Below are 272,271 nucleotides of genomic sequence, written 5' to 3' on the forward strand. Positions count from 1 at the left end.
TAATTATGATGGTTTACGTTGACCCCCCAAAAATGTCATAAACTTTACTAAATGTTTGAAAATCTAATTCAGTGGAAAATCCAGTGTTGGGACATCAATCTCCAAGTAATAGAAGGGGAGAATGCAACAGTCAACGTGATAACTCAAGGTTTACCTAGCGGTTTTACATGGTTTTAACAGCGTTGTACGTAGTGCCTCTAGGTCCAACCTCACTTATTGCCTAAATCAGTATTGAGTCACTTAGATGGTCTTATGGTGGAGCTATTGAACTCCCCACATACCTCTTTTTCTTCCTTGAGTTCAGCACTTATCTTGTTGAGTCGGCTGTTGAGCTGAGAACATTTCCTCTCCAATCCAGCTTTTTCCTTGACTGCTGTCTGCAAACACTGCTCCATCTTATCTCGCTCTTCAACCGTCTTACGGGAACGAGCCTCAACCTCCGACATCTGATCATCATGACAAAAAAGTCTCACTTTAACATCCCAAGATCCTCAAACTCCACCTCCAAGTTTGGTAAGATTTGATAGATTCAAGACTGAGTACCTGCATGTAATTACACAGGGCTTGATGTCCCAATTAAGTTACTATAAAGAATGTGCCACTGGAGTACTACACATGCCTTTATTCTTAGCAACAACAAAAAAGAAATGGTAGTGCTACTGCACTGAATAAGTTTGACAAAATGCTTTTTAGACTGTGGACAACGGACAATTCAGTCCATTTCGAGTTTCGTGAACAAAACCATCTTGCTTTTAATTCATTGTATTTTGTGGTCACATAGTGTCTTAGAGCTTCTTGGAGATGTTTATCAAACACTGTCATTATGTGTCAGGTATCTGTATGAACAGAATGTCATGACATCACCTTATGAGTGGCATTCAGTGACTGCGCGAGATTAAATAAATCATAATAAATACTGGTGTTTTATTAACTGCACTGTACTGCCACTCAGTTTGACAAAACACTCAAGGAGTAGTGAATGTGACATCATGAACATTCCATCAACAATAACTGCTTGCCAATAAAAGAACTTACATGACTATATCCAAGATAGTATTATCAAAGTCATGGTCTATGTTCGTTTTTATCCACACTTACCCTATTGAGGGCATCCTGCTCAATACGTGCCATCTGCTCTTCAAAGTAGATTCTCTGTGACTCTAACTGGCTTGTCAACAGGTAGGAATACTGAAACCAGAACAACACATCAGCTGAACATTGAAGATGTAACACCTTCCTTTCAGTCTACGTCGGCTCTAGATAACGTGTTACAATTTGGCAACGTTTATTGGAACTCCCAGATTTTCCAAGAACTTCATTTTCAGTACCCCAAACCAAAAACATTGGTCTAATAATGTGCCTGGTGTTAGAGTTAGGAGTGCTGACTTAGTGGAGACTTTCTTCAAAATAATAACCAAAGCTAACTGGTATAACCTTGATTTGGCTGGCTTGGTTTTGTCAGTGCACATACCTCCAGTTGCAGTGAGTCTAGTTTCTCTGTGTGTGCCGTCTCTGTATCTTGTCTGTCCCATTCAATAGGTTTACCGTCACCCTTACTCTGAACTAACCGATGGACATAGTTATCTGTCAACATTAAACACAGACAAAAACACATCAGTCAAAGATAAATTTAATTTGTTTAATTCCTTCTTTTAATGACACCAACAGGTCTTCAAAACAGCATAGGCTTATGTACTGAATTGTGGAAGTTTAAAGAAACCATAGAATTTAGAACATGAATGAATGGTGAGTTTTTAGGCCTGCAATGGGTATTTAGTTATTTGAATAATAGACTTTCTAGCTTCACTTAATTCTAGCTTTTCTGAATTCACTTAAAAGTGGTTTGTGAAAAATAAAGCTTCCTGATAAAAGACACAGGAGCCCAAACGTTTGGGAGTCCAAAAACCTCAAATATTCCATACAAAGGGCTCACTCACCAGGACAGAGGATGAACACAGAAACAGAAATACTTGGGATCAAATGTCAAGACCAATGTTGTGTAAAGGTGTGTGAATAAGCAGTTGTCAACATGTTTAATGCGACACTAGATGTTACCAAAAAGGGAACAAATAATGTATACTACATTGTATTACACTGTATCCTTTCCTCATAAAACCAGACACTGCTTGGGCAGCTTGATGCGGTATAAGGAGTAACAGGCAGGGTAGTTTGGGAGTAACAGGCAGGGTAGTTTTGGGCAGCAGAGAGACAATGGGTCAAGTATGTGACAAAATAAATCTGTACTCGCGGGCCAACGTGAGTTCATACCCATACAAAACACAATTGGGCAATTCCAGCCGTATGTAATGTCCATGACAGAGATTTTAAGAGCTCGGTGAGTAAACCTGGAAATGTATTGTTCAAATCTTATACATCCATCATCTAGTAATGGTCAAGGAGATTACAGACTGTGTTTGGATCATTTCTCTGAATCATGGAATATATTATATCATGGTTTGGCTTGTCACAGACATCACATTTCCTTTCATAATGCTGGAACTGCCCCCTTACTTTCCGTCTTTATCCAAACCTGATTGAATTCTCCCTACCTCCAGCATAGTCCCACACTCTCTGATTGCCCAGCTGCATGGCATAGGTATGCTGAGTCTCTTCAAAATGACTGTAGGAATGACGGTTGGAGTATCGTCCACAGCCCACATGCCCACAGATGAGGCAAATCCATAAACTCTGACAATGAAATTATAAATGTTGAATGTTCAATATAGGGTTTTGTCCTCCACTGAAGTAATTTCATAAACACTATATACTCAGTGTTGTCCAAGGGTTGCAAGAAAACTTCTTCAGCTTACTCAGGTGGGACTCGAACCCATGACCCCCTGCTTACTTGCCCAGTCGGTTGGCTGGTTAAAATCTGTTATAGCAGTAGGTACTGCAAACAATCAATATTTATATGATGGATTTTATTTTCTGTCAAGGAGATGCAAATTCAATAAAACAAATTCCACTATATAAATAATATCAAATGTTAGCCTTAAGAATAGTATGAAGTGAACCATTTTCAAATGTTTTGTAATGGCTGTCTGTACCCTCCTATGTATGTTTTGCCAGTCAGCAAGACAAGATAACAAGATAACATACAAGATTCTGTTGGCGGTATTCCCTGCTACATATATGTAAGTCATCAAGTAGGCAGACTTCCACACCAGTAATCAGGAGGTAGTGGGTTCGACTTCCACATCAGTAAAGCTTGTGAATTGTCTGTGAACTCCACTTATTACAGTGTAAAAAACTACTCAGTGACCACTCCAATAGAGAGAGTTGAATAGTGAATCTGATGATAGCAAGGGGCACTTATCTGTTAAACAAAAGATTGTTATTCTTACCTCCTGGGCTCCACATGTGAAGCATTTATGGTCCTCCACTGCCTCAGGTGTCTGACAATAGCGACACACCGGACAACTAGTGAGCAATTAGAGAGCCAAAGATGTACAATTTCAAAAATAACAATTTTCCATTTTACAAATATCCATTAAAAAAAGGGACAAAAAGTGCTTTCCTTTTATTGTGTCAAATAATTGATGTCAAATGAAAACAATTTATTTTTCATCAAACTCCCACAAATCTGTTCATTTATATTAATTCCTACAGAATTACAATAAAAAGGAGATCAGTAGCCCTAAACAAAGTGAAATCTGTAGATGATTGCAACATCTTAAAGATAGACCATCTAAAAGATAGACCTTCACCCAAGAACAAAAAAAGAGACTTAGTTGTCCTACCTTGTGTCTCCCCATTTGTCAAGGCAGTTGCCATGGAAGGAATGATTGCACAATATGGTTAGGATTCCATCGACTGACTCGTCCATTCTCTCCAGGCAGATGTGACAGGTGGGGAGCTCCGTCAACCCAGGCACTGGAAGGGTTGCACCCTAGCAGAGAAAGCAAGCATTCCCAGATCACAACAAGGATTGCATCAACAATCTCGGCACAAATCCATGCAACTGGGTCCATTTCCATGTCCAAGAAACGTACCGAATTTTAAGGCAATGGTTTAGGAATTAAAACCGAAAAACGAAACAACTTCAACTGAGTGCTTAACTTTTGATTACAAGCCAAGTCTGAATGTTTGGGTGAAAAAGGTACAAGCATGCCACGATATCCGTCCAAACACTTCCTGGTATTCTAGCTTAAAGGTAAAACAAATGAATAACGCAAAGATACCAGTCAAGCGAGACCGTCATTTGTAGACTGATTCCCAGCCCTTCATATTAAAGTCTATAGTAAAACGAAAGTAAGAACCAGACTTATTCCCTCCAACCGTTAGTCAGGACCCAAATGTCCCTGGTATACTTTTTTTAAATGTCAAACAAACAGCAGTAAACCAGCAACAATATTACTGCAAGCTCATGCCAAGGTGAAACACCGCCCTCTACAGTGTATGCACAAAGACAATAAAAACAATTACCTCTGATGCCTTCATGCACTCCACCCTGGACACATAGACCAAATAGCAGACGCTGCTCTCAATAGAATTGTAGGGTTTCCCATTGAACTCTGCATAAAACTCATCTGCATCTTTCTGAGTGGAGAATAAAACATGTACAGAAAGGCATTTTTTAACGTCATATTAACAAAATTTCTTGATGTTAATTTTAACTGGAATTGAAACGTGAATGCAAACCAAATGTATGCATACATGTACATGTAAGTATATGTACATTGTACATGTATTCCTTATTACTTTACTTCACTTCCACTCAGTAAACAATTAAAAGGGGTATAATGTTACATTGTACTTTCAATAACAATGCAATAAAGACTGACCTGTTGTTTGAATTTGATGAGGACCATATACTGATTGGGCGTGGTATCTCTAATGACCCTCATCAGCTGAATGCCCTGACTGAGGGGCGCGGCAAGTTGCAAGAGGTCATGGCAGGTCATCACCGCGGGAACAGCCAACATGCACAGCATCTCACTCCGAGTCACACCTTCATCCAATGGGGTCATTTCACTAATTTGCATGGAAGGGAATTTGAGACAAAGTACATCATTTCAATGAATCTTCAGGGTTCTAAAGCCATTTCCAGTGGTAATAGATTTGTAGGATGGTAGGATAGTAGTAATCAATCAATTGTACGAATGTCAGATTTTTCAATCCAACATTTTTTGATGGATTTTACAAAATAAATTTTGTACATGAAAGTTTCATACTCACTTTTCCTTGAAGAGATGGAGAATCCCTTTAGTAATTTCCACGCTTGGGTTTCCAGAGAAAAATGGGACGACACTCTGGTGTTTGGAGAGTGGGCTCTTAGACATGTGCTTGCCGTCTAATGTGCCTCCTCCAACCAAGACACCACTATCTGCAGTAGAGATGTTTTGATCTAGCTCTAACTCTACCATCTGAGGGACAGGGCTTCCAGATACTATGGAAGCATAGCTTTTGGTGGCAGAGGTGGGATCACTCAAAGGCTGATCAGATTTAGGTTTCTTCTCATTCAAATCCTTCTGTGCTGATTTCTGGGATCCAGATTCTCTTGGCCCATCTCTGTTTTGATGATTCTGGGAAGGTGATTCTGATGTTGATGCTTTCTTTGCCATTTCTATGTTGCTTGGCATCTTTTTGGATTTCTTGTTTTTGTTTCCCATTGGTCTGTTACTCTGCGATTCTTTTGGTAAACTACTTGCTGCTTGAGACTTTGACACGCTCTTTGGTTTGAGGGCGTTGTCAGTCTTGGGGTCTGGTGGCTTGCTAGGGGATGCTTGGATGTCTTCAGCAGGTCTGGGTGAGTTGTCCTGGTCCTTAACTGCCGTGGCTTGTTCAGGGTTTCCTTGTTCACACTTTTCAAACTCTGAACCTGTTGATAAGTTGAAAAGTGAAATAACCTTAGTGTTATTCTAAATGTATTAAACAATGTATACTTTTTAATTTATACAGTGGCATACCAACCTGTGAAGACCATGGATTCTACCATGATGTCTCTCATTTCTCTAGAACCTCTATGCTGCTCCAGCAACTGTTGCTTAGAAACTGCATCTTCGGTCGGTTCCTTTCCAGATCCTTGGATCTCTCTTGGGGAGGATGGATTCATATCTTTGCATGCTTTCCCTTCCTGATCAGTCGCTGGGAATGACACAGAATTTGAAGCTTCCAAGTCACTGGAGCCATCCTCATTTTGAATTTTGTTTTCTAGAGAAAAAAAAAAACACCAAAAAATCTATATATTTACATGAGCTGAGATTATCAGGGAAAAAATTAGCCTGGGGAATGAGATATTCTTTTCTCAGCATAAATTACTCCATCTACTAGCCAGTGGGATTTTGAGTACAATTAACAACAATCCCAAACTAAAAAGCCATAGGCTAATCAAGTCATCTGTCCAAAATTCTTTGTCCCAAAAAAATTTCCCTTACATTGCTCTAAATTGCAAAATGGTCATGATGAAAACTTATTCACTAACTAAAGATTAGAAATGCACAGCCTGACATACATGTACATGTACCCAGCTCTAGGCTCATGACATGGCAGATTTGCTAGCACGGCTGGGACTTGTACAATGTATGACTTTGGTGATAGGTTTCCATTTTCAGGGTCGATATTATCCGTTTTAATTAACGTATCAAGTAAACACTCTCCAAATACAACAGAGCAATCACATAAAGCAAATGATCCACTGAAACTGAGAACACCATCAAGTTGAACCAGATGAAAAGAGATATTTCCAGTGCTACTTAGGGTGTTTCAATCTGACCGTTAACAACGACGGACAGCAGAGTAAACTTTCTGTGAATTTGGTGAACGAAATTCTGGTAAATTTCAAATTTTTGTTTGAACCCACCCCTAGAAGTACCTAACCATGTCAAAATAATGCCTGTAAAATACTGGAGCCAAACATTTTGTGACAAGAGAGTTTGGAGGTTTGAAAAATTGACAATTTTCTGCCACAACCTTAATTGGTCTTTCTCATTTCTGTAAGGTTTGTAAAAACCCTTACAGTAGGGAGTCCAGTGGTTTTAGGCCGTATATCTGCAACCACGCACAAAAAGTCCATTTCAAACCGTGCTAAAAAGTATCAACATTACTCTAAAAATACAAAAAGTATCCTGATATCAAGAGGAATACTGACTCTATTATCAAAAACATTAATTCAGAACTCTGCATTCATTTGGATTGAAATAAAAATGAATTCTCAAATCGCGCCTTCCATATCGACCAATTGGGCCAAACATTACCATGTGAGCCGGCACTTTCATTTAAACCACCGTGTAAAATTAAAATCTACTTGATAAATGGTAACTGTTTTTATCATAACTTTATAAATAACCATGGTACAGTGTACAGACTAGTAGTACACTCGTACCCAGAAAGTTCAGATTTTTATTAAAACAGTGGTATAAAAAGAAATGATTAAAAGCTTTCCGCATCTTTCCGCAAAGCATTTTTAAAGGTCGGGGTACAGAGGCGAAACGAGAAAAATGTGTGCAATGGCAAGACTTATTGTGTAACACTGCAACCAGACTAATCTACTACTGCACGTTATTGTACGCAGATGGCATTGGTGCCAGACTTACATGTAGTCTGGCATGCGGTAACAGTAATAAAGCATGCACGCATTGTTCCGTGTTGCTGCATGTGCGGAGCGGGATCGGAACTACATGTATACTTTGCCCGTGACTAACGGCGGGTTGTCTGGCATTGTCTGGTTGCATTGCACGGTGTTTGCTCGGCCCGCCTGGACAGTGCGAAGGTCCGGGGGAAAAAATCATAACTTTTTTTGTTATGATTATATGAGTGGTAAAACCTGATTCAAATATAAAGTTATTGTTTATTTAATTAATTGGGATTCTATTGATATTAAACATTTTGATAGGTTGGGAAAATAAGATTTATAAAACATGCAAAAAGTAAATAGGCTAATGTAAATCTTACACAATTGAAACTCCAAATTTGGCCATTTAAATTGTTGTATCTACAAAGTGCAAACACCTACGAGTACGAAGCTGATTCCAACACCATTGATTTTTTTGTGTATGCCTAATTCTCTTTTCAGTGATACAAAACATGAGATTTCTTTCTCTAAAGGCAGTGGATATTTTGCCGGAGACGGCAAACCTTCAGTAAACGTTAGTTTGCCGGATATGCACTGAACATGCGCAGTTACTGTTTTTTTGTACTTAAACATTTTCCGGTGACAAATTTTAGTCTGGCTCCATGCCAATATTATCGTTGTATTTTTGTAGTAACAAGATGGGAATCAGACCATTTTATAATTTCGGACTTTATTTCCCTTTAAAAAAAATCCTCCAGAGCCACAAATCTGAAAAAGAAAAAGTAATACTCTGCAATAAAATGTTTGAGACATATTAAAATAATAAAAGAAGAATATTCTTATTTATTTGGGGATTGGAAAAAAAAAAAACCTTAAAATTGTGGCGGGGGTCAGGATTCGAACTCGGGACATCCCACTCATTAGAGCTATTGCTTAACCACTGCACCGACTGTGCTACACGACTTTGGTGGGAATTTAATACATGTTATAATTCAGCCCTATCTTAAAGAGTACAGCGCCCTCTGTTGATATGGATTGCCGCCGGCAAACCTTTAGTAAACGTAAAATATACACTACCTTCTTTAAAAGGGTTAGCCCCACTAGTGTGGCCGTTGGTATGCTGCGCTGAACCTCTGAGGTTCAGCGCAGCATACCGACGGCCACACTAGTGGGGCTATAAAAGGGTATTCCAAGCTAAGAAATTCATATTGTAGATAACTGCTACAAATCATTGCCCTCTGCTAAATAATATGTCATTTTAAATATTCAAACTTTACTTATGAATTAATCATCATATAAATCCATTGATTTTTGTACAGCACCTTTCTCTGTCATGTCTGGGTCGTTTTCTTTGCAGGATGTGAAACAGATTGACTTCGCCAAGCTAAATGCGTCAGCTATTTCAAACCGCAAAACTACCAAAGATACAGACATGTGGAATCGCACAAGCAAAACTTCGAAAATTCTGAATAATCACATCTTCTGTAGAACACAATGTTTAAGATGTAAAACTGAGACAAAGCTAAAGAGAATCATTATATATCTTCAGAGCAAGATTTTCACAAAATTTTACTGTCAAAGTCAGACTAGATTGGTCCCATCAAAATAACATTTTATCTCGTTTACACATTGTACGTAGAGTCTAGAAATAAGACATACATTTTTGAGTCAACAGAGGGCAGGCTTCATTTTATAATTTTGATAAAGGGCGCCGCCTGTTGACAGTAAGGGTGTTACTATATATCGGAAAACACCGGAAAACTACCGGAAAACACACTAAATACCAGAAAACACACTAAACACCGGAAAACACCAAAAAACACTAAAAAACCGGAAAACACACTAAAAACCGGAAAACACCGGAAAACACTAAATACCGAAAACACATAAAAAAAACACTAAATACCGGAAAACACCTAAAAAACAAAGTACTGGAAAACACCACAAAACATACCAAAAAGGCGCAGCCAAAAAACAAACAAAAGTGAGCTGCCAAAACCCCCCCCCCCCCCAAAAAAAAACCGGACCGGCCAAAAACAAAATTGCGCCGCCAAAAAACATTTACTCTCACACTGTTTATCATCTAAGAATCTTCCAATTACTGGCGGCAAGTCATCTAAGGATTTAAAGTTCAATGGCCTACAGCTGAACCCAACCGCATATACTTTGTAACAATGAGAGCGGCATTGTATCAATTTGAACAATGCCGCTGTCAATCATTCTCTGGAAGGGCTTTTTTGGAGCTGGATTTTATTTGGGCATTATTTTTTCAAAGGTCCGGGGAAAATTTTAAACGAAAAGTGAGGGAAACTGAAATAAACATGGAATTTCACCCCTGTAAAGGCCTGTATCGTGTACATGTACATGTACATGAATGAATGATAAATAAATGGGTTTTCTTTGTTGTTGTTTTTTGAGGGGGGGGGTTGTTATTCCAAATAATTAATTGAATGCACATCTTTTTTTAAAACTGGACTGAAGAACAATAAGACCAGTATTGCTAGTCCAGATTTTATATTAAACCAACTTGACAGGGGCCTTTTTTGACGACTGCGTTACCATTACTTGCCGTTGGGGAAAATGTTAACTGACAAGAATTTTAAAAAAAAGTGCCCTTAGGCCAAAAAAAAAAGTCTCCGGTTTCTGGTATGGAGCTTGCCCAAAAAGTGGTGCGGCGACGCGGCTTTTTTTTTTTTTTTTACCTGATTTTTTTGCTTCATTATGTGTGCTGATGACTGCAAATGGTGCCCGACTAAACTTAGTGCAAATATATGGGAGTCCAGAGAGGCCATATAAAACTTATTCTCGACCATAACCCAATCTAAAAACACGTTAAAATTGTGCAGCAGCAGGATTCCAGTCAAACCAGTGAGTTTGGCGGTTTTGAGACATCATCTTACATTGGAAAAAAAACTTTTTCATTTTGCCGACGCGCATGGCTACGGCGACGCGCGCGCATACCAGAAACCGGAGACTTTTTTTTTTTGGCCTTACACATGGGTCTGTATTTTACGTTCTACATTTGGTCGTCACTCGTCAGGCAACCAAATTTAAATGTAAAAAAATTATAAATATCCAACAATTTTATTTTTCGATGTAATTGTTATATCCAGGAAGGTTTTTCTGCCAATGATAGCAACATTTAATAATGTTCCTAAAGAGGTAGATTTTTTTTTGTATTTAGTTACATTGCATAAATATGTTTGACTTTTAATGACAATAATATTGCGTTTTGAGAATGAAATTGAATTGCACTCCCATAATGTTCCTTCTGCATTATATTGGCGGATTCAAACTTTTTGGGAGGATCACGGGTTGGGGGTATGGATGATGGGTGTGTTTGTTGTGCATATTTCGTGACCAGCAGGTTGGGAGGGGGGCATTAATTGCAAATTCATTGAGATGTTAATAGCGAAATCGGGAAAGCTGATATAGAAGCGAAATCGGGACGTTGAAAATTATCTTTTACAACGCGGACAAACAAAACCACGGCTACTCATAAACGAGATGGGAAAACCATAGATATTAAAAAAAAAAATCTAATTAACTGCTCAAGTTTATTTACACATGACATATGCCCTACCCATGTTGTTCAATATTCACGTTGAGATTCTTGCGCCTTCTTGCAGATTTTGAGATGCTGGATGCGCAGGACATACAAATTTTGTTGTATCTGATAACGGCGTGTGTCATGTCCTTGGCCGTAGGAGGGACAATGGAGAAAACATGTTCCAGGTGTTGTTCCAAAGTGCCGTGAATTTAAATTTCAGAACATTCAAAAAAGACATTCAAAATGATCATCATTCTGTTAGTTGATGGAGGCTAGGGAAATATGTACTCTGTTTTATTCTGAAGCAAATAGCACTTAAACGAGTAGATGCAAGGTTTTTTTAGCAACGCACACCAGCATTTTAAAACGGAAACGAAGAATAAAATGGACCAAAATTCGAAATGAAAATGCTGCTTGGTAACCTATTTTGAATTTTGTTGGGGAAATAAATAGGTAAAAAAAAAACACGTTACACTGGCGCAAAAATAATTGACGTTGTAAACATTTGCAACTACCCAAACAACTTCAAAAATTAGGTGTTTTCCGGTATTTAGTGGGATTTGTGTTTGTTTTCCAGTAATTAGTGTGTTTTCCGGTGTTTTCCGGTGTCACATAAATATCCGACTCCTATGAAAATCGGACCCCTTTTCCCTTTTATTGGTTAATCCCTCGCACGTGACAGGTCACTCTCCCCAAACGATCCTAAAAATAGCATAGTATCGTACTCACGCGTGCGCACTACTACCAATGAGTCCACATTTCATGGAGTCGGATATTCACGCTACACCCGTATCTAGTGTGTTTTCCGGTTTTTAGTGTGTTTTCAGGTGTTTTCCGGTATTTTGTGGTTTTTCGGTGTTTTCCGGCATTTAGCGTGTTTTCCGGTATTAAGTGTATTTTCCGGAAGTTTTCTGGTAATTTTCCGGTGTTTTCCGGTAGTTTTCCGGTGTTTTCCGGTATTTTTTTTGTATTTTCCGGTATTGTCCGGTATTTTCCGGTGTTTTCCAGTAAATAGTAACACCGGACAGGGAAAAATCGTGTTCCGAAAAAGGGCGCCCTCTAAAGTCACAGAAAATAAACAATGTAAGCACTAGAGGGCGGGCTTGCAAATGATTGAAGCTGGCTCGGACAAAAAATCCCAATTTTCCTATCGTTCTTTCGACAATTCAGTCTTGTTTGTAACTGAAATTACAAGTGTTTTGCAAAATGGGAAAGTGGGGCAAATACAAGAAGAAATATAACACAAAATGGGAGGGAAAACCCGGCATTAAGGACTGGATTGGCCGCGTACCGAACGATGACACCAAAGTTATGTGTCGCTACTGCAAGTGTCGATTGCGGGCGCATAACAACGACCTACATCGTCACGCTCAGACATCAAAACATCGCTCTTATGCTGGACCTAAGGCAAGTGCACCGTTAGAATATCCGAATGGACTCAGTTCCTATAACAATATGGCCAGCTTCGATATACCGAACGTCTTGCACCCAACTGCCGTAGAGGAAGCGGTCAAACGTTGGTTGTTGGAGGACACACCAAGTTTTGATCATGCTGGGTTTGTGGTGGGTGATCTGGAAGAAACCGCTGTCATCATGTGTAAGAGTCCTGGTGTACTTGCTGGTGTGCCATTTGTTGATGCAGTCTTTAATGAATTAGACTGCTGGGTGCAATGGAAGTACCGGGAGGGGGCAGAATTGTATGAGGTACCATGTGAAGTTGCAACAATCACAGGGCGTGCTCGACGTATACTGCTCGGAGAGAGGCTAGCACTGAATATTCTAGCACGCGCCAGTGGAGTTGCTAAGAAAGCACGACGATTTGTTCAGCTTGCCCAGGCACACAATTGGCATGGAGAGATTGCTGGGTCACGCAAGACGACCCCAGGATTCCGTATGGTGGAGAAGTATGCATTGCTGATTGGTGGAGTGTCTACGCATCGCTATGATTTGTCCAGTATGATCATGTTGAAGGACAATCATATCTGGATAGCTGGAAGTATTACAAAGGTACAATTAGTTATCATCTAACCATCGTATTTGACACCCCTACTGCAGCATAGGCCCCATCTATTTGGGACCAGTCTTGTAACTTGTAGTTAGGGCACAGAAACTGTAACAGCAAATTAAAGCACTTGATACCATCTGTGATGTTTTGAAAGAGTAATGTAACCTTATTGGCTTTGCAGTACCACGAGTGCAAAGCAACAGTCATGACAGTTGTTATTTATAACTATTTAGAAAACTGGGATCAAATTTTAAGTATGCCTAAGGGAACATGATTTTTTTCTCCAGTAACGTGTGATCATATATCTGTAACTGTACACAGTAAAGTCCAAAACGACAAACTCTTGCAAGCTTATAGTTAACCATCCTTTTTTTTCCAGTAATAAGAAATCAATTTACTTTGTTTTGGGTTTCTCAACCCCCCCCCCCCCCCAACACTTCATCCCAGGCTGTTCATGATGCCAGACGAGTTGGTGGTTTCAGCAGCAAGATCGAGGTGGAATGTCGCAGTGTGCCTGAAGCAACTGAAGCAGCACTAGCTGGGGCGGAGATTGTCATGTTGGATAACTTTGAACCTCAGGTAATCCTAGCTCTGTCTCTATCTCTCTACAATGAGAACCATGCACAAATTGTTGTAGGATTTTGACAGATTTCAAACACACTCGAATAAACTTTTTCCTACACATAAAGAGCAAAGTACCTACCATGATTGCTGAATATCATTTTTTTTTTTTTACATAACCAGGCGGCGAAGGATGCAGCAGCCAATCTGAAGGACTTATTTCCTCAGCTGATTATCGAGGTCAGCGGTGGTATCACAGACGCAAATATTACCCAGCTCTTCAGCCCATGCATCAATGTTCTCTCATCTAGCACATTGGTTCAGGTATTGTTTTAAGTGAGACCAATTGAAGTTTGCGGTACCTACATGTATACACTGGCCAGTGATTGACACAATTAACTCAACCTACAAATGTAGTCCAGTAGGATCCAATGGTGGAAAATGTCTGTTGAATCCTGTTGATCAGAAAAAAAGTTGATTTATTCTAGCTGTTGGATTAGGATACTTTTGTGTCATTTGTGGGGTAGGCAATCTTGTAAATCTTTGTGCATTCATGCATGGACCTCTCGTTTCTTTCCTTTTACCTATAAGGCCTGTGGTAATAACATGGGGTTTTTTGTGTGTGTTTTTCAATTAAGGGTTACCCTGCAGTTGACTATTCTCTGAAGATCATCAAGCCTGGCCACGACCCACGCAACCCGACAGTCACCATGCCTCGCTCCAGCAGCATGCAAGTGGACCCAATAACTAGCCAGGCCCTCATCAACAGCATGATGCTGTCTGGTGATGGTAGCACCACTAGGGTCGTAGATGCACAAGGTCTGGTGCAAGAACCACAAGGCCTGGTACAACAACCACAAGGCCTGGTACAACAACCACAAGGCCTGGTACAAGAACCACAAGGTCTGGTGCAAGAACCACAAGGTCTGGTACAAGAACCACAAGGTCTGGTACAAGAACCACAAGGCCTGGTACAAGAACCACAAGGCGAGGAACTGGAGACAACCACTGTCATCATCACAACGACTGAAGACAATATCTCCATCATGGAGAGCACAGAGCATAACCAATCTTAAAATGGCTCACTTTTTACTAGTTTCCACATCGTAACCATGACTTTTGGGAAATTTGCCTAGAGCTCCAAACAGCAATTATTACATGCAGGCGTATTTGTATTTGTATCTAGTCTGCGAGATGGATTCATTACATATGCAACAACCCCCAACCACCACCACAGGGTTTCTGTCATATAACACTTCACGGTGTCCTCATTTCACATATTTTTTTCATTAGGTAATACAACTGAGACATCAAATTATAGTGTAAGAAAAGTTATAAACAGACAACTTATAAGTAAACAAAATACATAAAAAGTAATGGTGGATGGGGTGAGCATCACAATCATGCAAAAGTGGGTGATGGATTTGTGTTAGTTTTGGGTGTGTAGGATTAAGAAACTGAAATTACTCTAATTAGCTCTTTGCACGCTTCCGCTATAAGCATGCAGAACCTCGATCTGGCAACTTTACACAATAAATATAGTGACTCCCCTGTCGGGTTCAGTGATTCCCGTCGGGGTTCAGTGATTCCCATGTATACACGGGAATCACTAAACCAGCTATAATTATTGTGTAAACCTGCCTGATCGAGGCTGTGCATGCTTATGGCGGAAGCATGCAAAGAGCGAATAGACAGCTTGAGAATTGGAGACTCCCTAAATTTATTTTTACAATTACTTTTTCCTTTTTTGTAGATTTCTATGTAATGGTAAAAACTAAATGGTTAAAAGTTGCACAAGATTTAAGGAATTTGTCTAGTTGTTATATGCAAGTACATGTAGGGAATCGACAGATGAATATTTAACAAGATATAGTATGTATGTTCACAATTACGATATTGTTTGTAAGACCACCTAAAATGAGACAGACAGAGATTGAATAGTGTTATTATTTGGCTTTAAAGTCTAGTTCAAGAAAAGTGAACCTAAAGTTAGCATTTTTTTTTAATTGGAAAGTTGGAGCACAGGTTTTGCATAATTTATCAATTGCAAGGTGTAATTGTTTTTTGGTGCATATTAAAAATGGGGACTGCTCAAGAGGAGCACATATCTGTATTAAAGTGTTTGAAGTTTCATATTTTGTCCATAGGAGAGTACCTAAAGATTTGACAAAGGGTTTCCTATTAAGCTCAATAATTCTGAGAACAAACTTTTCGATCCGGACGCAGTCATTCCATTTATCTGGTGGTTTTTATATCCTTGATGGAGATAGATTTACATTCAATATCATACAACCATTAATACTCGAATCCATTCTATTCAGTGACATGTATAAATAAGTTCCATGCAAGATACAGTCTTGCAAATCAAAAGTTTCAATCAACAATTTCAATAACTCATTTCACAGAAAAATGTCACATCTTGCACGTAATGCAGGCATAAACTTTCTACAGCTGATTTAGAGTCGATATGGCAAGACCTCACTATTGGGTAAGACTTTCAAACACATGTACCACAAACTTTTTCACAATGGTATCATCTTTGTAGGGCTCCCTGCTGTCATGGTGCAAATTATTATGGAACCATTCAAAGTTCATGGCGCAGATCTACTTTTGACCCAAGTCGTATTGCAGAACCATCCCGTTAGGGTAACCAATGATAACCTCTAACACTTAAATGTTTAACAGAAGACCGACAAAAAACCTCCATATTCATGTATGTACATGTACTACCAGCACAAATATTCAAAGATCTTTAATGTGTAACGTGTACTAACATGAGGGTCAAAATGACATCACATAAAATGTGTACAAATACATTTGCCTGCAATTTCCTGTGACTATCTTCTCAATTCTTGCTGCTTATTTTGCAACTACATTGTGGTTGCATTTATCAATCCAATTGGATTCATGTCCAAGGACGGAAAGTGACAGCTTTCCACTGATCCAGGATCAAATAGTCGTTCTGTTCTTAAAACAAAACTTGACTTTTAAATTTTGACAGAATTGGCAAGTCCAACGTACATTTATCATGCAGTCTGCTCATGAATAGCTCTTGAGCTCAATCACAAGAGGGCGCTGTAACAATAACAAGTGCAATGTTTAAGAAATGAGAACAATGGGTCACACAGTGGACACAATACACCTTGTTTCTAAATACCCTTACTATTTTGTAAATGGTAAACTTTAAACTTCTACTTTGGAAACATTTACACATAAACGTAGATGTGTGCCAGGTCCCCCATGTACCAGCTTCATGGAGCTAGGATATATAGGAAATGTAGTAACCTATCCAGTAACTTTTATAGAAGTTACTCAATTTGTCTGCTATTGAAGCAAAACTCGGCTAAGAATCAATCCAAAGCAATATGACTCTTTGGCTGGTAACCTGCTATTGCTAAGCAAGTAGATTCTGTGCTTAGCAAATGTCTTGGCTTACTTCGCAATGATAGATAATGTTGCCATTATTTGCCCCCATCTTGGACCCACATATCCAGCAGAGCTCTAACAGCATCAAAGTACAACAACAGATCTAGACAGTCGATAAGTGACACACTAAATTTTCAATGATCTAGAATTAATAAAATGAACTGTGAAGTATCTTTAAAGGTCTTTCAAGGAAATTGCCATAAAATGTACTCATGACAACTAATGAAAATATATACCAATGGCTCTAACATGGACAAAAAGACAAAAAATGTTTACATCTTTGGAATGGCACCCATTTTATGTGGGTTCCAAAAGTGAACGTTATAGATCAAGTGAGGCAAAACTTATAAAACAGCTAGAAGGATAGGACAGAAATTACAACCAAATGTTAAAAATACTGAACAACATATTCAGTTCATTGTCTAAGCCATTACTGAGCCTAGATTTTCTGTGAACACGAAAGACGGAAAAAAGACCAATATTATTCATGCACAATGTACTTCAACAGAGCACCAGCAAGGAAAACGAAATAGGAACTGTTTATACTCTCTCTTAATTTGCACAAGTTTACGGATCTAAAAAATGAAAACTCATAATCGTTTTCATTATTGAAGTCAAAGCTCATGTAACTCCTAATGACAACATGTAAACTTGCTAAACTACAACAAAAGAACCCATCTAGAAATGATAAAAAAAATGTACTTTTTTATTGTAAACATTCTGGACAAAAATTATCTGCATGCCTTACACATATGAATCCAATCACAACTTCCATGACATTTATATGTATATTTGATTAACAAAACAAATTTCAGGGTTTTGGTAAACGTATCTAGTAAGACTATAATCTGATAATACACACTGTACATATTATATACAGACATAATTAAAATTATAAATGGGGAGGGAATGAATAAATACATCCATGGCATTTGTGGTAAAAAAAGTCCTCTGTGATTTGTCCACACGTTTTGTTGGCTGATGTGCAAAATGAACCATCAAGACTAAAGCACTACTGCAGAGGCTTATTGACACAGCCCTAGACGGAACAAAACAATATGCTGCGGCGTCGAGAAGTCATCTTTTCTAGTGGGAGTATTTCAAGCCGACATGTTGGCATTCCATACACACAGAGTTAAATCAGGCTTCAAGAACTTTTTTAAAATGTGAAAATATTTCTCATAAACTTATATGTGATTCCTGATCTTATGTTTCTTGAGTACAAGTACAACAGTCATAAATCTTGGGTAAAACATACTTGCATTCAATTGTTCAATTCGAGGATAATTTACATTTTCAGAAATGTATATTCAGAAATCTGATCAATAATGTGTGTGTGGTCACATATTCAAACGTTTCCAATTTTGTTGGGGTAACGTACAATTCTTTTACCAAAATCCCAGGAGTGTCTCATTCCTTGTCCAAGACGGAGAGGCACATCTTATCTATGGGAAAGCAACTTCAAGCAGGCCATAAGCAGAGTCCATTCCCAAGATGTGCACATGGGTGTGTCCTCTGAGATGTCATTTCTCAGTGAGTGACAGCTGTAGTATCATGGCAAGCTCCTCCTCCTCCTGTTTCCTCAGTTGCTCCGCCTCCATCATCTCCTGCTGTGACAGCTGCAGCGCCAGCTCAAGCTGATCAGGGCCCTCTACTGGTGGCCTTGGGAGAGGCCTGTCAGAGGGGTGGATGGAATTAGCCGTCACGGTGACAGGTTCAAAGCTTGCATCAGAGGCTGGGTCAGAGGTCGGTTCAGAGGGAGCATCTCCGTCTGGTCGGCTGCAGAGTAAACTTTCTTGAATTGCTCTATGAAATCACAAAGAAAAAACAGAACACTAATTAATTATCACAGATGAACAGTAAACAGTAGAACACCACTAGGCACAGGCTGGGATATGGGCTCCATGCGCGAATAATAGAGGGCACTATTTGACCACTTTTGAGAACTCCAGTGGGGGACGGTGCAAAGTATGCACACCACCAATTGTATTCTAAATGTATACAAAACTATAGCATCTAAGCATGTGCGTTATGTGTTGTCAGTAATGCGTTTGAATGTCTCGCCCAATGGTCTTCACCAACTCTCCCTTTGTAACCGTTGAAGGGTTAATTGTGCACGGAGCTCATATCAGCCAATGAAAACTCATCCTTGTGCACTCAAGATTTCATTGGTTGCCATGGTATCATTCAGTTCTCCATCCAGAACCACTGAGGCCAACAAACCAGAACTACATGTAAATAAGACAATTTAGAAGTACCTAAAGTGTCCATGACTTCCTATAACTAACATCGCTTGACCAAAAACTTAACTCTTTGGCTGTGCTCCCACCATGCAAAAGAACAAGAGTCATTCCAAGCTTCTTCATATCAGGACTGCCCCTATATATCGCCAAGACGTACCCTTCCCCCACACCCTATCCTAACACCATGGACATTACTTTATCACCCATTGCATATCAAGACTGCCCCTATATATCGCTAAGACCCTTCCCCCACACCCCATCCTAACACCATGGACATTACTTTATCACCCATTGCATATCAAGACTGCCCCTATATATCGCTAAGACCCTTCCCTCACACCCTATCCTAACACCATGGACATTACTTTATCACCCATTGCATATCAAGACTGCCCCTATATATCGCTAAGACCCTTCCCTCACACCCTATCCTAACACCATGGACATTACTTTATCACCCATTGCATATCAAGACTGCCCCTATATATCGCTAAGACCCTTCCCCCACACCCCATCCTAACACCATGGACATTACTTTATCACCCATTGCATATCAAGACTGCCCCTATATATCACTAAGACCCTTCCCCCACACCCCATCCTAACACCATGGACATTACTTTATCACCCATTGCATATCAAGACTGCCCCTATATATCGCTAAGACCCTTCCCCACACCCCATCCTAACACCATGGACATTACTTTATCACCCATTGCATATCAAGACTGCCCCTATATATCGCTAAGACCCTTCCCCCACACCCCATCCTAACACCATGGACATTACTTTATCACCCATTGCATATCAAGACTGCCCCTATATATCGCTAAGACCCTTCCCCCACACCCTATCCTAACACCATGGACATTACTTTATCACCCATTGCATATCAAGACTGCCCCTATATATCGCTAAGGCCCTTCCCCCACACCCCATCCTAACACCATGGACATTACTTTATCACCCATTGCCTCACCTGTCAAGCAGTTGGTCCTCAACACTCCGTCTCGATGGTTCTCTGCCCATTGAATCTAAAATGGCCATCTGTTAAGCAAAAAAGTAAAATCAATTTACCGTACTCTTCAGGGGACATTCTAAAGAGGAGTAAAAGTAAAATAAGTCCCCAACAAACCACAAATTTAAGATTGTGAACTCAATGTATGTCCCAAAGTCCCAGCTAGTGTAGTATTGGTTCGGAGATGTCCTTTGCGGTGCAGTGTTTCAGCATGCATGGGTTAGTGGACTGTGCAGTGATTCACCAAAGCAGATGGCCTTTACACACGCCAACAAGCCGCAAACGACGTCTTGGGAATCTCGTATTTCTGCTTGGGAAATTCTGAGCAGAATTTTGTGTGCATTTGCACACGCGCATCACATGTCGCTACACCTTGGACAGCTCACTGGTCTAGTTTCTGTACGTACTGCATGCTATTTCCAAGCCACGTTTGTACACCTAGCAGTCCTGTAAGCGTCATTTGGTGGGAAAAAAATGTCAGACTGCATTGACGATGCAATCAAGTTTGCAGTAAAGAAACTGGGCATTGGAAAGCTTTGCATGCAGTTCATCAACCAAGCCAGGTTCACGGATGGGATTAAAATGCCCTCTATCGGGACAATAAGTGACAAGCATGTAGTTGCACGGTACAAAGCCGTACCGTCTCTCATGAATAGCCCTGCTGAAAACAACTTCCCTCAAGACTACTACTGTACCTACCGTACACGGATGAGCCTATTACCATAGATGGTTGTATTCCTACCTGTTCCTCATTACTGCCTTCCATTAGACTCTGCTGTATGGCCAGCTGTAACAACTCATCCTCCCCATACCGTACCTCCCCAGTCTGGTACAAACCATACCCCTGGGGGACGTCAAACACCGAGGGATCAACTGAGCAGACTGTCATGGGGGCCTCACTCTCATCTGTGTCTTTGTCTGCATCATTGTCCCTCGTACTGTCGTCTTGCTTGGCCTCAGGATTGGCTAGGTCCTCAACTACGACATTGGTAACCCCGTTCACAGGTTCCCGGTTAGCGTAGAGATTGCCAAACGTGATGGAGGCATTCAAAATGTGGAATAAGGGAATTTCTGCCAAAAAGGGTCAAAAAAATACAGGAAATAATTTGAGTATAAAAATGAATGTGATCAATTTTGGCTGCAGGCTACACAAAATAATATTATAACACTTAAATAATATATCACTTGCCACTATTTAGTATGATCAATCAATCTTGCCTGATTTTCAGGAATTAAAACTTTTTAAAGTTCCAACAAAGTACCCCTAGCCTCATACTTAGAAGTACCATCAAATGTCCGATAACTATCCAGAAGGATGGACAGATAGACCGACAGACTAACTCACCAATTTTGACAGGGAATCCAGCGGGGAGTTGCAGCGTTATGAAATCCCTCAGCTTAGCAAAGTGGGCATTACTGATAGCCATTAGATCAATAATAGGCAAGACCTATAAAAAACAACAACCAAAATAATGCAGTTCGAAACACTAATGTACTAGTTACTTTATTAATTACATCTTCACTTCGTTCGCCAAGTTATTCAAACAAATTAATGAACAACATGATTTTTACTAAACACTAACAGATAATTTCTTACAATCCCATTGCCAAACAGCAGTCTGTAATGCTTCATACCTGTTCTTGTAGTGAGAGGGGATGGTGCTCACTCAGCCAAAGCGTCGCTCGGAACTTCTGTACTTTAGTTGCGAGTTCTTTGGGTCTGCCGATATCTCGGGTAGACAGATCGAAGTCAGCATTGAAGTATTCCTCTGGCCTGATGTCTGTAGGATTGACTGGGTTGGTTATCGACAATTCGTCTGTCTGTGGGCAGAAAATCCATTCAAACTGCATCAATATCTATTCAGTAAAAATTTATTTCATTACATTTTCTTAAAGTCTCCATTCTGGTAAGTTTATTTCATTTAGGAAATACATCTCAAATTTATGAGTTTTGAAAAACAGAGATGCAATTTGTATAAATAATACAATTGCGCAGGATTTAGCCCTCAAGCATAGTTTGATCCTGTCAAGTGTATCACAAATCATACCTTACGTCAATAACAAGACACATCAAAGTTTTGAGAGTCAGAGTTGTAACAAGTCACTGATGTTTGTGAATCCAGTCGAGTCCAGTCATTTTAAAAAAGTGACTTGGGTCGGGTCATTAGGTCAAGAAGGTCGAGTCGAGTCGAGTCAAATATGTAGCTTGAGTCAATTTGAGTCACAATTATTTGAACACTATATAACAAAATAAAGACAAGAGAGCAAGTCTTTTTTATCACTAACAGTTAACAAGAAGTGAAACTTTGGTCTGATCTGGTTTTGCTTTGGGTCTAGAATTTTTTCCGCTGATCGCAGACAACAAAACCAAATAATTGCATAACACAAAAGTGTCTCTTATTATTTAAAAGTAGGCATGTATTTATTTAATTTTTAAAAGGTGGGCATAAATTTAGCCGGTATTCGAATCCAAGAGCTTTATAAGAAATCGCCCAAAGCCAATGATGTAACAACAAATTTGAAAATGTGCGTAAATCCGGTACCTTGATAGTATTTTGTGCGTTCCAGAACCATGAAGTGGGAGTTTGTGACACTTTATATGTTTGTACATGACAAGCGGCTGCTGTACCATAATGAATTCGCAAAGTGACGTAAACAGAAATTTTGCTTAGTATTTCATTGCAAATATTTTTCCAAAAATTGTGCTTTTATTTTTGGTACACGAGTCTTATTAGCCTTCGCTCGAGTCGAGTTGAGTCTTCTGATGAGGGACTCGAGTCGAGTCGAGTCATTTGCTCGCAGTGACTCAAGTCGAGTCGAGTCACCAAAATTTGTGACGAGTCAGACTCGAGTCGAGTCATTGGGTCGTATGTATAAAAACTAGTAAATGCTAGGAAGTTTAAGCAAAAAGTAAAAGCATTTACTTTGGAGTACAAGCATTAAGGAAAAGCAAATGCTTGATTTCGTATGAATAAAAGTTTTCCTTTACTGTTCAGCATTTATAGTAAACTCTGGCCAAGTTGACATTGTACAACTCGTCAAATCGCTCAAGTTGGCCGTCTGACTTAAGTCCCGATTGTCTGTAATACATTTCCATATTGTAAGTTAGCGTTTATAAGTCGCCATTTCGCTAAATTCATCGTATTACTCTCGGTCCCCTTTCCATAAAAAGCATAACAAAATCCTGTGTGTAAGTCGGCATTCAAAAATCACGCATTGGCATTGTCTTCCTGTACTGCAGTTGGCAAGAAGTGTCGAGTGAAAAGTGGTTTGGCACGGCCCGTGATATTGCTGCATCGGTGTCGCTGCACAGCTCAGCCAAGACAAGGGGTTTCCTACTGCATATATGCGTCGCCAGCATATCAATACCAGTACCCCCTCTAGTCTGTACACATGCGCTCTTTCATTTTGGGAGTCCTCTTATTGAATGATGCGGGCAATGGGTTGTTTGTATAAAAACTAGCAAATGCTAGGAAGTTTAAGCAAAAAGAAAAGGCATTTACTTTGGAGTACAAGCATTAAGGAAAAGCAAACGCTTGATTTCGTATGAATAAAAGATTTCCTTTACTGTTCAGCATTTACTAGACAACAGGTAGCAAGTGCTTCTTACTGTTGGATTGCTTTCATGGACGAATGATTGTCAACAATAGGGTTTATTTTGTGTGTACAAACTGCACACACACGGAGGGTTTACACGGAGGGTAATAGTCCAATTCAAGGTGATGCATACCGGTACAGTACATGTAGTAGTACATTTGATTCTCAAATCCAGCAAAAATCATGACACTTTTCGCCAGTTGCAGAATACAGAAAGTATACTTTCATCATTTATAAAAATTGTAAAGGTCCACAGTGTCCTGTAGACGTCACCATTGCACAAAAATCACAGACATGACTAAAGTGGGTAAAATCATACCTACATTCAATACACAAAGAGTTTTGTTTATTGAAATATTAAAAATATTAGTTTGCAAAGATTGGTGACCTGATAACTAAAAAATGATTTCATTTTGTTCAGTCCCCAGGGTGCCGTTGGATACAATTTATCCTTAATCATTCTATGTCGTGCTGAATTTCACGCTAATAACAAGCTAACATTGTGAACAAAATGCAAAATTATCAATAATAAAAAAATATTTAAATTTCGCATACACGTTACTGAAAAATACAGTGTATGGTATTATATGTAGTTTTTTAATGTTTTGTGTTAATTTTGACGCGATTAATATTAATAAATGCAGCAGTTTTTGCGCAGAAGTATTTGCTTTATATTTTGAAGGTTGCCCCAACCCAGCCTTGAAAAATGACCAGTAAATACTTGAAATCTGAAGCATTTACTCCTTTTTATTCATACGAAATGAAGCAAACACTTCTAGTCTAGCAAAAGCTGACAAGTAAAAAGTAAATACTTTTAGCTTTCAGCAAATGCTTTCCGGTAAAAGCATTTGCTTCATTTTTATTCATACAAATGCAAGTAAATGCTTAAATATAGGTAGTAAAAGCAAATGCTAGGTTTTATACATACGACCCATTGACTTGAATCAGTACAACTCTGTTGAGAGTTGAGACTGGACGACGGAGTATCGGAGTTGTGACTGACTGGTGAGGAGTTGATTTTAATTCAATACAATTATTTTAAACCCTTAACTCTTAAAACCCTTAATGCACACTAGAATGCAACTATTGCAAATATCTTGTAAATTACACAAAGAATAACCCATTATTCACTGTACCTCCCAAATCACCCTGCCTAGTCTTATTCTCTGTAGCGCCCAAAACCACCCAAGCACACTATGAGTTCATGAATTTATCAGTGCATAAACACAAATTTGAAGTATTAGTGATGTCCATCACAACAGAACTTTGCTATAATTACAAAATAAATATGACACCTTTGCAAGCCACACACATGATTGGTTACTGACAGTCATGTGACTCAAATGACACATTCTTATTGGTTGTGATGCACAGTGGTGCACACTCACCCCTTGACCTGATATTTCTTCCTGCTGTTGCTCGGCAACACCTAATAATGACTGAAGTGGAGATGTAAACACACTGGTACCTGGAGTTAAGAGCAAAGAATGAAGTGTGTATGTTTATGAACCCACATGCAGCAAACATGGTTTTAGCCACAAGTTTATACAACAATAATAAATGCATTTACATGTATCTTATCTTTCTTATATGTGTGCATAGACAGATTTTAGGGTGTTGCAATATCTTTAACCCTCCTGCTATTGAAACAGTCACAAACAGTGAAAATTCACTTCCACTTCCCCTGCTACACTTTTTAACAAAGGCTAGTCACCAGCAGTCAGATCAGATGTCAAGCAAGCACTGTGACTAGTCAAACTGGGTCTACAGACAAAGCAGGCAAGTTGTGATCACAGCTATTTTATCACTCAACCGGAGTCAAAGCATAGCTGTATCAAGTTACTTAAACAGTCCAAGGCAGTCAATCCTGCTTTATGTAGGCTGGGAGCTCTTAACTGTTGAAAACAGTCACTTTATTGATTTTGACTGCAAGGACTACTTGGCACAGAATGTATGTTTGCATAGGACGGTTAAAACAATGATTAAAATTGACACCATATAATGCATCAATGGTCCTCACAAGCAAGTACAAGTCAGCATCCATTTTATTCCAAGCTACCTAAATGAAATGCATTTCTTTGTCAATGTTCTTTCTTTTACTTGTGATTGTCTTGTGGTAGACCTGTGATCAGACTTGACTGCAACCCTACCATAATGCAAAGTTCCATTCATATTTGCCGTAAATTACCCACTTTGTTTGTTTTTCTCCTTGTCTTCTCTGGTGAGATGTTCCGATCTTGTTTTGGTTGTCAGCTGGACGTTGGACGCAGCAAACACTTTGCAATCGTAGCTGTTGATGGTCTCCACTTTGTCATGTCGCCAGCCCCATATACCTGCTTTGCTCCTAAAGGAGAAAAAAATAAGATTTTAGGAAAAAGTACATGTAAAAAAACATTAAACACACTAACGAAAAACGGCTTTGTGGTTGATTTAATGTCCAAAAAAAAGTCTTAAGTGTCTTTTGCTACACTTGAGTTTTCTTTCTTTACTTTTAGCAACACTGATTTTGAATGTACTAATTACTGTGTGTGATGTAAAAAGCCAAACAGAATTTCCCGTAAGGCATAATAAAGTTAATTCAATTCCATTCTTTTAAATTTGTATGAGTCTGAAGTAGACAAGATGAATACAATATGGAGATTACTTAGTCTTCACCCTCCTGGATTCTTCAAAATTCATCAAACCCTTTCTGAGGATTGGGAAGGATTGCGGACGGTAGTACTCAGATATGGATTTTGTGGGATTTAAAAATGATCATTTCAAAAAGAATTGTGGCTTATGAAAGCATATTACAAAATCGACAGACAACAGTTATTGAATTTAGGTAAAAATAATTTGCACACCATGGACTTTCTATTGTCTGTCCTTGTAAATAAAGCCTGATCAGGCACTACATGATAACATTTTTGACTGGTTACAGTGCCCTCTCAAAAACTCAAACTCAAAAACTGAATCTAGGGAAACTAAAAGCGTTCCTTTAATTGTTAAATTATAGTTGAATTGCTCATGAGTAAATTGTTGAATTAAAATAGCTCAATTATATTAAAAACACTGAAACGTTTGTTTTCTTATTGAAAGAATTCAATAAATGTGCTTTAAAAAAATGTATTTTTGAAATCCTTGCAATTTTTATTTGGATTAAGTGGTTGCATGGTATGAGAACCTGATAACTAAAATTGTGACATCACAAATTACCTTTTAAAATGTATGGATCTATCACTGACAAATTTACGTAGTGAAATTGAAAATGAATCGAAATATTTTGTCATAAAAATAGTAAAAGCAAAGTTTGTGTCATGTGGATCCACAAAACAGTACTTTTTGGATGGTTACGGTTAATACAATGTACATGTACAGTCGTTTTCCTAGTTCTGGATAGCGAATATCATTCAGGCTGCTTTTGGCTCAACTAATCCACAAATTTAAGTGAAATGGGTTTAATAATTAACCTTGAGTGACAGAGATACTACAAAACTGTGTTCCAAATTTAAGCTAAGTAAGGTTTGAGGCTTTGCATGGTGCAGATACATGAAAGGTTTGCGGAACACCATGTGCAAATAATTTAAGCTCTTTTAATTTTGAATATGGGACATCAAAAGTGACGATGCCAGTTTTCCTAATGTACAGCGTCCCAATAAACATTGTGCATAAAGAAGTCACTGATTTGCTCAATAGGTTAAGCATGTTAACAAAGAACGTCAAAAGGGTCTCCATAGATACAACATTGATGCTCGAGTAATTTGAAATTAGAGCAGTCACCACGTGCTTTTAGATTTGATTATTTAATGTTATGTTCCCAAAATGTTATCTGAGAGCATCCAAATGCAACATAAAGGCCATGCAATATTTCAAGCACTGCGTAACACATACCAATAACCTAATAAATATACTAAGCGTGGAAATTACATTGTGCAGGTCAAAAATTACATAGCCTTACCAAATCAAAGATATCTCTGGTTTGCAACACTGGATTTTCTTGATGTTTTCACCAATTATTAACAAGACCATAGGCTTGAAAATGCTAAAATATTTGATTAGCTAGTCTGACCAACTTTTGAGAAAATCAGCGATTTCTTCATGCACAATGTTTATTGGGACACGCTGTAATTCCGGATAGGTTCAAACAATTCTGGATTGGGTCAAAAAATGTTCATGTGTACAAAATTTATAATCATGCAAGAAAATAAATTTTTCAGTCAGAACCAACCCGAGTCAGGCAGATTTTCTGCTAAAGTATTAAATTTTTCGAAATACAGTTTAAATTAAGAGAACTAATGCAAATGTTTTTGAAACTTTCATCTGCAGTGCAAAGCCACGGATCGATACACCTTTGACTAATCACACATGTGACATAAAATCCATTACATGCGTGTAGTTGGGTCCGTACGGACACACACAATCCAGAACTGGTAAAAAAAACATACGTCCCGTCGTTGGCAAATTTTCAAATATTTTAAACTCTTCAACCTATATCGATATACAAATATTTGATGCAAGAGTTAATACGACTGTAGAAGAACAACTAAAAATGCTCAAAGTCACAAGTTCTGAGTGACATACCGAGGAGGAAATTTATCATCGATTTGCGGCTGCTGTGATTTTCTACAAACCATCCGAACATGTCAAAGTGCAGGATGGATATCTGGCCAAAATTCCTTTTCTAGACATTTTATCAAACAGATATTTGTGTATCAAGAAGCAGCTTACATTTTACTTTTCAAAACGCACTTCGTCGGATGAAAAAGTGTTGGAGACCAATCCAAAAGATGTAGGTTTTCATTTAAAACGATCAGGAAATAGGAAAACGACTGTAATAGACTGACAACACTGATGTTGAGACTTCCAGATTTAATACAATGAAATAAAACCCAATTCATTTTGTTCTAATAAATTTCATATAATCAGATTTCCTGCCAAATATGTTCTCATTCTAACAAAATTCTGGAAAATATCTGATGATGGTTAATAAAAAAAAACATCCATTATTGGTGATGTGTCAAAACAATTTTAAATATCACTTCGACAATACTGACTATGTGAACTGTTTTAGAATTAGAAATTCAATGTGCTGCTACAAAAATGTATTAGTGGTGAACTTGTACTTTGGGTAATGAAAATTACAGTGGTCTGATATTTCAGCCTCAGCAAGGCCTTCTTCAGAAATATCAGGCCACTTACGTTTTGATTTGAGCAGTTTGCAGCAGTTTAATTGATGTTCATGTATTACAATGAGACAGCAATTAGAGGTCATGAAACTGACCTTGTGAATTCAATCTTATCGGTGTCAATGAAAGTGTTGGTGATGGAGGAGGTCAATCTGGTTGCTATGGCTTCCTCCGCAGGTCGCATACGTGAGAGGTCATGATGAGGTTGAAGTTCAAGAAGTTCGGCGTAGACGACCTGCTTGTCATGATCAATCTCCATGAACTGGAATTTGTGGTCATCTTTAGTGAAAAGTAACGTACAGAGAAAAGAAAATCAATACATAAATAAAGATGTTTACTGAGTCGAATAGAGCATGTAAGTCTCATCAGTTCATGGTTTTTTTGTATGTGGACATCTTGGTACCAAACACCAATTAGTCTGATCACAGACTCCTGTTTTTGAATTTACCCAATTATCTGCATGATCAAAACGAAACTTGAAGTCAAAATGTTTAATTTTATCAAAGTTATAGATTCACAATGTTTTCAATATGTTGTAAATTATAATGCTTCTTTTTTGGTCTAAAAAAGAACGTTCGTACACCTGTCTAGTTTTTAAAAAAATCATTCCTGCACTGCACTCATCTGAAAAATCAACCAGTTGTTTGGTTTTACAAATTTGAGGCTTTTAAAATATACCCACAAGAAGTTTACACCTCTGTTTAATAAGCATACAATTCATTAAAAAAAAAAATGGGGTTGAATAAGTGAAATTTTTCTTAACCAGACTTCATAATCCTGATCCATAATTTTGGTCGGTTGAATAGAAACTTCCTCAATGAAACCTCTCACCCACAGGTGTCTCCATAACGATTGGAATGGTGGGTGTGACAAGATTGCTGAAAGACCACTGGTCTAGGTTATAAAGAATGCTTTCTCTGTCCCTGGGGGGGGGGGGAGGGGTATGGGGAATGCTGCGTACCATCTGACTAATGGGGCAATGTTCACAGCAGATGCAACTGGACATTATTGGACGATAGGTGGCACTATTCATTGCAGATTGTTCTTGGTTCTTGGTTGGTTCTTCTCCTAAATACTCCACGTGGGAGTTTATACAGGAGGCCAGAAACACCGGGGCAAACCCCTTCTCTTAGCGATAAGTGTTTACTGGGTTTTTTTATGTGCATTTATACAACACACAGGACCTACGGCTTAACGTCCCATCCGAAGGACGAAGCAATAATGGTTAAATGCCTTGCTTAAGAGCACAAGTGTCCGCCGGCGGGCTCGAACCCACGTCACTGTTGCCTCTGAAACACCAGAACATGAGTCCGGTGTTCTTAACCGCTAGGCCATGACACTCCACGACAGACACACAACTTGACTGAAAGAACAATTTTGCAACAAAAACAAATAAGGGGTGTGTGAAAGCCCCCCCCCCCCCCCCACCCCTACGACACCCCTAACCTCACTCAAAACTGACCTTCACTCTTGAAGATGAAGCTACGACTTCCCCTTAGCCATGTCATGTTGTCAAATCCAATGAGTGTAGTGTCAATCCTAACATTAGGTCCACTCTTCCAAACACGGTAGGTATCATGTGGACAAATACGCGACATTAACGGCACTGAAAAACAAACAAAAAGTGTCTAATGAGGAACATCAAGATCCTTTAAATAGAACTCCATTAAGTCCTGCCCACTGCGCACCTTGGCAAAACATATGTGCGTCTCCCAAATACCACACTGCATGATCCTAACAGGTGCATCATTGCATCAGACATCACGGCTGTGATAGGTCACATCACCATGGGGGCGGGCTTAATGAATCGGTGTATTCTTACTGCCCATCTCAATTCATATCCGGGCAAGTTCCGGACAAGTTGCGGGCAAAATCATTTACTTTGTCTGGAACAAGCTCTGCATTTGTCCTGGACATGTTCTGGGGAAATTTTCATTAGCAACGGCTTAACTCACCATTACTGATAATTTCATTGCGGGAAGATTCTAGGGAAGCTGTTCAGAATCCTGCAACTTATACCCGATACAATGTCTGCAACTTGTCCAGAACTCCTCCCCCATATGAATTGAGATGGGCCCTTAGCAAACGTTAGTCAACAATGGCTAGACTTGTCTAGTCAACTACTCTGGACCAACTCTCCTATCGAAGTAGTGCGCTAAATATCATTGTTATATCATGTGCTTGGATACTGTAATTTCATTGGTCTAGGACGGCCACGCGTCTGGATAATAAGGGTGATATCGTACTGCATTCATTGAGCGCGCGTTGGTGTTGCGCGCATGTGGAACCTGCCGGCGCGCTAGCTTTGAGCAATGAGCTTATCAGAATGTTCAGCTGAATGTTTGAAACAAAAGCTTACATGCTGATCTTTGAGGATAGTTCACCTTTAGGGATGATTCCCATACATATTAGTGTGAAGCCAGACGGTACTTAACTTATCAACCACTACTCAACCGATGGTTCTTCCTTGACTTTCTGCAGTTTCAACAAACTCTTCTAGGAGAAATTGTGGGTGCTGATATTCCTTGCTGAGCAGGCAGAAAAGGACATTATATAACTCTGTGGAGACAACTAATCAAATGGAATATGTGATACCTACCCCAGCTTGTAAACTCCCACTTCATCTCCACATAAAAATCAGGTGCCTGAAAAGAAGTTACAAAAGGCTGCATTAAATCAGGCATTTATAAATAACAAATATGGTCTTTAACTAATAGCACTAATGATAACACATGTAACAATATTAAATTGCTGGGGCTACATATTCTTTGTAACAATCAACACACAATCATGGTTTACTGAACACGTTATTATGTCAAGCATCGCTGAAGGTAAGGCTGTGTTTGATTTATTCGGCTTTGGCCAGCAATAACACACGTGCCTATGGAAGCAGCTGTGAAGTCACTTCCTATAGACATACGTGTATTTATAATTTGGAAACAACCTACTAAGACCTGCAACTCTTCTGAAAGTCAAACAGTCTCAGCAGAACTTTTGTAAAATGATGAGAGTTCAGGATAAAGTGCTTAGCAGGAAGGCCTACTTTAACCCTCCTTTTGTTCAATTCAATCCTGTTCCCTGTCATGCCTTTTACACAGGCTAGTCACCAACAGTCAACTCATATTTCTTATAGGCACTGTGACAGTCAAATTCCATCAACAGATAAAAGCAGGTAACTGATAGGCACAGCTGGCTTATAAATCTCCTACAGTCAAAGCATATCAGGTTTTTAAAACAATCACAGCCAGTTAATCCTGCTTTATGAAGGCAGGGAGCACTCAACTGTTAAAAACAGTCACTTGACTTATTTTGACTGCTGGGCTGGCCTTGTTGAAATTGCCAGCCAGAGAGGGAGGACTGAAATAAGCTTTTACATCAATGACTCAATAAGACCGACCTGTCTGAGTTTTTCCAGCAGCAATGGTATTCCTGAGATCCTAGATGTTGCTCTTTGGTGGTCACGATGCTGCAATACTATCTGAACTATCTCCGGATCCCCTGTGCTAATGGCTTCCTGTAAAGCTACATAACAGAACAAGAAAACACTGCGTGATGATTCATGCTCGAAACCCCACCCAAACAATGCCTCACCCTTCAGTGGGATTTGTGTCATGTTTTTCAAGATGTTAGGGAGGGATGTTGGTTCTCATTCAGTCCTCAGAGCCCCGAGGATGGGGAATTGGTCACTCTAAAGATGACCTAGAATAGGCAGAGGGCAACTGATAGGAATACTCATAAGTTCAAGACTCTTATGGTACATGTACATGTAGCTGTTCCACTCTTTGTTTGAAGAGTTGGCATACAAAAGAGTAGACCGATCCTTCCTTTAGAACACTCTTACAATTGTTAGGGAGTTGTGGGGTCAATGATCTGAGAAATACTCACCCAGTGACTCCAATTTAGATTTTCATTAGGCTACATTTTACATTTAACCCCAACTACTGTACAAGCAGACCAATTTGTTCCAGAGATGATAGATTCAAATCTATCTCCAATCAATTTTTTCTTTTCAACCTTACTTTGAACAAAAAGTGGTGATCACTTTGGTTCATATTGTCCAGCATATCCACACTGTATTATTAACAATGGGATTGCAACACTGTACATGTATACTCAGTGCTGCAGTGGATTGGATTTGAACCCACTACCTCCTGATCAATGGAGAGCAAACCCAATGATTACAAATAAACATAAAACCTTCAAATTTCTCACCTACCCAATGAAAATTCTTTCAAAAACTAGAATCAAATTGAATTAATGTCTCAAAAGCTTCCATCAAAAGATATCTTAAATGGGAGAGTTTTGGAACGCTTGGTGGCAGCAAACACACCAGTCCTTTTCTATTGTTCGCATCATCTTGAACATGCGCACATTAGCTTAAACATGCGCACATTAGCTTGAACATGCGCACATTAGGTTAAACATGACACAAACGGCAAACAATTGAAAAGGACCTCAAAAATCTCCCATTGCAGCCAAAACTATATGCAACTTGGTCTGTGCCTTAAAAAGCCATAAATCTTCTTGGGCATACCATTCCAGCCACCCTTGTTTTCAATGTTGACCTGTGCATTGTATCGTAGGAGGATGCGTACACTCTCTAGATGACCTAAGGTCACAGCCAGGTGCAGTGGGCTCCGGCCATGTGGGTCAATGGCTTCAATATCACCCTGCATGCAATGATCAAAAGAAAATCATAAAAGTGTGGTCATTTGTTTAAGATTTAAAGAGCAAGATTCCAAAAATTGGGTACATGTATAATACATGAAGTAGCAATTTTAACAGCAATTAAGTTTGGCTCAGTAACTTTAATTGTTTTCAACCAAATCACTAACAATGCTGATTTGTACCTCAAGAGTAATTAATCTCCCTCCCCCAGTGGCAACCTTGATGAAATGTGGACATTTACTGTTTTTTAACCCTCAAAATGATTTGTAAAAAATGCTTAAAACAGGCTTTTGTGGAGGCTACGGCATAACCAAGATGAAGTAATTTTCGCAGGCCAACTACCATATTACTCCTAATTTAAACCCCCAAGTACGTCCTCAGGACTACCCTGCTAAATCCAACAGAGTCCAACCGGAGTTTCCTGCTTAATCCACTGTGCCTTATTTTCAGTCGTCTGGTGAATCCAACGGAGTCCAACATGGTGTTATAATGCGGTTCAGTTGCCTGCTGAATCCAACATTTTGCATGAGGAATGTACACAAGGGGTTAACTGCTCAATCCAACAGGCTCCATCGGGTATGTGACATAGTTGGATCCTGTTGGATTCAGCAGGGTTAGGGAGAAATTTGCTGGCCAGTGAGTAAAGTTGGCCTGATCTTCTTTGGCATCGTTTTCAGCACCTAAGGTCACAGTCTGAGAACATATGAACAACGGAACTTCTTCAAAGTTACACCACCAAAAATATACAAATCAATTCCCACGCCTTTTCCAGAGCGCAATGCTCAATCAATTAGTTTCATCAACCACAGCACCAAGCATTACTGGCGAGAGAATTTATGAAAATATATATGGCGGATAAGGCCAAAAAAAAATAATATTCGGTGTCTGGTCAGACCAGAGTTCCGGAATTGATGCGGCCACGCGGCTTTTTTTTTTTTTTTTTTTTTTTTTTTTTTTCAAGCTTGGATTGTACAGACAAGGTAGGTACTATTTTGCTTTTTTGGTGTACATTGGTGTCCTCCATAATTTGCCTTGATGCTTTCGATCATTTGCCTTGGTGCAATTTCCCATTCCTTGGTGCTCTTTGGTAAAAAAAATTGAGGAGGTGCGGAAATAGAGGGCGCTGTTGGAGCTACCGCGGAACATTTTGGAAAAAAAAAAAGATCGACGCCCATGATTAAAATCGACGCGCGCGCTGACCAGAGACCGACTTTTTTTTTTTTTTGGCCTAACGGAAATTCTCCAAGCGAAAAAAAAGGGCAGCTTCTTTTGAGGTTTTGCATTATACTGGAGACTACAAATTCCAGCGAACGCAAATCACAAAGCGTCGCCGCTTTGCATGTTGTGATGTTTTATTTCTCACTTACCGTAATTTTCGGAATATAAGCCGCGCGGCGTAAAAGCCGCAGCACGCAAAAATCTGCAAATTAAGATTTGAAGTCGGCGTATAAGCCGCACCGGCGTATAAGCCGCACCGACCGCTGCGGTTTCAATTTTGTAAGGCCTCCAAATTCTAGTCAAAATGCTCTGAACCAGTTCCATTCACACTACAGAAGCTATTAAAAGGACCACAAAAGTTATATCAAATCATTTACAATTGATACTTTTACAAACAATTATGGGAATTGATGAGAAATAAACACCGGGAACTGCTGCCGGCTGCCCCGTCATAGCCCGGCAGCCTGCGCCACGCACGCCGGTGAATGACAACATTTTCCCACAGCACGTGAGAGAGTATGAAACCCACCGTGTGTTGTCTGACTGGAGCGCTACAAATCTTGCTTTGTGGCAACAGATGCTGATTTGTTTTGTCCTAAGAATAAACAGGTCCGTTTTTACCTCAAAACTTATCAAATTGTTGCGATTAGTTGCGAGAAAAATTCAAGTTTCGATCGTGACTTTCTTTGGAAATAGTCAAAACGAAGCCGACATTTTAATAGACGATTCCATTAATTTTGTAAGGGGTGATTTAGTCCCTCTTTTGAGTTTTACATCGTTTCTTGAATACATTTCAAGAAAACAAAATATATTGTGACGTTGAACAACTGATTATGTAATAAAAAAATGTTTCGAACGCCATAAAAATTGTAGTGGTCTTTTTTCTTTTTTTTTAAACAGCGAAAATATTGGTAATTATTGTTCCCAAGAAAGAACACCCCTTTGTTACCACAAATGGTGTGGTCCGCTGTTGGGAAAGCATGCCTGCATATCGCTGCTGCACTGTACCAGTATCACGTACGGCTGGTGGCAAGTGTCGAAGACAGCTTTCATCACCGTACTTTTTTACCGCTCGGTACCTTTACGTGAGACCATGGAGCAAGGAATTTCCTTGCTCCATGGTGAGACGTGGTTTCGGTTTGTTAATGACTTTCTTAATTTATAATTCATTTCAGCAACATATCTCTTCTTATACCAGTACATTAAATGCACATGTGAATTTCATTTTTATTCTTCAAGGCTCGGCGTATAAGCCGCCCTGTGTATAAGCCGCAGTAAACATTTTCATGGGCAAAATCAACGTATAAGCCGCGGCTTATATTCCGAAAATTACGGTACAAACAAAAACGTTTAACACAAAGTAAAACCACAAACGGGAGATAATCTGAGATTTATTTTAACGATTAGGCCTATCTGATACGCATTTTGATACTGTCGATATCATCCCTCAATATTGAAATTTTCGATATCTTCGATATTATTCCTCAATATCAAAATTTTCAATATTTCGATATGATTTTTAAAAATGATATCGGCGATATCGATATCAAACCAATATCGGATTATTGATTAATATCGATACATCGAAGGTGCTTATTTTGGCGATTGTGTAGTGTAAGTCCCAGTTCCTATAAGGGAACAAAATCCACTTTAAAGTTATTGGACCTACAATACATACCAAACTAGTTGGCGACATTCTCAATAAACAGGTAGATGGCAGGTATTTGATTTTTTGAGGGAAATATGGGGGTAAAATGACGATGACAGGGCGGCGACAACACGCAACCCGAAAATAAAGATGGCGATAACCGTGCGATGTACTGTGAGCACGCACGGCGCGCTGAATCGCAAGGCACAAACCGCACAGAAAAATCGTGATTTCTACCACAAGAATCTGTTCAAAATTGCAAAACTGGTGTCATTAGAATTGAGAAGTCTGCTTTTGATTGTAAAGGTAATTATTGAGCAATAAAAACATTTTTGACTCTAATTTGATCAAAACAAAACAGGGGCCCTACACTTCACGATCGCCCTTATTTTGAACACATTCGTTGTGCTGTATTTTTCATCAAATTTCTTGGCAATGAAAGATCCAACACTCGCGTAAATTCACAGAAAGCCTAATAAAGTAATAAGTACATTTGTAACTGTTTAACCAATAGGGCAATATTATACCAGACTGGGACCGTGAGTGCATAAAAACGTGCAAAATTACTACTGACGTTTTTTTACTCACCATTCAGCTAATTAATGCCCACACAACACATACATCAAAATGCTTAAGTTGCAAGCATGTCACCTGCAAAATTTGAGACCTTAAATCCAATTTTAAGGCAAGTTTTTGACAGTTCAAAAACCATCCACGTCATTCTCCATGCTTTAGAAATGGTGGTGTGTTTCCCAAGGTATTCTGGGTAGGTGTAGGAAGAACCTTGCAGCTTACTTGTTTTTTAATCGATGGCCAAATGAACATAGCGCCCTCTGTTAAAAAATGAAACATTCTGCATTCACTCAGATCAACAAGAGGGCGCTGTCTACACGATGAAACTGTGTTAGCTGAGGAGTCTTTTTGCACAATGCATTGCAGTACACATCAACGTGATGTTTCGCGTTTGGATTTCGATAACTCCCTGCAAAATTAGAAATAAACGCTGATTTTTTGGTGATGCAATGCTCACAACAGCAACTTTGCAGGGCAGAAGTTTTGGGGATTATTGAAGAAACTGTAGTGAGTAAGAAGCTTGCACATTTGATTCACACTGGTTTTATTATGCAGCACAAACTTTTGCACAATATGGATGCCTTAAGTTTTGGGACTCTCATACACAGTATTGAGAGTCCCAAATTTTCGGACTAATATTATACATGATTATAGCCTATGTCGCGGATCAATTTCAAAATATAAAATGACATCAAATGTTTCAAAATGACACCAGACATGCCAGAACCAACGTCGTGGGGTTGTTTACAACGCCACGTTCACAGGTCTACACGACTACCGGAACAGCCATATTTTGCATGCACAAAATAAAAATCAACTTATCAAGTCTTACTCTTGTCTAATGATTGCACCATCAATCATTAGACAAACATGAAATTTGACAATAATGTCATGAATGTTTGAGTATTACATTAGAATAGCAGAATAGCCTAAAATAGGGGATATTTTTACCTGTTTTGTTTCAAGCAATCTGCTCAAATTACCAATGTCATTGTGCCACACTGCCCAGTGAATTGGGAAGAGTTGTTCCAATGATTCCGCTGTAGCCATCCCTGGTTCTGCCATGTAAAAACTTAAATCGAAGTCCTCAATATTCTGCTATCATCCCTTTAAAAAAGAATCAGTGACAGTGTTACTTGGGGAGTTAAAATCGCAAAGCTGTAATACTTCCGGGGACGTGACCCAAAAGCGCCCTCAACAGTTAGATTGTTCCGTGTGTTTTCTGAGAGGGCGCTATTCACGCCGACCATGAATTTTTAGTGGGATATTCAATTTTATCACTAAATGATCAAATTATTTATAAGCAGCAAAATTTCCATTGATCTTCTCCTGTTGGTTATATTTATGTGTTGTGCAAAATGTAGGCTAACTTCATGCACACATCTCGATCACTGTGAATGCATTTCCTACTGTACTTTCGTATGAAGAACTTTGTACATGAAACCCTATTGACAAATTTGTGACAAAAGTGAGATCCTGTAAACAGGAGAATAGCCAACCAACAGCCACGAATTTTAACCAATTGCTGAGAAGGCTTGGAGGGGCAACCAGCCAATAAGAATTCTTGTTCTGTGACACTTGGCAAGGCCTGGCTATGGGCCAATGAGACGTAGGGTTGGTTCTTTACATTCTAGAAGTAGAAAGTTTAGGCGGGATGGAAAAGTTGCTGGCCAGTCACTTTTGTCTCAGCCTCTGAAGAAACAACTTGGATAGCAAATTTTACTTCACAATTTTAAATACTGAAATAAAAGAGCCGCAACAAGTTAAGTTCCAGCGCTGTTTAATTCATTTAAATCTGTCCCGAAAATTAATCAATTTCACTTTAGTGAAAACAATTGGCTCATCCCCACCACCTATGGTACAAGAGATTAGAGAAAGGAACCTGACACGATATGATTATGATTTTAAAGGTCAACTAGCAATTTCATCGTGACACGTCGGCGCCTCTTAATAATTGTCAGAAGAAAAAAATGTAGAGATGGGAAAAAGAAACGGCAAATATTTCGCTTTTTGTACACAGTTTACGGATATCTACGCAGTGCTTGTTCAAGGCGTTGGGCGGCACAATAAACCCTTTTGCAACGACTGGCATTTTTTGTTGCAAAGTTCATAAAGTTCAGCTTCAGTTTTTAAACTTAACCTCAAACCACACATTTTTAATTAAACAGGGTTTTTTTTTAGTCAGTCGAGTCCTGAGGGGACGGCATGTGATAATGTAACAGTATAAAGCTACATTTTTGGTATTCATGGGTAATTCTTTTGTTTACATGTGAATTTCGGCTAGGTTTACATGTATTGGGTGGGACTTTATGCAATTTTTTTGCAGGAATGAAATTGCATATTTTTATATAGCCATTTTTTTCTTAGCATGTTAATTTTGTTTTACATGTGTAATTTGGGAATACTATAATATTTTGCTGTTTTATTCTCATTGTTTTTTTATCATTGCAGAATTTCATCCTAACGTGATTTTTTTACTAGGTCTGTTAGGGGACTCCATGTAATGTTTAGCATCAAGAAGAATTTTTTTCTTTCTTTACTATGCAGATTTTTTAGTATGAATATGCAAAAAGTATTTTTTTAAAATTGCTATCTCCACTCACCTGTTAGTTTTCTACTTATATTATATGTTTTGTGTAAAGTTTAAGTGTTATGTCTTTTCTACTTTTGTAATGTTATTTTCTTTGTTCAATTTTATTTCCATGTAATTTTAATGTGAGGGCTCCTGTGGAAACATAATTTTAAGATCGATCTAAACCTGAATAACTTAATTTCTACACTCGGGGATCATACAATATGGTATATGAATTTTCCCGACAAATGACTATTGAAAGACAGGATTCTATAGTATAATGTAAGTGTTTGGGGGAAAGTTTCAGTTACTATAAAACTTCAGCGGAATGATTCCTCCTCATCCTGCGCCACAAGAGGACAAGAACCACTGCAGTCCTTGGTCGATCGTCGATTAGTCGGTCGGTGTTGCAAAAGAGGGGGTCTGAACGCCATTTTGACGCTCAGGGTGCTCTTTTCCCCCTTTGTAATTTCTGTCTTTCTATAATGACACCCCCCCCCCCCCCCTCACACACACCCACACACCCAGACTTGTTTCACATACCTAGTGTGGACTTTCCTTTCTTTTCGTGTAGTTAAGGAACACCAGTGGAAAAACTCATTTTTCTCAAACTGTGAAAACTCTTACAACCCAATTTTTTTTCACTGATTCCCTTTAGTGTTTCTCTTCATTCTGCTACCGATAAACCTAACCCAAAAATGCCTCTAAACCTGTTTTCCAGAAATGGGGAAACACTGTGTGGACGTGGGCAAGTCCACACTTCGTCGCTGCTACCTACATTATGTGGACGTCTTTTGTTCGGAAGTCCACACTGCGTATGTAAGACAAGCTCACACCCACACACATTATCCTCGTGCCTATTCAGGGCGTTATACGTTCGAACCGAAGATAAACTTGATGGTTATCTTCATTCGTTCTTAATGTTCTAGGTTCGATTCACACCGGTAAAGCCTGTGCTGTGCTCTGAGGTTTTAGTTTTTGTCACTTTGTTAAAGTTGTATTCCCCGTGGCACTTTCGAGTTTAACTCCCGAAAAATAGACTCCTTTTCTAAAATGTTATTATTCTGATAGATAGATATATAAAAGTGCTTTCGAATTAGACATCGACCGGAAAAAAGGCCCATTTGAGTTATTTACAAATTTCGAATTACATGTGTATTGGCTAACGGGAAATAACTTCCGTTCTCGTTGGCCTTCGGCTCGGTCCCGCCCCAAAATCAGAATCAATAATGTATGGACCGGGAGCCAGTCTGGGTTACCTGTTTATGCCCAAAACCTTTTTTTCCCTCTTCAATCCAGTATTAAATAATAGTGAAACGGTGCGGGTGGGAAGAATGTTTACATGTCAAATTAAAAAAACTATTGTTCCCTTTATGGGCGTGTGTTTTTTTCTAAAAAAGGGGGCAATTGCTATGTTCATTTTGACAACTGAAATTGAAACAAAATTTGATTGTGAAGGGCCTACTCAAATTTACTCATTTTCTTTTTATTCTTGTTCCTCCCCTTGTACATTTTTAATACATTTTAATTCATCCTTTCATTTGCCGGATTTACTTCAAAGAAAAGACGTTCCAACTCTGTTTTAAAATATTAGTAAAACAAAATGGAATGTAAGGACAAAATTGTGCGTTTGCCCGTTTAAAAAAAAAAGTACGCCCTCGCCCTCTTTCGTAAAAGTGATTTTCCCCCGCTTTTTTTTCGGTGACTGCTCTATGTTCCGACACCCCTATGTTCCGACAACCTAGATTGTGTTACTCCCGGTTAGGGTTAGGGTTAGGGTTAGGGTTAGGGTTAGGGTTAGGGTTAGGGTTAGGGTTAGGGTTAGGGTTAGGAATAGGAATATGTGCAGTCGGAACATAGGGGTGTCGGAACATAGAGGTGTAACCTTTTTTTCGTATTTTCGTATTTTATTCGTAGATTCAATCAACAAATAAATAACAATTTGTACAGTTAATCGTCTTCTCTATACGTACTACTGATTTTACACACAACAAATAATTAATAAATCAGTTTCCTTTCCTATGACGAGCTGGAGTTCCTGCTCAAAAAGGATGATAAGGTTACAGTACTGTCCATATTTAAAACGGCTCACTGTCTGTTGACCTATATAAATTAGAGTATTTAAAAACCGGTAGCTATTATGTTTCACTAACCCCGAAAAGAATATTCTCCACGGATGATATAGTGATCGATTTACCATATCATGAAGGAGCAACCTTTCGTTCCAAAGGGCCGCCTTAACCGTTTTACACGACCAGAAAATAGATCATGATAGAACTATTCTATCATGGCAAAATGTACACATTTCCGAATCGCTCTTCTTCCTTTTGTAAAAGCGAAATACAATTGAGAATTTTGGTTTTTATTTTTCTGTTTAGACTGCAAAGCCAAATTTAGAAGATTGGCATATGTTTGGATTAATTGTGTAATATCTTGTAATTTCCGTTCCCCCACCTTCCAAATTATGAAAGGTGTCGATCGCCGAACCTTAAAAAGGAAGTTTTTCGAAAATTGTGTTTGAACATGTAACTCTCAGTTTTTCATCTACTGCAAAAAGTCTTGATTTTTCACAATGGACTCCCTGCCAGAGTAAAATGGGTATTCAATTTTACATTCTTCATTCTGGCACAAAAAAATCAAGTGGCATCAAGTGGTTTTGGGTTAGTATAGTGCTTCATTAATAATCCCAGAAATTTTCAAAGAACGTACCCACTATTGCATATGGGAGATGATTTTTTTTAACCATAAGTCAACTGATTACTACTCCATTTTTAAAAAACAAAATTTTATCGCAGTCAGTCTGATGACGTTATGAATATGATGAAGTGCGTTTAGTCAACCACATGAAGGCAGCACTAATAAGGAAGAAGAAGAAGGACACTAGGGTCTCGAACTAATAGACCACGGCGAATGCCGCTTTATACAGGATTTGGCTGCGTGGATAACGGGTGATACAGGATTTACCGTGGATAACGGGTGATACTCAGACTAGTCTCGAACGTGGGAATAACGTTCTAAGAGACCAAAGACAAGCCTCATTTAGAGCTTACAGCAGGACTGTTCTTATCTGAACAAAAACTACTTAGCAAAGTTGATTATAAGCAGAACAAGTTCTTTTCAGAACTAATATCTTCTAAGCAGTAGTTATTACCACATGGTGTTACCGCAAACCGAAACGATAAAGTTTGTCTAGACTCCATCTAGAGTTAATGACCGAATACCCATCGCCTCCTCCTCCCCTACTCATAACATTTCCCTGTTCTCCGAAATGCTCTCCCTCGCAATATCGTAGTTTTAATCAACTTGACTTGTACATCATAAATTTTGCACGATGAGCGACAATTTCTGAAGAATATGTTCGTCAATATTTATTTGATTTTTCATTCCACGAATTAAAAACCACTGTCCGGGTTCTACAACTTCGGAGGTCATCGAACCTTTTCTTTTATTTAAGAGAACACGCCTACATTGTCTATTCCATTTTACTAAAGGGGTGTTTTGTTTATTTGTCTTTAAAACGTTTTGACAATTTCTTTCTAAGTGACTGTTCTTGGTTTTAAAAATTAATGAATAGTGATATAGTATGATTAATTAATACTTTTTGTTTGAATTTTGACCCTACCCTGAAATCAATACAAATTTGGTATGAATGACCTTACCCTTACATATCACAAAAGTACTGACCAATATTTGCATAAGAATAGCTCAAACGTCAACACGTGGGGGTTCCATACAACATACAGTTTGTGTTATGCAGACTGTATTTATGTACGTACGTGAACTCAGTATTGCATGCAGTGAGCCACTTTTTGATTAGGCCCCTATAACTTTGTGTATTCGACAAAGAACAGCCCAAAGAAGGTTGGAAATGACAGTGTACCATTCATAATCATAGACTCTTTGGAATCTAAGAAGTTGCATTTGTTTAGTAGAAGAAAGAGATCAAGATGACTGCTTTGACTGAAGTTGGAGAAGAAGGGCTACGAAAGATGGTAAGTTGTCCCACAGCATGTCCGTACTGGATTCTGTGCAATGTGGTTGTTGGTTCATCATGGTTGGCTCAAAGTCTAACTTACTTGACAATCCATCAATCAATGGCAACGCAATTCCCGTTGTGAAAATAATGTTGCATTCTGACGCCACTTTTTTTTCATCAGATCTCAATGAAGGTTAGTCATTGCCAAAAAATGTTGAAAAGACATGAATCTGGGACTGAGAAACATTTCTAATTTTGTTAGAAAATACTTTTAAAATGCACTCAACACTCCATAGACTTTGTACACAATCAAAGAAGTGGCGTGTGGATTACTACATTCTTTCCAAAATAGCATTTCTCATTCACTTTGAAATTGAAGTGGTTTTATTTGTACGTCTAATTTCAGTTTCATGGTTTTGGGCATTCATACAGCACACATCACAGTTTCAGCTGATAAAACAAGTTGCACGTCTTGCGTTTGTCGGGTGGGGGTCTGTTTGTCGGTCGTTTGATTTTCTGTCTGTCTTCCATGGTCTCTTTTTTTTCTCTTTTCTTTTTAGATCTGAAGTTATCTAGGGGGTGTTTTCCTTGCTTTTTCTTGTTAATATGGTGCAGTATATAAAATAAAACAACATTCCAGGAATTTGTGCAATTTTAAAGGGTTTTCATTTTGCCCATGTGTTATATAGTGTAACTGTAAGTCTGTTTTAATGTTTGTGTTTTTAGTCATGCTGTGGGAGAGCTACTTGACAGTGATTTAGTTCACTTTTCAGCAATCCCGCAGGGGCGTGCAATTATCTTGGTGTAAGGGTCTTAGTCTTTTTTTATGGTTTAATGTGTATTTTTTAAACTTATGTCTTTTATTGATGTCTATACTGTCTGTAATATTCTTATTATTTTTAAACCCATTGTAAATTTGACCTGCGAAATAACAAATGAAATGAAACTGAAGGACATTGTTACTCATTTACATCGATTTTGAAAGTAATTCAGTGTAACTCAACTAGTTCAAATAGCCTGAAATTTTGAATTTTTATCTCACGACTTAAAACTTGTCTTACTTTTGTTTTCATGTATGCCTGTATGACGATTGTGTAGTTACGGGCCTTCTTTCTATAGAGAATAAAAACCATAAGGCCATTAAAACCCTAACCATTAATCCTCAAACGTCCTGCCTTTTTGAAAAAAAAAGGAAGGAGGAGCCTAAGGAGGCCCTTTTTTTGTGCTCCAAAATAGCTCTAGCTTTTTATTTAAATGGCCGCCAATTGGACTCAGGAAATGACATACCAGCTTATATGGGCTAGATGCAACAGAGAAGGAGGCCAAAATGATGTCACTGTTTAAAATTGATCTTTTTTTTTTCTGTTAAAAAAAAAAAGGAGAAAAAAAAGAGGGGGCCTCCTAAAAGGAAGCGGGCGGGGACGCTAAACATGTTTTTTTATTTATTTGGCTTTATGGTTACTGGAGGCAACCAACAAGAATGTTGGGAAAGAATGTAGTATCCAGACACAACTTCACTCTTCAGCGGTTGTGTACAAAGTCTATGAGCATGATGAGTCAAGAAAATGTTCTACATGTACAGGTCCATGTACATGTAGTATTTCCTAACAAAATTAGAAACGTTTCTCAATCAGTCCCAGATTCATGTCTTTTCAACATTTTTGAAATGAATGACCTTTATTGAGATGATATTAAATATGAAGAAAAAAGTGGTGTCAGGTTGCAACATTATTTATTATTTTATTATTATATTATTTATTAAAACTGTGATTGGTCAATTTGAATGCAGTGTTTTGTAATACAACAACAGCCAGGTGCGCATACGCGTAACATGATACAGAGCGCGTGACACAGGTTTTTTATCATGGATGTCTATTACATGCAACGGGTGAATGACCGAAGACCTGATATAGAAAGCGCCCGCTGATTGGTCAAAATCTGGAGGTCATGGGGCGGTTGTCTTGCATAATTGATCAGCGAATCTGCTCACATATCATAGACCATGGCTTTTGCCATGGTCTGTTACATATAGACTAGATATAGAGCAGGGTTTTGATTTTTTGAGGGACATTTTTGGGAAAAACAAATTGAAAAAGACAAATTGCAACACACACAAAAAAGATGGCGATCACCGCAATGCTCAGCATGTGCACAGGTAGTACGCAAAACCGTGTTGATTCAAATGATGCAACCAAAAAAAGCATACAATGTAAGAAAATTGCATTTTCTACTGAGATACTGTTCAAAGTTACCAAAAAATAGGGCCATTTGAATTTAAGGAAGAGTGCTTAAATTGCAGAAATCATTTTGGAATGATAAAAAATAATTTAAGGACTAAAATGAAAGATTGGCCTGGAACTACACAATGGCCTTTTGTATGATGTTTGGCAGCACCAGCAGTGAGCTATATCATTGAAAAACCAAACCAAACAAAACAAAACAAAAAGAAAATTGTTGGCTATTAAAGCATATAATCATTTTTGAATGTGCAGCATCCAATTTCAATTGCACCCTCTTCTTGCAATGCGAGTCTAGGGAAATTATTATAAACTGAACTTGTTTTTTTAATTTTAAGAAAATGGAAAGAAATTTTAAAACTGCTGTCAACTCAGTAAAGTGCTTACAGACAGGATTGGCTTGAAATATACACACACAAAAAGTGGAGGGCCTTTAACTAACATTTTGGATCCTGGCAGGACCTTCCTGTATTGATATCAAGTTTTTATTACGAATTAATTAATAAAAAGACATTCTGCAGAACTATTTGAACTCATTGGGGTGCAAATGTGTACAAAAGTGTACAAATCCTAGTACAAACTAACCACGCAAACTTTTTCAAATGTGCCTGGCAGCCAGTTTATGAGAAGAAAAATCTGTATATAATTTGAGGCACATTTTCAGATTCCTCAAAAAGTATTTGGGAAATTATGAGCTACCGGGTAGTATGAATGCAACTGACAGGGCCTAAAGAAATGCACAATAAACCTCCATGGGTCTACATTTGTTCATGTAGTATTTAGAGGAATCTATTTTAGCACAGGGCATTGTGTTATGATTGAGCCCACTCTGTCATTGGTAAAGAAACAAGCTGTACCCCTATGTGTACATGATGTAGCTAAGTTGGCGGTACCATACATTGTACAGCAACCCATACAGCACGCATGTCTCCCAGTATGCCCTGCACATAGCCCAGAACAATGTTCTGTAATCCTGCATTGCTTTTACATGTAGTACAGAAAACCCCAAATTCCAAGGTCTACATTTGTAGGTGTAGGCATACAGCATGTACCGGTACATACAGTGTCTGTGTTGCCATTAGAGAGCTTGGAACAACAGTTACTTGAGCAAGGAAAAAGTGCAAAGAGCCTTGAGGCTTTCAGAAGGTGGGACCTCCATAGGACTTGATGACGTATGTAGGCATAGACACAGTAAATGACAATCAATCCAAAAACAATTGAAAGAGATTTTGTTTTGGCATATTAACTGGATGCCTTGTAATATTGCCATTTTGAATTCCAAATCTTCCTTTCAACTTTTCAACCTCATCTGCAGTGGAGCATTGAAACCCACTTGAGTTAACCTTTGACCTCCAGTCTGGATGGCAAGGTCATATATAACCAAGGCAACCAATTATAAAGCATATATTCCTAAAGTTAGCGTTCTGTGCTGAAACAGTTACTCATGGATAGTTTGCAGACATTTCTAAAGGAGTGATGTTTATTTTGAGGAGTAAACCTCCACAACCCCTTCATAATATTTCACTCTTAATGTAAACTTTGAAATATGTTAGTCATGTTTTGTCAATATGGGGTTGATGTTCAGTTTAAAAAAATCAGACGCAGGATAAATAAACCCATACCGGTACCAGCGTACAATGTATGAAAATGAAAGCACGGACAATTTCTTGGGAAACTTTTATTCTTTGAGTCCTCAGTAATTTTTTCCATACTTTTTTAAATTGCATGTAAAATATATATATTTCTTTATCTTTTTTTTTTTTTTGGGGGGGGGGTTAACGGGGTAGGGATTGTTTAGACTATCCATAATGAGCAATTCCGGCGATTAATTATGCACAACAAGACTGCATCTTGACCTCGAGATTCTGACCATTCAGCGGGCGCCTTGTATCAGGTCTTCCATAACCCGTTGTTGTATTACAAAAACATGACAGTCAAATTGACCAATCAACAGCATAGTCCAGATTTCTGATCGAAACGACCTCACAATTTCTAAAGTCGACTCTGATTGGCTTGCGCATGGGGTCGCATTAAATTGGCATTGCTCAGATACATACGTGTATGACGTTGGATATGGAGAGGGCTCCGTTGAATAAACGTATACATGTACTCAGACCAGGGGTTGTCCGTGTCCAGTCAAAGTATGTATGTAAAGTATGATTTTTTTTATCCTTGCTGTCAGTGTCTTACTGTCATTAGATTAAGAATAGTTTTTGATGATATCCGTATTTGGTGATTTTCTTTTTTTGGGGGGGGGGTTAATAATTGCAATTGCAGTGATCATGATCATGAATGGCATTTAGAGATTATTAAATGTGCCGCTTCATTGGTTTATGTGCATTTCTGTCATCATCATCGTCCATGCTTGGACAGCTCTGGCCATCTATGCCAAGCAACCATGTCCAAACTTCACATCTTGGCTTACGCTTCATGTACCCAAGAACATATCTGCGCTGCGGCTGTACCCTTTAAAAAAAGTCTCCAAGCCAGAGAGGCAGTGAATAAAAATGATACCAAGCGATTCTTGCTCAATGTACATTGGTCAACGGTTGCCTATCTCGGCATATTGTTCTCCTGTTCTTGAGGCATTTCCTCTCCCAGCGAGGTATTGATGAGGCAAAGAATGAGACATTCAAGTCAGTCTTTGATGCAGGGATGGAATAATCATCTTCTGAAGGGGCAGTGACATCTGGTCTGACTAGCTCCCTCTTCAGTTAGTGCGCACAGCGGATGATTAGATGACATGCATTGCTGCATCTTACTTCAAGATGTCTCTGCAAACACTAACAGTGAATATTCTAGAGTAGAAGTTGAGTTTTGATAACTTGACACCACAATATATTCTCCGTTAATTCTAGATGATCTTGCTAAACTTTTGTAATAAAAGAGAATTATGGAAAAAGCTATCTAGCCATAGGCCCTATTTTAATTGACCCCAACTTCCTTTTTGCATTTTTGCAAGAGAGTTTTCTGAATCCTTCAAAATTCTTCACTGTGCGAAGTCTGACTCAATATGAATACATGTGTTTTTTTTTTATTAATTAGCTAAGGTAAAAATAAAGTTGGTAAACATGTTTTTTTTAATTTATTTTTTATTTATTTATTGTATACAATACTTTGAAATATACTGTGAAATCAGGAACATAATTTAAAATTGGTTTGAAATTCAAAAGATGTAATATTTCCTTGATCTCAATTCTCACAGCAAGTTTCTTACTTCCAATATACCATTTTCATTGTACACTGTGTGCACTTATAGCATGAAATACCGGTACTGTGTCCACATTGGACACCCGGTATTTAATTGGAGGTCGTGATGCGTATGTGACTTACGGCAAAATATATACCCAGAGGGTTTCTAATAGAGCAGTGCGTGCGATACAAAGTTTGCACTTCACAAAACCACTATCCTCTGCCTGCGCATCAGTAATGAGGTTTTTATTTGATTGCACCTCGCATAACTTTGTTATTGATGCATTGGTTCTGTAGACAGATGATCACTTGTCATGAAGACCTTTATGCCATTACACGCTCTGGCTTTGCCAAGACAAATTGGAGTCTGCTTTATGTTGCCTCGTGGAAAATATATTCTCCGGATCATTGTTAATGGAATGTTTGCAGATTTTAATTCCTAAAAAAATGCTGTGGATTTATTGAAGGTGAGCTCAATTTGAAATCAATTAGTCTTACAGTAAGTTTGTAATTGTTTTCTGAATCGAGTGCTGACATCACTGTGCAATCATTTATATTCTGAGAATGTTTGGATCAAGTTAAAAAAAACTTGGACAAAAATAACACCCGCATATTTGGGAGATCATACATGTAGATGCTGAAATAAACTTAGCACAGTTAATATTACAGAGCAAATCCTGTAAAAGTCATTCTTACTACATGTATACATGTGTAAATTTATAAACACTTATAAATAACATTTGTAATGTTCATTGGCCAGAAATTGATTTAAAAACATAACTTGAATAATATTCAGTTGAACAACATGTAGAATTGCCTTTTCATAAATTTAAGGATTGCATCATTCCCATCTTTGCCTAATCTCTTCAAACTAATATTTGTTTGAGGATCCAATTCTACGAGTTTAATTAATGTGGAGTTTCCACATTCCTAAAATGTTACACCTCGTACCGTAAGTGTGTTAATTTGACTTTGACGTTTCAGCTTTATTTATTTTTGGAGTAAGTTGTTATCTATAGCCTTTCAACCAATTTACAAGTGTGTCTTTTGCCCCTTAACCTGTATAAAGGTTAAGGGCAAAGTACGGTACATCTTGGACTTTTGACTGTAACAACCAACAGCTGCAAAATATGAATTTCTCACTTCAGTCTCAGGCTGTATCAATTTCACTCTAAAACGTTTTGAGCATCTATAGTCCTAATAGTTTTTAGTAGTATCCCTAAATAAACTTGAGCATACAGTAAACCTAAAATTTAGGCCATGTAAAGTAATGAAGTGTGGTCTTTCTGGTTGAGTCATGAAGTATCTGATAGATCTACCAGTATGGGTTTATATGATGTGATGAAAGGTTTCCAATTACTTTAAAAGAACTGAAAAGGTTTGAAAGGATCAAAGACTTTCCAGAATGCTGTCAGTCCTGATCATTGTGTTGAACCTGTTGATGGACATCACTGCTTGACAAACAAGGTGACTGGTCCTTGGCAAATTGTGCTCACCTGTGTAAGAAGATTAGCCTCAGAGTCAACAAAAGCTGTGATTTATTGCACACAGGCTGCCTTTTGTTGGACAACAATCAAACCATTGGTTCCAGATGGTCAAGCATGGTATTGTAATTTGTGCAAAACCTTTGCGCTATTGTGGTTAAAGGGGTCTATAGAACTGTTGTGATGTGTAAAGAAAGTGTTGAAATGATGTACATAAGTGACTTTTGAAAAAAAAGTCATTCACTAGAACATACATGCATAGCACTTTAGTTAAAAAAAGCTTCTCAAACAAAAGCAAGCACATGTACTAGGAAATGGAGGCCTTACAATTTCTGACGGAAGGCCTTACAATTTCTGACGAAGGCCTTAAAGACTCTTAGAAATGTTGAGGTGATATATTGGCTCAAAATTGCACCCGCTGGAGATTCAAGCAAATATCTGCTCAATGTGAATAGCTACAAATGTATACGGAATCTCCATCTAATTAAGGCATAAGGCAATGAGTTTAAAGTCTATTGATAAGTTCAGTTTCGCTGTACTTGATCATTGTGAATTGCTACCGGTTACATGTAGCATTGATGTGGACTCAGTCTACTCATGTTTTAAGATCCAAAGGAGACCATTTTTTATTGTCTTGACATATTTTCCAGTACTTTAACCCCTCTTTTAACTTAAGTTATAACTTATTTTATTATAACTTAAGTTATAACTTATTTTATTTCTTGTTTTATTTCTTGTTTTTTAATGTAATTTCCGTGGTATTTTATGTAATTAATGCGCGTTTGATCAATTTTATGTAGACCGCGCAATATAGATATAAATTTGTTATTATTAGTAGTATTGCCGGAGGAATTGAGGCTTGCAAGTCATTGTACATGAAAAGTCTTTCAAACTCTGGCAGTCATTGAGGTCAAAGGTCAACTTCTGGTGGACAGTTTAATTATCTGTGTCTAGCAAGGTGATGTAAACATGCCACAGAGCTGTTCATTGGAATATAACTGATGCATTCATACTACATGACTGGGGATTACAACTTTAATTACCGGTAAAGCTTGTTGTAGATCATGGAGGAAGGAATAGATGCAAGCCTACAAGTATGCAAGAAGGTTTGGTATGTAACCCCTGGTTCAGACAGGCGTTCCAGAGTCGCGCCAAACCAAATAGATTAGGAGCGACTCCAAGTCGACCTTATTAGAATTTTGTTTCAGACAGGCGAACTTATTGCATTGGAGTATTGTGTACAAACCAACAAACACGGGATCTTGGCAACAAACCGGCATTGTGCTGCATCGATGTATGGGCTGCATGCGCGTTCCTTCACTACACAAACGCCTGGCCGTGTAATACGTAATCATTGATCTCCATACACACAGTGTATATGGAGATCAATGTACGGTACGTAATCGATGCATCGACGCTGATTCAGAGCGTAATGCGCGAAGTGCGCACGTATCGACGAAGACAGCTAGCAAGCGTTCGCCATGTGCGCTCGCGTTATCTCTTGCACGTCACGCCAACATGCCTGTACAACATGGATACTGGAAGTCTCGGTTTTCCGCTTTGAAAAAAATGTATGTTGTGTTGTATCGGGGCGACAGTGGGACGTACATTTATTGTAAATTTTTGCTCTGCAACACGACATCGAAATCTCGTGTTTGAAAGGATTAAATCTGCAAAAAGAAAACTTTTAAATTATAAGCACTGCGTCGCGCGTTAAACACATCGCCTGCAGTCCTTATTTTTGAAGGTCACTACTTATTTACATACATTTGCATTGAGTTCGGCTCATGACTAGAGTGACGTCTGAAACCAAGTCGCTCCTGAGTCGTTCTAACGACTCCAACAGTCGATCTTTCGCCATCGAGCGCGTCAAGTCGATCTTAATTGTTTCAGACGTTGGACTTTTGACGCACTTAATTCAAATCTAGACTTTCATTTGGTTCGGCACGACTCTGGAACGCCTGTCTGAACCTACATGTAGTGTAAGCTTGAGTAGGGATTTTTTTTTTTAAATATAAAGCGCACACAAAAATACTTAAAAGAGCTACATGTAGCTCATTAAGTAATTGTATGGATTTAAAACTGTGACCTGGTCAGAAACATACATGCATGTAGGCCTACCGGGTACATGATTACATCTTATTGTAGGTACCATAATTCTGCAGGTTGTGGGTTACAGTCCAGCCTGGACTTAGGGTTATGGGTTGGTATTGTTATTCTGCAGGTTGTGGGTTACAGTCCAACCTGGTGATATATAAGTATGTAGGTACCATAATTCTGCAGATTGTGGGTTACAGTCCAGTCCAGCCTATGGGGTTAGGGTTAGGGTAGGTACTGTAATTCTGCAGGTTGTGGGTTACAGTCCAGCCTATGGGGTTAGGGTAGTGTAGGTACAATAATTCTGCAGGTTGTGGGTTACAGTCCAGCCTATGGGGTTAGGGTAGTGTAGGTACAATAATTCTGCAGGTTGTGGGTTACAGTCCAGCCTATGGGGTTAGGGTAGTGTAGGTACAATAATTCTGCAGGTTGTGGGTTACAGTCCAGCCTATGGGGTTAGGGTAGTGTAGGTACAATAATTCTGCAGGTTGTGGGTTACAGTCCAGCCTATGGGGTTAGGGTAGTGTAGGTACAATAATTCTGCAGGTTGTGGGTTACAGTCCAGCCTATGGGGTTAGGGTAGTGTAGGTACATTATTAATTCTGCAGGTTGTGGGTTACAGTCCAGCCTATGGGGTTAGGGTAGTGTAGGTACATTATTAATTCTGCAGGTTGTGGGTTACAGTCCAGCCTATGGGGTTAGGGTAGTGTAGGTACATTATTAATTCTGCAGTTTGTGGGTTACAGTCCAGCCTATGGGGTTAGGGTAGTGTAGGTACAATAATTCTGCAGGTTGTGGGTTACAGTCCAGCCCATGAGGTGGTGGTGCTTGCGTTCCTAGGCAAGACACTTTTACCAATTGCTCCTCTCCAGCCAGGAATTTTTTGAAACTACCATAAATGGCAATGTTCATGGAGATGTACATTTCCCATTGAGCTTGCCTTCGCACTATAGACTAGTCATAGCCTCCATATTCAGGGATACTGAGTGTAGTGCCTTGGAGACACTATTAGTTTCAGGAGATATTTTTCTGTACACAGTAATTTACCAAGAAATCAAATTATACCCGGGTATCAGAATATCATTCATGCACAAATAGGCTTAAGTGTACTGGTCATTTTAGAGGCCCGGATGTTTGTAACAGCTACAGTATACAACTATACATTGAATTTAACTTAAGAAATAAATTTATAAAATAAGTTTGTAATCTAGGCATGGTGTAAAGTTTGATGTGACATGGACCTCTCCTTTTTTTCTGTGTGTTTCACAGCCATTGTACACTATTGATAAGTTGCTGATAGGCATGGTATAAATTTCAATATTTGTATACATGGTGCACCCAGCTGAACGCGGTGTAATCTTTATTGTATACAAAAATGGACTGCCTGTAGCATTGTCAATATTGTTCAGCTATTGGAGCTGTTTGTTCCTAGGTATCCCAGCAGTGAAGTGTTACTGGGGTGCATTGATGCTTCAAGTATGGCATGATTGTTAGAATGCCGGATCTAGGTTCAGTCAATATTGATTTAAAATGTTAAACTGTGCAGTAATATACCAACATGAAAAGATTAAAGGTTAGAACTGCAAGCTTGCGTTAGAATGTTAGATTGAGTGCTACATGGCTTCTGTCCACACATGTATGTCATTTATATTGGCCATCATGTCTACTTTATCTGACACTCACCCATGTTTATGAAATTACATTGGTGATTCAATAATAGGGTGTGTTTTTGCCCTTCATTGGTGAAGGGCAAAACCCCAAATTATACCCAACACTAAGCATTCAGCCCTGACTCAAAACAATATTTTTTTGTGTCTTGTGTTTTCTTGTGTTTTGTTATTTATTTGACAAATGCTTTAGGCTAATCAATAGTCCACTCAGACACCATTTTGCAGTAAGGATTCCTGAACCATCTAGGAAGATTTTAAAACTGAAGATTTTCCTTGTCAAAATGTATAAAATGCCTGCTGAAACTTGTGGGTTCATTCTCTTGCATTTTTTTAAAACGTGTCATTACGTTTTCACCTCAAAGTACAGCAGTTATTTTTTTTAATGATCTCATCAAGCAGATCCTATAAATCATTAGGAGGTTTATTTCTGGGATCTACACAGTATGTCCAACATCCAACTCACTTTCCAGATGTTTAGGGTTCTCCACTAATTCAATTTCCCATTCCAATTGAGCTCATTAGGCAAGTGAAAGGCAATATTTGGAATACAAGTCCAGTACCACTGCTGTTAGGTAGACTACCATGGAGCTTGGCGTGGCAGTTTGTTCCGGTCTTGATGCCAAGTCGCTTGGGGATTATTACCTACTTGAGCAGTGATCCAGGGCATGAGTTCCAGAAATCACAGAGTTGTGGGGAATTGGGGAATGGATAACGTTTCAAGGTCTTAATACAAAATAGTGTACCTGAGAACTTGATATGGGCAAATATAAAGGGTCTGCACTCTGGTAGAAAAGAACTGCCCAAGCATGCAAAAGTTGGAGAAATCAAATCACAATGGTATACAATGTACTAAATGTAGGTTATTGAACTTGTTGGCAACAACCCACCACTATGATATAATGTCTCTAACTTTGCATGCTTGGACTTGTTGCTTTGTAGTGATATCTGCATTTTAAAGATCAAAATTCACTGCCTGGAGAAGGGCATAGCACTGGAATGTTTTCATAATTTGCAAGTTCAGCCTAATACATAATATGCTTTTAACTTACACTTCCATCGAAAGCTTGCCTAAATTTGTTGCTTCATATTGATTGCATGCCATCTTACATCTATTAACCCTAACCCCCTAGGCCCTTGTTGCTTACAACCATCCTCAATCCTCCAAAATCCTCCAAAAATTTTCAACTCCGCCTAAATTTTTCAAAATTGTCAGACAGTCCTGCCTCAAAATGCATTCATCCTCAATCCTCCCAAATCCTCCTCATCCCAAAACTTTGCACTCGTGTTTAAATGAAGGATAAACAACGCCAAATCCTTCAAAATCATCAGACAGTCCTGCCTCAAAATGCATTCATCCTCAATCCTCCAAAATCCTCTTGTGCTTCATTCACCATTCATCCTCAATCCTCCAAAATCCTCATGTGCTTCAATCACCATTCATCCTCAATCCTCCAGAATCCTCATTTGATTCAATCACCATTCATCCTCAATCCTCTAGAATCCTCCAAAACCGCCAGGAGGATTTTGGAGGAGTGAGGAGGGTTAGGGTTAAGTGCATGTAGGTCTGGATCACAGAATATCTACACAATGTCTCAACTGTTAATATCATTTCATTAGAAATGGGTTATTGGGCCCAATCTGACATATATTCCAGACAAACGTGTTCCTTTGTAAGAATACGCAAAAGTTTAGTTTCAGGGTATAGTAGTTCTGGCTTGCAAACTATGAACCAACAAAGGTACATGTATGCATACATTATGGATACATATCAAACAAATACATCCTGTCTGGGGAAAATGAAAATGGAATATGAAAAAAAGTTAAATGTAAAGCATCGTGGCATTAGGAAATTGAAATGGAATATGAAAAAAAAAGTTCAATGGCAACAAAAATCTTAACTCCTGACAGCCCAAACAATCTACATACAGAACCACCACAGGAATAACCTCAATGTTTAGATCACCTTGGGAACTACCATCATCACCATAGGAACCACACTACATGGCTATCAAAAATGACCCCCAAAACCCTGATTTATCATTGTTGCCTCTGAGTAAGTTTGCCAGCTGAAATGATGTAAACATGTACCACCTCTGATCCAGTTGCATGATACATGGAAACTTTACCCCACATACACCATTTTACACCTCAGGTGAGTTTCATGAGGTCACTGATATGAAAGAGTTGAGGTCACGATCTGTGAGGTCACACCAAGGGTAACCCAAACAATACCTAGTTGGGCCAGGCACCCTGGCAGGCCCCATCCCCTGGGGCTGTTTATGTGGTGATAGGGGGTGAGCTGCTAGAATCCCTGGTATGTTGAAGGTGAGATTGTGTGTCTTGAGGTGTTCAGCTAAGGACATCATAAACACTGCTGAAAAGAAAGTCTTAGATTTGTTGGTTGATTTTCTGTGACTGAGTCCATCTTTGAAGTGTTGTGTTTGTCACCAGACTTGCTGATAATTAAAATGCATGCATTGGTACAGGAATCTTGTCAGTGTAATTAATTGAGTAAAAAAAATGTGTTGAAATTAAGGAGGACTGAAATTTTGTTCAAGAACTGTAGAAATCAGCAAAATGGCTTTTTTGTTTTAATTCAAAGTGTCATATGTTGCTCCCTTGTCCCTTTTTACATGGTTCCTTATTACCGGTATTTGTACAAACTTACTCAATAATTTAAAGACGAACATTTGAAATAGAATTTCAATTTTTTAACTGGAAAGTTCCTGGTGTTGGCATAAAATATTGTTACATTTTATGTGTATGAAGTGTTTGATTTTCCTTCAAAAATCATTGAGTAAATAAACAAAAATTATTGTATTGTAAATTTGATTTGCAGCTAATAAGTCTATAAAACTGTTTCCAAGCCCATAAAGATGTCAACGAAAAGAAGTTCAGAGAGAATCATGAGTGTCAGTGGTACAAAGATTTCAAGGAATCACATAACTTACTGCCTTGAAGGTGGAGTTTGTTTCTTCAGGTGCATTTTACCAAGGACACAATTAAAATATAAACAGAAAGAAGAGGATTACTTTTCTTAGCAATGTCTCACAACTTCCAAGGTACCGTATATTGTAAATTTATGCCAGACATAAACAATTTTCCAAAACAAACACAATTAAGCAAGCTAAGATAGACATTTGGTTTCATCCTATGTTAGTCCTCATAATTTGGCAGCAGAGAATTTTAATGACTGTTAAAATAACAGAAATAATTGGATTTGACCAGCGGCCATTACTATAACTGTGCTGACCTTTTCTATACAATTACATTAGAAGGGTACATTTGCATGCTGTACAAATGTCATGGGATCCATTGGGGGAAAATTGCTGAGAGTATATAGATACACATGTTATGAGCATTACAATCTGCCTCAGGGATTCTTAATAAATACATTATATCTACAGCTACATGCGTTACTTTATTCAGGTGTTTGTTTAATATTGATGTGCCTGTTATCAGTGGTCTGATTGTTTGCTTAATAAAAACATACAAACATGGCTCTCTAGCTAATTTTTATTCGTAATTTTCTATCGCTATTTTTTTTAAGATAGAGGGAAAGTTATGTTTCAAAAATTCAAGTCAGTGTCATATTTTGATTCCATTCAAGGTTTTATTTTCACCATGTAGTACATGAATATTACATGAGTTTAGTGATTGGCTGTAAAACATGGTCATTGTTGATAACTCTCATTGTAATTAAATGTGAGAAACCACGTTTAAATTGGTAACCATTTATCCAAACTCTCGGGCAGTATTAGCCTACTTTATAAAGGCTTCCACCTACCCCAGTGAGAGTTTTGCTGCAGGAATGGTACTGTACAATGTACATTGGAAATGCCCCATCACTGAAATCATCAAAACACTTATTGTACTTGGAATGCATGTTTGACACAATAGTTTTGAGTCATTTAATAAATATTTAATTTTAACTTAACTTCCTTGAATGTGATCAAGTTCATGCATTACTCAAGAGGGACCTTTGACCTCCTGTTTACTTGTACAGACATCTTACCACTTTGTCCAGCTTGCCTCGGTCAGCTGGCTACATGTAGTTCAACAGAGTTCAGAGTGTACAGACATCTTACCACTTTGTCCAGCTTGCCTCGGTCAGCTGGCTACATGTACATGTAGTTCAACAGAGTTCAGAGTTCTCTATTGAGATACCTGGTACATGGGGAAATTCCAAAATTTGAAATCCAAATTCCACAAATGAAACTTGTACGCCTATCATTTGAAGCGTATTATCTGTATTTTATTAAAAAGTAGTTATTTTTAACAGTGTTCAACAGTTCAGCTGTTACTTTTAACTGAAAAATTAAGTAATTTAACTAAGTATACAGAAATATCAATTTTTCTGAGTAGAGTAAAACGGTGCTATAATGTACACCAATATAATGAACGTGTATTATAATGCACTATCACCATATGAATGACCACTATAATGAACAGTTTTTAAGGAACCCACCATGTTCATTATAGTGGTGTTCTATTGTACTTCTGACCCCATGGTGTTTTGAGCCGATTTCTACTAGTACAGTAAAAAAGTTGGATGAATAAGTTCTTTCTTAAATCAGATTAGATTAGAACTGATAGGAGATATCATAATTAAAATCCACTTTATAACTCTCATGATGCACACTGTTGAATTTCCCGAAGTGTACGTCCGACACCGTGGAAGTGCCACTGTACCACTCAAGAATATTGACCCAAACTACCGGTAGTTAAAGGGAAAATACAACATTTGCAAACATCAAAAAATAAAACTACCAAATTATTTTGAAATATCTTGCTGGACGGTTAGTGAATGACAGTCTAAAGCATCCTGTAAAATCATGGCACCTAAAACACAGTCATTTTCAAGAAAAGTGGTATTTTTGTATCAATTTCCAACAATGGTCGGCCGACCAGCGTTGGAAAAAACTCGCTTATTTCAAATGCTGGCCCCAATTAACCATTTTAGTTTGTTGTTTGCGATCGATTACACACCTCTGAACGGATACAAGCCAGCTAGACTGGTTCCCTGACCTTACAATTCCCCAACGTCTATAAATTGCTCCGTTTCATTTAAAATGGAGTCAGGGAACCAGACACATAAAAATGATTGTTTTTCTTGGTTTTTATAGCATCTACGAACCCAAAACGTCAAAAAAGTCAGTGTAACAATATTTGCTATATATTTCCAACCCCCCAAATTCATCCGTTTCTGAAAATTACAGCAAAAGCAAATGATGTATATTCCCTTTAAGAAGTTGGTTAAAGATGTACTAACTATCCATGTTATATGTATTTTCAAGTTTCACCCTAAAAAGTAGATTTTTCTAGCAATACAAAAGTGATTGACTGTTGAATGAGACATTCAGATGTTCTCTTCGTCTGTTCCTCACTGGTTGATGTCTGTTTCAGGGTTCCCCCATAAAGTGCATTCTGCATATCTTTGGGTCAGGTTTGTGTCAATCATCGCTTCTTAATCTATGCGAGGATAACCTTTAAAAAAATGAATTATGTCCTGTCACTGCATTTATTGGCGACTTTGAAAAATGACCCAATGAAATTCAACAAGTATGCAATTATGCGAGAAACTGATTCAGGCTGTGTCTATGTAGTAATATTGAACATGGAGTGGTAAAGATTAATTTGTTTGTTGCATTGATGAAAATATAGGCCTTACATTCAATAAAGTGAACAACTTTAGAAACACTAACTTATTTTCATTGATTTTGCAATGCAAAGAATGAAATTGTTCATTTTCATTGCTGTTAGAATTTGGGGCATTTGAGTACAAATCACAATTCATGCAGAATAAGCAAAAAGGACCGAAATAGGTGTACTGTCATTGGTGTATCATTGGTTTTGGGCATCACACCAGAAAAAAATGACGTCACTTTGAATTCTAAGTGTTTCCAGCATTACCTTACTTGTTAACATTCTTCCTGCACTCTGCATGCAAGTACAAAATAATATAAAAAAGCCCAGGATAATTTAAGCAATAGATTAAATGAATTAATAATTTATCACTCTTAATTTCAATTTTGCAAGTAAGCATAAACTCATAGTTTTGGATGGGAAATGTGTATCAAATGTATAGTTAGTTTTTTCAGTCCAAAATTTCTTTTAAAAGTCCTTGTCAGGGAGAAAAAGTGAAATGGAATTTTTCAGCATGGATATGGATACCTGCTTTAAAGCAAGACTGAGTTGTACATTTGTATCCAGGGTATTTTGTAATATGCCTCATGTTTGTTTGAAATGGCTGCTGGCGCCCTGATTTCAGCTGGGCACCCCCAGGCCTGCAGCTCCAATTCCCCGGGTCTCAAGACTGGCCGGAGTCAAGTTCAATTTCCTTCCATTTGTCAATGAGTATTGACAGTTACAACTGTCCTGTTGTCCTCAAAGATGACATTTGTAGAATAGTCTGGATTAAATATGCACATTGTACACTGTTGGGTTTATACTCTGAAATAGCAATTACAAAATGTAATCATCAAAATTTCAAAAGTAATTACATTGTATCATTTTGAAGAATTTAAGCTATTACATTGTGTCTTTGTGTGTACAAAGTATTAGGTACAATGTATCATGACTGAAAAAACTTAACTGAATTTCAGATTGAACTTCAAAATTTAAATTGAAATTCAAATTTTTTTTATTTTTTTTTCATTTCTATGCCCAAAATTTCTTCATTAATCAATTAATATTTCAACTGTTTGTAACAGCTTTTACTTTCATCATCACTGCATTTTTCTTTTCTGTTGGGATTTTTTTCCCTGCATGTTGAACCATAACATTTCTACCAACAGTTATCACTGATATAAATTCCATCAGTTGCTCATGATAGGGGAAAAAAAGTTTCCAATATTGATGTGAAAAAAATGGATATAGCTTATGGATGGTTGTCTGCATGCAGTCTCCTTGCCTATATATGGTTGATCATCTTCCTGAGGCCTAGATACCGGTTCCGAACCTCCAACCTTTTGCACATATTTCACCGCTGTCTCAGACTAACTGCGTCTTCATCCCCTGCGCAAGCCAGATTTCAGCTCCAGTTTGTTTAGTGTGGATGACAAAGACAGATGAATCAAGGGGGGAGTGTTTTCATATTCCTCGCTCTCTCTTGCCCTAGCTCTCTGGCTGGCTAACTGGCATAGAAGAGAATTTACACCACACAGACGCAGCTAGCTACCAAAGCCACATTCATTGCCTTAATTCCCACACATATTTCTCAATAGTTGATAGATAGGTAACTGTCATAGCGCTGCATCACTGGAGTGTGTGTGTGTCTATGTGTGCATACTCGCTTGGTAGTTGGATGTACAGTACATGTAGTACGGACTCATCTCACAGCCAGTTCCTTAGCTGGAAGTATTCTCTGTCACCACCGCACAGGATTTTGGAATTAACATTTTTCTGGGTCGTAATTGCAACTGTGTAAAAGTTTATTTGCTGTGGAGTTTATTTGTTGGGGTAGTGGTAAGTAATTTGGACACTCTCTGCATGTGTGTAGAAGTTCACCATTTGCTGGTTTGAAACAACACAAGTTTTGATTAAACTTTGGGTGTGAACAGTAAGATATGCTGTTTCTTGTACTCACAAATTCTGAGCATTTTCAGTTGTCGTTTCAAAGCAATATTTCTAAATAGCTAAGTTTACTGGAGAACACAAGTATTTAGAACTTGGAATTTACTCTTTAGATGTTCCTCAATTATTTTTTTTAATGTTTGCAGTTGGAGGTCAGCACAGATTTTATAGAAAGACGTCAGATTCGAGCGGCGCTTCGTGAACTACAGTTTGGTTGCATCCCTGGCCTGCTTGCTGGACACAACAACAACTCTAATAATCACATCTCAAACAAAATGGCTGACACGGAATTAGACAGAAAAATCAGCAAGATAACAGATGAAGATGAAATGACAAAACTGGTTAGTTCTTCTCAAATTATCATTTTTTATCTGTTTGTTTGTTTGTTTGCATGTTGTTTGTTTTTGTTTTGTTTTGAAGTATTTTTGATGAAAGGGTCAGTATTTTAATTTGATCCGTCATTTTGCACAGAGTTCTTTTTCCCATTAATTTATAACTCCCTCACCTTCTTTGTTGTTATTTGTTTCCATGTTCAGTTTTGTTTGTTATTAGTTCTGCACTTTACTTTATGTCAAAAATAAGACATAAGTGCGACGACATACACGTATTATCAGACCTAGCCTCATATTCACGTAACTCCAAAGTGTGTGTGATATGCTAGACAAAGTTATGTTAATTCAGTTACCGGCCATCCTAATTGGATTTGTACATGCGCATGTCTTTACATCGTTTTTGCAAGATTTGCATAAATTTACTTACTTGACCATGTACTTGGGTGTGTAATTGAGCAGTGAATGATTTGACTTGCAGTTGAGGTCATGTGTACACCAGTAAATAGTTCAAAGACTCATATTGAATTATTACTACTATCCCTAAAGGTATGGAAGATCTGCGTGCTGAAGTCCTTGAAAATTATGAAAATAACAAAACAAAATTTAAGTTTAAATGTTGTGACAATATGTTCCAGTCCCAAACTTAATTTTCTGAAATAAGTAATTTTTTGTTTGCTTGATACAAGTTTCTTTAGAACCTCTACGTCCATGCATGCCAAGTATCATGCAAACCATTTTACCCCACCCCTGCTGCAGGGAGCTAAAGCGTTTATACTGGACATTATTTTGGAAGTTTTACAAAAGTGATATTTGTCTTTTATAAATACAACATAACAAGCTTTGATTTCTTTTTGAAATCTTATTTACTACTGCCTTGAAATGTTGATTGTAATACATTGTAAGTATTGTGTATTTAACACATTGAATAAAATCATACCATGTAACAAGAGTAATACTTCAATAAAACTTTTAGGGTTAAGGGCCTTTCCTTGTGAATTGTGAACAAGTTTTGTTCCTGTATACATGTACGTGCCCTCCCCCCCCCCCCCCCACCCCCAAGATCAGTTCTCAACAGTTTTCTCCAGTTATATTCCTGCAAACATGTACACGGATGTACATTGTACATGTATTCCATTCAGGTTGTCTGAACTTTAGCATTTTATTTAATGAAGTAAAAAAAATCATGAATGAACAGAAAAAACTATATAGAATAGTACCTGCAATTCTGATTCTACTGCAAAACTTTGCAGAGAGATGAAACAGAATTCAGGATCCATCTTGTTTACTTTTTGTAGGAAACACAGGTTTTATTTGATTTGGCCAAACTGTGTACTTAAAGGTGATTTAATTGTACCAGCTCATAAAAAATGCAATTAGTGCAACAAATAAACTGCAGGTTCTGCTAAGTATACACAGGCAGTAATTAGCAGGCCATGTTTAGGACTGGCATTCTTTGTAATCTGTTTGTTCCTCTTGGGAGATAGTGTCAGAGCCAATCAGATTCCCCATAAATCGTCCAATAGGAGCTTGTTATTAGTATTTGTCGTCATCATCATCATCAGCTTATGATACCCAGCCCAGGCAAAATGCTGCAGGCGGCATCCATAAACATGTATGGCCAAGAATTCGGAGCATGGACTCTGCAGCAGGGCATGCATTAGCTAAGCTATCCATGGCCATAAACATCGGTATTCCTGACATCACATTACAACTGTTGAGAGTCATGTCTTGAGATGTAGAGATGAAGAATGTAACAGATGCAGGAAAATTGAAACAGATCTCTCAGCTGATAAACAGTTCTCTTGTTAAGTGCCGCTTATACCGCATATTAACTCAACTTTTCGACAGATCAGACATTATACATGTACCAAGTTTCGTATAACTATAAGGCTAGACCTGTGTTATTCTGTTTAAAACACTTGAAAAAAAAGCAACACAGATAATTCACAAAAACATGGCTGACCAATTCAGAAATAGAAAGAATATAAAAAGACCTTACAATTAAAAAAAGCTTACTCATAGAACATTGAAACAGCAAACAAATGGGCACAAATGTTTTGCAAGACCACAGTTTACATAATTGTAAATGTATTTTCAGACATTGCATCCATGAATACATGTACATGCCATACTAGAGGTGCAGGACAGAAAACATTCAGCGAATGCAAGTTTACCAGTAAATACCACGATGCTTTGAATGTGGGTCTACTGATTTTCAACTTCAACGTTTTTGAGGTAAACACTTAACTGCAATTCTTTCTACATGTGTATTCATGTATAATAAGTACACATGTACATGTAGTACCGGTACATTGTTACGAAAAGAAAGTCTGTCAGCTTTGCAAAACAAGTCTGTACTGGTGATCAAAAACATTTTTCCCCATTAGGCCTATCCAAAATGTTACAAATTGTAAATAATAACTTTCACAAACAAGTCTGTACTGGTGATGAAAAACGTTTTTCCCCCTTCATCCAAAATGTTACAATTTGTAAATAAGGCCCATAAATTTCACCAAAGTACGTACATGTATACATGAGATGAGGACATTTTTGTGGAACTGTTTTGAGTAGTAATACCAACAAATGAAAGACTCTCGTAGATTCTTTAACAAGCATTGAATTAGAGATTGGTTGTAACATAAATATAAACAAGGACGTACCCTACTTCTTCAAATAATAAGAATTGTTAGTTGTACCGATGTGAACAAGGACATAATGTTAAACAAATATTGAAAAAAGGTTAAACATACAGAGGTACATGTAGACTTTGTATAATAAAGCAATATTTCCTTGAATAATAGTGCCTAGGTTCCCTTGGAATCCAACTCACTTTTAGCAATCACAACTTGGTACACTATATTTGTTTAAATCAACTTGCACTTCATACTTTGGGATCTTCAAACCAAGATACTATATGAACATCAATTCTGACCAAGAAATACATAATGCAAAATTCCTGAAATGTCTGTGATACCGCCGCTGAGAAACCAAAGTAAAAAAAGTCAACCTCAAAAAGTGCAAGAAACAGTTCCACATTCCGTCTGTGAGGGAAGCTAGCCTTTATTCTGTATTCACTGCCAATATATTAACTCGCATGAATGGCCATTACTTCATATTGACACCTGGCCAGCCGACTATTTTTTTTCTTTTTTGAAATCAAATAATAATCCCGGACTTGCCTGTCATGAAGTGATGAAGGTAGCGTGTTTACTTGAGATGGGCCTGGATCACCTAGGGGGATGATGGGCCACAATCGCTGGGGTCGTGACCTACAAATAGACTGCCCTAACCTTTGCACAGAAAGCTGCTGTAGAAAAAAAAAATCAGGTTTGAATGGAGATTTTTGCTTTGCTGGAGGCACCAGTCTATTGAATAATAATCCATGCAGATATTATTTGAAGAGACTTTAATCTGTCAGTAAATATTGTACCTGTATTCAATGGGATTTAAGCTTTTGAACAGTTATAAAATTAATTTTAATGATCTGTAATTAATAAGATTTTAAACAGAAATGATATTTCTGCTTTATAGATAGACATGAGGGAAATACACAATCCATGTGTGGCAGGGCCAAGTTTCCCTTGTGTATTTTCATAATGTATTAAATAGGATTTGAGAAGTCTATTTTCGTTTCCTTGATTCCTTTTCTTTTTCTTTTTTTTGTCCCAGTTTAAAAAGCTAAATCGCGACATAATCATTGGAACCAGGTTTTTTTCTCTAGTGATCCATTTTCCACGTTACACATGCACAATTTTAAAAATGAAAGAAATCAAAGGAAGGCAACAAATACAGTCAATAGGACCCATCTTGTTACTTTTAACCCCTCGTTATTCAGTTTATTTATTAATAATCTTCAATTGTAATGCAGAAAATAAATTAGATTCAGCAGAAATTGTGAAAGAAAGTAGGCCTCAGAAAAAAGTTTTAATTCGGAAAAATGAATTGCTTGAATGCGTCCTTACATTTGTGTGAAGTTTTCTCGTTTGGCCTTCAATTATTTGAACTGACTCAGTTGGCCGGAATAGCCCTAAGAATAGTATCAATGAATCGCAAGTTACATTATCACTGTTAATAGAAGAAAGCCTGAGCAGGTAATGTGTCATCCTCAATAAATCCATGGACAATTTCACAGGCCAGATCCCCTATTACACATTGTCATTCTGTCTTCTTCAAGCTTTGCTTTTGAATCAAAGCTCACGAGATCACGCTGTGATCCATGGAGCATTCACTCGTCAATGATCACCAATTACACGCCATTGGGAACCAATTGTGAAAAGGTTTGGAAAAATTGAATGGATCGGCGCCGTTTGATGTGATTCAATCTTTATGGTTGATTATTCCCTCTTCCCATAGTTGTGGTGTGAGGTCCTTGGCTGGTATTTGTGTCTAATAAACCAGGGGATTTTTTTCCAAGATTTGGAGATCTTATTATCCACAGTGCTTCAACATCAAAACAGATTTGTGTCAGAGGCTCTGCGGGTGTTTTCAAACGAAACAAACAAATGAAGGGAACAGATATGCTGCACAAAGGTTATGGCCTGTCAAGGTACTTTGTATGGGTTGAGAAAATGCTGATATTTCAAGACTAGCCTGGTAACAACACAAATGACCCTGTTAAAGGCTAAAACAGTTTGAACATTTACCCAAGGATGCACTCAGCCCAACATCTATCAATTGAAAAGTCTACTTCAAATGGACCATTTGTGTGTTTTACTTGGGTGTGATCTATTGAAAACAGTCAGTGATCCCATTTTGAATAGGTTTGTTTTCCTTCAAAAGTTGCCCTAGGCAATACTGCTGAGTTACATTGCCAGTTGTAATTATCCTTTTTGCATACCAAAAAAAAAATCTTTAAAAACAAATTACTTTTGCTGTAATTTTCAGAAATAGATGGATTTGGGATTTTGGGGTTTAGTATTTTATAGTAAATATTGTTACACTGACCTGTTTAAAGTTTTGTGTTTATAGTTGTTGGAAAAACTGGTTCCCTGACCCTACTTCAGTTCAGACGAAACATACATAAATTACACAGACGTTGAGGAATTATCAGGGCAGGGAACCAGAGTAGCTGGCTTGCACCCATTCACAAATTTGTAACTGATTGCAAACAAAATGTGGACTAGCTAAATTTGGTAAATTGGTGCAGTATTTAAAAAAAGTCTTTTTTCCCAACGATGGTTGGCTGACCATTGTTGGAAATTGATGCAAAAATTCCACTTTCTTGAAAATGACAGCACACTAGGTGCCATGATTACACAGGATGCCTGAGACTATTATTCACTTACAGTCCAGTAAGGTATTTCATATTAATTTGATACTGTAGTTTTTGATGTTTGCAAATGTTGTACATGTAAACCAGCATGTAGTGCATGTACTGGCTTGTTGCCATTACAGTCCTCACATCACACTGTACATGGATTTCTAATCATTGTAATGTGACCAAGGCCAACTCTCTGGTAATCTCTCCACCAGACAATAATTATAAGACTACTACAACCCCCCCCCCCAAAAAAAAAATGTACACTGTCTTGAAAATCCTCTAAATCCATTGACCTCATTTTTGTGCTCCAGTAAGAATTTAACCCACTGGCCTTTGCATGAAAGCAAATAGAAATGTTTTTGTTTCATCTTGAAGCCCGAGCTCAAGTTACTGTTAGAAAAAAAAGATGGAAGTTTTGAAGAGGGAAGAGTGCACAGAGGGAGTGACTTTGGTAACCAGAGGTCACATGACTGAGGCTAGCCTAGATGTCTCCATCTGGGCCATGAGGTCAACGACCCCAACATTCTTACTTCAAATGAACTGGTTCAGAACAAGAAGTGACTGAACTCCACACTGTCTGGCCTCCTCACTGAAATGCACGTTGTTTGCTAAGAAATCTGGAACTGATTTTGTGGGGGATTTGTGGCTAGGGTTTAACCAGGTGTGATAGAAAGCTGGGCCTGGTTCACAATGAGAAATAAATGTGTAAGTCATGGGTGGATCAAAGGGTATTTAGGGACTCCACCCCAGTACGTTTGTTTCAGACCTTTACACAACATTACACAAGAAAGCACAAAACAGGGAAGCTTGCAACATTACTCTTTATCGACACCTTCTTAATTGATGCCCATTTTAACATCCTACATGTAGATTTTACTCACCATGGCTGAATAAGGTCCTTTCCAAAAATCCTGGATATTCCATTTTCACTAATTGATACTTAATACTTCTTTTTTTTATGTGCATCTTGCTCTTCCTGCAAAAGTGCAAGTTCAAAGTTTTAACAATCTAGAGTTCATGAACTCTGGGTGCAGCACAGAATTATTACATCAGTCAGTGATGCACATGCACATGTCACCAGGGAGACTATTGATAGTAACCTAATGCTCTGAAAACAAGATAATGTCCTTAAGTTAAAAAAAAAAGAAAAAAAGAATTGTAAAATAGTTTTTGTTTCCTTTTTGTTCTTCTTTTCTTGCAGCTTCATGCAACAGACGATTTTGAAGATCGTAGGAAGATCCGTGCAGCCATCAGAGATCTCAGGAAAAAGAAAATAGGTTTGCACCTTCAAGTTCACCATTCTAAAAGTTTGACATTTTGTTAGCTGTCTTTGGCTATCAGCGTTTCAAAGGAAAGAATTTAATTATATGATTGCCTTAAAAAAGACAGGTTTCAATTAAGTATCCAAATCGCGGCACTCCAAAAATGCTCAATTAAATGTTAATGGTTCACATAGATCTTGGAAATTAAGATCCAGAATAATTAATAACAGGTTGACAAGCTTATAAGTGTTAATGTCTGACCCTGGGCATGATGATAGCACAGGAATAGAGATATGGCAGCTATCAATCCCAGGGTCCTTTGTAGAAGGTCGTTTAAAGGTCATCATTCCAATCATTACAACAACATGAAGGCATGAGGTCTGATTAAGTGTGGTTAAGTGTGTATACGGAAAAACACAGTCAAATTGACAATTGAATTTATGTCACTTTAGGTTGATTTACTGTAATAAATTCTATTCATCAATCAGTGTGCAACTGTTCTGAGGAATCTATAATGGCCATCCAACCCCAAAACACCTGAGGTTCTGTAATCAAGTCATCTGCACAATTTGTTATGCTTTCTTACATGTATTTAAAAAAAAAATTAATATACACAAATAGGAGTATTCTTCTTTTTATACTAACTGGCCAAAACTGTAATATTTCCATATATATATCCCCTGTTTCAGGGCACATTATTTAGGCTGACATACATGTACACTGACTAAAACGATGGGGCATATTATATGTGTGGTACCTTGAATACAAATATGGGTTCGGCTGAATATGGAGTGCCCACACAATGATATCAGATCTGGGTTATTTGTGTGACCAACATCTGCATTGTCATCCTGTGACACCAGATTGATCTCCGCAGCCACGCTTATTTACAGAATACGCTACTTTTACACAATGCAATTGGAACCCTGTTGCCAAAGGACGCACCTACATGTATAATCTGCACTCGCCCACAAATTTGCACCCAATGAAATGTGGATTTACATTGCCGTGGGAGTATAGTTTAAGAACGCCCTTGTCACTTCCTCAGGGCCATAGAAACACAATGCCTTCACTCCTTACAAAAATAATCACTTCTATAATCAACATGCAACGTGTTAGGCTGAAATAACGCTCATTATCTTTTATCACAAAGAACCATCATGTATAAAACACAAATCAAAATCTTTGATTCATTAAGCATACATGTACATGTACATATCACAACCTTAGATGCATGTTTTAACGAATGATAAATTGCCTTCCAGTCATAATAGGGGTAAATCTGACTGTAATAAATCAATTTGAGAGCACTTCACATTTCAATTAGTTTTAAGTTGAATTTAGGGGTAAAGGAGTGCGCCTTTAAGTGTAATGAGTACCCAAGGTGGATGTTACTTCCACAAAGTTACACAATCATCGGAGTGTAAGATTCCAGGTTGTTAAGGAAACATAGGAAGTAGTGGTATTTCCTTTTATTTATGGACCATGTAACTCATCAAACTGTTTGGGCACCAGTAAAGCTTTACACTAATGTTTGAGCATTTGGTTGGTCTTGAATGAGTTGATGTGGCTGTTGTTCTTGAGACCTGAATTGATCCTTGAGAGGTTGGATGTGTTTGAGTGTACAGTGGTTTAGTGGTTACAGGAGCCATGGTAGGAGCAAATTCTTTACGTCGTTGCCGTGGCAGCAAAGAGTTTAAAGGCCTGATGGCTTTTTGGCTCACAAGAAATGCAAATGATGGTAAGTTGCACAGTTGTACTAATCACAGCTTTGTCTGAACAGTCTGCAGCTACTGAAACTGTACCTAGGCATTGGCGGGCAATAGACATGTCTGTACAGTATTGTTCAATATCTTCTGCTTTTTGGTTTGCATTTGGGAAGGATGAAGTTACAAGTCAATGGAGATGTTTATCTGAATGTTTCATATGTCATAATGTAGGCTTTGTAAATAAACAACTAGTGCACATCACCATTATTGCGAAGGTGCTGTCAACACAACTTCCTCTGTAACCTTCAAAAGCTCCATCCAAAACCAACAAAAACATCGCAGCCACCGCTAGGCATTAATCCACTCTCGTCAACTTCCAGTTTAGTCCCTGGTGGACCGGTTCGGGAGTTTGAACTACAAGGTACAAGGTACAAGGTATTGTGCAGAAAGTACATAAGACTATCAAGTGTTTTGTCAGTGAACCTTGCACAGTAGACATGTTGTTGGTGTGAAGGAAAGAGAAATTAGTTCCCAGGTGACAAAGGTTAACGACACATTATTCTATTCATCGCTTTGTCTGGTGAAGATATGGTGTTTACCTTGTTGGCAAAATTAAGTTGTCAACACAGGAGTTTAACTATACTCTAAAAAAAAAAAAAAAAAAACCTTACACCTTCAGGCTGAAAAACTGGTGCCCATGACTTCACTGGTTGACCGCCACAAATGACGATGACTGGTCACACATTAATATTTATAAATAGCCCATCCAGTCCTGTGACAAACCAGAGACTTTGACTCATAATCAGCATTTTGAATTTGATCTAAAATTGAGCTGTTGACTCAGGCGGTGGTCAGTAATCTACGTAGATCTATACATTCACTTGGATCTTGTACGCGGTACATAGTGAGGTGTACTTAAAGTGGTGGAAGAGGTTAACCAATGATTGATGTCATTCTAAGAGAGTGTCGTCTTAATTACGTGAAGGTCCCAAGTCGAGGTTAAACAGTCAAGGCTCAAGTTCATTGTGAATAATAATTTGTCAAGAAGTACCTAGATTCACTGATTAGGCAAACATCAGTTTTCTTAGAAAGCATTCACAATAACAAACCAAACTATTCAATCTTGATTAGGACATTTCGTTTAACTAAGAGTACATTAATTGAAATCATTTCGAAAACGAAATCATTTCAAATTTATTATTTGCATCATAAATAATAACTGTTTTTTAAAAGCTCCATAAAACCTATTGGCCTATCTTGGTAGAATCGCGTCAATGTAGCTTGTAAAATATTGTCCAATTACATGATATATAAAATGGACGCAGAACGCTCAAAATGTGAGACAAACAAAATTTAATGTACAGAATTCCATAGGGTTGTCTGAGGGGCGTGACCAACTCGATCGCAAATGGGGATATGTCAATTGGTTATACTTATCATTCAAACTCCAGCACATTTAATTCTTTTTGTTTTCATATGCATACATTATTAACTGTTCTTGAACTCGCTTGGTACTTTCATACAGTTTTCTGTACACAGTACATTTACCTGCACTCGTACAAATATTCATGTGCATGTACATGTATATTAACCAACATGCATCAGCAAAGAACACACAGTAGTGAACATATGCGCTACTGCAAAAACCAGTAAAAACTTCAAAACAACTGCAGTTATCAGGCAGTGATGAACATGTACTGTGTTCATGTCAAACATTTTCTTACAAATTTCTGAATGATGCATTACATCAGGTGTTACTTTTTATGTGCCTTGTGGGACAAGACAAATACATTTGAGTTTTCTTTCTCCAAACTGTTTGCCCAAGGGATGCCTCAGGAACCTTGTCAAGTCCCCAGAGGAAGTCAGGAAAATTTACTTTCAAGTTTTATGTTCATGTAGCTTCTGTATACATGGGTTGTGCTGGCTTGTCAAAAAAGAAAACCATTTTTATTACCTCAAATTTGTGGTTGAAAAATCCTTGAAGTGTCATCGCTAGTGGGTTTGCAAGAAATATCCCTTTCAACAGATGACATTGAAAATAAACAGAAGAGACATAATTGTGTGAGACTGAATGTTCTACCAAGTGTTAACATAAATGTTGCCACATACCTGAAACATCTGTCAAAACAAATAAAAAAAACTGGTTTGATAAACTTGCCTCTTGCATGCTTTACCCATCTCATTGGAACAGCATTTGATACATTGCCACAATTCTTTTAAATTAAAAGACATCAATCTTCAGAAACTAAAACCTGAAAACATATGCTTAGCGTAGCTCCTCTGCTGTGTATGTTCATCAAGAATTTAAAAAACAAGTCCCTTTACAAATTGTTGTTCTGTTGATGATGATTCTTATACTCACTGAGTAAATGTAACATTTTCAATGTGATTTGAATGACCTAGGCAAAATTGTTCCCCTCTTATTTTTGTCCAGCTGACCAGGAAGCAACCAGTGCAGCAGCAAGAAAGAACCGAATGGCAGAACCAAAGAAAGAAGAACTAAATCTGGAAGGAATTGAGGATGAAAGCGTCCTCAGGCAAATGGTTGGTAGTTTTCAAATCTCCCGTGGCAAAACCCATGGCACATCTTTGTACGTACTTGAACGTACAAGTTTGTATTTATAAGGAAAATCAAGCCTCTATAAATAACATTGGCTCGTCTATACCTTCCTCAATCCTACAAAATCCTCCACTGTGTAGGAAACCAATGGCACACTCGTTGTACCTACCAAGTTTCAAGGGGCATCAATCCTCATATAAAGTACTACTGGCTTGCCTATACCTTCCTCAATCCTACAAAATCCTCCACTGTGTAGGAAACCAATGGCACACTCGTTGTACCTACCAAGTTTCAAGGGGCATCAGTCCTCATATAAAGTAATACTGGCTTGCCTATACCTTCCTTAATCCTACAAAATTTTCCAAAACCACCAGGTGGAAATTGAAGTATCTGCAAAGGTTTGAGTTACATTTATGTATCTTAGTTGAGAAGAACTCGCCCGTTACTTGTATTCCCAGTCAGATTAAAAACTTATAAATGATAATTATTAATAGTGCATAAAAGTTAACTTATTTTGTAAAGTTTTGTTAGTTTTTCCCTCAAATGGGGCTATCAGATGTTGATGTGTTAAAGTTCTAGCCACATACATGTACAGTCGAGTCTCGTTAATACAAACTCGTTCGGACCTAGCCAAATTGATATCAGAATTTTGTATTAAGAGGATTATCAGTCCCATTCATTGTGCACATAAATGCACAGTCGGGACCAAGGCTTTATGTTTGTTATAACCAGAATTTTGTATTAACAGAGTTTGTACTAATGAGAGTCGACTGTACAGTGTAGTTTGAATGCTTCCATTTCAGCCATTCAGCAGGCCCATAACATGTCCATATCTCGACTCCTAGTTTTGAGCATACTGTGTAGGTATTTGATACTCATTCTCCATAGATGACATTGTGAAGAGATGGTATATTCTTTCTTTCTTTCTAAAATCACAGTTGGAGGAAACAGAAGATTATGAACATAAGAAGCAGATCCGTGCGGCCATCAAAGATATGCGACAAAAAGCCAGAGGTAAATCAGTCCACACGTTGGCATTTTTTGTGGATTAAAAAGTAAGAGCCAAGTTCTGTCTAAACTTGTTCTTATATTTCATGTTGCTTGGGTGTACCAAAAGAGTATTAAATTATCACAAACATACAATTGAGTTCATTATACCTGAAACAAACAAAAAATGGATAATAATGATAGATGATCTTAGTATATGAACAAAAAAGATAACACACATATTTGGCCAGTCGACAACAGAATCAGACATGAATAGTTTGAAACTTTGAATGTTGTGCAGTGTGCATGCACACAAAGAGAGAGGGTCCATCTGCCACAAGCATAAACCATGGACTGAAGTTATTCATAGTGTGACAAATTTACACCACATGCACAATAGTCAATGATGATTGGACAAAACTAGTTGACTAAGTGATCAGTTAAGACTGTAAACAAGTCCGAGTCAAGTTGTTCATCTCGGGACATTAACACTTTCTTGTAACATATGCAAGACACATCGTGAATAAACCAGTAATTATGCAGTGCTCCTTGATTTAACCATTGTTTAACTTGCTTTTAGCAGCATAATGTGAATTTAAATGCGAGCACTAATGCTAAACATTTCTCCCTGGACTGCACTGCTTTGTTTTGTGCAGACTACTCAGTCCCATAGAGACCACATTTATTCATTTGGCCATTAAATCTAGCCAGGGTAGCTCCATTAGTTGTCACATTGCTCCCCTCCCACGGAGCAAGATACTAATAAGTCTGTAGCTTGGATAATCTGGTATCCCGTAGCTCAGCTGGTGTGCAAATCTCACAGGGAATTAGCAAGTAGCGTTGTTTGGTCCATTGGCATAACATGATGTGTGAATTTCTACAGACCATAAGAAGTACACATCCTTGACATTGTATAGGCTAACACATTCCTTTTAAACTCTTTAGTTATAATATAAGGTCCGTTCATACTAGTGGTGGAAAGGATCAGAGATTTCAAAATATGGTTGTCTTATTTTTTTTCAAACCGAATAACGGTTATCCGATTTCACTGTAAGTTCCCATTCAGCTCACAGTCACGCCAACAAAAAGTGACGAGTGAGGTGCCACATGCAGTACCCTCCCAATGACTAGGTATAGTTTGCAGTGACCACTGGGCCTTTACAAAAACACTCCAGAGCTGTAATGTTGACAAAAAACTATGATGGGAAAAAGTCAAATGGGCAGCAAGAAGACCATTAGCATTAGTTCATACACCGAGAAGACCACTAGCAAGTCAAAGCAGTTACAATCAGAGACCATGGAGCAAATTGGGGGATGTTCCAGTTGTTTTCTCTAGGCTGTATCACAAAAAATTGAAGGCTTAATTTTTGGGGGGTTGGTTTCGAATATCTGGTTTTCAACATCGAAACTGAATAGTGGAATTCAAACCCAATTTTAAAAAGTCCGGATTTAAAACCCACCACTACCGGTACATGTAGTTCATACTTTGTGCCAACTTTAAATTGAAAAGAACATTTTGTTGTGTCCATGCAACCAGTTTGTATCTCCTAAAATGGCGTGTGACGTCATGTACATGAAATGCGAGTTTCCAATGTCAAGAGGTCGTATATCTCGCTTAAGATTACCTGGATGTACACACAAAGTCAATGGACGCCGCAATACGCAAGATACGACCTTGTTGCACTGAGCATATTCACGCAAGATACGACTTTGTTGCAGAATCCAGTTACGACCTTTTTGCACTGTCGCGACGATTTCAGGATAATAGCAAACAACTCAGTGGAACTAAATGTCCAGTTGCTGGAATTGTAAAAATTGTTGAAATTTGTTTTCGTTTTTGTGTAAGTTCATTACTGCTCTGAAATGTTTAAAACCAAACAGAAAAGCCAAACTTAGCCATGCCAATTTAAATTATTTCAAAGATGTGCTTACCAAAACTTGTCAAATTGGTCTTTCGGTTTCTGTGATAATTAATTGTTTGGTATTATTGTTGAACTTTCCTTCTATTTTGTCAGTCTAAGGAAATAAATGCAAATTTATCTTTAGAAATCGGAAATGCTAACACTGATCCAACTCTTTGCTGACATCATTTTGCTAACATTCTATTCCTATACATTGTACATTGAGAATCACTTGATGTATTTCCCTAACCATCTGGTATACACAGACCAGGCAGTCTTCTTCTTTTTCCTCTTTAACATTTCTGAGAGGCCTGCGTGCTTGGCAAAATGCCAGATAGTATTTTCTTAGGATCATATTTATTTGAAGACTATATATAGAGATTGGTTTGGGTTGATGCTTTGGCGTAGGGTGAGTGCATTCTTGCCATTAACAGTAATGGTATGGTGCAGTTGGCATCTGGCTGGGCGGTTGCTTTCTACCTGCAAGGGAGGGGGAGGATGTTTTTAATCTCATCTGAAGAAAATTTTGTTTCCATTCCACACATCAGTATTTACTGTAAGAAACGTACTGTGAAAATTCTCTTAAATTCCGCACTTTAAAAATGAAGGGGATAAGTCAATCAGGGGTGATTTCAGGTTAATTGCGTGTTGATACCATAGAACAAGGAACCTTGCTCTATGTTGATATAGATATTGTTTTTCTTATTCTGCTTTTGTGGGGATTTTTTACATTTACTGCCGTGTTTTTATAGTCATTCACTTCCTGTTCCTTTCAAGTACTCTATGTGCGGGAAATAGGAAATAGATAATAGAGAAGCTGAGGAACAAGTCCATGGGAAAAGTTTTGATAAAATCAACGCTACAAAATGTACATTACAAAATAATGCGTTTATCAATGGACAAAGTTTTGAGTTAACCAGTATCCTTCAGGTCACACAAGACAGATAGATTGTTGTCAGTTTTACTCATGGGACTTGGAGAAAAAAATTTACTGGACGAAGTGCGAAATAGTTCTGTATGAATGATAAATCTTAGAATGAAGTTTCTAGACTTGCTCTATGTTGTTATCATCAGGCCTTCTGAATATGGCAAGTTGAATGGTAGACAAGCTACCGGCCCGCCGGGTGCCTTGCTGTATCGTGTTGCATATCCATGTCCCTCGCCAAGTATTCCTGATAGCATACTTGGCACATCTTGAGGGAGTTGCTTGGATGCAGTCACAGTATGTGCATGATTGCCAAGCGATTGAGTCTGTCGTGGGACACATTACTGTCAGAGACAACTAAAGATGAGCAGTACAGGTTATTGATGCTAGATATGGTTCTTGTATAGGGGCGTGGTTCTGCCAAAGGGGCAAGAAATGGGGGGGGGGGTATAAATGGACTCTGTGTGTGGACAAAAGAAGGTGCTGTGTGACCTGTTTGCCGTTTATAGAATACCACATTATAAGTACACTTTCCAGTTACTTAGGCAAACTTTTCCATACATTAAAAAAAAAAAAAGACACTGCAGTATACAGGGTGAGTAATAAAAACTCGAAACCCAAATGTTGGAACCATTGTTTTAGTGAAGTTTTGCATGTAGCACTTTCAAAATCTAGGATAGGAAAGCCCAATTTATAAGCTTTTTTTTAGTACAAGAATCATTTATATCACTCATGTACTTTTCAAGTTACGGAGTGTTAAGCACAACCGCCGTTTTAAGGTTCTGTCCACGGATCACAAAAAAGTTCAGTGTTCTTTCACTAAAATAAAAACAAATGACATAAGTATGTGTGTGTGAATTGTTTTTGTTTTGCTAGAAGTAACACACACCTTTTGGGTTCTGGAGTATTGGTAATTTAGCCCTCTTTCTAATATGTCATTTCAGTCTAGAAGCATGCCTGTTTGGTTAAATCTTTCATGGATGCTTGCTCTTTTGCTTGTATCCACCTTTGCTGCGTGTTTGCTTATTTTCCCCTCTTTTTTTAACTGATTTTTTGCTGGCATTTTTCTTTGCATAGAATAAAAAGGAAATAACCTCACATCAGCAGTTTTGCCTTGATAGGAGATACATGTACATAATAATGTCATTTCTTTGTGAATTGTATTTTTGGAGAGAGAGAAGCCCCTCTGTCGTTCTCTGTATCAGTAGCTCCAGATAGCCAGGCAGCAGTAGCTGATTTCTATTCAGAACACCATCAGTCTTGTTTATATCTGGTGTAAACACAATCTTGTGATATTTATCCATCATAAACACAGTCACTCCCTTAGGTTTATGGTCGTTTGATGCCATGATTTCATCAGGCATGGAACGATCCATTGCAGATGGGAGACCTTAGTGTTTGCAGTATAAGCTGTTAGGATGTCACGACCTATAAATGTCAGATTTATTAGAACTTGTAAAGGAAAAAGGTTTATATAGTATCGCTATCCTTTGATAGTAAGTCTGTGTGTTTATTTGTTGTGTATTTGTCTTACATGTAATGATGTAACCTGTTTGTATGTTTGTTTGATGACTTGTGGGTTTCAAGATTTTGCCCCAAACAGTTGAGCCTTAGACTAGACTGGCAATCAAGAGATTTCTCAGTGTTTTTGTTTCTTTTTCTCAGATGCTGCAGAAGAAGTCATTGATAAGGAGGAAAAGGATTACAGGAAGAAGAAGCATTTTGATGCAGATGAGGTACATCAATGAGGAAGTGATTTCCCTCTAAATTTGTTACTTCCAAACATAATAGACCTTTATCAGGGTACGCCATCTTGGAAATTAAAGTGAGGCATATAGCGCAAACAAACATGGCAGTGTAAATAGTGTGTGCGGTGAACAAGTGACTCTCGCAAAGTTACAGGTGATTGACAATCTTATAAATGGATAGATAGCTCAAATTCCCCGAAACATCTATCAACATTCTAGGTAGGTCACGTCTTATTGTATTTTGAAGAAGGATCTTATAAATATAAAGCCCAAAACCAGTGGCCGAACTGAAGTTTCCGTGGTAGTTTGTGTAACACTGCTGTCACAGAAACAATCAAGATTTTCTATTTTCACTTTTTCATCAGCAACTTTTTTCAGCGCTGAAATTAGGAGGCTATGTGCGAATTGTACAGGACCTGTCATTTTCATGAAAAAAAGAGGAAAATTGGAGCCTGAAAAAAGTCTATTCGCAGCTTTTTTTATGGAGCACCGAAGTGTGACGTCATTTAGAACCAGAAAATGAAGTGCAAACAAATTGAGTACGCTCGCGTGTTGGTTCACGGCCTGAATCACGCGCTCATATCTTTCACACACATTTTGTGCCTGTGACGTATTCACTTCGGTACTCCATTGAGTTTTAAAGAAAGTGTCAAAAATGTGTGAGAAAAAGTTTTGAGCCATTTAGAGTCGATGCGAACATTGCATTCTGATAGATTCAGGAAGGGTTTATAAAGTAAAAACTGCAGGGAAATCAAGACTTGAACACAGCAACCATGTAGCAAGCAAAAAGCCATTATCATCAAGATATACATTACATGACTGTGGCTAGCCTGAGTGGTCAAGACCTCTGTACAAGCCCCACCCATGCCTGTCAAGTTTTACTCACAAGCTCTCGAAAGCATGAACATAACTGTGGTTAAAACACAACAATGTAAGCCTAGTAATGCTGGTCCCAGAGTGCATAAAATTCTATTCAAGTGATTCAGAATGGCTATTCACTGGAACTTTTTTGTGCATGGTCTACACAATGGGCTGGATTCATCCCATTCATTGGTGTTACAGGTAATCCTATGTGATAACATTGCCCAACTCATGTGAAAATCAGGCAGATACTAATAGATGTAGCTCCTCAGTAAGACAGGTAAAAAGAGGACACTTGGCTGGCCCTCTGGGACCAGCAATGAAATTAGGAAACTACAGTAAATAGAAAGCCAATAATTGATTTATAGTTTCCATTGTGAGTCAATCCTACATTGTGTCTGGTTGCCCTCTTGATACAGGATCAAATCCCAGCAGTGTCAGTCTCAACAGCAGATGAGGGCAGCAGTGTTGTAGATTTCACAGCAATTGATGATATCGCTACCCTCGAGAAAATGGTATGACCCGTCCATTCCAAATCAACATCTTTAATTAAAATCAGTTCATTTTGAAATCTGGAACTGCTTTTGTGTGTACTTGTGACCCCACCAAAATAAGTAGGAAGCAGCCAGATCTATTTTTGATGAAAGGCTCTTAAAATAATCTTGCACAATGGAAACCACGAGAAACTGGCAACTTTTTCCCCTCATAATGTGCTTATTCATCAGAATTGTCATACTGTTATATGTCCAATAGAAGAATTGAGGATTTTTTTATGCATGTAGCAAATGAATAAGCCAAAAAAAGGAAGACCTTCAGATTTGTTTCATGGAACGTAATCCTATTTGCTTCCCTTGCAATTATTACCCAACTTCAATGATTCGTCTTGTTGTTGACAGTTGGCAACGACACAAGATTTTGGTGAGCGTACCATGATACGTGCCCACATCAAAGAGTTGCGGGATCACGAGGACCTGGAAGTACCGGACTATCCAGGGGCACGGCGTCTGTCGGAGGGTTTGGATGCGGATATCTGGCTGACTGAGAAGGATCGTAGGCGGAGCAGTTTGATTGATAGGGCGGCATTAGAGGAGTTGACGCTCACACCGGATGTGGAGGAGAATGTGGCTTATGATGAGATTGAGGATCCTGAGGAACTGGAGAAAATGGTGAGCAAGGAGTCATCACATAAATTAAAGATGCAGCTATCCAAAAAGTAACTGACAAAATTATTGTTTTATAGTAAGATAGTAAGGACAATAAACTACCTGTGAAATTGTTCCTTCTGCCTTGCTGTCATTTTGATGAAAACTGTAAAAGAAGGCCATTTCCAAAGATGCATCAAGTGACGCATTTTTGGAAATTTTCATTAGTAGTTGGTAGTTGCCATTATTCGTCGGTTCAGTGTATGACATCACGTGGCTGCAATATGCTGAATGGGAACGTGTCACGTACATGTATGGTGATTTCGGGTGCCATTCAAAATATGACTCTGCTACTTTTGAATTGAAATCGAGATCCTAGAATATTGTTTTCTCAGAATACACAACATTCACTGAGCTAAACTTTCATCAGGTTAGTTAAGCACCCATCTTTAGATTTTGAGCACTTTTGTTCCTTCAAATGAAAAAAATGCACAAACGACATATGATCTACTCTACCTTTAAATGATTATACAACATTTGGCAAATTGTCTTCTGAGGGAAGGGGGATTCCCACGTTAACCACTGGCTATGAGGAAAGCTGATTGTTTCTTCTTTTTTGGCAGTTGGAGAATGCAGTTGATATTGGAGAGAAGCGATTGATACGTGGTGCACTGAAAGACCTGAGGCAGAGACTAGCAGGTAAATATTCATGAGACCCTACTGAATATTCATCAGTGGTGCATAGGTCTGGATAAATGTTCATAGGCCTACAGTTTTATGGAGGGAAGGGCCCTGTGGACTCTCAGCTAGGTGTTGGACAGGGTTTCCTCATGAAATTTTCTCTACGACATTTGCATTTTTTATTTAGAGTACCATCACATGTTTTTTATTCATTTCAGTATATACAAATATTAAACATTAAAAATAGCTAATTCCACTGAAAAGCCACTAAAAATAACTCCAGACAGGAGAACACTACCTCCCGTAACTCCACAGAATCAAATACACTACAAAAAAAAAACCACACACACAAAAAAGGATAATTACATAAAGAAAAGGGACACATCACGCCAGTACAATCATGTTAAAGGGGGTTGTAAAAAAATCCCAAAATGGCAAGCAAGAGAGAAAAAAAAACTGAAGTAGGTGAGCAGTAAAAATGAAAAAAAAAAAATGTTTAAAAAGGGGACGAGACGCCAAAAGAAATAAATTTAATCAATGGTCCAATCTGGGTCGTATTTAGAGTAAAATATGCTGTAGGATGCAGTAACTGCACACAGGCTAATAAAGTAATAGATTTGGCAAGTTTCTTGGCCTCCCTGTTCATGGTCTTGTTTCTGTCTGTCACGAGGGGGAATAGAGATTGCATAGCCTTGTGAGGTCATCCTGTGTAAGGAGTCATCTACTGCCAACTTCTAGACATACCAGATTAATAGTGTAACATTCATCCTGCAAGTCCTCAAGGCATGAATATTTGTCCATTTTTCTAGTTTGGGCTTTGTTAGTATTTTCTTTAAAAGTCATTGTGAGCTCCAAGATTACTGTGACTTCTTTGATTAGGTTAACAAGCACTAGGTCTGGTCTTTGTTGAGTGGCAAGAATAGTGGATGGAAAAGTGGCACCTGGAATATCACAGTACCCCCGGTAGATTTGCCATGTCTCTGCTAGCTAGGTGCAGCGCATCAGATATGAGGCGCAGATAAGATGTGTTAAAACTAGGGTGTGAGTGGTGCAATTATGAAACACCCATCAGCCTTATGGATTCCATGCACAAGTACCTTCCTAACAGTGACATAAAGAATATGCCAGGCACTTGAACGCCATTGCTGCCACACAAAGATGCTACATGCTTCTTATGCACAATCAGATGAAACTAATCAGATGAAACTACATGTAAGTTGTGCATACGTTGCTCCATGCTCACACAGTCTAGTGCAAACATTCATGATGACAATACCATTCGTATACAGATTCCATGAGTCATCTATGTTGGTGCATCAAGCTAAATTTGGCTATTAACAGTTGATACTTTACTATACTGGCAGTGCTTAGCCCGTCCCTTTCTATATCAAGTGCATCCCAGATGATGCTATCCATGTCATCTAGAATTTTATGTTTCCATTAGAACAATTTGCATGCATGGATTTACCCAAATAAAGATGTGTTTTGTATTAGATGCAAACTTTGTGGTTTTGGTATATGTCTGATGTACTTTGGCTGTCCAGAGACTTTTCTATGCTCTTTGAATGTATCATCTTATAGTCTGGTTAATACTCGACATTTATGCAAACAGGAACTAAAAAAATCACACATTGAGGAAGTATTCATACAGCAAATTCACAAACCTGGCACACATTGCAGTTGTATTCATGTCTCTCTGCATTTGTGTTGGTGTGGAGTACGAACCAACCTTATCACTCGGTATCCTTTTCTCTCTTTCCTTCTGCATCTACTCTGATATCTTTTCTTCCTGTCTTTTCCTTCCGTTATTTTTCCCAGGTGGTGGTAAAAAGGACGAGAAATCCTCAGATTCTACTCGCACCGGTTAGTCCCTTGCACACCTAACGATAATCTTCTTGGTGTTAGAAAACAGGGTTTGCCTTATTTATAGTCATGGATAGCCCAGGGAAACATCATGGAATATCCAGAGAAGTCATGGCAATCCTAGCAAGAGTCAGGAATATCCTGGAAAGAGTCTTGGCATTCATTGAGAAGCTGATGGAATGCCATGAAAGATATGTTAGCATCCTGGAAAATGTTCTCGTTATCCTGGACAAACTTGTGAAAATTCTAGAACGGTTATGAAAAAACCTGGAAAGTCACTGATTTGTCGCAAATTAGTAAAACCTGGAAATAAAACTTTAAAACCTTAAGTAAAAAATGTGCAAGCAGTTTGTAAGCATCAGGAAATCTTTGAAGATCTGTGAAATCAGAAATCAATTAAACGCATATAATTTGCCAAAACGGTCCAAGTTTTCCTGGTTCTTCTTGCCTGGGATTCATGACTTCCTGTATTTTGCATGACACTATGTGGCAATCCCAATCATTGTACGCATGTTGTGCAGTTGTCCACATCAATGTGGAAGGGTCTAGAAAGAGCCACATGTGACGATTTTGTTTTCATCCTTTAGTTCCCAAATCCTTAGTTTCCCTAAGTATAGTAGAACAGATCCCAATGGAATGTTTGGTCATGACTTGTAAGATGTGGTACGACTAGCTGTAACATGAACCATTCTGAAGAGAGAGAAATCAGAATGATGCAGTTATCTCTTCATAAATGAACGTGGGAAAATGATTGAAAGAATGAGTGCTAGACATAGCTAAGATAGACCTATTGTAAAGGCCCTGTCACACTGTCTGCGATCTTATATGCGCTCTCACTGCGTCCTTGAAAAATAGCTGGGGCGCAACAACAACTACTAGATCGCAACGACAACTACATAGGTAGCCAGATGGGCGCCAGAGAGTCTTAATGGTCTCCGATGAGCGCAAAGGTCTTTGAACATGCTCAAAAACAATCACAACACCTCTGCGCTCTGGCCAGGGCGCCGTAATGACGCAACTCGGACGCTGTGCGAGCGTGAATCGTGCGACATTGAAGTGGCATTGAGGCAGCTTATAGGCGCAAGGCAGTCGATGTAGTCTCTATGAGAAAGTAACTTGACTGCGATGAACTTGTATAATATTTTTTGAAACTGGACTGTGTATTGACCGTTTTGTCGTGGTATTTATACAGCGCAAGTGACGTCACATGAGCGTATATTGGTCGAATAGAGAGCGCGACGCGAGCTACTAGGATGTATCAACAGCGAGCAGAGTGTAGTGTGGGCGCAGTGACAGCGGAGCGGCAGCGACTAGATCGAGTAATTGGGCTTGACAGGGGCGCATAGAGAGCGAGTTGAACGCATCGTAAGCGCGGGAAGAGCACAGTATGAGCGTAGCTTGAGCTTCTTTGAGACAGAAAGTTGTCATTTTCTTGCGTCCTTGCTGCGATTGTTCAATTTATAAAAATAAAAATTGGTCGCCGTAAGGTCTCCTATGAGAGCGCATATAATGTGACAGGCCCTTAAGGAAATGAGTATTCTATCTCATGGTCTATCTATTCTTAACAACTGTACAGAGATCTTGAGTATTTTGAATGTTGAAAGCAAGAGTTTTTGTAAAGCTTGACTTATATCAAGTAAAGTACTACTTGCTTATAGATTAACGTTAACAGCCCAGGCCATTCTTGCTACTGTAGGAAATCTTTTGAATCCTTCCCCAAAAATTTACTTTGCAGAAACTATGTAGTTGCACAGTCTGTAAAGTAAAATCAAGTCCCATATATTTAGTGGCAGGAGTGTATCTTTTGCAGTCTTGGTGGGTTTTTTTGGGGGGGGGGGGGGGGGGGGGTGGGGGGGGGGGTGGGGGAAGGGGTAGGGATAGTTCCCACCGATGCTGGAAAGTGTCGACGTAAAGTGGTTTTCCTGAAGAATCTTATGTGTTGGATAATTAGGATGAATTTTCTCCCAGTCTAGACTACATGGACAGTAACGGCGAATCTACTTTGAAGACTTACAACCCGCTGCAAGTTGCCTGTTAACGTTTTTACTGAAATTAAATTGGATGTTTTAAACTGCAGTCATAACTCATCACCATGTTAATCAGATGAAAACATAAGCGATCAAGTCAAGTAAAAGCTACGCATATGTTTACAAAATACTTGTTAAACTCAAGAACTTCAAACAATTTTTGTATTTTGAAGATTGATTTTCCGTGATCCAGATGCATAATTTTTCTAGGACATACATTGTAACTCCCCATGCTAGCATTGGCAAACTAGTGAAGGTACAGATAGTTAACTTGAAAATAAAGTGTACCCATTTATTTCCCCAGCTGCATGTACTTGCTCCATTACATAATATCTTGCTACTGCAGCTCTATGTACATAATTGTTTTCCATCATTAAGCTCAGTTTAAAGCCAATAATAAATCAAATCGATCTGAGCCTGATACTTGTTAATCACACAAAGACTAAATATTGTTGATACAAAGTGAATCTGTTGATTTGAGAAGTGCTATGCAATTCTATAATATTTGGAATCCAGCTGATCAATACTTTGTACTGTAAATTTTGATGACATCTCCTGGACGAACAAAAAGAGCAGAGATTTTTGAATGAAACAGAGAGCTGTAACCTTTTCTTGTTTTCGTAAACAAATTTCTGCTGCTTAAGAGATATTTTTCATGGTGCTACCCAATGTTTGTCCTTCGATTTTGAAGTATTTCTCTCAAATATAAAAAGAAATTGAGTTATTCTGAAATGCACTGAGTTTTTCAGGCTGGACTCAAAGCCCTATTTATTTTTAATTTTTTTGGAGTCCTAGATTTGTATTATTATTGAAGTACATGTATTATAAGATTGAGCAAAACTCAAGTGACAAAATTATCATGTTAATTATGGCTATTTCTAGCTTTTTAGCTGCATGAAAAGTACAAAGTGATTGATTTTTTTCTTTGTACATATAGATGCATAAAAGGTTTGATGTTTTCTTTTGTGAACAGGTCAACAACTACATGCAGTTAGTATTTGTTATGGCTGCTAGGGATTGTGGGTACACTATATGATCTGCTGATCAGGGCTTGTCTATTGATGGGGTTGGAAGGGGTGAGGTTTTAGGGCATTTGTAAATTTAATCTGTTCAAGTTGTCTGTAAACGGTATTTATTTCAGGCAATGAAACTAAATGAAAATGCAATATTCAGTGTTGTATTCAGAGTAGAATATAGGCCAATCAAACAGATCTTGCCATGAAAAGGTTTTGTTGATGTAGCTTAAAATACCTCATACGCAAGAAGATTAGAGCCGTATTTATTATTTGTAAACTGCTTTGCTCCTGGAAAGGAGATGCAATAGTAGAAATAAATTCAATTTGTTTTTATGAAAATGTACAGGACAAAAATTGTTATTGTGTGCCTTTGAAATTTGCCTAACATAATATACACTTGTAAGTTATTAATGATGGATAGTTTGGACAAGTTGATATTTTTGCTGTGTGCTTTTCATTTTTCATTTTTTTAAGTCCCAATAAAAGGACATTGAAGTTCACCTTTTACTACATGGAGTTTTCAGTCACTTTTTAGTTGTACTTTTAGTGTTGGTTGTCGTAATGTTATATATGTGGGTACTTACTGCCAAAATCTCAATAGCAAAACCCTCATATCAAGTGGGAAAAGATGATGAAATCCCTGCATGATAGTCGCCCCTTAGTCCAAGAAAAGAATGTCTTTAATGTTGTTTTGTTTGCATCCTGTATAAAAGTTGTTGAAATTGTAGTTGATTAGTTGTACAGTATTTGTAAAAGTATGTTAGTTCTTGCCGTATTTTTGTATATCGATGTGCTCCTTTGATTGCAAATTGATGTACATGTATTGTAATGTAAAGTATTGTATTGTATGTGTAGTGTATGTTTGCTTCAAACGTATCCCGCTTTGTACATGTTGGGAATTATTTTTGTTCAAATTTAGTTTTGCATGAATTTCTGAGAATTGGGAGCTTTGAAGGAATTCCATTGAAACAGAATTGCAGAATGTTGTGAACATTGTGCCATACAACATTAATACTCAAAACAATGTCAGTAAACACAATCATGCTGCTATACGGCCGGTTCATGAATATTCAGTGTGAAACGCAAATTTGTGTGTCATCTGCAAGTTGTCGCACTGAGTGTTTGCAAATTTGCTTGACATTTGTATAAAGTGTGAATCAACATTTACAAGGAGATTTATACTGCTCCTAATCCTGTGACACCTTGAAGGGAAGATCGTGCCAAAACTATTAAAAGTGGCTTCAGATATTTTTGGCTTCTTGTTGAAAATCATCTTAAAGTACATGCATATCAGCAAGCATTGTATGTTTTGGCTCGGGAATCCAAATGTATTCCTTAAGGATTAATCTATTGGTGACGGTGCACATTTTTGCATGTCTCAGTGTCCCGAGTGACGTCAGAGTTGGTCTGGGTGTATTCTGTTTCTGTGGCATGACTCAAATAGCTCCCTCTGTTGACAAAATAGTTTCAAATAGTTAAGACTCTCACTTTCCGGCATTGAATTTAAATAGCGCCCTCTGTTGATTTAAACAAATGTACCGGTACTCAATGTTCAAAACTTTTACCTGTTTTATCCCGTTGGGATGTTTTCTTATCATTAAGAAACTGCATGATGTTAGCCCAACCATCATATTTCAAGTACATTGCCTTCCAACTTGGTGGTTCTCACGTAAAATATTTTCATTATGTTTATGATGTCAGTGGAGTATTTGTTTCTTTTTAAATTTCCCAAATAACTTGAAGGGAGCCCTCTATTTGGAAACTATGTTAGAAGGATGGACTTTTCATTCATCTCCCTAGGATATGAATATTCATGACATGACATCATGGCTCAAAGATTGCCTGTACGTGTTATTTCAATCTGACAGACAGCTGGGTATCATTGGTATGTGGTGTCATTACTAAATGCAACCTGTCATCACATATAACTACGGATGCCTGTAAATGCCACTTGGCCGGATGAATAGTTTTGCAACAGCTCCCTCTATCGAGGAAACAGTTTCTTCTGTAATCAGGGCAATGTAAAATTATATATACTGTACAAGTATGTAATTATGGAAAAGAACTTCTGTTCTGCGTTCAAGGTTTCAATCTGCCCCAAGGTTTTGGAGGATGGGGTTAAGAAAGTATATTTGATCATATATTCTGCCTGCTTTCCTTCACAGATGTGTCTTTCTGTAAACCAGAACTGAGAATATCACCAACTGATGAAGAACCAAAGAAGCCAAATTTGGACTTTGGAGTCAAAACAACATCCAAGCTTGATGATCAGTTCGAGAAAGTGGATTCCTCCAGCAATAAAACAGAATCTCTCTCAATCAAAGAAAAGCCTGAAACCTCCAAGAATCTGGACTCCAACAAAGCATATGATAGGTATCAAAAAGCAGATGTTCACGAGAAGAAAAACGAAACATCATTGCTCAAGCAAAGTGAGACTGAGAACAAGGAAAACAAGAGCACCCCCTTGAGGTCAACGACCTCCTGGTTTTCAGGTGTACCAAAAAAACCTGAAATCATCACACCGTCCAAGTCTTCCAGCATCTCGCTGCATCTACCAAAAGAGAAGAATAACAATGACATCAGTATTAAACCTGTTTCCAAATACTCAGTGACCCAAGACTCTGGTAAAACCAAACCAAACACGTCCATTGTTCCGACTCCGTCCAAGATTGACTCAACCCATAAGGAGAATGAGAAGAATAAAAAGGAAAGCGCCCTTGGTGCAAGAATGTCCAAGTTTACCACTCCAACCACCGACTCGGCCAAAGCCAAACCAGGGGACCGGTTTACTACGTCCACTCCTTCAACTTCAAGACAGGATAAGAACGGGAGGGCGGCCAAAGACGTAAGTTCCATGAGCTCACGGATGTCAAAGTTCAGCACACCCACCACTGAAACCACCAAAGGGAAATTCTCTGGCTTGACGACTCCATCCGGATCCAAGCTGGACACTTTAAAGAGTAAATTCTTTGAAAGTGAAACGTCCAGCCAGAAGGAGATCAAAGTCAAGGATAGAGCTTTAAGAGGTGAGTTGGTTTTTTAGCATTATCTTCAGAACTGACTGTTTGGATTTTTGTAAGACTTGAAACATCAAAAGAACTCTTGTAAAGGTTTCAAGTTGTGTGTGCATCTGTGCTCAAACTCTACTCTTCTACATCCCTCATTCTCACAAGTCAAGATCAGCTCTCATCCCCTTGAAGCAAAGATAGTTTTAATCATCAAAAAGTTCTTTTTTTCCCTTCTTTTTCTCAGGTACTCAAGGTAAAGTCAGCGAAGCCGCCAGCAAATTTGGTGGCAGCTGTAGTGGCAGTAGCTGTGGCACAACCCCCTCTCATAGTCCTACTGGCTCCGCCCCCTCCTCCCCAAAACGATCCATAGGACAGAAAGCCTTTGTGACCCCGGTCAGCCAGAAGCCCTTTCAGTTTGGTAAGATCCACAACCCATCACTAGCCTCCACTCCAAGCAGCTCCAGGGTCACCGACAAGTCTTCCTCTATATCTCAAAATGTGCCTTCTTCTAAACTTGCCACATCCAAGTTTGAAACCCCAACATCAAGCTCTTCCAAGATATCCGTGTCTTCTCCTTATGGAGCCAAGGACATGAAATCCACAAGAGTTGAGGTGCCACTTGGGAAGGAGTTATCCCTGGAGTTGCAGACATCAGGGTACAAGAACATCAAAGTTGAGGTAAGACGTCTGACTCTTTTATGATGTGAGCAAAATTCTGATTGGACAGCAAGGTATCACATTTATCACATCTTCCTAATGACACCATTTCAGCAAGTGTTTATCCCACACCAAAGATAGGTGTTATTACTCTGAAAAAAATGATGTTGCCCTTATACCTATAAGGGCAACATCCTTTTTTTTTTTGGTCTGCGTGAAGTCATGCAATACATTGTGCATGTTGACCACACAGCAAACCTTGAGGCTAATGAAATTATTGGCTTTCACACTGCATTTTCTCTCAGATTTGGCCCCAAATTACCTGCACTTTTTATAATAATCACATAATCTACCACTAGTAGTGGTGAGCAGCCGTGTTAGTCAGGCAAAATCAAATTTATAAAAGTAAGGTAGCACCTTAAATGACTAACTAGAATGAAAGTGTGCATAAGCTTTCATAGCTACAACTACTTCATCAGATGCAATGAAGAGGGGTATCATCATACAAGGTAATGACATAACCTAGACTGCATAACCCATGCTTTTTTCAAGTTTTATCAAACAATATAGATTCCTTTTCTAAATTGCCATTTTTCTAGCAATACAAAGTTATTCGCTTTTGAATGAGTTATCGACTGAAAAAAACATCGGCCCATGTTTAGTTATTGACTTATTACTTTGTTTTGAATTATTGGCTGCCACACAATAATTCTGCTCTCGCGGGGTAGGCTGGTTCCTGCCCCACAATCAGAATCGATAATGTACATACCTGGAGCCAGTCTGCTCGCAAACCGGATCTGTTTGTGCTCAAAACAAAAAGAAAAAAATTAATTTTAGAGGTTTGCAGACCACAAAAGGAGGGAAAAGAGTTTGTTTGGTTGAAATGAAACCTACAAGTTGAAAATTTGTTAATAGAAAAAACTGGAATTTTTGAAGAGCACGGAAACTCAACTTCAAATGGTATCAGTGTTCCAAATTAATTCTCGTAGTGTTAATGATAATCTGTCTGTGCTATTTCAACCATTTCAAGTATTTTTTTCCCAAATGAACTTTCAATTTGTTTTATTATATGAAAACAACTTACTTAACTTCTATTTTTTTGGTCTGCCACTCGCTAAAGAAGGGCTTTTTGTTGGGTGCCTCCAATGCAGTAAAGATGTCCCTAAATTCAATTGTTGGTCCCCCCAAAAAATTATAAATTATTAAGTAATTAGTCCATAACTAAACTGTGAGCATTTTTTCCTTCAGCAATTAGAAAAAATTGCTTTATAAATTAGCAATTAGAAAATTAATCGATTTTGAGCTGAAACTAAAATAATAACACAGACAGTAAATCTTTAATGCACAGTGTAGTTATTATGTGCAGATTGATGTTGTTCAAGAAGGACATCACTTTCACAATCAATGGCATGACATCATGCCTGGCTTTTTGTTTTTCGCTGAGCAAATCTGTCACTATGCTGAGTGACCTTTTGCGCTTAGCAGATCATGATGAAATGAATAATTTCAAAGAGAAGCAGATCATGATGAAATGAATAATTTCAAAGTAGAAGCAGTATCAGTGTGAAGTCTCCTTGTGCTGTGTTTATGTAGCCATGGCCTAAAGTACTGGCACATTGGCTGTTCCCTTATATGGGTGTCACTCCAGCAAGCATGCATGGGATCCCTGGCTGTTCAAGTTATGTTCAGTGCTGGTGCTGTGTCTGGCTGATGGCATTCCAGAGGGGGTGAAGGACAGCATCTCTGATGTTTTGAATCAAGATGGTGATTCTTTTCCAGTAGATTAAAAACTGAAATATGAATGCAGTGCTAGATGTACAAAATAAAACTGGAGTAAACTAAAAATCTGAATGTTACCAGCCATCCATTTTGGTTTCCTGTAATTGTGAGCAGCCCATTCAAGGGATACATGTACAACTATTTATTATGCTTAGGAAAGCTGTAAATTTGTTTCACCAGAAGTTATCAAATCCAATCAAACAAAGGAATGAAAAATGACCAGTAAATAAGTTAATATTCACTGTCAGTGTTAGATGTTTCACTGTTAAGAAGATGCTTGTGTTCATGTGTATTATTTTCAATGTTTATACATGCGCAGCCATTGGGGGATGTAGTAAGGGCATACTGTTTGACTGATTTTTTGGGCTGTAATGTTTCATTTTATGGAAAGGGTCTGGAGTGAGGACAGGCACAGAAGTTCCCATGCTTGTGATACATGAAATGGCTGTCTTGTATTTTGCTGCAACATCTATTTTTCTTGGACATTATCGGTAGGAGTATTCTTAAGGCTGTTCTTTTCCGGAAACTGTTTATATTCTTCGGGACATTTAAGATTTCTCTCAGATTCTGGTTGTGTGTAGATATTTGTCATCTTGACATGTGGCTTTGTGGAAGATCATCGAGAAACAGTGTTAAACATCTTCTGTAAAGAAACTATTTAATTACTATTTTAATTTCACTTTTCTTTTTTAATTTAACCTTCCCGACTTTTAGTTTAAGCAAAGTATACTTCAATTTGAATACACATCATGATGGTATGACCATTGGGTCAAGTATCTGCGATTGTACTCCAGAATGTGGATGAGACTGTGATCATTAGATCACTTCTTTCTCACAAATTGGATCTGTTAGTTGAGAATGTGGAATTGGCATGATTCCAAACAAACAAACTTGCAAAGCAACAAATGTACTTTGTCAATGTCCTGCAGGAAACACTCTTTTCTGCAGCCACATATTGTTTCAGGTTTTAATCATGAGCAGTTGAAAAGACATTTCAACAGGGTTTTCAACCCTGTCAGTTTCATGGAACTTCCAAAACAGCTTGCTTTAGCAAATACATCTGCCAAGCTGAGACTTATAATGCAATATACATTGAATGTTTGTCATTTTGGCTGGTTAAATGTTTAAGCTAAACAAATGTGTGCTGAGAAAATGTATGCTTACAACTCCATATGAAATTGGTTGCAGTATCTACAAAGCCCTCTGATATACTTTTCCCCCCAAAAATTTATCATAAGCATGGTTTCATTAGTCATATCATTGGCTAGCTCTAGCTTAACTTCACACCCCAACCCCAACCCAAGCCACACAAATGCAGGAATGCAGAAATAGGTTGAAGATTAATTACTACACAGTGTCTGAATGGTGTCAATTTAAACTGAATAGCCAATTGGCTGTTGGTTGGTGGAGGTGTCTATCAATCAGACAGCACACCTGGGACCCTTGGACGGATATTTTATGTATTTATGGATAAAAGCCATATTTAATCAATGTTGAACGATATTTGCAATTGGACTATATACAGGAAACAATTAATGAGACAATATATTTTAATAGTTTGTTTCTTGTTCTTCAGGAACAGGTTGTTTTTTTTATTGAAGGCTAACTTAGCTGGCAAATTGCCAGATAGCCTTACATGTACAATGTACATTTGCCTATTCCATACAGTAACTTGTTTGCAGTTGACTTTCATGCTTCTTTTCAGTCATATGCACAGCCACGATTCAATTTGCCTTAATTTCATGAGCGGTATCAAAATACCACCCGGTTGGAAGGCTTCCAGAAACATCGGTAGATCACATTTTCCAGCTAAATCCCCCTCTTACCGTGCCTACGTGATATCACATTGATACTTCACAGTCCATTCCATAGAGGTCATTGCAAGTTAATTGTCTTCTCACCTCGGTTCCTTCCATCCCTTAACCAAGGCTGTTGGGAAACTATCCCATACCACCAGCTTGTTAAGACAATGGTATCTCCTCTGACACGTTGCACGGTCCTATTGACGTCATTGGTACATCTGGTGTGTTAAAATCCTATGCCAATTTGTTAAAATGCAATTTGCTGTGCTTTGATGGAGTTTACTGTTCAAGTTTGTAATTATTAGGCTAATGGGGTATGGATAATTAGAGTTTTATTACATACACAATTATTTATAGACACTAAATAGGAAGATTCTGAATTCTTTTCTGAATTTTTTTTTTTTAACATTAATTCTGTAATATCTGTAAGACTGTTCTAATACAGTGTAGCTAATGCATCATTTGGGCAATGCAGGATTTGTCTCAATTACAGCAGAATTTTATTCTGTAAATGTGATCAACTTTTGAAATTTCTCAAATGATAAACTCAACTTTTCATAACATAAGCATACGTTACATATACCGGTTTGTACACTTTACATGTGTACCTAAACATCCATGTACATCTCACCCTTGGCCTATTACATGTAAGGTATCCATAAATACCCCAGACTACTCTCTGAGCATCAACCCAAATTCCAGAGAAGTCTAAGATAAAAGGATAGAGGCATCATTGACCATCATGCACCTTGGCATATTACTAGCCCAGACAGGTGCGCCCGTCAAATGAGGGCGCTGTAATGAGGTCACGGTAACATTGACCTCTGAGGATTGATTAACAGTCCAAAACAGGTGCATCATCAAAAGCCTATCCATCTATGAAAAGATATAATGGGTGTAAATTGATTGGATGTGTGGATTTCAAACAGACTTTTGAGCAAAGCATCAACCCCCCAAAACTTTTTTAAAAGTCAGTTTTGTCAAGTGATAATTCTCTTTTACACAACACAACAAATGTGCATGACTTTTGATGGAGTTTCATTAAAATACCAAATACCAAAGTTATAATTTGCATGAAAAATATAGTGTTTATATAATTTTATTAAATTGCCTCTTTTTTTTGACCGGGCTTTAAGTTGAATTAAATTTATTCTGAATACTTTTCTTTTCTATGATTTGCCTGAAGGAAATGAAAATCCCCCCTGCAAACTTGATGTGCAGCGAGGTGGCAGAGTTTAGATTTAATGTTCATTTCTTGCCTTGTGACTGTCCATTAATCTGTAGTTATTGCCATTCATTTGTTTACTGTTCCATGCAGCTGGTCTTCTTACAGTACTTTGACCAGCAAATGCAGTCAAAGCAATTTCTGCAAAGTTTTTGACAGGCGTGGTTAAGAGGTGAAAAAAAGGCAGGGTAAATACAAAATTGACAAGTTGAATGAAGCATGGAAGACCCTGTTTTGACAAATCTTTGGAAATTGTTTGTAGTTTCTGAAATTCTGCTGCCTTTTTTGCCTAGTTATTTCATGGTATAATCACAAACTGATATTGATTTGTCTAAATGCTAGAAAATTCATTGGTGCTTGCTAAAAACTAATGGAGTTACGTTTTGCTTGATACATTTTAGGGGGTTGTCCACCATGTGTTATTCGTAACCTTCACTGGAAATATAGAACTTGATTTGTAGAGCATCTTACATGTAGACAAAGTGCAAAAGTTGTATTTTGAAATATTCTTGAAACTTTCTCGTAGTATTTGCTGTTCTTTTTTTTTCACTGTTACATGTTGTACTACATGTACATGTATGTCTGGCTTTTAAAAAAATTAAATATATTTAGTCAAATCTCTGGGGAGAAAAGGGGTGCTCAATTTCAAAAGCCTGAAATTTATAATAAAATCCACAGGAAGAGATGAATTGTGCCCTTTAAAACTCCACTCTCGATAAACAATCTCTCATAAAATAGTCCACTGGACACCTGGAAGATAAACAATCGAATCATATTTATGATCTGTAGAAATTATTATTGGAAATAGGGTGAGCTCCCCCTTGTGGTCTCTCAACGCACAAATGCTCATCACAGGCCACACTTTACACAGTGTGCTGCCAACTCTCCTATGCTGCCTGTCCACAGGGGTTGGTCGATAGGGCTGGGTTCCCCCGTTTGGCGGTATTTATATACCAGAATTGGCTAGGAATCTCATAGAAGTTGACTTGGGGTAGTTCTCTGGCTTGTAATCTGTTGGGACAATCAGCCAGGGTCGCATGGACTTATTAATACACGCAGATCTCCGACCTGGAAACTTGTGTAGATAGCTTGGGCATCGCTCCGTACTTGTGACATGATATACATGTAAGGAGTATAGCTGGGAGGAATACTTGCAATCTAATACTCACTTTGCACACAGAAGGTGAGTTTGGTTAGTTTTTTGTTTTCTTTGGTCAATTTTCTCTCGGATGTGGAATTTGAGAGCTGAATAGTTCTTAAATTTATCATGTGTTGTACATTTAGCTTCTTCGCACTGTTACAAATTGTAATGGAGACTGTATAGGCTATGGAGTAACCTACATTGTGCAAAGTGACTTAACTTCTTTATGAAGCACGTTTGCTCATTTTTAAAGAAAATGACTTTTTACACATTCACAACAAAACAAGTTTTTCATGATAATTAATTATTGAGCCTTCATTAACATTTGAGTACTACAAGTATTACATGTACTTTCCACCCTATAATTAGACAATTGTGTTAAAAATGAGTACCGACAGGGCCATTGTAAATTATAGCAATAACAATTAACTATGGGGGAAAATTATATAGTTGATTAGTAATTATAGGCCTATTGGTGCTTTATTAATATTAGTTGTGGCCGTGACATGAATTTTTAGATGCATGATTAGATCTAAGTCATCTAACATTGATAGTAATTCACACACAACTATAAACTAGTTTCAAAATTGGCTACCCCACGGACCAGTAAAGTATTTACTTACCTGGCATAATTGTGTTAATATTGTGTGTTTGGAGATATCTAGGATATTTTGCTCTTAGATTTGTGTATTGGATAGCGATAATATTCCAGACACCTCTTATGCTGGAGGGGTTGTGTAAATACATAGAGCATGTAGAGAGGCCAGTTTGGCCAAGTGGGCGTAAAGTTTAATTGGGTGCGTTGTTTGTTGTCAGGACATAAATTAAATGTGATTTATTCCTTGTGGGTTTTTTTTTGATGATTTTTTAAAAATTTGATTTAACATTTTAGGGTGATTTCTTGTGCTATTTGATCTCTGTTTTAGTTTATGCTTATATTTGCTTTTCCCCTACCCCAAGCCCCAAGCCATTTTGAACCTCGTTTTTTTATATGTTGATCCTTGCCTGCTTTCTTGCATGCTTGTCCAGAGGTGTCTGCCTGTGCTACCTCCCCTCCTATCGGCTTGTTTGTTGGTCAGTTTTGCTTGGCTTTTTGGGGTTTTTTTTGGTGCTTTGAGAGCTTTCAGTTATTTTACTCATTAGTGGGGGTGGCACTGCAAGATTCAAAGATGTACATGTTCATCATGCACATGTACATACTTCATTTGTATCGAAGTTTGATACAGTGTATGTAAAGCAACCAACCAAAAAGTAAGTTCTGTTATCTGTAATTGTTCCTCATGCACTGTAAAGCTTTTCTAAAGAGATTCTGAGGTGTTTTAAATAAAAGAAAAGTTAATTTATTTAAGAGATAAACTATTGAAGGCCTTTAATTTAGCTATCAATCATCTGTTCAGTTATGTAGTTTTAACAATTTGTGTTGATAATAGACACGGCCCAAAACATCTGTAATTTTATCAGGAATGTTAAGTTATCAGCTTAGATCAACATTCGACTTCAATCAGAGTTAATGATCATTAAATTGATGACAGGTTTTATAATTACTGGTCATAAATCCATTTAATGAAATTCTATGTTCCTTGCAGCAGGGTGGATTGTTGGCCTCCATGTATCCTGCAGTGGCTAACGTTATGTTGGCATTCCACAGGAAGATATTAATAAATGCTTGGAGGAGAAAGTGTGTTTAATTGACATGTAGATTAAAATCACCAGTAAAGAGGCGGAGCTATATGACGAGGAGAGTGTGGGGGGGGGGGGCAGAGCAATTTATCAGATTACTAGAATTGTAACTGTGATGTATGTACTGGTACATGTACATGTACCTATACATTAAACATGACAATTTAATTAATACTCCAGTTGAAATTTTGTTACCTTGCAACTATCAATGTTTAATTCTGTGTTAATTTACCATCACAAAGCTCCAGTGTTTTGGAGGCTCCACAAAGGATGTTATAATTTTAAGTTAAAAGTTAAATATGTTTGATAAGACCACATGTAGGAAGGTTGAAATATCGTAATGTTTTTTTATTGGACTGTTTAATTGGATCATATTAAGCTTAGTTGTGCTTTTTCCCACGGTAAATTTTGGATTCTGGCAGCTATGCTTCGATCTTTGCTTTGATAAGAATCTGTTGGGTTGAGCTGGTTTCTTGAGAATATTTCAACTTATATGTCTTTTTTCTTGTGCAATTTCAATATATATACTGTGAATCTTGCATGACTCGAGTCTGACTCGAGTCGCTATTTTTTTACTTGAGATGTGACTTGACTTGACTTGGGAAAAAATGACTTGTGACTTGACTTGATTAAATTTGACTTGCTGACATTAACACTTTTCTTCAAATTACCCAAAAAAAACCTTCTGGGCGTGCGCATCGGCAGAATCGGTTGAAAAGGGTGCCGATACCATAGCCTAACTAGCTAGCCTGCATAGCGACCAGCACGCGAGCTGGGCATCCTGAGCTGCACACGTGTACTATGCGTGTGTTATGTTATGGTATGCAAATAAGGTGTTTTAGAGAGAACGTTTGAAAAGTAGGAAATTTATTTTAAAATGTTCCTTACATGATGCACGCTTTGATAAACCCCATCCCCATCTCAGCGGGGCTGTATCATAAGTCCGACCCCTCATAGGTCCGACATCTCATCTCATAAGTCCGAAATTTCGGACTTATGAGGCATTGGACTTATGAGGCATACAATTATTTATTCTGCCTCATAGGTCCGACGCCACATAAGTCCGACGCCTCATAAGTCCGACATCGGAAAAATGAAGCGTACGAGGCGTCAGCATTATGAGGCGTCGGACCCATCAGGAAAGGGTACATAATGTCATGTTAATTACTTTCAAAAATTGACTTGACTTGAACAAAATTGACTTGAAACTTGACTTGACTTGTGAAAATTTGACTTGGGACTTGACTTGATTTGACTCTTTAAACTTTGACTTGGGACTTAACTTGACTCTTTAAACTTTGACTTGGGACTTGACTTGACTTGGAAAAATATGACTCGGTTACAACTCTGGCACTTGACAAGGAACATTTTCCAAAGTTATTATACATTTCATTCATATACACAACACATGTACATGAATGTACTTGTACGGTACATAGCCATGTATAGCCTTTTACTTTTCACCATTGGTCTATGCATTAAGGTTAACAATGTTTGGTATTTCATACTACCCTTGTTCAGTCCTATGTACTGGTATGTTGTCATGCCGTTTGTATCACTGCAGTCATCTTAATGTGTGGCGATACATGGGAAGATTCTTACCGTAGACACATCAGGCTTCTATTACATTGTACAACAGGTTTTAATAATGGCATACGCACACATTGGGTATTTCAAATGTTAAAGCATAGATGCATGTCTAGCATTCTATAAAATTAAGTTTGAAAATTATTTCCCTATTTTGAATACTTCCTGTCTGAACATCATTCAAAGTAGCACTCAATTTTAAAAAATGTTCTTCATGTACCGGTACACTAGGTCACTTTTGTCCATGCAATTTTTGTGTCTTGCACCATCCAATAATACATAGTAATTGTTTAGTTGAACAAATAAAATGGACTGCAGTGGGATTTAAACGTTCAACTTCTGCATGTTGCTGGCATCAAGACTTTGGGTGTGATCTGTGGCTTGTATGGCTTCTGACTGGCGCATCTGAACAAAGATATCAATTGACAAATTGGAAAACCAGGCAACATACATGTACATGTACATGTATGGCTGGATAGCTCATTTGCTGTTATTTCTGCCCTTGATAATTAAAGATCAAAGAATTTGGGAAAGTCAGGTCCCCAACTATGTCAATCTAGCTTGGAGTTATAGTTATCAATGGTAGGAGGCTTTTTATCATGTATCTAATGGGGATGTGTTTATCCTAACAGCTGTCTTAATGTGTGTCATCTAGATAACTATAGATGATTCCTATAGGCCTGGGAACGCCTGGAAAAAAATAACATGGGAAATCCATCAGTACATTCCTTATGGCAGAGTATAATGCATTCTACAGAAATTATCTGAAGTTGGTCACAGTGAATAGTTAACATCAAGCATTTGAAGGTTGTGCTTTCACTCGTACACTTTCTGTCAAAGACTCAATCAACCAAAGAAACCTTAATAATAGTCCAGATTTTTTTGATGATATAGTGTTTCTGTTTCCACTTTTTAGCACCCCTTGAACAAAGACATTAACAAAATTGGGAAGTCTAACATAGGGCTGGATAGTTCAGTTGGTAGAGCATCGGAACGGTAATCCGGAGGTTGCAGGTTCAAATCCTGCTCCAGTAAATTTGTTTTTCAACCTTAAAATAGGACATGTAATGCACCTAGTCAGTTTCTCTATGTGATTTCTTTGGAGAAAAAAAAATCTTAGTTATCCACATTCCCGATAAAAAACATTTTTGCCTTCCACTGGTTGGATATCATCCATAGAGGGAGCTCAAACTACTAGCAAAGGATGACACCATAGGCTACTCATGGTCCCAACAGCTGAGAACAGTCATTGACTATTCAATCATGACTACTCATTGAGCCTATCTGCAACCCCCCCCCCCCCCCCAAGTCACCCACAGTCACCTGAATCCAGGGTCATTCAATCACCCTTCCAGGAGTAAACAAACACTCTCAAATTGCCCAATTTCCTGGAATGGAGAAGGGAGTTATGATGACCTTAAACTGAGTGCAAACACAAACTATGTTGTGAAACTGGAAAATCCTGACACAGCTTAAAGGGTTCGTGGTAGGAATATTTGTCAGGAACATATAATGACAACTATTTGACATCCCTTTTTGGTTACTTGTATTCAAAAGTGCACTTCTTTAAACATTTAACAAATGTTCATGCTTTTCCGGATAACAGAAGGCGATGTTGCAGTAATGTTATTTTAGGAAGACACTCTTCAGTTCATTCCTTTTGTGTTCAAATTGTGAACCAATAATTTTGCTCGTTGAAAACATTTGTGAGATATTTGCTCACTGGCCTACTGTACTGACACAACAATGAATCACATTTAGGACAGCAAAATATCCAACATTCTGGCAACTTTTAGTGCTGAATTACAAATGTGCATGTTGTTGAAAACATTGAGGTTTCTGCCTGGAATGACATTACACTTTTGCCTATGAATATGGAAATTGGCATTAGCATAAACACCAAACAGACACCAAAATAACCTTGAAAATGGCAAAACGAAAATTTAAAATAGGGTTAAATGGAACACAAAGGTGTATTTTCAAGGATTGCATTAAAATAGCTTTACATTGGCCCTTCTACACAATAACAAACTTCCTTATTCCTTATTTACAACTCAGGAACAGGCTTAGGCTGTTCGTTTTTTCTGGGTCTTTTTAGTTTGTTATAAATATACAATAAAAATAAGTAATAATATTCAGTTTGTTCATGTTACTGTTCATTGTTTGTTGGCATCTATTTTTTCATAGCCTTTAAATACATACATACATTGTCCATTTCAGTAAAACACACATTTTATAATTACAGTTACATGTAATGATATCCATTTGCTAAAAGGATCACAATAATTTTGGGGATTTGTATAAAAAAGCACATTGTTTGGGTTGCAATTGCAATGAATTTGAGCAAGATTTGATATTCTGAACCCAACACAGTGACTTTTTATGTCCATGAATAACTCATTTTTACAAAAAGTACTCATTTTTGCAAATTTTAATTATTTTACTGTACACTTATCATAGTCAAGCTGATGCATGTTCTTCCCCCTCCAACTTTTTGTCCAATCCTTCAACTTCATAGGCTGCATCCGAATCAGCTGTCTAGAGCTACGGGGACTCGCTGTCAATAGACGTAGCCGTAGCTCTGGAAGCTCGTTTCGGACACAGCCATGTTTGTCACATTTGTCTCTTCCTTGCTTAGCCTGGGTACTCATTCCTTTGGTTACATATTCCCAACCAGCACTTTCCTTACTGTCATCAATTTAAGTCATTCCGGTGTGGACGGTAATTCTGTCCCCCGGTAAAAGTGTCCGGGGGGACAGAATTACCTAGGTAAAAGTGTCCCCCCTGTCCCGTTAATTGTGTCCCCCTCCAGGTAATTCTGTCCCCCCTAGTTTTGCACGCATAAGTTGTTATATTGATAGTTCAGCGCACAGGTATACATTTTTAGATTTTTCCACCCTTCATCAATAATTATCAAAATGAAATTAACGTTTAGATGTTAATCAACCGATCTATGTTTCTGCAAGAAGGCACGCGTAGTAATACTCAACCTATCGCTAGCGCGCACGCGCATCAGCCGCCGATACGCGTGTGACTGTCATGGCGGACTTCAATGAGGAGAATTGGCAAAATTATACGCGACACGGGTCACCGCGCCGCAGGCCTAGCTGCTGCTGGTGCAATGCTGTCCCTGTCCCGATCCCCGGCCGCGGCCCTGGCGCCGCCCGTAGGTGCGGTATCGCGCGCACGCCCACCATGCAAATCGTTCGCTCCCGAAGTCGTCATCAAAACGGGAGTTGTGCTTTGACGTAAGCACCATTCCCGAATTTAGCAAGGTGCCGCGCAAAAACAGTTAATAACTTCACTAATATACAGTCTGGGTGCTAGACTTGTGACGTTGCACGGGGACACATTTACCAGGGGGGACACATTTAACGTCGTGCAGGGGGGACAGATTTACCTAGAGGGGGACAGGTTTACCTAGGTAAAAGTGTCCCCCCGGACAGTTTTACCGGGTCACGACCCGGTAGATCTGTCCGGGGGGACACATTTACCAGGGGGGACAGAATTACCTGCCACACCGGTTCCAATGTGAACCTGATTTGCAATCTGTAATTTCAGGGGCAAGCAACAGTTTCATAGAAGGAAAGAACAATGACTGTCACAACCAATTGTTGGTGTTTGGGGGTTAAATGATGATGTTAAATGATATGAAATATAAAGTCAAGGGTTAATTTTTGTCAAGTTTGGATTAAGAACAAACTTTTGTATTGCAAGGACTCTTACATTTATTCTGAAGACATTTCTCTATTGCATTCAGGAGGTATTGTTTGCAGCCGAACATTTCTTGAATAAAAAATGTTTTCATCAAAACATTCAGCCATCATCTTCAAAGTTCTAATTTCCTGAATCAACAAAAATTCATCTACATATAACTGTTGCAATTTGTATTGATTCAGCGAGGTCTCTGAAGCCCACACAGCTGCAAACATACATGTAAGCTGATCTACAAGTTTTGTTTAAATGTATTAAGTGTGTGATTTTTGTGTTTTAGGACTTGTTACATTGTGATGAATTTTCTTAAGAACACGGGTATGAAAACTATTTGACATCCCTTTTTGGTTAATTTTTATTGAAAAGTGCACTTCTTTAAACATGAAACAAATGTCCATGCTTTTCCAGACAACTGAGGACGCTGTAGCTGTGATGTCATTTCAGGAAGACACTGTTCAATTTAGGGATTTTCTGTTCAAATTGTGAACCAAAAATGTGCTCATTGAAAACATTTGTGAGAAAGGGTTGCTCATTGGCTTACTGCCATGTATTTACACAACAACGAATCACCAAAGAAAAGAAAGTTTATGACAGCAAAATATCCGAAATTCTAGCAACGTTTTGTGCTGAAGTATCTGTAACAGTGAGGTTTCTGCCTGGAATGATATCACAGTTTTGCTCATGAATATATATTAATTACCATAAAAGCCAAAAAGGCACCAAATATCCTTCAAACTGGCAAAACAAAATTGGGAATACGGGTACACAAAGGTGCTTTTTCAAAGATAGCATTTACACAAATTACATTGCATGGACCCTTTAAAGTCAATCTCTTTAGTTTGTTTAAACACTTTGTTTTTCATACTGAGGCAGCGTTACTTTCCTGGCTTTCCTGCACATAGCAAATGGAGGCTGTCAGACCCTGCAGCCAGCTTACATAATTCATTGTGGAAATGAACTGTTTTTTCTTTTGTGGTTCAAAAAATTCCAGGTGATTGTGCAAGTCTGGCAGTCTGTCTCCTGAGAAAGAAATCTGACTTTGTATTTTGCAAAAACAACAATTCTGGCAATAACTTGGACACCTGATACTCGTGGTTTTCTAATATTTCTATTCAGAGTTTTGCAACTGATCCCCACTTCAGTTTTCGTAATGTTCAATGTCTTTGATCTGTTTTGTATAAACAATTACTAATGGGCCATATTTTGGGGCATTGTGTTACTCCCAATAGGGTCAGGTTTGGTTCCTCTAGGGCCTGGCTGTGAACAAAGTACACCCTGTCAAATTGTGGTGGTTATGCTGATTGAATGAACCCAGATGTATCTCTGTGTGGCAACCCCAAGTCTCCCCCCCCCCTCTCAAAAAAAGAGGGAAAATGATAATATTACCTTGGTTTCACCTTATTTTCACAAAAGTTCAGTATTGTATCATACCTCAAGCATCTTTAACCTTTGACCATTTTATTGCAACTGTTCAAATTGTCCTTAGTTTCAGGTCTGTCCAAAATCATCCAAAATCCACATATTTACACTAAAACTGAAGCACCAGCCCCCCCTCCAGAAAGCATTAGTAGTAATATACTCAACAGAGACCAAAACTATTTAACTATGAATTGTTTGCACAAACTAAGGAAACTGAAAATAACCAAGCAGTGTTTATTGTCAATAAACTTTTATAGATTTTGTATAGATTTATATATTTTTGTGTAGCCAGAGGTGTTGGAATTGAAGGCTTTCGGGTCACAGTTTTTAGGTAAACTTTTTTAATTTCGGGCATATGCCTCTGGCTTTCATTTTTGTTTTCTTGTTTTTTGTTTCAATATTTTGTGAATGTTTGTTGTTTGTAGTGTTTTTAATGCCGACTAACTAATAATAAAAATAATAAACACAGAAACACACAGTCTCTTATGTTTACACAGCATATTGACACTGTCCAGATAGAAACATTATTTAGTGCCAGCAACTGAAAAAGCCTGTAAATGTTAACACCTCCTTTTGACCTGGTGACCTTACAATGTAGTCAAGGTACCACACATGATGTAGGCCCCAAGAGAAGTCACATCAATGTGTCAACTACATGACATCAGCTGGTCTCTAGACCCCAGACTATTCATTACCTTGGTAACCAGACTGCTGGTTACCATGGTGTCTTGTGTTTTACATTGACCAATAGTGGACTTTCATGCTATTTTCCCATTGCCTTAGGAATGTGATAATGACATTGTTAATTATTTCGTTAGAACCTTGACGTTTGTGCCATTGCAACATGTATATTATTTAGATGGATCCAGGGCTACCATTTTTGAGTAAAAGCTGAGTGTAAGAATTGGGCGATGGAGCTTGATCAGAACGAATGCGAGCATGAAGCGCGAAGCCCTGATGGCGTGGGGTTTAGGGCCTGCATATGGGACGTGGAAAGTTTTGGATTCTAGACGCTAGCTCTGTTGTGATCTGAGGCAATTTCTGACCACTTTAACCAATTTTTGTGTGTGCAAAAGATCATCATTTAAACGCCATTTTCGAGTTTGGAGTCAATCATGTATTAGCGTGAATAATCCCGTGTGGGCGTGAGGGCGTGAGAATAACTTGAAATGCATGAGTCTCCCGCACAATGCGTGAAAGTAGGCAGCCCGGTGGATCTCAACTTTTTCCCTCATCCAGTAAAATCTAAAACATGGAATGGCAATACACTCTCTCATAACCTGGCCATATACATGTACATCCGGGTATCGGACCTCAGTGTCGGTGTTGTTGGAGGCAAAGATCGTATAGCACCACAAGCAGTAGGTACCATAGTAGGCAAGCCTTCAAAGCTGTGATGGATGGCAAAAACTATTAGAATAACGCAAAGCTTAAAAAGAAATATTATCTACCGGTAGAAAGGGAGTTTATGAAGTAAACGTTCATTTAATACAGGTATCAAATCTTCCAGGATGTCTTTAAATTAAGTAATTAATAAAATCAAATCCGATACAGAAGCAACATCAGAAATACAAATTAAGTCATTGGAACTTGCACAATAAACTCTGTATAAGAAGAGAGATGATGGATATTTCAGCTATCTCTGTGAACATTTTCTGTGGGTCTTCCCTTTCAATGCTAGTAGAGTTATCCCAGGAATGTGGTCCATCCTGCCTCATCCACGCTCCTCATCTCCTTGTCAAGATGCTGAAGATGACATTTTCTAGGGATGACGTTGGTTGACCATATGACTCCAAGAATCTTGGATAGTTTAGGCCCAGTGATGTTTGTACACAGTCTGAAGCTTGCAGGGATTGTCTTCAGCCAATTGTTTCTTAGAACTCCAAGTGAACGTGTTTCTAGATGTGATAGATTTTATCTCAAGGAAAGTTTTATTTTCTCTCTTCACTCTCAAGATGGCATTTACAAACCAGGCTTAAGATTTTTCTGAGTTTCGTCTGAATCAGACCTTTTGAATCTGAGATAAAGATAGAAGTATAGAAAGAAATGCATCCGTCCGACCCTTTGTCCAATTTCAAACCTTTCTGAACATAGACAATTTCATCCCTAATATACTGAAAATGGTTTGGTTAAAAGTTACAAGATGTTTAAATTGATGGTAATTTAAGAAATGTAAAACTACAGTTAAAAAGCTCTTGATCCTTGCGAAAGAACGCTTATTGAATAAACTAGAATGTATGTACCTCAGCATACATACCTCAGTCTTCTGGTTTCCATAAACAATTCTTGCAGGGATGAAAATGATTGTTCAGAATTTCTCAAAATCAAAGAAGGCAGTAAAGGTAAAGGGGGACGGACAAGAACGCTTATTGAATAAACTAGAATGCATGTACCTCAGCATACCTCAGTCTTCTGGTTTCCATAAACAATTCTTGCAGGGATGAAAATGATTGTTCAGAATTTCTCAAAATCAAAGAAGGCAGTAAAGGTAAAGGGGGACGGACCTGTGTTCACAGGAACGAGTGCCCATCTCTCTTTCGAAGTGATTGGGCCAGACTCGAGTCCATGAAATGCTGCTGTGGGGGGATCGCCACACCTCCTCCACAGCGAGTCTGTTACAAGAAAATGTGCAATGGATTCCTTGCTCATCTAATCAGTAGATTTGATTGCTACATATCAGTCCACAGAAGATTATCATTCCGTGTTCGGTGGCTTCCTGACATTCCAGAAATAGATGTATTTCTCATGTCAACTTGAACTTGTACTATTTGCTTCACTAACCTGTAGTGAGTAGTTCTGTGGTCAGACAGTATTATCCATTTTCACAAAATTAGTTGAATGGTCTAAAACGGCTCGTTGATTTTAACAAAACTGTAATGAAATTATATAGAGTAAGAATTTAATAACTTAATCCTAAGTGCTGAGTATTAACAGCTGCCAATTGCTTTACAAAGCTCATTACTCACAACTAAACACCACAGATAGATCATTGTTTCTTACTTCTGTGTGTCTTCATTGTAGTAAATCACAAATTAGTAGGAAAATAGTATTTTAATGAGAAGTTACTACAGTGAACATTCTTGTATGAAAGGCTGTATTCTAAAATATGCCGGAAAAGGGCAAAACCTAATAGTGAATTTAGCATTACTTAGAAAAACACCAAATATCGGGTTATCCGCTCCGTTCACAAGTACCCCCTCACCGGCAAAGTAAGTACAGTTGGGGGTGACTGAACAATGCCATCTTGCCTGACTGCAATATTTTGACCTGAAGCGCGGCCACTGCGTGTACATAGTACAAATCCCCTGGTGTCCGTGCGTCTCACAAGGAATGGTGCGCACGCGTCAACCAGCAAAATGTATGTGTCCCGCCCATAGGACGTTGTTGCTAGGTAAAAGGGCGCCCTCTTTTGTAGGCGCACAGAGCCCTTAAATGCACTCAGCACTCATATTGAACGTAAATTTTGCAGTCTGTGCCAACAGTTATCTGATTGTAATATTGCCAAGTTGTTAATGTTTACATTCATATCTTTACGTCTTTGTCTTTCAGACAATCCATTGTTGACAGTAGGAATGAATCACTCTGTTTGGATGTACACCGTACATTACATGTATTTTAGTTTGTGTTGTCTATAAAGCCACATTCAAGATGAAAACATAATCCAAAATCACATACATGTGACTTTCACTTTTATTTTTTGTCACATTGTCATTTTCTTGGTTTTGTTTGTTGTTTGCAGTCCTCATCCAAATCGCAATCGGGCTTTGGAACGTCGAGTCGCTCTGAACCAAGGATTGGAGACCACACCGGCCTGAAGACAGTGACTGACAAGACTGAACAGCCAAGGAAGAAATCACCAACTGAGAGGAAAGAAGAAGGGAAGGTCAAGATGCCGCCAGTGGATGATGTTGAGGATGAAGAAGCCTTGGAGAAGATGGTAAGAATGTGTTGGATAATTTGTGGCTGAATTAAACAGTTTTCTTTGATGTATAGATGTAGAATAAAGTTGGATTCTATCTTCATACTGGTACATGTACATGTAGGACTCCAATATTAAATAATACTGCTGCAAACTGCTTACTGACTGGATTGACCTGAAATATTTTTATATAAATCAGAAAAGTTAGAGGACTAACGTTGTGATTCTAGCAAAAAAGAAGTAAAACTGGTAAGACAAAAGTGTGTTTTTGGAGGCAACTTCAAGTAGAATGAAAAGCTTTTTAGAGAGCAAAGTAACTCCTGGTTCATTCTTCAAACACAACTGTGAGTAAAATTTGTACACATGTACTTGTAACAGCAGTGGCAAATTTGCAAACCTCACAATTTTCTTTCACTGTATAAAACTAAACTTAGAGGTGCCGGTACATGTAAACAGCTAAAACTTGTCCACATTTCAGATAATTGCTATATTCAAGATAAACAATCATATTCTTTTCTACAGAGAGCTCAGTGCTATATCTCAATGATTAAACATGGAAGCAAGTTCAACATGACACAAGTGAAAAGTTGACTATTTTTGGAAGTTGGAGGAGTTTTGTAATATGGATGTCGGTAAAAAAAATTTTTTAAAACCCCAAAAGCTATTGCAAATTGCTTACTGACAGGAATGGCCTTAACCCTATAACCCCCTAGGACCTTATTGCTAGGAACCATCCTCAATCCTCCATACCACTCCAAAATTGTGTACTCATGTTTAAGTGAAGGATACCAGCGACTCAATCCTTCAATCGTCAGACAGTCCTGCCTCTAAAAATGCATTCATCCTCAATCCTTCAAACTCCTCCTCTTCTTCAAACACCAGTCATCCTCAATCCTCCAAAACTCTCATGTTTTTCAAACACCATTCATCCTCAATCCTCCAAAATCCTCCCAAACCGCAATGATGTTTTTGCAGGATTGAGGTGGTTTAGGGTTAAATACAAATCTTTATGGGCTTTTAATGGGCCTGTTGTTTCCACTTTAACATAAAGAGTTCAGTGGAACATGAGAAATCTAACGTTGTTGCAGACAGACTACTTTCTGCAGATTGGATACAAGTGTCATACAATGTTTCTGTTCATCCAGTAATATTGCACTTTTTACATGTGATTGCCACACTCAACCCTGCTTTATACATGTATGTACTGTGCTGATCATGTAGACAATAGAATTAGACATTTTATAACTGAAATATTGATGAGCATATTTTAAGCAATCAAGTTTATAGACACAAGGCCATTTTTCAGACCAGTCTGTGATTTTTGATGAAGTATGACAGAGACAGACTATCCACCCAACCGAGAGATGATGGCAAATGTTGGCCGCGTCCCTCGCTCTGAAATTGACGCAGATCAAGGGACGTTAGTCTGATCTTGGCAGAGGGCCTGTGGGGAGTGGAATGTTTGCTGTAATTACCAGCACGTGACAGGTGTGATGGGATCAGCAAGATATCAACTCTGTCTCAAAGCGAGATATTAGACAAATTTCCGTTAGGATAGCTCACACTGTTGGGCTTGGAAAATGGGTAGATTTCACTGACTGAAATTAAAAAAATTAAATCAACAATGTTAATTTAACATAAATATTAAAAGTGTAGGGAAAGTTGTCATTGGAACATTTTAGTTGCTTGAGTGCATTGTGTTTCACTTAATTATCATTATGTGTGTATTTTTAACCTGAATTTCTTGTGAATTCTGAAGTGAAAAGTGTGATAAAATGTTTTATTTTATATTATTTTTGGCAGTTTTACACTTTTAAAATGTTTTGTTTTCTGAAAATATGACATTAACATTTATTCACAAATTAACTGGTTGTTTTACAGTTGGAGGCAGCCTCAGAATTTGAGGAGCGAAAAAAAATCAGAGCAAAACTAAGAGAAATCCGCAAGAAAAGGAGAGGTAGGGAGATGTTGGTTTCATTAAATTGATACATATTGTCATGGTTAAATAGAGAAAGCTCTTTCATACGTCAAATGAATTTCAGTGCAACATGAAGTTGTGAGGGTAATGGCCCAAGTCCTGGGCTCAATTTTCTGCTAAAAACCTCTGTCTATTTCATGGAGACCATAAGCAGTAAGCACAGCAAAAGGCACGCTTGCCACAAAAGGAAAAAGTTGCTGAAACTAGTGATGTAACAATAGAAATCTCCTTGGGCGAACAACCTTAATTAGTACATCTACCCCATGAAATAGTGCTGAAGGTTTGCACAATTGTTAGCACAACTTTTCTGCTAACTGTTAAGCAATACCATGAAATTGGCCCCAGATCAGTATCGTGGGTTATGGATGATAGTCCTTTGGTATTTATTGCTGTGACTCAGTCCAGAGTTATCCAGCCTGCTGTGCCTGCCTAACCCTCAATTAGTCTTCATCAAACGTCTTCATCTCATGATATCAGGTCCCTGGGATTCTGAACATGCAAAGACGTCATAGTGTTGACTTTGAAACTCATTTTCCCCCATTGTCTCTTAGTCAAAGGTTTCATTCTGGTCAGAATTGATGAAGAAATTTTGCCTTCTTTCATTTCAAGATGGCAGATAAATTACACTTGACGATAAAATTGAGCTACTACATAATTGCTTGTGAAAATGAGATGATTAGTAGAAATTACCAGTTTTTATGAATTACAAAACAACAATTGATGGTTTGTGTATGTAATGAAAGAAAGTCACTCTCATATTTCAAAGGCATTTCACAGGTAAACAATGAATTTTTGCTTGAACAGTTGATGTACATGAGCGTACTTCTCAAATCTAAGGATTCCTTACAAAGTTAGTGCAGAAATTCAGTCCTTACCCTGAAAACGGAACCCAATACCATGACTGTGCTAACCACACGATCACTAATCTCTGCTAACAGCGCTATCGGTAGGGCAACAAATCCTGCATCCTGTGAGTATAGGAGTCTGTGCTAACCCTGTAAGCACAGACTCCTTACTTACAGGATGCTTGCATGCCCAAAAACCAAAATTCCTATGAAACACACTTAACCGTTTGCTTGGAGTTTTACTGCTACAGTTGGCGAGGATTTTTCACTAAAGCTGGCAGAGCCATGATATTGGGCACAGGTTATGGACTTCTGTGCACAAATACCCCCTCAAGAGTTACAAAGAGAGAGTTGAGAGAGAAAACTGGGAGGGACATTCAAACGTATTGCCAATGACGCCTGAATGCTCAAGCAAAGACGCTACACATTGGTGCACATTCAGAGTAGAAGCAGTCATGCATACTTCACGCTGTATATACAGTGTATGTGATCCAGTATGGGCACACAGAGTGTCCCTCCCACTGGAGTATTTGAAAGTGGTCAAACACTGCCCTCTGCTGCTCATGGCCAGAGTCCATTGTGATCGTGTGCACAGAATGCTGTGGTAAGAGGCACTTTAAAATTGTGCCCTTATTAACCAAATCACCAATTTCTTTTGGTACCAATCACAGAGGAACAAGACAAGCAGATAGCAGCCCAGGAGAAGGGAATTCTAGAAGACCGCTTGGCTTACAGAGAGGACTCAAAAGCTCACCGCCTTAAAGCCTTTGACAAGACCACACCCATCAAGAAGGAAACCACAACAACGGTCGCCAAAACTCCCCTCAACAACAACACAATCATCGCTCCGCCAAGCAGCACGCCGGTGAAAACGTCAACGAAGGTGGAGGATACAGATGGTAAGAGTTCGACAACAAAGACAACAACGGTCATTGAGGGACCTGGAGCCAAGATGGTTACCACGACAATACACAGCAAATCCGAAGGTGATTCAACCTGAACCCTGATTAGAGAACAATTTACATTTTTAAAGACAGAACCATTCTTTCCAACTTTTTACCTGCATGTTTTAGGTGCAGTCTTGTTGGGTCAAAACTATATCTGCCAGTTAAGTCTTCAAAACTCTGAGGCCAGATTTTTGAGCTTTAAAAAATGACTCCTGTATAATATGCATTCTTCAGTTTTGCTTGATTGTTCTGTGTACTTTGGTTAAAGGTAATATACAACATTTGCAAACATCAAAAAACAAAACTACCAAATTATTATGAAATACCTTATTTGACTGTAGCTAAATAATACTCTCAAACATCTTGTGAAATCATGGCACCTTGTGTGCTGTCATTTTCAAGAAAAGTGGAATTCTTCAATTTCCAACAATGGTCAGCTGACCACTGTGGAAAGAAGTGACCTTTTTTTTCTTCAAATACTGCCACCGATTTACCAAATTTAGTTAGTCCATATTTGTTTGCAATCTGTCACACATCTGTGAACAGGTGCAAGCCTGCTGGTCTGGTTCCCTGACCTGACAGTTCCCCAGCGTCTATAAATTGCTCCATTTCATCTGAAGTAGGGTCAGGGAAGCAGACTACATGAACAGCATTTTTTTCCCAGCATCTTTGAACACAAAACTTTAAACAGGCAAGTGTAACAATATTTGCTATAAAATACCAACCCCCAAATCCATCCATTTCTGAAACTTACAGGGACAGTTACTTTTTATATTACCTTTAATTTTGGATAAAATATATCATGTTCTAACTTTTAAGCTACAAATTGGCAGCACATGCTGCAAGTCAGTTATTTTTTGATATATTGTGAGTAACGTATTTACAGTTAATAAGCTTGAAGCCCAGTTGTAAAAATCTTCTTTTTTTTTCATCTATGTTTTCTTGACAGACAAAGGCACAAAATCAGAAAGTATGAAGCAGGATACGACAGCAGTGAAAAAGGAAGGTAAGTCCCTGAACAGATAACCATTTCTGATAAAAGAACCTCGTAAAATTAATGAGAAACTACGTACAGAGATTATTCCATTGCATAGTGGTGGATAAGGCAGAATTCTGCGACTTCATTGCAAGACACCAGTGCAACATTTCTGACGTTGGAATAAACATATTACAACCTGCTTTTCCCCTAATTCTAGACTTCAATTGTCTGTACACAGAGACAGGTACCAGTAGTAGTTTTTCAGCCAAGACTTCCAGTGTTAGTTCCAGTGTAACATCTTCATCCAGCACTGGTACCCCTGCCAGAAAAAGTAAGTTGTCAATTGTCATAATTCACTGGTACCCAACATTCACATAGCAGTGATCACCGACCACTGGTTAATTTGAGCCGCTTTTCCGTATGCATATTTTCAATCTGTTTTTGTGTCCCTTGTGTAGTTGGGTATAAAGTTCAAAATTGGTTTAAATACAGACATAAATTGACTAAATGTGCTCACAGGAAAAGCAGCTTTAATGGTTGATTTTTGACGTATTTTGTTTCTTAACACAAATATTGAGAATGGTTGTAGTCAAAGTGCAGTCAAATATCATCATGAAAGCTCATGATCCTGGCTCCCTGCTGTACATGTACATTACAATATTACAGGTACTAACAACCAGTAATGCGACTGTCTGTGGTCTGGTTCCAAACTAGGTCCAACCGTCAATTACTGGAGTTTTAGGGGAAAGCTAGTCAAAATATGTTTTACCACAATTTGTTATACATACATGTACAACTTGCCGCAATACAAGAACGGATCCAGAACACAAGTGGGTCAAAAAATTACGGCGAGGGGTTTGGGGCCCGCTTAAGGGCCTCAAAAAATTCTGGATTCTAGATGCTCTGTGGTGCGATCTGAGTCAATTTCTGACCACTTTAACCAATCTTTTTTTAGGAAAAGATGGTGGTGTACGCAGTGCGTGCCTTTATTGCAATGTCAATTTTTAAAAAAAAATTGGTTTCCGGGGGGGGGGGGGGGGGGCATTGCCCCCGTTGTCCCCCCTGGATCTGCCCTTGCCGCAGTATACAGAGTGATTGTATCATGCCCTCATGTACGTGTAAGTGCCTTGCTGTAAATAAGAAGTAAACATGGATTTACTGATGTTTTTCCACCTCAGTGAGCAAATTTGAGGCAGAAATGGAGGAGAAGAAGAAACTACGAGAACTGAAGAGAGCAGAAGAAGAGAAGAACTGGAAGGAATACATGGCCAAAAAGTATGTGTTTTTTTCCATCATAAATTTTGTAGTTAATATTTTACCAATTGAATATCTTAATAACCAACCAAAAATTTTTTTTGGGGGGGGGGGGAATCGGAGAAGGGAATATTTTGGGAAACAAAGCCATCATGAGGAATTGCATCAATGACCTATGCTGGGCTGTTGTGTCCAGGAGGTGTACGCTGTAATGTTTGGTTTGCGTTTGGTATATTTATGAATTTTCTGTAGATTGGTCAATGAAGGCAAAACACTACATGTATATTAAAAGTTGCATCAGAAAGGTATCAAGTGAATTAAAAAGTGTGTTGACAGTATTGGTGCCTTGGAATTTTGTTGAGAATGTAAACGCTAATTCCTGTACAGGAAGCAAGATGACTACGAACGCAAGAAGAAAGAGATGGAGGCAGCCAAGAAGAAGAAAGATGCACTGATGAACAAGTTTGGAGGCAAGGCACAGGAGGGGGAAAGCGGTGGCTTCGGTAGAGGGACTGGGATGCAGGCAGTACCCAACGCTAGCACCATCAAACAGAAGCTGTTGGAGTGGTGTCAACGATGTGCTCGCGGTTATCCGGTAATGAACCAATTACAATGAAACAATAGCTGGATGTCATGTGAAGAAGTACATGTAGGCCTTAGATAAAGCAATGCTCAAGAATATGTATTGCTCTGATTTCCAAACTTTAGAAGATGGAAAATTACCTTCAAGGGCTTATTGTAAAGAATAAATCCAGACACTAACATGTGCTTATTGTGTGGTTGGAGATTACAAGAACTCATTTGGCTGTGATAAAAAAGAATCATGGATTGAATCACAGGGAAACTTGATGCAGTACCCTTCCTGAATCCAACGAAATCCAACACCGTGCAATAAACCTATGGTACATTCTTTGTAAGAAAAATAAACCTTGGATATCAGGCACCCTGTAAAGTAATAATGGCGTGATCCTGTCAAAAAATACTGCACAAACCAGCATTTGATTTTGGAGGTTAACTTGTTTAATTGTTACAAAAATAGATGATGATGGGTGTGATTGTGTAGATTCCAGGTTTGAATCCAATAATTAATAGTTACCATTTATCACCCTGTTTGTGTTTGTTTGTTTGTTTGTTGTTGGCAGGAGGTACAGATCACCAACTTTTCCTCCAGCTGGGCGGATGGCATGGCGTTCTGTGCAATTGTCCACTACCATTTCCCAAACGCGTTTGACTTTGATTCTCTGGATAAGAAGAACAGGAGGAAGAACTTTGACCTCGCATTTGATTCAGCTGAGTGAGTCTTGTTTTCTTATGAAAATAAATATGTATCTGAAAGGGATGTCCATGTCTTTTGTGAGCATGTTCCCAAGAAGTTGTAATTGTGGAAAACCTAGAGATGTTTTAAAAGATGGAATTTGTGTCGGGGAAATGTAAATTTCATATCAGGGTTTTGCCCTTCACCAATGTATTTTTTATATACACTGTATAGTCTGTGTTGTCTAAGGGCTTATAAGAAAAGAACAATTTACATCTCTCCGACGCAAATTCCATCTTCTAAAATGTTTGGTTGCGGTACCACTGCCATATCAGGCTCAAGCTGACCAGCTGACCACACCAGCAAGCTTGGTGGTCGAGTGATAAGATGTCTGCACTCACTAGTAAGCAGGAGGTCATAGGTTCGAGTTCCACCTGATGAGTAAGCTTGTGAAGTTTTTCTCGCAAGGCCTCGGACAACACTGAGTATACAGTGTTTATAAAAAAAATATGTCGGGGAAGAGCAAAACGTAATATAAAAACCTAGAGAGTAGCTCTAGAAATGAGATTCAAACACGGCCTAAATGTGTAAATGTGGAGAATGCATACATGTTTGAACAGCGCCCCCTGGAGTCAAATGGAAACCAGCCCCCCCCCTTCAATTCCCAAGCTGCTGGTACCCCGTGTTGACAAGAAATGGCTGATTCTGTACTCGGCCTTTTTGTTTTGATATTATGTAGTTTAACGTTCCTATCGTTTTCACTGTGCACTATTTGTTTAAGGACCTGTTACTCAACAATTATTTCTGATTACTGGAAATGGGTCATTTGGGAGACATTCCCATGGACTTGTGCGCAAAATTTTTCCATCTTTAATGTCACCTAACCCCAATTTTACCTTATCATACTCCCACGAATTTCAGTTTATTTATGTTTTGGACCAATCGATCTAGCCTATTTGCGACTGTAACATTTTGTCTCTCAATATAAGAGCTGTGTCTCCCTAAGGTATAACTATTGATGACAAAATGTCTCCCAGAGGTACCATTAACTGGTACTCTGGGGACTTGAGACTTATCTGGTGCTGTTAGGTCACGTGTTACTCATCAGTATCAGCAGGGACCCAGTCACAAGGAGTGCACCTCAAGTGACTGTTAGCCGGTAACCAGTTTTGATTACATCAAATATTTATCTTGTTTATACACTCAGGAAGCACGCCGATATCATGCCGCTGTTGGAAACTGACGACATGATCATGATGAAGAACAAACCAGATTGGAAGTGCGTCTTCACGTATGTTCAGAGCCTGTATCGTCATCTCATTAAAATCAAACCATAAAAGTCTCCAACAGAAAGTCATGAAAGAACAAAATATGCAAAACGGTCGCCATTATCAAGACGTACAAACTTCAATTTGTGTGTAGCATTATTTGTGTGATCCCATTCTACCTGATCCAGAATTTTTCTGTAAATATATTTAAGAAGTGTGAAGGTGGCTTTAAATAGTTGTAATACAGAAATTAATATCGATGAAAAGATAGAGTTTTAGCTCTTGTAACATTTCAGCTTATTCTCCAGCTTTCTAGTGAAGCAAATGCTGTACACAGTAAAAGTAATCATTTTATACCAAAAATAAAACCAAACAAAAACAAAAACCAATACAGTAAATAAAATTGCTACTTAGAATGCCATTTTTATCGAATACAAGCAATAATGTCGGCCCTAGATCACCATTCATATTTTGGCACATAGTTGTTTTTTTACTGTGGTTATCAGTTTCTAAGATTCAGAGAACAACATCGTACCTTCATTAGCTATAAAGTTTTTTTTATTGTTAGGTTAAATACATATTTCCAACAACAAACTTTTCTTTAAGAGTCTAATGAAACACACTTCATCAGTCCATCTGTACCACTTCCTAAAAGTGAAACTTTTAATTATTAAAAACAAAATGTGCTAAAATGGGGCCTCCAAGGGGCTGATAAAACAGTATTTTTATCATCATTTTAGTCGGACATGTAGCTCTTTATTTTTAAAATAAGAATTTACAGTTGTGTGAAACAAAAGTAACATTTTCGAACACAATTTGTGGCTGGCATTTAGTAAACTTAATAGGGCACAGTACTGACATTAATATAAGTACTTCACATCTTTTAGTTACCTGGTGAAGTCTTTGAAATGTTAACGTTTCAGTCGTGATTCACAGGTTTTCTTTAGGCAAAAAATTAATTCTCATTCATGGACTTGGCAAGACTTGTGACTCACTGAAAAGTTGAAGTCATCTGAAGACTCAGTTAGGAAGACTTGAATGGTTTGAGAAAATTAATTACAGAAATTTGATCATAGTACTAAACCAGAAGTACTCGGAGAGCAGATGTGTGATATTATCGTAAATGAAGTTTATGAAATTCATCTGTTTTTTGTACAGTCCATACCTGTTAGTGATGCACTGTAAATTTCTTCGAAGGCACGTATGTCAAATAAGAAGAATGTCAGTTTTGATTTTGTTGCCTCGACTGTATGTCCTGAAATGTTGACACAGGGGTAGATGTCTCTTATGTATGATATTACCTGCTTAGATCGACAGGGTTCAGAAATGGCAAATGAACTACTTACTCATTGAGTACACAAAAAATGAATAAGCATGAATGAATAATGAATGAATAAGCACGTACTTAAAGATTGAGGGTATAGATATATTGTAGATATCTTACAGAAGTGTAAATAGGACATGAGCTTTATTTATCTTATGTTACCTGATTTTTTTAAATGAATTTCGTCCTTTAACTGCCCACCCTATTGCATGTTATGTAAATATTAATATGGAAATGAAAATGAATAATTTATTTATCGCAGCAAATTTGATGCAGATTTTGTGTGGGCGTGTGCGTAATTTATGCATTTATGCAGAATGTAATATCTGGTCATAGTGGTTAAGACATAGATCACACGTCAGGTTAAATCAGACTAAGGAAATGCTAATACAAAGAAACAGAAAACTTCTCAAGATGTGATTAACATTCTGTTGGACAAAATATTCAGTAAGGCTTTACTCAATTTTTGTATCTCTTAGGAGTTCAGAAAATGAAAGATCAATTAACAGCTTAGCACATGTCAAATTCTCTTTATGTCTGCCGTCGGATTTGTTTGTGACCAGTTATCACTGCTGAGATTGAAAAGAAAACTAGAATGATATGAACATTTTTGCATGCAGTAAGTATATATTTCAGAACAGAATTACAGATTATTTGTGTGTGCTTTCTTGAGAACAAAAAGGCCAGGTTTTTGATAAAAACTGCTGTAAAATGTATAAATTAAGTAACTGCTTGGCATGTTTTGATAAAGTTTTAAAAATTAACATTAACATCTCGTAACAGGTTACAATACTTTGAATACAATAGTACCTTAACTAATTTTAAGATGTCTACAACAATTAGTACATGTATATTGTGTGTGAAGGAGTAGATAAGTATTAATACATATTCAGGATTTAACAAATCATGGTCATTTATTTACATACACATCACATGCGGTAATTTCGTAGCTTGCATGCCACAGGGCTTGCCAAAGTACAACTTTGATTCTTACAACAATAATCAGCATCAACACTTCCAAGTTCAAATAACACAACCTATCTCGGAGTTTCTTGAGAACCTTTCACTGTATCATAGACTTGATTTGAAATAACTTGCTGTAAGTGCTACAACAGGGCATGTACATTAGGTTGATAAAACAGTAATCCAAAGTCTACATCTCAACATACCATCTTTTTAGAACCATTTTTGCATCATGTAATTTAGGAATCACACTCAGTCTGCAATGTTAAACTGTTCGAACCTTTAAAAGTCATTAATACCTGATGTATGTTCCCAAATGCAGTACCATTGGATGGTTTTCACAATGTGCATAAATTAAGATATTGATGATGAGTATAAGGGCTCTAGCTTGGAAATGTTACAAAGTTATATCGAAATGGGTTGCTATCGATTCTAATTTGTCCCTCTTAAAGGAAATGTAAACTTCTTAATAGATATTTTTGGTGAGAATGCACAATATTTTCTTTACTTTTTTTTTTTGGGGGGGGGGAGAAATTATGTTTTACTCGCCCCTTTTCACACTGAAGTGATCTTTTTAGACCTGACTTTACCTAATAAATGATCAAATTGAAGGATAACACATTGAAACTGAAGGTTCACACTGACTAGGAATCAGTACAACAGTTTAGCTCAGTAATGTCACAAGACGAGCCTACCATTGCTTGTTCAATGTATTTATTGAGTTATTTGAAGCCATTGTATGTAACGAGAATATCTAGAAGCCCTAAAAAATTCAGCCAAATTGTACTCTATTTATTTAGAAAATGTTCTCCAAGTTTCTCTGTTCATGGCATACGTAATTTGTTCATTCAATACTTGAAAAGTTTTACAGCCTTTTTACGAAGCAACAGAAAACGGCCTAATTTCTCACAAGTACTTATTGAAATATTATGGCACGCCCATTATGCAAATCCCATCTATTCAGTCAAAACTGTTGTGTAATTATGTATGTTTATTAAATAGTGTTTATTATATATTTACTATGATGTGATTGTAGATTTATAGTTTCTTAATATAGATGTATGTGACGCATTTTAGTGCAATTTTAACGTACTTGTAGTGTGTGTTTTGCTGTAGATCTGTATACTTCATTGAACTATTTTGTTGTAACTTTTCTGTTCTGTTTTCAGTGTAGTGCAATACGTTTTATTGGAAAACTTGCCATAAAGAATGAATAAAGTAATTATGTAGCAAATTAGGAATAACTGTGCGGTGTATTATTGCGTTGAAGTAATTCAATTATATCCTGTGAATATGGGGGTAATGTTACAATCGACCTCACCAGAAAGTACACCCTTATAGCAAGGGTGAATCCAGAACAAACTGGGTTTTTTTTGGGGGGGGGGCAAGAAGTGTCGATTTATTTTTTTTTTCAAAAAGGGTGTATAGTATTGTGCACTATTTCTGCATTGTAATATTCAAGTTAAAAGGTATGTGTAGCTCATGGCTTACGAGGGAGATAGGCAACGTTTTAATTTAATTCCTGAAAATTCAAGACAAAAAGATGTCTTCACTACTAGTAAAAAAAAATACTTGGGGGTCATGGCCCTGTTGCCCCCCCCCCCCCTCCCGTATTTGCCAATGCCTTTATATCAGTTATTAGTAGATAAGGTGGTTATTAGTAGATAAGGTGGTTATACCAGGGTAAAAGGGTACTTCGATGCCTGTTCCTTGTAGTAAGAATTTTACTTGCGACCAATCACAGCACTCTGGGTTTCTTACACTTGGTCCAACCAATCAGAGTGCAGATATGCAAATACTCGAGTGGCTGCTGAGGAAAAACAATCATCGCACGTTGTCGTATGAGGGCGCTCGGTCGATGACACTGAAGAAAAAATGTGGTTGACGGCTGTACTGCTGCTGTTACTGCTGCGCTATAGTGGCAGTGCTAGAACGGGTTGAAATCGACGAATTTCATTGTCGCGATCGCTTCAGAAAGATCTGATAAGCTGCCACCGTGTATATAGTTAAGACTATACCAGAGAGATTCGTTATTATGGGTAAGAGTTTGCTGTATTCTTTTTTAATTGACACATGAATGATCACCATCTCCATCATTCGATGGCGAAACTGTGACCGGCTGACCAGGTGAGTGTAGGGCCTATGTCTGTATGTGCATGGAGGAATTTTTATTCCTCCATGGTATGTGTAAGCGTGTAGGCCCTAGTCCGAGTAACTTGGACCCAACTTATCGCCGTTTTAACATTTGGACATGGTCTGGCGATAGTAGGGTCCAAGCTTATCCTTATATGTCGAGCAACACAATTCTGTCATTGACCCCAAAACCCAACATTGCCCAACAAAAACATTAGATTGCAGTTTTCACCCTCAAAACGGCAATTTACACATGATTTATCATCCGTTTAAGACGGGCCACGTGACGGGCTCTCGACCGATTGGAATGCGTAAACGGTCTCAGGTATTTATGAATAGGTTTAATTAACTGCTTATTGCTTAGTACTTTTTTTTAATGAGTTGATAATTGGGAGGAACTATAGAATGCAGGGCCACGCCGGAGCAAGTTTTTTTTTTTCTGCTTGGAGGCGTGGATCGAGGCCGGCGATGTGAGGATAGGAGTAATACTAGGGCCTACATGTACTAATAGGCTACAATATAATAATATGCAAACCTGCAAAAAGTGCTAAGTACAGCGAATGCACTTGTCTTCTCATCAAGGATTAAAAGGGAGGGCGCGCTTGTAAATGTGTCGGGCCACGGATCGCGGAGACGCGCGCCGATAGAGGACGCAATTCTCAGCAGTATTTTTTTGAGAACGAAGCATCCATATCCATTTTTAATTTCCTCGCAAAGAAAGGAAGGGAGGGCGATGGGGCACTGGAGTCGCGGGGTTGCGGAGTCGCAGAGACGCGCGCCGATAGAGGGCGCAATTCTCGGCGGTAGGTCGACTGCGGCTCCACGCAGCCGTATGGAGGCGCGGATGTAGAGTGAAGTGGCCCTGCATTCTATAGTTGTACCGACAGGGAGCCAGAGTCGCAGAGACGCGCGCCGATAGGGGGCGCAATTCTCGGCGGTATTTTTTTGAGAACGAAGCAACCATATCCATTTTTAATTTCCTCGCAAAGGAAGGGAGGGCGACGGGGCACTGGAGGCGCGGAGTCGCAGAGACGCGCGCAGATAGAGGGCGCAATTCTGAGAGGTAGGTCGACTGCGGCTCCACGCCTCCACGCAGCCGTACGGAGGCGAGGATGTAGAGTGAAGTGGCCCTGCATTCTATAGTTGTACCGATTATCATATTCATTGCTTTTACTTAAAAACTTGAAATTCAACGACGATTTTTTGTGCATCAAATATGCTCGGATCGTATGGGCGAACTTTTTGCTGCCTTGTGTACTATTTTGAATCTGAAGACGTTACCAAGATTTTTCAAAACTCGGTCTTCATTCGGCTCCGCCAGCTAACAGTGCTATTTGGGTGCCTAATTTTGAAGATTCCAGATCAGCAAAAGTCAATGTTATCTTACAGAAATATCAAACTGTATCACAACTGTATGATAATGTGGCGGAGTGGCCGCTGGCGGCGCTGTGCAGTGACCTAGTTTTTCGGCAGCTATTTTGGGGGTCGCGTGATGCACAGCGCGCGCGTGATGACTGCATGATCAGCTCCTGTACAGATGTGCCAAGCGGGCTTATTTCGCGCGGTTTACGGCAGTTCACGTCTGGCGGTCTTACAGGAAGGATCTGTATGCGATAGACAGTGCTCTAGAATAAGAATCATTAGAATTGTCAGGTTAGTACAAAACCTAGTGATTTGTGTAAGTTCAAGAGTGAGAATAAACCAATCATCAAAATCAAGAAGAACATTTCATCGTCTATTTATTGTGTGGAATAACTAAACAGAAGTTGACGTTCCCCAGAAACCCTTACCGCTCGAGACTTACGTTACATTGGTGGCTAGCGTCGGGATATTTTCTGTTGTATTTTTGCTGTTGACGATTTGTTTGTCAGATTGGTTTTTCAAGCCTTCCGCAGTGGTGTAAACCGAGCCGATATACAGTTTCCAGAGATTTTGTCAGTCTTGTGTCAGTGGTGTAGACCGAGGCACTTGGACTGAAAGCCGCCCGGAGACGAACAGATAGCCGCCCGGAGAGGAACAGATAGCCGCCGGGGAAAGCTGCTCGGAAAGACCCACGTAACCAGAGCCCGCCGGAGACGCCCGGACACTTATTGAAAAGACCGGAACCGGCCGGAGACGTGTTAAAAGCCGCCCGGAAAGACCGTACGGAAGACGTATACAGAACGTATACAGACTGTCTGTATAGAGTTCAGCCGGCCGGAGAATTATTTTAGTATTAGGCCTAGGCTAGTGTATTTTGTTCACTTACCTTAGGTAGGATGGCGTCCCCGCAGTCAGACCTAGTGGCATGGCATCGCTTTCTGGAGGAAAGGTACCAGGAAGTAAGCAGGGAGATTGAGACAATCTCAAAGAGCATACTGGAACGCACCAGTAGTTTGCGAAAGACGGCACCCAGGGGCAGTAGAATAAAGCTAGCGGAGTCTACCAGTGAGTCTGATGAGCGTCATGAGACAGGTCATGCCCCACGCCAGATTGATTCCAGTGGGACAGAATCAATGAATTTTCGGCAACTGAGCACGGCCGATGCAAGCATTGATGGGGACATCGTCCCTAAAAATACAGCTGATGGACAAACAGAATGGACAGAAAGACTGGCGAACTCAAGCCTTTTGTCCCCTCCTACTGTGAAGAAGGAAGAAGAATGTCCAAAGACAACGCCAGAGCCAATGGACCAATTCATAACCATACCTGATTCGGTGCATGGGTTACGGAGATACAAGGTCACACTCCAGCCACCTGAGGGTTCATCGACACGGATGGTCGGATCACTAGCAATGGGTCATGTCTCCAGCGTCCGGAGAAAAGAGAATTCCATGCCAAAAGTGAGCGACGTTAACCTGTCAAACATTTTGTCTGACGGGATTGGACATGAGCAGACAAAGGCAGAGCCAGCTAAAGCCAGTGAAATTTCGTCTGCACCAGCGAAATCCGCCAAGGAGGGAAGTGATGTCTCCCCGCCAGAGCCTGGAAGTAATGATGACATGGCTAAGATTGACCCAGGATCCCCTAAAGATAAGCCAACACTGCCGAAGAAGGACGAGACGTTGGTCAAACCCGAGATCAATGACAAGCGGACTGAGAGGAACAGACCTTTGATCAAACCCGACCGATATGATGGGAAGACATCATGGCCATCCTACCTAAAGCACTTCGAGTTGTGTTCAGAGCTCAATGGATGGGATGAAAAGGACAAAATACAGTTTTTGGCTGTGTTGTTGACTGGCTCAGCACAACAGGTATTAAGTACAATGCCCAAAGATGCAACTGGAGGTTACCAGAAGTTAGTCAAAGCTTTGCAAGCACGCTTTGACCCATTGGGGAGACAGGAACTTTACCGGGCCCAGCTCCGAAATAGGAGGCAGAAACCTGCAGAAAACCTCGTAAAAATGGCTGAGGAGATTCGACGACTGGTGGAAAAAGTGTACGTGGACCTACCTGCTGAAAGCAAAGATCATATGGGCAGAGACCACTTCTTAGATGCTTTGGCGGACGGCGACATCAGGATAAGAGTTATTCAGATGAGAACAACGACACTTGACGGAGCTGTAGCAGCAGCAGTTGAGTTGGAAGCCCTTCAAAATGCTGAAAAAGAGCGAAGGACGATGGACTTGAAGAAAGCCAACGTGAGGCAGGTCACTACAGAAGAAACAATTCAGGTCATCAGTGCCAGCGAGCCAGCAGGTTGGCAGCAACAGATGAAGAACATTTCGGACCAAATATGGGAGCTTAAGAAGCAGCTCAACAGACAGAAGCCAAGTGGAGGCCGGAGGACAGACGGCAAGGGGCCCGGTGCTATCATTGCGAGGAGTATGGCCATATCAAGCGAAACTGTCCTTTGCTGACAACAAGTGATGACAGTACACCAGCGTCCTTGAACGTCCAAAAGTCCCAACCCATCGATAATCAGGGAAACTGTTAGGAGCTGAGCCAGGGGGTCGAGACTCAGCTGTAAAAACATGGCCCAATAGCGATCTACAGATAGGGAATGTAAATGCCGTCGGTAGAGGATTGTACCTTGATGCATGTGTGAATGGAGTAGATGCAGTACTTCTACTTGACACAGGGGCATCCGTGTCAATTATATCCGAGAGAGTCGTCAAGAAATGGTCAGAGAAAAGACAATGCAGCATAACCAGTACTGACGTTGAAGTGAATGTTGCAAATGACATGAGCTTGGCAGTCTCGGGAGAAGCTACAGTGGAGCTTGAGTTGGGTGGTCACCTAGTGTTTCACAAATTCATTATCGCTGACATAAGTAATGATGTGCTCCTTGGTTTGGATTTCCTACGATCGGAAAACTGCTCGATCGATATTACCAGTAATAGTCTGCAGTGGAGAGGGATAGAGTTACCTCTTAGGGACACTTCTGATCGACTCCGGAGTTGTCGAGTGACCGTTAGTGAGACGGTGGTAGTGCCAGCCCAGACAGAAATGGTAGTTGCGGGAAAATTCAGCGAAGATCAGAGAGGAGTGCCGTATGGGGTGATTGAGCCAGCTCTTAGCCTCGTCAAGCGAAATAATGTCCTGTTGGCTCCCTCACTGGTCAGTACCAAGGGGGCAACGGTACCAGTAAGACTTATGAATCCAACAGAAACTCATGTGACCATCTACAAAGGAACGACGGCAGGTACATTCCAAACAGTAGACGCAGTAGGGCCAAATCTTGGTGCAGATGACCAAGTACATTCAGAGCAAATCAATAATGTTAATTCAGTTGACGGTGATAGAGATCACGCAGACAAACATAGACCAGTTCCCCCACATTTGGACGACCTTTTTCAGAGAAGTGCAATTCGACTGAACGAGACAGAAGAGGTCCAGTTAAAGAAACTTCTGCTCAAGAACCAGGCGCTGTTCTCGAGAGGGGAAGGGGATATTGGTAAAAAACCAGTAAGGTTCAGCACCGTATTGAAACCGGAAGTTCATCTCCTGTTAAGCAGCAGCCGAGGAGATTGCCCCTTCATCAGCGGGAGGTGGCCGAGAAGGAGATAAATGACATGCTGGAGAAATGTGTCATCACGCCAGCAACGGGACCATGGGCGTCGCCAATCGTCCTGGTGAGGAAGAAAGATGGGAGCGTAAGGTTCTGCGTGGATTACCGGCGGCTGAACGCTATCACACGCAAAGACGCGTACCCTATTCCGCGCATTGACGACACGATTGACACCTTGGCTGGCTCCCGGTACTTCTCCACTCTCGACCTGGCGTCCGGGTACTGGCAAGTACCGATGGCAGAAGAACATAAAGAGAAAACGGCATTTGCTGCTCACTGTGGCCTGTACAAGTTTGAGGTGATGCCTTTCGGGCTATGTAACGCCCCCTCAACTTTTGAAAGGCTGATGGAGAATGCATTACGAGGTCTCCAGTGGCAGATATGCCTGGTCTATTTAGACGACGTCATAGTGTACAGTCGTACATTTGAAGAAAACGTGGAACGGCTACAACTCATCTTTGAACGGATAAAAGAAGCAGGACTGAAGCTTAAACCGAAAAAGTGCCATCTGTTCCAGCATCGCGTGTCTTACCTGGGACATGTTGTTTCTGACGAAGGAGTGCACACAGACCCGGAGAAAATCCAGAAAGTAAAAGACTGGCCGGTCCCAGTGAATGTTCATGAGGTCCGTAGTTTCCTTGGACTGGCCTCGTACTATCGCCGGTTTGTCTCTGCTTTTGCTGAACTGGCTAGTCCTCTTCATAAACTGACCGAAAAGGGCCGTGAGTTTGTTTGGACTAGTGAATGCCAAGAAGCGTTTGACAAACTCAGACACCGCCTTATTTCATCGCCAATCCTAGCGTACCCAACGGCCACGAACACTTTCATTTTGGACACTGATGCCAGTGATTTCGGCATAGGAGCCGTCCTATCTCAAAGTGTTGACGGAGTCGAGAGGGTTATAGCTTACGCCAGCCGCTCCCTCAGTAAAAGCGAGAGAAATTACTGTGTGACCAGAAAGGAACTTCTTGCCTTGGTACACCATGTGAAGCACTTTCGCCCTTATTTGTACGGTCGACAGTTCAGGATTCGAACCGACCATGGGGCGTTAAAGTGGTTGTTGGGGTTTAAAAACCCCGAGGGACAAACAGCAAGATGGCTTCAGGTGTTGGCCGAATATGATTTTGTGATAGAGCACCGTCCCGGGCGAAGACACGGGAATGCCGATGCGATGTCTAGGATGCCTTGCCGACAGTGTAAACGTTCCCCAGGAGACTGGGAGGAGCCACTTAGGATTAACACTGAAGACGGGCAAGATAAAAGACAGGCAACAGCAGATTCTCCGGCCGAGTCTACCCCTGATGAGTGCCAGGATGATACAGATCATTGTCATGTGTTACAGGAACAGATCAGAGAGGCGGCCAAGGAGCTTGAACCAAATTGGTTGATGGGGATTTCGAATTCGACACTAAGGCAGAAACAGAGAGAGGATCCTGTCCTGAATAAGTTCATAAACTGGCTCGAATCCAAAGATCCGAGACCGCCATGGTCAGAGGTTTCAGCAGAGAATGCCCGATGTAAATCCTTATGGGGAGCCTGGGACCAGCTGAGTGTTCGAAATGGAATCTTGCAAAAGAGGTGGGAGGATGATACTGGCAACGAGATCCATTACCTTTTGGTTATTCCCAACAAGATGCAAGAAGAAGTCCTCAAGCAGCTACATGACGCTCCAACAGGAGGCCATCTAGGCATACGAAAAATGTATGAAAAGGTCAAGGCTCGCTTCTACTGGTGGAGGATGCTAGACAGTGTCAAGAAATGGTGCCGGAGGTGTTTGGAGTGTGCTAAACAAAAAATGCCGCAGAAACGAAAAAGGGCACCATTGAAGCAGCAAATCTCCGGTGTGCCGCTAGAGAGGATTGCAATAGACATCACTGGTCCTTTCCCAGTCACAGATGGTGGCAATCGTTATATTGTGGTAGTGACTGACTACTTCAGTAAATGGACCGAAGCCTACCCAGTTCCTGCCATAGATGCTAAAACCATTGCCCGTGCCCTTGTTGATGAGTTCATCAGTAGATTCGGCGTGCCTCGCCAAATACATAGTGACCAAGGTCGGCAATTCGAAAGTAAGGTCTTTAAGGGATTATGCGAGTTACTTGGCATCGATAAGACCCGCACGACACCATACCACCCTCAGAGTGATGGGCAGGTGGAACGCTTCAATAGGACACTGATTGCAATGCTCGCCTCGTATGTCGCAACTAATCAAAAGGATTGGGACAGATATGTGCCTTCAGTCTTGATGGCATACCGAGCTTCCCCTAATGAGAGTACCGGCCTTACTCCAAACAAGATGATGTTTGGGAGGGAAGTGGACCTGCCCATTGACGTGATATGTGGTCTACCGAAGAAGGGACATGCTGAAGCATCAGACTACGTTGATGAGCTCAGAGAGAGGCTAGAATCGGCCCATGAGACGGCTCGAGTTCAACTTAAGAAGTCCGCCTGCTACCAGAGCCGGCATTACAACCTCAAGGCGGACAAGGCTGAGTACGACGTTGGCAGTGCTGTCATGGCACGAGTTGGAACAAAGACGGTGGGATTATCTCCAAAGCTCCAGCCGAAGTGGGATGGCCCCTACATCGTCACCCATTTGTTAAGTGATGTGGTCCTAAGAATGCAACGAGGGCCCAGACACAAACCTAAAGTAATCCATGTCAACCGCCTGAAGCCGTTCCATGGAGATGTAGACAAATCTTGGCTCTCGCGTCAACGGGGCGAGGGAAGAGGCCAGTGAGTGGAGGTTGAGCTATTAAATGGGAGGACAGACTCTGAACCATTGACCCAACAGGAAGCTGGAGAAATCCCAGTCCATGAAGACGAGCAAGTAGAACCCTTACGCCAGGGAAGCGCCGGAGGAGACCAAGACAATGACACCGAAGAAACCGACCAAATGAATGAGACAGATGTAGGAGTTTACCCAGACTTCAGTACCGAGATGGAACCATCGATTAGTCAACTCGATGCTCAAGTACTACCAGCAGACCACAATGACGAGCCAGAGCCCAAAATCAATGAAAATGACCCACATGGCAGACGAAAACGAAAACCCCCAGACCGTTATGGAGAGTGGTGCTAACATTCGAACAAGGTGGTCATAATGTTTCTCCTCTGCTTCTTTGTGTTTTTGCAGGAGTGATAAGTATGGACCAACGTGGACGAAGCCAGGGTCGGGAGCGAAGCCGTTCTCCCAGGAAACAGAAATGCGGAGAGTGCCAGAAGAGCTTCTCTTCATCTGCCACACTACGCCGCCACGTGGAGGAGCAACATCTCAAGAAGCGAGAGAGGTATGCCTGTCCCTACTGCCCCATCAAATTCAGTAGGAAGCACGACTGTGACAGACACTGGCAGCTCGCCCATAAAGACCAGTCCTCGTCAATCGACGAGACAGATGAAGTGCCGAGAACCCCTGGTAAAGATCCCGACGTGCTCAGCATCCACCCAAACAGCCCAATCCGGCAGCTGCCATTCTCCGGCCCAAGGCCTGTATTGCAGCAGTTGACGGTTCCCCCTTCCCCCAAGAGGCTCCCACTGTTCCCTCCTGCTCCACCTGAGAGACCCCACACCGCAACGAGGGCCCCTACCAGTCCGCTCATTGTGAGACACATCATAGAGGAGCCGAAAGAGCAGACGGAAGACGACTTCCTGCCCACTCATCGAGACGTGGCAGTCCAGACATCAAAGGCACGAGTGCTCAAGGAGCGCACCATCAAGGAGCTACTAGATGGTGCCACAGTCGTATCACGCGTAGTGACCGAAAAGTTCGATTACGAATGATCGCTAACACAGTTCCATTTTTCTAAGGGTTATCTTTGTTTTCTAAGCAACCTCTAAAGTTTTTGAAGTTTGTTGCTTAAAGTAATTGTTTAAGTGTTATCCTGAGAAGAGTGTTTAAAAGCTGTTGTTAAAATGTAGCAGTAAAAGTTGCCAAAGATTAAAAGTTGCCAAAGATGAATCGGACGAGAAGTTAAGGAGAAGCTGAAAAAAAAAAAAAAAAGAAAAGAAACTAGTGCATTTTTGTTTATGTCTAAAAGAGAAGTTTAAGAATTATGTTTTATTTTTTTGTAGTTGTTTTGAAATGTACAGACTTAAAAGTTTTGTCAAGTGTTAAAAATCGTTTATTTTGTCGTTGCATGAAATTGACGTAAAAGCAGTTAAATGATGTGAGGACACATCACCTTCTTAAAGGTGGGGGTAATGTGGCGGAGTGGCCGCTGGCGGCGCTGTGCAGTGACCTAGTTTTTCGGCAGCTATTTTGGGGGTCGCGTGATGCACAGCGCGCGCGTGATGACTGCATGATCAGCTCCTGTACAGATGTGCCAAGCGGGCTTATTTCGCGCGGTTTACGGCAGTTCACGTCTGGCGGTCTTACAGGAAGGATCTGTATGCGATAGACAGTGCTCTAGAATAAGAATCATTAGAATTGTCAGGTTAGTACAAAACCTAGTGATTTGTGTAAGTTCAAGAGTGAGAATAAACCAATCATCAAAATCAAGAAGAACATTTCATCGTCTATTTATTGTGTGGAATAACTAAACAGAAGTTGACGTTCCCCAGAAACCCTTACCGCTCGAGACTTACGTTACAATATTACGAAGCAAGTGATTTATTAAAAAAATTGATCAGAACATTAAAAGCTATAAGTGATAAAGTGAAATCGGAAATGAAGCTGAGCTTTGAAAAAGGGCCATCAATGTCGTCATGTTTATTTTTAGCCACGGAGGCTGCCTGACCTACAATTTAGACGTGAGCGTCGGGAATAATTGTCAGGTCTGGGAACCAGACTACAGTCTGGTAGGCTTGCATCCTTCACAGGTGTGTAATCAATTGCAAAGAAAATGCGGAATAACTAAATATGAAAAATTAGAAGCACCTTTTGAAAATAAGCCAGTTTTTTCCAACGCTGGTCGGCCGACCAGTGTTGAAAAAATACCATTTTTCTTGAAAATGTCAGCAAACCAGGAGCCACGATTTTGCAGGATGCTTTGTACTGTCATTCCCTAACAATCCAGTAAGGTATTTCGTGATTATTTGATCATGTCGTTTTTCGATGTTTGCCAATGTTGTATCTTCCCTTTAAAAAAACAAACATGTTTTGCTTTTCAATTTGGCCTTACGTCATTTACTTTTTGGATAGCTGCAAGTGATGGACTGTAGCTTTAAACATGTTTAAAAAAAGATGTACATGTAGGCCTTTTTCGTTAGCCCCCATTGTCACTGTCAGTGCATGGCCTTTTCTTCTATTCTATTTTTAACCCGTAGTCATATGTTTTTATTTAATGACAAAACTTGTTTTCTAATGTGGGCATCTTCAACCATCTGAAAAGGCTAGGGAAAGAATGTAGTATCCAGACGCCACTTCTTTGTGTACAAAGTCTATTGATTGAGACAAGTCGAAAGCATTTTCGAAGAATTTTCCCACAAAATTGGAAGTGTTTCTCCGTCCCAGTCTTTTCAACATTTTTGCAATGACTGACCTTCATTGAGACTACATGTATGTATGATGAAAAATGTGGCACCAGGATGCAACATTCTTTCCAAGGCTAATGTCAGTATTCTAGGCCTAAAGATCCACTCTTTGATTAGACTGGTTCCCAGTCCCTGCATTTTCAATTATCCCAGAGACCAAGCTACCCTGGGCTGCAAAGAGTTCAAATTTGTGCTGTAATTTTTTCATAACTAAAATTTGGCTGATTTTTGTGCAATGTCTTGTACAAAACTGAATAGGCCTACCTTTGTATTGCTACATGTAGGTCTATAAAAAATTGAAACCAAACCTATTTTGGGGGTAATAATACTTGACAAGAACATTAACAACAGGGTATACATCATGTTTTGATCCTTGCACTTGAAATAGAATTGTGCCATTTATGGTTTACAGCTTGTGAACAGAGGAAATAATCTGATATAATCAGATGTCTTTTTCTCTGGTTTTTTTTTTCAACTGAAAGTGTTTGAAATCTTGAATATTTTTTTTTCTCCAAAAACTGAGGATTGATGCAATACTATTCCTACATCTGTGCAGGATACCGCAATTAGCCACATTCTTTCCTGAATAGGAAATATTTTTGTTACACCATGATTGTTAACTTAGCCTGGTTCTTTTCCTTTCAGCCCTTGCCTTCCATCATCTACACATGTCCGTTGACCATCAGCCACCATGCCCAGGCTGTTCAACCTATCTTATTGAGCCTTACATCCGATGCGTGATCTGTGGTCCTCCTCATCTCAATATCTGCCTACATGTGAGTGTTCTTAAACTTCAAACTAAACAATAACAAAAATCCTCAGCCAGGCACTTACTGGTAGTCTTAGTACCTAAAGCCAGACATCGTAAGCTGCTGTGTGCAGTATGGACACCATGCACCAGCAGTAGATAGTGCATTGTGGCCACATTTGAAAGACCAGTGGGAGGTGCACACTGCATGCCTGTACATGGTCTGTGCGTGTATTTTGCTAAGCACACATGACTTATTACATGTATATTTTCTAGGTAGGCACAAAGCAAAGGTATCTTCATGTGAGCGTCAGGTGATGAGTTAGAATGTCCCTCCTGGTTGTCTCCACCAACTCTCCCTTTATTAGGCTGACCCCAAAAATTGTGTGTTTACAGTACAAAAATTATTTTATTTTGTACTTATTTTTAACTTAATGGTTCCCAGTTAACCTGTTCTAGTGTTTAAGTAACCAATAACAAACAAAAACTCGCACAGGGAAGACTTATTTTTTTGCCCAAAAGTCTGACAGATTTTGCTCATTTCTGACACTAACAATAACAATTGACATCCGGAAAAAGAATTTAAGAAAGGAAACATTTGACGTACTAACTCTATGTTTATATTCCTACTTTCCTGTAGTGCTTTTCCAAAGGATGGGAGAACAGCAAACATCTAAGCAGCCATGATTATGACATCATCGTAAGTTGATTCTCATCATTTTGTCCTTTTCTGAAAAGTGGCTTTAGGTCTTTCCATGTCAAAAACTGGTACTTACCCAGAGTCGTTGCATTTAGATTTGCAGATAAACCTTGATAGGGGATCAAGATTTGTTTTTATTATAGAACCAGCAGTCATGTGTCACTATCCTAAGGTTTTCTCTTACAGCAGAATAGAGACTCTGACATTGTCAGTTTTCCTTTCATTTTCATTTCAGACTAATGAATTTCCTGTGTTGGATTCAGCGTGGAGCGCTAAAGACGAAACAAAACTACTGGATGCTATTGGAGACTGTGGGATCGGAAACTGGTACCTTAAACAATTCAGAAAAATGAATCATACCGAACAAAACATAGATAGTTGTGTGAAACTGTCATCATTTCAATAGATATTTCTTTTTGTTCATGAATATGCAAATGACAGGCAGGACATAGCCAATCAGGTTCCAGGGCGGAGCAGACATGAGTGTGAGCAACACTACACCAAGATCTTCGTTGAGAGCTCCAAGCCTCCGTTTCCTGGTAAGGTCAAAGGTCACCAGTTGAGTTATGTGAAGGTTGCAGACCAGTAAATAAACTTCCATAGACCCCAATGATAAATGCTCCCAATTCAGAAATTCGGGAAAAATACTCACAACTCTCCAAGGTGTTCGAGACGCACATCAAATTCAAGCTTATTTCATCAGCTTTCATTTTCTTTTCAATTTACGGGGGGTCAACTGATGACTTTTAGAAGAAACATCCGAAGATGATCACCCCTTAAAGTAGTCCTGAAGCCCATCGCCATTTTGAAAAACGATGCCTACACTCCATTGCAAAATAGAGCGCTGTAAGGGCCCCAATTTCATCCAAATTGCACTACAAGCTCACAGTCCTGTGCACAGCTTCCACCCATATTTTTTACAAACCCTCAAGTTCATGGCCTACAATATGCTCAAATATTGAAGAAATTGAGGGCATGCAAATTGTGATTTGGCCGGCGTAGGCAATTTCGGACCGATTTACTGGCCTGCAACCTGAGGGGTTTTCTAGTGTGGCCTGGTGGTTAGGGTTTTGAATCCAGCTGCTAACCACATGTTGTATCCTTGAGCAAGCCACTTCATCCCCACTTGCCTCTCTCCACCCAGGAGTATGGGTACTGGCATTACCTGGGGAGTAACCTGCATCCCATCCAGGAAGAAGGGGGGGGGGGTGTGGGATAGAATTATTCTCTGTCATTTAATGCCAAGGAAACCGGAGATAAACGCCGGCCTGATGGGTCATGCATATTGGCTAGTGACAGACTGTCCCAGTTTTACTAGAACTTAGTTTTGTCATCAGTTTCTGCTTCAAAAGATTCTCAGTACAGGCTCAAGTTCTCATTCAGACATCAGGCCGAAGTTTAGAAAACGTGTATTTGGTTTAGACATCAAAGGTTTATTTATGATTCTGAAGCAACTGATAGAGCCAAAGCTGGTGATGAAGTCGGTGTTTCAAAAAGCCATCAGTTTCCTTGTTAGAACAAAAGCCCAAGAGCAAGTTGGAGTGAGGACTACAGTTAACCATAGTTTGACTGGAGTGAGGACTACAGTTAACCATAGTTTGACTAGCTTCACTTGAGTGAAGGATGGTTGGACTGCTCTAGTGGACTATTTGGAACCAATGGGGCACAATTGCATCGTAGGGTACCAATAGCCACATGCATTAGTAGGGAGCCAGGATCAAGATATTTTGTGATGACGTTTTGACCATCGTTTGAAGGGCATTCACACATTGCTATGGGTGCATGCGTCATGATTCAACAACTAGTCTACTAATGGTCCTCACCCCAACTGGCTCCAAGGTGTGAAGACCATGCATGGATGAATATTGAAAATATGCTTCCTTTAATGGAACACTAAATTTGTTTGATTTTATGAGTGAAACTTTATTAAGCTGTTTTCCTATTTTTCTACAGAGTTTCCTGAGGAGATGAAGCCAAGCCAATCTAAGGCTATACCCTGTCGATGTAAGTACCTATGACCTTTGACCTGGGGTCAACTTCATTGAAATATTTACACACCTGCAAATTTAGGTACTACACAATGTATATGTTCATTCTGTTTCTACAGGTACCTGAGAAATTGACCAATCGAACAATATGAAAGAAAGCATTGTTCAAGGCCACAGCAACCAAAACAATATCAGTGAATGAAGTCTGGACTCCAGACTTGTAATAAGTCCACTTATTTACTTTCTTTGAGTGTTCCTCTTTAACAGCACTTTTGATTGGTTGTTTCAGGGAGTGAGGATCCAGTTCGACCAATCAGAGACTCCCAGAAAGCCATTGATATGGCTGGCTACCATCCTGCAAGAGGGGACTTTAACACGGTAAACCTAACAGTTCAGAATTGTTTGCTGAACAATAATTTGTATTGTCTGTTTTAATCTCTTTTTTGCAATTAATTAGGTTTTAAACACAAGGCACAGAAAAATCTGGTTTCCCCCCCTAATTAAGGCTTAAAATGAATAATGCTTTAAAATTAAGCTTCTTTTTAATGTTCAGAAACAATCAAATTATAGTAGTGTTTAGACTTATAGCTAAAAAAAATTACAAATTCCTTTAATAGTAAAGAAAAAACAAGCTAAGTTCCAATACTTAAACAAAATGGGTTCCAACACTTCAGATGTATTACAATGTATAACCTTGTTGTTTTTTCTCTTTATTTTAGGAATATGATAATTATGCTGAATGTGATCTGAGAGATATTTACTTCCACAATGAAGATGATAAACTCTTAACTGGTAAGTCTCTTGAAATAACAAGTAGCATCATATACAAGAGTGACAGTCATGGGTTCAATAGCACAAACCAAGCAAGCGAGCAATCATGGCGTATACCATATTGCCTTTGCCTGGTACCTATTGTCAAAGGGTTTGCCAGACAATGAGTCAGTGATTGCATGGTTTTTCTTGTCTTTTTTCAGAACTGAAATTTGCTGCAGTAGACATCCACCAGTCCAGGAAAAAGGAAAGACAGCGAAGGAAAAAGTGAGTCGACAAGATTTGGAGTGGTTGTTATTCAGCCTGATGATTTCAAATACAATAGTAAAGCATTCATTCTCACATATATATAAATTTGATGAGTTCAAAAATGAGCAAACATCAAGTTCGAATGTGGAGTTCATACACTTTGACTCATAAGACAGTTGTTAAAATTGTTGGTTTTTTTTTCAAATCTGTTTATTTTAGGATCATCAGAGATTTCGGCTTGATTAATCTGGCGAAACAGAACTGTAAGTATAAGGAAAGTAGTGTTCTGCCTTTACAATTTAATTTAATAACTAGAAGGTGGACTATGATTGTTCTTTCCTTTGTCTACAGTGCAAGAGAGAACTCACACAGAGGCAGTCCGTAGCCTGATCAACAAACTCAAACCGTTGGCCAGACTACACACACCGCTAGCACAGGACAAGCTACTGGAAGGCTTAATATGTGAGTGCAGGAAACTGGGAAAGACTAGTAAAAGTCATTAACGGGATCATTCACTTCATGGGAAACTGGGAAAAATGTGGAATTTTAATTTTAGTGTATAAAGTTTAGAAAAGGTCATCTCATTTTTTTGACTCGCTGTTTTCTTTAAAGGGAATATACATCATTTGCTTTTGCTGTAATTTTCAGAAATGGATGGAATTGGGGGATTGGAAATATAAAGCAAATATAGTTACACTGACTTTTTGGAGGTTTTGGGTTCGAAAATGCTATAAAAACCGAGAAAAACGATCATTTACCTGTAGTCTGGTTCCCTGACTCCATATAAGAGGAAACAGAGCAGTTTACATACATTGGGGAATTGTAAGGTCAGGGAACCAGTCTAGCTGGCTCGTACCCGTTCATAGGTTTGTAATCGATTGCAAACAAGTGCAATAGTCAATTGGGGCCAGTATTTGAAAAAAAGCCAGTTGTTTCCAACGCTGATCGGCCGATCAGCGTTGGAAATTGATACAAAAATACCACTTTTCTTGAAAATGACAGTATACCAGGTGCCATAATTTTACAGGATGCTTTAGACTGTCATTTACCAACGTCCAATTAAGGTATTTCGCAAAAACTTGGTAGTTTTATTTTTCGATGTTTGCAAATGTTGTATATTCCCTTTAAGGGCTGATGGGGACAATAACTGTAAGAAAGTGTGTTTGTGATTTATTTTACGCAGTGAATTATGGATTATTCTTAAAAAAGTAAACAAAACCAGAATTGTTTTTTTTCCCCGACAGATGAGCTTGATTTGAAGACTGAAATTGACAGGTTGCAGGAGTATCGATCAAATGGGATCAAAAACATGATAGGTGAGGCAACAATGTCATATTTTATGGAGACGGACAAAAGGTTGTATTTTTGCAAGGACCTTGTTAGGAAGAAAACAAACATTGTATCTGAATGTGTCTTTCTTCAGTATATTGAGTGTTGACTCCCTGTGGCTCTGTGGGCTCTGTAGACAGGATTTATATTTCAAGCCTGTTTCTATCAATTCAGTCCAAAATTTCATAATGTCCTGAAAGTCCTTTCAGACAAGAAAACAACTTATTCCTCTGGTACCTAACCTCCTTTACACATCTGCAGGTGCACGGATGTATGACAGACTAAAAGCCAAGCGAGCCAAGAGAGAGAAGACTCATCATCTTAACGACGTCTTGGCAACCAGCCAAGATCCCATCGCATGCAGGCAATGGCTGCTTCGCCAGGCACTAGTGTAAGAAATCGGAAGTTCTCTAAGTCAAAATGGAAGTTTGCATCATCTCCAGTAAGCCAAAATCTTTGCAGCAGTTTCATGGATAGACTTAACTTGAACAATTGGAAGTTCTTAGTTTGGGAGTGGTGGGGATCTTCTATGCCATGCTTCAACGTTATTTTCGGAAAATAAACATCAGAATTATGTTTTTAAAATGTACTTTTTTGGCAAAAGATATGTGACTCGCGTCATTTGCGTCCAGTCCGAGTCAGGATGGTCGAGACTGAGTCTTAGTCTTTTGCCAATGTGACTTGAGTCTTCAAGTGACAGAAATTGATTTTGTAAAGCACTTATTGCATATCACTAGAGATGAGTGCATTGTGTGGAGTACCAGTGGAACTTAGCAGGGTACTTCCAGCATGGTGCAAAGCCACTCCATTAATCACACAAAGTGGGCAACTCGGATCAATCTGTATGTACACTGTACATGATCTCAAGTCTACATCTTGGAAGGATTTGTGTATGACGATGTATGCTCTCGGTCATCTAGTTGGAGTAAATCAAATAAATCTAAATTTTGGACTTAAGTAATCAAATAACTTGCTACACGTGACTAGTCTACCAGGTCATCAGTTGCCTGACAAAGTATTTAGATTTACTTTGTTATTTTGTTTGTTTGTGAGTTGTATGAGGATTGTTGTGAGAAGAACTGGTGGGTACAGATTCAACACTTTACACTCGATCACTCAATTTTCTGCCAATCACATTCCATACATGGACTCCCAAGCTCTTTGCACATGTTCAGTGTTTATTTCTCTAGTCAGCTAAATATTTCCTCTGTTTTTCAGTGATGCAGGCCACTCTGAGCTGCTGCCTATCCTACCCTGTGGAGGTAAGCAAATCTAACTTGTCTTTGACATCTCAGGTTGATTTGATTTTGCACTGCTTAATTTTGCAGTGATATTTTTTATTTTTGCAGCTCACAAACTCGAATAAACTCCATCTGGTTAGAAAGTCATTACATCAATAAATATCAAATGAAAGATGATAATATCTCATATTTTATAAATTTGGATAAATGTTTAATACTTGCAGGACGGAAGTCAGCCCCACCTCTTGATCTGACTGGTTTTGCTGGCTACGAGAAACTCAACGAAAAAGAGAGAGAAGTACGATGACTTAATGTTTGAATGTTCTCATCACGAGTAAAAAACCTGCATAATCATTAACAAATATTTCAAATATCTTTTTGACCATGTGAATCCTTATCTGATAAACGGAGTACTCCTCCTGTATCCACTCAAATACCAACTAACCCCACCTCACTCTGTATGTACATGTATTGTGATTTCGGCAATATGGAAATAAACGTTTATACAAATGATTGAACGAATGACCACCAAACTCACCACCATGGGAAACAGTGCTGTGGTATTTCTTATCCTCAGGGAACCAAACAATTGTTACAATTTTATTAAACTTTTTTATGAGCTAAAGATTTTGATCAAAGCAGTAAATCTTGATCTGTCAACATAGAGCTAGTAACTCGGTTGGTAGTGTACCAGTACAATATACTGAAGGTTCAGACCCTGCTCCAGTCAATGTCTTTCTAACAGTACAGTATACCGGTATATTGAATATCAAATCTTGTTTGACTCCACAGCTGTGTGCTACGGTTCGTATCATCCCTGAAGCTTACTTTGAATACAAACGGGTATTCCAGAATGAATGCGAGCGGGTTGGTCATCTCAAGCTGAAGCAAGCCCGCAATCTGATCAAGATTGATGTCAACAAGATCCGTAAACTCTTTGACTTCTTGGTCAGGGAGGGTCTTGTCAATACCAGCTAGCGGGACTTGAACCAAGGACCTCTGGACTGATAGTCCAGTGCTCTAGCCATATCCACAAAAATGTGGTTTGCATTTGGGTTTGGGCATTGTTGAAGTTCAAACTCTTTGTCGAGTATGAGTAGTTTGACCCTTGAGTTCTGATTGTGATTATACCTCATGCATTGCATATTTTTAAGCAAGATTTGAATTCTTACCAGTCCATTCTTCATCATGTGTCAGCCGCTAGTTTTGTTATTTACCAAGTGCACCCGCGAGGGTTCACGCACAGGGTAAATACATAAATACGCTTGCACAGTCGACCATCGCATGGCATGCTCTTTACACAGCAATCCACGATTCCCAGCATACGTCTGCGATTGGAGCGTGTACAAAACATATGGGAGTCATCCTAAAAAGTTGAAAGAGTACAAACAAAAGAAGGACAATAGGACGTCCACGATCGACGGTGTGAATGACCACGTGCGCATGCACGAACATCGTCCTAGCTACATGAATAGATGGCAGCTCACACACACTGAGCAATGTTTTGCCAAGATAACTGATTCATGACTGGTGAATATGTATGAGGTATAGTAAAACAAATATATCATATTATAACAGATATAACATATTTGAAGTTGGCAAACTAGTTCTCTTGACTACATGTAGTTCGACTTGGGAACTAGTTTGCCAACTTCCAATACCTTGGGAGTTAATATTGACTTTCCACCCTCAAACCATGTTATATTTCTATACTAACTAAACAGGGGACAGGGTATAGTTTCTCTCAGGGAAATAAAAAGAATTTTCAGGTTACAGGCATGATGAAAAAAAAACTTGCCTGTAAATATTTTGTTATAATTTGTTGCGTCAAGTCAGTTTTGGGCCATGTGGTGGTAAAAAAAAAAGTAAGGTTTACCTTGTTTTTGTTTTTAGTTTTGACTCAAAAGAAGTTATTTGATTTTGTTTGGCAAGTGCACAAATGTTATTTAGGGTCCGTGAATTACATTCCAAGACTTCCCCCGAAATATTGGTTCCAGTGTTTAAATTTTGCCAAAAATACTAATTATGGCTTTTATATTCTATTGCCCTTGATAAAATCTTTGAAATGATGGGCTAACATGCATTCAACATATATTGAATAATCTACCGTATTTGGAATTTTTTTTTTTGGTTTAATTTAATTGGGGGGGGGGGGGCTATAAAAAAAATGGAACAGGAAACCATTAAACAAACCAGAAATAAAAACTCTCAATTCTCTCAACGATACCAGTTTTGTTTTATTTATCAAAGCAAAAACTGTACAGATGATTATCAAAGATGAGTGTTTATAACACAAGACTCTTATTAACCCGATGCAAAGATGTACAAATCGTGTGAAAATAAACATATTTAGTACAAACTGTTTGTTCAACCTTGTACATTTATTCCAAAAATCCTGATGATAAGTGGAGGAATCACGTAACATTATTGTAGCAGTTTTACATCCCTCTACAAAGTCACAAACATTGAGCAAAATAGAAAACCTATTGACAAATTTCTGCAAGCCTTGTTAGGATAAATTGTGATCAGTTTTGGCAAAGTCAGGCTAACATTGTTCTTGCATTGAACAAAATAGCGAGTACCTAATTTTTAGGGGGGGGGGGGGGATTTTGATTTTCCTACAGATCACCTCTTGACCAAAAACTATGTTGGGGTTGAATTAATTTGGCACCACGAGAAACAGAAAGAGCATGGCCTGAAGTTGTAATAGGAGTTACTAACAATAGAGTGCACTACCAAGTACTTGATTCTGAGATTTCACTTTTCAAAATTACAGTCAACATTGTTCATATACTATCCTAGCATTCTGCGGTTTATCAAACACATTATGCTGTTGGAAGTCTCAAAAATAAACTCGTTATGTACACCAAAAAGAGGTCAATTTCAGTCACATGTTCCTTGCAAAAATGTAAAAATTGCTATGCTCTTGCTCACAAGGAATACCATTTAGCGCATTTTGTCAACTGTTTTCCCATGATCGCTGTGACTACAGCATCTCTGTGGTGCTCTATTAGAGGCACACTCTGGACAAGATATTGAGACGAGGCCTAAGCGTCTGTAACTTGTGTCAGGAGAATTTGAGTCAAGACTATGAACCCGAGTGGTGCTATAAAGTGATGTAATATTGAACAGATATTCAGACATGTGAATACAGATGAATGTTCACGGAGAAATAACCCCCGAGGATGGTTCCATAAGCACAACTGTAACTAGGTCAAAAACAGTAAAGCAAACTTGCAAAAGAAATAATCAATGAAGGTAAAGCACAATTTAATTTTGTGATCATTAGATGTGTATGCATCACAGACTGCGCTTAGGTAGAAATGGGAGGTTATATCTGAACTGACTATAAAGCAATAATGAATGATAATATTTTGACTGTAAACACAGACTCATGAGCATTTATTAAACACAAACCACAAACAAGCCATTCGATAACTCATTGAATTTTGTCATTTGGATAAATGGACCCTCCAAAGAATCCACGCAGGACAATTCTTTATTATTTCAGATTTCCTAAAATGGAAGCACTTCTTTCACAATCTCTGTAACGATCAAAACTGCACATGATTGTACCAAGTTTATGGAAGAATTTGAAATATTCATGGATGGGTTCATATACTGTTTTTTATCCGGAAATTATAGTGTTTAAAGTTGGGATTCTTGGGTAGGAAAAAATAAATACATTACTTAGTTGCATTTTGTGGACAATGTCCATTCTGACAGTATGTGCCAAAGGACCCCACCAAATATGGCCTAAAAGTTGGCTATCTGCAGATGCAAACCACACTCTGTCACAAACATGTCGCCATATCTTGGCAAGGGGAAAGAGGGGCAGCAGAAAAATCTTGGTTCCAATGTCCTCAACAAACTTGTAAAACCTGTCTACAAATCCGGCCAAAGTCACCACTGACAATTTCTTCACGAGTGCAGCTCTCGCGACAGATATGTTGGCCAAGGACTTGACCCTTTTGGGACAATAAAACGCAACCAAAGGGAAGTTCTAGATGAACTGAGGCCATGAAACGTGAAAAACCGAGGCGTGAAATTGTCCATCTTCATCTTCAATGGACCAATGACGCTAGTTTTAGTCATTCCAGCAGTACAGCTCTTGTTACAGATTTGTAGGCCAAGGACTTGACCTTTGGGGGATAATAAAAGGCAATCGAAGGGAAGTTCCAGATGAACTGAAGCCATGAAACATGAAAAACTGAGACATGAAATCCTCTCCATCTTCAATGGACCATTGGCACTGGTTTTGTTCATTCCAAAGAAACACTTGAGTGTAGTACTTGTCTCATCTATGCACCACAACAAGAAAGTGAACAAAGAGAATGGAATGCCTGAAATCGTCCACTACTACAATTCTACAAAGGAAGGAGTAGACACAGTTGATCAGATGGAAAGTCTGTACACCTGTTGGTATATCACACAACAATGGCCTCTCGTCATTTTCCTCAGTTTGTTGAATGTTGCTCGCCTATTAACCACATACCACATTTTGTGGTGTGATCTGAACTCAGATAGACACAAACAGAAGCAGGAGCAGCAAAGAATAAAGCGTGATTTCACTTCACAGATTTGCAGTTATTGTGTTTTATTTGCAGTGAGCACATGATGATGAGGAATCAGTCTGCTGCTTAGACTGCCAATTTCCAGATTGAAAGGATGCCGGAACTAAGAGTTTCTTTCATCCAAGTCCTCAGCCTTGTGTTTAAATTTTTTTTCATTTTGTCTTTTGGTGATTTGAAATTTTAATTTCAGTTGAAACATGTTGCATACAACACATGCGGTGAGGGCAAAAATAGCATGTCATTTCGGAAAATTCTAGGGGAAAATTGGACATAACTTTCTTGACTTCCCCACAAGATCTTACCATTGTTTTGTTTTCGTTCTTTTTATTTCAATTTTTGTTGTGAATTTAGATCTATTTTTCCATTTCAAACATTCTGAATAAGTTCACATCTTCAAGACTCATTTTTCTTTTTAACAGTTTGCTTTTTCTTCAGAAATGCAATATTTTATTCTCACAATGTTTCTGGACAGAGGTTATGTTCTGAAAATGATGAAAACCCAAAACATAGGTTACAGGTCATTTCTGGCAATGTTTCTTATATGTCTTACACCCTGTTCTGCCTGATTTTGGAAGAACATATCTCATACTTTCATCCATTACCAATGATGAATCTTTTAATCAAGCCAAGACGTCTTCTCTTTGAGGATTTTCAGTTCTTCCTTGTACTCCGTGTACAATCTCTGCATCTTGAGATTGGAACCAATGATGGGCAGGATTTCTTCCAGAAGATCATGCTTAGACAAACCCTGAATCAAAAGAAATGAATTTTAAAATATTCAAGACTTTTAATTATTGGCCGCATGAGGTTTGTTCAAAGTGCTATTTCATTCAGAAAACAAATAATTTTGGAATAAGCAAATTCTAATTGTGATTGAAAGCTTTGACGTATGATGAAATTCACACATTATTAGTTCAAAAGCTCCTCAAAAAAAGGTTGTTTTTAATATTTCTTACACTTGTTCAATATGTCTTACCGTTTCCATGGGTTGCCATAACGATTCTTTTACATCTTCCCGATAGAACGGTCCAAGCAGCTCACTGCAGATATCACGCAACCTCGCTTCTTGCTCTACAACCAAAGACGTCCAATAATATCAGGAAAGGAAAATCTATTCCTAAATGTGGAACATAAATTTGGTAGAGTGGAAGGGGCTTCATGATCACTAGTGAATGCTCCATGTGCGAGACATACTGAGTATGAGCACTGGTTCTAGTATGCATGGGGATTAGTATGCATACTGTACTTCCATATTAATATGCTTATATCCGGAGGGTTTTCTCTTTGTAACTACTGAGGGAGTACGTTCGCGGTCACAGAGCCCATACCAACATGTGTCCTCTACAGATCACATGCTCAAGTAAAATATTATTATCTGTCTGATACTGACTTTAAAAGTTGAATGCAAAGAAAGGGTGAATAGTGTAATAGATGGTCATAAATCTTGAGGTTCAAGATACAATCTTACCTTCTTGTACTAGATATCTCACGTAGGTCAGAAGCCAGAAGCGATATTCCTGAGCTGATTTGAGTGCTTGGGCTGCTGAAAGTTGATTCTCTAGGTAGCTCATAGTTGAGGATAGCTTCAAGCTGTGATTGGAATGGAACATGCCTCGCGATTGCCTGCCGGCCCTGTTGGGAATCAATTCAACAAGACATTGAGTAAAAGCGGCTATGTAATAATGCCAATCTCCAACTATCTAAAAGATCAATCTCCATTTGTTTGAATAAGGCCTATTGATTTCTCAGTATCGCTGCCTACCGTACCTCAATGACTGGCCATGGAGTGTGGTCAGGGGTCCAGAGCCCTGCAATGCATCCTGGGATGGCTGACATGAATGATGGTCCGAGCACTGACTTAAGCAGTCTCCTTGCTGGCTTAGTAACATCCTAAAATAGGAGACATTTTTAAAAGTCATTAATGTCAATATCGTTGTCAAATAAACTACAAATTCACCACAGCTGTATCCTCTCTGAGTGCTCCCCGTTTGCTATTTGCCAGGTTTGCAGCATTGTTAGTGTAGCTAGTATCGTGTCTTTGGGTGTGGTCCCTGGCTACATGGCATATACAGGTTTATAGCGTCAGACTTTTCAGGGTAGCCTTTGAGACTTCTGTCATCTTTTTTGTAATAGAAACATAAATTAGTATCACAGATAAAGTATTAAATGTTTTATCATTAGAACTGTAAGAGAACAACTACATTTGCTATATTCAATGAGAAACATTGAAATTAAAATCACTCACCAACATGACATGGATGAGCTGTAGCTATATGACCTGCCATTGGACAGTGACACGGCTGGTACCCCATGCTCGGTTACCAGTGAGTTGGTGATGGTCACATCACCGCCTGAAGGTTATTTATAAAAGAGAAAAATGAAATAAAAGGATATAAAAGGATCCCAAAAGATTCAGCTGTTAGGACTAAACAACGACACAAGAAAAAGGTACACAACACTAAATAGTCAGACAGACGGACGAACAGCCAAGACAGTAACAAAGAGCCCTCCAAATGGACATATATAGACAGAAAGACAAACAACTGACAAACACACAGACTGAATGCAATTACCTTTCATGATTGGCAGCAATGATTCTTTCCTGATAATGGCTTTCAGTCTCTTCAAGTCCCTGCACCAAAAACATCAAAACTTGACATTCAAGTTGGTTCTTTTGGTTCCAGCAGATTTGTCCGCTAGAATCATTTGGTTGTTACTCATTTTGAGCATTTACATATTTCAGGTTATTCCAGTTAATAAGCAGATTGTTGCAATGCGGTATTTCTACTTTAAGATAGATTCATTCCAAATCAAAAACTTCAAACTTGAAATCTTCATCAAGTGAGAGTTGTTCACTACCACATATAACATATTTTGGGGGTTATTAATTCTTAAATCTATCCTAACCGAAGCAGGAATAAAATGCAGCAAGGACCGAAACTAATTTGAAATATATGGTCCTCATGCCCATCTTTAAAAAACAACTGACACTTAATATTATACCCTGCCCCCTTGCCTACAATCGTCTTGCAAGTGTTATTTTGGATATTTTAGTAATCCCTACTATAGACCTTACCAAACATACAGCATTCCAAGTGATGTTATAGCCATTGCGTATCGGCTACTACATTGCAGTATACTGACTATAGAGGGCAGCATACAGGCTGGAATTAACCTGCGACCTCCGCAGGTGAACATGTTGAGCGTTTGGTTCTCGCAGCTCACGCACACGACCAAGCTGTAATGATGACATCAGGAAATATCAAATACTCCACAAGGTGAAACTGTGTGCTCAAAGTCATGATTCTTACAAAATAACTAATGCTGCAATGGCAATTTGGGAATATCAAGAAAATACTAGAAGGGTATGAATGACAATGGAATCCCTGCATCAGGAAATATCAAATACTCCACAAGGTGAAACTGTGTGCTCAAAGTCATGATTCTTACAAAATAACTAATGCTGCAATGGCAATTTGGGAATATCAAGAAAATACTAGAAGGGTATGAATGACAATGGAATCCCTGCATCAGGAAATATCAAATACTCCACAAGGTGAAACTGTGTGCTCAAAGTCATGATTCTTACAAAATAACTAATGCTGCAATGGCAATTTGGGAATATCAAGAAAATACTAGAAGGGTATGAATGACAATGGAATCCCTGCATCAGGAAATATCAAATACTCCACAAGGTGAAACTGTGTGCTCAAAGTCATGATTCTTACAAAATTACTAATATAAGATTTGAAGGTTTGCATGGTGGAAAGATACTAAGACCCTAACCCTAAAATTACTAATGCTGCAATGGCAATATGGGAATATCAAGAAAATACTAAAAGGGTATGAACGACAATGGAATGCCTGCAAAACCATTCACAACGCATCATTCTGTAACTGACTTGTGATTGAATTCAGACAACTGGCTTACAACATTGCACTCCAGGTTTATGACTGCTCTATGATCCTTGCACAAAGCCTCCACATTGATAATCTGTCCTTTCAGCCTACCTGTTTCCTGTGATGAGGATTCCTCTACTGGTTAGTATGGACTCCCATACAGTCTCATTGTCCCTGCTGCCTCGGAGTCTATGTACAGTGGTTCCTATGAAAAGGGCAAAGTATAAATATATCGTGGAAAACTAAATTCCACTTGATTGTGTTTAACCACTTCACGCCGGCTGACGGCTCTAGATGCAGCTCGATAAAAGCCCATAAGCCGGGGGATTGCTATTGCCACATTCCTGCTGCATAGCGCATCCATTCATATACAACGGCTGAATACCTGCACGTACACATTCCACCCAATGTGCAGCTGTCCGTGGCCAAACAATACCGGTGTAGCGTGAATTTACGTTTCTGTGAAATTCGGACTCATTGGTAATACCGCGCATGCGTAAGTATGGTAATTAGGAAAGTGACCGGTCACGTGGGAGGGATTAACCAATAATAGGGAAAAGGGGTCCGATTTTCATAGGAGTCGGATTTTCATGTGACACCGGCATCAAGGGGTTAACACTTTATTATGGGAAATGACCCTGTTTACAACATCTATAAATAGTTATTTCTTTAAACGGACTTGTTACATTTCGATACATTTAGAGATCAAAAGGGCATCCAATATAAATCTCCACCTTTAATGGAAAAAAGTAAAACCCTTAACAGTAAATCATACTATATCTCAGTATCGACTCTCCCTTTTGTTAATTTTGTCTCTATACTTTGTTCTGTGTACTTTACATTTGTTTGATGTCGGGCAGTATGGATTCTGTTCTTTTTCTACCACAATGCATTAGTATCATTTTCTATTACTCAAAAACCAATAATCTATAACCAATGCTCAAAATCTGCACCCACTTCTTAGGTGGCCAGGACCCCATTCCCCACAGCTGATGAGCTGGAAATATTTCTTTACTAATTTACACATCACAAGGCATTAGGACAGGTGACCTGTTTCCGCTAAGCAAACATTTCCTGTGCTTAGTTCATTTCAGTGATTAGTAATTCCATGGGACTGGCTCCCTTTATCTAAGACTTACCACTGACAGTGACATTGTTTTCCAATTCTACAACAACTTCCTGTTCGTTGGAGCCGCTCGGCTGAGGTATTATGAATTCGCAATTCTTGGGAGTTGATGGTACGGGAATCTTGAGGGGTGGCTTAGGTGCACGGATCACGCCATCACTCACAGCCTGTTAAGTATCACAGAAAGACATGTTATTCTAAGCTGTTTAACTCTTTGGCTACGGCGAGCCGCTGACAGCGGCACACACAAATTGTACATGTCGTACGGCAAACCGCTGTTAGCGGCTCGGTGATGTCGCTGTGAATAAACAGGGTATCCCCATGATGTGTGCCTTATCTACATAATTTATATCGCATAACCTCTGACCCTAGTTCGAGCCCCTGCCAGCGGCTCTCCGTCTCGCCGGGGTCTGCTGCACGTTATTGTAGCGAAAGAGTTAAAGAATCAAAATATTTCATTCTGACAAAGAGGTAAAAGAAGTGTACAACACAGTTAGTTCAGTTTAATGTTCAGATTAAGATATTGCATTCAGAATCAATACCACACCCTGACAATGAGCCAGAAAATATCTCCTACGTCGTTGTCTTTTAAGACCTTTGAAGTTGGGTCGATTTAATTTACATACTGGGTGAGGGAAAAAAACATGAAACCCAAATGGCAGGACCAATTATTCAATGAAGTTCTGCATGTAGCACTCTCAAAGTCATAGGGATGTACATGTATGTGAATTATCATTTTGCTGAAAGAACACTTACCTTTTTTGATCCATGGACAGATGTTTAAAACGGTGGTTGTGTTTAAAATTCCGTAACTTGAAAAGTACATGAGTGATTTGAATGATTCTTGCACTAAAAGAAAGCTTATTAATTGGGCTTTCATATCCTAGATTTTGAAAGTGCTACATGCAGAACTTCATTTTAAAAAATGGTCCTGACATTTGGGTTTCCTTTTTTTTGACTCCCCCTGTATTTGTGTGCAAGCATACTTGAGAAATAGGTCAAGATGGCTACAGAGAAGGTAGAATATTCATGGTGCATAGCAACCAATACAATGTCCGAAGTTCTGATGCACATGGGCTCCGTGCACAAGTACCCCCTCAATGGTTACAAAGGGAGAGTTAGGGGAGACCACTGGGAGAGACATTTGAATGCATTGCTGACAACGCCTGACGCTCATGCTAAGTCTTTGTGTATATCCAGGACAGAATTAGTCGTGCATACTTCGAGCCATACACGCCCGAATCAGTACGTGACGCAGTGTGTCCCCCAGTGGAGTTCTCAAAACTAGTCAACAAGCACCCTATTTTGTTATGCGAATATGTTTGACCAATCTTTTATAGAAACTTGTGGTGTCCCCCCGCCCCTATAAACCCCTCTTCATAATTTCAAAGCTGCGGCCTGATCTGTGATTGACATGTGACCCGACTCGTGATTGACTTTTGATCTGACTTGTGACTTACTTGACTACTCTAATGGTCATTTTTCAGTCTGTACTTACAGCAGTGCCTGCTGTTGCTGTTGTAGTACTTGGTGTTGTATTAGCCGCAGCCGCTGCAGCAGCAGCAGCAGCAACTGCGGCTGCAGCAGCAATTCTACCCTGCGTCCTGTACTCTCTTCTTGCTCTCTTCATGACTGGTTTATCCAAGGCTATGTCTTTCCTCTTGGGAGTGACAGAGAGGCTGCCACGAGGAGGGGTAGAAACCGAGGCAGTGGGGTCTGTCGATCTGCAACAATGATTAATTGATCAAAACATCAGAAACCATTGACGTTTGTTTAACATAGCGAATCAAAAGCTATGTAATGGTTCACAATAACATTGCCAATTTTTAGTGATGTCGTCCTTGAGAAATCTGACAATCTAGGCAAGAAGTGAGTTTTTAAAATTAAGTTGATAAATTGGTTTAGCTAAATCCTTAATGAGCTGCCTAACAGAAATAGTTTCAACAACTGCAGCATTTACATTCGATTTCAAAGAGGTGCTGTAAAGTATTAAATAAATCAATGAGACTCTTACGCAGCAGCTAACGCAGCTTCAGCACATGCAGCAGCAGCAGCAGCTGAGGCCATTGCTGCAATGTTAGTCACCACCGGCTGGGCTGCAGCACCACCCTCAGCACCTGGCACTGTCTTCTCTACCATCACACTGGTTGGTTTCTGGCTGACATCGCTGGCTAGCTTGACCTGGCCTGTAGGCTGGCTGTCACTGGGCGGTTTGGTCTTCTCCTGCTGCTTGGTTTCGCTGGCTGGTTTCTGGGTGAAGCGACTGTCCAGGGCTGAAATGGGCTGAAAAATGGAAACCAAATCACAAACCACTTGAGTGTGAAGGATGATTTGCTTTGGCACTTTCAGCAGTCATCTTCGAGGTGCCTTGTACAAGAGGTGTACTCATGTGTATCCCTGTGGAAAATATGTGTTACCCTCAAAGATGGTTCTAATGAAAGAATCTAATGATTTTTTTTTTTTAGTATGTGAATTATTTTTACATACCATTACTTCATTAAATCTTCGGACCGAGATCAAGTACTTGAAAGGCTCGTAACCTGCTTGCAAGATGTGCGGCGTTGAATGATGAGCAACAACCTTGTTCTAAATGACAGCAAGACGGAAGTTCTTCATGTCTCCTCTATGTTCAGACATTGCCAAGAACTCCCACCAATCTCAAGTGCGAGTAGTGAACAAGTATTACCATCTGACTCGGTGAGGGACTTGGGGGTCACCATTGACAAGCATCTCACCATGCGAAATCACATCAACAAGATCTGCAGAAATGCCACTCTAGCGCTCAGAAGAATCGGCAAGATCATACCCTACCTCAATAAGTCTACAACCGAGATTCTTGTGCATGCATTTGTGTCATCCCTTCTGGACAATTGCAATATCCTATTCTACGGTCTTCCAGACAAGGACCTTTCAAAGCTGCAGAGAATACAAAACTCGGCTGCAAGACTTGTGACAAAGAAGGGAAAGTTTGAACACGTATCACCACTGTTACAAGGCCTCCACTGGTTGCCTATTAAGTGTAGAATTAAATCCAAAGTACTTGTAATTGTCTTCAATGCCTGTATGGATCAGCACCCGAATATCTCAAAGAAATGATCCAACCATACAACCCCCAAATCACTCTCCGCTCACAATAAAAGAACTTACTGGTCCCAGTTCATTCCAACACTAAATCATATGGAGGGAGGGCCTTCCAGATAATAGCTCCAGAATTATGGAATTCGCTACCACAGCATTTGAGGGATGAAATACATTTTGATGCATTTAAGATTAAACTGAAAACACATCTGTTTAGTCTGTAGATAATAATTTGTATTGTATCTTTTGTAATCTGTAAAGCGCATTGAGGTTTCTTTCAGTAATGAAATGCGCTCTATAAGAATCACCTATTATTATTCTTATTATTATTAAATTACTGAACTGAACCATACACTAGTCTAACAGTTATACTTTACAATTTAGTCCGTGTTTTGTACATCATTAAATGAGTCAAAAGCATTGACAAATCTAACAAACGGAAAATACAGTTTTAGTAAAAACTGGATAATTACTTTACAACAATAAGTAATTTTGTCCCACTTACCGCGGTACTGTTGTCGATGCTGGTGACCCCGTCCACGACCTCTGTTTTGACCGTGACCTTACTCTGACCTTCAGTGAATACATTACTGCTTGGCTGAGCTTGCTGATTGGTTGATGCAGGGCTGGTGAATACGCTTTGACTGGCGCTAGGGAATGGCTTAGGGGCAATGCTGGAAATATATCATGGAAAAATTGTGGTTCTCAGCATTTAGTGACAAAAACCAAATGCTCTACTTGTCGGACTATACGTGAGATAAATGAAGCCAAAATGTCTTTCCTTTAAGAATTTGAAGCCACTTCAACTGAACTCAATTTTGCAAAGATAAAAACAAAGAAGTTACTTCCATAACTGACTCGTGCTTAAGAAAAACAAAAGTTGCATCATGTTTTCCATTCAAAAAGAATGACTTCATAAATACCAGAGCATGTCCATTAATTGTGCACAAACAAAGTTCTTAAAGCGCTTTGGGACATCTGTGTAAAGTGCTTCTATAAGAACTGTTTTATTTTTATACTTATTATTTAGAAAAACTTGGTATCAGCTACATGTAGCAGCAAGTTCGGGCAAACAACTATGATTCATGACATAACTTACGTCTGTGCACTAATGACTATGTGCGAAATGACAACATGCGAATGTCTCTAGTCAAATGATGGCCAAAACGTCAGCACAAAACTCCTTGGTCCTGGTTCCCTGCTATACATTATGATGTGCACAGCTTTTGGTAACAAGTGATGGAACTATGCCCTGGGCACCGGTTTTGAATAATTGACTAGAGTAGTCTAACCATCAAGCGTTCAGATGAAGTAAGTTTATCTATTGTTTACCACAGTCCTCACTGGAACTTGCTCCAATATGTCACACATGATACCATCAATGGCTCCACACATGTTGCTCAAAGAATAAATTTGCCAAAAATCCTTCATATATTTACAGATTGGCTCAAGGGTTGCATGTTATGCTTCAAACTGTTTCTTGATTTATGTTTGTTTAAATGGACATTGATGTAGTTACCCAAAGCTGGCCTGCTGAGGAGCGATATACAGCGGTGTGATCCTCCGTCTACCATCAGGAGTTCTCGTCTCAATCTGTTGGCTCTTCACATCCTAGACACAAGTACAAGCACACTGTCTCAAATGCAGATCAACATAGTCTTCATGAAAGTTTGATACAAATCACACACTAAAGTGTATCATCAAACACACACTGGTAAAGGGCAGTTAGACCAGTCTGGCCAACTTTTTGGGAACGATTTACTGATGATGCATCTAAATGCACAACATGGAGCTAGGACCATAACATTTAAAATGTAGGTGCAAAGTAAATCATGACTCAACCACCACTTAACTTTAATTCCCTAGATTGAAGTAACTATACCATCCCTCAAGCCTTGATTGAAGTCATTCCATTTGCAATGTATTCATCATTTCCGCGAAATGCTGTGAGGTCAAATTTTGCGTGGTGATTGTTACCGTAGCAACTAGAACTCACCAATGGCTGTCCCTCTATGAGAGGTGTCTGGACGACAGGCTTAGTGGGCGTGGCCCTCATCTTGAGCTTGGACGCCTGTTTCTCTCTCAGTTCACGTTGTTGCTGTTGTAGTTTCAGCATCTCTGGATTCTCAATGATGCGGTTGGCAAGATTGGCTGAGCCAGAGGACAAGATGCTCTTACCATAGACCTTCTCATGGAGGTTGACCTGACAATAAGTAAGAAGAGAGTAGAATGAGTCGGGTGGTTGTTTCTTGAGAATTTCTTAAGGTTAGAATTTAGGAAGGTTTATTTTCCTCAATTCAATATGAGATTTAAAAGTGCCTACGAAAGGGTGAGGGCAGAAGTGAGAAAGTGATGCTTTTAAGATGTTTTAGAGGGCTTGTTTCATTTGCTCTTAACTTGATTTTGGGTACATTAGGGCACTATTGGGTGTTCTTGTATGATCCTACGGTTCATCTACGTGATTTTCGGGGGCTCTTGGGATACGTTTATGCTGCTCTTGTGTGCTATTCAGATGATCTTGGGTTGCTCCTGGTAGGTGATTTTCGGGGGCTTTTGGGTGCTTTTTGGGCGTTCTTGGGGTCAGTTGAAACTTGGCCCTTTACACATGCCCTCTTCCCCATCCCAGGGACAGCATGTATCTTGGCCACATGCAACAGATGGGTTGCATTGCGGGTTAAATTACACATCTGCCAATGTGTATATAACAGGCAGAAAACACCAAGTTTTGTGTGTTAATCTGAAAATCATTGAGCTCTGCAGTGTAATGAGAAAAAGTGACTTAATATTCCAGACCATCTCACAAGAAGTCATGACTCTGTACCTTTTCGTCGTTGGTGAGCTGTTTGCCAACTTCCTCACAGTTAAACTGGAAGTAACAGACGGTGCCATCTACTGAGCAGGCCATTAACTCATCTCCTGCTGAGCTCCTGCGGACAAAATGTCAAAGTCACATAAATTCCATCATACGAAATAATTGCAGTACCTGGTCTATATCAGATTCAGACCAGCCAGCTGACCCTGGTAAGATTGATGGTCAAGTGGTAAGATGTATGCACTAGTAAGTAGGAGATTGTGGGTTCGAGCCCCACCCGAGCAAGCTTGCTAACATTTTTTTAGCAACCCCCAACAGCACTGATAATACAATGCTAAGGAAATTAAGTCATTTCAGGACAAAAGCCATAACAAATTTTGGGACGATGACCAACATATTACGGTTGCCACAGAAATCTTAAAATGAAATTCCATGACTTTTTCACAACTTTGCATGACAGCTCCAACTTCCAGGACTTTCCATGACTTGTGGGAACCTTGACACAATCAAACAGAAATGTGTTGAACATTAACCCTAACTCCCTACTGTCTTTTACTAAGTACTGGACCAAGTCCGCCCTCCTGGCCCGTGTTCATCATACTCCATCAATATTTAGTCAAACTAGGCCTGCAGGACCAAGTCCCCCAAAATCCACCAAAAAGGGGGGGGGTTTGATTTTGATGGAGTTGGGGAGATTAGTGTAAATAAAGGCTGTACATTATGAAAGAACTTTGTGAATTACAACAAATAAGACATTTTTTAGGCATACCATGCAAGGTCCATTATGGAGTTGTTGAAGATGTCATGGACCACCACTAGAGGGCGCTTCAATGCCGTTAACTGAAAAAAATACAAAGTTTAAACAAAATGCCTAGCGAATCAATTGTAAAACTTTGCAAAAAATTGAGTGAAATCAATAAGATTCACAATCTAACCAAACAAATCATGAATGTATTAAATTGATTAATTTTAACTTGTTCCAAATTATATAACACACTTCATAATGCAGTTTTGTGGCAGCAATATTTTGAAATTGTTTCATGTCGCATTCTTTGACATATCACACTTAAATCAATGACGTATTCCTTCCTAAGGTATCATATACATGTACTTACCCATATTGATACAGTTCTATCCCTGCTTCCGATGGCACAACACGTATATGGCTGATGCTACAATGAGAAATAAAACAGCCACTTAAACGGGGGAAACTTGTTGGTTGCTGATAGAGAGGCAATGTCAGAAATAAACCTGACATATTGAAAAGTCCTTTCCAACAGAACAAAAAAATAATAGACTATTTTTCTGAAAAATATTAAAATCTAATAACTTGGATTGACTCTCTTGTGCAAAATGCTAAACACCTCAATCCTTTAATAGACACTGTATATAATATATGGAAATTTTGGACAATTTGTTTTATTTTCTATTTCATATTTAATTTTTATTTTTAATTTATGTATATAATTTGGCAATCAAGTTTTACTACACTTTGGATTTCGGTCTGGTTGCAATTGTAACCTAAATCATTCATAAAAACATAGAAATGAAACCATTGCATTTTTACCTTTGTGTGATTTCCCCTTTTTATTTGCCTCGTAAAGATGTTGGAATTAAATCTCTGTAAAAAAGACAAAATTAAAATAATGCGTGAAATTGAACCTAATTTTCAGTGACATAAAATACAAGTCCTGAAATATCAAATATAACAATCAATGGTTGTATGTTTTTTCAACGTTTTAGGGATTGAGAACAAATTGAAAGTGATTCTTACGACACACGTGACCGCTTTCCTGTGCCCAACGAAATCCATGTTAGCTTTCCAGCCATCACGATCGATGATTTGTGCGGTTGGTCCCCTGTTATTCATCGCATGGGCAGATACAACGTAAGCGCCGTCGGGGGACCAGCTAAGCCTGAGGACATGTGTTGTGCCACCACACTGTGAACATATTAAAGGGAATCGTCAAAATTTAAATGGTAGAATTATGTGTTTTAGTTTTTAATAGTTTCTGAATTGAACTTTTACAACTTTGTCTTGTACATGTATATGTACAAATTATATTTTATATAAACAGAAAATGTACAAAGAACTGGCATCAAAAGCAATAAATATCATGACAACATGCCAAGTAATAAAACATCTATAAACTGCCAGGATTAAGTTATGCCCTGGTTAAATAAATAAATAAAACTAAACAATAGACAGAGAGAAAAAAACACATTGAAATCCTGTATTCTTGCTACCTCTTCAAACGGCTTGAAGATTGACGTTTCCTCTTTCCAGTCCATGGTTCTCCAAATTCGAAGACTTTTATCGTCAGACTGAAACAAAAATCACATCTTCTATAAATTAAAGAATTCAAAAATAACTTTGTGGAAAAGAATGTGTTTGATAAAATGTTAACCTGCAAAAACAGTTTTCAGTTGAAATAAACAATGCTCAGTTACTCCGAAATGGAAATACGAACCAAGGATATGATTTAACTTAATATGATCATCTGTCAAATGTTGAGAGAATTTCATCTATAAACCACAGAGTAGAAATAACTATGAATTAATTTTAACAACTGAGTGAATGTGTATTGACCTTGAGGTCATAGGTCATAGGTTACTGAGGGTGACATAATTGTACACATACCTGTGTGGCAACGTACTTCCCAACTGGGTCCCATGTGACTCCTTTGACCAACCCTGAGTGTCCATTCAGTACTGATATGATCTCTATCATCAAATCAAAATCAATGATAAATCAACGTTGGTACTGTGAGCAACTGTTCAATTGTGAATGCACAAACAATCATCCTGTAGTTCATAATATAAATGATACTGCTTTTAGGATTCAGAAATGTGAATTTTCTCAGAAAACAAACAGGATAAGGACATTTACTACGATGGATGGCACCATAGATCTGAATAGCCCACTTGGTACAGCACGGGTACAGGCTTTCACAGATCACAGGTTCATCTCCAACTTGTGTCAAGTTTCTTTTTGAACTAAAAATTAAGGAAATTCTTTGTGGTTTAAACAATTTTTTGGGGAGAAATCACATCATTTTTTTTTTCACCTGGGAACTTGAGTGCGTTCCATATGACAATGCTGTTGTCGATGCTGCAGGACGCCAGCCAAGCATCGTCAGGGGACCAGGCAAGATCCAGAACGTCTGAGGAGACAACAAAATTGGAGAGAATACTAAGTCAACCGCTGAGAAACATCCATGGGACAGTGTACATGTAAGCAGTTGTAAACATTTCCACACAAATAATTCTGAGGGTAAGAACTTTGGAACCAAACTATACCACAATTTCTGGTTAGGCTCAAAGGTCACTTTACTGCGCTGAAGTGTCTGATTACAATGTTCTGGAATTATGGGCCTTATTCAAGAGTCGGCCATATTTTAAAAAAAATTGACAGTAAAATAAGGCTGCATTGTGCCCGCATAAATATTCTGGCGCTATCCCATTCAACAGTTAACAATTAATGAAATACAATCAGGGAACTTGACAAAAATGGCCAACTCATGAATGAGGCCCAATTCAGTGCCAAGAGGTACTCCAAAACCAACCTAACCCTAAATCTCCTCAATCCTCCAAAATCACTAATTCCCATCTGGTAGGTTTTGGAAGATTGAAGCCGTATGGTTGGCATGGGAGGATGCACTGGGTCAGATCTTACACGTAAGCTGTAACCTGCATTGTTTATGTTCAGCCATGCATCAATGTAGGCCTACATTACACTGGATGTCATCTGATTGCTCCTAGATATCATCCTAAAAAGTTAGTTGGAGGACTTACATGTAGAAGGATTGAGGCCGCAGAAAAATAAAAATAAAGTAACAGGGGATTTTGGAGGATTGAGGCAGTATAACATTTTGGTATGTGGAGGAGGTTGGAGATCATTTTGGAAGGATTGAGGGCCTAGCAAAAGGGCCTAGGGGGTTGGGGTAAATGTGAATGGACTCCTGCAATGCATTTATTGCCTCTGAACCAACTAAACTGGGTTTTTTTTTATTTCAAATGTACATGAATGTTAGATGACCGTGACATACCTCCTGTGTGTGACCTTAGAGTGTGAGCGCATTTCCACTGTTCAATGTTGCTCTTGCCTGACCCAAAGGCTCTGGATGTGCCGCCATAGCTACAATAAAAAAGGTCAAAGGTTAATGTCAAGGATGACAAAACTTTCAATAATTTTGCAAACATTTGTTATGGTATTTCTGGGGGGGGGTTTTGAAAAAAAATGTTGCTGAAGTTCAGAAAAATACAGTGTTTAAAAGAAAATCTTAATGTTATAATTGGATACAGCATTACACTCCGGTTCTTTGAAGGAACCAGGCGAGGCAAGCCTAATGAGCTGGTCCCATCCATTGGTGTTAAGGGATAATCCTATACAATAGCACTGCTTGCTTCATAAGTGACAGTCAGCCAGTGTGTCAGTCAGTGAGATGGATACAAAGTGGACATAAAGACGTTGCAAAAAAAATAAGTAAGGTAAGCGTGCATTAAATAAACACTTCTATGGGTAACTATTGTTGTAGTTCTGTGTTGGGATTAGCCCAACACAGAACTTCGTTAAAGGACCTATCACAGTTAGCTACCGTCTACCCTCAGATGATGTTCATGATGATGATGATGATGATGATGGTGATGTTGTATAGTTCATCAACATAACAAGATGCTCAGATAATATATTGAGACATTGCTAAAATAACTGGTGACCTTGAAGCCAAGTACCAGGCTAACTCACCTGATCATCTGCCACACCATGACCAGCCTATCATCAGCACCAGACGCCAAGTAATATCCATTGTTGGACCACCGTACACAGTTCACACATGCTAACACAAAAAGGGCACAAAACACAGAAAGTGTAAATTGTTACATCTCAGCTGGTTCCTTCTTTGGCCAAATATACAAACTCAAGAGGGACTGGTGACACAATCCAGGACATCTACATGTATGTAGGTGTTTGACTGAATCGGTTGCAGAATGCCAACACTAGAAGCTACCGGTACAAACATGTATGTAACATTCTTAGTTGTTCTGTCCTCTAAGATTTTGAAATTTTAAGAAATTTCAGAGACAGCCAAACTGTCCTTGATGCAAGATCCTGTAAGATCAAACTGAAATGCAATTAATATTGTTGCTTTGTGCAGACTTTCACTTCTAGCTGTGGAATTCTGTGGGATTCAGGATGCTGCATTACTGTTGATGGAATTTGTTGGATTCAGAAGATTTCTTGAGAAGACGTAAAGAGGTCAAGAGTTTTACTATCGCTACTGGATGCCCTCGACAATTTCCTGGTCACAAGAAACCAGTTCCATTTTCAAGTATTTTTGGGGGGGAGAAAACAAAGTCATCAAACAGCTTTTTATTTTTACAAACAGCCGCCAAACATCCAACTTTTGACTCACCCAGATGGTTGTCCATCTCACAGAGAATCTTAGGAACATTCTCATTCTTTTCATCTTCTTCCTTGCGGACAGGGGCCATGTTCCAAATGATGACTCGCCCAGAATCTTCCCCTGATCAACAACAAAAATACAGACCACTTCAATGAAATATTCTCAATACAGAATTCTGAAAACAAGTGAAACCTGAAGCAGACATGCAACAGGGATGTGGTCGAGTCCATCACAATTCCAGTCACAAGAAGCAGTGGCAGTAACTAAGGAATGCCTTTGTCAAAGCTCATATGAATAGCTTGTGAGTTGAATTGGGACTGCAGGACTTGTGATGGACTTGTGATGGACTTGACTACATTGTATATACACTGTATCTGTAGCATGCAACAGTAAAGACAGAAATAAAGACGACATTCCAACATTTAGAAGACTTTGTACAGTGTTTTTCATTTTTTATGGTAGGAAATCAGCAGATCCTAGGAAAAGCTGCATGCCTGCTGAAGTATTTTTGCCTGCTGAAGTTAAGGGAAAAAAGGTTACACATGCATGTACATACATGTCACAACAAAACTGAGACTATGAATGTTTTCCATTATTGTTCAATGCTATAATACTATGGGTTTTACCTTGTCCACCCGTGGCAAATCGTGATCCATCAGGATGAATGTCAATACCAAAAACGGGTTTGTCTGAAAAAACAAAATTCAAGGAAATATCAATTAATATCAATTACTGACAAAAATTATGAAGTATTTTCAACATGTCAAAAATTCTGTGAAACTTGGCACCCTAAAGTGGGTTTTGATTTTTGAGGGAAATTATGGGTTAAAATACTTGGCTTACTTTGTGAATGTATTGAAATGCATTAATTTGTGTGGGACTGAAAGTTCCACATTTTATCCAAAATATAGTTGAGTATTATAAAAGCAGACTGTGACAATAAGAAGCTTTATCTCGTCATTGCAAAAACTAAATTTTTAATGACAGAAATTGTTACAAAAAGCAGTGGATTTGTGGCCGCTGCACACATTTCACCCATTTTTGTGTGCTGCGTACGCCCCACTTTGTTCTGCAACAATCTTCTCATAGGGATATTCAAAGTTGCAGGCGATACTTAAGGCTGACAATGTTGAAGAGGGCGGGGTGGAAATTAAATACACATGTAGTAAAAATAACAACAAAACACACACAAAATGGTGGCAATACATGTAGATTCTGCTTACGCGCAATGTGTTGCTATTGTCAATGCAAACTAAACACACAACATTAATTGGAGTAAAAAAAAAGTCATTTTTTCTTTCAAAATACTGTTACAAATCTTGAAAATTAGGGGAATGGAAGATTGATTCAAGGTTGTAGAAATCATTTTGGACATGTTTACTGCATGTACACTAGCCCTAGTATTAAATTAGGCCACCTTTTCCATATTCACAATGCATCTTGGGACTGGATGACAAACAAACCAGGCAATTTGTGCACAAAGCTATGGGTGAATAGGAACCAGTCAAGCTCGGAGGCGTGACCTCAATATCTTGATTGTGATTGGTCAATATCATGATGTTATTATTAATATCCATGAGTGAAAAACTGGTCTCTAAAAGGGATTCCCTGAACTTTCTTCATTAAGATGATTATATGATAATAAATATATGTCAAATTTCCAGTGCAACAGCATCAATGTGTGAAAAGATATTCACTAAATTCCTGATATCAAATGAGGAATTAAATGAAAGTTGCAACTGGTACTTGGCCCCACGGGGAGATGGTGCACAAATTGCCTGGTTTGCGTGTCACGATGGACTACCACTGGGAATCAAGTGTGTCTGACATGCTGACATCACTGGGATGGGACACCCTACATGACAGATGTCTTCTCCATCAGGTTGAACTCCTCTACAAAATTCAACATGGCCAAGTAAATATAACTACTCCTCCGAACATCGTCCATAACACACGATCAAGCCGACACAACCAGACCAATCAACATAACCTCATCTACAGGCAACCACTCACCAGAGTTGACTGCTACCTCTATAGCTCTTTCCCGAGAGCTGTTCGGATTTGGAACAGGCTACCAGTGGCTGCGGTTACTGCAACCACTTTGAAAGAGTTCCAGACAGAAGCTCTCCCAGCTATAAGAGGGATGGAGCTACCAGTTGTATCTCTCAGGACAAATTGACAATACCACCATCCGATAAGCACCCTAACAGCACACACATAGAGCACACATGGAATTGCAACCCACCCTCTCCAGGACAGCAGCAATGCTTTTAGGAGAGTACTCTACTGCAAGATGCAAGACCCAATCCCAAGATGCATTGCAAACAGGGTTGGCGATTTTTTTTTTTTTTTTAACTTTCACATATCCAGCATGCATCTTTTCGATGTTGAAATTTAGTTACACAAAATGCAATTGCAAACGAGCCTCCAAAGTTTAGCTGGAAATTACACGAAAAGTAGACGTCTGAGAAAGTGTGCTTCGAAGTTCTAAAGCGTAAATAAACTACAATTAAGTCTGAATGTGACAGTATAATTATTACGAAGTCCAACTTTTTTGGGTACATCATGCGAGTGTGGCCAGTAAATTGGCCACATTTAGGGCCTATGGGGCGAGCCCCGAGAGACGAAAGCTCAGCGTCTGCTGGCCTCAGTTAAGTCATGGAGCTGTCGAGCGCAATTTGAGTCCCCCACGCAAGTTTAAACTTGCGCGAGGGACTCCTGAAGCACGCAAATTACACCGCGCCATTTTAATTTGCGTGCGCAAGTTTAAACTTGCGCAAAGGCGATCGCAACCTTCTTTTTGCGGGCGGGATTTTCATTGATGAAGACTTTTTTTTTCAAAACACGAGAAATAATGGAATAAATGAATGAATAAAGAAATAAATAAAAAGGGGAATTCAATTAGCGTCAATGAAAAGAAAGATTGAGATTTAGCAGTGCTTATCAGAGAAGGTGTTTAATAAGGGTACATGGGGGCGGGGCGGGGAGGGGACGGGGCAAGCAATCAACTTAAGCACACTTGCGGCGATTGTTTGGAAAGTGTACTGAAGTTGTTAAATAATAAAGACCAGCTTCAAGTTTTTTGCTTTGTGTAAACCTAATTGGTATTTTATTTATATTCTTGAATGTAAATAAATAATAATTTCCTAGGTGTAACCCGCTGTTAACGTAAAAAGAATGATTATGATCCCTTCAATTGTTCAAGTTTTGACATTATAGTAGTTACATTTTTTTTTTAATGCTTATGTATTCTACAATTAAAAAGTACTTATTCTTAAAAAAATACTAATTAATTTAACAATTAATAAATTGGACGGTACAATAATTCATATTATTTTTAGAAATACTTGCATAACATTTCGAGCGCTGTGTACACTTCAAAAGTGCATAATTTGAAAAAAAAATTAATGAATGCATTACTCATTTAATTAATTAATTAAATGTATTACTTTAACAAATATCTTTTATTGCAGGCTCAATAATTCATATTAAAAAATGTTTACAACTTAAAAACGCTGTGCAAAAATAAAATGGTAATTATTTTAAAAAGTAAATAAATTTGCAAATGATTTAATTAATGAATTTAATAAAATGTTTCAAAAAAAGGCATTAAGGGCGGCATTGTCTCCCGAAGCTCAGTGATGCTATTAAATCGGAGAAAAAAATCTGCTTTAAAAATAATTGTTACAACTTACATATCTCATTATCTGCATATTAGCGGCTCTGTCATGTCTGTATGCGTGGCCAGGAAAATCTATGCAGTGCGCAAGTTTAAACTTGCGTGCGCAATTTGTAGCAAGGAAATGAATGCGCGCGCAAGTTTAAACTTGCGTGCGCGCAGGTTTAAACTTGCGTGCGCGCAGGTTTAAACTTGCGCGCGCAAGTTTAAACTTGCGCGGGGGACTCACTTTGCGCTCGACAGAGCGGGACAGAGCTATAAAAGTTGTGAACGTGATGAAGCACACTGTCACTGAGAAAACACATATTTAGATTTCAATTTACACCTACACTAGGCTACAGATGACTCCACAAATACTCACCATCATGATTTACCCACGTTGGTTTGAGGAGTTTCATGTTGACCTGGTAAAAAGATGTGTTTTAGTACGAAGAACCATAAATTGTTTGTCATCAACATGTGAGAGCCGCCATCTTCGTTTGAATGCTTGTCATTTTTTTGTCAATATTTCAATAGAGGGCGCACTTGATCGCCGCTGGCTGATGCTGAAGTGAATTTTCTCAGTTATTTTTTCGCTATGGGCAAACGGTATTATTGTGATTACTGCGACAAATCATTTGCTGATAATGTGCAGAATCGAAAGAAGCACATGCATGGAGTACAACACCAATCATTAATGAAAATGCACTATTTTGCTTTCAAAGGTGAGTTTTCAATACAATTGTACATTGCACCTATTTCGTTAAAATTGAAACATTGTGAAATGCATTTTATTTTTATAATTAGCATACAATCGCCTTTAAAATAAACTTTTGACATTATTTTGATTTTCAAATTCAAGTTGTGCAGCTGCACTGGTTACAATAGTTTATAATTATAATTTTGTTTATTGTTAATAAAAGTTTTAAAACTAAGTTTTGTTTTTGTTGATTCATAACGTAAGACTTAGTCTTAGACCCGTGAACGTGGCGTTGTAGTTTACAAGCCACGTTCACGGGTCTACGTTAGACTCAGAGCATTAATTGACTAATTATGGTTGATTGATTGAGATTGTATTTGTAACCTGTGTTTTCTCCCCTCAGACCCTGAAGAGATTTTAGCAGAGGAATCAGCAAAGAGGCCATGCCAACGATTTAATCAATCAGGTTAAAATCCTTGGAGTAATTGCAGAATACCCCGCCACTCGGAAATACACCCCTAAATTCTCTGGCTACGAGGTTGGAATCACTAGAAAAGAAACAATTCAAGTCCATTGCCAGCTACGGGGATACTGAGTGGGGGTCCCCTTGGGAATGAAGCAACACAAAAGGAATGGGAGTTGCTGGAAAAATTCTGAGTCCAAACCAACTACCCTGTTGCCGGCTACACAGATACGGAGTGGGAGTGCAGTGGAGCATGACGTGTGTAGGCCTAGTAGTATACCGGTAGCCCTGAAAAGATTTATTGAGGGCAATCAACCGTGACTCCGTAGCCGGTTTTGAGGTGCATAGATCGAGTAGCGGGGTATTCTGCAATTGTGCCAAATCCTTATCATTCATGTCATTTGATTTATCATATAGGCATATCGATATACTTGTTGGGCACAATTGGTCAATCTGTGCGATGGGTCAATTCCGTGGGATATCTCGGACTTTCCTTACCTTTTAAAAAAAAAAATCTGCCACAGTTGTGAATTAGAAAGAAAAGGTGGCAGCGGTACGATAGCATCATGATCGACTCATGGCACTCATCGACCGAACGCGCCCAACATACTTAAATATTGCAATCATTTTTCCCCTGTTTTTATCTTTGGGCAAATAAAATACTATAATTTATCCGAGGTGCTGCTATTTTCATTTCCTGGCAGCCTACAACTGACCTACAGGCTACAGTAGCTTGCATATCAGCAAAAACACTGCAGTAGTTTGAGTTCTATATTGGGGTACAAGGCCTCGTTCATAAAATCAAATCCACATTCGGAAATTATTTGCATAAAATGTAAACCCATCAATTTTATGTATGGCATTTTGCTCAGAAGTTTCCAGGTGAATGGATTTAAGTTAAAATGTATCACATCTGTAGTGGTGTGTCACCTCCATTTGACTTAAGTATTTGCCGTTTCATAGCATCAGATAAAAATGTTATGACCCAACTATGTAGCAATGACTGAACTATATTTGGGGAATTTGCAGCTATAGTTTTAGGACAGTGCAATTATAGTTGGGTGATGCTATATTTTGGGAGTTAACAAGAGCACTCTCTATGTATTGTAACGTATTGGTACTATTTCCTATTTGTACAGGTGAATGCATGTTTGGTCACAACTGCAGATTCTCACATCTGACTCCACAACGAAGAGATGAACTCATTGCTGGTTTGTACGCAATCTTTTCTAGTTTTAATTGTTTACATGTTATAATTCAAGCATTCTAGGGAATGTTCCTATTCTGTAACGTTTCTTCTTTATTTTTTTCTTTCAGAAATTGAGGCAAGAAAACAAAAACATTTTCAAAAGTCCAGGCAGAGGGATGATCAGGACAGGCAAAGACTGTCGGAAAATCCTACAGTTGAAGATTGGTTAGAAAAGAGACAAAAGAAAAGAAAGACTGGTGGAGAGACAAGGCAAGGCACAGAGGGAGGAGCAGCAAAGGATATATCAGCAGAGGACAGTTTGAGGACATTCAGTCTGCCACCTGCGCTTCAAGGCATTCCTAATCTTCCACCTTCTCTTATCCCACCCTCTATGGAGTGTTTAATGAGAGCTAAAGATGTAGAGTGGGGTTGATCGTTGAACAGGTGGAGGACTACTTGATGTAACGGCAGCAAACAACTGCTGCTGATGTGATCTTCCATCATCTGCCACCCATCCCACTGAGGAAGGGGCTAACTTGTGCTGAACAGAATAAGCCTTCTGCGTGTTCGATCTTCCAACATGTGACACCCGTCCCACTGAGAAAGGGTTCAGCTAAGCAAAATAAAATCAGTTTTTATACAACAATTTTTAAGGATGCAGGAACTGACAATGACATTTTATTCTTCCACGTAAATTTTTTCAGATTTGGACAGGGGGCTAGGTTTAAAGGGTAAGGATTATGCGGAAAAAAATGGGCAACCCATTTCAGGCAATGAAATTCAATTTACAATAAAATATATAAAAATGTGCACAATTCAGCAAAAGTGCTATCACCAATTTATCTTTATTTGAAAAATGCTGTAATGCTAGCAGCATGCATTATCAACTGATGGCATCTGAGTAGTAAAAGTAAACTATATTACAATAAATATGAAAGAAAACAACAGCTTAAATGGTAAAGTTTGATATTTATACATTGTTTTACTGGCAAAATGCGTTATTCAAAGGTACAGTGTGTCCCTTCTAGTGACGTTTTTTTTTTAGTTGTCACAAAGTGCCATGCACTGAGCACAGAGTCCATGCTCATGCAGTAACATACTTGATGGAATTTCAAACCGAACTGGAGTCGATTACCATTACATGTACTCGGCTCATAATACAAATATGTCCATGAAATGAAGATGTTGATGTTGACTCCTTCCAATTCGAATGAGTGTGTAAAACCTCAGCTCTAGTTAACCCTTTAGCACTTGTATTAAATTGTATTACATTGTATTTTCCTCCATAAATCAACAAACCATAGAGTGCTGGGGCGGTCGGTCGGGGGCGGGTTGAGGAGTAAATGGCAGGGCAGTTGTGGGTGCTTTGAGTTCATACTTAACACAAAAACAGAAGCAACTTTGATTTTCATGATGGCAAATTTCAGTGTGATGTGCACTGTTGCCTTAATGACTTCCCTTTGAAGTGAAATTTGTGTCCGGTATGAACTGGCATTTTATACACTGATGAAGACGAATATCTCATTTCTAAAAACCTTGAGGTTTAGTTACTACTGATTCTTGGGAAATGTGCATTGAAACCCATTTAAAATGTGCATGCCCAATACATGCATAAAATAAATGTAATATTCCTTCAAGGGAATTAATCAAAATGATCTATTTTCAGTTCATCTATCAATAACTATTGATAAAACACAACTACAAACTCCAACATGATTTTAATACAATTTAGATGAACTTATTGTGTCTATTGTATCACTATTTCATCCTTTTAAAACATGCACTCTAAAGCAGCAGATACTATGTACAAATGTAAGTAGTATTTAAAGTCACAATGTGTTCATTGGAAGTACAAACATCAGCCTCATGATTAAAAACCAGGCAACGCTGGAGGACATGTAAACATGATCCTGCAATGTATATTTGCATGGGCAGTGGACGTGTATACATGTCAGTGGCTCCCTGTAATTTTGTACACATCATGTTTTGAACTTAAAATTGGCCACTGTACACAGCGTGTCGTCATAGCAAATATCCCCAGAGTGTTGCAAAATATGATTTACGGTGAGCAGTATCATACAAATATTGTACAAATGACTCAAGCATCAGTATTTGTGGTGTTCGACTTGATTGTAAAATTAGGTCTACATATTTTGTCTTTTTCAAAAATGGTGATTTTCTGGCAAAACATAATCCCACCATCAAGTGGTTAACAAAATGACAAACTTAGCCAACTGGAAACTGACATGAGCCTTTCCACTCACATGTCTAGTCACATGACGAGCTATTTGGTCACATCACATGACAAGCTATTTACATGTAGTAAAGAAGGCTGACATAAAAGCATGGATATGTGTATTAACATCAAAATTACGAAGCTGCAATGTTAACTTTTGAATGAAAAAAAAAACAGACGGCAAGCGGCAAAGTATTCACAAAGATAATTCATATCCCGTACCACACTTCATTTGTCTCTGCGCGAAAAAGATGGCATTATTATTTTACTCTTTAAAAGTATTAAACAAATTGTATTTCATGAATATTCTGAAATAAAATATTTTTAAAGTAATTCCACTTTTCTCAAACACTTTCACTGACACTTCAAAAATCTCTAATAACAATTTTCCAAAATTACCTTGACTGACCAAAATTTACCCTAGTGACTTACTGTAAATAGACTTCCAAAACAAGTTCCTCAATCCTTCAAAATCAATCACTGTGTTGGAATCCGATGGCACTTTCTTTTTATTTAAACTTTTAAGTAGAATCAAGCACCATGTTGAGACAATATGGCTGGGCTCTACCTCACTAAATTCTGCTAAGAACTTGGTGGATTTTGCAGGACCAAGGAGGGCTGGGACAAATGGTCAATTTACTAACAGCCATCGTTTTCACTGGAAGCACGTCACAAGCTGCTTGGCCGACTTAGCAATGTCATAAGCCCTGCTAATGATCTCCTGGGTCAGACGGCCAAGGTCAGGGGTCACACTAGGGTCAGAGGGCACGGCGTTTTTACACTCTGTGTGAAGGCGTGTGGCACTAGAGACCAGGATGCGAAGAGGCGTCTTGACAGACTCAGTGCGATACTTCTGGAGATGGATACAACATGAAGAGGAGGAAAGCGCTTTGAGATATTGCAGGTGGAAAAACATGATGGGGGAATTTAAACAATGTATACCATTTGGATACACCATTTGTTCATTGTTCACTTATTTATGCTGTGCAACAATCATAAACAAATAGAAATTACAAAAAAGATTGAAAGCTATTTAAAGCAGAGTTTGTGGGTAGGGGCCTCTTGTCAATATTTCTTAAGTTTCATGTAAGGTGACTATCTCTAAGTGAGAAGTGTGGTTCTGAGAAGAATTAGCACTAACATCTTGAGGTTTCACTCAGTTAAGGATCCAGTGCAGATCCCTTGATAACTCCAGTTTGTCTCAAGAATCAAACTTCCTATTTTTTCCCCTACTTTGTTGTTGAATAAATCATTTCTTATGATGTATCCACAAAAAATGTCCCTAAGAACATGAGGAATCAGAACAAATACAGCGTGTCCCTCCAAAAAAATGTGTCTCTCGGGGTTGTAGCAGAATTAAAACAAATGAAATGTTTCTACTCTTTTAACATAATTGTGAAGCATATTCATTGTACTATTCTCTGTAAAATGTCCATCGGATTCGGTTCACCAGTTTTCCAAATAGAGGCTACTACATTGTATGTAACACCATACCATTCTGCACCATTCCAATTATTATTCATCACTTGCAGAAAAACACATTGTGTGCATGTATGCTCTCAATGTATGCGTTGTCAAACTTGGAACGGACTGGTGTTACATAATGGCCTTCGTTTCAAAACCACTGAACCGAATCCAACAAAAACTTCACACAAGAAAGAAAAATGTTTGGGCACATCAATTCTATAATTGAATTTGAGAATTGTTATAAATTACGAACATTCTGATCCACCCTCCAGAGGGGCATTTTTGGGGACACCCTGTATAGGATGGTGGAGATGTTGGGAACTATATAGCAGTCAGATGGTTGAGAATGGCATTATCTACATTGACATCATCAGACATCAAACCTAAAGTCTTTTTTTCTTTTTAAATTCTTTCAAATGATGGGAAAGTCAAGATAAAAAAATTAAGGGCCAGAGTGACTCAAGTACATGAGCTTATAATAATTAAACAGGGGTAGTGACAGAGAAGAAAATAAGATTAGAGATGGAATGGAAATAAAAGAAGGAAATAGTTCTGGAGAAGTTATGCTCTGAATGGGACAAAAAGACAGACAACAGATGTAAAAGAGACAACATTTGAGCTGAAGGTGACATTCAGAAATTGAGGTGTCATTACAGTTTTACTGATGGGTCTTACCTCTGGGAACAAGTTAGCCATTTCATTCACTGCAGACCGAATCTGATCTGAACACGATGCAAAACTGAAAGCAAACAAACCAAATGGGACTGTAAATTCACATTGACAGGAGTATCAACATATTAGCAATTTTATCACCACTACAAAATAATTAATGAAGACTTTTTACCCAAGACTTTAACGTAAAAAAAGATTTAGTCATCCCATTGGAGACAAGTTTAAATTGCTTAGTGTGGAAGCTGAAAATGAGCTCTGGTGCCCTGATTTGACTTTTGCGCTGGCTCTAATAGAGAAACACCATATATTAAAGCCATCATCTAAAAATCTACTGTAAAAGGTTTTCACATACTTGATCAAATTTTCATGAAATTTACTTTTCATCTGTTTATCACAGTCATAGTCAAGTCCTCACAACTCAGTCACACATCATAACAAGTCCTTCAATCTCAAGTCAAGTCACAAGCAATTCAGTAGATCTGTGCTCAAGGCATTCCTTTGATACTGGCCATTACATATGACTTGTGACCTGACTTGTGATAGACTTGTGACCCGACTTGTGATGGACTTGTGATGGACACGTGATGGACACGTGATGGACTTATGATGGACCTGTCTTGGACATGTGATGAACCTGTGATGGACATGTGATGGACTTTTGATGAATCTGTGATGGACATGTGATGGACATGTGATGGACATGTGATGGACTTTTGATGAATCTGTGATGGACATGTGATGGACATGTGATGGACTTGTGATGGACTTGTGATGAACCTGTGATGGACATGTGATGGACTTGTGATAGACTTTTGATGAATCTGTGATGGACATGTGATGGACTTGTGATGCACTTGTGATGAACCTGTGATGGACATGTGATGGACATGTGATAGACTTGTGATGTACTCAATGTTTACCTTTGAACTTTGCACTCTGTGGCCACACTAAGCAATGTCTGAATCCTCTTGGTGATCTTATCGGTAGCTGCCACCACTTCCTCCTGGGTGGGGGGTTTGTCTGACGCCCCTTCCCCACCGTCACTACGTGGAGGGAGCTCTGCAGTTGGGGAGCTGGCTACAGGGGGCGATCCTGGGACATCAGTGGTGTCTGGCTGACTAGAGCTGCAACAACAAATTCATTTAACAGAATTTTTCAGGATATATCATATCGAAAAGATCTGAAGTACAGTTCAATTAAAAAATAGAAATGAAAACATAAAGACAACCTTAAACAGTTCCCAACGGAACACTCACAGAAATTGAGTTTCTATCAAAGGGTTCTCCACAAATAAGACTCCTCATAAGATGTCTACACATTAGACTTGTTTGAGAACAAGTACAGGGAGCTGCTAAGCACAGGAAGTATTTGCTTAGCATGAGCAGGTTACCAACCAAAATGTCACAATGTGTATACTTCTTGCGACTGGTTCTCAGCTCATTCTGCTTAGTAACAAAATCTGCTTAGCAACAATCTTTGCTTACTAGCAGCAAAGGGCAATTCCAGCGTTATGGAAGAAACTGTAATGTCCATGATAGAGCCATTTTACCATGATAATTAATAATAATTTTAAGGAAAAACACCTAAGCTGTAATCTCCTGGACCATTACTAGATGATGGATGTATAAGATTTGAAAATACATTTTCAGCGTTATTCACTGAGCTCTAAAGTACAAATATGTCCATTTGTAATGTCTGCAATGCTAGAATTGCCCTGAAACATATTTGATTTAAACCTTTACTGACTGACCTTGTTTCCATTGGTTGTGTCTGGGTATTATCATAATCACTGCCAGTCTGGCTAACTGGTCTCTCTTCCTTCTCACTTGCTTCTCCTGTCTGTAAATACACAAAGCAGGGAACCGGTTAGATCTTTACATTGTATGGAATTTCCAAAGTTAAAATCACAAATCACCACAAGTCATAACAAGTCAATCAAAAGGAGCTATAAATAAAAAGATATTGAAATAAATGGGCATTCTTTCAACACTGTTAATCCCCTGTTACTTGTGACTGGACTTGTAAATTAACTTAGAAGTAAATGATCCTATGTAACTTAATTTCAATTGTTTGAACAATTATTTAATTCTGGATTGGAAAACAGAACTATGATAAATCAATACCTCAGTTACATCAGCATCATCAGATATTGGCGGCAAGACAACGTTTGTCGCCCTTCCCTTCCCCTCTGCCTGTTTGTCCTGGGTTGTGGCCAGGGGTTTGCTCTCAAATGGCATGCCAAATGGTTTCTGCTTGGAGCGTGATTCAATCATGGACATGGGCCGGCCTGAGCCACGAGACGATCGGTTAATATTCCCAGCAGCCTCTGCTTGGAAGCTTTCCAGATCATGAGTCTTCTGAGGGAAATCCATGCGACGCTGGATGGCACGGAGTTGCTCATTTTCTTCCTTCAACTTCTCCACCTGAAAAAAACATGGATTTGAATATTACCTAAGACTAACTAAGTATATTTTGGTAAACAATGATATAGCCATTTAAAATTGATTTTTAGGTTTTCATCTCTCAGATTAAAAAAAAATCAGTCACACAGATAATCGTGCTTCACTGAATCACTACAAACAAAAGCTTTGAGACCTTGAAAAAAAATTTGAAAGCAGAAAATACATGCAGAAAGAGGGACCAAGTTTTGTTAATTAAATCTTCATTAATGATTTTCATATTTTCCGCTGTTTGGGTCAGAAATCTTTCCTGTCCAAGTCTTCGTAACCTGTTCTGACATGATTTGGACATGCACCACGCTGGCTCCCACCCCTTTCATGGTTGTTCTTGCTGTTATGTAGCCATGTCTAGCGGCATGCGATGTTGGAAAAACGGAGTTGCCCAAGGATTTGTTGGAAATTTTTCTCAAAAAGACACTTTATTGGAGAAAAGAGTTCAAAGAGTTAAATAAGGATTTTTGGTTGTGGGTGATATGGCCAAAATCGAGATATTATGTCATTGTCACTTACACTGTATGTCATATGCCATTGTCAACGTCAGTGTCAATCAGGTGTCATTTGCCAGTGCAATGTCATATACCATAGTCAATGTCAATGTCATTCTTGTCATAAATCATGTGTCATTTACCATTGACTGCAGCATGTGTATCTCTTGGTTCAACTCTTTGTTCATCGCCAGGAGCTGTGAGACTTTGGCCTCGGACGACACCAGCTGTTTCTTGACTTGTAGATATTCCTTGAGCGTGATTGGTTCGTCAGAAGCATCCGAGCTACCTCCCTGGGTGGGGAAATGGTTTTGAAACGGAGCATAATGTTTGAATTGCAGACGGGTAACCATGGTGACTAATTAAGAAGACAAATTCACCACTATGTGATTTGTATTCCACGTTCACTTCGATTCGAACAGGAGCTCTTGCGCAAGAAAGGTTGGAATGGTATCCAATAGAATTGTAGAAATTCACACAAGCTGTTTATAGCATCCAGACTTTCTCAGTCTATAGAAGACAACACAACACCATCCTTTCCATTCAAACTGTGGCTTTGGATATACAAATCCACAAGATGTTGCTCATGTTTCAAATGCTCTGATGAAAAAAAACAAATATCAGAACAGATCCTAGAATAGCCGACAAATGGTCTGACGCCAAAACACCATCCTACTTTAATATGACGACAGCTAAATGTTCAGAGCACCCGGGGACAGGTTTCTCTTATCTAAGATGACTATTCAGTTGTCTTAAGCCTTGAGGCGCAGTCAAGGAAGTCATGGGACTGACGGAGGAAATTCAATGGTGCCTCAGGTATTATTGGATGATTGGAAGGTGTGGCAGAACAACAAGGACCTTTTATGAGGAGATATGAGCATCTAACCGGAGCCTGAATGGCAATTAAGCCGTTAGTTCCTGTAACGCCCCTAACCACCCCACCTGTAACTCTGTCCCCAACAGCCCTAGCACTGTATGGTTTAAATTCCACCAAGGAGTAAATACAGTGTCGTACAATTTAACAAGAGAGCTAATGGGTTAAGCCAGCTTTGAGCTGTTGGTCACTGTACATAATTCTGAGTATTATCACTACCCTGCATCGAGTGCCAGCTTGTGCCCAACTTTACTCAACGCTCTCTGAACTATAATTTGTTAACATTCAACAATAAGATTTTTTGTTACAAATAAATGTTTCCATTCTTTCTCAATGAGAATGTCGTATGACAAATAACATACAATACACAGTTATGGCGATCCCAACTGGGATATTATGCTGTTTACTTATAATTTTTGTTGTACCTGTAAGCTGCTGTATGGGTTTAACAGTAACACGGTAATTCAAGTCTGTGACATCATCTTCCATTGGAGCTTACAAAAACAATGTCATAAAAATTCATGTCCTGAACCACTAAATCTCATTTTTCTTAAGACATTCCAAGGAAACATTCAGACTGACTTCACATGGGAGATATTTCAACACAATGCAACGTGGGTAAATACCTTGCATTAGCTCATAGACAATATGTCACATGAGGAAATACCCTTCCCAATCTTATTAAATGCTTCCTCAAGACATGAAGAAAACCTCCCCCGTTCCCTGCCCCCTCCCAAAAGCTATAACGGGCCTTCACAAAATCCCCAACTAACCAGTTAATTAATAGCATCCTGGAAACAATGCTGGAATTACAAGAGCTAGGCAGAGAGCAATGAGTTTCTTCATATTGTTCAGCTGGCTCACACACAAGACACTATCACTATCATACAAGTCCCCAACATGTCAGATTTTTAATAGTAAACACAAGCAAGAGCTGTAAGTAATTCAACTTCTTGATGGTTCCTATTTTTCGTTCTTGGAAGTTTTGAATAAAACAGCAGGACAGGAAATAGCCAGTGTGCCCATTACAGCTAGGTCAAACAGCGCCCTCTGTTGTTGATATGTGGAAAATGTGGAACAGGAAACTGAGTGCTACAAACCTTGTTTAAAGTAAAAGTACTTTATTACAAATATGACATCACATCATTTCGTTCACTGTGTTGTACCAATGGCTAAATGATAGGATCATGGTAGGGATGTTAGCAAGTCAATCACAAGGCAACCATATGATTCCAATATGATATTATTGTTCAATTATAAATTGGATGTTAGTAAGACAAACAAACCAACACAGGAAGACAGATGGAAAAATGAAAAGAGAGATGAATATCCAGTTGCTATAAAATGTACCCGCAGTTATCAATATAAAACTGCTGACTAGTACCCTTGAACTAAGATATTGGAATATTGGAAAACCTTGAACTAAGATATTGACATATTGGAAACCAGCAACATTAGACAAATTTTATAATCACTCATGTTAGGTTTGGTGTCACTTCAATGAACTTGGAAGAGACAAGCAAAGCAACACACAGATGATAAGGACAGACAGATGATAAGAGGGATATACAATTGCTACTTACCATTATTACCAATAAGAAACTCACATATTAGGATCTGTATCACTTAACTGGAGTCGACATAACCCTACCCAAAGTGACGAAAGGACAGACACACAGACAGACAGACAGACAGACAGCTACTCACCCGTGGTTTGAGGGCATCCTTGAGTAGACCTCTCTGAACCGATTTACGAGTTCCCTCCGACACATCCCCACAATCCTCATCAGATGCCACGCTGTCATACAACGGCTCGTTGTCATCGAAGACATTCAGGTTATCCAGGGCGGGTTTCTCATGGATTGGGGGAGGGGGCGCTCTATGGACCTCAACAGTTTCTGAAATGAATAGCAGTCAGTTTTGGTACTTTAAAAACGTCATAATAATGTAAAATACAGTACATTTCTTACTTATTGCAACAACAAAAAATATGATTAGAACTGTAGGAAACTTGAGAAAATCACAAAACATCAAACTGCAACAAACAATTGGTGAACAAAAGGAGCCTTTTCGTATGGGTATCTGACTATTAATAATATACACACCTTTATCCACAGAGGGCCTTGTGAGAGACAGGGTACCCTGCTGTCTTCTTTTAGCCTCTTTCAGTATGTCAATAATCAGTGTAGCAAACTCTCTTGCGCTGAACCGAGCAAGTTTCTGACGACCCTGAAAAAAGGGTAAAAGCCTCAAAGAGTCAAGCAACTTATCCAAATAAGTTTTAAGATTTTGCCAACTTCAAGATAATTAAAGATTGTTGCTGAATGTTTATAGAGAAAAACAATGAATTTGCAGCAAACCTGATTTCTTGTTGATGAGAGCTCAGGGTTGAGTGGCAGAAACAGCACCGTCCTATCAGCGCCGATGAAATTAGGCTTCTGAAGTGACGCCCAAACTGTCCAATTAAAAATAAAAATTCCAAATTATTAAACTTCAAGTAAAGCCAAAATGCACTCCAGTGTATTCGGCACATTACTATTATTTTTTATTCAGATGAAATCAACAACAACATTACACATAACAATACAAATATAAGAAAACAAAGAGCTCTTGATTTTGTCTGGGATAGCCAAAAAGTCAATTACAGAGGCCTACATGTATGTCCATTGGGTCCAATATCTGGCCATCAAGGCATCTTGAAACCAGCAAAATGCAACACCTGTTTTTTACAGTATTCAAAGGATTCTAGACTATGGAGCATTGTTACGAATCTTGAGAGCTCCATGGAAGGACACATAACGTTATGCGTGCGTATTGCATGATGCTTTATTCTACTCTGTGTACAAACTTGTATTCTTTCCCCATGATTTGTATGTAAGCGTCAGGCATGTAGCTGTTATGCATTCAAGTTCCTCCTAACTCTCTCCTTGTAACTCAGTGAGGTGTCTATGCATGGAGTCCATGGACTCAGTGCTCAAAGAGTAGCTTTTTGGGACCACTTTGAGAGCTCCAGTGGGTTACCATGAGTATGGAGTGAAGTACGTGTGACTAATTCTATGTGCACATTCTGTGGTGAGTTTGTCTTAAGCCGTGTGTCTTAAGTTTGTCTTAAGGACTAAGCCGTGTCCACGTAACGTTTCACCCTCTCTGGAAAACAGGTTTAGAGGCATTTTTGGTTTAGGATTATCCATTGCAGAATGAAGAGAAAAATTCAAGGATATCAAAAAATAAATTTGGGGTTGAAACAGTTTTCACAGTTTAAGTAAAGTTATTTTTTGTACCGAGTTTTCTTAACTACACGAAAACAAAGGAATGTCCACACAGCGTATGTAAAACAAACATGTGTGTCTTTGCATGAGCATCAGGCGTCTTCAGCAATTCCTTCAAATGTCTCTCCCAGTGGTCTCCCCCAACTCTCCCTTTGTAACCATTGAGGGGGTACTTGTGCACACAGTGCAGCCCAGACAGATCATCAAATAGCTTTCTATTGAGGTGAGTGGCATAACTTCTCCCAAAATAATGCTGTACGAAGAAAATGCCAGGCTCACAAAGACAATTATCCCTGACGATTTCTGATTCAAGCTGACTTACTTGCATCCAATTCCCGTCTGTCAACTTCATCATACACATCCATGGCTAACTCCTCAAACAAATGATTGCTCAACTGTACCAATAAAAAAAACAACCAAAACAGTGCTTCAAAATATAAGAATCCAGACCGACAATGACAGACTCTGTAACGTATATAACCTGGACCCAAGTACCGGTCCGATTTAAAAAATAAACAAAATCAAATATTGACCAAAAACCTGTGAATGAACAACTGATATAAATGTATAAATCTGTAAAATCAGCTGATACTGACCTCAACTAAAACTTGTTACTCTACTTTAAAGATAGGAATAGGAGTTACTAAAAGACAATGTATCTAAGTTCAGAGCTTGTCCATGAAGGAATTTCAAACAAGGGTCTTGGAAATAATATACCAATACGTACTGAGGCCCCACCCACTGCGCATGCGGGCAGCAACACGTGCGTCTCCACAATACCAAACTGCATGTATTAGTCATGCGCACGTCACTGCAAATGCACGCATGTCAAACATTTGTGAAGGCAGGTCAGACATCAATCACGACTCTGATTGGTCAAAATGTCATGAGGCAGAGCTTAAGGAATCGTCTACTGAAAAATTAACCCTTTGTCCAGAAACTGTTTGCCTTTATGCAAGTGGCACAAATGGCTCAAGCATGCGTAGTTAAATACCAGTCCACAACTCCAATAACAAAATGTGCTAAATGTACAAATGCAGGCATTTCAAATTCTACTGTGCATTGTTCTCTTCTGTATTTGCCACTTACAGCTTGTAGTTTCTTCCTGGCCTGTTCAGCAGCTTCAGATCGATCCAGCGAACTATCTGCCATCTCAGGGATCAGGAAATGCTGGCCTCCAAGATGATCTGGAAAGGCAACATAGACAATCAGTCAGACTAGGATTGTAAGGAATAATGCATATCTATGCTCTAGTGCTCCCTGCTGTCAAAATGCTTAATGATACTAAACTTAGAAAGTTGAACACTGGCTGGTGTCATAAATAGACTGATTTCTGCCTCAACTCAGTTACTGAGTCAGACACAAGCCAGCAGTTCCAAGCAGCTTCCTGACTTAACAAACTCTGACCTAAGTCAAGTTATTAGGTCAAGAAGGTCGTGTCAAGTCACAGTGTACATGTACATGTATAGTCAAGTTGAGTCAAATATTTAACTGAAGTCAGTTCGTGTCACAAATATTCACTTTAGAACAAATAAAGACAAGAGAGAAAGTCATTGGTATCACTAACAGTTAACAAGAAGTAAAACTTATCTGGTTTGGCTTCGGGTCTAGAATTTTTTCGCTGATCGCTGACAACATCAAAACCAAATGGCATTATTCAAAACTGTTTCTGATTATTTAAAAATACGTATGGATCTATTTAATATTTATAAGGAGGGCATACATGTAGCCAGCATTGGAATCCAAGAGCTTAATAAGAAATTGCCCAAAGCCAATGATGAAACCACCAATTGGACAATGCGTTTCAAGTCTGGTTTTGTGCGTTCCAGAATCACACGGTGGGAGTCTGTGACGCAAATGTAAATTTTGCACCAAAATTCAATGCAAACATTTTTCTCAAAGCTTTGCTTTTATTTTTGGGACTTCAGTCATATAAGCCTTCGCTCGCATCGAGTCGCGTCGAGTCTTCTGATGAGGGAATTGAGTCTACTCAAGTCAACAAAAATTGTGACTCGATACAGACTCGAGTCGAGTCATTGACTTGAGTCGAGTCATTACAAGTCTGTCAATCACAGCCTTGATTAATATCCAACGTGCATGCACAGAAAGTCTGACATGCTTGTATTAATGCGGCTGGAACCAGATTGCAGCAAAGAAAGAATCATCACAGCACACAGCGACAAATAAAATGTCAGAATCTTATCTCAACCTCCTTCCCATCAACTCACCAGGTCTTTTACTGCAGACATAGAACGTCAGTCGGTCTGTCAGCTCATATTGGCACTGCACGAGACGCTCTGCTAATTCTAAATGGCCTTCCTCCCTGAAAAAAGGCATCAACAGTATTCATCAACACAGCCACACATGCATAAGAAAGGTCATACTTAATACTCACTTAGTGGTGGGCAAAAGCCGAGTTTCAAAATCTGGTTATCCTTATTATTTTCAAACCAAGTAACTGTTCCCATTCAGCTCACAATCATGCCCAAATTCTGCAAAAATCCTCACAAACCTCATGGTTTAGTTTAGGCCGGCTCATACTTCAATTTGCAAAATCTGCTGGAGTTGCAAAACTGCAGCGAGAATATTTGCCACAATGTTAGACATTCACCTTCAAATTTGCTTTAGCACCGAATATATGAACACGCCTTTTGGGAAGTATACAAATACAGCATGGTTTGAGGGGAAGTAGTGGGAATTACTGGTCTGAGGTGTAGGTCAGCTTGACTTCACGTCGGGAGGTAGTCAAGCTGACCTACACCGAGGCACCAGTAATTTCAACTACTTTCCAGAAACAAGCCATACTGTATTTGTTTTACTACAACTCATAAATATTTAGTAGCCTCACTACCTTTCCAGTGGCATCAATACCTTGTCGATAACGCCCTTCGTAGATTTTGCATCTTTATTCAGTACAAGATATTCAAGTTCTTCTTCAGTCAATGAAATAGCCTGGTGCCAACACTCTTTAATGTGTCTTTACTGCAGTAGTTACAAGGACTATAACAATAGACTGGTTCCGTAAAGTTTCATGCCACAGATTACATGTTCCACGAGGCGGGTTCCAGAGGGAACTTTTGGTGCTACCAGAAAAACTACCGCACGGCAGTGAGCTGGATACTCTCCGGGATGACTTCACCATTTTTACTTCCCGGGCGCGCGGCGGAATCGGCCAATGACGTGCTCCTATTTGATCATGAATATTTATGAGGTGTAATAAAATAAGTTGCCAAAAGGGTACTAAGATGTGAGAGGTCAACGTACTTTGCCAAGTCAGCAGGTGTCTGGCCATCACTATCCATGGCTCCTGGGTCAGCACCATAAGCCATGAGAAGCTCACACTGTAAACTCTGCCCAGAGTAACTAGCAACATGCAGAGGGGTGTTGCCTCTCTCCTGAAATCAAAACAGAAGGTTCAATTCCAAGAAAACTGGGAGCTGTCAAACTCTGAAAGAAGTATCACAGGTTGTTGGAAGACTATGTAAAGCAATCTTTCTTAAACCCAACTCAATCAATGCGAATGAACCCATGCAAACTGGGTACCCTCCTTATCTTCCCCATTCACTTAATGCAGATGAACCCATGCAAACTGGGTACCCTCCCTATCTTCCCCATCAATCAATGAGGATGAACCCATGCAAACTGGGTACCCTCCCTATCTTCCCCATTCAATCAATGCAGATGAACCCATGCAAACAGGGTACCCTCCCTACCTTCCCCATTCAATCAATGAGGATGAACCCATGCAAACTGGGTACCCTCCCTACCTTCCCCATTCAATCAATGCAGATGAACCCATGCAAACTGGGTACCCTCCCTATCTTCCCCATTCAATCAATGCAGATGAACCCATGCAAACTGGGTACCCTCCCTATCTTCCCCATTCCATCAATGAGGATGAACCCATGCAAACTGGGTACCCTCCCTATCTTCCCCATTCAATCAATGCAGATGAACCCATGCAAACTGGGTACCCTCCCTATCTTCCCCATTCAATCAATGCAGATGAACCCATGCAAACAGGGTACCCTCCCTACCTTCCCCATTCAATCAATGCAGATGAACCCATGCAAACTAGGTACCCTCCCTATCTTCCCCATTCAATCAATGCAGATGAACCCATGCAAACTAGGTACCCTCCCTACCTTCCCCATTCAATCAATGCAGATGAACCCATGCAAACTGGGTACCCTCCCTATCTTCCCCATTCACTTAATGCAGATGAACCCATGCAAACTGGGTACCCTCCCTATCTTCCCCATTCAATCAATGCAGATGAACCCATGCAAACTGGGTACCCTCCCTATCTTCCCCATTCAATCAATGCAGATGAACCCATGCAAACTGGGTACCCTCCCTATCTTCCCCATTCAATCAATGCAGATGAACCCATGCAATCTGGGTACCCTCCCTATCTTCCCCGTTCAATCAATGCGGATGAACCCATACAAACTGGGTACCCTCCCTATCTTCCCCATTCAATCAATGCAGATGAACCCATGCAAACTGGGTACCCTCCCTATCGTCCCATTCAATCAATGCAGATGAACCCATGCAAACTGGGTACCCTCCCTATCTTCCCCATTCAATCAATGCAGATGAACCCATGCAAACTGGGTACCCTACATTGACAAGAAGTCCGTCCAGGACTCGTACCACGTGGTAGAAGTTAGCCTGAGCACCCAGTGAGAGCAGTCGCAGACATGTCTCCAAGTTGCCCGTCCGCACGCTGGAGTGGAGTTGCTGAAGAGAGGAAATGAAGGAAATGTGGATCATTACGAGCAGACAAGGGAGGGGTTGGGACTCTGGGAAAATGTCGGGTAAATGTCAGAACAATCTCATTCCCAGGGCCTAATTTCAGCTCTAAGATAATAGTAGGCCCTGGCTGGGCAACTTGCTTCCTGATTGAATCCAACAATAGCAAGTATTGAAATTATATCTTGTACATTTTTGTACTTGATTGCATTTCCAGTGCGTATTACATATTTAACATTATTGTGAATTAGTATGTCCAATCCTCCCAACAATTTTTTTGTTCAAGTAGCCTATTATTATATTTATAATGGTCAAGATTTTTGAGTATGCCATTGATCTGGTACCAGAGGCAGTCTTCTTCTTGCGTATGACTGTTTCAGCAGCGTATACTATAGTGACAGATCCAAACTGGAGAGCCAGGTAAATAAGGGCATTGTCTGTTACACCAGAGCCAGTGAGCAGATAGTAGGAGCATACTGCTCGACGCTATGGGGCTCAGGTTGATGTATGTGAATTGTGAGATGTTATCATGCATAGCTATCTCAGTTTTGTGAATTGTGACGACAGATGAGTAAAAGTCAACATTTATGTTTGATTTTGAAGGCTGTGGTGTTGGTAGTCATTGCAATCAAAAGATTGCAACCTTGTCCTGTTAATATTTCCAAGCAGGATTAACAGTAAATTGATTTATTAATGCCATTATGATTCTCCCTAAATTCTCGTTTTGGTAATAGTTATCTCCACATCAATTGTGACAATGTTTCCTTTAGAAACACTGCCAAGTTCCAACAGTTACATCTTTTGATTTCTACTCCCAGTCCTCTGCCATTAAGCAGGTCACAGGTCAAATGTCAGGTTACCATGGCAACAGTTGGCTTACTTGACTGAGATCCTTGACATTTGAACCGTCTTCTTCTTTGAGTCGAAGCACAAAGTCTAGTCGTTGGTACTTGGCACGGATGAACTCCGACTTAGATGGACTGCATACAAAAAAACGACAAATAGAAAACAACTTTACATTTTTTGTTAATAATGAGAATTATGCAATTTCTAGGGAATTGGACATTGCGTTGAACTGAGAGAGGAATATGCCTTCTGTGAGTCGAGTTTAAAACCCAATATAAGTTGTGCATTTGTTTGATCTGTGAAATTTGAACAGGCTTAAAAAATTGAACAGGGTTATTCCAAGGACAAACTTCTACTTACCCTCCTCCCATATACATGTACCCTGCCCGTGATCTACAATACCTTATCGGCCGCCAAGGTCAAGTTAAAAACCTTCCTAAAAGCTTTCCAGAACATCCTGAGCAGTCATTTCCCTAGGATTATGTAATTACGCCCTGATAATTTAGGATTTGTGTTGTGAATATCCGAAATTAAGCACCTAATTACAATTCTGTAATTTGTGACCTTTCGTTAAATTTCCAGAAACTTTCCTGTTAATTCAAGACATTGGGTGTCACTTGCAAGAGAAACGTCACTTCAAATTTTATACGTCTCAGATTTTTTTTAACTGTCATTAAAATTCGAATAGAGTATGAAAATTAAATTAGGATATCACAATGACTTTTCAAAAGCGATTGGACTCTGATAAAGTAATGATAATTTTAATATTTCCAAAAGAAATGTTTGAATTTTAATAATTTTCAGGTGTGTTATAAATCCTAGCAAGTACAATTTGCTTGGGCTCTTTGCCAAAAAGTTTTGGAACATTGTTTTTTCAAAAACTGAAGTCAGAGGTTTTAACTTGCAGACCGGAGACCAAATTATGTAAACACCGCGGAGGAAGTACTCAATTAGCAGGGTATTTTAGACTGCTTGTTGCTATGGAAACGCAGTCATGGCCGGGATGATAAATGCCTGCTAAACCTTGACCGTAGTGTTTGCAACTTGGAAAAACAAACTCAGTACTAGCTGATCATGAACATGGAGTCAGTACGAGAGTTTAACAAACTGCTGTGTCATGCGCTCAATTTTTTTTTTTTTTTTAGTCATTTTTTTTCTTCATTTTAATAGATTTTAGATTATATGTACATGTAGCATGATTAACAATGCTCACGATGTTGACTTTGCTGTAATTCTACAAAGAAATTGGGTAAAATTTACCCCCCAAAAAGGACCATTTACATCAATGCAAATGGGCAATTCCAGTGTTAAGGTAGAAACTGTACTGTCTGTGACAGAGCTTCAACATGTTCAAAGAGCTCAGCCAAAACCTGAAAATACACGTAATAATGGTCAAGGAGATGTACAAAATGTACTAGGGTTTGGAGCATTGTTCTGAATCATTAATTAGATATCATGGTTCCTAGGCTCTTTCACAGACATTACATCCTTATCATTTGCCAAAGAAATTAACAACAGAACAACATAAAATATGACTCTATATTTTAACAATGACCCATATGTGATGTTATTATTTAAACAATTAATTTAAAATTTTAAAATCTTTTGATAAATTCAGTCATTTGCTTTTAATTGAAAGAAAAAATCATGCCATAAATGAAACAAAGCATAAAACAAAATGCACTGTATATTAGAGAGAAGAAATTATTATGAAAATAACGAAATTCAAAAATTACAAACAAGCAAACATTTTCAGGATATACAACTGTCATATTTGGATCTTTTAATAAACCAGTTTGGTATTTCAACTGCGCATGTGCACAATGATATGGGTCACAGGTCATTCCGGATAAACAAATATTTCAAAGGCACATGAATGCAGGCGCACCACACATGCGTGTAAACTACCGGCAGAATGGACATACATGTACGTATAACATCACCTAACATCACGTCAGCGATATTATTCCGAATGACGTGGGGTCATTGAAATACCGAACTGGCTATAACAACAACTTTATTTTAATTTCATAATTATCGTCATCATTCACTTGTCATGCCAATAATTATCTTGAGCTTCATTTTCTTGTCATAATAAGGAAGTCAATAGATGTGAATCTTTTTAACAGATTAATGAACTACAGGCCTATGGTACCTCAAGATTTGGGTGTTTTTTTAGCTTCAGCAACTGAAAACCAGTACCCAAAGAAAGTGGGGCAATTTCAATCACTGTATGTTACCCTTGAACATGTTAATGAGGCCAATTTCATTACGTTGCAAAGTGAGACCCAATGTATTTGCCTGCAACGCCCTCCAGCAGATGAAATGCGCTCGGGATAAGCACAGTTTATCTGTTATGGACTCTATAAACAGTAGATACATTGCAGTACTTCAGGATGCACCCCTGCATTAAAATTCCCATAGACACCAGTGCTAAATGCCCATGCTTCAAAATTCTTTTAAAATACTCCGAACTCTCACAGGTATTTAATGTGCACAGAAAAATGATGATCAACATGTCATCTTTCATTTTCTTTCCATATTTTTGTGGATTGACTATTGACTTTCAAGAAATTCTCACCCAAAGAAGACAACCTCTATTTTTCCCAAGCGGAAAAGTAGCCATCTTCAAAACAATCCCTCCACAACATGGCAAAATAGCGCCACTTTCAAGCCCAATTGCATCCAAAATGCTCAGAATTGGAAGGCTCAAATCTGGGCCAGAGGTTCATTGCCATACATGTATCTCTTCAATTCCCCAATTTTATGGCTCTCAGAACTCTTTAATACAAAATGTTTTGAGGGTATAAGTTTTATTCATGAGCTCGGCAGATGGGTTTAGGCCTATTTACAGGTGTGCACCCTTAATGACTATATGCTCTGTGTGCAGTACAGTTGGTGCACACATTGATTCGTGTGTGTATATAGCAAGTTATCAAGACAAATGCCATTCAGACTCATGTCACAGACTCATGTCACAGACTCATGTCACAGGCTCATATCATCTTGACATGATTGCCACGTGTACGGTAGAAAGGCATTTAAGAGTCACAGCGGCTTACAATGTATGTCTGCAATGTTCAGTGGGTACATGTACTTGTACATAGAGTTCATAGTAGACACAAGTTTTGTTAACTGTTAAGCAATGCCATGAAATTAGCCCCTGCTTGCGTGTATGATGTAACCAAAAGCTGATACTACCTTGGTTCACTTTTGTTTTAAGCAACCAGCTTTATTCAGCAATTATCCTTTAATAAAAGTGTCATCATCTAGCCCTGACTGCATTGTAATGCAATAGACCATTATCATGTTGCAGCCATCTTGATTTTCTTCCTATTCAAATCAATGTCACCAAAGCGAGGCTAGAGGGAAAAATAGTCTGGTTCCTTTTTGCACACAAACATTATCATTCAGTACTGTCATTCGAAAACATGACTAAAATGGTGGAAGCATGATATAGGTCTATACATCTTCCAGACCAAAAGGTAATTTGATATGTACAAATAAGGCAGGGAAAAAAATAGGGTTTTTTAACCACTCTTCAAATTTGGAAAAGTTCATGATGCCACTAATCACAGGATGTACAGGTAGGGATCTCTTCATATTTTGGGCAATTTTAGGTATACAGGAACATACATGTACACACATGAATAGTATCGATATTAACAAATAAAGCCTGAAGCCAGGCAGTTACAGGATGATTTATGTACATGTAACCCCGGTACATTCCTGTAATCAAATTACCAATACATACTTAAATTATTCCTGTAATCAAATTACATATATCATTTCTGAAAATGGTAATCACATGTCTCCCTTTTAAGGTATATATTTATCTATGGGAAGTCCAATTTCAACAGTTGTCACACAAAGTTTATATTTTTTATTAATAATATAAAATTTAAAATTGATTTAAATTGACCAATGTGCCAGATTTGAAAAAAAATGTGCCTCTTTGTTAGTCTTTCTTTTCCGCTTAAGCTTGCTGATCAACTTTATGGAATTCAGCTACAATGTAATGTAGGTTAATTGTAAAAAATAAGAAAAGAAAGAAAAAATTAACATGCATGGATGATGCTTCTAATGTTCTGTACTTTAAGGAACAAGATAAGACATTTCAAAAGGAAACCAACTTTCATCATTTCAGTGATTTCCTGAAATTACTGAAGTTAACAATTGTTGCCATTAGATTCAAGAGAATTCATGCAGTTTGTTCATTCTACAAATTGAGGGTCCAAAGTGTGACATTCTTCCTGTCCCTGCTACTCGTACCTTGGTACTTTGACATTCAAGTATCATTGAGAATAACTTCAAATAATTTGTATTTGTTGGGTAGGTAGTTTGCTACTCATAATCACTCTTGGAGGATGACTGCATTAAAGGAGTGCATCAGAATTATCTATGTCAAATTGTAACTAGGACAGGGAAAAACAGTGGACCCCAAATTTATAGAATGGCCCGGCCACTTGGTGTTTGAAAATGAAGATTAAACTTAACATGTATTCCCAAAATGTTTACCTCCTGGGAAAGTTGTTATTTGCTTCCCAAATCTGACAAAATCTATCACAGAACAGCTGTACAGCCTTTGTGCTTGGGACAAAACTGTGGCACTAAGCCTCATGCAAAGTAAAGGTGGCTGAATTATACAACAAAACAGTCATTTATCCATCTAAATCCATGAAAACCAAGCACTGGATTTGGAAGGATTCTGAACATTTAGGATTACAGTCAACAAAACTCTTAATACATGTATGTGGTTAGACAGAGATGCTGAATTGTCTTTTAATCTGAAATATAAACTTGCAGCAAATACAGAAAAGGAAATCAAGAAAGAAAGAAAAAACAAACACAATTTTGAAACCAGATTAATTACACTGTGTTAGATTGCAGAAGACGGCTGTACTTTGGTCAAAACAAAATGGCTATAGCGTAGAGTAATAAAAAGAGTTGAATAAATTACGACCTTGCGTTGTAGTCCACATTCCTGGTAAGCGATCGGCGTTTGGTAAAACTGTGAAGTAGGCTCCAGTTATCTCCTGAATCGGACTCAGAATTCCTTGCACTGTGTGTTATGTGGCACAAACAGACAGTCAGACACAGTGACAGACAGACACACAGTCACATACACAGACCAACACTCAACAACCAAACAAACCAAGGCAGCGCTGTGTCTTCCGATGTTCACACATATGTTACTTGATATTATTGTCAAACTTTACAATAAAAATGGCGGGAAAATCAGACACAAATGAGAATCAATTCCCAACACAACATTTGTGCCAAAAAATTGTAAACAACAGATAACATGGGGCAAGCAAATGCAATATGCAGAATTCAAATGCAGTAGTCAAAATGCACACAAACACTTCTTCCAACTCTCCTTCTCTCAATGACAACGTAGAGAGAGATACCCTATCCGTCAAAATCTATCAGTTCTATAAACTGGGCTCACATTGGTACAATTGACAGGCTGTGGTAGGTATGTTAACTGAGGGTACCATGCCTTGACTGACATTGATAGATGTGGTGGGTCAGCACTGGTGAGTGCCTGTCAAACTGGCCTCATATTGGTCCAATTGACAGGCTGTGGTAGGTTTGTTAACTGAGGGGACCATGCCTTGACTAACATTGATAGATGTGGTGGGTCAGCGCTGGTGAGTGCCTGTCAATGACAACCTCGTCCCCAGTGCTTACTTTATTTCCAACCGCGTTTCCAATAGTAAACCCTGGATAGGAAACTTTCTTCCTGTATCCTTATTGGATACCGCAATGGGCTAGTAATGGATTTTTATCATGTACTTGGTGCTATATATTCACAACGTGCAGTACGTGTTTTCGCGATCATTCGTCCACGCCTTCTTGAAAATACTAATTTCCTTTCCAATTTGCTCATCTTAATATGAAATATGATACTGCATGTTGTCTCGATAAGATCGTAACAGTTTGATTTCAAAAATCGTGTTTTTGTAACTCACGCCGTGCTCGCGCTGCTACGAATTGACTCTGTTTTTACCCCAGACACCGCATACAAAAACAAACGCTAATGTGTAACGCATATCTAGGCACCAGACTGTTCCTCATTTGCATACGTGTGCAAAAATCTTGCACATGCAAATGATCCAATACCAGGGTGAGAGAGCAGGTAGTGGTGGGCGCGTACTGCTCGACACCCTGGGGACGAGGTTGTGTCAATGATGGATTTAGCTCAGTAACAATGAATGAACAAAAGGTTCACTCATGCATATCCCAGCAACCAAACGCATTGCCCTCTAAGATTGCTGCTACATGTATGCAAGTTGTAGCAGTATTCAAGGTCACTCTATCTATCAAACCCCTTCAACAGGTTTTGACAGTTATGGTGGTGTTTCCTAATGTAGCGCACTTTGACGTTTACCCGACTTTCCTCGTGTAGTGTTTCAAAACCTCTTTGTTGACAAACCTCAAAATCATGCAGTGAAATACTGGTACTTTTACCTTATTAAAACCCTAACCCACCTCACTCCTCCAAAATCCTCCTGGCAGTTTTGAAGGATTCTAGAGGATTGAGGATGAATGGTGATTGAAGCACATGAGGATTCTGGAGGATTGAGGATGAATGGTGATTGAAGCACATGAGGATTTTGGAGGATTGAGGATGAATGCATTTTGAGGCAGGACTGTCTGATGATTTTGAAGGATTTGGCGTTGGTTATCCTTCATTTTAACATGAGTGCAAAATTTTGAGATGAGGAGGATTTTGGAAGATTGACGATGAATGCATTTTGAGGCAGGACTGTCTGACAATTTTAAAAAATTTAGGCGGAGTTGCAAAATTTTGGAGGATTTTGGAGGATTAAGGATGGTTCTTAGCAAAAAGGGCCTAGAGGGTTAGGGCTAAATTAATGCTTGCTTTTTAACCTCTGTGAAAAATGCTGGTGTCATGAAATTTAATCCGAAATTCAAAAACGGTGGCGTCCGGAAATTGGGCACAAATTGGTGGAGTGTTCCCTAACGTGGCGCACTTGAATAAATCTCGGAAAATTACAAATTAACATTTAATAATTTCTTTAAAGTTGATAAATTCTGATAAATCATTATTATCTCTACTTACATACCCAGCCAGAAGTTTGTCAGAAAATTATTTATTATTTTTCGGGGCATTTTCAAAGGGGTCACGCCAGCACTTCAAAATAAAATCGAAAAATCACGCCAAAATAAATTTTTCTTCTCACTTTGTAACGGGTACATAAACTCGCGATTTTTGAACGGGAGTGTTTAGAACTTGATGAAATTTCACTTTCTGAGAAATTTCAGTTAAAATTTTTGCTCTAGATAGGCGCTACAGGCGAAAAATTAAAGTGCGCCACGTTAGGGCCGCGCTACGTTAGGGTACATCAACAATATGTGGTTTAATCCATGGAGCTTCTGTCAGTTGGTGACCAGCATACGCTATGGGAGAGCAAGTAGATAGAGTTTTTGATGGTTTGCGAAAGTTCTATCAAAACAAGTGTTAAATTAAAATTAACATTCAATTAAAACATTGTAAAACAGAAAAAATAACTGAACCAGCAGATGACAAAATTTGCCAGAGGCATAGAGGAGAATGTGACATTCTTCACAAACACCTCTGACTGAAGTAATCTTTGCTGTTTACTTTCTAGACTTACTGTATAGGATCCTTGGGAGAAGGTTTGCGTTTGCCGCTGCGGACTTGCGATGGATCAAGGAGAGAATGTTCCCAGATTGAGTTGGCTCCGTTGGTTACTAAGGCATAAACCATCTGAAAAAGGTTACAAGATAATTCAATCCTTAGAATTGTGGCTAAGAATTTATGAAACGTATTTGAAAGACGATGGCTTCAATCACAACAATGTCCACTGTCCTGATCAAAGTCATTTGTGTGTCTATTCCTGGAGAATTCAGGGAATTCATGTTTACAGTATGCTAAAGAAATACCCATTCTGAACAATTTAACTCCTATCTCTGGTTCATCAAACTTACATCAAATCAACATCAAATCTACATACATGTAAGTTGTTCAAAGAGGTTTAATAGCAAGCATTAAAAAGGTAAAAAAGTACCAGTATTTCACTGAATGAATTTGAAGTTTGTCAACAAAGAAGTTTGGCAACACCACATGAGGAAAGTCGGGGTAAACGTTGAAGTGCGCCACGTTGGGAACATCACAATATACATGTATTGCATGTGAAGCCCATTTGATAATATCCAAAACACAATTGAAAATGAAGGACATTAGCACAGATATGCACACAACCTACCTCCCTCAGACTTCTTGGCCAGGGTGAGCCATGGTTTAAAGCTCGGATCTGAGAAATATGCCGACCAAGACTGCGATGTACACAACAGCACTCATCGCACACCAGAACCCCTCGATTTAACGACGCCCATCCTGGGTCTGATCCAAAACAATAAGGTCAGTCATGTCATGTAAATATGACAGAAAACTTTCAAAACAGTTTAAGAAAAAAAAAGAAGTTAAAATTGCTAATATAAATTTCAACTACCGGTAGTAGCCTATAGGCCTTTTCACACTGTCCAAAATCTCCGGGTTGGAACCGGTTCCAACCCCGAGATTTTTTTCAACCCTTTTCCCACTTCTAAAATTTCAACCCGGTTCCGACCCGGGTAGAGTGCTCTAGCCGGATCGAAATCAACCCTGGGAGGGACCAGGGTTGAAAATCTCAACCCGGATCGAAATTGCATTTTTCGGCGTGAACCGTGTCGAAAATGATAGTGTGAACCGCCCCGGGTTGAGTCACTCACGGCCGATCCGTGTTGAGTTGAGGCCAACATTTTACCGAAAATCTGACACGCCGTGCATAATAATTCCCTCCACCACTATGGCCGTCACAAACACCGATCCCGAAATAATCGCTCCCTAATTATCATCCAATAATGTATCGGTGTATGGAGCATCCTTTACCGAGTCTGGGCTTGTAATAGGTCCGCAAAATGTACCCCAAAAATGTACATTTCTAATGTTAAATACGAATCGTCTAACGAAATGACCGGAGCCATTTTGGAAATATTGCACACAGCTGCGCTGGTGTCGTACAAAAATCGGACTCCCAAATTGGATTCGTTTACTCTCTTATTATTGGTCAAACCCTTTCACGTGACAGGTCCTTTTCCTAATAGGCATGCGCAATACTACCAATGAGTCCGTATTTCACAGAGTAGTAAATTCACGCTGCACACCGGCCTGTCCGTAAGCCTCGTGGCCTCGTGCGCGCAGCAGCCGCGTGCGTCGCAATGCATTATGGGATTGAGAAAATCATCGCAGCGCCCTGTGCCGAATGCGATCCGTGTCGAGAATTTGTAGTGTGAATTCACAGGGGCCGTAGCCGGATTGAACGTTACACGGTTCACGTAGCGGCCGTTCCCGTAAAGGACAGTGTGAACGTCGCGTCTCTCCGATCCGTGTCGAAAAATACTGAACCGGGTTGGATCCGGGTAGGTTTCAACACGGTTCGAAACGGAGATAGTGTGAAAAGGCCTTATATTGTCATACTACTTCAGCCAAGTAAATCTTAAAATCTTAACAGGGAATAATGACGTTAAAAAAAAAAAGTAAAGTAACCACCAATGGTAATCGTGTTGTTTAACTTTAGGACCTTGTTTCATATTAAGAGAACGAAAAGCCACTTTTTCATGTATGATTTAAACGATACCAGCAAGAAAAGTAACCTTGTGCTTTTAGTTTGCTAAAATACCGTATTGAATATCAGCAGCATTAATTTCATAGAAAGAGGGCAGGTTTTTTTATTTATGAGGAAAGTTATGGGGTAAAATGATAATAATAATAATAATGTTGGGTATTTATAAAGCGCACGTATCCACCAGGTACTGGCACTCACGGTGCTACATCATTATTACCCCTGCTCATTGGGCCCATGAAACATTCCAAATACCATCTCAGCTCCCTGGGGAGTATACAGCGCGATGCAGCCTGTTAATTCAATCACAATAACCATCTCTGCCCTCACAGGTACCCATTTACTCCTGGGTGGAGAGAAGCAATGAGTGACTAAGTGCCTTGCCCAAGGGCACATGCACCATGACCCCAGCTGGACTTGAACCCACAACCTGCAGCTTTACGCATCAGTGCCCTTATGACCACGAAGCCACAGCACTCCACGTTGATGACAATGCCGGAACTGCTGTGACTCGCATGTAGTAAATCAGGTATGAAGTCACATTTTCTGCAAAAGTGGGCCTACTAATCAAAATTTTTAAAAACCTAGAATAAATCTTCATAAAAAAGACTGCTTCGGGCTGTAAAATTCATTTTGGAAAATTGGAAAAAATTCTGTACTCGGACGTGACTTTTTTCAATTAATTTTCTAGCGCCAAAAGTTACATCTTTTATGGTTATTTCTCCACTTTCCCTCCTCTACTCTCGCCCTCTCCTTTCCTTAATTTCTATTTATTAATCAGTCAGTTAACTTCATCGGGATTCGAACCTCTGACGCTTGCTTGATACACGAGACTCTTAACCGCTAGGCCGCGCACGATCGCTGTTGCAATAATCAATCTTTGGACGTATTTGAAGTATCCATTGAAAAAATCTAAATATTCATGAGAATATAAATATTCATAATGACGTATTGCACTATCATTGGCAGGCTCATGCGACGTCATGGTTGCTGATGTCACGTGTATAACGTACCGCTGTCTTTCAGCCACTACAATCAGCTTTGACCGGCTGCTTCAAGTTAGTTCTGCACGACGTATGTGTTGTGCCCATTCTTGAAAATCACGCATTCTCGAGAATGGGCATGCACATTCTCGAGAATGGGCGCGCATTCTTAAGAATGAGCGCCCATTCTTAAGAACGAGCACGCGTTCTTAAGAATGAGCGCTCATTCTTAAGATTGGGTGGGAATATCACGTGCACAATTTATGAATTTTGCCCAATCTTAACAAACATTGCACGACATAATTATGTTAAATGAATTGTATAGCGGTTAAAAGGGAAACAATTCATATAAAGAGGAAAGAAAATGTGCTATGCTTCTGTACTCGTATAACTACGATAATTTGAATCAAATTAAACCTGTTATTATTGCTTTTTTCTGTCCACTATGGGAAGTTTTGTAATAACGGAGGACTGGGAACTAGTCTGGGAAGTGCTTTGTTTAGGCTAGACAAGTTACAAGTCCCTGCATGTATCATATGCGTGCCACGAAAAAACCCCGATGTCCAGAAGCTGCCAAAATTACTCTTTTGACTAGATAGAATCCAGCTCTGCGACGTCATGGTGGGATGTGAACAATAAATTGGTGGCAATTTAAATGGGAAATAGCATTAGCACTATGGGATGTCGCAGTATTCATTCTCATTCTTCACATTCTTCATTCTTACGTCCCCCCCCCCCCCCCGCTTTTATTATCCCAAAAATCAGAATTCTTTGCACTAGTATTATTATATCTCTTATATTTTCCCGGTCCCCCCCCCCCATATCAATACGCCTTTACTTATCATATCCACTCTACTTTTCAGCGCCTTGCGTTGCAACAGTATAATTATTGAGAATCAGTGAACGAGGATTTAGCTAGACTTGCCAAGCGCAGCCGGTGCTCGGCATCGACAAGACCGTTATCTTGTCGCGCATTCTCAAGAATGTGCGCTCAATCTGGAAGAGTTATTTTTTGCCAAGATTGAGCAAGGATCCAGTTGCACATTCTCAAGAATGTGCATGCCCATTCTCGAGAATGCGTGATTTTCAAGAATGGGCACAACATATGCATCCAAAATGTGCTCTAAAAACACATTTTGAGTAAATTTTTTTCACCTTAACACAGCTTCCTGGATTTCTCTTGGTTCAAATGACAAGGTGAGGTGACAATTAATATGTTTGGCAGCAGATAAATTGACGTCCGAGTATGGATCTTTTCCCGGAAAATTTGACAGTCATTTGCAAAAGTTATTTTTGAATGGAACAAGTAAAAAAAAAGTGTCCTAAATTTAACTACACATACTATCATAGTATACCTGATGCTGTAAATTTATTTATGCCATTGTTAATTATCATGACTCTTATTTTAGTAGGAAAGGTTGATATTGAACGCTTCGGCTTATTTTAATAACAATAACCAACAATAAGTTAGGCTACATTAAATCTTAGGGCGAATCGTCCGGAAACTGGACACAAACACAGCAAGAAATACATGCACAAAATATATCCCGCAAATCGACGAACTTTTCTTAAAACTTCGAAATCAGTTAATCATTTATTACCCGTAAAACTTACTTCTGTGAATCTATCTTACCTGATGTTCCACAATCGGCGCAAATCTCTCCGGGAACACGCTGTTTTCCTCTCATTTTCGATGGTGTTAGTGAGCCGGAAGTAAAGTCTGCATCGATGGCCAAATACGGGTTCGTGTGCGTTTGACAGTCCTCGTTCAGTCATCTGAACGCACGGTGGCGCCCTACAGGATTACTGATGGAGCGGCGGGAATCGCTGATGAAAGTTTTCTCAACAACTTTTTTTTATGATACATCAGCGCTTGTGAGGGCCGGGGGGGGGGGGGCGGGGCTCGAAGGCAAGATTGACCGCTCTAAAATATCCACAGAACTGAAAGTTCAACAGGTTGGGTTTTGAGCATTCTGTTTTCGATTTTGAGTGGGGTTATTATTGGAAACTGCAAACAAAACACACGAAAAGCAAATGACCCCATACCTTTAAACCAGGTCAAAAATAACTAACACATACAACATCCCTACCACTTGAGGAACAATATATATTTTTAGTCAAAACCCCACTCGTGTATTTCAAACTAGTCAAGTATTTGAGTAAAGTCCCAAAAACAATGCACAATAGTCATGAGATCTAATGACGTCATGCGCGCATAAACAAAGCGTGACGTCATTAGGTCTTAGGTCTATTGCACATCTCTCTGTATAATTATCACAAGATTTATATCATATATTCTGAGATTTAATTTGTCAATAATACACAGAATGTACATTACAATCACATATAATACAATATACCAAAATGTAATCCTTAATTTGAGGGAAGAAAAAAATACGTCTTTCACTGGGTTTATACCCCCCTCCTTCTGCAATACGACCCCACCCCCATTAAGGGTGGATAGGGGCAAACAGCCATGATCACATATGCTTGAAAAAGTCAATTATAAAATAATAGTCTCAATTTTTCCTCAAACCCTGATTGAATCAGAAATTAATTAAAAGTCGGAAACATTAATTTTATTTGTGCACTCACCCAGGAGTCTTTTCAATTGTGTGATTTTAAAAACAAAGATACTCGGCAGTAGATAAGAATTATATCTGAATCATATTAACCAAGCTTGAAAATTCGGATTTCACTACTGAGAAAATAACACACCCCAAAAGTACACAATCAGTTTTAGATCTGTAGATCTACCAAATCAAGTATGTCTCTGTAGTTTTTTTTTATCACAAAAATTCCAAGTGCTTCTACCCAAACGTCTCAACTATTCATGTTCAAATCACACTTTCTCAGAAAACAAAAACATTTAAGCCCTAAAATCTAAAGAAAAAGCACATAAAAACAAAATCACTCCACAACAGAAAACCCTACATCACTGCTTCACAAAATATCTCAAAATGTGAGTGTTGTTCTTTTTATGGGACACTAACTTTGCCAAAACACCGTGGCATGCTTAAACAAGATTCTTCCACAATTTTCAAGCAAAAGCTGAGACATTATGTGTTGTTCGGTATTTCAGGCTGCATCTGAATTACTTAAGATTGATGGCCGTCACGTGGACTCATTTTGTCATTGCAAGCCACAGCCATGAATCAAGAATCTGCCTATGATTCATTGCAATGGTAATGTCATTTAATAATGTCGTATAAATGTACATGTACATTGTTCGATTTGGGGAACCTTGAGAAAACTTCGCTAAACTGCAAACTAATTTGCGAATCTCTCAACAAAAAAAACAAAAAACGATTATATTTAGAATCGCATACACAAGTCAGCCCTTTTGGGGGGAAGGTGGTAGAGTTATTACTGTTTAACGTAGTAAATTCTGCGAAAATTCGTTCATAAAATGGTAAGGCCTATGTATTTTGTTATTTTTGACCATTTATTGGGAGTTGAAATTTTTCAAAACTGATTATTACGCATAAATCTAAGGTTTTTAAAATTGATAATGAACTATTCTCGATGCTAGCTTTGCCTAATATATGCACTGGGCTCCAAAACAAAGCTATTTTTTCTGGCAGCAACGCTGCAGTGTTTCAAAATAGTTTCAAATTTTTAAAATTTATTTCTGACTAATTTCTAAAAACATTAAACTAAACAGAATAACATAATTATATTCAATTTACTCGGTATGAGAAACAAACGCTACGAAATCTGTAAAACTATCTTCATTCCTGTAAAAGTGTGGTCCACGTATTTTAAGCGTGCAGTGGTTTTTTTTCTAGGAGTGATCCTACTGGTCTAATTATTAACACCACTAGTACTGATCAGCATACGCATATTCAATTATGTCCCTTCCAGTTTCAACATAGGCATAATCACCAGTCCCCGACTGAGCCTGACTCTCTAAGACCTTTTCCGGAGCGGAAACATCTTTGGGTCCTGTGTTAGGAAGTTCGGTGGAGCTCGCGTCTTCGTAGAAATAATCGACACCAGAAGAAGCTTTCAGACTCTTAGGTTGACTCTTAAGCTGCGAGGGGCGGGGTTTCATGATGGGTTGAAGGTAGTCGGGTTGGACTGATGGTTCACTGACTCTTACATTCGGATTGGTCTTTTTGATGGGAATTTCATATTTCTGATTGTCCTCTTGATTTAGCTTGGTCCCATCGTCTGCAGTCTGTTCACGTGTTTGCTTGGACTTTCCCCGCCCATCACCTTGGTTTTTCAGCAGATCTTGGTAGAGGGATTGCTGTCTGTTCGTCAGTGAATCCTCATCTGCTGGTTGATGGATGACCTTACCCGTATTAGTGAAGTGAGAACCTGTTATATTGACGCGAGATGATGATCTGTCTGTTCCCGTCGCCTGGAAACTCACGCCTGGCTCGAATTTTCGGCTCCGTCTACAGCGCCGGTAGAGGAGAAAGCTCAAAAGAATGACGATGGTAGTTGCAAGTAGACAGCCCGCTACGACTGGGGCAACAACAGCCAAGATGTCGATCTGTTGAGGTGCCGTTGGTATCGGACCAGACCCTGTGCTTAGACTCGGTTCAGGACCGGCGTCAGGACTGGGGTCAGGACCGGAGCCAGGATCAAGGTCAGGATTGAGGTCAGGACTGAAGTCAAGATCGGAGTCAGGACCATTGAGGTCAGGACCAGGGTCAGGATTGAGGTCAGGACCGGGGTCTGGATTGAGGTCAGGACCGGGGTCAGGATTGATGTCAGGATCGGGGTCAGGACTGGGGTCAGTACCTGGGTCAAAACCAGAGCCAGTACCGGGATCGTTACCAGAGTCAGGACCGCCGGCTTTGGAGATTGCCACGGATGTTAAGAGTACAGTGAGAAGGGTTACCGCATCCGTGAGTTTCATCTATAGAGAGAAAACCACGAAAGAATATCAATAACGTTCTGTCATTAAATAATATCCCTCATGACGATCGCGCGACCCAGAATTCTGGTACATGAGTGTTTCCATCTGTTGATGAATATCAGTGTGAACAGTGACAATAACAACTGAGGTCGTAATAATGATTATGATGATTGTGGTATAAATCCCCGTTTCGTTTGTCTACATTGTACGTGTCAGTTTTTTTTTTATCAAGGATTCCCTTCAATCTGACCTGTTGTTGGACCAGTCCTTTTGTTTCCGGTGAAACAAAAGTTCACGGTCTTTGCTTGCATCCTGTTTTTCATTTGACTAATTGCTTGAGATATTTGAACGATAAAATCAATATCGCAAAGCACTCATGCGTTTATTATTACCCCTACTAGTCAGACTTATAGGGCATTCCTGAGAATTCAGTGAACTGCAATCGGCAGTGGGACAAAAATAATAAGCAGTTAGCAAAGTGCGATTCGATTATTGTTTCAATCAGTTCAAGACCCTGCATTTTAGGTAAAACAAACCATATTTGATAGGGTGGGTCTCCTTTTGTTGTAAACAACGCCCGGTTGGAACCAGCGGCAATTTCTAGTCAACATTTCGGGTAGTAAAGCTGGCCTAGGCCTACCAGGAGTTTCGAATTCGAAAAGTTGGGGGCTGGGGGGGGGGGGGGGGGGCTGGGGGCCGAGATGGCGTACTAATTCGCGCTTCATGTAGTGCGTGAAAGTATTACTACAAAGTTTACTTTGAAATTATGTCTGATATATGCTAAAAGTCAGAGAAACGAAATAGGCCAATACTTACCACAACAGACTGAGTGATTGCGCACTTTTCCCAAGATCGAATCTGGTGCAATATTTGTTTTCTCTATACACAAAAACAGTGTTTGTAAGCTACGTCCTTAAATGGAAGCCGCATAAAACAAAAGACCTGATGGTCACTTTGTGTTTCGTAATTCACGATAACCAACTCAACCTTCGTGACAGCACTGGTGACTGACCCTTCGCGGAAGCGCTCTTATCTGCAATTGACCAACTACACACAACCGGACGTCTGCACACTAATTATTTGTGCACGTGATCTAAAACAAACTTTCATGTAAAGCAAAACGAATTTCACTGATGCAAAACATACAGAGTAGTTACTTTCGGCACTACTTCTCTTTTTCGAAGGATGTTGGACAACACCAATGGTTTACATCCATCAAAGGCATAGGATCATTTGCATATAGGATCATTTGCATATAGGATCATTTGCATTTTCTCCAAAAGTAAGCTACAAAATTGTCACCCAAAGGCTTACTTGGATTCAAGATAGCATACTGGTTCAAAACACCCCCTCAAATTATTCCGTCTTGCTTGCTGTCATTGTAGGTGATTTCCAACGACCCGTCAACTGATTGATTTTGGGAAATAAAGTTAGGGCCGATGTGAAATTGCGTTTTGCGATCAGAAGGTTGTACATGATGTTTCACTGTTTTCTCGAAAAGTGTAACATCCACTGAGCTGAAACTTCAACGGCTAATAGCTTTTAAACATTCTGCTATGGGTTTTGAGTGGTGTTCTTACTGGAAACGAAGAAAAACCGCATAAAACGCAGATTATCCTATATACCTTTAAAACACATCAACAATGACTAAAAGGAAATCAAGCCCAATAGAGGTACAGTATTCAGTCCAAAAACCCACTCATGTATTTCAAACTAATCCATTATTTGAGCCAAAATCCCTTAAACCACTGCACTATTGCACAAATAGTCCACCTCTCTATATAATTATCACAAGATTTCTATTAAAATATACATATTCTGAGCTTTGGCATTGATATTGGTAATAATACACAGAGTATACATTACAATCACAGATAATACAATATCATGTACCTATTTATAATTTGAAGACCAAAGAAAAAATTTTTTTTTTTGAACCGAGATTCACCCCCTTCATTCAATCACAGCCCTCTTGATGGAAGGGGGTCAACAACCCTAATCACGTTTGGAAAGTCAATTATAAAATAAAAGTCTGTATTTTTCATCAAATCCTGACCGTAACATTGGAAAATAAAACTTGGAAACATTAATTTTACAATATTTGTGCACGCACCCAGGTGTCTTTTGAAATGTGTTATCCTATAGTAAATAAAATGTCTGAATCATGTAACTAAGGTTGAATATTTGGATTTCATTACTGAAAACAAGAGTTTTAGGAAAACTCTGACAACAAATATCAAAGCAAACATGTCTCGGCATTAGTTTTTCTCACAAAAACGGCAAGTACTTTTAACCAAAATGCATCAACTCTTCACGTTCATATACCTTCTGAGAAAACAAAAACATCTAAAACCCACACTAAAGAAAAACACACACAAACAAACACACAAATATCAGTCTATAACAGAAAAGCCCCGCAGCACTGCTATAAGTAACTTCTAAAAAAATATTGACACATGACTGCTGCACTTTTATGGTAAACTTTAACTTAGCCACACTGTGGCGGCTTTAAAAAAAAAACTGCCACAATTTTAAAGCAAATATATCAGGCTGTCGTATTGCATTTTAGGCCGTGTCCAAATTACTTGGCTATGGCTGACGGTTACACATGTCTATGAGAAATGTCTGCAGCCGCTTCCAAAGCCGCATGTGTCATTGCTAGTCACAGCTAGCCACAGTCATTAGCTGCAAACACGATCAAACTCGCATTACCAATTGACATATCGCCGTTTGCGAGATAGCCACGCCCCTAAAACAACCCTATGGAAGTTGTGTACGCTAAGTTTCATTCGTCTCAGATTTTCTATTTTGTATATCGTGTAATTGGACAATAATTCACAAGCTGCGTTGAAGCGATTCTAACGCGATAGGTCAATTAAACAGATGTAAAATAAGTTACCAGTCATATCCTACACCACACATGCACAAAGGTAAACTCAAGTTGCGAATGACAGGATTGAAAAACACCCTTCACCCCATCTTTTCTTCTTAAAAAATAAGTCCAAAGTACCAGGGGGAAAAAATCTGCTATGAGAGATTCTTGGACATTTAAAGAGGCAAAATATTGCAAGATGGCAAAATCAAGTTATCCTCTTATAGGTAATACCTACTACTGTAGTGGATCAAATTTAAATTAAAAAAGAAGAAATTTTCAACTTTTACAACTGAAACTTAACACAATTCTTTACAAATACAAATGTACACGTATAAACAAAAACGGAGATATATACTTCTAATATCATGAAAACCATTTTACCTCACAAAGTGCATTTTTCATACTTTGATAAATTCACAATTGCATTTCATAAATGCCGATAGTTTGCTTCTAAGAATTATTTATAAAGCCTTAGTATTGCAATCAGTTCAACCATTATGTACATGCATAAGTTTCAAGAGCAAGTTAATTTACAAAATATTCATACATTTCTTAAGAAAGCATAGTACATTAAATGATTTAAATTAAAAAACAAAATCCATTGCTAACTTTGACATTACTTGAAACAATGTTTATTGTGTTCATTTGATGATAATGCCAAACTCAGCTTTAATATTACGTTTACACGTCACATATTTAGGAAATATTTCTAGAAAGACATGTTCAGATAAAATAGCATAAGCATAACATAACCTTGGATGATCATAAGTATATGGAAGATACATGATAACAATGCGCATATATTACTATTAATATGTTACAAATATAAACTCACAGTAGCCTAAAGTTTACTCTAAATGTAAACAAATTGCTGACAAATCAATCCTTGTAGGTCAGTAGCATGCACACAGAGGACGCTCTCTTACCCCTTCAGTGACCACACTTTTCTGAGGGTAGTGTCTGTCTATTCATAACAACTGGTTGCTAAAAGGTTACTTTCGGTTTAATTTTCACCTAGGACTCTCTTTAAGTTTTTTCTTGATGGTCCATTAACATTAAGTGCTAAAGACATTCAAACCTAAGAACATTTTCTAGTAATGACAGTATTTCTTGATTAAACAAATGCTTTCAAATCTAAACCCCTTTGAGTCGTTGTGACTTAAAACTCTCTGACTGAAGTATTTGAAAGTAATTTCTCCCATGAAAATCTAAACCACACTTCTAAAGGACTTTGGATGTTTCAGTTTAATAACATTTTGTTGGGCACTGCCAACATAGGGCTGGATAGCTCAGTTGGTAGAGCATCGAAACAGCAATCCGGAGGTCACAGGTTCAAGCCAACTCCAGTCAATTTCTTCGTTCAACTATAAAATTATCATAATATTTTCAACAATTACCCTTACTATAATATTTCCTTTATAGACCCTACTCTTGTATAACATGATGTATTATAATTTATATCACTTAAATGTCAGTGCAATTTAAAATATTCTTCTTTTACCGAAATAAAATTATACAATTTTGTTTTTTACGTTCTTACTGTAAACTATAAAAGCTGGTGACAAATTCTCTTGACAGCTGCTTTGTAGTACGTACTGGCCTGATCACTCCAATGTTCAGCTGATAACTGGAAAGTTAACTTTGGTCTTTGAACTTCAGCCCATCTGCTTTGGAAGGGAGGCAGACGGCACACATTCTCTAAAGTTAAATGCAACAGAAATATCATCATTTGTTTTCATTTTCACACCAAATTCCATGAAGTTGCTTAGCAACAAATGTTGTTAAGCAAATTTATGTGAGAACCAGCCAAAAGCAATATGTATATCCCACTAGTTTTGGCTGGCAGCTTGCTTATGGCCATGAAAATATTTGTGTGCTTTTTAAATTTTGTGTCGGGAGTTTCTTAAAGTTTTGTGTCTGGCTAATATTTGTTCAGGTTCAAAAGAGTTCAATAGTCTGGTGCCTACATGGCTGACCACACTAACCTGTATCTGGAACCTTGGCATCTATACTTGGCATGTTTGGTCTTAGTATGGGATTTGGTTCTGGTAGTACTGGATCATATCATACGTCCGAGTCCTGCAAAAAACAGAAATGGCTCACAGGCTTACGGTTGTATCTCTCGCATATGATGACATGTCTGTCAAAACTATTTTATCTTGTCTGTTTGTCTGTCGTCTTCTCCGTCTATTTGCAGGCAAAATGACACATGACTTCTTTCTCACAAACAAACTCCTTAGCAGTTCATGCTTCATGGAATAACTGCTTTACATGACATTAAATGTTTATATTGAATGATGAAATTTCACCATTCAAATTCACAATTTGCAAGATTCATCATTGTAGTTTTTTTTCAAAGCCAGAAAATCACAGATTACATGAAATGGATTTGAGCAGATACAATATCTTTCTTTTCTACACAACTTCCATGTGTAACAATAACTCTTATTACAAGCAAAAATGAGCCAGTTGCAATGGAAACAAGTGTGACCTCTAAATGACCTCACTGCTACAGTTTGCAGAGTGGCAGTGTTTTCACCATTCACGTCTATGGCTCGGGTTCATATCCCACCCAGGCACACACGTGGATTGAGGTTTTCAGTCCCTAGCGGATATCATGGGTTTCGCTAGTACATTAATGGGACATTTTTCCAAATTATTAAAATGAACATTTCTCTCCACAGGCTTCGTTTAGCTTAAGAAGAATGAAATAATTGAAATTATAAATGTTAACTTACCTAGGACTGAGACAGGAGTCTCGGATGACTTTCAACATGTAGTTGGCTGCTTCCCGTTCTGTATGTGTTGGACTGAATCGACTCCTGAAACACAAAAACAAAAACCCTTCCAACATCAGCATGCTGCTAAGTAATAAACAAGATCTCTTTGACTTTCACATACTTGTCAATGTTAATTGCTAAGACAAGAGTACTCCGGAAACAATTTGTATCTCACCGGAGCAGTTTGAGAGTCTGTCCTCGGAAGCATGGCAAACCGGTATCCAGCATCAGGGCAACCAGTGAAACAATGGCTTCTTGGTACGGCCTGACAGCGAGGTAAGCTTGAACACACAGCTCCATGAACCACTTGAAGGGCGGGGCATCCATCCTACCCCCCATAATCATGACCATCTCTTCAGTCAGTTTGATGTCTGGTTCCCAACCCATGTTACCGCCTGGTGAGCTCTCAAACATGAAGCCAAAATCTGACAGGCAGAAAATAAAAACCAACAACAGAGATTAAACACTCTTGGCCGATAGAGGGAGCTGTGTGAATCTTGCAAGATTAAGAAAATGACCACTGGCTTTTGACTTACAAATTATTAAACTCAACTTTTTTAAAATAAAAAAGATCACCAAGACAACATACCTCATTCTTTCTCTAGTCTTCCAAAAATATTGTAGTGTTTCACACCAAAAGATTGAAAATCATTTATACTTTGGAATTTTGAACAGGAGGCGAAGAAATCAATTTCATTTGAAAATTTATTGGCCACACTCAAAAAGTATGGACAGTAATAACTGTAAAAGCAATTATGAAACATATTCAAAGTTGCTACAGGCATATAGGATTGTTTGTATTTATCCCCAAAGTAAGGCAACAAATTATAATCAAAAGGCTTACTGGGATTAAAGACTGTTCTGGTTCTAAACACCCTGTGAAATTATTTTGTCTGGCTTGCTGTCACTTAGAAAAATTAAGAAATGTTGGTGATTTCCAACGATGAGTCAATTGGCTAATTTTGGGGAATAAAGAGTGCTACTAATGAAATAATGTTTCGTGATCAAAAGGCTGTGCAGGGTTTTTCACTGTTTTCCCCAAAACTGTTCCACTGAGCTGAAACTTCAACAGGTTAGGTTTAAACATTCTTCTTTGGATTTCGAGTGGTGTTATTATTGGAAACGAACAAAATGCATGAAAAGCAAATGATCCTATATGCCTTTAAAATGTTCAACCTTATCTGGCATCAGAAATGGAACATTTCAAAAGAATATGTGTTGCCCCTTTTAACTTAGAAGATTTGACACATTCTGGAGTCCACCTACCTATATGCACAATGTGTCCCACACTGTCCAGCATGATGTTACCATTGTGTCGATCCTTGATCTGCAACAGGAATCCTACCAAGCTGTAGGCCGCCATACTCTGGATGAAATTCCTTCTAGCTTTCTGGAAGGCTGGCGTGGTCTGGTCCCCATACTTAGTCAGGAAGTACTCATACATGCCAATGTCAGTCTGGCGACCTAGCTGGTCACGTGACTTGGTGTCGGGAACACACTGGATGACACCACACTGTGGGACACAGATAGACATAGAGTAAATCACGAGTCAATTCACTTGTCCAGTCCCAAGTAACAGGGCATGAACAATAACAAAGCAATGCTTTTGTCAAATTTTCATCGGAATAGCTTGTGATTTGACTTGAGATGGACTTGTGATGGCCAATACGTTAGTGTGAGTAGGCCCGCTGGTATGATTACAGGGTGCACTATGCACCGACTACTATAGATCACTAGCATCTTGGGCCAAGACTAGTCAGTGAGTGAGTGAATGAGTCGGGGAGCGAGTCAGTCAGTCAGTCAGTCAGATCGGTGAGAAGAGGACACTAAGGTGGCCCTCTGGGACCATGTTAATTGCTGTTAATTGGAGTGGATGAGTTTTCACTTACCCCCGGTGAGGTTGCGACCACTCTGTAAGGAACCAGGTAAAGATCCAAACCAACTTGACGGAAGATGTTCTTAAATAAACCAATGACTTGCAGTGCCAACATGTCCTGTAAGAAAATAGGGGGAAAAATCCTTTATTACATTTTTGGGATATCATTCTAGTTTCACAACCCCATGGATCATTTTGATGATTTCATTGCTTTGATAAGTTCTGCCAATTTGAACCACAAACGTCTACATGTGTATATTTGAACTCAGACATTAGACTGTACATTTCAAGCGAACATGCTCATACTTTAACTGTCTTCAACCTAGAAAAAGATTGTTGACCCCTCCCTCACCTTCACTCCTGGCCCACCCTTCCTACATCCCATCTGTACACCTGAATACCTCAGGTTTTTAATGATTAATCATTCAGACAACAGCTGGTTCGGCCCAAGTTTGTAACCAAGTTAGGGTTTTTAAATTGGGATCATTTTTATTTTACTGTTTCTTGTTCTATAATTGTTAAGCACTTTGAGGAATCTTTGATTTATATTGCACTATATAAATGCTGTATTATTATTATTATTATTTAAGCCTTTGAAGATACAAGCTTGCCAGTTGCATAGTTTCCTGGCATCTCCTTGCCTCTCACTCTGAACTCTCCCTGCCCAACCCCGACCCACCCCGCCTCACCCTCTCCCCCACCCCATCTACCTACCTGTCTGACATCATCTCCCACTTTGAAGATACAAGCTTCCCAGCTCAGCGGTTTCTTCATATCCTGTTCTTCATCCTTCCGGACTCCTCCTCTCAAACCAATACTCTCCAAGTCATGGACGCCGCATTTCTTGACTTTGAACTTGGCAAGGAACGGAGCTTTGGCAGCACTGAAGGAAAGAAAACCAACAAAATTAAAACTTTACTTTAAGAGCGATTTATTTCAAATTTCAAATGTGGTGTGGACAGTCAGCAGATTTCTTTCTAGAATGTGATAGTGAAAGAACTGGTTGTGAGAACGGTTCGGGTTTTTTCAACGTTGTTGAAAGTATATTCCTTCCCCCTGCGATTATTTCTCTTTCAGCAGTTTGCTGAACGAATTTTAAATCTACAAAAACGTTTCATTATGTGTTGTTTGAATGTTTGCTCCTTTACAATCAGGCTGTCAAACTGTCAATCCAAAACAATTCCAACAAACCACTTTCAGAACTGATGAGACAGCAAAGCAATTTCACCCTCATAGACCAATCCAAGTTGCCCACATTTTTGTGAATACTGGGCTGGCTTGCATCCATTAGTGGGACACTGCAAAGCTCGCTGGGGTATACCACACAATGCACTCCCCTTTAGTGATGTGTTCAGAGCTATAAAACACACATGATGGGCATTCAGGCAAGGAAGCGTTCCAGTAATGGCTAACAGAACCACCACTGTCATTTCAAAATCGGATTGGTGTATTAACAGCACTGTCTTGTTCAACCATAACCTTGAGTACTGAATGTCTGTACTTTACAAGACCAACATCAAAATAGAAAATAACTTTCTGTCCGAAGGCAAAGAGGATTATTTCATCTAGACGTTTTCTCAATCACTTTTGGTACCTCTGCATGGGTGTGCCTGATTTGTAATCTATCTCCATGACGATAGCCTCAGGACTACTAGGAAGGTAGCAACCAGGTTGGAGTCTGATTCTACTCAGGGCTCTCAGACAAGCATCCTTGCGCTCCTCACCCTTAGGAAATGGTCTGAAATGCAAACACAAAGTTCACAAAAACTCAACATTTTATGAATTCCTGTTTAAAAACCTCCGCAATGACTAACCATCATAACATGCAAATGTATACCTATGGGCTCTATGTGCACACAGGGGATAGCACCTTGCTACCACTTGAGAAAGCCCAGTGGATAGGACACACACTGGTCTGCACGCTTAAAGAGGTTGTGGAATGCTCGAAGACATTTCCGTCATATTTCGGATATATGTAGCCTAAGGTGTGATAAAATAAAAACGACTATTGTTTCTGGCATAAAATGAGTACAAAAGGTACTTTTGAGAGCTGTTTTTCAAGTCCTGTCATGCCTGTTTCGACCCGAACGTGCAATTTGTGTAAAAGTCGTCGTTGCGGGCAGCAAACAAAAAACAGTAAATCGTGACGTAATAAACAGGACTCCCGATGCAGAATAGCATAAACGAGTCCTGTTTATTACGTCACGATTTACTGTGTTTTGTTTGCTGCCCGCAACGACGACATTTACACAAATTGCACGTTCGGGTCGAAACAGGACCTGAAAAATAGCTCTCAAAAGTACCCTTTGTACTCATGTCATGACAGAAACAATAGTCGTTTTTATTTCATCACACCTTAGGCTACATATACCAGAAAATGACGGAAATGTCTTCGAGCATTCCACAACCTGTTTAAAGCACAAAGTATGCACGACTAATTTTATTCTGAATGTGTACAAAGCCATAGCGTCTCTGAGTGAGCATCAGACGTCGTCAATAATGCATTCTAATGTCTCTCCCAGTGGTCTCCCCAACTCTCCCTTCTTGCTGTGAGGGGGTACCTGTGCACAGAGCCCATTCAAAGCTAGCCATCATTATTACCCCTGCTCATCGGGCCAAGAAAACATTCCCAAGACTATCTCAGCTCCCAAGGAGCATACACCCCCATGCTGCCATTTTGGTGCAAATTGCGAATTCAAACACAACCATGTACTCATTTTACACCTCAGTTGAAAATTGTGAATGATCAAAAGTGTCAAGCCCAGGGACACAATCCTCCCCAAAATCCCTTGGTTGGATTCGAACCCACAATCAGTAGAATTACTGATCTTGAATTGGATGTTCCAGACTATGGTGTCACAGTGCTCCAATGGAAAAACAAATGAACTTCTAGAAAAGAACAAATCTAACAGAAATACACAGGGTTGCAAGTGTGTTTTTTTTTAATTTTTCTTACCTGATTTCACCGGAGATTGCAGTGATCTTGCCAAAGAAATCAAACTCTCTCTCATAGAAAGCCTTGGCTGGTCCAGACAGATTGTTGAAGATGGTTTCCATAATTGTTTCAAGATGGTCGGCAATTTCATCTGCAAGAAAAAAATAACTTAATTTTGGAATGAGAATAGACATGTAATTATCAACAGGATGAGAGAAAAAAGGGGATAAGGTATTGACATGGATACTGACATTTTAATAAATTATGAGATTTAAGAGATTTTCAAGAGAGTTTTTGATTATATTTGATTCTTACCATCTCTGTTCTTTGCGTCTTCATCGGTGAAGATGTTGGTCTTCATGTTCCAGATGAGTTGATGAGAGAGTAGCTGAGATTTCTGAGCTAGGATTGTGATCAGCTCCGTCACGTAGCCAAACTGAAGGACAAACACAACCAAGAGGACATGATGGAGGCAACAGTATTAGACTTGGCTATTGATTGGCTGAATATGGCCACATGAAAAAATTCAAATCAGGGCAGTTAGGTACATTGTAGTTCCTATTTTGGATAGGAAAGAAAACCTTGTACCAAATAAGACCACTGAGCAGTCAACTAGTGGACAATTATGATGTTCCTTGCACCTTCAAGCTAATAAACCTAAAGGTCATGCCTCCCAGTTGTACATTGCATTGCATGCAACTATTCAGAATCAGCAGTGCAAGCCACCTGAGAACGCTGGTCCTGAATTCCACTCAGGTTATTCAAACTATGATTAACAAATTTGTGACCTAACCATAATGGGAAGTCACAGAAGCAGATAAATTCAACCTCATTTGAAAATTTACCCCAGACATAATCACAACCCAAGTGGGAATTGTGACCCAAGATGGAACACAACCCAAGTGGGAATTGCAACCGAAAATTGAATCACATCCGATCCTCAGTTGGAATTGTAACCAAAGTGGGAATCACAACCCAAGTTAATACAGAGACATAAACACCTAGAATTGATAGTAATCCATGTTTAACCCAACAGGCCGATTTAAGGGCGCTGCTTAACACACAAATTTGCAAAGTGCAGAAAATATCTGCTTAGTAAGGACATGTTACCAGCCAAAGCATCATGCTATGCATATTGGTTGTGGCTGGTTCCCCGCTGACTATTACTAAACCAAGTAGATTTGCTGAGCATTATTTTACTTGACCTAAACAATAAAAGCAACCCAACTCACCGTGTCGTATCGGATCGCCTGGACAAGCTGAGGAACGTAGAACAACAAAGCCTCAGGAGGATAGAACTGAAGCACCTTGGTTGCATACTGCGCTGTGATTGGATGCGGTGGGTGCTGGTTGGAGAAATAGGACAGCGCCACCACAGGAGCAACCGGTGCCCAGCACAATGCGTAGCTTAACTGAAAATAATCAAGAGTAGTAAAAACTTGAACAAAGACATTGACTAAAGATGGATTTGTACCTGTGACCTCCGGATTGCCGCTCAAGTGCTCTACCAACTGAGCTAGCCAGCCTTTTGTTTGCGGCTCCCCATTTTGTCGAAGTCTTGTGAAAATAATAAAGACAACATGGTACACAAGCTAGTGACTGGTGTTATATGACACAATGTATAAACTGGCCTTTACAAGGTATTTTAAAACTTCAATACTATTTATTACAAATCTTAAAACAAAACTAGTAAATATACTAGCTAATAAAATAATCACTCAATTGCTTAATTAGTACTGCATAAGTAAAGGATGCCAAAAGCATTGGCGGGTGCAAAGTCTCTCTTCTGTGCATTGTCTCCAGCAATCATGCCACTCCACTACTTAATCATCCTCCTCCCCTGATAATTGACATGCCCTAGTGCAATTACACACAGCCTGTCTTGCTAGTGCCCCCAAAAATTACAAATTCAACTCAGTTTGGAATAATGACGACAACCTCAAACTCAGCAGACGATATGCTCCAGACCTCATTTGTGCAATATGGAACTTAGGAGAATATTGCTGAATGGTGAAGTTGCCTTGACTTTTGTTTTTCTGTGCATGAGGGCTTGGTATGAATGACTTGGAATTCCAAGAATCTTTTCTTTTTCCAAGAAATTTTGTTTTATTTTCAGGATTTGTATGATACCTCTGGTACATCAGCCTCCACACTGTGTTCAGTCACTAGGTAATGTATTGCATAGGGCTGATTGCAGACCGTCGTTGGATCCAGACGGACCTGTCTGGTCACCTCTCGCACCAACGCTTCAGAATTCTTGAATCTGTGGAAAAAATTGCAACAGATTTCAAATGATTCGATTAAGGAAATTATTAAATTTATTGTCATAAAACAAGAACAATTAAGTTTCTCCAGTAAGACAAAGTCATATAATCCTGACATATGTATTTACGAAATGCCTAAATCAGAGGCATTCTAGCAAAATGAGGCGAAACTAGGCACAGGCCGTAGTGGAGAAATAATACCCAAAACTGAATGGGGGTGACTTTTTCGATTTTCAGATTTTTTTTATTGGTAATCTTTGATGTGTCTAATACACGTGTTACAGAAATAGTATAAAAATTGTGGGATAAAGTGGTTTTAAAGAAAAACAATTGGCATCTTTCATTTTCATGACTACAAAACTTGAAACGTTGAAGGCCTTTTTTTCAGTATTTTAGTTCTTTGACATGTTGATAATCATGAATCTTAAACACCCGTAACTTGTCAATGGAATGTTAGATTGAAGTGCAATAAACCGTTTTGTAAGAAGAAAATTATTCTCTTTCCTAAATTCTGCAAACTCTCATGTCTGTCTCATTTTGCTAAAATGCCTCACATATGAGTTGTTTCCCCTGCCTAAGTGTATCAGGCACATGTTAATATTGGTAATCCTTACTTTCAGGACCCTGTTCCTATAGGAAGGGAAAGACTCACCAAAACAGTTGACTAAATGACACTCAAAATTGACATTCTGATACTTCTTGGCACATCTGAACAATTGGCAATGACACCTTCTTGACTTCTAAAGACTACTTTAGCCTGCAAAAGTCACTTTGGTACTGGACAGACATCTGCAAAAGTCAGTTTTGATCAGAACTCGTACAAAATAGAGGTGTCCTAAAAGTAAGGATTACCTTAATATTTATTTGGTTTTAGTCTTCACCAACGTACATGTAAAAGCACTGTATATTCAGTGCTGTCCAAGAACTCGCGAAGAAATTCACAAGCTTGTTTGTTGTGGGACCACAACACTAATGCAAGCATTCTAATCACTCAACCCATGGCAGCCTGTTTTGCAACAATGACTTGTATGACAATTGGTTTTCATATTTTCCCTACCTGCTGGGTAAGCAGCAAGCCAGATAAGGTGACAGATCCCAGGCCAATCGGACAAAGTCTCGCCAGTTGCGTTCGTTAATCTGCTGCCCTCTCCAGCCGGCTAAGATCTCTTCTGATTGGATCTTCTGCTCCGCGGCGTCCATGGGGTTGTACCATGTACACAGCCTCTCAACCTCATTGGACTACAATCACAAATATGCGACAAGAAAACACTCTGAATGACCAAGAACGATATACTTTTGTGTTTATGTTTCTGTTCAAAGCCTGGTGTTTTAGAAGTAGTAATCCCACAGTTGAGTTCTGCTGGCGCAATTTAACAGTAAAGTTGGATATTTCTGAACCCAAGATTTGGTGGTTCTGGAATGGGCGATCCACTGATTCTTTACAATTGGGAATAAAACATATTATTATCTCTTTGGGCCTCAGAAATACATAAGATCTCTCTATCAAAGAGATAAGCACTTTAAAGTTGCTCATTCCATGTTTTTCTCTTCAGTTTCCCCCCTACAAGTTGAGCACAAGGTAAGTTACTTTAGAGTTAAGCAATGACATAACATTCACAGACATAAAATTCTGATCCTAACAAAAAATTAAAATCTAAACGATGAATTTTTTCCCAACATAATGTCATCTGATTGTGAAAATCCCACCATATCAGCTTTCACATTGACATATTTTGCAGCTTTACTTGATAATATAAAAGTTGAAGTGAAGAGTTTGACTCACAATTAAGGACATGATGAGATGTCTTCTTCTCATGTAGACCTTGGTGTATTTCATACCCACGTCACCTCCCTTCCTAGCCGCTGAGGATCTCTTGGAGATGACTGACATGTTACTACCCAGTGGCGTTGTATTCATCCAGCCCTGCAGCTGTAAGCCCTGTCTGCTGGGAATGTCCACGCTGGCGCGCATGTCCGTGGGTAGGACAGATAACGTGCCAGAATCAGGGGAATCTGTGAGAAATGGAGACAAACAAAAGCCCTATGTATCCTCTCTGAGTGATCCCCGTTTGCTATTTCCCAGGTTTGCAGCAATGTTGCTAGCATTGCGACTTTCAGTGTGATTGCTGGCTACATAATAAAATCAGGTTTATGGCGTCTGACTAGCGCCCCTTGAACAAAGACATTGACACAATGGGGAACCGCCAACATAGGGCTGGATAGCTCAGTTGGTAGAGCACTGGAACGGCGATTTCAATTTCTTTGTTCAATTTCTTTGTTATAACTTGCCTGAAGATTACTGGTATTGACTTATGTGCATCAAGTTAGTCTGGCTTTGTTTTCATACCATTGGCACAAAACAAAAAGTACTGTATAAATTACATTGGATGTTACCACCCAAAATTCTTTGGACATGCTTTTATACTTTTTAAGGAAGAAAAAAAGAAGCCTTTTTTCCACAAAGTGATTCTGAATTAATCAAACTTGAAATATGTAGCCTTCCAACTGACATAACACCCTAGCTACAGTATCATATATTATTTGGGCTTTAACAAGGCCGTTCACACATGATTTTGAATCATGCGTGGGTTGAGGGTAATGGTTAACACACCTTGAGGCAGTATGTTGGACACCCTCAAGTATTTCTTCTCTGCTAGAACCATATGAAAGAACTTGAGCAGTGTTGAGACGTCATCTTTCAACAATGACAGAGACTGGCTAGGAACCATGGGCAACATGCTGGGAGGAAACAAAAACACAAAATGGAGTGTTCAACATTATCTTGCAATAATCATTGCTTCAGTCTTTAATTTCTTGCAAACATTTCATAGCTTCTTGCAAACTTGTACTGCAATACCGGTACATGTACATGTGTATAACCCCCATTTTCTGTTACCTATAGATCTTTAAGGCATATAGGATAATTGGCTTTTTGTGCATTTTGTTCGTTTCCAATAATAACACCACTCAAAGTCCAAAGAATGTTCAAAACCTAATCTGCTGAAGTTTCAGCTCAGTTGATATTACATTTTTAAAGAAAGCAGTGAAAAACCATGCACAACCTTTTGATCACGTAGCACGATTTCATCAATAGCACTCTTATTTCCAAATATCAGTCAAACAATTGATCGTTGAAAATCGCCTACATTTCTTGATTTCTTCTTAATGACAGCAAGCCAGACGGAATAATTTCAGGGGGTGTTTAGTACTGTGCGATCTTTAATCTAGGTATTAGCATTTGGACAATAATTCTGTAGGTTACTTTTGGGATGAATGCAAATGATCCTATATGCCTCTAACTCTAAGCTCTCCTATATCCTTCATCTGTTTTTGCAATAGATTGATAAATTCAACACTGTAGAGCCCAGGCACTATAACGCTATGTGGGACTTGATGTCCAAATACAATGATGGGTCCGTTCACACCAGTGGACATTGGGAGATGAGAGAGGTTCCTTGCAAATGAAATATGCTCGTTCAATTTCTTCTATGTTGGCTTAGAAGAACTGTTGATACAGCTTTGATTACTAGGATTTACCTGAAGTAGTCAAAGACAGCTGCGTAGATTCTCTCTCTGAGTACATTCTTAGCCGTCCCATTGGACAGTGTCTCTCCTTGCAATAAGGACAACCCAATAGACAACAGACGGAATCGCGGCCCGATGGCGCCGATGTGACGACACAGGACACTATGCTGGGAACCAGCGCGCATGGATAGGGACCGATGAAGCATAGTGGTGAAGATCTCAACGATGCCAATCTGACTGTACTTGACGCTCTCTATACGTGAGGCCAGGAACTGAAAAGAGATCACATATGACAAAAAAATTGAACAGCTCTGCAAATGTTGTCTAAAGCCTTTACTTGAGATATAGCTCTAGTCCAGACTTTGTCCTGGTTCCAGCATACTTCCTTCAGGTCTTAACAGGCTGCTAAAATTTGTAGAACTTTCCAAAAAGTAATCTAACAAAATGGAACCTAGCCTCAAGTTTACACGAGAGCCAGGGGACCACTTAAATCCAGATTTAAACTAGTTTTCTTGGTTTCGGAATGACTTAGTCTTCTTTTTGTGCTGTAACTTCTACCTAAAACTCCGAGACCAGCAAGAAGAAAAACTGACTTAACAATACCACCACATTTCTATTAAGTTGAGCATATTTCATAATGTAGATGTGCACCCATTGTATGCGCATAGTTAATTCTATTGTCACATCACTACTCTAAACAATTTCTGCCCATGAAGTTAGCACGTTCTTTGCTGTGCACTCTGCTTGGAGTCTCCTATCCATGTGTGAAAGTTCCAATAGCAGAAATTGTGTGCTTATCATTACAACTAAAGTTTATCTTGTGTCCCTGATCATGAGGATGCTTAGCACCAAACTATTCGCTAAGAGTAATCAGGTTACTTTAGGTATTTGTGAATGGATTTTATCTGATTTTAGCTCATTATATAAACTTGCTAAGCAATATGTTTCTGCTTAGTGAATCCATGATATTCTATGATGCTGTACACTGTTCTAGTTACTACCTGTGTCCATTTATCATGAGGTGCAGCGTTTGGTGGGTTAGGGAGCGGTACATCCTCCCCGCTAGCTGCTGCCAGGGGGCTGGGCTGGTCAGGGTCTGGGGCAAACATTCCAAGCCTATCTAGGATCCTACCTGTGTCCATTTATCATGAGGTGCAGCATTTGGTGGGTTAGGGAGCGGTACGTCCTCCCCGCTAGCTGCTGCTAGGGGTCTGGGCTGGTCAGGGTCTAGGGCAAACATTCCTAGACTATCTAGGATCCTACCTGTGTCCATTTATCATGAGGTGCAACGTTTGGTGGGTTAGGGAGGGGTACGTCCTCCCCGCTAGCTGCTGCTAGGGGGCTGGGCTGGTCAGGGTCTGGGGCAAACATTCCAAGACTAGCTAGGATCCTACCTGTGTCCATTTATCATGAGGTGCAGCGTTTGGTGGGTTAGGGAGCGGTACGTCCTCCCCGCTAGCTGCTGCTAGGGGGCTGGGCTGGTCAGGGTCTGGGGCAAACATTCCAAGACTAGCTAGGATCCTACCTGTGTCCATTTATCATGAGGTGCAGCGTTTGGTGGGTTAGGGAGGGGTACGTCTTCCCCGCTAGCTGCTGCCAGGGGGCTGGGCTGGTCAGGGTCTGGGGCAAACATTTCAAGCCTATCTAGGATCCTACCTGTGTCCATTTATCATGAGGTGCAGCATTTGGTGGGTTTGGGAGGGGTACGTCCTCCCCGCTAGCTGCTGCTAGGGGGCTGGGCTGGTCAGGGTCTGGGGCAAACATTCCTAGACGACGTTCAACTGTCATCTGCCAAGCCGCTGCCATCTCACGCATAAACTGGGATAAACGAAAATTGTAAACCACTCAAAAGAAAAGAATTAATCCAAACCACCCCAACTCTTCAAAATCAAACTGCATGTTTTGTTGGATTCTGTTGGAGTGAGTGAGTTCTGCACTAGTAAACTGTTTATGCTTTACATGGGGTCAGGCATACCACCATAATCAGTGTCCAACAGTTTGGGTATAGAGTTTACCATATGGTGCTGGATTTTGCAAGAGTGAGGAAGGTTCCTAGTAAATCACTCTAGTGGTTAGAGTTAAGACTCTGCTCCTTTGGACTGAGTTGAACAAAACAAAAACGAAATAATTGATGAGTTTGGTTGACAAATCATGCAGGCCAAATCATGGAAATACAAGGTCCCGTTTTCATGGCTTCTCTTCAAACATACTGGGAAATTCTGATTTTGATGTTTAAACATCACATTAATTTTTGAACTACATACGTGCATTTCCAGGTCAGGTCGTGCAGCCAATAACCATTCCCAGCATGCAACAGCAGTCTCCATAGACTGTAGGGTGAAGACACCGACTGCCGCCCAGCACAGATTGTGCAGTAAATGTCTGTCTAAGCCTGTTGGTAGATCCAAATAAAAAAATTCTACATACAACCATTGTTATCAATAGGTCAAGTTCCTAACATCTTACTTTATTAGAATGACTAAATCTTAAATATTTGATATTAAATACAATCATCTAAATTAATGAGATTAAAGTTTTACTGAGCAAATGCCCCCAACAAGATTTGTTACTCCCTTCAATATATGTGATACAGATTGTTTTTAGCTAAACAAAGTTTCCTTGTTAACGATGCTCCCAAAAAATTTCCCCCTGAAAGTCAATTTCAAAGTATCACTTTGCAAGTTTTCTTGTTAAGCAAAGATCAACGAGGAACCAGTTGCATGCAGTACACAACAGATGTATTTTGGCTGGTACCCTGACTTTGCTAAGCACAATGTTTCCATGCTAAGCGAGTTTCTATCCTTGGTGAAGACTGACCTTCTGTTGATATGAGCAGCGCACAGACCCTAAACATGCCGCTCGTCACCGATTCTTCCTTGCCCATCTGACAAGCCTTAATCAGCTGATCACATAAGACTTTGGACAGAGACAGCCCGCCTGGTCCTGCATGCATGTAGATGGCTTGCATTCCTGACACCTGAAAGGTCAAAGGTCAATGATCAAAGGTTAAATGTTAGACTGAAGAAATTGGAATCATCTCAATATAATTTAAAACAAGTCAGGTGTGTTTACAAACACAAATGCCCCGCAACCGTGACTGTTTCCATGACATAACACCAACTTACATGTACCTTGGTCAAATGGAACGTTCATTGACAGCATTAGTGTCTTCTGTAGGTTTTATATGAATTAATCCCTAATCCCTATGATCTCAGAATAAATACAAGATTTCTATTGTTTTAGCCACTGTGACCTTGACCCTTGACCTTTCGACCCCCAATGCGATAGGCTCCTTAGGATTGCCAAGGACAATCCACAAACCAAATTTGAAGTTCATATGTAAAGTATGTCTCAAGTTATCACGCTGACAAAATTTCTTTTGTTTTTGCCACTGTGACCCTGACCCTTGACCTTTTGGCCCCAAATGCAAAAGGCTTCTTAGGATTGCCAAGGACAATCCACAAACCACATTTGAAGTTCATATGTAAAGTATATCTCAAGTTATCGCGCTGACAAAATTTCTATTGTTTCAGCCACTGTGACCTTGACCCTTGACCTTTTGGCCCCAAATGCAAAAGACTTCTTAGAATTGCCAAGGACAATCCACAAACCAAATTTGAAGTTCATATGTAAAGTGTTTCTCAAGTTATCGCGCTGACAAAATTTCTATTGTTTCAGCCACTGTGACTTTGACCCTTGACCTTTCGGCCCCAAATGCAAAAGGCTTTTTAGGATTACCAAGGACAATCCACAAACCAAATTTGAAGTTCATATGTTAAGTATTTCTCAAGTTATCGCGCTGACAAGATTTGTCCGGACACACACACCCACACACACAAGTTTACGTTACATACCAAGTGTGGACTTTCCATTGCTTTCGTGTAGTTAAGAAAAACCAGTGAAAAAACTCATTTTTCTCAAACTGTGAAAACTCTTTCAACCCAATTTTTTTCTATGATTCCCTTTAGTGTTTTTGTTTCGGAAGTCCACACAGTGAATGTAATGCCTGTACACCCACCCACACACACACACACCCACACACCCACCCACCCACCCACCCACCCACCCACCCACGGAAGGACAAGGCGGAAACAGTATGCCCCTTCGGCTTCGCCGCGGGGCATAAAAAAGGGAAGGAAATAGATTGTTTTATTTTTGTTTGTTTCTTTTGCGTTTGACTTGATTTGAATAAAATTTACCTCTCCAGTAAACCTGCTGCGTAGCGTCATTGCCGAGACAAAATTACTGGAATCACCCTTCATGCTGTCTGACAACTAAAAGAACAATAACATGTGGTGATTACTGAAGGTACACAGGAACTTCCTATGGGTATACAAAAAGTATATTACTCAAAATGTGATGATTACTGAAGTACACAGGAACGTCCTACAGGTATACAAAAAGTACATTACTCAGACATGAGCAGAACGCACATCCACAAAATCAATTTGCATAACAGTAGGAATAATCCTTGTATCAAATTAATGAAGAAATTGCAGAATACCCCAAAACTTGAAACCACCCTAAACATGTTGGCTACATTACAGTGAATGTGTCCTTTGGCAAGACACTTTATCACTACTTACTTCTCCCTGCAAATGAGTAAAATGGGTACCTATGAGAGCAGCGATGGTTATTGTGTTCGAATTGGCCTCTGATAAATATTTGTATTTCTTCAAGGCACCCTTTAAATTAGCCATTACTTTTGTTCTATATAAATTTGTATATGGTAAAACATCTTTATAGCAAAACATTGGGAATGCCTTATTTCCAAAGGGTTCCTTTAAAATCCTAAAATCAGAAGGAAAAAAAACAGCAAAAATTGGGAAAATCCTGGCAAATAATTGTGAAATCAGGAAAATACTGACAAAAAATCATGAAATCAGGAAAAATCCTGATTAAAAAACGTTTCCTAAAATCGGGGAAAAAATCCTGACAAATCTTAGTTAATATAGTTTTTATAAGACAATGCTTACCCCTCCACTGATGGGTCCTCTACTGAACCCAGCACACTGTAGTGCATCCTCTGTAGCAGCTTCCAGCTTGACACGCTGTGACAATCCCTCGTTAATGTTCTCCAGATTGATCAAGTATTGCTGGATTAAGGACCGCGTGACTGACGGAGCCCACTTGACTGCTTCTTGGAAGATGCCGCCGCATCGCGCTGAGAAATCACGCATGATAATCTGAAGATAGGCAGGAGAGTTTGAAATCATTATTCGAAGAGATAGGGAATTGACTTGAACCTCTCACCAATGGAAAAGACTTTTAGTGCTTCAATGAATAATCTCAACATGCTACATGTACACCATCTACATGTATTTAATATTGATCTACCTTGACTGAATTGCAGAAAATCAAAATTGTTGCACTGAATTGGAGAACTGTGTCAGTTTGAAAGCTTACCTCTCTTGCATCACTGGTATCCAAGACTGTTAAGTTGTATTTGGTGTTGGGAACCGAGAAGATAGCTGCTTCTTGTCTGTTGTTACCAACGACTGAGCGCGACAGGAGTTGGAGAATGTCCAGCATGGTGCACAGGACGCTGCCATTCCACAATAGATGGGGAAACCTGAAACAGAACATAACAAAGTCTTGAGATGTAATTTCATTTGTACAAAAACCATGGATTACTCACACAGACAATATAAAGACAATATATAAACAAATATCTAAGGTGCTTTTGGTACCATTAAAAATGCCATTAAGAGTGTATTTCCATTGTGGTCTTCTAAATGATGGGACTAACCATCAGGCTTGGCTATAAGAAAGACGTTAAGCACTATTTATGTTAGGTCACAAGTGTAAAACAGGGCAGTGGATTGAAGAAAAATGGGGGCCCTGAACTAGACAAATAAAAACGTTGGCTCTCACCAGCAAAATCTTGTCAGTTTTTAAGGTTAACTTGCAAGCTCTAAGCGGTTAAGTTTCATGTTGAGTTTAGGATGTTTGTCAGAGTTTTCCAAGCATGTGTGGCACAAGCCCATCAGAGATCCTTCTATTAAGCCCTGCCCCACAGTGCTTTGACCAATCATATGCGCAAGTGCGTATGATGCTCACGGCTTGAACAGCAGTTTGGCATTGAAGAGCCACACATGTTGCTGCCCACGTGTGTAGTGGCCGGGTCTATGGGTCGGTCATTTGCTGAATTCAAAGCCACGGGAGTACTTACCTGTCTACAAGTTTGGACAGGTACTTGTCGGCAATCTTTCTGATCTGCTTACGGATGTGGTTGAACTTGACCAGGAGAAACTGGGCGTGGCTAACAAGCTCTGCCTCCCGATCAGATGTCCTTGGCTACAAAGATAAAAAAAATTAAATTGTAAAAAAAATAATTAATTGAAATCTTTTGTTTTTTTATTCTTCTGTAGAGCTGTACTGAAGTCCGTATCCAATCCAAGGCCAAACAGTTAGAACAGAAGTTCTAATTGTTCTAAATGTTATTCTTGACAAAATCGCTACAATTTGGTTTTATTCTGCACTAAATCGCAATCAGTCGGCTTGGCTCGTTCTGATTCGGCTTCCAATTCGTACCTAGTTCCTGATTTTTTTTGTTTAATTCTTAAGTTATTCTTACAAACAGCGAATCGGGCTAATTTCTCCCGATGCCATCAAGAATTTTATTCGGGATAGATCATGGCTTTCATGGCAATAATTTAGGACTGTGTGAACCTAGCATAAGAGCTTCTAATTTTGGCTGACGGATCAGTCTAAGAGACAAAAATCTGGTTTGCTTTCTTACCCTGTTGGACATGATATCCAAGAAGTTAGTGAAGACTTGATTGGAGACAGCCAGCAGGCAATCCCACATTCCTGCCTTGTCTTGAATGATGGCCATGTCTTCTAGATACTCGAACATTGTGCAGAAGCTGGGTGCATCACCGTGCATTACACGCAGCGTCTCTAGCTGGTAGACGGAGAGGAGATAGGTACACTGGGCAAAGTCTAGCTTGTTGACGTAGGGTACGATCTCAGCCGGGGAGTGCAAGAGAGTCAGGATGGTCTGCCGTAACTCATTCAGATCATTCTGCAGAGGACAGACGAAGGATAACACAGAGCTTCTTATGACTGAGTTGTAATGAATAATTCCAAAATCATTATGACGTCAGTCACAAAAAAAATCACAAGTCAATCAACAGCCAATCACAAGTCAATCACAAGCCAATTATAAGTCACTCACAAGTCACTCACAAGTCACTCACAAGCCAATCACAAGTCAATTACAAGCCAATTACAAGTAACTCACAAGCCAATTACAAGTCATTCACAAGTCAATTACAAGTCTTAAAAAGTTGACCCCAAATCAAAAGTCAAATCAATCAGTTGATTTTTCTTTGAATGCCAATTTACCACAGCAACATTTTTTGGCTTGATACTGAGATAAAGTTTGGTGTGTTAAAAAAAAAAGAGGAAAAATCTTGAGTACACATGTAAATAAGCTAAAGTCACCATTTGGTCAATTATTTCGGTTCTTGGGTCAGAAATTATCCACAGAGTATCGAAGCATAGTAACTGCACATCATCATATTTGGTTCTTGAGTGACTCACATAAGACACACTATCGTTCCTCAGAGCTGAGGTGTACTGCAGCTGTGAGCGAAGATGCTCTCCTTGGAATGATGTAAGAAGTGGCGACTTGACGGCAACGATACATACTCCTTCATACCATTCACGCGGCCATAAACCTGTGTCATTTTGAAACAAGTACACACAAATTTCAAAATTTTAAATGTTTACTCAATCACTAGGAATTCACACGTGTACTGAACGCGCAGAATTCATTTCCCACCATACAATGCACATAATGCCCATCTCTGATTGGTCAATCCTACCTGAATCTTCCACAGCAAATCCCATGACAACGGTGTAGAGCCAGAAATCTCGGAACAGCTTCAGAAGCCTCGGCTTTGGGTCACGGATAGGGGGAAGCCTCCTCATTAACTTGACAAACAGAAATCACAATGATTGGTTATCGTCCTCTGACTGACTGAGTAACTGACTTACTCACCGAGTGACTGAACATAAACAATGTCTTAAACTAAGCCTTTGTGGTCCAGTGAAGTCTTGTATCCTCAGTGATTATTGTGATGGCAGTCTAAATGCACTATTGCTCAGTAGAGGGCAGCAAACAAGCAGTGCCATATATGTGCTACTGTGACTAGGAAAAATAGAGTCTCAAAATTTAAAAGCCAGAGGCTGGATTTTCATGAACTGCAGCAGTTAAATAGGTAATGGCTGTAACCCCTGTAAGTTGGGAGTAGTTATTATGCAGGTGAAGGGTATGCCATGACTGGTTCAGTTGATTATTCCTCAGCATTTTCAATTGCTAGGAAACATTCTCTGCCCATTTGCTTTTCTCATATATTGGCTTTTTTTCTCAAACTCAATAATGCCAGTTTTAATGTAACTAAACTTGTTGAAATACAAAAAGACTCTAACTTACTGTTGCTAATACAGGGATTAGAATGCCTAGATTGCCAGCACTGCTAGACGCCTTGATGGCAAATGAAGATCTCTCACTAGCTCGTCTGCCTTCCAAACCAAGCTGAACGAACAGCTCTAAGAGACGTACTAGGAGTTCATGCTGCTCCTGGTCCCCTTGCAGGGAACCGGCTATGTTGGCAAGGGCGTTCATGACTGCTAATGAGCAATGCCTGGAAAGAGATGACAGAAGTCAAGACTGTTAATTTTGTCTGTATTATTTCAATATTAATGGATTAAACTAATTTTTTTTTCTCCAACAAACATTAACCAACAAAATTGGAGACTACTATTAAGAAAAAAAGTGGCTACTGCCAAAAAATCTGTGACAGGGAAGACAAGAATTGTAGTGCCATACTATTCAAGTTTCACGTAGCAACTCACCTGTATCTGTGGGAATTATCAGAGCTGTCTGGAGTATAGGCAGCGGACCCAGCCTCTACGCTGATCTGCATAAACATATTCATCACTTCCTGGTAGATACCAGACTATATGGTAGCCATAAAAACAAAAAAAATATCAGTTTGTTAGTATTATGTAAACAAATTGTTTTAAAAAAGTTCAGTGAGAGAAAAAAATTGTGGTAATTCGGGGTGCACATTTATGGGTAGTAAGGGAACTGGCCAGGTACCCGATTTAAAAAAAAAAAGGGTACTCAGGTACCCGGGTATAAGAATCCAATTCCAAAATTCAAATCTCGGAAGTTGATGTTGAGATTGTTCATGAAGGTCAGCAAGATAATGCTACCACATCGGTGCGTCAATACAGCAAGATGCAAGTGTGTACAGTCAGCTTGATAGCTTTACGGTGTAAATTGAAACTGTCGCGAGCGTCATAATCGTGAAATATGTTTTATTCTCCCCTGTTGCCTGGCTTTCATTTTGAAACCCCCCCACAAATGACATTCAAAACCATTCTTTTTCATTGTCGGAGAAGTTACCAAATAATTTGTCAAGTTGGTTAGGGGTACCCGTCACATAATCAGGCATGCAACTGGGAAGTCACAAAAAAGAGGAAAATCAAATCTTTCCAAGACTTTGTACAGTATTTTTCTATTTTCAATGGCACACATGGGAAGTAAACAAAGGGGAAATCAGCTGATCCGAGGAAAAGTTGCATGCCTGCATAATCTAGAACCGGTTCCTGACAACAGTTGGGTATTTGGATACCTGGTTCCATTGCACAGCACTAGCGGTAATGCTAAGGAGGTATCTTTATTCTTTGGATGCAGAATTAATTGCCGTTATTAGACTAAATAAAACAATGTGCGTGATTTCTGTGCTTATAATTTTGCTTGTCGTATCCAGCACGTACCATTGTAAGTGTCCAGTTTGATTTATTTCATTAAAATTTTATAATGAGGCTATGAGGATTTAGATGAAGCAAAGAAAAAAAAGAAGTAACATCTGGCCTGATAAGCCAATGTGGGTCATCAAGCCAGCTTTCTCAGTAACAACAACTGAGAATGTGCGCTTCTCTGGATGGAATGCCAGTCCATAGCAGGTTACTCCCCAGCTAACGCCGGCAGAGAGGCAAGTGGGGTGAAGTGGCTTGCCCAAGGATACAATGTATAGCCAGCAGCAGGATTTTAATCCCTGAGCCTCTAATAATGAGACACAAACTTTAACAGTACGGAACACTCCTACATCTACTTAAGCAGAGGGCAAACCTAACAATAACAACACTCCAGAGAACACTTAAATTAGCCTAAATAAGCCATTTGTGAATAACCTATACCCTTTGCGAGTTAAATTTGAATAACACCTGGTACACTGACTTGCTCAGAACGCTTGGCATGTTTTAACTTTGAATTCTCCAGACCAGAGACACTGTTGCTAATCACATGATTTGGGGCAAGCGCTTGCACAGTTACGTAAGAGACGCTCAGCACCAATACATTGTTCACAATGGATGAGAATGGCACAAAGACACCAGACCATTCCAGAGCTGGGTTGCTAGCGTAAGGCTTGCCCCGAATCATGTGATATAGTAGCACTCTCTTTGGTCTGGAGAATTCAAAGTTAAAATGTGTCTAGCATTCGAGTAAGTCAGGGTACCAGATGTTGCTCGACATTAATTCGCAAATGGCTTATTACTGCATCAATAAACGTAAGATGTACCTGTCCTGTCAGCAACATACAGCCCAGCATGTCCACAATCGCCTCATCCAGCTTAGACGCCGGGTTACAGAACTGCTGCTGGAAGATCTGCTGAATGCTCTCCATAGTCTGAGGGATGTCCTTCAGCGCTACGGCAACGTGACCCAAGGTCAGGATGGCATTGTGGGATTTCATGGCTAGTTTCTCTACACCCGTCTCCGTCAGGTACAGCATGTTGGAGACAGAGGCAAGAAAGGCTTGGACACAGTTGGGGTTCTCTTGAAGACCGGCCCGCAACGACCTGAAAACATATCAATTCACAAAAATGTTTTGCAGTTAAAGTACACATAATCATTTGCTTTGTGTGAATTTTTTTGTTTGAAGCCAAAAAAAATTGCTCAAAATTTTACTGTAGGGTGCTCAACAATTAATCTGTTGAGGTTTCAGATTAGGGGATGCTATACATTTTAAGAAAATATATGCACAATTTGTTTGGTGTCGTAACTAAATTCCTTTGCTAACGCATGTAAAAAAAAAAAGAGGCACACTTTTTTAAAACCACCTTCCAAAATTATTTACTTCAGGGGAATAACTTCACAGCGTATTTGCTACCAGTCCTACCTCCCCCCCCCCCCCCCGAGCTATTTTTTCTCATTAAATCGGTAGGTTCGTTTGCAGGTAATACCCATTTTCTTACATGAATATCACATAACGTGTGCTGAATTTGTCCAATACTCTTTCTTTCCTCAAGTATGAAAAACTTCAGCAACCAGCTCTGTTTAACAAAAGGTTGAATGGTTTTCAAATATTCAAAACGTACATGTACAAAGTTTGAATCTTGTGACAAAATTGACTGAAGCACACGGTGATGCAAGCCTATTTCCTCCAAAACAGTCTCATATCAACACAGCATTTGCTTTCTACTTTCAGTACGGGAACTTGATATTAAGAAAGTGCATTTGGTGTATAAGTTACTATTTTGATGTCCTGGCTTGTACATTTACTTTTAAAAGAAGCCTCGAGTTAGATTCAAACTTCACATTAATTATCCTATTAGCAGAGATTTTCCTCTGCACTTGACATTGGCTGGTCTAAAATCGAACCCATCCACTGCCACCTACCTGCATAGGTTATGTATTGCTGCATCCCGGAGTGCAGAGAATGCTACGCACGTAGGCTCCTTTTTGCCACCGCTGTGATGCCGGTCTCTGCTTTTTGATCTGCCGCCCTCTTTAGGGCAGAACTTGTGTAGTTTGGTGAGGATGCGCGAGTGTTGGAGCAGGAATTCACGAAGGGAACTGATAGACTGGTGTGCTAGGAGGGGGAACTTCTCTGACAACGTGCCGTGGGCCTGCAGACACACATAATAGTGAGACACAAGTCAAATGTTGAGATCTCTCATTTGAATATCAGTCACATGGCGATGTATCAGGTGACTTGCAAAGACCAATCAAATTGAAAGGTGTATATAGAAAAACATACATGTAAGTACTAAATGTAGTTTGGGAAATTGGAATCATGTGACACTGTGCAAATTGGTTTTGATTGGTAATATTTTGGCTTTCAGGTATTCTTTTCATGATTCCAAAAAGATATTTTAGCAGAAAAAGGGGCAAAAACCATACGCTGAATGTCTTTTATTTATATGTTTTATATGTATCAATAATGTTATACTATTGTAAGCCGGTCTCTTCAGACACATTATAGTGGCTGCCGACTTGGTGGTTTAAAAAAAAAAAAAAAAACCAGAATAATAATAATAATAAAAAAACAGGCAAGTAAAAACCTAGTCAGAGATCACAAAAATTGTCAAAGAGGCTACAAATGACTCCACTTTACACATTGGATGATTGTCTTGTTCAATACCAATGCTTGAAATACATTAAGGAAGTTAATTTGAACTTTTGGGCTCAAGCCCGGTGAATTGTTTGGGGAGAATATTTACCTCCAGACAACAATGAAGCAGTGGGATATGAGCTAGGAGATGAAGAGTTCCCTCAGGGGCCTGTAACTTCTCATTCATCCGTCCTAGAAGACTATCACCTCCTGCAAGATACACACAGAAATGAAACTTAAAAACAGGATTGCCCAAGAACTGTAAAGTCTATCACAAGTCTCAAGTCTGTCAGAAGTCAAATCACAAGAAACAGGGGATGAGCAATGACAAAGGAATGCCTTACAAGGATTTAAGATTGTTAGGCCAGGGTTTTCCCCTCAAACAATGTCATACAATGACTAACATATATAAGGTGGAAACGAAAGCTTGGAAAGGCACACGAACCCAGGACCTCCTTTTTTTTCTAATGCTACAACTCCAACATCTTCAAAGAACATCTGTGATTTTTGTGTATTTTTTTTCATGTGAAGCAACAAAACTGAATGGAGCATAACAACTAACCTGTTCAAGTTTCACTTTTTGAAAAAACCCAGAAAACTTATGCATAATTTTTGGAATCTCGTAACCGGATTCTGTTGCTAACACATGGTTTGGAAACCAACTTCATTGTTAGTTTTCTTCCAAACAACACATTTGTAGGTGCAATGATTTCACAGGGTATTTGACATCAGTCCTGTCTTCACTTTGAGCAAGTTTCTGTTTTTAAATTGTTAGTTATTACTCAGGTAACTGCAAATGTACCTATGTTGCTTTAAACATTCAACAATAGAGGTTGTCAACTCATCACCCAATATCCACAATGAATGACAGATAGCGGTTATTTAAAACAAGCTCCTTCCTTCATTGCCATGTGCGCAGTTTTGGATATTCAATGAGTATTCAGTAAACCGGAGAACCTTACGCACAACATCACGTTTCCAAGAAGAAAACTTGGGTTAGATCACTTTTAACTTATGCAATGTGAGTTTATTCTGACCCTACCTTGTTCATCTTTGACTGCCCAGACCAGCATATCCACACAGGTAGCGTTAGCCTTGACTGCCAACTCAAACGAGTTGTAACCGCAGGTAGATCTCATCGCCATCTCAAGATTCTTGTCCTGAATCTTAGTCTGACCAGCGACGTACATCTCATGGACAAAAGACTGGACCCCATCAATTAAGACTTCAGGTAGCCCTGAAATAAAAAAAGGAACATTTTTGACGGTTTGGTTCAATTATTGATCCTTTTTTAATTACTCACTTTATGCTATCTTCTTCATGAACTGCTCTGAATGTATTGTTACTTTCAGAAATATGGAAATATATGATATGAATGAATGAATACCAAGTCTTGTTACCTTCACTGTACTGCAGCAGATGTCTCAGCAGCAGCACAAGCACCAGACTAATTGTCTCACTGAATGACTGATAGGGGAAGTCCCTTGCCCAAGGCAGAGCACAGTACATCTTGGCTGCCTTGTCTAGATCGGTTAAGGTCTTGTTGTTGATCAAAATTTTGGCCTGGAAAAAGGAAACAGTCATTTCATTAAGATGACTATTTGGTCTGAGAAAGGATAAAAAAGACTCATGTTGTTTTGCATAAAGCTGATGTTTCTCAATGAGTAAAGACTTCTGAAGAGTAAAGAGGGGTCATACTTGGTGGGAACGTATATGCAAATGCGAACACAAAAATGTGGCCTTTTCGATGTCTCATCAAATATTTACGCTGCAAGTATTTGCATTGGACACATTTCAACTCCAGCAAATTTTGCATTTGCATACATATGAAGAATGAACTGACCTTTAAGAGATATGGTAACAGTACTTCTTGCAACATACAGAAGGAATCTTAGACTCTCAACAAGAATTTTGGATGTAGAAATCTGCAAATGTTGAAATTTGTTCATTACTTTGCTCTACAAATATCAAAGTTGAAATGGAGTCACCACAAGTCAAACAGAAGACACCAACAGTCTAAAGTCAAGTCATAAACTATTCAAATAAACTGTGGCAGAAAGCATTGTTTGGTAATGTTCATCCACTTGCACCTCTGATTGTACTTGAGAAAGACTTACATGTATTACTGTACATGTAACGACTTATTCACAATTTTCGAAATGTGTTCTTGCTTGTACTTCAAAACCAATTTGCAATCTCAATTTCGTTTATAGGAAAACACAACTTAGGGATAAAAATAATTCATAATTCAGGGAATAATCGTCATCCCCAACTTACAACTTTCAGAATGATCTGTAACTGCTCCGTCCTGAACTCCAACTGATTTTTCCGTCTATCTTTCATTTGATCTCTGACTGCAGCAGGCAGGAGAAATGACGACGCAACGACACTAAACAATTCCTGACTCGGTTCAAAACCATACAGCTTCTCATTCTCAGACTCTGTGTCTCTGTGAATCCTCAGTGAACTTTGACCCATGCCATCTACTGTGTCTGACCCTTGACCTTGACAGGGGTCATCTTTGACCGGCGGGAAGTAGCGTTTCATGGTCGGTGAGATAATAGGACGGAAGGTACTGTAGGTTGGAGGAATGGGTTTCTTCTTGGGTTTGTCTGACGGGGTCTGCTTGTGGGATTTGCGTGGGGGAGGGGGGAACAGTTGGCACAGTAAGGGGACATCGGTGTGACTTGAGCGTCCAATAGCTCGGGCCATACCAAAGAGAGCTGGAACAATCAGATGACATGATGTACCTATGGGAATGGATAAAACATTGGTTAGCTTGACTGGAGAAATAAGTTATGAAAAAAGAAACCCCAAAACCACCAAATATTAAAATGTGGAGCAAGCTTTTCAAACACATTCCTCTCTCAACACATTTTGTTTTCATTTTTTTCATTTTTCATTTTTGTTTCTTTTTTTTCTCACAAGGACCAAACTGAATACTTATTGGCTGTTTCGGCACTTTTGCCGAAACAGCCTATGTTTTCGTTAAGATTTTTATTTTTAGCTGTTTCGGTTACACACCGAAACAGCTCTTGTTTTCGTTAAGATTTTTTTTTTTCTTTTTTCTTTTTTTTTTTTCTTTTTTTTTTTCTTCTCCTTTTTCAGACTTTTTCTCCATAGGTTTAACACACGTTTCTTCTGGCAGTCCACTTTGCCACTTTTTTAAATCCGATTGATTTCAGACTTGGTACAAACTTAGACCACCACCCACAGATGGTCCTAGAAGAAATTTGTGATCGTGACGTCATCAGGTGTCAGGTTACGTCACATTAAAGATGCATTTTTCCCCATATGTTTTGTACACGTTTTAAAACACTCCAGTTTGGCATTTTCGTAAATCCGATCGACTTTAAACTTAATTCATACTTAGACCACCACCCACAGATGGTTCTAGACGAAATTCGTGATCGTGACGTCATCAAGTGTCAGGTTACGTCACATTAAAGATGCATTTTTCCCCATAGGGTTTGTACATGTATTAAAACGCTCCATTTCGGCACTTTTGTAAATCCGATGGACGTTACACTTGGTACACACTTAGACCATCACCCACAGATGGTTCTTGAAGAAATTCGAGATCGTGACGTCATCAGGTGTCACGTTACTTCACATTAAAGATGCACATTTTCCCTATATGTTTTGTACACGTTTTAAAACGCTCCACCTTGGCACCTTCATAAATGCGATCGACCTCAGACTTAATACATACTTAGACCACCACCCACAGATGGTCCAAGAAGAAATTTGTGATCGTGGCGTCATCAGGTGTTGGGTTACGTCACATTAAAGATGCATTTTTCCCCATAGGTTTTGTACACGTTTTAAAACACTCTACTTTGGCACTTTTGTAAATTATGCGATCGACGTTAGACCTGGTACACACTTAGACTATCACCCACAGATGGTCCTAGAAGAAATTCGTGATCGTACCAATGCCGAGATGGGTTATAGACAAATTCATGTGATGTCATCATCAAATGTCATGTGACGTCCCTTAAAGGGGCATTTTGTTCTTTATAGGCCTATATTTACAGACTTACATTTTCGATTTGGTTATAACTTGACATGTACGTATAATATGCTGTTATAGATGACATTTTTAGTGACGTCACTGATTGTTCATGACGTGCACAGAGTATTTCGAATATCCGAAACAGCTTGTGTTTGTCCACAAACTCATCTCTAGTTTTTTTTTTTTTTTTTTTTCTTTTTCAGTCATTTTGCCCATAGCATTTGTACACGTTTTTTTGTCACCGGCACTTTGGGCATTAAAATCAATCCGATTGACTTTATACTTGGCACACACTTAGACCAGCATCTGAAGTTGTGTGCCGAACATTGACGTCATCGTGACGTCATCGACTAATTTATTATAGAATTTTGAATATTTAATTTTTCCCATAGACTTTGTACACAGAAATCGAAAAAAAAATTGTCGATTTTCAAAGGGCATTTTTGACTCTTTGCCAGTAATTCATTTGCACCAATCTTTGTCCAAGCAAAGACCCTAATTCAAACAACATTGTATAATGATGACGTCATGATGACGTCATCCGGTGTGTATTTATAGGCAATTAAATTGTGACACTTTTAATATTTAAAAATGCATAAGAAATCAACCGTACGCGTCCGCAGCATTCTGTTACCTGCAAGTGGTAGAGTAGGTTGAGGTCTTTATTTCATTCAGTGTGCGTGAAATCACGTGACCCTTGCTTCCGGTCGAAAAAGGCCAAAACCGGAAGTGGCTTATTATTTGAAAATGGTAATAGATATGAACTTGCTTTTAACAGTGTTAGTCTCTTGGCTGAAAGTATTCTTCAAATCATCTACCAATGACGTCATGCAATCTTCGAGTGCCCTCTAGCGACAGGTTGAAAATTTGCAAAAATGTATTTTGAATAGATGTCTGTGGCGAAGTTTGTTCGGAATCGCTGAAATATTGGTGTATATAATGACCTTGACCCACTTAAGACGTGTGCAAAGTTTTAGGCGAATGACGTCATCAGACCGGAAGTTATAATAAAAAGACCCTTTTTCATTTGAAAATTCCTGAAAAATCAACCATGGCAGTTTTTATGTTAGTTTTTACTTTAATTGTCGATTTAAGGGTAGGTCTAACACATTCCAAAGCTTCAAGGCAATAAGCGAACTTGGACATGCCCTGCGCACGCTTAAAACTTCAGGTTGACAATACATCTGCTCTAAAACATGCACAGAACGTCTATATGTACATACACGTACAGTACGTTACGCACATACTGTACATGTACATCGTACATGTAATGTCAGTCAGCCTGCAGAGCACGTTTTGGAGAGGTCAAATCCTGTCCACATCATATCACAGTGACCGTTTTAGCCGATTTTCGGCTAACTTTGACAGATTTTATGTTCGTGCATGCGCATAGTCAGGGACGTATAATAAAAAATCATAATGCCGAAAAGCCCTATATTACGTATTTAAAGGTGCAGTTTTTCTGCAGTGGGATTTTCCACAAGTCTTTTCCTATACAACACTGATATCTTACTGAGTAGTTCTGAACTTCAGCCGAGAATACTATGAGAAGGAAAGAGAAATCGTATTTTTTTTCGCGCTGTCATTCGATTGAACATATTCCTAAGGGTCAGAATATCAAGTAATATTTCATAAAAATGTTTCAGTTCAAAGGCAAATTACAAATTTAAAGGTGCAATTTTTCTGCAGTGGGATTTTGTTTTTAGCCCGTTAACTTTGTACACGTGTTAGCCCATTGACTTAGTACACGTTTTCAAGCCACCATTTCTGTAACTTGGCGATCTAGAATCGTCATCAATGTTACAGCCAAGGAAGACCCTCATACAAAAATTATGCCAAGACTATGACGTCATGATGTCGTCATCACCTAATTTTTTTTATTGATTTTTGAAAATTTACGTGCATATTATGAAGTCCTATATCTACAGAACTGTAAGTCTGATTGGGTAGAAACTTGGTATGTGGCTAGACCGGGATGTGTTATAGGTAGAAAAAAATTAGGTATCGAGGGTCTTCATTTTTTAAAATATGTGCAAATAAATCACGTGACCGTTTCTTCTGGTTGAAACCGAAAGTGCTTTGTAATTTAAAATTGGTGAAAGACGCGAACTTGCTTTCAACGATGTTTGCTATGTCTTAGTTGTTCTTTACCATAATATTATAGTAATAGATGAAACTTTATGTGACGTCATCATGACGTCATCACGTGACATGTGACGTCATATTTCAAAGCCCTATGCGAATGGAATCACATATTACATTTATATGCCACCATTTATTATAAACAGAACTACACATCCTTCGTTGATGGAACACATGTCACATGTCACAAAAAGCTACCGAAACAGCCCTATGTTTGTCCACAAACATATGTCTAGTTTCATTTATGTTCCCTTTAATATCACCACTTTTCATCAGTGCATGTATATAAAAATAAGCCAAGAAATTCAACATACTGTACATACATGTACAAAAATGGTTCTGAATATTGGAAAGCTCGTCAACAAATCCTTTTGAAATAATGTTTTTTAAAAAGAAGGCATTTGTGAGACAACAAACTGAAAGCAAGGGTGACATTACTTCTTGGCATTGTGCATCTTCAGATTATTTATCAATTGTCCACAAACAAAGTTGGACCATAAGTACAGTACATTCTCACACTCTCCACGTGAAGCCCCAAGATTGATTTTGTTAGTTCATTTCTCCCAAGCGATCTTTGTGTCTGATTTCATCCTCTGACAAAAATATGAATGATATGATCGCAACTTGGCAAATGGTAAACAAACATTAACGGTCTACACATGAATATACCTTGTGATGGCTCCCCTAGTTGATAACATTGTCTGGATAACGCCTGCAATGCATCCAACTGAGCAGTCAGAATCTGAAACAGTCAATACAAACTTCTAAAAGTTGATGTCAGGCCAAACCACAAGCAACGATAGTGCTGTAGTGTAAACCCTAACTCCCTAGAAAAAAAATGTTCAAAGAACCATTCTGATACTTGATAGCTCAAAAATTCATAATCTGGTGTTTTTAAAGTGCTTAAATTTATACTCCTCGATGGACAGAGGCAATTGTAGTAAAGTGTCTTGCCCAGGAACACAAACACCATGTTCCCCATCAAGGTTTAAAACCACATAATCACACGTTAGTCGAATGCTGTAAACCATTGGACCACGGGGCTCCACTTTCGTTTCAAGGGCTTCAAGACATGTGCAAATTGATCGTGACTTTGTTTTCCATGCAGGCCTACATGTATATTACTCCGTCATGTCCATCCTGCAAAATCACACACTGTGAAGGATCTAGGAGGCTGATGGATGAACAAAGTCAGATTTCAGAGAATGTTTATTACTAAATTTATGATAATTACCAATGAAATAATTTACAGTACATGTAGCACTATCCCAAGCATTTTTGTATCACGCAACAATTTGGTTGTTTACAACTAGAAAGTATACTTAAATACATGCATACCAATAAATGCCCACCCATTTTTATTGGGTACGTGTAAGTAGCTTACTTTGTCAAATTCTTACCATACTGACAGACACTCCCTTTAACCCTAAAGGGGCCGGGTTATTTTGACCATCTCTCAGCCGGGGGGGGGGGGGGGGGGGGGGGGGGGGGGGGGGGGGGGGGGGGGGGGGGGGGGGGGGGGCCCCCCCCCAAGATCTCGGCCATCGAGTGACGAAAAATTTTGAAACTCAGCACATGCATAGAGCAACTCTTCCTAAACATGCCGAAGAAATTTCATGACTATAGGTCAAAGGGTTTTGGAATTATGGCTAATTAATTATTCATATGTATGAATGGCAATTCTGCTCGGTGTACACGACGTATATGCGAAAATTCAGTTTTCACGGCGCGTAGCGCCGGAAAATTTTTCGCTACGGGCCAACCCATGGTCCGATTTTTATGTTTTTGGTATCAAAAGATGCGCAAAGCTCGAGGCTAAAAAGTCATAACAGCTCGGGTCGCGAAAAAAATTTTTTTAGAAGCTATCGCGGAAAATGTTGAGGGGGGGGGCCGATTCCGCCCCCCCCCCCCCCCCGGCCCCTTTAGGGTTAAGCCATGATGTCATGCATCAGCAATTTCATTTCATTACTTCAGGTACATGTAATATTAACGATGACTGCTTTATAATTGGTTTTACACGTGTATGACAGCGTGGACGGTGGCGATGCGTGACTTCACAAAATGAACAGTTGAATTTCTGTCCATTAAAACTATACGTGAGGTGTTCTTGCAAAAATGAGATGGAACTTGGTACAGGCTGCAGTGAAGAAAAATGCAGCCAAAAAACCCCCAAAAGGGGTGGTTTTTTGCAGATTTCTTGATAGATCTGTAATCTCTGCGGTGTCTATTAAACATCTTTTAAAGAAACTGCATAAAATCGTGGAATAACAGTTTTTTAGGAAAAACAATTTGCATCTTTCATTTTCACAAATGCAAAACTCAAAACTTTAAAGGCCTTTTTCTCAGTATTTCATTTTTTTGACATGTCGATAAACGTAAACTTTAACACGGATAACTTCTCAATGGATGTTCTGATTGAAGTGCAACAGAAGGTGTTGTAAGGAGAATTGTATTCTCTTTCCTAATACCTGCAAACCCTCATTTCGACCTCTGCCCAGTTCTGTCTCATTTTGCCAGTATGCCTCGCATTAATGCATATAAATTAGAAATTCATCTCAAGCCTATGTACATACATGTACACTTGTACTGTTTAAGGACAAGGAATTTCACATGTTTATTGACATACATGTACATGTGCATGTACACAATTGACCAATCATTGCTTTTCATTAGAAGCAACTTTTCAAAAATTGAACAGTATTTAACCCTATCCAGTAATACAATCTTTTATATTCTCCATAACAAGAATATTGAAAGTGCAAAAGTAAATTTGCCAAGTCTAATATATCCTTCCTCTCCAAAATGTATAAGTATTATAACACAACTATTTGAGGAAATATTAAAATTGAACAGTCTGACAGAGTGCAATGCAATCTGTGCATAAAATGTCTGTATTGATTAGATGTAGACTACATGCACAGACCCACCATCTTATGCTGTGAAACAAATACACACTGCTTACAGATAATGACAAATGCATACAGCTAATGGGATTTACTGACAGCTCAGAATGCCAACATAATAAATGGACATATTTATCATTCACAATGACTGCATATCTAACCTATTTACAGCATTGGTCATGTATTACCTATAGCATAGAGATATATTCAGGTCTGGACTTTCTCAGATCTTTGTTTTATAAATAATCAGATTAAAAATTTAAATTGTAACCTTTTTTTTTTTTTATCCGTTTAGTGAGAAAGATTGGAATCTGATAAACTATTTATTTGAGCACTTAATTACCAAGTAAGAGTTATTTATTTAACGACAGTTGCCATAAACATTTCTATTTATATCCGACAATTATACGAGCAGGGGTCAATATCAGGTAAATATCTACAAGAAATTCAATAAATCAGACATGATTTGTCAAGAACATGGAGGAAAAAAAGAAAATCTGCAGTGTGCAAGGAACAAGGTATTTCTCTTGAAAGTTCTTTCAAAAATTGTCTTGTTATACAAACATTGTGCATAATGGCAAAATGTGATTTAAAAATGGAGCTTCAAATAATTCTCAAAGGTGAATATTTGAGTCAAAAAGGGAATTTTATGGAGCATTTGACAAAAATAGAGAGAGTGAAAAAAAACCACTAGACTAGATGTTTTGGTCATGACAAGCACTCGACAAGCGTACCGTGATTATAATCATTTGATCCTCAGTCAGATGTACATGTACATTATCTTAATTGGGGAAAATGGGAGATCCCGGATCAGACAGAATAACATGACTAAATTGGCCTGTGTAATAATTTTACCATTATTATTTGTTTCAACTATGGATTTATTCCCTAGCAGAAAGAAGCAGAATGAAATACATTTTATACAAAAATAAAGTTTTTGAGTTTCCAACGAAATAATAGTAATATACCTTTATTTGATTAACAGACAAAACAAGTCCAGTAAAGCTGGTCCCAGAGTGCACACAATTCTATTCAATTGATTCAGAATGGCTATTGACTGGAAGTCTTTTCATGCATCCCATTCATTGGCATTACAGCGTAATCCTATATGATAGCACTGCCCAGCTCACTTTATTAGCATACAACCAATCTAAGCCACAAGTGACAATCAGTCAATCAGTCAGTTAAGTCAGTTACACACAGGTACAAAGAGTACACTAAGCTGGCCTTCTGGCATGACTGGGACCAACAAAAAGGAGGCTCTAAAAGATTGCTCAAAGACAAGCTTGCAAAGGGCCCTATTTCACCAGTGGAGCAAATACATAAAGAATTCAAGCATTCAAGGTCTATTGACACTGTGTATCTCCCTACACAGCTAAACAGACAACCAAACAGACTAACAAGAATTCTCCCTACCTGTTCCTTGAAGGAAGGCTCTTTAACTGCAATGTCAGTCAGCAGTGTTGTCAGACTGAATGCGTAGTTTTCACTCATTGGCAAACCTTACAGAAATGTTAAATTTTAAGAAATTTAGGCATCATTCCTATGTGAGTATTTGTAGAACAACAAAACTGCACTAAAATAGTTAATATTCAAATTTTCTTTTCATTATTTAAAGCCAAAACATCACTGATAGCAACTTGGATTCAATTTGATTGATCACACAACCCATTCAAGCTTTGAAGAAGGACGTTTTATAATTCGCATGGGAGTTTTACAGAAGGAGGGAAAGACAATTTGTAGAAATGAAAGAAATATGATCCACGCACCTTAAAATCTTGCAAAGATATAATGTACTTTAACACAAAACAAATTCTACAGATTTCAGCCGAGCTTCTGAACTCTTGTTATCCATACTTTTAAAAAAATTTAAGAATTTGTTAAATGGGGCTACAATTTATCACAGTTTCACTGAAGTCACAGTTTTGCAAAAACAATTACAAAAAGGATGTCAAAAACAGCAATCTATATGAGAAGCTCTGTGACATTAAAGGTCTTGAAGTTTTTGTTCTGTCTGTCTGTATCCACACTGACAAAATTGCCCTTTATACTTAAACTCATATGTAGATGTACACACTAGTAATGACATATTTTTGGTGCTAATTATATGCTTCTTTTCAAAATGTATAACCTTCATGACAGTTGCTTGGTGACAGCTTTTACATGTATGTCTTCGAGAAATTATAGGTGACTTAAGAAACCTGGAATTTTGGACAGATTTGGGAGATGACTTGACTTACTTTCTTTGGCTCTGTATCCTGTTTGTTCTTGCCATTGCGCCGAGGCTAGTCCTCTCATTAAATCAATCAAATATGGAACTAGTTTCTCCTTGTACTGTGGGCAGAAACGACAAAATGTGTAGCTCTGTTACAAATTGCTGAACAATATCTGAGTGCACTGCAAATTGAAGAAACTCACCTCAATCCTCCAAAATTCTCATGGCGGTTTTGGGAGGATTTTAGAGGATTGAGGATGAATGGTGTTTGAGGAAAAAAAACATTAGGGTTTTTGGAGGATTGAGGATGAATGGTGTTTGAAAAGGAGGAGGATTTCGGAAGATTGAGGATGAATGCATATTTTGAGGCAGGACCGTCTGACAATTTTAAAAGATTGAGGCACTGGGTATCCTTCATTTGAACATAAGTGCAACATTTTGGAAGATTTTGGAGGATTTTTGATGGTTCCTAGCAAAAAGGATCTAAGCAGTTAGGGTTCAGGAAGGCGAGGTGATTTCTAAAGGCGGACACACAATGGATGCTCATGAACTTGCAAAGACCCAGTCAAAAGCAGAAAACATCTCATGAAATTTCGGCTGGTGGTTTGTCTTTACAAATATTTTCTGTGCTGAACAAATGTTGTGCTGAGAAGCTCCTTGTAATCGATGAACACAGTAGGTCATTGTAAAAACAAATCCATCTTCAAAATCCACTAGGAAGTTTAAAAGATTTGACTTGATTTTGGAAGGTACGGCCAAGCTACTTTTACTTCATATGGGGCACGCTTTCCCTTGAAAGTACAAGGAATGTGCCATTGGTTGCCTACCCAGCTGTGGATCTAAGAAGCTTCAAGAAGATTTCTTGTAAAATTGAGCGGAGAGCTAAGGTTGAACATGCTATGGTTGACTTACATGTAGAACATGTATTTAATACTTTCCTTGCCCTCCATCTGTATGAGCTGGGTTCACATCTCTACCAGACTGACATATGGAATTGAGGCTCAGACCCTCAATGACTTCATGAGTTTGCTTTGAATACTTCATTTGAGTTTTCCTACTGACATTTACAAATGAGCTCGTCTTCATTGTCTTTTCTCCACAGGTCTGCAGGCTAGCAAGCTATAAGCTTTTGGGAGTCCCGGGTTTCTTTTGAGAAAGTAATAATAATCATAAATAGACTGATTTGAGTTGTACCTTCATATCGGACTCCAGGAGGAATATTCCTAGAGCAGCTACTGCATCTTGGCGTCTGGGATCGATCCTGAAGCCCTTGGTTCCTAGGAAGGTTGGCTGGGGACACATCTGCTGAAGCTGATAGACCTAGATGAAGAAACAAATGAAATCTTGTCACAACTGTGAGCCGTCTTGTCCACAAGTCTGTGAAATATATGGTATTGATATATGTAAGGGTTTTCAGGAAATCAGGATATACATATAAAGGCTCTCTCATTGACCTGCGTCGCCATTGTGGTAGGCAAAGATTACTCCTAGAACTATGAGGCTCCACGTAGTGGAGCCTCATAGGTTCAGAACCCCGCAAAATTGTTGTCAGTACAAAACACTAATTAAGTACAAAAACGTCCATCCAAACCAAGCTTTTTCCCACAGAACCGCTGCAGTTTGCCCCTAAACTCCGTACGTACAATACCTCATGACATACTCATGTTATGTGCACCCAACAAACATCGGTGGATTCTGTCTGTTTTCCGGCAAAAATGATGAAAAATATGCCCTTTCCACACTGAGCCAACCTGACACTTGAAACGTGCACGCGCGCAGAATGATCGCAGTCATTTTCGGTTCGATCGCTCGGAGCGCGCCGCGGGGGGGTATGGTGTAGGAGCGGAAGATAGTATGCGCATGCGTACAAGTGCAAGTACGTACCCCCCGCGGCGCGCTCCGAGCGATCAGTGTTTTGTGCTGACAACAATTTTGCGGGGTTCTGAACCTATGAGTGGAGCCTCATAGTTCTAGGAGTAGGCAAAGATTGCATAGCACTACCGGGCCAGATATAAGAATCTTTCTGAATATTCAATTTACCGACATGACCGGTCGAGTGTCAATAAATGGTCATTTAGGAAAGGATAATCCTTACCTTTAGGACCCGTTCCTATATAAGGTTAAAAGACTCACCAAAACAGCTGACTAAATGACACTCAAAAGTGACATTCTGAAATTTCTTGACACATTTGAACAGTTGGCAATGACACCTTCTTGAACATCAGCAGGTTTAATTTTGTGGAAAGAGGGCAGGGCTTTTATTTATGAGGGGTTAAAGACGACGATGACAACAGAAAATATATTTAAAAAGCAAGATGGTGAACTGCAAAAAAGGTAGGAAAGTCACATTTTCTTTGAAAGTGCTTTCAAAATCAAAATTACAACTAACATGAGTTTATCTGAAAAAAAAAAGACTGCTTTAGCCTGCAAAAGTCACTTTGGTACTGGACAGTCATCTGCAAAAGTCAGTTTTGAACTGAACTCGTAAAAATAGAGATGTCCTAAAGATAAGGATTACCTAACCTAGGAAAGAATGTTGCAACTTGACGCTACTTCAGCGGTTGTGTACAAAGTCTATGGAGAGTCTAGGGAAAGATTTCGATATAAGAAGTTCACTAATTTTCCTCTGTATTGACTAACAAGCCCCCAGATAGCAATTTCATGTCATCAAAGTCAATTTGAGCAGTGAGAAAATACAAGCAAATTCTTAGAAAACACTTAGAATTTTTCAGTCCACTCTCATAGGGTTTGTACACAGGGTGTTGAGTGAACTTCTTATATGGAAAATTTCAACATGAAACTTCACGAAAATCTGAAAAGGACAGCACTTTCTGATTTAGTAACTTGGACCCAACTTATCGCCTTTTTTAACATTTGGACATGGTCTGGCGATAGTAAGGTCCAAGCTAATACCGCGACCTGGACAACACAGTCCCAAAAACCAACATTTTCCAACAAAAAACATCAGATTTCACCTTCAAAACGGCCTCCAAATTACTGGATATGCCACCTGAGGTACAAGTAGACATCGATAATTAAGATGGGTGTACTGAAGTTTACTTACGATCCGGAAAAAAAGTGAAATTTTCCGTTCATTTCGGAGAGCTCCCCTCGCGATCTTGAACACGTTAAATTTCCGATCGTGTTTAATGTTTGAACAACGCGATTTCTTCTACATGCCCAGCGTACATTCGATGGTCCCCGTATCCCATGTGCGATTCCGTTACCGAGCGCGTGTGATGCATCGATTTTGATAATGAGTCACGTTTGTAAACACATACATGTGCATTTCGAACTGTAAAAGGGAATCGGGAACCAGCTTGAACTGGTACCCGCCATAAAAGCTGCGCTAGTTCCCGACTCCCTATTATCGTTTGAAATGCACATGTGTTTACAAACGTGATCCAGTCTACTCATTATCATAATTGATGCATCGCGCGCGCTCGGTAACGGAATCGCAATCGGGATACAGGGACCATCGAATGTACGCTGGGCATGTAGAAGAAATCGCGTCGTTCAAACATTAAACACGATCGGAAATTTAACGTGTTCAAGATCGCGAGGGGAGCTCTCCGAAATGAACGGAAAATTTCACTTTTTTCCGGATCGTAAGTAAACTTCAGTACAACCATCTTAATTATCGATGTCTACTTGTACCTCAGGTGGCATATCTAGTAATTTGGAGGCCGTTTTGAAGGTGAAATCTGATGTTTTTTTGTTGGAAAATGTTGGTTTTTGGGACTGTGTTGTCCAGGTCGCGGTATTAGCTTGGACCTTACTATCGCCAGACCATGTCCAAATGTTCAAAAAGGCGATAAGTTGGGTCCAAGTTACTCGGACTATCTGATTAGCCTATAAAGAGGGTGAGTATGCTTCTTAAGCTAAAATATACGATAGTGGATATTTTGCCGGAGGTAATGATGGCAAACTAACGATTACTAAAGGTTTGCCGGCGGCAATCCATGTCAACAGAGGGCGCGGTACTCTTTAAAATAGGGCTGAATTATAAGATGTATTAAATTCCCACCAAAGCAAAAGTTGTGTAGCACGTTTGGTGTAATGGTTAAGCAAAGGCTCTACTAAGCGGGATGACTCGCGTTCGATTCCGACCGTATCACATTTTATTTTTAAAGTTTTTTTTCTCATCCCCAAATAAATAAGAATATTCTTCTTTTATTATTTTAACATGTCTCAAACATTTTTTGCAGAGTATTACATTTTCTTTTTCAGATTTGTGGCTCTGGAGGAATTTTTTTAAAAGGGAAATAAAGTCCGAAATTATAAAATGGTCTGAATCCCATCTTGTGAATACGAGGTAACAACGATAATTTTGGCATGGAGCCAGACTAAAACTTGTCACCGGAAAATGTTTAAGTAGGCCTACAAAAAAACAGTAACTGCGCATGTTCAGTGCATATCCGGCAAACTAACGTTTACTAAAGGTTTGCCGTCTCCGGCAAAATATACACTGCCAAAATATACTACTAGTAGGCCGTACTACTTATTACTACAAACTAAGCTAGCCTAGGCTAAATGTGAAAATCAAAATTTGACAAAGTTCGACATGTTTTTGTACATGGTGGAAGTGTGGCCTTTATTTAAGGAGGTAATACAGTAAATTGGCCACATTTATGGGGCGACAATCCCCTCTATTTCTGTTATCTGCTTACCTTTTCCCATGGTGGATCGTCTAAATTTGACAAGGAACGAGCTAAATGTTGAAGCGAAGTTGCAAAAACACTCCCACTCTTCGGCGCCATGTTTCTCTGTTTCCTAGCTCTCATGACAGGATAAATAGCGCCCTCAATCGGCAGACCCATCGCATTTTTGACGAGGGGCCGGTGGGGGGGGGGGGGGGGGGGGCGCCCGGTTATACGGGGGAGCTGGGGGGGCTTTATCCCCAACCCTCCAAGACTTATGTCTAGCCCCTCCCCCCCCCCCAAAAAAAAAATCCATAGAAAACAATGGCAGCAGCAAATGTTAGGTGACGTCACGCACAAAGGATTTCTCCACCCCACAAAACACCCCACCCCACACCCCCCAAAAAAACCCCAAAAAGCTCCATGCCCCAAACCATGGAGGAACTAACCATGGTGTGCTGTTTCCTGATGGATGCTTTGCCAACTATACAATTCTGATCAGATTCAAAGAGGTGGTTATAGGGAAACACCCCCCTACACATTGTTCATGCATCCTTCTTAAATTTGGAGAAGTCTTACAAATACGGAAGACGGATAGTGCCACTCAATGAGTGTGAATATATTTTTTGGTGCGTGTGAATTTTTTTTTTTTTGTACAGCAGCCGCCAGATAACAAGTGGCAGCCGCCACATAAGAAAGTGAAAATATTTTTTTTGTACAGCAGCCGCCACTTATTATGGCGACTTATGTGGCGGCCGCCACTTATTATCTGGCGGCCGCCACATAATAAGTGGCGGCCGCTGTACAAAAAAAATATTTTCACACGCACCAAAAAAATATATTCACACTCATTGAGTGGCACTATCTGTCTGCCGTATACAAACAACTGTACAACAAACAAATGATCCTATGGCCTTTAATGAAGCTGGTCACACCACAGGGGCGGAACTATAGCATCAGGCAATGGTGAGAGGGGGGGGGGGGTGAGTGAGGGGAGTGCTACTGCAGAGGTCTTGAAATCCACACATCACATATTTTGAAAATCCAAATAGTTTATTTTAAGGTTCCTGTTTAAAATTACATTTGCAAAACTCAGCATATTCAACAAGGTTTTTAAGATTTAAGTAATTCAATAGAAAATACCAAAACCACCCTGTTTCATGAAATACATGTATGCTATACAAATATTATACAAATATTGAGTGGCTCAGAGTGAAATGGGAGGAATATTATCGCAAGGTAAAATCTGGACTTTTCCATTTCATGAGGGAAAGCCGAGTGAACTGGAAAAGTCCAGATTTTACCGAGCGATAATATTCCTCCCATTTCACAATAAAAAGCCACTCAATATTTGTTTTATATAACTGACATATAGATCCTTGTAATTTGATATATTTGAACTTTTATTTCAGTACAAAATGGGTGGAAAATGTATTTCTCTCTTCCAAACCACCCCTTCACGAATATGTTTGAACCCAACTCGGTAGCGCTGGCTCTTTGGAACAATACGTGCTACCCGCAATGTTGAACATGCACACCAGCATGCATTTGCACACAAATACTGCGTCATGGAACAAGAATGATCCTAACTGTTCAAAAGTATTTCCCATTCCCCATGGGCGAATGGGACTTTTTGAGCCCCGGCGTGAATGGGAGCAATAACAAATGTCACGTGATGTGAGTTCCACCAATCAAATGACAAGGATCTGAATGTCACTTATATAAGAACTAATAATATACAAAGAACTTAATCAATGCCAATAAAACACTTGCATTCTCTGGGGGAAAAACAGAATGGTACTAGAAACATATGGTTTTGGTTTTAAGAAAACATCACATTCAATAAACAAAACACTGTAATTATGAAGTCTCATTAATAATATAATCAATTTAAGGCACTTAGGATGCACAGCAAGATGGTTTGTCCACAGTGTCATGTTGGAGTCATCCTCTGTAAGTTTGACATCTCATTTAGTGCAGAGGATAATGCTGTTGGTTTTTTCTTTGCAAGTCACCCGTCACTAAGCGCAAAGGCCTCTCAAGGTGAGGAAAAGAACAGACCAAAAGTGAACGATAGAAGATTAAGTTTAATGTGAGAGATGTGCATTCTGAAACTGAGATAGGTTATTGGTATGTGGAAAACAGTATGAAGGCAGGGGATTCTAGAGTAAGGCAGCGTGTGGCAAGAAACTTGAAGAAAATACATCAATGGAATTGGCTTAGGGATAACGACAATAAAATGATGGCAAAGAACAAATAATGTCTGTTAATTTGTAGAACAGTTGTCACAATGAGGAACAAGCCAAATAGAAGCTACACGAATATGTCAATTCTTCGGGGCACAGTTTAGAAGACAAAACAATTCATTATTAAGATCGAGCATGAAAGTATGTTTCTTAAGATGTAGTGTTTTTCAACAGTTTTCTGATTTCTCCTGAATTATACTTTAATTGAATTCAATCAGAATCACTATGTGTTGTTTTCTTCCTTCGACCAGGACGATGTACTTTCATATGTGTCCTGAGATTGTCTTTGCGCAGACATGTCTTGCCACAAATCTTGCAGGCCAGTACATTTTTTCGTGTGTGGATAGCAACGTGCCTCGACAACCGACCACTGTGTGTGAATGTTTTATCGCAGTACTGACACAAGAACGACCGGTCACGATGGGAATGAGACTCTCTCTTGTGTCGGTTCAGAAAAAAGAGGGCAAGGAAGCCCTTTTTGCAGATGTCGCAGAAAAATGAAGGCTTTTCTCCAGTGTGGTACTTCTTGTGGTACTTGAGAGCCATCTTGGAGCGGTAGGATTTGCCACAAGTGTGACAGGCAAACGGCTTCAGGTTCTTGTGGACGAGCACATGATATGCCAAGGAGCTAGCACTCGGGTATCTCTTGTCACACAAGTTGCATGCAAACAGTCTCAAGTCGTGGCTTTCGCTATGATAGTAATTCATATGTGCATCAAGCACAACACGGGTGTAGAAGGCCCTATCTTTGCATAGGAGACATTTGTACGTCCTCACTTCTGAGTGGGTCTTTTGATGAACTTGGAGAGATTTCTCATACAAAAACCCCTTGCTGCACTGCGTACATTGGAATGGTTTCACTTGTGTGTGTTCGTAGCCGTGCCTCACCAGGGCACGTTGTGTTGGGAAATCCTTTTCACAAGTGTCACAGCGAAATGTCTTTACTTTACTTGGCTTTGGGTGCATTTTACGGTGCTGTTTGAAGTCTTTAGAACTTGAAAACGTTTCAGAGCATTTCTTGCACTTGAAAACTCGATCAGGATTGTGAGTTTGCTCATGATCTTGTAGAGTTGATCGCCTCACGAATGCTTTACCACATGTGTTGCAAACGTAGGGTTTAACTGTGGCATGAACCTCTTGGTGGGAGCTCAATGTACCCTTTGTTTTAAACCTTAAAGGGCAGAGTTGACACTGATATGGTCTCTCTGCGCTTTGAGTCTCTTTATTGACAGGCTTCTCGGCAACAACAGTCTCTTGACATCCATCCTGTTGGGGTCGGGAGTGCATCCTACGATGGATTTTAAGATGATGAAATCGAGAGAAGGTTTCAGGACACTTTTCGCATTTAAATAATCCATCCTTATGAATTTGTTCGTGATCTTGAAGACTTCTTTTTCTTGTGAACGTTTTACCACATTTATGACAAACGTATGGTTTGACAGTGGCATGAACTTCTTGGTGGGAGCGCAACGTGCCCTTTCTTTTAAACCTTAAGGGACAGAGATGACACTGATGTGGTCTCTCTGTGCTTTGTGTGTCTTTATTGACTGGTTCCTCTGCAACACTTTCTTGACATCCATCATTTTGAGGTCTGGAGTGAATCTTACGATGAATTTTAAGATCACGAGACCTTGAGAATGTTTCAGAACATCTGTTACATTTATATACACGATTTTGGTCGTGAATTTGTTCATGTCCTCTGAGAGACCTTTGCCTAATGAAAGCTTTACCACAGGTGCTACAAACATATGGTTTCACAGCGGCATGAACTTCTTGGTGGGTGCGCAAATTTCCTTTCCTTTTGAATCTTAAAGGGCAAAGGGAACACTGAAACGGCCTCTCATCAGGAACGTCGGGTTGGTCAACATTTCGGTTGACAGAATCCATGAATTGCTTGTCAAATGTGACTTTTCGGAGATGCTCATCTACAGATTCAGAACTTCTGATACAAACGTTGTGACTGTGTTTAGATGCAGCTGACAGAATGGCTGACTGATTGTGAATCTCGTCCGAGTTTTCCATGAGTTTCATCGATTCCATCAAAAGTTTGTCAAGAGTGGCAGGTGATGGGAGTTGCTCATCTAGCTCAAAACTCTTGGCGCAAACATTCTGACCGCTTTTGCCCGCAGTTGAGGGAGTGGCTTCATGATTTTTTATGAGTACCACTGGGTGCATCGGTGATGTGTCAAGAGTGTTTGTTAGGAGTTGCTGGTCTAAGTGTAGTTCAGAACTGTTGGTACTAACATTCTGAACGTTTTCACATGCAGCGGATGGAATGGCTGACTGATTGTTGGTCTTTTCATGAGTTTTTAATTTATCGTCAGAAATAGCACAATCGTACGACTTGAAACTGTTCCCTCTCCTGTGGTAGTTCACATGTTCTCTGAGACTTGTTGTGGTGTTGTAAGACTGATTACAGACATAGCAAAGGAATGGGCTTTCTAAGGAACTGTGAGCTTGGGCTATGTGCCGGTTCAGAACAGAAGGCTGGGTGCAGATTCGGGAGCAAAAAAAGCAGGCAAATTGATAAATGTCTAGAAGGTGTTCTTCCAGGGTGAGTGCTGCCTCAGTATGGAGCAATTTGTGCTCAGACAACTCATCCTTGTTGTCGGTAGAATTTTGTGTCTGACCCTCAAACTTGCTTGATGTGTCACTGTTGCCAAGGTTTTTAACAACATTCTGATGAACTGGATTCCTTAGCAGTTTTGGATGTAACCGTTGATGGACTCTTAGCTGTCGAAAGCATGAGAAGATTTCAGGACACCTGTTACATTTAAATACCCCGTCAGGATTGTGTGTTTGTTGATGATCAAGGAGAGTTGATCGTCTGGCAAATGCTCGACCACATGTTCCACAAACGTATGGCTTTACACCGGTATGAACATCTTGGTGCGATCTTAGTGTGTCCTTTTTCTTGAATCTTAGAGGGCAAAGTTCACACTGAAATGGCCTCTCTGGGATCAAGTCGCTAAGAACTTCATCATGGAGGACTGAATCTTGCGACTGTTTATCAAGAGTATGTACTGGAAGTTGTTCATCAACGAGTTCAGGTCTGCTCGTACAGACCTCCTGATGAGCGTGATCAGTTGCCGTGTGTGGAACAGCTGACTGAATGTGAGTTTTTTGGTGAGTACTTAGTTTCTCGATATCAGAGAAAGTACAACCACACAAATTACAAGACTGGCTGTTGCCAAACTTCTCAATTTCCAGAGCTTTTGCTTCCGGAGTGCTCTCACTGTTTGAATCAAGTGCTGGCTCAGTACATGTATGGGGCAATTTGCGCTCTCGCAACTCATCCTTGTTGTCGGCAGAATTTTGTGTCTGACCCACAAACCCTGTTGTCTCTGGGCTTGATGTGTCACTGTTGCCAAGGTTTTCAGCAACATTCTGATGAACTGGATTCCTTAGCAGTTTTGGATGTAAACGTTGATGGACTCTTAGCTGTCGAAAGCATGAGAAGGTTTCAGGACACCTGTTACATTTAAATACCCCATCAGGATTGTGTGATTGTTGATGATCATGGAGAGCGGATCGTCTGGCAAATGCTCGACCACATGTTCCACAAACGTATGGCTTTACACCGGTATGAACATCTTGGTGCGACTTCAGTGTGTCCTTTTTCTTGAATCTTAGAGGGCAAAGTTCACACTGAAATGGCCTCTCTGGGATCAAGTCGCTATGAACTTCATCACGGAGGACTGAATATTGCGACGATTTATCAAGAGTATGCACTTGGAGTTGCTCATCAACGAGGTCATGTCTGCTCGTACAGACCTCCTGATGAGCGTGATCAGTTGCCGTGTATGGAACAGCTGACTGAATGTGAGTTTTCTGATGAGCACTTAGTTTCTCGATATCAGAGAAAGTACAACCACACAAGTGACAAGACTGACTGTAGCCAAGCTTCTCAATTTCCAGAGCTTTTTCTTCCGGAGTGCTCTCACTGTTTGAATCAAGTGCCGGCTCAGTACATGTATGGGGCAATTTGCGCTCTCGCAACTCATACTTGTAGTTGGCAGAATTTTGTGTCTGACCCACAAACTCTGTTGTCTCTGGGCTTGATGTGTCAATGTTGCCAAGGTTTTCAGCTGACTGAACGTGAGTTTTCTGATGAGTATTTAGTTCCTCGATATCAGAGAAAGTACAACCACACAAATCACATGAATGACTGTTGCCAATCAGACTGTTGCCAATCAGGTTGTTGCTTATTTGTTCTGGCAGAATGGAACTGGATCCGTAAGACTGATTATGAGGGAAGCAAACAAATGGCATTCCTAAAGGATTCTGAACGGCTATTACGCTAGGAACTTGCGGGTACATGATGGTTACAGGGTAATAGTAACAGGGAAAGGGAGCACTTCCTAGATTTGTTGCCAAAGTGCTACTAACGTTCATATCAGGTACTGCTTCTGCATGGGATAATATGTTTGCTGGTAACGCTTCATTGTTGTTCAAACAAGTTTGTTTTTGGCCAACAACTTCTGTTGTCTCTGAAACTTGTACATGCATGTCACTGTTGACAAGGTTAACGGGAACATTTTGGTCACCTGGAACTTGCATGTCACTATTGACAAGTGTTTCGGGAACATTCTGTTGAACTGCATCCTGTGGCAGCTTTGAATGCATCCGTCGATGAAATCTGAGTTGATTAAAGTTTGGGAAGGTTTCAGGACACTTCTCGCATCTAAATACTCCATCAGGATTATGAGTTTGTTCATGATCTTTGAGACCTCTTTGCCTTATAAAAGCCTTTCCGCATTTGCTACAAGTGTATGGCTTAATGGTGGCATGGACTTCTCGATGTGAATGCAAGGTGTTCTTGGTTTTGAATCTTAAAGGGCAAAGGTCACACTCAAATGGCCTCTCTGGAACTAAAGTGTCTGTGTTCTCTGCAGCATTTTGGTCGCCTGGAACTTGCATGTCACTGTTGACAAGGGTTACAGGAACATTCTGTTGAACTGCATCCTGTGGCAGCTTTGAATGTTTCCGTCGATGCAATCTAAGTTGCGTAAAGTTTCGGAAGGTTTCAGGACACTTCTCGCATCTAAATACTCCATCAGAATTATGAGTTTGTTCATGATCTTTGAGACCTCTTTGCCTTATAAAATCCTTTCCGCATTTGCTACAAGCGTATGGCTTAATGGTGGCATGGACTTCTCGATGTGAATGCAAGGTGTTCTTGGTTTTGAATCTTAAAGGGCAAAGGTCACACTGAAATGGCCTCTCTACAATCGAAGTGTCTGCATTCTCTGCAACATTTTGGTCATCTGGAGTTAATGCACATGCTTTGTTATGAGTTGTAGCTTCATGCTCTTTTAGATGAAAACTGGTATCAAAAGCCTCATTGCAAGTAGTGCATGGAAACCTCTGCCCAGTTCTTGAGTGTCGTTTGATGTGTTTCTGCAGATAGCATTTCTTGGTGAATGTTTTCGAGCAAATGTTGCAGATGAAACAGTGCATGACGGAGTGGATTTCCTCATGGGAACGAAGGGAATCTTTACAGGAGAAGATTTGGTTGCAAGTTGGACAGGACAAGCTCGTGGGAGTCTGAGGTCGGGCTGCATGCAGGGTAGCGATTCCAATCTGGGCACTCGAAGGACCAGCTGACGATGGATCCGTTAGCATGGCAACAGAGCAGCCATATTGAGCAGTCATCAACATGCTTTCCTCTGATTGGTCAATGCTGTCAGACTCCTCATGTTCGTCGTTGTACATCATTTCCTCTGATGTCTCCATTTTCACTGGCTGCTGTGAAGAATCCTGTTACAGTAGGCAATCAAAACAAACCACTAGATTACAACTTTTATACATATGTACTTACAATTCATTAAATACCTTTCCCAAGAAAAAAAATAATATGGGATATTTGTCATTTCAATTTGATTTGAAAACAATCTTGATTCCTCATTTGAATGACAAAAGTAAGAGTCATCAATATCATGATTATAGGAATTAATTACATAATTTTTAGATTGGAGGCACACAAATGAGCAGAAATGTTTACGCTAACCCAGCTATATGTGGTGAATTAAACATTAAAATTTAGTTTACAAAATTGTTCAGGCAGGATTTGAAACAAAGGGGTAGGGGTTGAATAATAATCTGAAAAAGGGGAAAAAAATCGCCCAGTAAATTTTGCACTTCTTCACACAAACAAAGTAGCATTTGTGTATTTACAACTCGTACATATTTCTTTTCATTAGGGCAAAAAAATGGGAAATCAGATCATTCCCACCAAATGATGCATGTGATCGCTTCTCCGTTGCTCAACAAGGAGGTTCAGTGCCACCAGTAGCCTTACAAAAATAGTGATGAGTTTAGGAGCCAATCTTTCGGGGCCTACATGTACATGTTGTTCCCTAGTACTCACTAGTTGGGCAATAGAACATCTATGGCATAGGGTAGTTGTTTTGCTCCCAGTTGGACCATTGACTAATGAAAGAAGCATGTTTGGTTTGTACGTATGCATGAGGCTTAATAACTTATAATCTCCTCGCTAGTTAATTACAATGTATGCCATGAATGGCATTTCACATTACCTGTTCATATGATGGTTGAGTAGCAGGTATTTCTCCATCGCACAGAGCATGTTGATACTCATTGGATTGAGGCAAATTCTCTGGGAGCACCGAATCTTTTGTCTTTATATTCGGACAGATGGTGGAATCTACTGCTGACTCTGACGGTTGGGGTGTCCAACTAGACTGTAATATAAAAAAAACTTGATTAAAATTCAAGAACTACCGTTTATCCTTCCCCACTGCTTTTTTCCTCCATGATCCCAATTCTGGAAGATCTACACTCTTCGGGAAGGTCTACGGTCACAGAGTCGCTCACTTTATGCAACATAATTTTTCATAAACCAAAGTTTGAAACCTAGCCAATGTAGCCAGGAGTGCATTTATGTGAACAGCTCTAATGTTAGCAAACATTGGGAATATTTGTGCAAGTGGGAGTGAATGATAGCCACCAACAAATGGCAAAGATTAGCGGAAAAGAAGAAGGCATTTTCGAGTTGTTTGCCATCTTTTACAAGATGGCCGACTGACACTCAGTGAACCGTCGGAACTGAATTTGCCGTTTTCCATATCAAAAAATCTCCAGTAAATTCATATATATCACTACCAAAATTTAACTTAAACAGTTCATGCGGATGACATGTATACACACAAAAGTTTTGGGGTATTTGGAACGGATGACGGATAAACATGCAACGAGCAAGGCCAGAAATATCTGTCTGCGACCCGCTCACAGCTAGCGAGGCCAGAAACATCAGGGTGTGCTACCCGCAGATGATGGCCTGAACCCATCTGGCATCGAGGTTCGTGAAAACAATCCCAGGCCTAGGTCTGGTCAATGTCAAAATAATCCTGGCGCGAACTGGTTAAAGTCGAGACCTTCAGCTGCCACCTTCACATTGAGACTGGCAGCACAAGTACAACAATTTCTCAATGGTATTTTTGTTCCACTTTGGGTTGGCATGTTCATAAGAACCTAGGCAACGTTGACGCAAATGTGCACATGAGTGGCATGCAGCCCAATAAATCTACAGCACTAATAGGTATGTCAAAAACACATGGTTCTTATTACCTGCTCTAATGGAGATGATCTGTTCTCCTGGATCGCTGTCATTGAACTGTTAGTCTCATGACAACCATACGATGCATGAATACATTCTTGAAGTCCTGGATCCTCCGTCTTGAGATGGAGACCACTGGCAGCGTCGGCTGGATACTCTGTTACTGGAGGATGCATCATCAAGTTTGCCTACATGTATGACATCATTAAACAATATCACAAATCAATCATACAATAAATTTTAAAGGGCATGACATGAATCTTACTTCGGAACATATTTTTGTGCGTCTTTCTACTCCTCTTAAAACTTTATGAAAATTATTTGACATCCCTATTGGTTAATATTATTGAAAAGTGTACTTTTTAAAACATTTCAAATTGCCCATGCTTTCAATGACAAATGAGGGCGCTGTTGCTGTGATGTCATTTCAGGAAAACACTACTGTTCACTTCAGGTGTTTTCTTTTCAAATTGTGACCTAAAATTTGCTCATTGAAAACATTTGTGAGAAAACTTTGCTCATTGGTTTACTGTCATGTACTAAACCAATAACGAATTACCAAAGAACAAAAAAATCAAAGCAAAATATCAAAAATTCTGGCAAATTTTGGTACTGAAATAGCTGTGTAACATTGAGGTTTCAGCCTAAAATGACACACTTTTGCTCATGAATATGGAAATTTTTCTAAGCATAAAAACCAAATAGGCACCAAAATGCCCTTAAAATGGCAAAATAAAAATTGAAAATAAGGTTAAATGGGACACAAAGGTGCATTTTCAAGGATTGCATTAAACAATCACATTACATGTGCCCTTTAATAAACACTGTAGTCTTTGGCCCTGGGCAGGCCAATTATTGATATTTTAATCCTGTGCCATACTTGATTGCTACTAGATTCAACATGGCAAATACAAAGCAATAAAAGATGATTCAAGTTACCTGAGATGGTTTGGTAGCAGATGCTTCTTCATTACACGGGGAATGATAGTGTGATTCCAGAGAGTTGTCGGAATATTCTCTCTTAATCTCAAACATGCCTGCTCCATCCATTGGCTCATCTGAGACATGTTGCTGAGATGTCCAACTTGCCTGTGCAACAATAAGAACCATATCATTTTATGGAGTCAAATAAAACAATGAAAGCCCCCTCACATCTAACCGTCTTGAAACAACTGAAATCTAATCTAACATGTTGCAGTAGTTTGATAGATTTTAGGACTTTTTGAGTTGTAGCCTTTGTTACTTTAGATGCATGAAGCTTTATTTCCAAACTATTTTGGATACACGAAAAGTGCCCCCGAAGACTGACTGAGTGTCATTCCAGAAAACAGATGTTCTAGGTTCCTACATGTATGCCTTCCAAAACATAGAAACTGATCAACTTATAAACAAAATAAAAAAGAGATACATGTAAGTCACCCTTTCAGATTGTCTTTCTTGAGTCACCAAAAAAAACCACCAAATCGTCAGAAGATTTGAACAACTCTAAAATGCAAAAAAAATGTTCACCTCTCTAAAATCACAATTTATTTATTCAACATGAGTTGCTCTTAGAACTAATTTTCTGAGTGACTTCAAAAAACCTTGTTTGCTTTGTACCTGTGCTGCAATGGTCCTATTCTCAACAGTGTTTGTATCCATGCCTGAGCTTGGCATGCTTGCCTTAGCCTGTTCCGCACCTGAGACATCATCACTAGTATAGATGTCAGCAGGTTCAGCTTTGATGGTTGTTGCCTCTTCTTTGATGGTGGGTGCCCAACAGCCAGTAAAAGTGTCTTCAAAACTTTCACTTTGCATTGCTGAAAAATCACGAGTGTATACAGACAGTTAATGGCAGGTCAAAACACTTACAGTAATTGTTATCATTCAGTGATTCTTATCAATCATTGATAATTCTTATCATTCATCTACCTACCTTCTGTATTTAAAAAAAAAAATTAAATGAGGGAAAAATTCAGCCCGGAAAATATTTAAGCATTCACTCACTGAGAAAACACTTGGATATTTTCAGACCATACTCACAGGTGTGTGTCCAAGGATGGAACTCTTTCCCAATCCACTATCCAGTGAGTTACAAAGTTGCCAAGACTTTAGAGTAGTTTGAGTAGACATGGAAGTGTTCCCAATTAATCCAACGACTGACATATTGCAACTGAACACAAAATTTAATTTGCTGTCTTGGCATACGACTGGGTAAAAACTGGCTGGAGTTACTCAAGCTAGGTAAAAACCATAGAGCTATATTAAATTACTAGAGCGCTAACTCGTCATTCTGTGCGCGGAGACGCTTTGAAGCCCTCCTGGGCGCAGACATTTTGAATTCATGTGCGTGTTTGTAGAACATAATCATGAACATAATAAAATTAGATGGATTAAATTTTGAAAGTGTACTCTACATGCAATGCGCAAGTAGAAGATACACAAACAACTTAAAGCGCGTCCTGACGGTTAAAAAAAACAACGCGACGGCAAAAAGCATCTGCAGCGAATACGCGCACATGTTGCGCTGTTTGCGTAGAGCAAAATGACACACTCATTTGCTGATCATGCATTTCGGTTTTGGGCGTATTTGGCTTCAGTAACGCACCGGTATGGAATACAAACGCAGATATGCGAATAGCCGTACAAAAGCCATACAAATTGTCTAGGTCTCCATAGGTTTGTGCACAAACATAGATGCGTCCAGCAGGCATTACTTTGTACACGAAGTTAGAGCTCTAATTTAATATAGCTCTATGGAAAAAATAAAAATAAAATCATGAAATTATGTGTAACTTGCAGAAGGGAGCAAGGAAAACAATACAAAGGACACAAGTACTATTCTTTACAATGCCAAACAAGGAATAACCATACCCATCATGCAATTGCATGCCCGTTTAATATCCGTTCGTTCATATCAATTATCATACACACATTGACACAATGACAGATTTTTCCCTTGAAAGTTGAAGGTTGGATACCGGAAGCATATTTATGACAGCGCGCTCGTGTCAAGTGGTGGCGCTGTTGTACAACATACAGCAGCTGCGCGCGCGCGCTGAACCCTTGCAATTTTCTCCACGTGCCCTGGAAGTATATTTTTCATGTCAGCTGACAAAATAGGCTTTGAACAGTAAAATTAAGTCTGCCTTGCCTGTTTTCTTGTTTTGTTTTGTTTTATTGGTGAACATGATTGAAGTCAGCTCGATTGCTTGATCTTTTTTTGTCTGGGAACTTGTGCCAGGCAGTTTTGGGCAACTTTAATATTCACAATAACTTAAATGCACTTACCATTTTTTGCGCGCTTAACCGAAATTGTTAACTGATTAAAATCAGCCTGACCATGGCCTGACACAGCCTACTGCTTAGTTCTGATTTAATATTTTGATTTTACTAGTTTTTAAGCGCAATAGTTGCCGCACATACCTTACTATGGCAATACCATCACACCGCCGCGACTGATCTTGCGGCGAGCTAATCCTCAGGTTGCCTTTGTCATCAAACGACCTCGGCTAGTCTATAGGATTTGTTGCTTTATTGTTAATGGATTGTGAAGTGAATAGCTAGCAGTGGTAGGGCCTACGTTCAAAGAGGATTACTGCTTTCACCGAACTGGCATTGTTGTACCCTTTCTGTGACGCCCGAACTGTAGGACATAGGCCTATATGCCTGCATGCATGGTAGCAGTAAAGTATAAATGAGGACTTGCGTATAAAAAGTGTTCGCAAGTCATGCAAAGTCCATTTTGTTTTTCAGCCTAATAACATTGCATGGCCAAATTATTGGAATTGGACAGTAAAATTGTATACCTGCTGGTGAAAAATGCATCATAAGTGAAGGTAAGTAATAAATAAGGGTGTTGATATATATTTTCCATCACGTAGGCTAAGTAGAGCGCATTAATAATGCATTATTCCTGATACACCCCAACCAGACTTAGTTGGGATATAGTGGTCTCAACTTAAATTGGGCCCATCCCAACTAACTTGGTTCCAAATGTAGTAAGTAGGGACCGTGACATCCTGGGAGCTTAAGTTGGGACTATAGCCTAGTACTAGGCCTAGTTGGGGGCGAGCATAACACTGTTTTCACCATATAAACTCAGTAATGCCGGTTAGATATTGCAACCATTAAAAGGCACACTACATGTTAAATATTTTGTCATAACAGAAATTCCTTAAGATAGGCCATGATTTGTCACTATAGTGTTTTGGACACAGCCAGCAATTTGGTTGTACTTCAATACAACGTTTTCTTCTCCATTTTTTTGTATAACTGGTATTAAAATTCAAATGTCTACCTTTGATTTTCAGTGAAGATCAAGTAAGGTGTTCCCCGACAATGTACATATGAATAGCTGTGGGATAACAATGGAGAATGCTTGGCGGTATAGGACTCCCAGCGTTAAACTTGAACCTCAAACAGTCCAAATGGCACCGCCGTATTATGACAATGGAACAAACAGTGGACATGTTGATTTCAGTTCAAGTCATAATATCAACAGAGCCATGGGTGCCGCTAATAACGTCATCTATCAGCAGGTAATGGGAGCTTTGACATTTGCACTATGACCTTTGCACTGTTAGGTTGAAAGAGAGGCTGCATGAGCAACCACATGCATGAATACGTTTAGATTTAAAGCTTGGCTACCCTTAATATTGAACCCATTAGCGCTCTATGGTTATATTACAGTGTGATACAATTCTGTAATACAAGTTAATACAAGTGATAATAGGCAATTAAACATGTATACATTCAAATAGCTAACTGGTTCCACTGTTTGATGTATGATTAATTTAATTGATTTGAGTTCATTTTAAGCTGAAGATGGCAAAATCAAATTGAGAATGTTTCAGTTCAACTTGAGCTCAAAAATGATTCAGTCATCTTATTGTAACCTTATGGGTTCAATTTGATGAGGGGCCCTGCATTTGCTTCTGTATATCTAAGATATTTTTTTGAAGTAGCCAGTACAGATATGTCACTTGATAGTCTCAAAGTTAACCCAGCATGCTTTTCATTACAGTCAAGCTGGATTCCCATGCAAACTGTGGCCGATTTCCAAATGAGCGTTGCCAGGATTTCTCACATCATGAGAGATGGTCCTAGACTTCCAGGGTATTCACTTCAATCAAACATCCACTATGCCAATTACAATGCAGTGCCTGCAACCCAGCCATCCTATCAACAGGTCAGGACAAATTCAGAAAAATAGCAGAATTAAACAAGATGTGGTTGATCGCTGAAGTTTCCTGTTAAAACCTTGTCTACCTCCTCCTCTCGTTATTGCCCATTTGACATGTTACATTCTTCCTTTTATTTATTCCTAAATTGCCAAAATCCTTACAATCCGGAGGATGAGGAAGGTAAAGGCCAGCAACTTTTATTTTATGTGGCCTGATTACCCTTTCTTCTCCTTTAAAGTGTAAAATTATACATGGTACAACATGTTTCCATATGTTTAGATAAATATCCAGAATTTCCAAATTGAAAAAAGAATAGAATGCTGGGCTTAGTATGGGAGGATAAATTACCATTCTGGATTGAGTTTTCTGTATAAAGCAACATATGGCAATAGTATGAAGTTACCTGGAGTTTGAAGAGCACTACTAGTACAGGTATATAGCTAACTTAATTTTGTTTAATCTTTACACAGTCAAGATGGAGTGCCCAACCGTTGCAGGGACACTACCCTATGGTTGCAACCAACAGTCTTCATGTCGCGACAGAAGATTCAGTCTTTTCAGCAGTTCCACAAAGTTATTATGCTCCTTGTAGTTCAATGCCGACTCCCCAACTATCCCAGGCACAGGTAATCTGAAAGGTCCTCTATGGCTGCAATTCAAAGCTATTAAAGTATTGAGATGCAACATTTTCCATTTGTGCATTAATAGTGGTACAGTGAAATCTTGATAAGTCAAACCGTAAGGGAGTAGGTTCAAAATTTGACTTAACAGTTGTTTTGAGTTAAGCAGGGTTGTATATCATTGTTATACTTCTGAAGGCAATGGATGCTTTTTTGGACTTAAACAATTGTTTTGAGTTATCAGAGTTTGAGGTATCAAGATTTAATTGTTGTACAAATTTGAAATAATTTTTACATTGCAGTCGAGTAATTGGGCACCCCAGACGGTAGTGACAGAGTTTCCATTTGATGCAGTTAGCAGACCTCAAATCAAGGTGGAAAATTCAGGCTTTTCAGAGTTTTCACATCAGCCAGATGAAATTAACCATGCCCCATACAGTGAAGCAGCTGAGACCCTGTCATCTTATGAACAGGTAAAAACAATGTATTAAAGTTAAAAAGTGCATCATGTGGATAAAGGCTACCAGATTCATATTCATGTGATCAAGATAATATGTGAGGGGCGGGACTTGGATAAATGGGAGGGGGTGACCATTATTTCTGTGTGAGTGATAGCGAATGTGACAACTTACTTGTATTTTTGAGAGCTGCATGAGGTCCCCTGCTTGATCATCCAAATAAACCATCCAAAATTGTCAATGTAGAGGAACCAAATGGATTACTCTTTGTACTTTCAAATTTCAGGAAGCTCGGGCCCATTCTCCAAAAAGTTTGTGATGGATTTTGAAAGATCGTTGTAAAAGGTCTGATATGAGTGCAGTTGATAGCCATTATTGTGTTGTTGTGTTGATATGTGAACTGATTTATTCTTGCATAAACATTGCTAGTGAAAATGTGAAATCATGCATTTTTACATTTCAGTCAAGTAATTGGGCACCCCAGTCAGTAGAGACTAACTTTCCAGTTGCTACAGCCAGCACACCTCACATAAAGGTGGAAAATTCAGGACTTTCAGAGTTTTCACATGGAACGAATGATTCTCATACACCATATACTGAAGTGCCTGAGGCCTCGTTGTCTAACGAACAGGTAAAAACAATTTAATATACATGTAGTTCTATATCGCAAAGTGGATTACCAGATTCATGTGATCAAGATAATATGTGAGGGGCAGGACTCTGGGATAAAAGGGGGGGGGAGTGGCCATTATTTCTCTGTGAGCGATAGCGAATGTGACAACTTACTTGTATTTTTGAGAGCTGAGCTCCCCTGCCAGATCATTTCCAAATAAACCATCCAAAATTGTCACTGTACAGGAACCAAATGGATTACTCTTTGTACTTTCAAATTTCAGGAAGGTCGGGCCCATTCTCCAAAAACTTTGTGGTGGGTTGTGAAAGATCATTGTTAAAGGTCTGACATGACTTCAGTTGATGGTCATTATTGTGTTGAGATGTGAACTGATTCATTCTTGTATAAATATTGCTAGTGAAAATTTGAAATCATGCATTTTTACTTTGCAGTCAAGTAATTGGGCACCCCAGTCAGAAGAGACCAACTTTCCAGTTGGTACAGCCAGCACAACTCACATAAAGGTGGAAAATTCAGGACTTTCAGAGTTTTCACATGGACCAAATGAGTCCCATACACCATACAATGAAGTGCGTGAGGCCTCATCATCTAATGAACAGGTAAAAACAATGTACTAATTTAATATCGCAAAGTGGATTCAGGTTACCAGATTCATGTGATCAAGATAATATGTGAGGGGTGGGACTCTGGTATAAATGGGGGCGGAGTGGCCATTATTTCTCTGTAAATGATAGAGAATGTTACAATTATTTTTTTTTCTTTTTTGTGAGCTGAGGTGCCCCGCCAGAGAGTTTCCAAATAAACCATCCAAATCTGTCATTCTCTGCACTTTCAAAATTTAAGAGTCATCGGGCCTCTCTCCCAAAACTTTGTGGTAGACTAAGAATGATCCGTGATATTTTGAGGTTCTCCTGTAAGCGAAGTTCAGACTTTGTCAGCTTTATCAATGTTCAATCTGACGCAAGGGCGGATCCAGGGGGGGGGGCCAAAGGGGGCCATGGCCCCCCCTAAAAACGAAACCAATTTTTTTTTTATGTGACATCGCAAAAAAGGCAGGCAATGAGTACACCACCATCTTTTCCTCAAAAAAACATTGGTTAAAGTGGTCAGAAATTGCCTCAGATCGCACCACAGAGCATCTAGAATCCAAAAAAATTTCGGGGCCCTTAAGCGGGCCCCGAACCCCACGCCGTAATTTTTGGACCCGCTTTTTTGGAGGACCAAAAATTTTTTTGGCCCCCCCCAAAAATTGTGTTCTGGATCCGCCCTTGATCTGACGATGCTTTCATTGCAGACAAGTTGGATGCCTCCTCAAGCAGGCTTCCCAACAGATACAGGCAGCAGCGCTGACATTAAGACAGAGGATCCAGGACATTCAGAGTGTTCATATCAATCTGGAGAAAGGACAGTGGAAAGTAGGCCTACAGTGCCTACAATACAGTCATCTAATGAAAAGGTGAGAGTCCAGATATTAGCTTAGATTGTTCACGATTGCTTAGATGTTGTGGACGCAATGGGCCAGATTTAAACCATTCATTGGCAGTAGTGCCCAGCTAACGATTGACAGTGAGTCTTAGTCATCAGTGATCAGTCGGTAATTAAGTTAGGTACAAAGATGACACATGGTTTAGCAAAAATTCTCACGTTTGGGTCGCAACACTGAAAAAAATATGTCGTACAGGTGTGCTGAAGAATAGTTGCTGAGGCAGTAATCATTTCTTTACAGTGATGTACTTCATCCTGACCTAATGTCAACACCTATAAGTATTGTGCTGGTTCAAGGAGATTGATTTCTTACTCTGTTTTTATAATCTGCAAATCATTAACTTTTGTACTATGTAATTAAGCAAACCATTGAATAAATGTTCCTCTAATCAAAAACTTGTTTCTCCTTGTAATTCTCAAAAACAATACGTGAAATAGAGAATGAAAAAAAATAATAACTGTAGTTGTTTTACTTTCGGCAGGATGATTTTGAGGTGCAAGAAAGTACTGTAAAGTTCAACCAAGATGTGAAGGAGACGATTCCTGATCATTGTCGTGACGGCACTTCAGCTGCTCCATCTTCCTTGGCCATGGAGGAACGGGAACAGGAAGCATCAACAGAGCAGGACGGAATCAACAAGGACCATTCTCAAAATCCTGTAAGTTGGTCCTGTCCCACTTGTAGTCAAATCTTCTCCAATAGAGATTCCCTTCGCTCCCACAAAGAAATCCATTCCGTCACACACTGGTTCATGTGCAACATTTGCCTGAAAACGTTCGCACAGAAAGGCTATCTCCGTAAGCACATGAAACGACATCATTCCAACAACTCTACTGATGAGCAAGGGTCTTGCAAAGAAAGTACGGAAATATCCAATGTTATTACTGAATCAAATGGAAATGTAGATTATCCTGGCATAGTTCAGACAAATTCTTCTGGTATCTCTGAGATTTTTCACAATGGCACTCAGAGCAGTAGTGAAATGAATCCTGCACATGTTCCATATTCATGCAATATTTGCTCCAAAGAATTTAAACAAAAGCGCTATCTACAAAGACACTATCGAAACCATCATGCACCCAACCGAGAAAAGTTTGTGTGCACTGTGTGCGATAGAGTTTTAGCAACCAGAAGAAGTCTGAGAGAGCACACAAATATCCACTCTAAAGAAAAGGAGTTCCCTTGTGACAAGTGCGAACGTGTCTTCTACGTCAGAACATCCCTCAAGAATCACAACGTATCTTGCCATGGGACACAACTTGAGAGAGAAGCTGGTGAAGTGCCTTCTCAACCTCCTGAGCCAATACCATGTAGCATTTGCTCAAGAGAATTCACCAACCAAAAAAAGTTGCAAAGGCATATACGAGACAGTCACTCAGAAAAGCCTCAACTACCTTGCTCTTTGTGCAGTAAAATCTTCACAGAGAAATTTCGCTTGAAAGAACATATGAATATGCACCTTAAACAGAGAAAGTTTTCGTGTGATTTGTGTGCACGTGTTTACTTTAACCCATCATCTCTCAGAACACACAAGTTGACCCACACTAAGCCACCGCCAGCCCCTAGGAAGCTTCCGCAATGTGAGATCTGTCAGCATGTGTACCCAAACAGGGCAAAACTTGCTGACCATGTTCGGATACACACTTTGGAGAAGCCATTTCACTGCAGTATTTGTCCTGGAAAGTTTAGAACAAGACAAGCTCTCAAATGGCACAGAGTGACTCACTCGGACCAAAGACCATTCCTATGCAATGTCTGTAACAAAGCCTTCCGTAGAAAAAGCCACTTGAATGAACACGTACGTACTCATGATACTAACCGAATTTACAAGTGTAAGCTTTGTCCGGAAACATTCCAAAATTCGGCTGACCAAAGAAGACATAGAATGACACACCCGAAGCCCCTTGATCATAGAGAGAAACAGTTTGTATGCAGTGTTTGTTTCAAAGGATTTGTTAGCATGTCCCGTCTGAAACAACACGGTTTGACACATGTGACAGTGAAACCATTTGCATGCGGGGAATGTGGGAAGTGCTTCAAGGTACAGAGAGCTCTTCGTTTGCACAAACTAAGCCACTCCGTTCCAAGAAATTACAAATGTCCAATCTGCGAAGATCGAGCTTTCCATCACAATCATGTTCTGCAAGCGCACATGAGGTACTTCCACTGTGACAGTCACGACCTTAAACTCTTTGCTTGCCACTTGTGCGAGAAACGGTACCCCAGTAAAGCAGGCCTAAAAGAGCACGTTAGGAGACACTCAAACGAAAAGCCTTTCACTTGCGACATCTGCAGTCGTTCCTTTTATACATCCCGTACTTTACGTAGTCATCAGGTTACTCATTCCCACAGCAGGCCACATGCCTGTGACATCTGTGACAGAGCCTTTAAAACAAAGTCCATGTTAAGATGTCACCTGGGAACACATTCTAACAACCGACATTTCTTGTGCGAGATATGCGGGAAGAATTTCACCAACAAAAGTGGATTAGCTAAACATGCAGTGATTCACTCTGAAACCAAGCCGTTTGTCTGTGAGGTTTGTGGTAAATCGTGCTCGAGGAAAGACAATCTCAAGACCCATATGAGAGTACACAATCCGCAGCGACAGAAAAAACAAGATGTTGATGCAGAATCAGCTTAATGTAAAATGGCAGTTTACCTTTTTTATGCATTTTACAGCTCCCACCATGAAGTAAGTCTATGTTATTGCTTTGGAAACATGTTATTCAGGTCTTTACGCGTTTCTGTTGAGAAATTAGGGTGCATGGCCATTCTTAAAACTTGTTGAACATCTGTGTTTGGAATTGACAGGATTATCCTGAGGGGCTGGTGTCCAACGATTTCACACTCACTGGAGCAGACTGCACTTGGCTTCCAGATGATAACTACTCATCAAGATCCCAAGATGAAAACCTGCCTGACTATTTTGTAGCCTCGCAAGCTTCAAATGAAGAGATCCAAAACAATGGCAGGCAATTGCAGAACTGGTTCTGTCCAACTTGCTATGAAACCTTCTCAAGTTCTGATTCTCTGTCAACTCACCAAGAACGAGTACACTCATCTGGCGTGCGTTGGTACAAGTGCCAAAACTGCTCGGAAACTTTCACAACACCACAGAATCTCAAGACGCATGTTGTGAATGAACATACCAATGCTGGTGAACGTCCGTTTGCGTGTGCCATGTGCAGCAAAACCTTTAAGAGGACAGGCAATCTTAAGGACCATGTAAACATCCACTCTAAGGAGAAGAAGCTATCATGTAAAGTCTGCAAACAGGCCTTCCTCAGTCGAGCGGCACGTTCTAGGCACACAAAGTCCCACAATCAAGAGAAGCAAGATACAGCAGTTGATTTCAAGTTTGAATGCGAGCACTGTCAGTTCAGATTTCCAACTAAATCTAAACTTACCGAGCACATGCGTTCCCACAGACCACGAAGACATTTACCGTGCAAAGTCTGTGGAATGGAATTCGAGACAAAAGAGGATTTGAAGTCACATTCCTCATCAGTGCACTCCAGTGATGCATCACTCTCGTGCAGTACTTGCAATCGTAACTTTTCTTGCAAGCAATCTCTGAAGATTCACATCCAGTCAATCCATGATAACAAAGATAGACCGTTTAAGTGCACGCTGTGCGATAAAGCCTTCAACAGGAAAGATATCATGGAAGAGCATGTGAATCTCCACACAAAGGAGAAAGTCTACTCTTGCATCATCTGCCAGCACTCTTGTTACAGCAGAGGAGCACATCGGATGCACATGCAATATCATACTCTGGATGACGAAAGCACTGTCAATGACAAAAATGTCACTTGTAAGCACTGCTCAAAAATATTCCCTGACAAAGCTGCACTTAAAAAGCACATGCGTTCTCACTCAAAGAAAAGAGAGCTTTCATGTGCGGTTTGCTTCTTGACATTCAGAACGGAAGCATCCTTGCAATTGCACCATGCAGTTCATGTCGATTCCAAACCCAAACAGACAAGTGAGAAGTCAAGTCAAGAACATAGCGAACCAGAGAAGCTGTCTTCAGTGCCCTCAAGTGATGCATCACTCTCGTGCAGTACTTGCGATCGTAACTTTTCTTGTAAGCAATCTCTGAAGATTCACATCCAGTCAATCCATGATAACAAAGATAGACCGTTTAAGTGCACGGTGTGCGATAAAGCCTTCAACAGGAAAGACATCATGGAAGAGCATGTGAATCTCCACACAAAGGAGAAAGTCTACTCTTGCATCATCTGCCAGCACTTTTGTTACAGCAGAGGAGCACATCGGATGCACATGAAATCTCATAATCTGGATGACAACAGTGCAGTCAACGATAAAAATGTCGGCTGTAAGCACTGCCCAAAACAATTCTCCAACCAATCTGCACTTAAAGAGCACATGCGTTCACACGCAAACGATGGGGAGCTTTCATGTAAAGACCATTCTTCGACATTCAAAACGGTAGAATCCTTGCAAGTACACAATGCAATTCATGCCAATTCCAAACCTGAACAGTCAAGTGAGAAGTCAAGTCCAGAACATAGCGAGCCAGAAAGGCTGTTATCAGTGCTCTCAAGTGATGCATCACTCTCGTGCAGTACTTGCAATCGAAACTTTTCTTGCAAGCAATCTCTGAAGAAACACGTTAAGTCAATCCATGATAACAAAGATAGACCGTTTAAGTGCACGCTGTGTGATAAATCCTTCAAAAGGAGAGACGTCTTGAAAGAGCATGTAAATATCCACACAAAGGAGAAAGTCTACTCCTGCGTCATCTGCCAGCACTTTTGTTACAGCAGAGGAGCACATCGGATGCACATGCTATCTCATACTTTGGATGATGAAAGTGCAGTCAATGATGAAAATGTCACTTGTGAGAACTGCCTAAAACAATTCTCTGACAAATCTGCACTTAAAGAGCACATATGTTCTCAATCGGAGAAAAGAGAGCTTTCATGTGAGGTTTGCTTCTTGACATTCGAAACTCTAGCATCCCTGCAGTTGCACCATGCAGTTCCTGCTGATTCCAAACCCGGAGATTCAAGTGAGAAGTCAAGTCCAGAACATAGCCAATCAGAGAAGCTTTCTTTTGGCACTTGCTCCAAAGTCTACTTTTCCAGACAAGCTTTCAAACGTCATACCAGGTTGTCTCATGATGTAACCACTCAACGATTGCCTTGCACTATGTGTGATAAAACCTTCAAGTGCCGTGCTAGCTTGAAAGAACACACGAATACTCACACTGAAAACAAAGGATACCCGTGCGACATGTGTGAATCTGCCAGCTCTACTAGATTTGGACTTCACAGACATAAAGAGACCCATAGTATCGAGGAACTCGAAGCTGCTGCAGAGAAAGAAATCCTCCAGAGATATAAACAAAGCCACATTGAAGGGAAACCAATCAATATATTCACTTGTCTGATTTGCAAGGAAAAATTTCAGAGTTCTCAGTGTATTGAGGAACACTTGCAAAGACATGTCCTTGAAACTCTGTTCGACTGTTCAATCTGTCCGGCAACTTTCAAGTCAAGATACAGTCTGTCTAAACACAAGATAGCTCACTTCAACGGAAAACCATTTGAGTGTAGTAACTGTGGTAAAGCTTTCCGCAAAAAAAGCCACATGAAAGAACACCAACTTATTCACACACGGGTCAGAAAATTCAACTGCACACAATGTCCAGCGACGTTTCAAGACTTTGCAGATCTCAGAAAGCATCGCGAGACCCATCCGAAGCCACAAGAAGTCAAGAAACATGAGTGTAAGATCTGCCATCAGAAATTTTTGAGACCAAACATCCTTCGGATTCACGCCTATAAACATACCAAAGCCAAACCGTTTTCTTGCTCGATATGCAGTAAGAAATTCATCGGAAAGTACTCATGTCAGCAACATGAATTGACACACAGAATGGAAAGAAACCACAAATGTCCAATCTGTGGAGTTGCCTTCCACTATCCCGGCCGTCTCAAAATCCACATGAAAAACTCTCACAGTGACAGTCATGACTTGAAACTCTTCGCATGTGACCTGTGTGATAAAAGATACGGGCATTCAGGAACATTGACAGCTCACAGAAAGACTCACTTTGATCAGGAACTGTACTCGTGTAGTCTCTGCGACCGTTCTAATCTATCCAAGAGAGGACTGAGGAATCATCAACGCAGTCATGCAGCCAATCAAAGAATCTACCCCTGTGATAAATGCGATAAAAAATTTAAGACACGCCACAATTTAGCAAACCACCTTGCAAGTGCAATCCACTCAAATGTGCGTCCCTTCTTGTGCCAGGTATGTGGCAAAACATTCACTCACCTCGGGAGATTGAGGAGACACGCACTTGCTCACTCACAAAACAAAAGTTTCATCTGTGAGGTTTGTGGGAAGACATGTTCACGGAGGGACAACCTCCGAACACATATGAAAGTACACAATCCTAGTCGACAGAAGAAGGTGGAAGGTATATAATATGGATCTACACTCATGTATGATGTTACATAATGTTATTTGGATGTAGGTTGACGCTAACAGAAGATGACAATATAATTGACCTGAATCTTGGATGTAGTCCAGTCCATCACAAGTCCCTTCCAGTCTATCAAAAGTCCATCACAAATTCATCACATCATCCCGTCCAAATTCAAATTACAAGATTTCTAAATGTGCTTTGTATTAAGGCATTTCTTTCTTTTTTAATTCATGCACTTTTTTGTGACTGCATTTGTTGTGGGCTCGACTACATCCCGATCAAAGTATATACATATATTGTACTCATGTCCCAATGTGACAGAAACACTCAAATAGAAATTGATTGGACATGATTTCTAAATTATGGGCAGATTTCGACCGAGGTTGAAGAATTAATGTCGATCACTGATTGAACCATTACATGGGTGTCAGAAAAAAAATATCCCAAACCAGCAACTTAATCTTGTAAAATTGGTCAACATCATTCTTTGTCAATTTGTTGCAATTTTAACCCCTTTTCTTCATTTTAACTCATATCTGTGGTTGTTGGTCGTGTAAACATGTATATGTGACAAACATGTATTAAATTAAATCAAATTGTAGTTTGTATTGTTTATTTGTTTTGTTTTTTAACTATTTTTTATTGACATGGATTACACAAAATGTGGATTTTGTTGTCGGAGGCTGATACACACCCAGACAGGGATTCCCACACTTAAATTCTGGTCGGTGATAACTGCGTTCACTGAAGTTTCGCACATATTTGTTTCCCTCCAACTTACTTTACTTTATGTTTATTGTGGTATACGTGTGGCAGTTAAAATATGTTGTTGTTTTTTTTTTGCTTATTTTGTTTAACAGTGGAGTAAATGTTATTCGAGCAATACGTATTCTCCAAGATTAAATTACTTAAAATTATATCTGCCAGCTGTTCTCACGTCTGTACAAGTAGAAACACGGAGAAAAACTGGAACACATTACAGCTATCGATGTCATGTATGTAAAATAAGGCTATATTCAATTGTGTATGTTAGAACCTATTTTTCTATCTTTGAAAATGAGTACAAATATAACGTCTAAACCTCGGAAAATATGATCTAAATTACTAAAAATGTAGAAATTACCAAAGTCTTTCGATTTAATAAGCGAAAAATCAGTAAATATTATTTTTTTAAAATAAAGAACAGGGTTTCGTATAATCGGCAGCATATACAGTACTTTGTACAAAATGTATTATGTAGGATATTTATATTTGCATGAACTTTATATGCTAATCCAAATTTGCTATTATCGTCAAAAATACTGGGATAACTCATGCCTGATTGACCTCTGGAAGTAATATAATTCATTTGCTGCATGTGCGTTCTGAACGTGCCACTGAAGACGAGTGCATTGCGTTGGTGCTATTAGGGAGGTCCCAGGAATTGTGAACAATGTTTGGCTTACACAAAAACGAAGGCGCTAGTTTGTTGAAACTGACTTGAGAACCAAGCAAACGCAACATGTATGCAATGTAGTTTTTTACTTAAATTTGTAGTATAAAAAACTAATGAAATGTTAAACTTTGTGTACATATATTTTTAGTAAATACTTTTCTATTTTTTGTCACTTGATGTTATATATCCAGATATCGACCAAATACCTCAGCATTCTGTAATTATCAAAAACCGTTCTTTTAGAGATGCCTAATTAAAAGTCAAGGTGAACGTAAATTGTATTGTCTCGTTATTTGTGCATGTAGGCCTATGATGGGTTTTTTCTCTTACTGATTGCATTTTGTTGAAATTGCAAACCTTTCGTAAGAACATGTTTTGTGCAACTTTCTACTCTGAAATGTATAACAATTATTTGAAACCCATTGCATTTACAATTTCCCATACTTGTCCTGAAATGAGGGCGCTGTTGCTGTGATGTCATTTCAGGGAGACACTGTTCACTTGATGGGTTCTCTGCTTAAATTGTGAATACCAATTTGCTCATGGAATGCACTCATGTGAAAACTCCGTTTACTGTCATGCGCCGAAACAACAAAAAATCACCAAAGAAATGTACAACAGCAAAATATCCAAAATTCTGACAAATTTTGGTGCTTAAATCAGAGTTGTAGCCGGGGTAAGGGGGTATTTACCCCCCCCCCCCCGGGGGTAAGGGGGTATGTAACCCCCCCCCCCCCCGCTCCCGCTGGCTACGCCTATGAAGAGTCTAAAAAGCGCATTTTCATAATTTTCAAACTTGTTCCATCATGTTGATGTTTGAAGGACGTTTGACAAGATGTCCTTCCGAATGTTTGCGTTTAATGCATGATGTGAATTCTTTTTGTTTTAAAGTGGATTGGGGGTAGCAGCCGTTTTCCAGTCGTTTAAACCCTAGTTGCATTATTTAGCACGATTACGGTAAACCAATCTGCACCTGTAGCCTATGGTCGACCGGTCTCTATGGAATGACCGCTCTAGCCACGGAGGGTACTCGGAATACGCACGGCACAAACTTCACCATAACACATGCAGAGTAGTCGTGCGCATGGCGTGTGGCAGGCTCAGGATGTCCAGCTGTCGCGTGCTGGTTGCTAGTTCGCTATATATATCTGCATTCTTTTCAATCGATTATGCTTTGCGCACGAACGCCCAGAGGTTTGTGGTTTTTTTGTAACTTTAAGAAACGTGTTAATGTCAGCAAGTCAAATTTATTCAAGTCAAGTCACAAGTCAATTTTCAAGTCAAGTCAAGTCAAGTCTCAAGTCATTTTTTCCCAAGTCAAGTCAAGTCTTAAGTCAAAAATATAGCGACTCGCGTCCGACTCGAGTCCGAGTCAGCGACTCGAGTCAACAACACTGGCTGAAATAGATGTAACATTGAGGTTTTTGCTAAGACATCACACTTTTGCTCATGAATATTGAATTCGTACCAGCATAAAAATCAACAAGGCTCCAAGGGAACAATAATGACAAAACTCAGCACTTAAATTCATTCTGCATTTACCATTAGCGCTACTACATTATAATTATAACAGCGTATTGCTAAAGAATCATTAATAGCACTCAGTGCTGAAGCGGTTTCGGCTCTATACATGAACTCATTGTTATTTGCTTCATTTCGTAACTGTCTCTTCGTAACCATGCAAATATCCGTAATTAGGCTTGCCTTCCTATCAAATTAGCATTTCAAATAATCAGTCTGCAACTTTAAACTCCATTAAGCGGAGAGTTTCACTTATAGGCCTCTGTCGACTTCATTATACAATGTATACAGCATACGGTCAATGATGTTTTAATAGTAAGCTAGACCTTCCCTTGCACTTTTTTTTCAGGGGTTTGCTTTGCAAACAAACGTAAAAGTGGTTTTTTTTTAAATGAATGATGCAATTAATTTTCTTTTCTAATTGGTTACACCTTGTGCAAATTTACATTCAAAATTAACAGGGGTTTACAGACGTGATCGTAGTTTTCTGGGGGAAAAACAACCTGCAGGAAACATGCACGAGATCTTCAACTAACATAATGTCCATCCAGCGAACAATAGAATCATCGGCAGTAAAAAAGCGATAAAGCATATTTGTGAAATAAGTATTTCAATAAAGGTAAATATTTAAATATTAATTTTCTTGTTGATTAAGCATTAATTAATGATTATACTATACTACTTTACTAAAACTACCTCAGTTGATAATCTCGGTGGAAATTGGCTTAAGTTTATGCAACATTTTGACGAACAGGGATTATTTATCTTGAACTTCATTTACGCTGTTTACATTGAGATGACCGGGATTCTTGTTTTTTTCCTTTTAAAAGCAATTACATTGTCAATTTTGATACACCAATAAAACACGTATTATTTCAACGATGATGTTCTTCCAACGATGATGTTCTTCCACTCGTCTGGAAAAAAATTACGTGTACTGAAATTGATCCTTGCTATCACAATTAATGATGCATGTCAAAAAAGAACGCATTTTTACGGGTCTCCACGCACGCAATGCTATTACTATAAGCTATTAGCGGAGTGAGATCCAGAGATACAAACAGGCATTCAAATATGAATGCGGGTTAGTATTGGTGCTGGGCAGCTGTCTTTTGTGGTATTTCTATTGAAATCGAAATAAGCTGCGAATAACATGTACTTTGTTCCGAGGCATGGGCGGCACCAAGATGTTTTCTGGGGGGGGGGGGGGCAAATCACTCACCAGAAGCGAAGGGGGAAAGATCCGTGGAAAAATCGACGTCATGTTGTTAAATATACATTGGATTATTAACAGTAATATGATTCGCCCCTCGTCTTTTTTTCTTTTTTCTTTTTCTCTTTTAGGGTGCTTTTCCAGGGGACCCCCCCCCCCCAACCTCCTTGCCCCCACCCCCTCGCTACGCAGATGTCACTATGGTATTTGCATGGGCCTTGCCAGCATATTTTTCGGGGGGGGGGGGCAAAGCACATTCCCCCCCCCCCCCAAATCCTTGTAAAGTACTTTCTCTAGCTCAATTTATTAAAGTTTTTTCGAGGGTGGGCGGGGACATTTACCCCACCCACCGCCATAGACAACCCTGCAGACGCCCATTTTGTTAAATGTGTATTAAATTAATAGCAAATATTAATGCACACCTCTTTTTCTTCCTACTTTTGTCTTTTGATTTTCCGGGGGGGGGGGTAAGGTGGTTATCCCCCCCCCCCCCATATTTTGTAAAGACTGCTTTTTTCCATTCAAATGCCCTTTTTTTCAACAGGCTTACCCCCCCCCCAATAATTTGTAAAGAGTGCCCTTTTTTTAAGAAGTGCCTTTTTTCTGAACAAGTGCCCTTTTAAAAAAAAAAAGCGGTGCCCTTTTTTGTGGCATCTGCCGTTTTGTGTGCCTTTTTGATTTCGCACGTGTATCGCCCTGAAAAGCATCATTTGTCCCTTCGTGTGCATAATCGTCGTTTTTGAACAGCGCCCCCA

General features: G+C 39.2%; 12 protein-coding genes across 25 annotated transcripts in view; 5 read left to right on the forward strand and 7 right to left on the reverse strand.

Moving 5' to 3' along the window:
• LOC119730950 (BRCA1-associated protein-like) overlaps window positions 1-9,125 on the reverse strand; it is a 9,984-nt gene extending 859 nt beyond the window's left edge. The window contains exons 1-11 of the mRNA XM_038204019.1: window positions 8,836-9,125; window positions 5,914-6,153; window positions 5,179-5,821; window positions 4,785-4,974; window positions 4,426-4,539; window positions 3,741-3,889; window positions 3,345-3,420; window positions 2,550-2,688; window positions 1,472-1,584; window positions 1,099-1,188; window positions 282-446 (exon numbers count right to left, since the gene is read on the reverse strand). Coding sequence (XP_038059947.1) covers window positions 282-446; window positions 1,099-1,188; window positions 1,472-1,584; window positions 2,550-2,688; window positions 3,345-3,420; window positions 3,741-3,889; window positions 4,426-4,539; window positions 4,785-4,974; window positions 5,179-5,821; window positions 5,914-6,153; window positions 8,836-8,947 — 2,031 coding nt within the window. The 5' untranslated portion in view covers window positions 8,948-9,125. The remainder of the gene's footprint in view (window positions 1-281; window positions 447-1,098; window positions 1,189-1,471; window positions 1,585-2,549; window positions 2,689-3,344; window positions 3,421-3,740; window positions 3,890-4,425; window positions 4,540-4,784; window positions 4,975-5,178; window positions 5,822-5,913; window positions 6,154-8,835) is intronic.
• Window positions 9,126-12,139: 3,014 nt separating this feature from the next.
• On the forward strand, window positions 12,140-15,742 carry LOC119730953 (nicotinate-nucleotide pyrophosphorylase [carboxylating]-like). 3 transcript variants are annotated; one of them, XM_038204023.1, is made up of 5 exons: window positions 12,140-13,070; window positions 13,516-13,647; window positions 13,813-13,953; window positions 14,268-14,490; window positions 14,575-15,742. In XM_038204023.1, exons 1-5 carry the CDS (start codon window positions 12,270-12,272, stop codon window positions 14,703-14,705), a joined length of 1,428 nt encoding a protein of 475 aa, XP_038059951.1. In that variant the 5' UTR covers window positions 12,140-12,269; the 3' UTR covers window positions 14,706-15,742. The 3 variants fall into 3 exon arrangements, with proteins under 3 accessions (XP_038059951.1, XP_038059950.1, XP_038059949.1); XM_038204022.1 differs by having other exon boundaries at window positions 14,268-14,448; window positions 14,533-15,742; XM_038204021.1 differs by having other exon boundaries at window positions 14,268-15,742.
• Window positions 15,743-15,858: 116 nt separating this feature from the next.
• On the reverse strand, window positions 15,859-38,391 carry LOC119730952 (ankyrin repeat domain-containing protein 13D-like). The gene is made up of 13 exons (XM_038204020.1): window positions 38,137-38,391; window positions 33,613-33,748; window positions 32,476-32,600; window positions 31,678-31,723; window positions 30,541-30,684; window positions 29,174-29,357; window positions 26,106-26,257; window positions 25,302-25,381; window positions 21,952-22,137; window positions 21,662-21,764; window positions 21,059-21,387; window positions 20,278-20,345; window positions 15,859-18,861 (listed from the first exon to the last, which is right to left on the reverse strand). Exons 1-13 carry the CDS (start codon window positions 38,248-38,250, stop codon window positions 18,579-18,581), a joined length of 1,950 nt encoding a protein of 649 aa, XP_038059948.1. The 5' UTR covers window positions 38,251-38,391; the 3' UTR covers window positions 15,859-18,578.
• A 5,148-nt stretch (window positions 38,392-43,539) lies between these two features.
• On the forward strand, window positions 43,540-120,243 carry LOC119730695 (smoothelin-like). Of its 3 annotated transcripts, none has more exons than XM_038203692.1 (21): window positions 43,540-43,749; window positions 62,135-62,329; window positions 68,782-68,857; window positions 72,986-73,095; window positions 74,050-74,125; window positions 78,590-78,660; window positions 79,953-80,048; window positions 80,430-80,699; window positions 81,299-81,374; window positions 83,175-83,219; window positions 88,428-89,288; window positions 89,515-89,948; window positions 108,014-108,211; window positions 110,075-110,150; window positions 111,688-112,002; window positions 112,913-112,969; window positions 113,181-113,273; window positions 114,121-114,217; window positions 114,584-114,791; window positions 115,339-115,490; window positions 116,659-120,243. In XM_038203692.1, exons 1-21 carry the CDS (start codon window positions 43,705-43,707, stop codon window positions 116,786-116,788), a joined length of 3,681 nt encoding a protein of 1,226 aa, XP_038059620.1. In that variant the 5' UTR covers window positions 43,540-43,704; the 3' UTR covers window positions 116,789-120,243. The 3 variants fall into 3 exon arrangements, with proteins under 3 accessions (XP_038059620.1, XP_038059622.1, XP_038059621.1); XM_038203694.1 differs by having other exon boundaries at window positions 111,688-111,915; XM_038203693.1 differs by lacking the exon at window positions 83,175-83,219.
• A 708-nt stretch (window positions 120,244-120,951) lies between these two features.
• Window positions 120,952-140,990, forward strand: LOC119730699 (transcriptional adapter 2-alpha-like). The gene is made up of 16 exons (XM_038203701.1): window positions 120,952-121,045; window positions 132,250-132,380; window positions 132,993-133,052; window positions 133,288-133,379; window positions 133,494-133,591; window positions 135,006-135,056; window positions 135,330-135,418; window positions 135,760-135,832; window positions 136,015-136,078; window positions 136,280-136,323; window positions 136,412-136,522; window positions 137,305-137,376; window positions 137,651-137,780; window positions 138,608-138,651; window positions 138,855-138,928; window positions 139,423-140,990. Exons 1-16 carry the CDS (start codon window positions 121,042-121,044, stop codon window positions 139,606-139,608), a joined length of 1,323 nt encoding a protein of 440 aa, XP_038059629.1. The 5' UTR covers window positions 120,952-121,041; the 3' UTR covers window positions 139,609-140,990.
• A 109-nt stretch (window positions 140,991-141,099) lies between these two features.
• LOC119730697 (protein HIRA-like) lies at window positions 141,100-163,713 on the reverse strand. Its single transcript, XM_038203695.1, has 27 exons — window positions 163,566-163,713; window positions 160,152-160,214; window positions 159,535-159,645; window positions 158,868-158,958; window positions 158,170-158,258; window positions 157,189-157,284; window positions 156,762-156,844; window positions 156,368-156,445; window positions 155,895-156,062; window positions 155,688-155,741; window positions 155,236-155,292; window positions 154,890-154,960; window positions 154,130-154,235; window positions 153,305-153,511; window positions 152,828-152,919; window positions 151,814-151,982; window positions 150,245-150,513; window positions 149,729-149,954; window positions 148,244-148,397; window positions 147,216-147,309; window positions 146,281-146,442; window positions 145,778-145,836; window positions 145,450-145,555; window positions 144,972-145,094; window positions 144,673-144,836; window positions 144,181-144,275; window positions 141,100-143,952 (listed from the first exon to the last, which is right to left on the reverse strand). The coding sequence occupies exons 1-27, from the start codon at window positions 163,600-163,602 to the stop codon at window positions 143,821-143,823; spliced, it is 3,156 nt and encodes a 1,051-aa protein (XP_038059623.1). The 5' UTR covers window positions 163,603-163,713; the 3' UTR covers window positions 141,100-143,820.
• Window positions 163,714-163,720: 7 nt separating this feature from the next.
• Window positions 163,721-166,482, forward strand: LOC119730700 (zinc finger matrin-type protein 5-like). The gene is made up of 4 exons (XM_038203702.1): window positions 163,721-163,908; window positions 164,287-164,349; window positions 165,486-165,557; window positions 165,664-166,482. Exons 1-4 carry the CDS (start codon window positions 163,782-163,784, stop codon window positions 165,966-165,968), a joined length of 567 nt encoding a protein of 188 aa, XP_038059630.1. The 5' UTR covers window positions 163,721-163,781; the 3' UTR covers window positions 165,969-166,482.
• Window positions 166,483-167,097: 615 nt separating this feature from the next.
• LOC119730698 (ARF GTPase-activating protein GIT2-like) lies at window positions 167,098-195,009 on the reverse strand. 4 transcript variants are annotated; one of them, XM_038203700.1, is made up of 20 exons: window positions 194,871-195,009; window positions 190,857-190,993; window positions 190,245-190,357; window positions 187,562-187,660; window positions 182,633-182,732; window positions 181,654-181,740; window positions 180,262-180,392; window positions 179,226-179,320; window positions 178,087-178,184; window positions 177,320-177,392; window positions 176,089-176,183; window positions 175,834-175,957; window positions 175,436-175,626; window positions 172,998-173,147; window positions 172,034-172,333; window positions 171,657-171,749; window positions 171,494-171,498; window positions 170,831-171,034; window positions 169,914-169,977; window positions 167,098-168,624 (listed from the first exon to the last, which is right to left on the reverse strand). In XM_038203700.1, exons 1-20 carry the CDS (start codon window positions 194,923-194,925, stop codon window positions 168,427-168,429), a joined length of 2,412 nt encoding a protein of 803 aa, XP_038059628.1. In that variant the 5' UTR covers window positions 194,926-195,009; the 3' UTR covers window positions 167,098-168,426. The 4 variants fall into 4 exon arrangements, with proteins under 4 accessions (XP_038059628.1, XP_038059624.1, XP_038059626.1 ...); XM_038203696.1 differs by lacking the exons at window positions 167,098-168,624; window positions 169,914-169,977; window positions 170,831-171,034; window positions 171,494-171,498 and having other exon boundaries at window positions 171,561-171,749; window positions 181,624-181,740; XM_038203698.1 differs by lacking the exons at window positions 167,098-168,624; window positions 169,914-169,977; window positions 170,831-171,034; window positions 171,494-171,498; window positions 187,562-187,660 and having other exon boundaries at window positions 171,561-171,749.
• A 228-nt stretch (window positions 195,010-195,237) lies between these two features.
• Window positions 195,238-199,111, reverse strand: LOC119730966. Its single transcript, XM_038204034.1, has 2 exons — window positions 198,924-199,111; window positions 195,238-198,107 (listed from the first exon to the last, which is right to left on the reverse strand). The coding sequence occupies exon 2, from the start codon at window positions 198,105-198,107 to the stop codon at window positions 197,058-197,060; it is 1,050 nt and encodes a 349-aa protein (XP_038059962.1). The 5' UTR covers window positions 198,924-199,111; the 3' UTR covers window positions 195,238-197,057.
• A 2,476-nt stretch (window positions 199,112-201,587) lies between these two features.
• LOC119730279 (phosphatidylinositol 4-kinase alpha-like) lies at window positions 201,588-242,829 on the reverse strand. Its single transcript, XM_038203090.1, has 39 exons — window positions 242,724-242,829; window positions 239,248-239,373; window positions 238,079-238,172; window positions 237,255-237,340; window positions 233,605-233,677; window positions 229,056-229,528; window positions 228,179-228,341; window positions 227,821-228,015; window positions 226,888-226,988; window positions 226,064-226,293; window positions 224,964-225,243; window positions 223,228-223,331; window positions 222,806-223,016; window positions 222,195-222,303; window positions 221,911-222,047; window positions 221,105-221,389; window positions 220,535-220,659; window positions 219,769-219,934; window positions 219,339-219,548; window positions 218,562-218,636; window positions 217,180-217,339; window positions 216,627-216,754; window positions 216,019-216,180; window positions 214,375-214,634; window positions 213,449-213,576; window positions 212,621-212,850; window positions 211,895-212,076; window positions 210,704-210,836; window positions 209,806-209,985; window positions 208,889-209,009; window positions 208,595-208,724; window positions 207,233-207,376; window positions 206,353-206,521; window positions 205,652-205,756; window positions 205,029-205,275; window positions 203,938-204,187; window positions 203,721-203,804; window positions 202,968-203,061; window positions 201,588-202,680 (listed from the first exon to the last, which is right to left on the reverse strand). The coding sequence occupies exons 1-38, from the start codon at window positions 242,811-242,813 to the stop codon at window positions 203,010-203,012; spliced, it is 6,198 nt and encodes a 2,065-aa protein (XP_038059018.1). The 5' UTR covers window positions 242,814-242,829; the 3' UTR covers window positions 201,588-202,680; window positions 202,968-203,009.
• Window positions 242,830-244,077: 1,248 nt separating this feature from the next.
• Window positions 244,078-256,892, reverse strand: LOC119730600 (zinc finger protein 91-like). Of its 6 annotated transcripts, XM_038203587.1 has the most exons (7): window positions 255,372-255,555; window positions 254,118-254,317; window positions 253,458-253,607; window positions 252,530-252,706; window positions 251,479-251,643; window positions 248,295-250,699; window positions 244,078-247,586 (listed from the first exon to the last, which is right to left on the reverse strand). In XM_038203587.1, the coding sequence occupies exons 1-7, from the start codon at window positions 255,376-255,378 to the stop codon at window positions 245,150-245,152; spliced, it is 5,541 nt and encodes a 1,846-aa protein (XP_038059515.1). In that variant the 5' UTR covers window positions 255,379-255,555; the 3' UTR covers window positions 244,078-245,149. The 6 variants fall into 6 exon arrangements, with proteins under 6 accessions (XP_038059515.1, XP_038059511.1, XP_038059512.1 ...); XM_038203583.1 differs by lacking the exon at window positions 255,372-255,555 and adding an exon at window positions 256,798-256,892 and having other exon boundaries at window positions 244,078-250,699; XM_038203584.1 differs by lacking the exon at window positions 255,372-255,555 and adding an exon at window positions 255,924-256,034 and having other exon boundaries at window positions 244,078-250,699.
• On the forward strand, window positions 256,169-269,058 carry LOC119730601 (zinc finger protein 62 homolog). Of its 2 annotated transcripts, XM_038203588.1 has the most exons (10): window positions 256,169-256,336; window positions 256,811-257,038; window positions 257,524-257,688; window positions 258,154-258,309; window positions 258,606-258,776; window positions 259,225-259,392; window positions 259,827-259,994; window positions 260,690-260,851; window positions 261,363-261,539; window positions 263,696-269,058. In XM_038203588.1, the coding sequence occupies exons 2-10, from the start codon at window positions 256,847-256,849 to the stop codon at window positions 267,344-267,346; spliced, it is 5,010 nt and encodes a 1,669-aa protein (XP_038059516.1). In that variant the 5' UTR covers window positions 256,169-256,336; window positions 256,811-256,846; the 3' UTR covers window positions 267,347-269,058. The 2 variants fall into 2 exon arrangements, with proteins under 2 accessions (XP_038059516.1, XP_038059517.1); XM_038203589.1 differs by lacking the exon at window positions 261,363-261,539.
• The last annotated feature ends 3,213 nt before the right edge of the window (window positions 269,059-272,271 follow it).

This window comes from Patiria miniata, unplaced genomic scaffold (assembly GCF_015706575.1).
Source record: "Patiria miniata isolate m_02_andy unplaced genomic scaffold, ASM1570657v1 HiC_scaffold_22, whole genome shotgun sequence".
Classification (NCBI taxonomy): Eukaryota; Metazoa; Echinodermata; class Asteroidea; order Valvatida; family Asterinidae; genus Patiria; species Patiria miniata.

Excerpts from the sequence above, each read along its gene's own strand:
- LOC119730697 (XM_038203695.1), bottom strand. The coding sequence starts at position 163,602 with ATGAAACTCCTCAAACCAACGTGGGTAAATCATGATG. Across the intron at positions 148,398-149,728 it reads CAGCAACAGCAGGCACTGCT|GCTGTGAGTGATGGCGTGAT; the intron begins GTAAGTACAGAC and ends GATACTTAACAG. Across the intron at positions 143,953-144,180 it reads TATGGCAACCCATGGAAACG|GGTTTGTCTAAGCATGATCT; the intron begins GTAAGACATATT and ends CTTTTGATTCAG.
- LOC119730953 (XM_038204021.1), top strand. The coding sequence starts at position 12,270 with ATGGGAAAGTGGGGCAAATACAAGAAGAAATATAACACAAAATGGGAG. Across the intron at positions 13,071-13,515 it reads TAGCTGGAAGTATTACAAAG|GCTGTTCATGATGCCAGACG; the intron begins GTACAATTAGTT and ends ACTTCATCCCAG. Across the intron at positions 13,648-13,812 it reads TGGATAACTTTGAACCTCAG|GCGGCGAAGGATGCAGCAGC; the intron begins GTAATCCTAGCT and ends TTACATAACCAG.
- LOC119730601 (XM_038203588.1), top strand. The coding sequence starts at position 256,847 with ATGAATAGCTGTGGGATAACAATGGAGAATGCTTGGCGGTATAGGACT. Across the intron at positions 258,310-258,605 it reads CCCAACTATCCCAGGCACAG|TCGAGTAATTGGGCACCCCA; the intron begins GTAATCTGAAAG and ends TTTACATTGCAG. Across the intron at positions 259,393-259,826 it reads CCTCGTTGTCTAACGAACAG|TCAAGTAATTGGGCACCCCA; the intron begins GTAAAAACAATT and ends TTTACTTTGCAG.
- LOC119730700 (XM_038203702.1), top strand. The coding sequence starts at position 163,782 with ATGGGCAAACGGTATTATTGTGATTACTGCGACAAATCATTTGCTGAT. Across the intron at positions 163,909-164,286 it reads GCACTATTTTGCTTTCAAAG|ACCCTGAAGAGATTTTAGCA; the intron begins GTGAGTTTTCAA and ends TTCTCCCCTCAG. Across the intron at positions 164,350-165,485 it reads CCAACGATTTAATCAATCAG|GTGAATGCATGTTTGGTCAC; the intron begins GTTAAAATCCTT and ends CTATTTGTACAG.
- LOC119730699 (XM_038203701.1), top strand. Across the intron at positions 137,377-137,650 it reads TGGGATCAAAAACATGATAG|GTGCACGGATGTATGACAGA; the intron begins GTGAGGCAACAA and ends ACACATCTGCAG. Across the intron at positions 137,781-138,607 it reads CTGCTTCGCCAGGCACTAGT|TGATGCAGGCCACTCTGAGC; the intron begins GTAAGAAATCGG and ends TCTGTTTTTCAG.
- LOC119730600 (XM_038203582.1), bottom strand. Across the intron at positions 253,608-254,117 it reads ATAGGACCATTGCAGCACAG|GCAAGTTGGACATCTCAGCA; the intron begins GTACAAAGCAAA and ends ATTGTTGCACAG. Across the intron at positions 252,707-253,457 it reads CTGCTACCAAACCATCTCAG|GCAAACTTGATGATGCATCC; the intron begins GTAACTTGAATC and ends TCATACATGTAG.
- LOC119730695 (XM_038203692.1), top strand. The coding sequence starts at position 43,705 with ATGACTGCTTTGACTGAAGTTGGAGAAGAAGGGCTACGAAAGATG. Across the intron at positions 68,858-72,985 it reads TCTCAGGAAAAAGAAAATAG|CTGACCAGGAAGCAACCAGT; the intron begins GTTTGCACCTTC and ends ATTTTTGTCCAG. Across the intron at positions 89,949-108,013 it reads ACAAGAACATCAAAGTTGAG|TCCTCATCCAAATCGCAATC; the intron begins GTAAGACGTCTG and ends TGTTGTTTGCAG.
- LOC119730966 (XM_038204034.1), bottom strand. The coding sequence starts at position 198,107 with ATGAAACTCACGGATGCGGTAACCCTTCTCACTGTACTCTTAACATCC.
- LOC119730698 (XM_038203700.1), bottom strand. The coding sequence starts at position 194,925 with ATGAGAGGAAAACAGCGTGTTCCCGGAGAGATTTGCGCCGATTGTGGA. Across the intron at positions 180,393-181,653 it reads AGGCTAACTTCTACCACGTG|GAGAGAGGCAACACCCCTCT; the intron begins GTACGAGTCCTG and ends TTTTGATTTCAG. Across the intron at positions 168,625-169,913 it reads TGGCTAACTTGTTCCCAGAG|AAGTATCGCACTGAGTCTGT; the intron begins GTAAGACCCATC and ends ATCCATCTCCAG.
- LOC119730952 (XM_038204020.1), bottom strand. The coding sequence starts at position 38,250 with ATGGCAGAACCAGGGATGGCTACAGCGGAATCATTGGAACAACTCTTC. Across the intron at positions 25,382-26,105 it reads CAAGGAGAAAAACAAACAAA|GTACCAGTGTGTTTACATCT; the intron begins GTGGGTAATTTA and ends TCTTAACTCCAG. Across the intron at positions 22,138-25,301 it reads AAGAAATATCAGGTCAAGGG|ACAGACGAATTGTCGATAAC; the intron begins GTGAGTGTGCAC and ends TTCTGCCCACAG.
- LOC119730279 (XM_038203090.1), bottom strand. The coding sequence starts at position 242,813 with ATGGCGCCGAAGAGTGGGAGTGTTTTTGCAACTTCGCTTCAACATTTA. Across the intron at positions 220,660-221,104 it reads TGGATATCATGTCCAACAGG|CCAAGGACATCTGATCGGGA; the intron begins GTAAGAAAGCAA and ends TTATCTTTGTAG. Across the intron at positions 209,010-209,805 it reads AGGCGATCCGATACGACACG|TTTGGCTACGTGACGGAGCT; the intron begins GTGAGTTGGGTT and ends TTTGTCCTTCAG.